Source organism: Phalacrocorax aristotelis, chromosome 21 (assembly GCF_949628215.1).
Source record: "Phalacrocorax aristotelis chromosome 21, bGulAri2.1, whole genome shotgun sequence".
Taxonomy (NCBI): Eukaryota; Metazoa; Chordata; class Aves; order Suliformes; family Phalacrocoracidae; genus Phalacrocorax; species Phalacrocorax aristotelis.
Genome location: NC_134296.1, coordinates 6,098,418 through 6,306,986, shown reverse-complemented (window position 1 = coordinate 6,306,986; position 208,569 = coordinate 6,098,418). Strand labels below are relative to the sequence as shown.

The 208,569-nt window shown below is 52.4% G+C and overlaps 8 protein-coding genes and 3 long non-coding RNA genes across 22 annotated transcripts; 5 read left to right on the top strand and 6 right to left on the bottom strand.

Annotated features, from left to right (window-relative positions):
• Positions 1 to 3,110: 3,110 nt before the first annotated feature.
• On the bottom strand, positions 3,111 to 23,607 carry LOC142067176 (uncharacterized). The gene is made up of 3 exons (XR_012663923.1): positions 23,260 to 23,607; positions 6,161 to 6,376; positions 3,111 to 4,296 (listed from the first exon to the last, which is right to left on the bottom strand). It is a non-coding gene; the product is annotated as an uncharacterized LOC142067176 (long non-coding RNA).
• LOC142067175 (polymeric immunoglobulin receptor-like) lies at positions 17,739 to 32,717 on the top strand. Its single transcript, XM_075115566.1, has 11 exons — positions 17,739 to 18,035; positions 25,508 to 25,603; positions 25,857 to 26,189; positions 26,868 to 27,197; positions 27,790 to 28,113; positions 28,550 to 28,864; positions 29,711 to 29,846; positions 30,378 to 30,496; positions 30,823 to 30,948; positions 31,101 to 31,159; positions 32,108 to 32,717. The coding sequence occupies exons 2-11, from the start codon at positions 25,522 to 25,524 to the stop codon at positions 32,240 to 32,242; spliced, it is 1,959 nt and encodes a 652-aa protein (XP_074971667.1). The 5' UTR covers positions 17,739 to 18,035; positions 25,508 to 25,521; the 3' UTR covers positions 32,243 to 32,717.
• Positions 32,718 to 37,290: 4,573 nt separating this feature from the next.
• LOC142067328 (interleukin-20-like) lies at positions 37,291 to 39,296 on the bottom strand. The gene is made up of 5 exons (XM_075115848.1): positions 39,138 to 39,296; positions 38,960 to 39,025; positions 38,010 to 38,162; positions 37,475 to 37,549; positions 37,291 to 37,368 (listed from the first exon to the last, which is right to left on the bottom strand). The coding sequence occupies exons 1-5, from the start codon at positions 39,294 to 39,296 to the stop codon at positions 37,291 to 37,293; spliced, it is 531 nt and encodes a 176-aa protein (XP_074971949.1).
• A 20,271-nt stretch (positions 39,297 to 59,567) lies between these two features.
• IL10 (interleukin 10) lies at positions 59,568 to 64,644 on the top strand. The gene is made up of 5 exons (XM_075115341.1): positions 59,568 to 59,816; positions 61,268 to 61,330; positions 61,628 to 61,780; positions 62,477 to 62,542; positions 62,845 to 64,644. Exons 1-5 carry the CDS (start codon positions 59,658 to 59,660, stop codon positions 62,935 to 62,937), a joined length of 534 nt encoding a protein of 177 aa, XP_074971442.1. The 5' UTR covers positions 59,568 to 59,657; the 3' UTR covers positions 62,938 to 64,644.
• A 15,096-nt stretch (positions 64,645 to 79,740) lies between these two features.
• Positions 79,741 to 106,405, bottom strand: MAPKAPK2 (MAPK activated protein kinase 2). Its single transcript, XM_075115636.1, has 10 exons — positions 106,035 to 106,405; positions 85,825 to 85,964; positions 84,072 to 84,136; positions 83,234 to 83,313; positions 82,999 to 83,125; positions 82,453 to 82,528; positions 82,148 to 82,272; positions 81,756 to 81,841; positions 81,588 to 81,668; positions 79,741 to 81,324 (listed from the first exon to the last, which is right to left on the bottom strand). The coding sequence occupies exons 1-10, from the start codon at positions 106,284 to 106,286 to the stop codon at positions 81,181 to 81,183; spliced, it is 1,176 nt and encodes a 391-aa protein (XP_074971737.1). The 5' UTR covers positions 106,287 to 106,405; the 3' UTR covers positions 79,741 to 81,180.
• Positions 106,406 to 106,512: 107 nt separating this feature from the next.
• LOC142067205 (uncharacterized) lies at positions 106,513 to 124,747 on the top strand. The gene is made up of 3 exons (XR_012663929.1): positions 106,513 to 108,371; positions 109,563 to 109,662; positions 111,502 to 124,747. It is a non-coding gene; the product is annotated as an uncharacterized LOC142067205 (long non-coding RNA).
• On the bottom strand, positions 120,159 to 131,851 carry DYRK3 (dual specificity tyrosine phosphorylation regulated kinase 3). Of its 2 annotated transcripts, none has more exons than XM_075115633.1 (3): positions 131,607 to 131,851; positions 130,763 to 130,878; positions 120,159 to 126,758 (listed from the first exon to the last, which is right to left on the bottom strand). In XM_075115633.1, exons 1-3 carry the CDS (start codon positions 131,644 to 131,646, stop codon positions 125,187 to 125,189), a joined length of 1,728 nt encoding a protein of 575 aa, XP_074971734.1. In that variant the 5' UTR covers positions 131,647 to 131,851; the 3' UTR covers positions 120,159 to 125,186. The 2 variants fall into 2 exon arrangements, with proteins under 2 accessions (XP_074971734.1, XP_074971735.1); XM_075115634.1 differs by having other exon boundaries at positions 130,763 to 130,874.
• A 151-nt stretch (positions 131,852 to 132,002) lies between these two features.
• Positions 132,003 to 145,218, top strand: EIF2D (eukaryotic translation initiation factor 2D). Of its 4 annotated transcripts, XM_075115630.1 has the most exons (16): positions 132,003 to 132,408; positions 133,950 to 134,140; positions 134,841 to 134,924; positions 137,051 to 137,141; positions 137,782 to 137,889; positions 138,271 to 138,382; positions 138,571 to 138,825; positions 139,037 to 139,154; positions 139,601 to 139,646; positions 140,353 to 140,456; positions 142,289 to 142,447; positions 143,174 to 143,263; positions 143,368 to 143,463; positions 144,407 to 144,527; positions 144,668 to 144,842; positions 144,948 to 145,218. In XM_075115630.1, the coding sequence occupies exons 3-16, from the start codon at positions 134,887 to 134,889 to the stop codon at positions 145,016 to 145,018; spliced, it is 1,584 nt and encodes a 527-aa protein (XP_074971731.1). In that variant the 5' UTR covers positions 132,003 to 132,408; positions 133,950 to 134,140; positions 134,841 to 134,886; the 3' UTR covers positions 145,019 to 145,218. The 4 variants fall into 4 exon arrangements, with proteins under 4 accessions (XP_074971731.1, XP_074971730.1, XP_074971732.1 ...); XM_075115629.1 differs by lacking the exon at positions 138,271 to 138,382 and having other exon boundaries at positions 138,536 to 138,825; XM_075115631.1 differs by lacking the exons at positions 132,003 to 132,408; positions 133,950 to 134,140 and adding an exon at positions 135,198 to 135,344.
• Positions 145,219 to 145,799: 581 nt separating this feature from the next.
• On the bottom strand, positions 145,800 to 181,146 carry RASSF5 (Ras association domain family member 5). 4 transcript variants are annotated; one of them, XM_075115637.1, is made up of 6 exons: positions 180,834 to 181,146; positions 170,227 to 170,345; positions 152,463 to 152,576; positions 150,598 to 150,895; positions 150,095 to 150,210; positions 145,800 to 148,974 (listed from the first exon to the last, which is right to left on the bottom strand). In XM_075115637.1, exons 1-6 carry the CDS (start codon positions 181,144 to 181,146, stop codon positions 148,822 to 148,824), a joined length of 1,113 nt encoding a protein of 370 aa, XP_074971738.1. In that variant the 3' UTR covers positions 145,800 to 148,821. The 4 variants fall into 4 exon arrangements, with proteins under 4 accessions (XP_074971738.1, XP_074971740.1, XP_074971739.1 ...); XM_075115639.1 differs by lacking the exon at positions 180,834 to 181,146 and adding an exon at positions 175,483 to 175,668; XM_075115638.1 differs by lacking the exon at positions 180,834 to 181,146 and adding an exon at positions 174,349 to 174,499.
• Positions 181,147 to 186,360: 5,214 nt separating this feature from the next.
• On the bottom strand, positions 186,361 to 200,252 carry IKBKE (inhibitor of nuclear factor kappa B kinase subunit epsilon). Of its 4 annotated transcripts, none has more exons than XM_075115383.1 (21): positions 199,689 to 200,252; positions 199,450 to 199,550; positions 198,525 to 198,665; positions 198,002 to 198,131; positions 197,342 to 197,523; positions 196,870 to 197,030; positions 196,264 to 196,374; positions 195,767 to 195,946; positions 195,222 to 195,424; positions 194,737 to 194,801; positions 194,566 to 194,657; positions 193,880 to 193,981; positions 192,482 to 192,557; positions 192,270 to 192,382; positions 191,913 to 191,989; positions 191,622 to 191,661; positions 190,669 to 190,770; positions 188,500 to 188,596; positions 187,847 to 187,950; positions 187,500 to 187,571; positions 186,361 to 187,196 (listed from the first exon to the last, which is right to left on the bottom strand). In XM_075115383.1, exons 2-21 carry the CDS (start codon positions 199,534 to 199,536, stop codon positions 187,049 to 187,051), a joined length of 2,283 nt encoding a protein of 760 aa, XP_074971484.1. In that variant the 5' UTR covers positions 199,537 to 199,550; positions 199,689 to 200,252; the 3' UTR covers positions 186,361 to 187,048. The 4 variants fall into 4 exon arrangements, with proteins under 4 accessions (XP_074971484.1, XP_074971488.1, XP_074971485.1 ...); XM_075115387.1 differs by having other exon boundaries at positions 186,361 to 186,738; XM_075115384.1 differs by having other exon boundaries at positions 199,718 to 200,252.
• A 170-nt stretch (positions 200,253 to 200,422) lies between these two features.
• Positions 200,423 to 203,134, top strand: LOC142067098 (uncharacterized). 2 transcript variants are annotated; one of them, XR_012663892.1, is made up of 4 exons: positions 200,423 to 200,513; positions 200,596 to 200,790; positions 202,089 to 202,747; positions 202,844 to 203,134. It is a non-coding gene; the product is annotated as an uncharacterized LOC142067098 (long non-coding RNA). The 2 variants fall into 2 exon arrangements; XR_012663891.1 differs by lacking the exon at positions 202,844 to 203,134 and having other exon boundaries at positions 202,089 to 202,770.
• Positions 203,135 to 208,569: the final 5,435 nt, after the last annotated feature.

Below are 208,569 nucleotides of genomic sequence, written 5' to 3'. Positions count from 1 at the left end.
CTGAAGGCCAGTAAGAGACAGAAAGGGTCACTGTTGTTCCTTGCGTGGGGGTTTGTGCGCATTGATAACATATCTGGCGTGTTCCAAGAACGCAGCCCCAGCTAGAGTTTAATCATTAAGTCCTACGGGCACTGCAGAGCAAGCAGGGGGTTTTATGATTTATTAATAACAAGTCTGACCACAGATAAGCTGTGCTGAGGTGCTGACCGCAACCTCAACAACTGCACATTGGTAAAACACGTGGGCCCGGAGCCCCGGCGCGATGCCCAGTGCTGCATGGTGCCCGCCGCGCTGCTCGCAGGGAAGGCATACACCGGCCAGCACATGCTCGTTATAGGAAGGAAGAGAAATTTCCTTAACAACCATAGCCCAGAAGAACAAACTGTGTAATTTGTCTAGAAGTTAACTCTCCTTTAGCAGTAGAGGAAGGTGCAAGACAGTGGTCCTCCCCCAGGAGCCATCCTTTCCCTGTGCTGCCATCACTGCTTCCCTGCCGGAGCCATCCCGCTCGCTGCTAGCTGCCTACTGCTCCCAGCTGCTTGTCGATGGTGCTGAGAAAATGGCCCTTGTTGCTTCCAGTGCTGCTCCCCCCACTGAATTTATTTGCTTTTTTGTTTAAAAGAGGTAGGTTCCCCAGAAGTCCCTGCTCCAAAACCCGGGGTCAGCCTGGGACAGCCGGGGACCTTGTGCAGAGACCTTGTGCGCTCCCAGCCCGGGTGGGCGAGGAAGCAGTGCGCAGCGGTGCTGCGGGTAAGGCTGCCTGTTACTACCCCTTCAAACCAGCTCTGTCAAAGGCCACCTGCCTCCACCCAAAATATCTTGCCACCTCATTGCTCTTCAGAGCAACCCGGGATGTAGTACCTGGCCCAACTGGCTCCTCTCGGGAGAGCTCGTTTGACAGCAATCCCGCTGTGCCTGTTGCTGCCTTTGATCTCTCCCTGCTGAGGCAGGAGATCCCCTCCTAAAACATGTCACTGCCTGACACAGGTTGCCCGTTTCTCTCAAGTCTTCAGCAGTTCTGCTCCTTTCTGTCTGCACATGGGCTATGGCATCAGCTGGAGGATGTAGCAATCCCAAGCTGCATTCATCGCCTTTCGTAAGGAGCCCAAGGGATGCCAGACTCTGCCTCGGGACCAAAGGAGATCACATGGGTGCATAAAACTTGCTGCCCCCAGGCAATGAACCACCAGGCACCCCTCCGCAGCAAGCTGGCAGCGTGCAACACACCAGCACGAGCGGCACAGTGATGGAGAAGGGGACGGTCAGCCCCAGCAGCAACGTTCCATGAGACCGTACACCTCGTGCCTGTGCTTAACCAGCCAGCAGTGGGATGCTGCTGCTCTGCCTTTAACCCCTCCTGCCCGGCTGGGCTTCCCTGGCATCCTTCCCTCCCTTCCAGATGTGCTCATTATTTTCCCCTTTTCTGCCAGCCGCTGGCTGAGCGACAGCTTGTGCCCCTTCAATAACATGAAGGAAATGCGGAGCCGGGTCCCACCCTGTACCCAGAAAGGTCTAGAACTGGTACCTGAATAAAAAACAACAAAGCACCTCACCAGAAGAGCCATTTTCCAGCTGTGGCCTGGGGACTGCTGGGTGTCCCCCTGCTAACGGATCCCCAAGAAAGCCAGCAGAAGGAGCTCAGCCTGCTACCTGCCCGCTCGGGGCTACAGGGCAGAAGGTCCAGTCTGCTCCAGGGGCAAAACCTGCAGCTCTGAAGGGGAGAACAGCCCCTTTACTCGGCTTTAAAAAGTAGATGTGAACAGCAGAGATCGTGGGTGAAGCTGGGAAACAAACCTGCAGCGCGGAGCGGAGCCGAGGCAGCCTGGACCCACGGAACCTTGGGGATGGGCAGAGGACCCTTGGCTGTTCCCCTCCCCTGGCCACCCCTGCGCAGGACCCTCGCCCTTCCTCTCAGGCCCTCCTCTCCACAGGTCCTTCACGCCGACAGCAGAGCCGTGTCACCACCGTGGGATGCAGCGACACCGACACGGGGTGGCAGTGCACGCCCGGAGCCGCCGCGGCTCCTCGCCCAGGACTTGGGTGCCTTCGCAGCAGGGAGAAACGCTGCAAGGGGTGCTGCTGAGGGGGAATTTCCACCCCGGCAGCCTGTCGATGCAAGGGGGTTTGCTGCTGGCAGCATGCACAGGGCGCTCTCCCTTGGGGGGAACTGACAGCGGGGTCAAACACCCCCCTCACCCGCAAGGTAAATAATAAATAGTGCACAGGGATGGTCCTTCTCATGCCTGCCCGTATCCAGCTCAGACCCGCACCCAGGGCTGAGACAAGGATGGGGACAAGGCACAGTTGCCCACATTCACCCAGCAGAGGGGACGTCACCATTCCCAGTGCTACGGTCATATAAATAGTTTAGGAAAAGAGAAGAGGAAGCAGGATATGTTGTAATTAACCTAATACCACAGTTAAAATTAATTATTAACATTGCTGCGGAGGTAGAGAGGCTTTGCCTTATCAGAAGCAATAAAACAATTATGAGAACAACCTTGGAGCACACAGAACACTTCCCAGGCTCAGGGTGCAAATTTGCCCCCAGACCCTTTGGTGCAGGCAACTAAGGCCCAGTTTAGTTTAGTTTAGACCGTTTTGGTGGGAGACGAGGTGTCCCCAGGGCAGCAGCAGTTCTCCACAGCACTTGGTCCTCTTGTCCTCACCATCCTGCCACACGTGTCAGCTTCAGCCCCTGGCAGCACGTGGGGTCCTGCAGCGTCACCGCGGCTCGGCTGGCCTCGGCTTCACCCTGGTGAGGGCAATGGGGTGACCAGGCTGTCAGAGACCCCTGTCCCCTTGATGAGGTTTGCTGCAGGGCAAGGGGCAAGGACCACCAGCTCAGCTCTGGTCCCCAGCTCACCCTTGTAAACTCCCCCTCTGCCCCACAGAAGTGGCATCAGCTCTGCTTCTCCTTTGGGCCCCTGAATACGGATCTGCGGAGGCATCTCTGAGTGCCAAAGGAAGGGGCTGCCCCCAAGACCTGCAGCTTACCCTTCAGCATCGCCCGGCAGCGTCTCCCCAGAGAGGGGGGCTTCTCAGGGGTTTCACACTGAACATTTCAGCCACATTTGCAACGTGGAGAAAAGACACCGAGCAGCCTTAGGGGTTTCCCACCATCAGTTTTACGTATCACATTTTATTGCTAAGACAAGGGCAATCCTATCGCTTTGCTACTGATGTGGTAGTAATCGTCCTTAGGTTAATTCTGCTGAAGTCTAATCAATAGTTTCTTGCACAGGTTTGGTACAAAACAACAACAATTACTGCAATATAAGTAATCGTATCATGATAAAGAAAGCAAAACTGCTTAACAGAGAATTATCTTCAATCCAGGGAAGTTCCAAAGCACTTCAATGATTGACTTCCACAAAACATAATCTGTCTTCAAAGCATGCCTGCGCGCAAGGAGGGGAAGAGCAGGACCTCTGGACCCCGCCAGCGTGCTGCCGCCTCAGAACAAAGTCGTTCCTATCAAGTCTCCCGGGAGCACTCTGCTCCACAGGCTGCTTCTCACGCGGTCAGTGGTACCCTGCAAAGCCTGGAGACACGCAGAGCGCCGGGGCCAGCCCGGGGTGCTGTCAGAAGAGCCAGAGGTAGATTTTCTTCAATCAATCATTTTGTATTTGAAGGAAAACCAGACCAAAGTCCCTCACAATAACACAACTGTAACTCTGCGTACATAGGTTTGAAATAAGTATCACCGCGTCTACACTTCGCTCGATTATTTGGTTAGTGTAAAAGAGGAATTGTGTGTGTGCATGAGCAAACATCCCCAGATCCTGCGGGACAAGGAGCAGGGTTATCACAGAACAAACTGCACTTGCTCCTGATGAACATGCCTCAGACCTGCACGGGTTGTGGTTTCCCGCGGCAGCGCAGCCCACCAGCTAACAAGTTTTAAGTGTGCAATGGTTAAAATGCAGCAAGATTAAATTTAATCACCACAAGATGACAACTTATTGAGCGAGCTTAAAGATTTTTTCAGGTGAAAACCCTGCACTTTAGTGATAACACCAACCTGATTTCTCAGCTTCCATCCGTTTAGCTGCTTGGCAGCTGGGCTCAGTCGGGCTATGCTGCAATGATCCGATACAGTCATGCTAATGGCAGAACATGATAACTGAAGCCGCCTTCCCGGGAACTGCAGCAGGACTGCGTGCAAGTATTTAACAGTGTGGAGCTGGGCTGGTTTGTGCTCAGGTAACGCCGAAGGCACAGGGACCACCAGTGCCCTGAGTTTCCCCGGGCCAGCTCCCGTCCACTTCCAGACCTCGCAGGGGGACCGTCACACTGGAGGAGAAAATTGCAGTGAGAGCCCCAGGATGGCTCTGTGGGACGAAGCCCTGCGAGCAGGGGCTGGCAGTGCAAGAAAGCAGACAGAAAAACAAGCCAACCCTTAAGCAGGAGCCTAAACATTCGTTTTGCAGAATGGTGAAGGGTTACCAGGGCCTTGCTGGTTAGGAAGGCGATGTCCTTGTGGAAGGGACCCCTCAGCATGCTCTGCAGTGCAAAGCAGGTATTACAGGGAAGAGAGAGACCAGACTAAAACAATGTACTTGCTGGTTACGCAGCACTTGTGCCAGCACGACATTATCGCTTGCTTCGTTCTCGTTGCAGGGGTTGTTTTATAAGAGGTTTTGAAGCAGAAACCATCTTTTTGTTCCATATTCATAAAAAAGTACGTGGTCAAGAGACAGGCATGAGCTAGACAAAGCATTCGGGTTCATTCAAACCACAGAAGTTTGAGGAAACATGCACAAAGTTCTTGCTTTATGTGAAGTTCTACCTGGAAGTGGTTCACAACAAGTAGCATTTTACTACTATTGTTTAGAAACAGACGCTTTGTGTTAAAACTTTGCAAACTGACTGTAGAAGAGGGGAATTCCTCAGAAACTCTTACAATTTCTGCTCCTGGCCTCTTCGCCTTTTTTTTTCCCCCTTTCGTGATGTCACACACAGAATTAGGTGTCTAAAAAAAGGACCATATTTGGGTTCCATACCCACTACGCTGGTGGCATCTCTGCTACTCCTGTAAGTCTTTTGACCACCTCCAATTTGCTCAGCAATGCACATCTGGACTTAAGAAAGGTTTTAGTGTATCCATTTTTAAACTCTGGATGTCAATATATTAAAGATAGAATTAAACTTCAAGAGTCGAGCAAAGACCAGCTGAACTGTGAGCTGCAAAACCCCACTTCATTGGGCTAAATCCAAACTGGAGGCAGAGCAGAAGGAAATTTCCAGCAACAGAAGCATCACAACCTAAGGTAGGTGATCTTCAATTTACCCTTAAAATACTATTTTTTTGGAGCGCAACGTTTTTGCACAACAATTATACGAGCCACTCTGATGTGTTCCACCTACAATATGTAACATCAGAAATTTACAGTCATTTCTATAGCAATAAGGGTATTGCAACTCATTTATGGTGGTTTTTTTTTAAAGCTAGCATGATTTTTTTCTTTTTAAAGCTACAAATTAGGTTGCTGTCTTTTTTTGCAAAGGACACACACAAAAATGATGTGAACAAGGTAAGTTATTATGAAGAAAATTAACTCTATCCCAGCTAAAACCATGCCACAGGCCCATGCAGAGACACTCTGCCCAGTTACGTAGCAGCAGCTAGCTCACTTTGGGTGGTGGCACGATAACGGTTTAATCAGAAAGGCACAGAAAATTGGCCATATCAACATTTTCTCAATGCAAAACTGAAATGAAGACAGGGAAAAGAAAAACCAGCCATAACTGGTTTACTTCTTAGTAAAGCCTGCAGCTCTGGGATTTATAGTTCTAGCTCTTTTCATCTTCTGATTTTTTTTTTAATGCCTGTTTGCTGGTTAAATATCCAAAACACCTCCTCACCTAAAGCTTGAGTTTAAATGAGATTAAAATTTAGCTCTGTCCTGCAGATAGGAAATCAAGGTCACTCTCCTACCTCAGTACTCGCTCTCTATGGGAATTTTCACATAGACCCCCCGAGAGATCATACAAAGCAGATCAATAACCCAATAGCGCTGTGAGAGCAGGCACCTAGTAGGAAAGACCCAGCTGAGAGCGCTTTATTTTATAGCTTCCATCTAACCCATACGTAGTTTGCAGCATAGGTTGGCTACCTGCTCGCAGAGCTTCCTGCACATCAGCCACCATCTCGTACCTGCAAATCCTGCTGTGAACGACCCAGGAGAGGCAGGTTTAGTGCTGCAGGCTGGAGGAGCGTGCCTAGGGCTCAGGTGAAGTTACTCAGGATAACTTGACTCATTTTCCTCCTGGAAAAAGGGAGTTCTCAGCAGCAGCTGGGAAGTCCTTCGTGGTGGCCATGGCAGGCAGAGTTCCCGCTCTCCGAGGCTCTCTGCCAACACGCTGCCTGTTGCTGCGGGGGGGAAAGGGAGGAGTGAATAAGGGGGTTGTGAAGTTGTTGTAAGTGATCTTAAAAGACAGCAGCTGGGTGGTTTTGTGAGCATGACACCCACCTCCTAACGAGGCAAGGAGCTTGTAGGCACTTCACATCTCTTGTTAGCGGACTGATGCTGGGGGGAATTCAGCCTGTTAATGCCAGCCCAGAATACATCTGCTTAGGAAAAAAGCCTCCTCCAGATGCTAACCTGAACATCAGGGTCACATCAGCTGGGCCAGCACATGATGATGTTTTGGCCTCCAGCTGGCAAATGGGCAACCACTTTGTTACTTCCAGCACGCCAGGACTTCTCCCCACGTCCCCAGCCCAAAGATGAGGAAAAGCAGGGGGGCACTGGCTCAGATGTAGCGGTGTACATCAGGAAATGAGCATAGGCCTAAGTTTTTTTCCTGATTTCTGGATGTAGATAAGGACTGTCAGCTCTTCGAGGGCATTCTTGTTAGCTCCTCCTTGCTTCAAGTCCTCCAGACTTGTGGCCATTATGGCACTGAATAAAAATCACCAGTTTTCAAGTCACCAGTCCAGTCTCGGTCCAACTGCTATGAGGAAACTGTTGAAGCCACTGCCCATTGTCAGGCTGCAAGAGCTGGGGTGACTCGAATGCCTTTGCTAAGGATGCAGAAAGCTGTTCCGCGCAGGCAGAGGTGCTCAGCCAGCTGCGCACAGATACATACACATCCCCACAGCAGAGCTGCCTCCACCGCCTCTACACAGGGAGAAGAAATGGAGGGGGACGTGCCCGAAGGGGACGCCGTGGCAGCTGCACCGCCGCAGCGCTTCAGCCCCTGCTGAAAAGGGAAGAGAGCATTTCTGCAGTCCCGTCCACGCTTCCTATCGCGGAGCGGCAGCGAGGGGGAGAGCTGGGCGGGAGCTGAGTTTGCAAGGCAGGAGTTTGCAGCTGGGGGAGACGCACATCGTCCCCAACACAGGGCGCGCAAGGCGTGCAAGGCACCGCAACCGGGCGGTGCGTGGGCTGATCCCACCTCGCGCTCCTCTGCAGCGTGACGGGGTGGAGAGCGGGCAAGCAGCGGGCTCCCGTGGGCTTCCAGCCCAGGATGCTGCTGCCAGCAGTAGCTGGCAGGACTCAGCTTAGCACCATGGCAGGCAGGAATGAGGCTCACTATGGCATTGGGCTTCTCTTGCTTCCTTGTTCATACTTCCCAAAGGCTTTGAAGTGATTCCGATGCACTAAGAAATATGAAATAAACCACGTGATTTGTGCCTACTGAGGTTTTAATTGCAGTGGGGATTAGGCAAATCTCAAACAAATAATTTTAATAGAGATTCTTTAGGATAAAGCACTGCAGTAATCAACAGTCAATTTTTAACTCAAACAAGGAAGTAATTCCTATCTAAAACAAAGACACCCAAACACTCTTTCTGTTCAGATCTGAGAATGTATAACAACAATCTGTACAAAGATAAACTGCAGGGAAGGAGAAAAAAAAGGAAGAAAGATAATTGGGGCGTGGCAGGAGATGTTTAAGGATGTTGGCATTCCGGAGACCTGCAGCATTTCCTATTGGTTTCTGGCGCTAAAAAAAAAAAAAAGAAAACCACCAAAGAAGAAAATAAAAGAAATTACTTGATGGCACAGGTCTGCCTGCAGACGGCTGGCCGCCTGGCGGGGCAGGACCCAGCAAAGCGCCATGTCTCAAGGCCGCTGCCGGCTGCCCGGCGCCGCGTTTGGCAGCCACCGAAGCAATCCTCGATCGCGTCCATGCTCGCACGCACTCGTGCGGGTCACAGCACAGCCCAGCAGACCGCGGCAGCGCCGGCGGGGGCTGCTGCTCGGCAGCTGCGGTGCCGTGGCTCAGCCGCAGCACCGCAATGGGTCCCTCGCCAGCCCGACAGACCCCCCGCTTTCAGCTGCCAGTGCCCTGTCGTCACCAGCAATGCCTCTAGTACCCACACAACAAGAGATTTAATGCAGGAGCGTGAGAGCTGCAGAGCACTATGAGCACTTTTTTTCCCCCTTTTTAAAATTCCCTTATCTTTGGGCCACCAGGGATGCAGGCGCTCTGCTCCAAATGGCCATCAGAGCAATCTGCGTGGTTTACCTTGGCAGATCCCAGCCACAATCTCTCTTTTCTGTTTGATAACACAGACATCAGCAAAATCCTGTATCCAAAGTGAGATTTTTGAAGTTTGCCGAGCGAACGTTTGTGAAGGCTGGACATGGCAGTTCTCTTTCTCTTGGCAGCTTTGCTGCAAGGTGAGTGGCCAAGAAACCAGCTCTCCCGCCACTTACACCGGCGAGAACAGGCAAAGCTGGAAGTGGGGACATCCCTGGCTCACCCCTCACTCGGGCACTAGACACCTCCGCCTCGCAAAAGGGAAAACTGGTCAAACCTCCCTGCCCACCATGCAGAGAGCTGGCAAAGGCACGGCAGGAGCTGGGAAGGAGGATCCCGGCTCGCCGTCGCTCGGCGCTGCAGACAGCCACTTGTGCCTGTGCAATGCCCCTGCAGGGAGAAGAAAGTTGCCAGATCAGGCAGAGTTTGCAAACGCCAAAGGTTATTCTTAGATGTTTGCTGTTAACTGCTGCCCGTGGCATTTAACTCCAGGCAGGACTGTCAGGGCTGATGGGGGTTTAGGGCATCCTGCAAGGGGCATCGAGGGTTCCCCCGTTTGTGCCGTGGCAAAGGGGAGCTGGCTCTGCGCTGTCAGTTCTCCTCAAGCAGATAATGTGGCACTCAAGGAAAGGAACACACCACACGCAAAATAAACACTGAACTTTCCGTGTCAGATGTCCCACTCGTGCCCCTGACTTGAAGGAGCTGTGCCGGGTTTTGCCAGGCCAGGGTCTGGCTGTCTCTAACCAGCTGCTTCTGTCTCTTTCTTTCCCACAAAGAGGCAGTCTCAAGTGCCTTGTTTGGATCCAGGTTTCTGACAGGTGAGGTTGGAGGATCGGTCACCCATCAGTGCTTCTACTCCATCACGCCAGCCAACAAATACGACCGAAAATATTGGTGCAAAATAGCAGGGAACGGAGTTTGCTACACCGTCATTTCTACAACCGGCTACACCTCAAAAAACCACGCAGGGCGAGTGTCCCTCAGGGACATCCCCCAGAACGGCACCTTCATGGTGACGATGAGAGAGCTGAAGAAGAGCGACACGGGCACCTACCGATGTGGCATCGGCACCACCAACAGAGACTTGTATGTCAGCCTCAACCTGATGGTTTTGGCAGGTAGGATGCTGGCAGGGGACGGGGGAGACTCGGCTCTGCCGCAGCCCGGCTCGCAGGGAGCGGTTTGCGGCCAGATGCTGGAGCAACCGCGCACAGCAGGCCCATCAACTTTTTGTACCCTGTGCTATTAACCAGGTATTTACAACAATGGGGTATAAAAGTACCCAGATTTGGCCAAATCAGCTGTTCATAAATGCAAAAGGAAACTCTCTCCTCCCTGGCTGGGGACTGCATGCTGACGGTGCCTGCCGTGCTCTCGCCCTACAGATGCTGGTGCGTTGGGGCGGACTGAGCTCGTCCAGGGGGAGCTCCGCGGCTCTGTCACGGTCCTGTGCCCACCCAGGGACACCCAAGGCAGTGAGAAGAGGTTCTGGTGCAAACTGGGGAGAACCAGCTGCACTCTCATTGCTGACAGCAGCGGCTACGTGGGAAGGAGTTACCAAGGACGAATCTTTATCACCCCCCGGGAGAGCTCTGGAGCTTTCAAAATCTTGATAAATGACTTAAAAAAGGAAGACTCGGGGCTGTACAGGTGCGGGACGGGAAGCCTTAGGGGTCAGGACAGCCCACGGGTGGTGGCTCTGCAGGTGATGGCAGGTAGGATGGGGTCCTGGGGACTGCACGTGCCGCATGGGTTTCTTGCAGCCCTGGATGAGCAGCAGGAAATGCTAACGCAGCCCTCTCCAACCTGCAGCCTCCACCCTTCCCAAGAGACCAAAACTTCTGAGCGGCACAGTCAGAGGCTCGCTGTCCTTGAAGTGCCACTACGATCCCAAAGGCAACTACGAGAAGAAGTATTTGTGCAGGTGGAAGGAAGCTAGCTGCTCACTGCTCGTGGACGCAGATGGGTTTGTGCACGAGTCCTACAAAGGGCGAATACAAATAGGCAGCAGCGACCAGGAAAACGGGACTTTTACGGTGGTGATGAGCCACCTGAGAGAGGAGGACGCAGGATGGTACTGGTGCGGGGCTAAAAACGGGCACACAGAGCACACATCCTCTGTGAAGCTGCACATCCAGCAGGGTAGGTGGTGGGATGGCTTGGAACACAATAAATCCCTTTTCTTTTTTTAAATCACCCTTTCCCCTACCCCTTCACGGGCATGAGAGGAATAGGCTGACCTTTGTACACGTAGATATGCATAACTATAACCACATTATGAGAAACATCAGCTATATGTTTTGCTTTACGGATATTGGCAAGTACCTGAGGTGATGGTAAAGGTTTTCAGAGGCAGGGATGTAAGCTGAGCTTTCAGAGGGAATTTAGCTCGTTTGAATGATATTATTTTTGATGCAAACCCATAGCATATCCTGATCCTAGCAAGAGCAGGGCAGAAGCATGTGCTTTGCTCTGAAGATAAGGGGAAGGTTATCTTGCAGTTTTAGAAACTGCGGCGTGTAAATACGTAGATTAGTATAGCTGCTCAGCTGGCAAAGACACCTGTAGTGGGGTTAAAGTATGAATGTTTGCCAAGTACTAATGGGTTTTCATTAGTACTCCCAAGCTGCTTTCTATAAGACTCAAAGGAAAACAGAAATGCTTGTGTTTGGTCATATCACACTCCATAATTTTTTATGCCGAGATATAAGGGGAAACGTGTAAATCTTTGGTAAATCTGACATGTCTCTGCAAAAAGATGGGTATTCAAGCCTCAAAATAATTTTCTCAGTAGGAACCTATTCTCCACAAGATCCAGAAACATCCACTCTTGTGAAACCCACTTTATCACCCAGTCCAGCCACCTACAGCACGCCCACGCAGAGGAGCATCACGGGCCTGACGTACACGATGGTCACCGCCACCGAGAGCACCAGCACCCTGCTCCCCACTGCCCCCCCCGGCACCTTTGTAACCTCCCTGAGCGAAATCTATCGCGAGAGGTAAGTTACGGCCAAGTTTCTCGTTGGCACCAGGTTGGCAGTTTACGACCTGTCTGCACGGTTTCCCAGGGCCCTGCATAGGTGGTGCATGGGCTGCGAGTTGAAAATGCCAATAGGAGACACTTGTAATTAGAAAAGCAGAAGGCAAGGTTATCTCATGGCCATCTGTGGCACGTATCTTTGAACTTGTCTCTAAATCTTCTGGTGCTGGTCGCTTCTGTAGATCAGATGCCAGAGTCAATAGATGTCCCTCTGTTTTCTTTTGCTCAGTGGAGACAGGACGTTAGGAAATATTAGGCTTGAGCAATAATGCTGGAGAAGAAGTAGCTGCTACATACTTCACTGCACACATTATCCAAGTCCTTATAGGCAGCCAGCAACCAGGGTAGTGTTTGGGTGCTCTGTGTTGCATAAGAAGCTATCTTTGGACAAGGTTAATGAAAAGGCTGTGAGCTAGTTTGGCCAGTAATTATTCCATGGTACACCTCTACAGCGAGCCCTGCGGCTCACCCCAGTGCAAGCGGTTTCCCTGGTGAATTTACCTTCTGTGCTTCCTGTTACGCAGGATGGCTGCGAGCAGCTCTGACACCTTTCACCCCAGCTATGGCCACCATCCAGCAGCGGGTGAAGCGATTTACATAGCCGGTGCAGATGCACCAGATATTGCAGCATCAGCCATAACCAAAGATACACCACAAAGTCCACAAATCCAGTTCAATGCTCTGAGCTGTCCCTCCATGCACCTCAGAGCTCGCATCCGAGCCCCAGCATGAGAAGCACCATCCACTCCATCCCTAGCCTCTCTCAAGCCCTATGTCCCTGCCGTCCAGCCAGAAACAGGAGAGGAGAGCACATTACCGATCGCAAAATAGGCTCTTGTATAAAGGGTCAGAGTTTGCGCCATTCCTGGTAAAGCTCTGTCTGCCTGGGGAGCTCCGATAGCTTTTATCTATCGTTTACAAGGAGATGGCACGTAGACACCCTCCGACAGTGTGAGGGTCTACAGCAACTCACAAAAAAATGTCTGAACCCTGCGCTTGTGAAGTTGTGTGATGAAAATAGCTCGTCTTCCCTTTGGAGGGACTAATTCGGCTGGCAGTGTAAATCCCATGCAGTAGAGCAGGGCAGCTGTAGAAATTACTTCCTCATAAGCCAAACTCCAGACCAAATGATTTAATCTCTACTTGACTATGTTGACTGTTCTCCTTTCATTCAGTCAGAGTTTAACTCCTTTAAACTCCTTAGTGTAAAATCAGCAGCCTACATTAAGGCTTCAGCAACCCCGTAGGTGAATCAAAATCCAATTTAATTCTGATGGTTCATCTTTCCAGCTCCTCACGCCTGCTCCCAGTTGTGTTACCAGTTCTCATTTTACTGATTTTCATCGCTATCACTCTGCTTGCCCTGACCAAAATAAAGCTCCAAAAGGAGATGGGTAAGTTGGCCAGGCAACACCTTTCGGGTTGAGGTTGTTGTTTTGCAATGGCTCTGCTTGTGATTTCCAAGAGCTGGAGATTTCCATCTCTGGAGATGCACATCCATCCTGCAGCCCGCGCAGCCCGAAAGCGCAACTGTACTTGCGAGCAAGCAACGTCCTAGAAAAGTTGAAACAAAAAGCAAATGAAGGAGATGGAAATTCTGGAGTCCTGCCGAACGCGAGGTTGAGTTTTTGTGTCTGGAGGATTCCCGGCTCCGTGAGCGCTCATAAATCCTGAAATACAAAGGGCAGGGACCTGCGCGGCGCAAGCAGCTACGTGCCCGGTGGCTTATCGGGGCCGAATCCGGCCCCGTCGGTGCAAAGCTGACAAAGCCTTGCCCCAAAAATCCTTGTTAATGACTGGTTTTCAAAAATACATGCATATATCTTATTCTGTAACATAAAGCGTCCCTAGAGATAAATTTAGGGACAAAAACCCTCAGCAAGGACAGCGCTGAAGTGGAAATACATTTTTTCACAAGAGCGAAACCGGGAAACAATGGACCCGATCCTCTGTTATGACATCCTTGTATATTTAAATAGGCTTTAGAGGATGCATTTCACATGTATTTTTTGTTTTTAAGGAGAAGAAAGAAGCACCACGGGGAACCTGGAAGAGGTGCCAACTCGGCCTGATCTGAACCCCGTAAAAGAGCAAATGACGGAGGAAACCCTGAGTCCAGAAAAGGTGCACGAACGCAGGAGACTCTGGCAAACATAGGTGAGGGCTCCTGGAACTGGTGCTGCAAGTGCCATCGCTCTTGGTAGAAGAGAATAAAAACAAATTGTAAGCAAAGGGTTTGTGGCTTATCATGCATAAATGCTCCCTCAGGATGGGCACCAGGCTCGCAGCCCAGGAATTACGATCCCACAGTCCAGAATTTATGTTCTGATACCAAACTATTGCCTTCATGCCTTACCACGAGATGTTGAGCCATAGATTTCAAAAGACTTGGATTAAATCTTATATGAGGTTTATAGATTTATCATACTGTTGGTTATAATTTTTGCTTACGCCTAGTAAACACGTTATCGCTCTTCCTGCTTGCTTGTTTCAATAAAGAACGATTGCTTATGACCTCTTGCAATATTACACAGAAGCAATTCTTGTTCACTGTGTTGCAACCATATCATTATTTTTTGTCCTTCTTGTGCAGGACAATCTATGCTATCCTTGGAAGATTCAGGATGACCAACTTATGCGTAAGAGTCTATGTCTTCTGGCAAAATATTAAAAATAGTGCGCCTGTCTTGGAGTATTAGTGCATTAGAGAGAAGCCCTTGCAGAAAACATCTGAGCCAATATTTTAAAGTATATCCAATCCGTGGAAATTCCTATCAGTGAAATGTACTCTTCATTAAAAAAAGGAAAGGCTCAAACTCAGTGGAATAGTGGGGCAAGAAGTTTGGTGATGATATTTCATATTCTCGTTACAATATGCTTAGATCCAAACTCTCCGAGCATATAAGCAGGTGGTAATATTTTAAAGTCAGATAGTTGTGAGGGAAATAAGTGATTGGGACAATTTGCAGCCTCTGGAAAGAGCTGCCACCCGCGTGCACGCTACTGCATGTACGCTTCTATTTCTTTTCCTATTTGAAACATCCACCGTTGGATCAGAAGCAGACAGCAGACCTACAGGCATCACATTTTCAAAGCTACGTAGAGAACATACTGTAGACATATTAAGCAGCCTCCAGAGTGGCTTTAAAGCCAAGGAAATTAAGGTTGAAATCGAGAATATTCTGTGGAGTGACACAACTTGCTAAAACTTCATGAGTTTCCTTGCTGTGTGAGATTTTTACTTAAAACCAAAAAACCTAACAAAACCCCCCAGCTTTATGAAGGGTTCTTGCAGTCCTAAATGTAAAGAATGGAAAGAAAAAAGTAATCCCCCCAAAAAAAACAACCAACCCTTGAAAATAAAGAATGCACATTCTGCAAAAAACTTCCAAACATCAGAATGCAACCAGAAGTTAATAGTGCCTTCTGCTTCTAGATGTCTGCTTTGGGGTAAAGCCCAGGATAACTCTCCTCTCCAGCTGAGCGGGGAGGTTGACTCCAGAAGTCCCCTCCGACCCAGGTTTTTCTAAGCTTTCTGTTCTCGGTCTCGCTGAAATATCAGACCCATTTAAAATATGAAGTTTGGCACAAAAACAGGAACTCCCACGAAACCGCTTATAAGACTATTTCAGAGGCGCAACACCAGATCACAGCTTTATCTTTGGGGTTTTTGGTTTTGTTTTGGGGTTTTGTCTGTTTTACAGCAACCCTATAGGGAAAAAAAATACTTTTCAGGAGGACTGATGAAGACTTGAGGCAAAACCCCCTTCTGTCAAAGCCCCCACGTACACGAGCTCAGAACTTTCCCTACGGAACGACGAGGCAGGGCTATAAACCGCAAAGCGCCGGCACTGCCTGTCTCTTGCTGCCCCGCTCAGAAGCCGAGCGCCCCGCGGCCGGAGCCGCATCGCCGCAGGCTGCCCGGATGCCACTTGCTACGTGGTTTGTAGAGGAGCAAACAAAATAATGCACCTGTAAACGAGCTATTTGTGTGCAGACCTGTCTCTTGCAGGGGCAGAGCACGCCGCGGGGAAGGTAAAGCCAGGGAGGGCGTGCAGGAAGGAAGGACCCTGATGGCTGCAGGTTTGCTGAGTGCTAGGAAAAAAAAAAATGAGGATTTTCTGATTTTTTTCAAAAGATAAGGATATTTTTTTGGTCATTTTGCAACACGTAAAGCATATCTGACTTCAGCCTATCAAAGACACCCAAATTCCCAAGTGTTATTTTTCCTCTACCTCTTCTGCAGAACTAGTCACAGCTTCAAAATCCGATCATTTCAGCCCAAACACAGCCCAGACCCAAAGAGTAGCTTTGGTTTGTATACTCAGATTGCACACCATGCTGCAAACTGTGCTTTGGCCTGGAAAAAAAAAAAAGCAAGCTCGGGGTTGTTTATTTTCTGAAGATGCCAAAGTGCTTTGGAACCTGTGGCTTGGCAGGAGGACGCTTCCTCCTCTGTTAAGGCAAGTAAGTATATTTGCATGAAACAGATCGGCTTTACGAGAAACCTTAAGGGTAAAGACAGTGGCTTGGTTAAAGAAACCATTCATCCGCCCTGGACTAACTTTTCTTCCCTGAGACGCATGAGGAGTTGCGGGTCCCCGTGCCTGGCCCGCAGCCCCGCCGCCTTCCTCCTGCCCACCCTCCGCAAGCCCACGCTCTGTAAAACACATCTCCGTGAACACTGCAGGATTGAGACAAGGCGAGTGGGGAAGCCAACATGTTGGCACCCAAAAAGAAAGGTACCTGTGAGAGCAGGAAATATAGGAATGCAAACACACCTGTGCCTGTTGTGGCCAAGCAAGCAGAACTCGATGTCCGAGAGTAAAAAGTAATGCCAGCAGCGGCCAGAAAAGCAGCACTGGTGGGAAGGACACGGCTCACAAGGGGATGAGCATTTGTTCCCATCGAGGAGAGGTGGTGGCTCTTCTCTCAGATCCCCGCTAGATCACCCTGTGCGAGCACAGCAACAGCCTTCCTCACCTCAAAAGCTCCTTCCTCATCACAAAAGCTGCACATTCATGGAAAGAAATGAGCTTGACAGCCTTAGCTGGAGGAAAGGCACTTCAAGGCTGGCTTTTAGATCTGACAAATTTGTAAAACATACCGACTCCAGGTCAGGACCTCCTGCTCTCAGGCATGGCAGAAATGCCTGGAGCTGCTATCCTGTTTGAGATCATCAGCTTCCACTGAGAGCAGAGGACAAAAGCTTCGTGTGACCCCCTAGTTAGAATAAACTACAGCTTTTTCATTCTTAGTACAAGGTAAAGCAGGTTAAATATTCATCCCACATAATGCAAATACTTCTAAACTTCATTAATTTTACTTTCTCATATGGTTACATTTCTGGCAACCCCACACCTCACAGGAAATTTTAATCCAGGCCCCCAACAAGCCGACAGCAGGAGAGCAAAGAAATGAGGCTGAAGATGGCAGCAAAGCTCCTGTTAATTATTTGTCATTTTAAAGAGCTTATGGTGTTCTTGGTCTGCACAGACAAGGCCAACCCTTGCCCATCCTTGCCCACCCAGACTCCTGCCCTTCAGTGAGGCTGGGGGGAGGCAGAGGGGCTGGAGAGGGCAGGGAAGAGAGACAGACCTGCTCTCCCAGGACAGCCAGCCAGCCAGGGCTGCTTAGGGACACTGGTTTCCAAAAATATGTGCAACAGCTGAAATAAAAGCCCCAACCTGGTTTTGTCCAGCTTTGCCCTACAAAGCTGTTCCACCACTGGTTGGGGGTGTCATAAGATCAGAAGCCAGGTCTGTCCTTGCAGCGAAGGGTTCTCCTGCCTGGGCCGATGGGAAACGTGGTCACGTCTCAAGGGCGATGTTGCAATGCCAACGAAGAGGAGGGGGCTGGCGGGAGCGGGGAGAAGACCCTTGTGTGCGCAGACTCAGACCCCATAAGGCTCCCTGGTGTCTTTGTGCCAGGTGTGGGAACCCATCTTCAGCCAGAGGAATCACAGCTGCCCCAGCTATGTGGGCCCTGACCCAGCAGAGAGCTGTCTCGCAGGTACCCCACTCCCAGCAGAGCATGGGAGCTTCAATGGGCCTGATCCCCAGGCAGCCACCAGGCTCCTTCCTAAAGGAGGCAGAGGTGCCCGGGACCACGTCCGGGAGCCCACCCTTGGGGTGGCTGTTGTGCAACGGCAACGTGTAATCAGGAGGTAAATAACAGCGTGCGCCCTCAGAGTGACAGCAGAGCTGGGACAGGCGCTGGCTTCCCTGCTCTCACGTGGGGTGGTGCTCACCTGCCAGAGTTTTTTGGATGCTATTCCTTTAAGGCACAACAGGTGGAAATGCAGGGCTAGAGGTACAAGGAGTATTTAAAACGGCCTGGCACTGCCAGAGCCCAGTGTCCAGCTGCGGCAGGGAGGCAGGACACTCGCGGGAGGTCCGGGGGGTCGGCCACCGAGACACCAGCAGATCTAGGAGCAGTCGGTCTGAAAGAAAAAGCAAGCGGTACCGAATAGCCTGCAGAAGTAACTAGGAGTGTAAGTAATGCTGCTTTGTTGCCTTTCTGAAATGCAAAAATATTTTGTACTGCCTCTTTGAGATGGGGAAGGAGAAGAATACAAGTCCTGAGACACTTTTAAGGGCTCTTCCTTACACACGTGCGAAGGGAAGCAGCAGTTCTGAAACAGCAACGAATAGGTGTGCAGGGCTTGCTGGTGGGGAGGCTGATTCCTTCTGAAAGAAGGTCAGAAGCATAGGATCAGGCTTATGATATTTTTGTTTTCTTGTCTGCAGTAGATTTTTAATCTTTCCTTTCTGGAAGAAGGGTTAATTATCATTACAATATTTGCATTAAGTTTTAACTCGGAGAATAACAAATATTAACAAATATTACTGTAGTAATCTGAACTCTTGCAAATCAGTCTATGGTCATTACAGTCTTTTGAATCACAATACGGGGATAATCATAGGGATGCAGATTTTGAAATTTAAGAAAGGAATTGTTATGGTTATGTCCTAAATGATCTCTGAAGGGCTATTGAGATTGTACAGTTAAAAGGAAGATAAACAGATACTGAAGCCTAAGTGACTGGGATGTTTCAGCTTTAGGACACCACGTACAAGAGGAAGCTGGCAGGCTCCTTTCACACTTACACCCACAGCAAAGGGGTGCATTTCTGCACAGCTGAATTCCTACTCTGCAAAGGAAACATTCCTATAGCGCTTTTAATATATTTCATCTGAAGTACAAAGAAATACCACCTCCTAATAGCAATTGTGCTGCTGCCAGTGATACGTGCACTGCCGCCATCCATCCGTCCGTCCGTCCATCCATCCATCAGCTGCCAGGGTACAGACCTTGGCAGCCCAGGAAGTGCTTTTGGACTACAGCACGTTCCTACTCCCCGCGATACAAGTAGTATTGAGCTAGAATAATAGTTTAAGTGTTCAAGTCGGTTTCACTTTCTAGCCCAAGACAAAAACCAAAAAGTTAGACACAAATGAACCATGATACACTTATCTGAGAAGGAACGAGTTGGTGTATGGGATACCTAACACCTTAAAGGAACATAAAGCGAGGTCAAAGTTTGGGTATGCTGTCTCTAACAGCTTAAAGGAACATAAAATTAGATAAGCAGCATGATCTCCGCAGGAATTTCAGTCACTGCCATGACAGTTGTCTGGTTATTCTTTTTCATTTGTTTTCCAGGATATTGCTCATGTAGGACAGTGTTTAACTGGCACTTAGAAACATTCTTAGCTGGGAGGGTCACGAGTACTGCAGAAATTCCTAAAACCTGCCATTTTCTTTGTAAACCCTGGTAATCTTCAATACCATCTGCCTAGCTGTTTCTGTTCACTGCATCACAAAATTAGCACCTTCGATTTATCCTTTTCATATTGTAAAGGAGCCATCGGTTTGGAACGTGAAATATTTAGCTTCTGTATGTGTTTAGGTCAACTCGATCTTTTATGTTAAAGTTGATTGCTCATTCATAACTCCATGGAAACCAAGTAGATTGGTGGCTTTCCCCCTCAGCAAATAAAACCCACAGTAAGGCTATCTACGCACTGATCTTGATGGGCACTGTAAAGACACAGATAGCCCCGGTCCTGTGCAGCAAGAAGTATTTTGCCAGGCCCTTCTAGGCACACAAGTCTTCAGCACCTCCATAAATCACGCCTAACACATGCGCCAGGGCTCGTCCTCACATTATAACCCCTGATGCTTCTGCTCAGCGCTGCCTGTGCCTACAAGGGTTTGCATCTTTGCAGGTGCTCATGGCGTTAGCGGGTCCTGCTTTAAAAGGATTTGGTGGCTGGGGGGTAATATGTTATTATTTCTTAAATATTTGAATAACAGTAAGCATTCTATAAAACAGAAGGACTCCTAGGCTGGAATTACAAATGTGGCAACTAACTCTTCATGTTTCATTGATCCCATAACAATGACCAGTGTCAAGGACATGCCAAGAGCAACAGTTAATAGCTAATGGATTGGACTGTGCTGAACCCTGGCAAGCTGCATTAGGAGCGTACAGGTTTCTCTGAGCTCAACCTTGCAGCTGAGTCAGCAGAATTTGGGAACTGAACTCTGGTGTTTCACACCCAGCAAGAAGAGCCACTTGCTTGGGTTTGCATAACTCAGGGGTCAGGTCCTGATCTCTTCCAAATCATTATAAGTCTGAAGATATTCCTCCCGAGGACTGATAGAGCCACAAAAGCACCATAGAATCCCAAAAGAGGTCTTGTAATGCATGCTATTTGGAAGGGCTCGCCTGGTCTGAGAGCACTTTCTGCTGGAAACCTGAAAGCACTATTTCAAAATTTAGGTATAGGGTAGTGTTAGAGAGGAAGATGATGTTTCCAACCCAGGCCAATCCCGCAGTGCTTTCAGTGCTGGGGGATCCAGGGAAGCATCCACACGCAGTAGACTGGGAAACCCAGCCCAGGCAGGTCTCAGAGCACAGCTATGCCAGACCAAGCTCCCACTGCCCTGCAAAAAGGCCATGAACCACTTTCCATGGACAGAGACACTTAAAGACACATCCATATAAGCAAGGGAGGCTGACTGTGGGGTTTGAGGGGGTCTAACTTCCCCAGAGCTTTAAAAACAGCATTAAAATCTTTGCCACTCAGTGGAGGCATAACACAGTGAGGATTAAGAGCACAGCAACGTACCGAATCAACACAGATGATTCTCAGAACAGATTCATTCTCAAGACGATACTGAGACAACAAAAACATTTAGCTGTCCTGAGTTGGAAAGCAAGAAAAAAAAGTCATTATGTTGTAAAGGACCTTGTGATTTCACTTCTGAAGCCGCATTGCGGCACGTCCGTGTCTCGCTCAGCACTAACCAGCAAAGCCCCTTCAGCGCAAGCTCTAACGCACTTAGGCGGTAGGAGGAAACACAACAAAATCCAGTCATGGAAACACATTACAAGATGCAGTGAGGTTTTACCTGTTGTTATGGTAGAGGTACATAGTTGGGTTTTAAGGCCTAAAAACGTCCCAGGTTTCTCATGCACTCACACACCTGCACAGTTGCCCTCGGTGGGGGTTTCAGCAGCCCTTACCAAGCTCATGGTCACGAACACGGCAACTCAAGCCGAGCATGGAGACGGGCAGCTGAATATTAATGCCATTTACCCAGTAACGGCTAAATCTTCTGTCTTAAAGCATATTACAACTAAATATTTTGATTTGTTAGTATTAATCTTGCTAACAGTTAGCCTATCCCGTTCTGTACAATTAAATTCATTGAAATCCCTGTTGCATTATACACACAGACACACCAGCACACTGCAGCCAGAGAGCATGCAGCCACCCCTGCCTGGCAGGGTGCCCCAGACAAGAGAACCCCGTCACCCTGATCTTGGTGTCCAGAGGCCTGGGTTAAGAGTGGAAAGGTCACGCACCAATGCGCAAACTCCCATCTGCTGAGTTCAGCTGTAATACTGGTTTTGTGCGCTAAACCTTCAAAACCTGTTACGTTGGGACAGGGAAGAGAAGGAAGCCGGCAGTTTTGGTGATGCAAAATGAAAGTAAATTCACAAAACCAAGATTTATTAAAAAGGAAAACCAAAGAAAAAGGAGTACAGCTGCAGCCCACAGCTGGTAATAATCCAGAGAGGACCACTGTTGTGAGAGGGAATTAGGGACTTATGCCGGGAGGGGACATGGCCCTTTGGCTGCAAGAGGGACTTTGCAAATGCCAGACATGCATATTCGTGCAGCTGAAAGCTTTCCCCATGGCTGCTTCCCTTCTGGTGTTACGAGGGGAGCGGGGCAGAAGTAGTACAAGCTTTTAATCCCCCCACTGCTCCCGCCACTTGACCTCTCAATGGTTTAAACTAACCACAGAGAGAGCCTGGCAGTCTACAGAGACTGGCCCAGCTGTGCAGGTGAGCTGAAGCCCGAAATGCCGACGGAGGCGGCTGCCCCAGAGCGCTGCCAGCCCGGCACTTCCCACCCACAGCTTCTTTGCCTGCTGCACAGCACCCTCTTGGAGACACTTTCTCAGTGGGAATAATTGGGTTCCCTCCCTGCTGTCCCTCCTGAGCAGTCCATTGCATTGCCTTGCAGACAGCTTCTCACTAGGTTTTTAATGCATTGGTTTTAAGACAGCAGTGTCTTTGCCTGCTTGCACATACGCAGCACAAATCACGCATCCTGATTTCTCTCTGCCCATCAGCCTCCGCGATCCCTCCTGCCCAGCAGCTCTGGTGCAGGCAGGAGCTCCGATGGGCAGCAAAGCGGGCTGCGGGCACCCGTCCGCATCGGCTACCCAGCAGGGTCCTGGAGACCCGTCCTGCTGCGGTGTGCTAGGACCGGGTTTTCCCTGCGGGACAGGTTTCCAGTGTCCATCAGTCCTTGGGGACACCATGGTCTCACGCACCCAGTCCCTCCTGCTCCAAGAGTGGTCAGAAATGCAGCGCAGGCACCCGGACACGCAGGTCAGAGCCTGCGAGAGGAGGAAGCAGGAGCTGTGGACACAAGAGGAGGGGAACCCAACACGGCAACCATGTCCAAGCCAGCCACGTCGCAGGGCTCCCAGGCAAAGCCAGTGGAGGATCGCCAGCTGTCTGTAAAGTCAGTGCAACTGTTCCTGTACGGGGTGGCCAAACCCGGCTTCTGCGGGGAGGTTTTGGGAGCAGCACACAAGCCTCATGCGTCATGCCAGCCACCAGACCCGCACTGGGACTTCGGGAAACCCCTCTGGACCAGTCCTGGCATCACTGTCTAGGGCAGAGTTTTGCACCTTTCTCAGAAGCGGTTGGTGCTGCCAGATACAGATGGCACGTACCCGCAGGGTGTGCGCCTCTATACGAAGCCCAAAATGAAGCCTTGTCTCCACTGCCAGGTTCAGGAAAGATTTCGCCAACACATAACAAAGGAGCACTATTTTCCCCTTTCTCTACTCCTGGAAAGTTAGGCTAGACTGGTGAGAAGCCACAGCTGAGCGGCAGAAGTACAGGCTGGGCACAGGCACTTCACCCTTTCCAGCCCTGGGGCTTCTGCAGGCACCGACCCTGGGCATGCAGCAGGATGAGAGCACTGCAGATCTACCAACATGCTTATCATAAGCTTGGTTCCCAACTGCCCTGGAGATAGCATACCTGGCATTTCCCTCTGGTTTCAAGCCTCTTGGCTCTTCTATAGCCCCCTGCAAACCTTTGCTGTCCCATTCCCTCTCTCTTTTCAACTCCCCCTCCATCTGCAGAAGCGTTAATATAAATCACTCGCACAGCCACTTACTTGCACTCCCTTTCATAAGAGCTCAGCAGCCTTTTCTCTTCCCTGAAGCTCTGAAGTTCAAACCTTATGCTCTGACTAGAGACAGCAAATCCAGCAGGGGATGTTCTTTGAAAGTAGGAACTAGAGCTCTTTTACCAACAGCTTGGTGAAATTCTCCTGCAGCATCTTGAACAGCGCTTGCTTGTTGCAGAGTGACCAGCAAAGCTCATTTGCACCATTTCTCTGGGCTCCGAGAATGACACTTCCTAGCACAACACGGCGCCAGCAGCCGGGAGGGGGTTTCCAGCCGTCCAGCTCAGTGGATTAGCATGGAAATACATCACAGAATTTTACGTAAACAGTGGCTGTGCTTGCTCGGACTTGCTTTACATGGGAGCTTTCTCCATTCATTCAGTGAGTGGGGGAAGGTTTTAACAGCATCTGAGAAAACAGGACTAGAGGCAACTCAGAGCTGCAGAAGTTGCAGGCGACCATCAGCTGGAGGAACTCCTGTTAGCAAGGGGCAAATATCAAGGCCCTTTTTGTGCCATATTGTTTGCTTTCTGCAGAATGTGGTGTTTGTCTTGCTGGCTACTTCTGTGATATGTACGAAAGAGCATTTTTCATGCTCAGTGAGTTAATTATTAGCCATGGACAAATGGCCATTGAGCAATTAGAAATCACAATACAAGGAAGAAGGCACAACAGAACGCCTTTCATCTTAACACGGAAATAAAAACCTTTTTCTTCTACCAGGAATTACCCTTAATAAAATTGTGTCACTTGACACCCTGAAATCAAATTCCTCTGAATGTTTATAAAGGCTTTCCTTGGCACCCATCATCATCTTTAGAACTTCGAGTGCACAGGTCTATCAACAGCCGTGCTCAGGAAACGCACATTCCCACCAGCGCACATCCAGCATCCAACAGCATGCTCAGTTCAGGCCAAAGAAAACAGTTTAGTGAATTAAAAGCCTTGGTCACTTCTGAGCCATCACTCAGTCCAAAGCAAGCGGAAGGTCAGAAATATTAATCCCGAAGACTATGGACACATTTCAAGAGACACACGGTTTGGTCTGACGCTCCCCAACAGCCATAATTTCGATTCCTGGCCAAGGGTGAATTTTGGTGCAGGAGGTTTGTTGGATGTACAGGTGGGACAGCACTTTGTTGGTTTAAGTCTGATTCTTGGAGGGGCACGGGGTAAATTCCTGCATCTCACTAACGTTACCAGCAGCTGAAGGAAAAAAAAAAAAGTAGAGTTGAAAACTTTACCCTTTTTCTTTTTTGTTGTCCTCAAAGAGATTGGGGAAACAAAGAGCAGTAATTAAATACAGGATTCAGATGGGAACTCTGCTTTATGTTAAAGAAGAAATTTGGACATGAGGAAGAAATTTTCACAGTGAGGGTGGTTAGACACTGCCACAGGTTGCCCAGAGAAGCTGTAGATGCCCCACATCAGTGCAAGTGCTCATGGTCAGATTGGACGCGGCTTTGAGCAACACGACTTAGTGAAAGGTGTCCCTGCCATGGCAGGGGGCTGGACTAGAGCATCCTCAAGGGTCCTTTCCAAACCAAACCATCCTGTGATTCTGTGAAAAGAGGTTTTCCTAAGGAGCGCTTTTGGCATTCAGGCTCACAAGTGAACAGCATTGAAAGAAAATGAGCCCAGCTATTAAATTATTAGAAGCAGCATTATCTCCTGGCAAGGGTCAAGCCAGCAGTTGAGCTCTGGGTTGCCACCTGACTCTCTTGCCTGCCAGGGCTCAGTGGCTTTTGGACCATTTTTGGTCTTCAGCCTTGTGATGGGCTGTTCTGATTTACAAGTGTAAAACCAGATACAATTCCTGATTTTGAATCAAGTCTCTTCTGATATGGCCAAAAATTGCTTTTTATGCTGCGCACACTGCCGCCATTGCCTGTGTGTGGGACACTGTCCCTGGGGCACTCTGCTCCGACGGACACATTGCTGGCTTGCAGGCATTGCATTAACCGAGTTTGTCATAAGAACAACTCCTCATTTACAGAACGGAAGATTGGGGTGTTGGGGTGAGACCCACAGGCAGTCACGATGCCGTGCAGCAACACAGGCACGAACAAGGTTATCAGCTCCCTCTTTCTCATTCAAAAGCGATTAAATGCTATTTTTCTCTCTAGTTCAAATAGCCACAACCGTCATATCCTCCAGGCATGAGGATTATTAGATTACTTGATCTGTTAATCATCTTGCAAATGTGATTATTCACCAACCTCTGCGCCTTTTCCAGGGAATGCAAGAAAAATGACTTTACTAGCGCTCATCTTCCTGCTCACCTTCCTCCCAGCTGACTCTGCAAGCAGCAGATACCTTCCCAAGGCAGCAAGTAAGTGTAACCTGTCTGGGGCACAGGTCTTGTGGGTGACCTAAGACTGCAGGCGGCATTACTAAGTGGGGAGGAGGGTTCAGAGAGTGTCACTAGCCCATCAGCGCCCGTCACTGCTACGGGACCTTTCAGACCACACGATGCCACACAGCCCTGGGTCCGAGCTTGTCCCGGTACACCTAACCTGCTCTGTAGTCCCACCAGGTTGTGTAGCACAGTTGACATTTACAGCCAACGTGTTTTCCTCTTGCAGTCTCAAGCCCTGTGTTCGGACCACGGCAGGTATACGGGCTGCTCAACGGGTCAGTTACCGTGAAATGTTTCTACCCTCCCACCCGGGTGAACAGACACGACAGAAAGTATTGGTGCAAGGAATCGGCCACAGCCTGCATGACCATCGTGTCCACCAACGGCTACACTGCTCCAGGCTACCAAGGCAGGGCCTCCATCGTTGACTATCCACAGGCAGAAAACTTCCAGATTAACCTCTCCGAGCTTACAATGGCAGACGCAGGCACCTACCAGTGCGGCGTTGGCATCAACGGCAGAGGGCTCTCCCACAAAGTCAGTCTGGACGTTTCTAAAGGTAATTCCAGTCTTGGGGCTCCTTCAAGTATCGTTTTCTTTTACCTTTTCCACCCTTTTTAGTATGGCTCAACAGATAGTCTGTCGAGTATCTAAGAGCTCAAGATGCTCCATGCTTTCAGGAAACAGCAGTATTCATTTTCCCCATGTGCTCTTACAGAATGAATTTTTTGACCAAAACCATGGCATTAAATCAGATTAAATTAACCTTAAGATCACATACATTGCTTAGAACCTGCTGACCTCTCTCAGCCACTAAAATTTAGGGAGATTCAGTCAGAGGGCAGAGCTGCCAGTCACTTGGTGCACCCTCCAACCCACAGATGAGGCCGTGCGAGCCACGCCTGTGCACAAGCCCGCGAGAACATGGTGTGCAGGACGGCACCGCGCTGCTGGGCAAGGCCCAGGATGCAGAGCACGGTGCAAACTCATGGCAAGAAGGCTCTGGGAGAAGCCCCACCACAGAGCAGGCATTGATACAGCACAGAGACCTCAGTCCCGAAATGTGCGACAGGCACGGGACACAGCTGGGCAGATCATGCTTTATCCAGGAGCGGCACAGGATCATATAATATAACAAAGTAGAGAGAAACCCTATGCTAAAAAAAAAAGCCATCAGAGGTATCAGGGAGTTGCAGTTACCTCCAGATGACATTGACCAGTGTCTCTCTATGCACAGGTCCACACATACCCGAGGGAGCCGAGCTCTTCTACGTGAAATTGCACAGTTCTTTGACCATGACCTGCAGCTTTGGGGAGGATTCTGTGAGCATGAGGAAGTTCTTGTGCAAGCTGGAGAAGAATAGCTGCTATAACATCATCGATAGTTATGGGAATGTTGATGAGGCTTACACAGGGCGAGCTCTGCTGAGTAATGAGGAGGCTCCAGGCTCATTCAGCATCATGATAACGCAGATAGGCTGGGAAGACTCTGGCTTGTACCTATGCGGGGTCGGCGTCTATGGGGAGAAAGGAGAAACGAAGGAACTGGATGTGCATGTCTATGAGGGTAAGCTATTCCCAGTGGGTTTTTTCCCTTCATCTTTGCTTCCCTTCAGAAGCACCACTAGCAGCCTCCCTTGATTTAACAGGAACTTCAGTTTCCCTTTGCAGAGTGCTATCCTGTCCTCTTGCCTAGTGCTTCTTCCTAGTCATTTAATCACCTGTAAGGTACTAAACCATCACTAATAAAGCTTGTATCAAGACTTCCCCAGTGTGGCTAGCCCAAAATTCCAGAAGGCAAATGCTGCCTACTAGTCTGAGACAAGCAAACTCTCTTTTCAAGTCTTAATTCCTTAAATCTCAAAATGGCAGATGTAGAAAGAAGTCCTGTCCTTCCCCTAGCAAAGGGAGCAAAACTTTGACATGTCAGTACACAAAGACAACGACCACCTTGTGAATTTGGGAAAAAGAAAAGCCTGACAGACCCTTTAGGGGGGCAGTGGCAGGACAGACTCCTACTGTCTGTACCCCTGAGCTTTGCCTAGCCTCGCTTTAGCCAGAACAGCTTCGTCTGGTCTGATAATATTTATTCTCCTGGGGGAGTGCCACATGGGCTAGAGTTAGACATGTACCGCTGATCATTTCATTTTTATCTCCAGAGACAAGTGTTCCTCAAGGAAAGCCTGTAATATTTGGAATAAAAGGAAGTTCAGCAACTTTTGAATGCCACTATGAGGGTCTAAAAACGCTGTCAGTGAAGTACTGGTGCAAGTGGAGACAGCAGGGATGTGCTCGGATCATAGACACCTCCGGGTATGTGTCGGAACTTTATGAAGGAAGAGTGGCCATGTACGACAGTCCAGATAACAAGACGATCACCATCATCCTGAACCAGCTGAAGGACAGCGACAAAGGCTATTACTGGTGCATGACAGACGAGGTGAAGGAGCAGCAATCATCAACGGAGCTGAAGATCACAGACGGTACGAACTCCACGTTGGCAGTTCTCTGCCTGCTCAGTAGGTACAAAACAACCCCATAAGCACCCCAAAGGAGCGGATCTGGCGTTTTGGGAAGAGATGAGAGGTCCAACTCTGAATTTTTATCTCATAAGGCAGAACACTGTGCCAATCCCCCTGCACCTCGGTAGCTTTAAAATAGAAACACAAGGTTTCAGTTTTATGGGAAAGTGTTCACAAAAGTTTCTCATGCATTTCTTAAGCCTTATAAAAACCTCCTCAGCTTTCACACAAAGATGCATATACAGCATCCTTAACGTTAATTTAGCAACATAAGGAGCACTTTCCCTCAAAGATAAACCCCTGGTTCACCATCTGTAGCAGCACCGCTCCCTGTTGACTACCAGTCCCACCACCGAAACCACTAACATCAGCCTTGATGTTCTGTTTGTCCTTGAAGGAGAACCTGGACTGAACGGAAAGAAGAACGTGGAGGCGCAAGTGGGTTCACGGGTTGATTTAACTTGCTCTTATTCATGCAAGTACTACTCTTACCAGAAGTACTGGTGCAAGTGGCAGGGCACCAGCTGCACCCCCATGCCTGCTTCCGACCAAAGGCAGCCGGGGCCAGATGTTACCTGCGTCACCGACAACAAGACGGTTATCCTAAGCTTTGACTCGGTGGCAAAGACAGACCAAGGGTGGTACTGGTGTGGAGTGAAGCGCAACGGCATCTTTGGAGAAACCATGGCAGTCTACCTGCAGGTGACCGAAGGTGAGCTCCCAGGCAAAGGCAGGCAGGGGCTTTCCTGCTCCACGGGGCTGTGAATCATGCTGCCTTCTGCTGAGAGAAAAGTCCTCTCCACATCCACTAGGTTGCAGCACCTCAAAACAGAAGTGCTCTCATCCAGGCAGCCTCCCAGACTAGATGCCAAGATCATCTTGATGTTGTGCCACCCATCATAGTTGTTTTCATCCACTCACTGGTTTCTGCTTCCTGGTCATAAAAAACCCACCAGTCTAAAAATCCCTTCCTTCCACACTATTTTTACTTTTTAACCCTGCCCTTACTAATTATTGCTATTACAATTTGTAGCATCACTTAGTTTAAGCCACATCTGACACCCGTCAGGTGAAGGCATGTAGTTCATCTTGCTCCAGGGAGCCTCAGCTTTGGTGCACTATCTTATTTTTCTTGGAAAGGAATATTGTTAGAAGCAGAGCAGAGAAAAAGTATAGCGCTAAATATCCCACATGCAACCATCCTAAGTGGATGACAGTCAAAGTGAAAACAGGGAGAAACAGCCTCATTTTGCTGGCTTTGGCAGGCAAAAAGCTAGAAATAAAGGCAAACCAAATATTCAAAATTTGTTCTGGAGATACTAGAGGCAGAACTTAGAAAGTCAAGACTTCTCAAAAGCATATAGGCAGGGAGAGCCTACTTGAGATATTTGCAAAAAATCAGTTGATATGAGATTATTTCAGATCTCTCAACCCGGTTTTAAAGATTCTTTCAAGTACAGCCAAAACCCACCGCAGCTCCACGTGCACCAAATACACCCAGCAAGTTTGTGCGTCACCGTCTCTGCTGCTCACGCGACTAACTGCCCTTCTTCCCTAGGAAACGCAGTAAGTGGTGCCGACCGCAGCCTAGAACTCTCCAATGTTGATGACCCCAGCCGCGCCGAGCCTGGCTTGAATCCCCAAGAAAGAGCCTACAGCGGTGCTGAGGTGCAAAACTCAGCTGCCTCAGAAAGGTGAGTTCTCTCCAAGCCTCTGCGATTTATTATTTTTGTATCAACCCGTTGCTGGTGCTGTGCTTGCATGCAGCGTGGGTGGTATAGCAACAACACAAAATTCTTGTCCCCAAAGAGCTTAGCTCAAAACATCAAAGGAAAAGAAGCAAAAAAGTTACAGCAAAAGGCAAGATACCTTGAAATTAATCTCTAGCTCAAGAAAATACAGTCCAAGAAGGGAATAATTAGAGATTCCAGGTACAGAAAAGCTAATTGAAAATACTTCTGTCAAGATTAGAGAGCTTTCCTTCGCACGTTTATAACCAAGCTGCTGATGTAGCTGGTCTGGCACAACCTCTGGCCTACCTTTTTATTTGTTCCGCCGCGATGTGCTGGGATCCAGCTCACTAACTGAGCTGCATCATGCTCACCCAGATTTACCATCCCATAAAGATGTCAGACTGCTGGAAATTCACATACTTTACTCAGTCTTGAATAATTAAAGAAAAAAGTCTATTTCACAGTTCAGTGATATCTTTCCCTCCATTCCAGCTCTGATCAAAGCCATGGCCCCAATGCAACCGTTCTAACCCTGAGCCTTCTCGGTGCCGTGCTCCTGATCCTCGTGACAGCTTTTGCCATTTTTAAATACAGGCAGCTGAAGAGATCTGGTGAGTCCCTGCCTTTTCTAGTCTCTCAAGAAACGTCAGCAATATTAAGGTGAAGGCGATGCCTTGTGCACGCTGCCATCTCTGCTGGGCTGAGCTGCTCCCCTGGTACCCCCTCATGCAAAGGGCGAACAAGGGGCCCTGCTTCTCCCACTGACCCCACCACACGGCTCCATCCCCTGCATGCAGGGTGCCCGGGCTGAGACCAAGACCACCCCTGCACAGGCTTTGCATTGCATGGCGTCTCCTAGCACAGAGGCATTTCAGATGCCAGATGCTTGCACCGACCAAGCAAGCATGCAGGGTACTTGTCTCTTCCCTCTTAACAGACCTGGTGTCCGTCGGGAGCTACAGGACAAACATCAGCATGTCAGACTTTGAAAGTGTGAAGGAGTACAGCGCGAGCAATAACGCCTGCGTGAAAGAGAGCCAGGAGACTCAGATAGGAGGGGACGGTAGGTCACTGACTGGTGGCCTTGCTCACCAGCCCCAGCCCCGGGGCAGGGGGTCCCAGGGAGGCCTTTGCAGAAGGACCCTACAAAATCCACAGAAATACCTGCCCACCGACAGCCCCCACACCCTAACGCCTCCCTTTGTCTCCCTGCAGAGTTCATCACCACCGAGGTCACCCCAGAAAGTGCTGCTGAGACAAAGAAGGCAAAAAGGGTAAGAGGAAGCAGAGAGAGCCCACTGACCTGGGAGGCAGCAGCCCAGCCCTCCAGCCTTTTGCCGAAGGAGCTGCCTCCTCCCAGGGGCTCCATTTATACCCAGGTGCTCTCCATCTTACTTGGATCCAGGCACCTGCTGCAGATCAGCCTCTGGGGGGGGTGGGGGGCCTTAACCCTTTTATGGGAGGACCTTAACCCTTTCCTGACCCCACGTTTTAGCAGAGACAATAATACAGTACACCAAGTCAGCCCCAGGTAGTATAAGGAAGGTTGGGTTTGGGTTGTTCCCATAAATATGAAATACTGGGATAAGAAGATGACCAGAGGCCGGAGCACATCCCACATCCCAGCCTTCCCCCAACGCTGTGTTCCCATGCCATTCGGGGCGGGGGGGTGGGGTGTAGACAGCGAAGTCTCTGCCATCACAAGGGCTGTGACTTGTTCTTGTGGCCCTGGCAAGCCCCTGCCTCCCCCTGCCTTCTCCCTGCCTCCCCCCGCCTCCTGTCCCCATGGGTAAGATCATGGCCAAATGGCACCACATAGCAGTAGCCAAAGGTGCCAGATGCAAGCCCTTCATTTTAGAAGTCCCTAGCCAAAGGTGACACGTAGGTGTTGTAAATGCCAGGAGCTAAACCGGAACGATAAAGGAAACTATCAGGAAACCAGTAAAACCCAGCAGCTTTAGGACAGGTGAGCGGGATGCTGACACGCAGGGGCAGGCATGCTGCAGAGTCCCAAACCTGCAAATATTTGGGATCTTCCTGCGGCTGAGCAAAGGCCTGATGCTCTTGCATCGGCACTGGCGTGACCCGCCAGGTCGTCTCGCTCATCCAGTCTGCCCGAGTCATCCCGAGAAGCTCACAGCCCGTGTAGCGCTGCCCCTTCCACTGCCACGTGCTGCTGTCCGTGCCCGGCCACCTAACGGTGTCCTCCTGTCCTTCCCCAGAGCTCCAAGGAGGATGCTGACCTCGCCTACTCCGCCTTCCTCCTCACCTCCAACACCATCACGCAGGGCGGCGCTGGCGGGGACAGCTGTGCCCCCCCTGAACTGGGAGAGCCAGATCTGAAGGCGAGAGACTGAGGAGATGGCAACAACTGGGACTGGCTCTACCTTGAGGATCGGAGCAAGACATCAGCAAGCAGCACTGTTTATTGCTACCACAATTTGCTATTGCTTGACCTTTTTTTTTGCTTAAATTCAGCTTCGAGCAGCGATTTAGGAGGAATTGTGTGATGTCAAACAGGGTGGCTGGGCTGGAGGTGCAGGTCTGAGCGAGCAGGTCAGACTGGAAAACAGCAGGAGCTCGAGTGGCTTAGCCCACTAACGGCCCCAGCCCCACCAGTGCCCTTCCAACACTGGGGGCTCTCAAAGGTCAGAAGGTGCATTTATAAAAAAATCTCATTTTCTTTTAAAGGCAGCTGGAAAACCCTCCAGAACAACTCATGCTTCTGATTCCTCAAAGCTTTCTCATCCAGAGGGCAGTACCTGCAGACCAGACACGGTCTGAAGTGTTTTTACGCACAAGCAATAAAGAATACCACTGGCTTTCAGCAGACCAGGGGGACTCGCAGTCCTTGGGAGGGCACGGGGAGAGCACACCCAAAGAGGTGCAGTAAGGGTGCGTTTGGGGGGGGCTTTCTCCTCCTCTTGCTGCAGCACCGCAGCATCACATCTGGTGCTGCAAACGGCCCAGGACAGTAGAAGAAACCCACAGTTTACAGAGGTAACCAGGAAATGTTTTGAGTAATCCCACGTGCATTCTCATCAACAGCAGGAACTGATCACAGAATGCCACTCGTTAGTATGACAACCTACAGCAGCCTCTATAGCTGATTAGGTAATAAGCACCAGTGTTCACTGGCCCTGTATTTGCATAGTCCAGACCAAAACCCCCAGAGCACCTGAAGCGACAATCTCCTATTTCTGACTCAGAGTCAGAACAACGGAGCCCAATCCACACTCCTCGGCCACCCTGCTGAGGGTGGCCTTGAAAACCCACCCTTTGCTTAATAAACCTGAGCCACACATCACTCACACATTTTTCCCTGGCTGACTTCATGTTTATCCAGGTGGAAACGAGGATGACTGTAATTAAATGTTGTCTCTTGGTCTTACTTTCAAGAGGGAATGACTAAACAGAGGAAAGCAAGTTATTAATGCATGGATTTCCAAACAGCAGCACCGACGCTGCTGTCTGTCAGATAGAATTGGGTACGGAAAGCTGAACACCCTCTGGATAAAGCAATGTAGGAAGCAGCAATGATGAAGAAGTTGTGACAAAACAGAGAAGCAATTTTCCTTGAACACCAGGAAAGGGATGGGCTGGTGCCTGCCTAAGAGAGGGGCTGCAGAAGTGTCTGGCAGGGCCAGAGCTGGTCAGGAGAGATGGGGCAGAAACTGCACAGATAAATTGAAATTCCTGGGCCTGTACTGGTAACGTGCAGCTCTGATACCAAGCCATAAAATATAAAGAATGAGGAGCATCACCCCGGCTACAGCCTGAGCCTATGGTCTTACAGTAACACCACAAGTATATTGTTGTTTTAGTGAGATATTAGCTACACTTTAAAATGAAAACAGTAATGGTAGCTCAGCAAGGTGTCAGGCAACGGTTGTTTGCTTTTGCCTACAGACACAGGGTTTTCATCAAGGATGAAAACCGAATTATTCCTGAATCACGGACCTCCCCGCGCTAAGCGCCGAGACGAGCTTTGCTCGCTGTGAGTAGGAGGGCAGCAGCTCCAGTGGTATTTGCGTTTCCCCTCCCAGCCCTGCACTTGTGTTTTCAGGGCTGCGCTCACATCCACGTTGCAATAGTCATCACCTTGCCGATGAGGTCAAGGCTTGGACCTCAAACGTCAGGTTATAGCTCACATGCCTCATCTCCCGCGCTGCATCCCCTCAGCAGCATGGTGGGAAGGGGCTTGGATATCAGAAAAGGTGAGGAGGGGCCCGGACAGGTCTGCGCCTGCCTGGAGTTGCTGGAATTTAATTAGTTATTCTGGTGCAATAGGAAAGGCGTGCGCTTGGAAAGTGTCCCTGGGGCTGAGCAGTCATAAAGCTGCAGGAGAATGCGAAGGTTTGGAAATTTCTGAGAGGAGAAAACCCCTTTTGCTCTCCCTTCGCAAATCCACTTCCTCTTCAACCTGCCCGCCGGCATCCTCTTCTCAGCTCTGCTCCTCCTGCGCTGCGCTGGGAGCGGTGAGAATGAGCCGAACTCCCAGCAGAGGCGCAGAGGGTGAGAAACATGGGTGGGCTGAGCACCCTGCCAGCCGGCTCTGCCTACACCCCTCAGCCCCGGCAGCTGCCTGCCCGTGGCTCCTGCTCCTTCCCGCCACTGGCACTTCCATCTGGCACCTCATTTCCAAAGGGGCACGTCCCTGCGATGCTGCAGTGCTTTGCAGTGGATGGGAAAGCGTGAATTTAGTTTGGCATGAAAGCAATAAAACATGCGTGGATTGAAGCATGCAACCCCCCCCGCACTGGATACCAAATCATTGAAATCTGATAAATAATAATAATTGTGACAGTGTAAGCAGAGGATGTGGAATAAACCCCACACTTCTCACTCAAGCTGTGATCCAGAGCCCACCACAATCGGTGGAAAGGTCCACAGGGACCTCACCAAGCAGCTCCATCTCCTTCAGCAGCCTGTTTGCCAAACGTGCCGATTCCCTTTGGTCAGTGATGAGCTGGGGTAGCTCGTTGCACCACCGCTTCATTCCTAATGATTTTTTTTTAACAGAGAATCACATCATGTGCAAGACACCTATCATTCTTAAATGATTTCAAGGTTGATTTCAAGGGCGATGGTGTTGAAGATGGTCTTTCGTGAACACTGACAGAGCATGGAGGGATGTGTCCACCCATTCATGCCCTGGCACCAGGATGAATGAAAGTCACAGAGCAAAAAACACACGGGAAAACAAAAGAATCAAAACCCTGAGAGGATTTCCTTTGGCATAAGCAAATATTTGAGGAAGGATAGTGAACAATCAAGATCTTTCCTTTAAAAGTGAATCACCAAATCCCGCTCAGCATGAAGCACATGCATATGCGCTATAGGCAAATGCTGGTGAGCTCACCGAGCCAGGTCAGCAACCGGGCCATTTTGGGAAGGGACGAGGAGCATCCTCCTCCTCTGCAGCTCTTCGTTCTGCTGGCGCCGGATGAAAGGTGCAGCACCCACTGGACTGACGCGCAAGGCTCCGGTGATGCTGATGTGCTACCGGCAGTCTTGACCAGGGTCCTCCTGTGATGGGGATGAAACCAAAGCAGGTTCTCCTTGAGGACATGAAGACTTTATTCCAGAATAATAAAATCACAGAATCACAGAATGGTTGGGGGTTGGAAGGGACCTCTGGTGATCATCTTGTCCAACCGCCCCTGCTTGAGCAGGCACACCCAGAGCAGGGGGCTGTTAAAGAGCAGGGTCCTGTTAAAGAGCCTCTTCCGCAGCTAAAGCCTTCCCTGTGTCACCTCTGCACCATCATTAGAAATTGTCCCAGCTGGGAACAGCCAGCTCCATCCACCCCAGCTGCTGAAGCTTGGCCGTGCCTATAGGCAGGAAAGGGAGAGCTGGAGACTGTTGGACTCTCCCATGGGAGCAGAGGTGCTGAGAAGAGGCTTGTACAAGCCTGAAGGATTCAGACCTAGAAGCAATGACTCGACCCTAAGAGCAATAAAGGCTGCTCAGGGCGTGCAGCACCCTGGTTGTGCTCATGGCACCCCAGCTGGCAGGAGTTTCGGTAACCTTGCTCAGCTTAGCTGATCCCTAGAGCAAAATGCACCACGTCAGAGATCTACGTTCCAGTCTTACTCAAGCCTCATGCCTAATGAATGCAACAGTAAGACTTTATCAGTTGAAATATTAGGGCTAGAGTGTTACCAGGGACACAAACATCCAACTGCTTTCCAAGCAGCTTGTGCCAATAAGCAGCTTTTACCTGGGCCCTGACACCAGGAATATATAACACCTCCTGGCTGCTTGGAGAGATGGTCAGGGTGGTCTTGGTTCATTTACGAGCACATCAGTCCTCTGCCATTGTCAGGTACTGCAGCGATATGTGTATTAACTCCTTGTGGGAAAACAGTGTAAAGGGATGTAGAGCATGCAGAACCAGTGGGTACCAGCAATGTGTGCGCTAAAGAGCCCAAAAGGGGTGAAATCAGACCAGAGCTGTACATTATGCACAATAAAAATGGTCTCGTGGACAAGCTACGGTGACTTCGTATCATTCGGGTCTAAGCTTTGGTCTCTCTGGTATGCCAGGAACAATGCATCACCCCAGGTTGTTAGCATTACCAGGAGTGACAGTATCTGCTATGAAAGGGCACCACGGTGAATTCAGAAAGTTTCCCCAACAAGAAACATATAATTCCAGAGAATTTTGACAGACTCAGCACAGTTTCAAGTGGGGTTTATTTACAGTAATTGCAATAGATTTCCACAAAACTTACTACTGAGTGTCAGTAAATTACACAATACATACAAGAATCTTTTTCTATTCAGCAACCACATATCTTGCATAGAAAGTTTTCTTTTACTGATAAGGCAGAAAATATCATCTTAAAAGGAAACACAGATTTCTGAGGCCTGACATACCTGCGAGGACCTATTCTTGGAAGCATTTCTCACCCCGTGCACCTCATTTTAGCCAGAGCAATCAGCGGCAGCAGTCATATAAGTCTGAGCCCGAATTTATGAGCACTGCTCTGCAGCATCGACTACACCAGAGTAGTTCCAGCAGGCACTCAGCACTCATGAATAAACATTCCCTATACAACAATTTTATAATTTAAGCAATACTTTTATTAAATGCTCACAGCTTATGTCTGCTAGCAAGAGAAACCCTCTTAGATTTTCCCTTGGAGGGCATCCTTTGATCGAAGTCAGCTGAGCAAATGCTATGCTGGTTTGATCAAACTCCGTAATCCCACCTTAATGCAAACTCTGCTGACGCATTCGCTGTGTACCTGGCTAGCAAATCACCCAGTGTCTGGCTGGACACAGCTGCAAACAGTGAGAAACTGCACTGATACAGTACATTATTTGCCCATTCACCGCTGGCGTGTGCGAAGGCTTCGTCAGCCCCGGCTGCCGGCGCGCCGTTGACGCCTTCTGCTCGCTAATGAGATTTCTCCATCCAGTCTAGGAGGATGTCCAGCTCACCCAGGGATTTAATGGCTGCAGATGTGACATTCAGCTGAAATGATACAAAGGAACAAGTTGTAAGGAAAACAGAGAGTTCAACCCAATGTAAAGGTAATATGAACATCTGCGTTAATTACCAGCCTTAGTCATCAACTCACCCCTTCGTAGTTCGCAAGTATTTGCTTAAATTTCTCAGTGGATTCCTGTCCACACGTGCACTTATTTTGCTCATGCTAGAAAAATAAAACAGAATTCGTTAGTTTGAGGGGTTAGTTTTTAAAAATAAGAGATCAGTTTCTAATTATGCTGGAAATTACTTCATAGACTGACTATATAGAGGACTGACTATATAGAGGACCTATAGGCCTCTATAGGCTTTATAGAGGCCTTGTTAAACTCTGGAAAAAGCTGCAGGTCCTTAAATCAGACTTCAGCTGAGGACAGAGTTTACTTTCAAAGCCAGAGGGACAGGATGAATAATCGTTCTGGAGAACTAACGTGGGAGTTGGCTGATGAGTGGCCAATATAAATATTTCTCAGTGGACACACACATTCTTCACATCAAGCTTCTTTGTATTCTTCTTAAAATCATTTTTATAAATAAAGATTTTGTAACTTTATAAAATGCTTAGGTTTATTTATATACCAAATACTAACAGATAAAACTAAACAGTGGCAAAACCCAAGACTTACGCACTGCCCGAGTTTCCTCTTCACACTGAGGAAGGAGTTGGCTATGCTGCTGATTTTTCGGTTGACATACGAGTCCTCGGTCTTGCAGTGTTTGAAGACTTTGTCCACGTAGAAGTCGAAGAGTTGATGGGTGATGCAGCATCTGTCTGAAGACTTAAGGAATACATTTTGGTTTTCGAAGGTCTTGCAAAGTGCTACAAACCTGTAGTCCCAACCTTTCTGCCCCCTTCTAGAATAAACCATCCCTAACACCAAGCGTGGCAGCTAAGCACAGCAGGATTTTTTTGACTCGTATAAAGCTTTTCCAGTGATGCCTAACGTAAATTGATAATATATATAGAAAATTATTTTAGACTGACTTTTGAGGAGATCCATCCTCAGCAAGTCTCACTGAGTCAACAAAATAAATAGCTGATTTTGTAGCTGGGTATTAGAGGCTGAGACCTGAAGCAGTGGCCCACGTCTAGTGCTTTAGAGTGCAAGACAATTGCAAAATACTTATTTGTAATACTTTTCACCTCCCAAGATCACTATCACCCACTATTGGGTTCTTCAGTAGATTTCCACCCAAATCCTGCCTCACGTCAAAGCCTCCACTGACAGAGGTGGGGGAGCCACAGCTGAAGCTCCTGTAACTGGAGCATCGCATACAACAAGAAGAAAAAAAAAAAATCTCTGCCCACCATTTCTGGAAAGACAGTCAGGGTGAAAGCCCGGTGCAGGAACCGGCAGTGGGACACCCACCTCTTTTCACATACGTAATCCGCATCACTTTATCCTCCCTGACCTGCGCTGTCTGCCAGTGTCTGTTTCGCAGGAACTTAGAAGAAGTCATGGTGTTGAATAACTTCCCCAGCCTCCCTGAGCTAGTACACCTCATGACTGGTGTTAGGATGGTAGCTCATCAAAATTGTTCCAAGAAAAACTGGAGACATGGTAAGGACACCTACCTTAACCTTGTGCAGAGAGTGCGGGTAAGACAAGATGCTCAGGGTCTTGATGGGGTCTCTGGCTTGCTGCACGGGAGAAGACAGAGATGGTGACATACGTGCTGGCCCCAGAGGGGCTTCAGGAGCAGCCAGCCTAAAGAGCTTCCCCAGCTCTGCAAGAGCCCGCAGCAATACTTACAATGTTGGCTTTAATTGCAGTGAAACCAGACCTAATCTCAGTCACGCTCATGGAAACCCTGCAGGATCCAAAGTGGAAGATTTTGTTCCCAGCTGTCGGCTTCAAATTCAGCCAGCACGACATGGAGAAGAGGCAGAGGAGCAAGCAGGATCCCTTCATGCTGCTGCAGGATGCAAACACGGCTGGCTGCCTGGGAGACCTGTGCAAGGAAGACAAATATTGCCTCTCTGTCTTTCCTAAATAGCACAATTATAATGCTTATGAAAATATATGTGTTTTGTACAGTACTTGTACCTGTATACATGTATTAAAAAAACCACACTAGTTTCTCTTACCTGTTTCTTCTTTATTCCCCATGTGCAAGAGAAAACAAAGGCAAATATTTAACAGAATATTCCAAAATAAGAAGAAAATTTTAAAAAAAGAAAAATTAAGATTGCATGTAAATAAACAAAGCTCTTCTGAAAAAAAAACAGCAGAAAAATAAATACAGATAAATTAAATTTTTTAAAGTTTACTGACTCAGAAGCAGCAGGAGGTAACTGCGACTGAAAGGAGCAGACCCCAAAGTCTGGTCACAAAAGCAAACACTTTTCCTCAGAAATAGCATACTTCAAGCACAAGTTTTATTAGCCCTGAAAATTAAGGTTGTTAATCAATAATATCCTTTCAGAGACACATTATAGGAATACAAGGAAATACACAGGAGTGAAAGGATAAAATCAGTATCTTACCTTGTTCTTTGATGTGGGTTCACCTGTCTTGCTGGTATCTGACCTGAAGAGCTCCGAAGAACCTGTTTTTATCCAGGTTTCGGGAGGAAATAACTCTTGGGTTAACTTTTGGGATTTTTCCTGCTTTTCCCAGCATGTATTTCCCTTTGTAATTTACTGAATTAATGAGCTAGTGAAAGGGACCAGCTCTCTCACCCACAGGTGTTTCCCTAACCTATGGAGGCGGGAAATCCTGGCATTGCCGTATCATTTTTCTTTCGGGAAGAAGGACGCGACCAAAAGGAGGGACCATCGTGGGGGTTACATCTCCAAAATGCCAAGCTCGGGGGCTCCCCCTGGCATGGAGCCGCACTGCCGAGCCCCTCCTGGAAAGGGGCCATTCCCGGCTCCCGCAGAGGCTCCGGGGCGTGGGAATTCAAGCGGCATCACCCCTCCAGATGCCAGTGGTCCAAACCCCTCAGGGTGGGAGGGTTTCTGGCAGTAGGACATGGCGCGCTAGTAAAAGTAGCGTGACTCAGAAAGTTGGCAAGACCTTTCTCCATCACTGTCCTGGCACACGGGGCCTTCACCCGCCGGCTGCGGGGGACCCCGCTCTCAGCCTTGCTCCTCAAGCCGGCGGCCACTTGTCTCCATCGCCCCTGGTATCTGGAGAACGGAGGTGCCCGGGTACGAGAGGGCTGGGCTTTGGGATGACGCAGCTCCCACCTCAGGGCCAGGAGAAGTCACTAGATTTTCAGGAGCACGGGTGACTTAGGTGATTGTAGCGCACAGTCCAAAGCTGCCACCCTGCAGAAGGACAGAAATTTCACTCAAACCTTTAAAAGTCCACCAGCCCAGTGGCAGCAGGGAAGTTTTACCCGCAAGCAAAGACTTTGACTGCAAAGTCTATAACTGCCCTGCTGCAAGCCTTAGCTGCTGAGAAAAACTGATGCAGCCAAGGTCCTCGAGCAGACCAGGCATGTTCTCATACCGATGTTTCAGATCCAGACTGTCCCCAGGGAACCAGGCTTTCTCAGCTGGGATATGCCATCATGTGAATGTGGCACTACTGGTGCAAAACCCAGGCTGGTTCACCGTGCTTCTGGCTCCGAGGCTAGTTTAGTTAGTTCTGTAACCCCTCTGAAGTTAGCTAAGTTCAGTCTGCAAACAAAAATGAATAGTTAAAAATTACTTCTTGGACTTCCCAGTAGGGAAGGTCAGATGGACTTAGAGGGCATAGAGGTGGCAAAGATGCCCCTCTAACCCCACAGCCAACCTCTGGAGCCTCCACGGTGCTCTGGGTGAGAGCAGTAGCCTGAGCAGGTCCCTGTGGCAGTGCAGGTATATCCTGTGGGCCAGGGCTGTTATATAAAGTTTTGCTGGGTGAGTAATTTATCGATAACCAAGTTCAAGCTTCAGCATATCTCCGTCATTGGGGGAAGACTAGGCAAATAGATTTTATGCCCAGGCTAGTCGTAGTATTGCACACAGTATTGCTTAAACTGCCCCAAACGTGCCTCGGTCGTCCCCGTGCCTTTGCGCTGTAAAGCAGCCAAAAGGCAGGTCCAAATCCACAGCAGGTTTCATTTCCCCTTGCTGAGGTGTTGGAGGGATCCTCAGTAGCCCATGGCTGAGAGTCTCTGCCTTCCTTCCCCAGTTCCTAGCTGCTGCCTCTAAGTGCAGCAAAAGTTTCGCTTGGAGCAGAGGAAGTGGCACCGGCAGCGTTCCCAGGCAGCGCGGTGCACACCCAGCCTCAGTGAGGAAACGAGGGAAGAGGCAATGGGTTCTTACTTAATTATGTAAATTGGAGATGAGAAGAAAAGATTTCTTCTTTTTTTCCTTTTGGTAACTGAACTGACACTCAAGACAGGTCAGCCAAATGCCAGCAGGCAAGAAACTGTCATGGATTAAAAATTGCCAATCAGGCTGTTGGAGGAAAGATGCTGGAGTGATATGGATCAGGAGTGAAATGTCATATTATCGGGATCCAGGGCCTTGCTCCATTACGGACCTCTGCATGGTCCTGGGCGGGCGTCCCTTGGCCTCACCGTCCCATCACCAACCGTTTGCAAGGCAGCAGCAATAGCATGACCCTCACTGCAAGGGCAAGGAGAGGGATAACCACGTCGGGGCGGGAGACTGTCCGGATAGTTAAAAATTAAAAACAATGTGTGCAATGATGGCGATGGATCGCCCTAAGTGCTGGACCTGGGGGAGGTCCAAAATCCTCGTTTCTCAGAGCAGCTGGGATGGCACCAGCAGGGGTCTCGGTGTGCACTGGACCGAGTCCTGGAGGAAGCAAATCGCCCAGGCTTGGCTTTCCGCAGGCAGCCTGCCTAAGGGAGGCTCTCATCTACCTGCCAGCTACAGCAACACGAAAACATCCTCAATGAAAGAGCAAACCATTTGTCATGTGCTCTGGGAAGGAAGAGGAAAAGGAGAAATAGGGATTTCTGAAACGCAGCAGCATGATGATGCAGATGAGCTCAGGTAGTAAAATGGGAACTGACTCCCCCAGGCGCTCTCAGAATAATTAAGCCTTTTGCGTACTGGGGAGCGTGCTGAGAGCGGGAGAGTGGTCCTCTCCCCGGGAGCCCTGCCAGGCAACTCCCAGCTAACGGGAGGGCTCCTCCCTCGGGATTTTATGGTAGGCACGTTGTGACAGGGAACGCTAAGAGAAGTTACAACCCAAATAACAAGCAAAGGCAGCATAGAGGGTTGTTAGCCAGCTGCCATCACGCTAGGGAATTAAAAGGTGAGCCCTGTGTCTCATTAGCTTGTTATTTATGCAAACTCCAACCGCTGGCAGGACCAACACTCGGCCTCACCCTGCCGTGCAGATGGCCACATCCACATCGCATCACTGCTATGGTAATGCAAACATCTCCGTAACAGCAGAAAGCACCAGGCTGCTGCAGACAAACGGCTTGTTGAGACGACTAACGAAGCAGAGAACCCGGGAGCACGGCAGGAGATGAGACACGTACTCACCAACGGCTGGTTATGTCGGGAAACTCAGCAGCAGCTCCCAGCCCGGCTCCAGCGCTGTCACCGGCGAGCCGTGCCCCGTGCACGCCGCTTACCATGGGTTACTGCAGTCCTGCTCAGCATGACCCACTGCGGACCCAACTCCACAGTTATTCACTTCAAGTATCCAAAAGCTTTTGGTTTACCCTAAAAAAATCCCTAAAAAAAAAAATAATCAAACTCTTCAGATCTGCAGGAGCCATGCTGTCAAGGACTGACCGCAGGCACTCGTTAACACTAGGTTTCCAGTAAAGTGTTTCAGAGTCATAAGATACCAGTTTCAATAGTGCATTTCAATGTAGTTTCATGCTCAAAGATCTAATATTTTACAGACCATTTTTGGTTTGCCATTCTTTATCATTACTCATATTTCATAGCAGCTTTAGGTACACCAACATTTCAGATATGAAGCTGATAATGGTTTGTATGCAGATCCCCAGACCTAGATAATGTGAATGATAGAAATGCATCCAGTAATTTTAATAAAAGAAAAAGGGAGACTTAATAACAAAGTCTATCAACAGTATCTGAATTCAGGAATTCTTCCTGACATCCTTCAGGAAAACACCCACAAAAACCAACTCGGCCACCTGGGATAAAAATGCTTGTAGGATTTTACATGTCTCTGACAATAGTGTAGCTCACCAAAAGCCTTGCCAAAAGAGTAAAATTCTGTTTCCACAGGCAGAAGAAAAGGTTTCCACTTGGTTTTCATGCACTAGAGTAATTTCTTAGATACTTGCAGTGGTGTAAATTGTCCAGCAGCCCTATGCCAATTATAGCTGGGCACTATGGGAAGGGTGACTGTAGCAGTGGTGCTATGCCGCAGCTCTGAGTAGTTCTCAGTGCCTTAAAAATCAGAGGTTTCATTGTCAAGCAATCACCTGGCGCTCCAATCAAGGGCCATTGCAAATCTCGTTTGAACAAGTGCTAATCTGGCAGAATCGTCTTGAAACCCAGGGATCCACACCAGCACCCAGATGGGTGTCACCCGCCCCACCGTCACTCTTTCCATTAGCTTCTGCACTGACACGCTTTGCTCTTCGTGATGGAAACATGGTCCATGGCTGCCAGCGCCCTCTCCCAGCCTCTGAAAATCTGGCTGCTTTTCTCTCTCTTAATTAGCACGGTTCATTATCGACAGAAACCAGGGGCCGGTTACCTTGCAGGCTCACCAGCCCTGCCGCTTGCCCAACCCCAGATCTGCAATGCTGCTGACAAGAGTAAAAAAAAATTGTTTTTCTCAGTAAACTCATCAAATTACTCAGAAAAAACTCTGCAATGAGTTATCGGCTGGTAGGTGTGGTACATTGTGTGCCCTCTTCTCGGTCACGTTTCTAACCATAACCACTTGAATAATACTGAAAATCAAACACGGAGTACTGTCTTTCAGGGAGTGACAGGCTAAGCATGGCTCAGCTCACTGAAATGCAACTTTTATTCAGCCCAGCACAGGAGATGTCCAAAGCCAAGGGAGCAGAACTTCAGGCTCTTTTCCAGGATCTCTTCCCGAGCAGCTTACAGTGCACAAGGCTCTCAGCAGCTTTAGGACGGAGCAGCTGAGCAGCTCCTTTCCCAGCTCTGAGGGGCTTCGGGTCTTCAAGAGAGCCTTGGAGAGTGTCCCCAACCTTGAGATGATGCCTGAATCATCATGATTTAAAACATTGCCCAAAATTGTCCCTCTGGGGCTGTTTCTGCCATTTCCCGTTACCTGCCACCCAGCCCACGATGTCCCAGGTGTCACCTCCCTTGGAGCACCACCCCATTGCCTTGGGTGGCTCACCCCATCATTGCTGGCTGTCCTTGGCCAGGTCATGGTCACCGCCTGGCTGTGTAGGGCTGCACGTCACAGAAAATCACACTGCCTCAGCCACCGCCTTCACGGAGCAGATGTGACACTCATCTGCGTGACTCACCAATGGCAGTGCTGCCGCCGAGCCAGGATTTCACCCAAAGAGGGTAAAAAAAAAAAAAAATGCAAAAAATAATGCTTCCCCCCCACCCCCCTAAGATTCACCTTTGTAGAAGGGGAAAAGCGTGGTGGAGGATCTTGTGCACCAACATATCTGTTCTGCAGAAAACCATTAATTTAGTCACCAGAGTGGGGGGTGTTGAAGGTTAGATACTTGCTTCCCCTGTTTTGATAAAACGTGAACTCATATTTTGGTTATCATAAATGGCATCTTCCCCAAAGGGAAATGCATATTTCAGGTCTTTACCGTTTAATAATACAGCTAAAGAGCAGCTCCTGCTAGCTTTTCTTCCACTGGCCATCACTTGGGTTTCAGCAGCCACCTCCCTGCCCAGGGATTCCTCGGCCTGCAAAGCCCGAGTGTGCAAAGCGCGTGTTCAGAAAGTCACGAGTCCAGCCAAAGTGCTGCTGTGCTCAAAATCAGGCGAGTGCACGAGCCGTGGGACCAGCACAAGGGAGTTCAATAAACTCCTGCTAACGTCAGGAGCTGGTTGGAAAAATCGAATTCTTCTTGGGAAATTTTCACCCCCAAACTGCAACAGCTCAGGAGTTATCCAAAAGGTTCAGCAGTCCCCCTGTGTGGTGGGTTGAGCCTGGCTGGGCACCAGGTGCCCACCAAAGCCACTCCATCGCTCCCCCTCCTCAGCTGGACAGGGGAGAGAAAATACAATGAAAAGCTCGTGCGTTGACATAAGGGCAGGGGGGCATCACTCACCAATTACCATCATGGGCAAAACAGGCTCAGCTTGGGGAAATCAGTTTAATTTATTGCCAATCAACTCAGAGCAGGATAATGAGAAATAAAACCAAATCTTAAAAACACCTTCCCCCCACTCCTCCCTTCTTCCTGGGCTTAAATTTATTCCCAATTTCTCTACCTCCTCCCCCAGCAGCGCAGTGGGATGGGGAATTGGGGTTGCAGTCAGTTCATCACATGTTTCTGCCGCTCCTTCCTCCTCACACTCCTCCCCTGCTCCAGCGTGGGGTCCCTCCCATGGGAGACAGTGCTCCACGAGCTCTTCCAACGCGAGTCCTTCCCCCAGGCTGCAGTTCTTCGTGAACTGCTCCAGCGTGGGTCCCTTCCCCGGGGTGCAGCCCTTCAGGGACACACTGCTCCAGTGTGGGTCCCCCACGGGGCCACAGGTCCTGCCAGCAAACCTGCCCCAGCGGGGGATTCCCATGGGGTCACAGCCTCCTTCGGGCTTCCCACCTGCTCCAGCGTGGGGTCCTTCATGGGCTGCAGGTGGGTATCTGCTCCACCATGGACCTCAATGGGCTGCATGGGGACAGCCTGCTTCACCATGGTCTTCACCACGGGCTGCAGGAGAACGTCTGCTCCAGCACCTGCAGCACCTCTCCCTCCTTCTTCACTGACTTTGGTGTCTGCAGGGTTGTTCCTCTCGCATATTTTCACTCCTCTCTCTGGTTGTTTTAATTCCCCCCTTCTTAAATCTATCATCCCAAAGGTGCTACCCCCATTGCTGATGGGCTCAGACTTGGCCAGCGGCGGGTCTGTCTTGGAGCTGCCTGGCTCTGCCTCCATCAGACACAGGGGAAGCTTCTAGCAGCTTCTCACAGAAGCCACCCCTATAGCCCCCCCGCTACCAAAACCTCACCACACAAACCCAGTGCACGCTGCTTGGGTGCATGTCACTCATTTGTGATCATTTCAGCAAGATTTCCCAGTCAGAGAGTGAATTTCGATGGTTTGGTTTTCTCTTTTTTCCCCCACCGTGTTAAGGAAATTTGTTATTTCAGCACCAATAGAGGCTATTTCAGCCACAACTGAGGTATAGTTGCCTGAAAAGCACTGCCCCGCCATTGAAGTTGAACAGAAGCGTCCACGAGAGAACGACGTAAAGCCCAACACCCAAATGCTGAGATTTGCACTGGTCTCCAAACATGCATATATTTCAAAAACTCAGATCTGCCAATGATATGAAACACAGGCTTAATGAATGAGGCTTTTTCAGTTTCCAGGAGGTTTCAGAAGCTTTTTGATGTGGGCATCTGACATATTAGCAATTGGGCTTCTCTAAGAAAATGGCAATACCAATTTATAGAAAAAGAAAGGCACGATTCTGAGCTGCCTGAGAAGCGCTTTTGCTGGCCTGCAAGGGTGCGCGCTGCTGGGACAACCAATATTTCACAGAGAAACGAAACTTTCTTAAAAGGTCTTTCCAAGGGAGAGAGCTGTGATCAGTGAATATGAACAGTGATCTACGCAAATCAAACTTCCACTTTCAAAACCCACAAGAAGCCCCCATGCACATCTTCTCTGCAGAATTTATTTGTTTACTGTGCTTGCTTCTGATTTTAAACTTTTTTCTCCCTTGCAAGATGCACTTCAATCATAATTTGCATTACCAACCATCGTGGTGCTTCCCTTCTTCCTGCAGTCCTGGGGTGGCTCCCGTGGAGACTGGGCTATGCTGTTGACAGAACAAGTTTGTACCTTGGAAGGTAGGCCATTGAGAGAGACAAGAGACAGAGAACCAAAGAGGAGACAAAAATAAAATTAGCCAAAATTGAAGAAAATCACTCATTCCAAGCGAGCCTGGGGAGCCCCAGCTGAGGCCCATGGATGCTCCTATGACTCACAGAACGGTTTGTACAGGCAGTTCCAGGGTGCTGCTCCCCCCCAATGGGCTCTTCTTTGGAAAAGGCTCGTTAACATCTGGAAAACCAAAGCTTCAGTTCTTTACTTTGAAAATTCAAACCAACATTCACAGAAAATAGCATCAGTTATCAGGAGCTGTCTGGAGCACATAGAGCTTTAAAAAGAAGAACCACCACCCAGAACAGAACAATCGCACGTGCAGAGTTATCAGGGCTAATCATCTGCGCTTCCAGGTGCGCAGGAGCAAAGACTCTAAGATACACCAGGTACAGCCAGTGCGGTCCCTGCTAGGCAGAGGGGCTGTTTCTTCCTGAAATACCAAACCACCTCCACTTCAGACAGAGCTTTGAATGGCGTGGCTTTTCAAATAATCATAGTAATGCCCAGGAGAGAAACATCCATCACATACGGTGCTGCTGTCGCTGCCACCGAGACCGATGCCACCAGCAGCACCGACACCGCCGGGGCCGGCACCGGGCTCCAGGCAGCGGCATGGCAGATGCCAGACCATGCTCTGCTGAAATGCTTGTACCCATCAGCCAGCTCTTGTGTCCCTCCCATCCTTAATTTTTGGAAGAACTACAAACTGCTCTGATAGCAAAAAGTCACGCAGGGCATTCTTCTAGAAGACTGAGCTTGGCTGGGATTTGAGCAAGCGATTGAGCCAGCTGTCCCACACAGCGCCCGGGTTTGCCCAGGACGGTGAAATGTGCTGATGGGGCAGGCAATAAATGATGCCTAATAGAGGAGAAACTGAGTGCTTGCTGCTATCTGTTCAATTTTTGAATTATCTGGGGAGCAAATGAATCACTCCAATAGCCAGTCAGAGCTCTCATAGATTTAGCTTTCTGAAACTGAAACTTATGTTTCAGTAAATTAGCTGTGGATTCTGTACATAACCCAGCTCTTCAACACAGGTTTCGGTTTTGGCTGGGTTAATATTGCCTTGAGCACATATTAGCATGGGACTTGAATCAGTCTCAATTTCACAACCTCGAGGGGCCAAAGCTAGTTTCACTGGTGCTGGATGCATACGAAGCCGTGCAGAGGCACCCCAGTGGTGGCCGGGGCGGGAGCTCTGCCTGCTCCAGCCCCAGCTCGAGGGCAGAGAGAGATGGGAGGGTAAGGACAGCAAAAACAGCCCTTGCTGGCAAGTCACAGCCACTTGGCTTCCCTAGTTCCTACCTTATCTGATAATACAGATCCCTGTGGAACTGTGAAAACACAGCCAAATCAGCACCAAATGCCCTGGCAGCAGGGATTAGGACAGGCCCACACTGGGAAGTCTCCTGTGCTACTTTCCCACCTCCTGTTTGTATAAATCATTTAATCCAGGCTGGCAGATATGCATCCCTCCCCACCCTGGAGCTGCACAGCCGTCCTCCCCTCCTCACGCAGAAAGGCAGGCTAACGAACGAACGACGCTACAGCTCAGCTAATGAGGAACAACACAGAGCTCAGGTATGACAAACAGTGCCCAAGCAAATGCCCCAGGGAGGAAAGCCATCAGGGCACCAGGGGAGGCACAAGCTGGCCCCCATGAGCTGTACTTGCAGGGTAAAAGCACGATCTTCCCTGGGCTGATCAGGATGATTTCCCCTTTGAGCTCTGCAGGGTGGATTGAGGAGATGGAAGGGAAGAGCCTCCTGTTTAACTCAAGATGCTCTCCAGAAGGCGCGTGGGCTGAGCCACCACGGCTGCAAACACACCGTGCAACAGGGCCATGCTCGGCACCCCATTCCCATCCCACAACGGGGCTGTGCACAGCACCGCATTCCCCTCCCGCAACGGGGCCACACACAGCACCGCATTCCCCTCCCGCAACAAGACCGTGCACAGCACCGCATTCCCCTCCCGCAACGGGGCCACACACAGCACCGCATTCCCCTCCCGCAAGGAACCGTGCACGGCACCGCATTCCCCTCCCGCAAGGAACCGTGCACAGCACCGCATTCCCCTCCCACAACGGGGCCACGCACAGCACCGCATTCCCATCCCACAACGGGGCTGTGCACAGCACCGCATTCCCCTCCCGCAACAAGACCGTGCACAGCACCGCATTCCCCTCCCGCAACGGGGCCACACACAGCACCGCATTCCCCTCCCGCAACGGGACCGTGCACAGCACCGCATTCCCCTCCCGCAACGGGGCCACACACAGCACCGCATTCCCCTCCCGCAACGGGGCCGTGCACAGCACCACATTCCCCTCCCGCAAGGGGGCCACACACAGCACCACATTCCCCTCCCGCAACGGGGCCGTGCACAGCACCACATTCCCCTCCCGCAACGGGACCGTGCACAGCACCTCATTCCCCTCCCGCAACGGGGCCACACACAGCACCACATTCCCCTCCCGCAACGGGGCCACACACAGCACCGCATTCCCCTCCTGCAACGGGGCCGTGCACAGCACCGCATTCCCCTCCCGCAACGGGGCCGTGCACAGCACCGCATTCCCATCCCACAACGGGGCCGTGCACAGCACCGCATTCCCCTCCCGCAACGGGACCGTGCACAGCACCGCATTCCCCTCCCGCAACGGGGCCGTGCACAGCACCGCATTCCCCTCCCGCAACGGGACCGTGCACAGCACCTCATTCCCCTCCCGCAACGGGGCCACACACAGCACCACATTCCCCTCCCGCAACGGGGCCACACACAGCACCGCATTCCCCTCCCACAACGGGGCCGTGCACAGCACCGCATTCCCCTCCCGCAACGGGGCCACGCACGGCACCGCATTCCCCTCCCGCAACGGGGCCACACACAGCACCACATTCCCCTCCCACAATGGGGCCACACACAGCACCTCATTCCCCTCCCGCAACGGGACCGTGCACAGCACCGCATTCCCCTCCCGCAATGGGGCCACGCACAGTACCGCATTCCCCTCCCGCAAGGGGGCCACACACAGCACCGCATTCCCCTCCCGCAACGGGGCCACACACAGCACCGCATTCCCCTCCCGCAACGGGGCCACACACAGCACCGCATTCCCCTCCCGCAACGGGGCCACACACAGCACCGCATTCCCCTCCCGCAACAGGACCGTGCACAGCACCGCATTCCCCTCCCGCAACGGGGCCACACACGGCACCACGTTACCCTCGGTGGTGGTTTCGGCCCCCGGATGAGCAGGAACCCCCCCGTGCCGGCTGCACCAGGGCCCCGCCAGCCGCTGAGGACACAACCCCCTTTTCAAGGTCCATACTGAGACCTGCACATCCCCAAAGCACCAAAGGGTTTGTCCCACCCGAAGCCAACAGCAGCTTTGCACAGTCCTCGGCGTCAGCAGAGCCACCTCTTCCACTATCCATCACCACCACATTTGCTTCCAGGTATAAATCATTGGAAAACCATGCTACAAGGTTAATTTTCCAGAGGTTTATCCTGTAATCAACCCCTCCATATGGCTCTGCCCCAGCCCGGGCACACACGTCAGCCTTCCCACCGCAGCCCGGGCCAGACCGCGCAGGCAGGCTCAGCCCTCGCCTAACCAAAGCGTGCTCTGATCTCAGTGGAAAACTGAAGACTCAGGTGCTTGCGGCACATCTCGCCACTGCACAAAGTGACCAGCACAACCCCTTTTAACCATAAACATAAATCAGGGGCATTGCACGGGCTGCGGCATGCATTTGACTTTATATTTTCAGCAAACACGCTGCCAGCCTCTCCCAAGGAGCAGGCGATGAACTGGCAATCTCCCCCTTCCCGACAGGCAGGAGACAGGAAGTTCGCTGCAGACCTTTTTTCTTCTTCTTTTTTTCTTCTTTTTTTTTTTTTTTTTAACCACCATTTCCAGTGAGAGGGGTTTTCCACCATTCAGATTCATCTTCCACTTCCTAATTACAGTCCTCAAAACCTACATGAAAAGCAATAACCAAAAAGGGACTTTAGTGCCTGATCCCGCTACTGAAGTAAACCTTCCTTGGACTTCCATGAAAAGCCAAATCCCAGGGAAATTGCCTAAGAAGCACAAGTGAGAGCCGTTCTGAACAGAAGCGGGGCAGACACCGCAGCTCCCGCGGAGGGAAGCAGGTCGTACCCCTGGGAGCAATGCGATTTCAGTAATAGCTTTTCAATTGCTGAACTCTGCTGCTTTCATAACTCAAGTTCACTTTTTCTTTGGGTCTCTGTAATTAAGATACCTCGCAGGAGAAACAGCCAGGTTGCATCACTTGCTCTCTCTGTAAAAAAAAAAAAAAAAACCAACCAAAAAAAACCCAGAGAAAAAAAGAAGGGGGATCTGAATATACAGAAGTAGAAAATTATAAACAAAATATTTAAAACCCTCTGAAACTTCTGAAAAGCAGATCTGGTGGATCATTTTTTTAATCAAAAATCCTCCCCTTACATAGGTGAGGTCAAGCTACGATTATTCTCCCTCCCCCTACCCGTGGCACAGCCAGACCCGCACCCTGTGCTGAGGCTGTTAATTAGAAATTCCTCAACTTAAAAAAACAAATTCAATGAAAAAAAAACACCAAACCAAAAACCAAACCACAAACCTTCTAGCAATTCTAATTTATTACATTTTTCTCTGAAAGGGCAGCAGTGTCAGCAGCAGCCTTCGGGCTGATTATTCTGGGAATCCGTACCTCAAAACTTGTCCCCTTTTGCTCTGGCTTTTCAGGGGGGCCTCTGAAATGAACACAGCCTTGTATGGCCATCACTATTTGTTTTCTGGTTGAGTAATGCACCGGCTCAGAGCCCGAGCTTCAGCCTGTATAGAAAGGCCCGCAGGGGAGTCCCGGGCCACGGCGTTATCACGCTAATTATTTTGGAGCAGAAAGCCATGGCAGGGGCACACGGGAAATCCCCCAGCAGCACCAGGGATGCTGCAGCATCCCTCGCAGCACCAGCGATGACCCGCCGTCACATGCGGCATTGCCGGCGGCAGCACGTGTTTAGCTGCATGTTGGGGGATGGAGAAGAAAACCCCGGATTTCTCAACTTGCAGCGTGAGCTGCTCTGCACCATGCAAAAAAAGCACCCCAAAACTCCACCACGTGAGTGACCCAGCCTGATGTTTGGCTTCAGGCCGAGTGCCTGATGCTGCTGTGGAAAGTGAGTGAAGTTGCCTCCGTAATTCACCCCGACTGTCACGTTACGCTTCCGAGCAGCTGGTATGCATTATCTGATTTCTCAAACCATGATCACTAGCTTCTGTCTTATGACCGTTCATAACTATAAATAGTTTGTATTTGTGTTTTTGGTCAGGGTGTTGATGCTACATCATGACAAAGACAATATCCTCCAGAAGATCCACACACCCCAGTAATACCAAAACTAGAAAAAAGAAATTCATCAAAACAGTACTTGTGAAATTACCTGTTCAAGACAGAAGTTGCTCAAAATTGCCTCTGTAGGATGCTCAAAAAAAAAAAAAAAGTTACTGCAAGAGCTATTTGGGTAACTCAAGGTGGTTGGAGGCAGCCGTAGGTGCAGCAATCACAAAACGATGGAGTTTTCGATTCTTGGAGAAGTAAGGAGGGGTTCAGCAGAACTTGGACTTCCAGAAGGCAGGCTTTGGCCTCTTTAGGAGCCTGGTTGGCAGAGTCCCTTGGGAGGCAGTCCTGAAGGGCAAAGGAGTCCAGGAAGGTTGGACATTCTTCAAGAAGGGAATGTGAAAGGTGCAGGTGCAGGAGCAGGAGCAGGAGCAGGCCGGCCCCATGTGCCATAAGGCGAGCCGTGGGAAAGACGACCAGCCCGGCTGAGCAGAGCGCTTTGGCTGGAACTCAGGAAAAGGAGAATTTATGAGCTTTGGAAGAAGGGGCAGGGAAGTCAGGAGGACATCGAGGATGTTGTGAGGTTCTGCAGGGAGAAAAGCAGAAGGGCCAAAGCCCAGCTAGATCTTAATGTGGCTACTGCCATAAAAGACAATAAAAAATGTTTCTGTAAATACATTAGCAACAACAGGAAGGCTAAGGAGAATCTCCATCCTGTGTTGGATGTGGAAGGAAACATAGTGACAAAGGATGAGGAAAAGAATGAGGTACTTAATGCCTTCTTTGCCTCAGTCTTTAATAGTAAGACCAGTTGTTCTTGGGGTACCCAGCACCCTGAGCTGGAAGATGGATGGGGAGCAGAATGAAGCCCTCATAGTCCAAGGGGAAATGGTTAGTGACCTGCTACACCACTTAGACACACAAATCTCTGGGGCTGGATGGGATCCACACAAGGGTACTGAGGGACCTGGCTCACCAAGCCACTTTCCACCATTTATCAGCAGTCCTGGCTAACTGGGGAGGGCCCAGTAGACTGGAGGTTAGCAAAAGTGATACCCATTTACAAGAAGGACTAGAAGGAGGATCCAGGGAACCACATACCAGTCAGCCTGACCTCGGTGCTGGGGAAGGTTATGGAGCAGATCGTCTGGAGTGCCATCATGTGGCACGTACAGGACAACCAGGGGATCAGGCCCAGTCCTTATGGAAGGCAGGTCCTGCTTGACTAACCTGATCTCCTTCTGTGACAAGGTGACCTGCTTAGTCGATGAGGGAAAGGCTGTGGATGTTGTCTACCTAGACTTTAGTAAAGCCTTTGACACCATTTCCTACAGCATTCTCCTGGAGAAACTGGCTGTTCATGGCTCGGTCGGCTGTACTCTCTCTGGATGAAAAACTGGCTGGATGGCCAGGCCCAAAGAGTGGCAGTGAATGGAGCTAAATCCAGTTGGCACCAGTCACGAGTGGTGTTACCCAGCGCTCGGTGTTGGGGCCAGTTCTGTTTAATATTTTTGTCAACAACCTGGATGAGGGGACTGAGGGCACCCTCAGTCAGTTTGCAGATGACACCAAATTGGGCGGGAGTGTTGATCTGCTCGAGGGCAGGAAGGCTCTGCAGAGGGACCTGGACAGGCTGCATCGATGGGCCGAGGCCAGTTGTGTGAGGTTTAACAAGGCCAAGTGCCGGGTCCTGCCCTTGGGTCACACCAACCCCAGGCAACGCCCCAGGCCTGGGGCAGAGGGCCTGGGAAGTGCCCGGCGGAGAAGGCCCTGGGGGTGCTGGCTGACAGCTGGCTGGGCATGAGCCAGCAGTGCCCAGGTGGCCAAGGAGGCCACCAGCCCCCGGGCTTGTGCCAGCACTGGTGTGGCCAGCAGGAGCCGGGCAGGGATGGGGCCCCTGTGCTCGGCCCTGGGGAGGCCCCACCTCGAATGCTGGGCTCAGGTTTGGGCCCCTCGGGACAAGAAGGGCCTGGAGGGGCTGGAGCGTGTCCAGAGAAGGGCAGCGGGGCTGGGGCAGGGTCTGGAGCACAAGTGTGCTGGGGGGCGGCTGAGGGGGCTGGGGGGGTTTAGCCTGGAGAAGAGGGGGCTGAGGGGAGCCCTTCTAACTCTCTGCAGCTGCCTGAGAGGGGCTGGAGTGAGGGGGGGGCTGGTCTCTGCTCCCAGGTCACCAGTGACAAGACGAGAGGAAACGGCCTCAAGCTGTGTCAGGGGAGGTTTTGGTTGGAGATTAGGAAACCTTTCTTCACTGAAAGGGTTGTCAAGCACTAGAACAGGCTGCACAGGAAAGTGGTTGAGTCACCAACCCTGGAGGTATTTAAAAGACATGTAGACGTGGCGCTTGGGGACGTGGTTTAGTGGTGGACTTGGCAGTGCTGGGTTAATGGTTGGACTTGATGATCTGAAAGGTCTTTTCCAACCTAAACAATTCTATGAATTTAAGATGGACCATATATTTGACCAATTTTTGCATACTTTTACCTTCCTGGCTTACCTGCACACATCACTTGTTCTTCTGAGAAAACCTCACTCATGCTCCCTGCTCGCTCGGAGCACACGCCCCCTGTTCCATGAAAAGCCACTGCCAAGATCTCATTGGTTTCTCTACGGACAGACACAGGACATTGCTGTGAGCATCAGAAAAACCCCACCGACAACTTATTTCAGGAGAAAAGGAGGAGAGGTGAACACTTCCATTTGTAACTGCTGCCCTGCGGGGCGGGAAAGAGCCTCACATGGACGAGGGCAGCATCATTCACCGGGCAGGTGGCCTGACGCTGCATCGATGGGCTCATTACAAGACCCAGCGACAAGAGGGTATTCCAGCAGCACTGACCACCCCCCTGACTCCACACACCTCTCACAGAGTGGCTTAAAATGGCAAAGTACATGCAACCTTGGGAAAAAAGCACAGCTCGCCCTTCTAGGCTGGCAGAGGGCACCCTGAAATCCAGGGCAGGATATTAAATGGGGATGTTATTCCTAATCTATCTGCCTTATAGGTTGCAGCAGACTTCCAAATATTGGGAGTTTTATGGGTGCAATTAAAAAAGTGCAAATATTTCTCAGTTAAGTTAATCACCAAAACACAGAATCTACAGATGGGAGGAAGTCTCCACGACTTGGTGCTTTTAGGTGATGATTCCAGCTTGATTTAGATCAAACGGAAGTTCTGGCCCTCCTAAGAACTTCTTATGTAAGGCTTTCTCTACATCATATTAGAAGTCACATCAGAGGTCACAATAACGTCTTTGATTCATGATTAATAACTTATTTCCAGACGCTTAGATGTTACAGGACAAAACAATGACATTGGTTAAATTTTCAAAGAGTAATTTGGGATTTACCTGTTGAGGTCGATGTGAGTCACATTGCAAATTCCAACAAGGGTACTAGAAAGCAGGTTTCCAGAAGTGAAAAAACTGATGTCATGCCTTGCCAGCAAAAAAAATTCTTAAAAAAAATAAAAGCAGTCCACTTTATGCTTCACCCATCAGGAACTGTTAGTCATCAGCGATGGGGCTGCTGAGAGAGCAAATGCTGTTGCTTCAAAACTGCTCTTCACGCAAGGTGAATAAAAGGCCACCAAGTCTCTGCTTTCCCCAGAGCGTCACTGACAACAGATCTCCTGAATCTGAAGGGATGAGAAACGGGGAATTTTTGAAAAGGAAGGAAAGAAACGCATCATTGTGATAGCCTGGAAATCTAGGGGATCCTCCAAGCTGTAGGTAGAATAGATAGAGCATAAAATACACAACGTTCCTTTGTCCAAAAGCAATGACAGAGACCAAGAAGGCCAAAAAATGTAAAAACTTGCCCACATAAATGCTTGCCAACGTAAGAAAAGCAACACACATAGGCGGCCCCTTTAATAACAAGCGTGAGATGCCACCCTGCTCCAGCGGACAGGACCTCTGCAGACCTCCGAGCCCGAGCCCTGCCTGCGCAGGGTCAGCCAGCGCAGGCTGCCCAGGACCACGTCCAGGAGAAACCTTTCCACATGCCACGTTGTGAAGGAAAAGCAGTTGCCTAAATGCTTCTGTTTTACTGCAGAAACGCAATTCTGCTGTTCTGCTGAGTATTTCTTGTGAACCTGCAGCTCTTAGAAGTTTGTGGGAGGTGGGGTAAAAGTGTATGAATGGCTTTTGAGTAACACACTTTCCTTCCTGAAATGATCTTCTTGGCAACATGAAAGCTGTTTCCTAAAGGTGCAGAAATACACCCACGTCCCCCGGACACTCTTTAGGAAAAGGTGCTTTATTCATTCATGCAACCACTTCGTAATACTGCAGAGTCAATGCATTTCCACAGCAGTTAGCAAGAGTGAGTCAGAACGAAACTGCACCGTCAAGATCTCTGACACGACAAAGGAAATACAGGTAAACACAGCGGAGTATCATCTGTGCGCAGGCCAGAGTTTCCTTTGTGGAATGGACACATCTGGCTTACGCTCGTACGAAAAAAAAAGAAAAAATACAAGCCAGGTTCCAAAACAGGGAGGAGGGAATTGCACAAGACAGAACCGCTCTGGGTGTCAAACTGAAATGACTTCATGGAGACCCACAGATTGCTCAAAATAATAGAAGTTTGGAAACGAGCGCTCAGCTCCTCGGCAGGAAGCCCCTGCTCCTGGCGCCGTGCCGCTGCTGCACCGGCTCCCACCGATGGCGGGCGAGGTTCCCATGTACCCAAATACCTTTTGCTTTGCATCCCACAAAAATACCGGTACCTAAACCTAAAGCTGAGGCTGAGAGCGGCCCCTCCGCTGCAGGAGACCCGGTTTGCAGGGAAGTGCCTGGGACTGCATCCTCCACCGAAGGGAGTGGGTTTAGCTCTGGGCTTTGGTCCAGGGCCAGGCTGCCTGGGGACCCACTCCGGGGCACTGCTTCCTGACACTATCGCACCCGCTGCCCTTACCACGTCAGTTTTGATGCCCTGATGAAAGTTAAGCAGCCATCCAGGTCTTGGCAGTGAAGCTTTATCGACCTGTGGCAGATTTGAGTTAATCCAAAATAAGCAAAAAATCTCCCAGGGTGGGAGCCAAGGGGGAAAGCAGAGGAAGGTGGGACCCTACCTGTGGAAATGGGTTGAGTTTAAAACTACCCAGTTTTGTCTGAGCCATCTGCTACTGGCTCGCTCTTCTCCTTCCTCATAGCTTCTGCTGGCGGTCAAGGGGAGAAGCCGCATGGCTGCGTAGAGCAGGGGAAGAAAAATGGATCACCAAATACACAACATGCACTGTGATTCAGATCAACTAGCGTGCCTGCAGTGATTCACCGGGAGCAGGCTTCCTCATCTCCTCTGGAAGAGGGAACATCAACAACAAAAGGAAAATAAATCAGAACACAAAATCCCACTTTGTCTTCAATTACTAATGTTCCTTTACTCTTACTCATACATACGCACAACAAACATTCCTCTCTCTTGTTCCTTTAAAAAAAAAAAAAAAAACCAACCAAAAAAAAACCCCCAAAACAACAACAAACCAAAACTTAAATATATGGCAACAAACAATATTTTGCATTATCCCAGCACTTTTTTTTTTGCAACAAATTCCTTCACAGGGGTTTGCAAATTCAACTTAAAAGAGGTCGAGTGTGGTGAAGAAAATGAGAATGGAAGTGATTTGTCCAAAGCAATGCGTTGGAGACAGGCTGGGAAGAACACATTGTTTCAAAATAACACGGGAGCGTTCAAAGAAAATCCTCTGCTTTCAGAAAGACCAGATTAATCTCCACTTTCTTTTTCTTGGATAGCAGACTCCCAAATTCGTCAGTGACATCTTTATCACACGGAAGCGGTGGGGTGTGTACAAATATATATGGAAAGAAAGCATGAGAGAGAGGAAAGCGGAAAACAAGAGAGACGTCAGAGGAATTGTCTTCAGCCCTGAAATGGTAATTTTATCAGAGCTGAGACAATAAGTCTCAGTTGACACAGTACACCCAGTTCATAGAGCCAGCACTGGGTTGCTTGGATGGGCTTAGTGTCCATTTCTAGGAAACGAAATAGGATTAAAGAGCCAGAAACAGGAACACTCATGACCTGCTTGTACACCTTACCACCTCACACCAGTGCTAAACTAGCGGCTCCCATGGCACAAGCCCCGCTCCCACCCAGCCGCAGTGGGGAAGCAGCCAGGCAGCCGCGCGCAAGCCCTGAGGGACCCGAGCAGCAATGCATCCCACCCGGGCTGGGCGCCTCCGCCGCATCTCGGCACATCCCAGAGCTAACCCCGGTAGCGTTCAGATGCACCAGCTGAAGTTTGGGAGCACAGCCTCTGAGCTTGCTGAAAATCCACATCAACTTCAGCAGATGTAGGCATTAATTGAAAACAAAAAAAAAAGAAGTAAAAATTAGGATTTAAGACTATTATGTGTATTTGCAGGATAGCATTAGAAAGCCTAAGGAGGTGACAGTGTATATGTGCAGGTTCATTAAAAACAATGCTGCTGAATTATGCATGGTGCTGGTGATCCTAAGCGCAGGTTTGATATGGAGGTTTAAAAATAGAAACACTTTTTTTCCCCTAACAATAGGACGTTCATCTAAAAATAAAAAGCAACTGTGAGAATGCAGAAGTAACCTCACACAGCACCTTTTCTTCTCCACGTTATATCTGAAGCTTTCCTCTTTAGCCACATTTAAATTTACAAGAAGCAAGCAATGAAAAAAAAATGCAGAGTCTAAGCACAAAAGATTTGATGGGGTGTGAGGAGAGGAGGGGGGTCAAGAGAACAGGAAACCCAAGTTGACGGGAAACCCGAGTGACATTTGGTTTTAATGAATGACTTAAAACCCCAATATTGCTCGTCAGGAAATGGGGAGAGGAAATTGAGCGATGTTTTGAGAGTATAAATTAGGGGCTCCATCAAGGTAAAGGCTGCAGATCTGCTTTTTACCCTCCTGTGAAATTCAGCTGACAGCTGGACCGAGAGGCAAGCAGCAAACTTTCACAGCATGCAAACCTGCTCAGCCCTGGTCTTGCTGCTCCTGGCTGCCAGCACCCTGCCTGCCAGGTGCTCGCGCACCGAGCCCAGCTGCCTCCACTTCTCCGAGCTCCTGCCTGCAAAGCTCAAAGAGATGAGGATCAAGTTTGAGGAAATTAAGGAGTATTTTGTAAGTATAACCCTCCTAGTCTCTCCTTCTCGTTTTACTTTTTTTGGTTTTTTTTTTTTGTTGTTGGTTTTTTTTTTTTGCAAAGTTCAGTAATTTGGATGAGGGGGAAGGCAGCTTCCTCCCAGCAGAAATGATTTGGCTGCGTATTATGCTATGGGCTGACAGGGGTGAGCACAAGAAGGTCAGTTTCATTGCTTGCTAAAAGGCAACGTGCAAGGGTTTTTTCTTCCTAGTTTTAGTTACAATGAACTCGAGAGATTTCATAACGCATCTTTGTGAACCTTCCTAGCCAGACTTCCCCCTGAATGTTGCAGACCAAGTTATTCACTGAATTGGTAGGAAGGAAGCAGTCCCTTCTTCAGGGCAATGAAGTCCAGCCTTGCTGAAGTCAACTCTAGATGAAAAGGGAAACCTTTTCCTACAGACTTTTTCTTTGAAAGAACCACAAAAGCCTGAACATGGTATTTTATGACTGGAGAAAATCTACAGTACCTAGCGCTTGCTGCAGTGCCTGCAAAAGGTCACTGCTTCGCATCGCAGTTAACGGGAGCCTCGGGGTTGGTGAGAAAGCAGCACAAGATATACTCAGAGCAGTTGTCATTGCATCAGTACTGCTAGAGATGGTTGGTCACATCTGTGTTACTATCTTAGTTAATGTCAGTGTTTTAGCAATAGAACAAGCTAATTCTCCAGATTAAATCTCAGGCTAAAGTCATGACTTGTATCTATTGTCAAATGAACACAGTCAAGACTCTAAATTTAAAGCTTGCTGTAAATCTCCCAGTTAATGTTGGAAAGGAATATTTTTAACCTCCCAGGAAAGCTTTGGTACCTTGGTGCCATGGGGTGATGCTTTGGCTTGTGCCAGCCCACCCTGCTGCAGTGCTCTGCTCTTCCAGAGCCGATGGTGAAACAGAGGCACCTCAAGAACAAACACCCTTTGCAGACCCCTTTTCCCCTGTTGACTGGAGACTTACAGAGGTAACAAAACCAGGAGAGATTAAACCCTCCCGCCCCGGCGAGCCCGCGGGCAGCCCGGCTGGGGTGGACACCTCGCTCCAGGGCCTGCCGTACCTTTGCCACCCAAGTGAAGAGCAGTGCAGTTTGCATCAGCGCTCTTACATAAACACCCTCCGCAGCTGAAGCGAGCGTGCAGCGCTGGCAGCGGCGGGAGGAGTTTCACATTAACGAAATCGGTGGTACTGAAGTTTGTGATTTCACTATCTCGCTGTCTTGACCTAACGGCAGTTTCACTGCAAGATTACAGACCAAAGAATGGGCGACTCCCGTAACTGGTGTTACGGTACCGTGCACGAGTGTGCCGGGTGCTTTTTGCCTTCGCTTCGGTGGGACCATAATTACAAACAATGAAAACGATCATTCAGTAGGGCAAAGGGAAAGGGAGCGTTGATGCCTGCCTAAGCTCATGTTTCCATTGCATCCTTCTACAGCAATCAAAAGATGATGAACTTAGCGTCCAGCTGCTCAGGCCTGAACTGCTAGATGAATTTAAGGTAAGAATTCTAATTCTTATCTAAGTCCCTTCTCCTTCAGCCAGTGTTTTGTAAGAAAGGCAGCAGATTGTAAATTGGGGTGTTTTCAATGTCAGACAAGGTCAGTTCTCCAGCCAAGCAGTAACACATGTGTCTGCGGCAGGGCTGATGCATGGTACCCCCCCACATTGCAGCAGCAGCAAGCAATGCTAAAATGCTGCGCGTGCCCTGACCACCACTGTGATTTTGGTTTTTAAAAACACCCACACGCGTCGGTGCTTGTGGCCGGCCCCAACGCGGTTACCTCCTATCGCCCAGGGGAGCTTCGGCTGCCAGTCAGTGTCGGAGATGATGCGGTTCTACATGGAGGAGGTCCTGCCCAGCGCCATGAGGACCAGCACGGACCACCAGCAGAGCATGGACGACCTGGGCAACCTGCTGCTGAACCTGAAGGCAACGATGACGCGCTGTGTGAGTGGGGCTCAGCATCACGGGGCGGGAGGGGGATGAAATCAGTGCTCCAGCGAGGCAGGGGCAGTCCCAGACCAGCAGCAGGGAGGGGAGCGGGTGCTGGGTCTCCCCAGAGCAGAAGCGTGGGTGTCGGGATGGTGTGGAGGAGCAGGGTTCTGGGCAGGCAGTACCCATAAGGATGGGGTTTCTCCTAGTCCCTGCTCTCCAGGTTTTCATCCGTTAAATACCGGTGATTCAGAGGCACCACTTATTTTCAGCCAGCCCCGCCCAACATAGTCTGGCTGGAGGCATAAGGGGAGGGAGGGCGGAAGGGCTGTCCCTTACCTGGGTGTTGGAGCAGCACGGCTCCGTGATGATGCCGTGACCCCATCACCTGCCAGCGGCTGAGTCAGATGGGGCGAACCCTGCCCTGGGCAGAGCGTGCCACGGGGCCCCCCTTGTCCAGCCCCGGGGCCGGTGGCAACGGGCACGGCGCTGGGAAAGGGCTCAGGGGCCGTGCTCGGGTCGCGCCGTGCTCGTTTCGCCAGCACACAGTGCAAAGCAGCGGCGGTTGCAGCCCCGGAGAGCCCCATGGCCCCACGTGGGGAAGGGGAAGGTGGAGAGCGGCGGGGCGGCAGTGACGAGGGGAGAGCCGCCGCCGCGCACCCCGGGAAGGAAACCCGTGTGGTTGACGCTGTTGTTCTCATCCCTTCGCAGCACAGATTCTTCACGTGCGAGAAGAAGAGCAAAACCATAAAGCACATTAGGGAGAAGTTTGATGAGGTAAGGTCCCCTCTCGCGTGGCCACGCTGAGGTTGGGAGGAACCCACCGCCCCAGGCGAGGCAGTGGGTTTTAATGCCGGCTTCAACTTAGGACAGAGAACAGAATCCAAGGAAGTCTTTAATTATATACATACCTAAGGCAGAGAAATCCAGCAAGCAATGCTTGGAGGAGCAGCCAGCACGTTCTCCTGAGGGGCTGGGCAGAAAAGCTGGAGATGATGGAGGAAGGAAAATATGTCTAGTGATTGTACATCACATATATAGTCACATTCAGACTTAAACGGAGTGGCTTTCACCTGCAGATGAACGAGAACGGCATCTACAAGGCCATGGGAGAGTTTGACATTTTCATCAACTACATCGAAGAGTACTTGCTGATGAAGAGAAGGAAGTGAAAACGCCCCCGGGTCTGCACCTTTCGCACAAAATCCAGCTATTTTTTCAGAAATCACTTTAGGCTGCAAGAGCACACAAGAGATTAAGTTATCTTAGGGTTCAAGTCAAGAATTACAGTCAGTAACTTCTACTATTATATTTAAAAGTGGGGGTTTTTTAACAACTGAATTTAATATTTATTACTTCTAATACCTCAGTATTTATGTTTACAGTATGCTTTAAAGAAAAGTGTGATGAGCTTGGAAAATACTATTTATTGTTCAATATTCTAGTACTGTCTATGATAGTGCTATTTTATTCACAGCTTCAGAACACCCAAAGCAGCATTTTTCTGGGGAGCAGAGCTTATCCTGATGCAGTTTCACTGAGCATGGTTGCCTGATCAGGAGCAATTCCCGCCCTGAGTTCAGCAAAGCACTCTCCTCCTGTTCCATCCCTCTGTTTATGCAATCAAACTTTTTTCTGCATAACCCTGTACTCCCTCTGATTGTGCACTTGGAATTAGGCACTGAAATATTCAAAATTATTCCATGCCTTGCATTGAGCAAAGCAGCCATAAATGTAACCAAGGGTATTCTTTTCTCCTGTGCTTGGAAAGCAAAGTGGAGGAGGAAGAGGAGGAGGACCTGCACTCCACTGAACAGCACGTGCTCAGGCCACAGCAATAGATCAGTTAACCCCACCTCTAGACTTCAGCCTATATTTTGCTTCAGGTTAAAGAAAAAGTAGTAGCAGGAATTAAATGTTTGGTTCTAATAGAACTTGACTTAAATGTTGTTAACGAGTGACTTTGAGAGCTGCTCGGTCAGCCACTCTGCACTTTTGAAAGTTTATTTAGTATTTTCCAGTCTTTGATTGGGTTTTACTCACTGTTTTGTTGGTTGCTTTTTTTTTTTTTTTTAGAAGTTAATTAACCACCATTTTAAGGTGGGTTGGGTAATTTGCATTCAAATTCATAAAGCTGCACGCAGCACTGACAATATTCGGGTTTGTGTTATTTCTCATCCTGCACACGAGGAGCTGCAGCAGACACGTGCTGCAGGGCGAAGGCTGCAGAGAGCAGCTTCGGGGCCCCCGTGGGCTGCTGCTTTTCAGGCTCCCCTTCCGCGTGCCCCCGTGAGTGCTACAGCCAGAGGAAAGTGTCATAACAAGGAGGCATTTGCTTCTAATATTTAGAAGTACTAGGGCACAGTGTGATGAAACACAGTCAGTTTGTTGTTGGCTTTGTAAGTTACCACCGAAGAGAGGCTGTTTGTACTTGATTTATTGTATTTGTACATTTATGGTGACAGAAGGGCATTCCTGCTGGCAGCCTGCCCGCATGGGAACTGGTTATCCCAGAGCAAGGGTGGCCCCAAAGCAGGAATGTGGGTCGCTCCTTCCACTGAGATCAGTTGGGTGGCATTGGCTCAAGGGCAGCGTGGGAGCCGAACACTGTAAAACACAACTGAAGCTTCTTACCACGGCATGTTAAGCTCCTGCTGAGCTGGCTCTGTACTCATTTTTCCACCAAACGCCTTGGCTTGGATGTTGTAGAGAAGCAAGGACGGCCCCAGAGCCACGGCGAGAGCCAAGAGCTTCAGCAGCTCCGTTCCTGGGGCAGTCACGCTGGTGGGGACACCGTGCCTTGGCCACAGCTTCTGTCACTGTGTGAACTTTTGCATTTTATCTGTATGAAAAGAAATCTTTTTTCTCTCTAATAAAGACCTCCTAATGAATAAAGCCTCTGTTCTGTTCTTGCACGTTGTTAACAGGGCTGTAAATCAGCACCAGCACATAGATGCCGTGCCCAGTGTCACTGTGCTGGGGAAGAGCCCAGCGGGCACGGATCCAGGCGAGGAGGGCCGCTGAGGATGCGCTGCATGCATTAACGGCCAGGGAAGTGCAAAGACCTGAGGTCCTCACATTGACATGCAAATTTCTGACAAATTTTGCCAGAACAAAATACCCGCCAGCGATTTCTTACAGTAGAGAAATGCTGGCCCCAAGGTACTCCGTGGGTCACTCCAGCCTCTTCAGCCTCCAACAGTAAAGTGTTTCAGCCATTGCCCTTTTCGGAGCAGCAATTACAGTTAAATAACCGGTTACGTGCCCGAATGTCGTTGATAATCAGCAGGGCTTTAACATCCCTGCGTCTCCCTTCCCCTGGTTTACAGGAGATAGCGCTTCTGCCTCTTTATCTACTGAGTTGTTTTTAACTTCATATTTGTTCTCAGTCAGGATGAGGCCTTGATCCTAGATCAGATAGTACCTACCAGCTAAAAACGAGGCTAATACAAATTAACAACAGAACTGTTTGCTTTTCCTCAGGCTGGGGATTATGTATCTATGCACATGGATCCATACGCACAGCAGTTGAGTCCCAAACAAAACCGAGCTGGCATTTAAAGCTCTGTTACGAATAAACCCAGAGCTCAACCAGCACAACCATTTCCAAACGCCAGCTCACACCGAGAGCCCAGGCGGCTGCTGGTGGGCACCCACCTGGCCCCATTGCTGTTTCACTTTCCAGCCCCTTTAGCTTTCACTGCTCTTAGCCCTTTACTTGCACGTGCAGCAGAGTCCAGGTGTTTATTGGCAGCTGGGGTTTCTTTCCTCACTGCATTAGAAACAAAATATTTTCAGTTAATGACAATTTCTAAGTCTATTTCTGCCCAGACTTCAGCCTGGTATCGGTCAGTGGAACCGCTGAATTTGCCCACGAGATTATTTGTGTTCTTAGTAAAACCTGCACTTGTGACCATTGCTTGAAGCTTCACCCCGGGCAGATCTGGTCCACGTGTTCTCCTGACCCCTCGGCATGCATTTTCATCCCTTTTACATAACTTTTCTTCCATGGGGAGGTAGGAAACAGCTCTCAGAGCCCATGTCAACAGGTCAAGACAGGAGGCCAAGGGCCCTTGTGAATGAAACTTGTGCCTGAGCTCTGCCCTGCGTGGAGAAAAGGGCAGTGTCAGCTCAGCTGTGGTGAGTTTTTCAGTAAAGCTCACTCACTCTGGTTAAAATAACCACAGGAAGGAAGCAGATGGGATGCCTCTTGCTGTATGGAGAACGAAGGTTTCCAGTTACCTGATGCTACAAGGAGTCGTTTGATTGAGAAGAAAATGGAGGCAGAGCAAGTCAGCAACCTGGACGGGATGGCTGCCTGCTGGCAGGGGCGTCGGTGTGCGAGAGGAGCTGGCAGAGCGGGGAGAGGCAGCTCTGCTCCTCCGAAACTGGGTTGAGAAGGTGGAGGGACTCCGGCAAGGTGTGGCGGGGCTCCCAGCCAGGAGCCAGGGTTCGCTCAAGGGAGAGAGAAACAAGAGCCAGGGGACATTCGATGCTAGATCGCCATGCAAGCCACGTACAAAGAAGTCTGTGCCGTTTGTCACCAAGACACGGGGATGTTTGCGTCATGACGCAGCTCTGGTGGGCAAAAGCACGTAAACACACCTCTGACTAAACATATGTATCATCTCCAAGAAGCTTTAGGAAGGGTGCTCTGGAAATCCCAGCAGAAGCTGCCTGGGCAACCAGAGACAGACTCTACCATGGAGAAATGACATTTCCAGCAGAGAAGCAATCACCATGATTCATTTCTGGCCATGTCCTCAAGCATCCTTTTTCCCGTTGCCAGGCCAGCCCTATCCTGCCAGGATGCACTGCTTAAAGAAAAAAAAGGAAAAAAAAAAAAAAGGTGGGGGAAAAAACCCAACCCAAAGGGCAACCTTCAGAGTTGAGACACCCAAGGCACTGTTACAGGTCACCCGTGTGACTCATGACACCTACCTCAAACCAGAGTCACAGCACCAGCATCACCCAGCTCCCTGCTCGCAGCATCTTGCCAGGCTACACCCTGAGCTGACACCCGCTGCACGTGTTGGGTGTGGGGGGGCAGCTCTGCGGACCCCCTTGGGTCCCAACACCAACTAACATGCCAAAAACATCAGTGTTTGGGGGGAAAAAATAAAAACAACAACAACAAAGTGGTCTTCTGCTAGAGTAGCGTGGTGCCATCGCAGCGTGAGCTCTGCGCACGCCATCAAAGCCGACTGAAGCAGTGGTGGGTGAGATGAGCTGAGGGGAGATCTGGAGCGCTGGGCTAGGGCTCAGCCTCTGCTGAGCTGGACCCCAGCAGGGCCGCGCGAGCGCAGGACGAGACCCCAGGCACAGCATCCCCTCTGCAAGGGACAGTGCTCCCCTACACACCTCTTCCATGTGCAACCTTCTGCTTCTCAGGCAATGCCGCAAGCTGCCGCGGCGGGAGGCTGCGTGCACCGGTGGAGCGCATTATCCCCCATCGCTTAGTGCTGATGCAGTTCTTGCCAATCTCGGTGTCAGTCTGGGTGTTACAGTAACAGCACAAGACTGTCGCATAGATCAGAGGCAGTGGTTTTCTGTTTTTTTTTTATCCCACAGAAGCAAATGGTTTCCTTGTTGGGTATCTTCTTCCTGAGAGCTCAGCTCACTGTCTGATCAGCAGCCCCGGCACCTGGGAGCCTGAGTCACTCGCCCAGCCTCGGCCACTCCTGCCTGCCTAAGCAAGGTTGAGATTCTCACCGGGCCAAACACCACGTCTCAACCGGGCGACGTTAGTGCCGCAAAGGTTTCCGTCTGGTGCGGCTGCATGAGGTTAAGCCACTTCTGGGGTTTAAAAAAAAAACCAATGTTTAATAGTTAAACCCTAGAAGAAAGAATTGGAGATTCTGTCTAAATACAGGGAAGGATTATCAGACCCTCCGTTCCTGAGGGGCAGCTGCTCTGCTCTTGAAAGAGCATCACCATCAGGTCAGAAACAAACCCACTGGGAACGGCGTGGCTGATCCAGCCTGGCATAACACGGCCAACACTAATCCCATTTCTGCCTCCTGCACAGCCCATCAGTCAACACCACTGCACCAAGGACCACCGCCTGATTTTCATTTTCCCCTTCAGAAAGTCCAGTCAGTGCTCACTCAACAGAACCTCCTTCTGCGGTTAAAGCCACACATTCCTGACAGCCCTGTGCAGGGCAGCGAGCCCCGAGTGGGCTCCGTGGCACACGACCAGCAGACGGGAACAACCCACTGCGGCCGGCGAAGTCCAGGCTTGCCTAACCACGCTGCCACGCAGGCAGGGGTTTTCATGGTGAAACCAGCTGAGCCGCAGCAGATGAATCACTGCCAGCCAGTGCCGGAGCAGGCGCGCTGGCCATCGACCCCGCTGCCAGCGGCATGGCGTGTGCGAGGTGCCGCAGTGCAGGCAGTCACTCCTTCCACTTTTATTTTTCCCCCATCAGAGAGAATCCTGGCTCGCAGGAAGATGCAATACCCAGCCAGAGCGTGGGTATTGGCACCCACAAACCCCGCGGATGCCAGGTTTGCACGGGGAAAACTGTTAGTCATTTCACAAGTGCTTTAGTTTAACTGCTGCAACTTATGCACAAGCACATGCGCATGTGGATGAAACTCCTGAGCCCTCCAAAAGTGCCCAAGCATCAGCTGCTCCCCAGCACATAAGCAAGTTTCACTTAAAATAAGGAACTTGCCAAGAACGGCAACACACGAGAGCATTTGCTGCCCGAAGGAGCCGTTTCTTCTGCTTTTTTCTGTTTTCTGTATAGAAACTTTCCTGAAAGCCGTAAGCACCCTGGTGCTGGACAGTATATACTTGCTGTCAAGAAAGTAATTAAACCACTTAGTCGTCTCCCGTTGGCCGACACGGGGAGGGCAGATGAGCTGATCCCAGCTGAACTGGTGGAAGTGTCTCCTGAACGCAGCAAGGCAGGCGCAGATGTCTCCTCTCGCGGGCTGGGCACAAGGAACAAAACCCCGCTGACCTCTTGTAACAGGAAAAAAAAAATCGTGTCTCTTGGCACGAGGAAGACGAGCACCTTCTCCTGGACCCTTCAGCCTCCCAGGGTGCCACGAGGATCAGGGACCCAGCTGTTAGCGATACGAGGAACCTTAAGCACTGAAGGGACAAAATCAAAACAAGTAAACTCTGTTTTAACTATTTTTAAATTGCAAAAGCTTTCAGAACTTTCCTGATTTCGGTTGTGGTTACAGTTAACATTTGTTATTTAATTTTAAGTGGCTGTACCACTCAGCCCCACGCAGCTCATGCCTCTCTGTCCTAGATTTTAGCAGCATGTGACAGAAATTGGGGCTTTTGTGATGAAAGAGGTCAGGTAGAGCAGCGAAAACAGGGCAGCGTGCCCCGGCTGGGTGCACGTGTTACCCGAGGGGAGTGGGGGGAAGCAGGCACAGCCCACGGCTTCGCAGGCTGCCACTTTCTTATCTCAGCTGCGTCTGGGTGGCGAGAGCCTGACTAATACTGGGTACAGGAGGGTGCGGGATTACTAAAGCTGGTACTGTGATGCCACCAGCACCGTGCTCACCACAGGCATGTTTTCGATGCTCGGGGGCCCAGTTTCTGGGAAGGCTTGTCTCCATCTCCCAGGGCTAGTGTCCCGTGGACCTGCCGGGGCATGGCCGGAGGGCAGGACACCAGCCCCGAGCATCCCTTCAAGCCTGGGGATCCTCCACACCCCACGCCTCCCCACAGGGCTCCACTTTTGGTATTTCAGTCAGTGAAACCTAAGCCCAATGCCTAATCATTTGAGCTCTGGCTTTACCCATAAGGTGGAGGAGCAGCAGCTCCGGCTGTCTCGTAGCGAGGGGTGTGCAGGGGCATGCACGTTTCACCCCACAGCGTGGGGTCCAGCACGTGTGGTACAGCGGGGGCTTCCCTGCCCCACTCTCAGCATTACCAGGAGCCTTTTTTGGTCTCAGCGTCGACAGGGGTGGCAAGCAGGGCTCCCACAGGGATTGCACGAGGCTGCTGAGAGGGTGCCCTTGCTTTCAAGGGGCAGCAATAGCTGCTCAGCGAGGGCAGGCAGGTGCTGGCGGCGCTGGTCCCGCCTGCGCCCCTCTCTGGGGACAGACCCCAGGGCACTGTATGCTGCAGGATGGGAACCCTGCAAAGCTACAGGTTTTATAGGGACAGGCCTTGCTTCTGTAGGAAGTCAGACAACTGTTCAACTGGCACTTTGTCCTCTGCACAAACCTAACCATCAGTTTTCTGCAGGCTTTAAAGTTTGAGGGCAGATTATTCAGGAGAAAGGATTTCACCAGCTGCCCCAATATAAACGTTTTTTCTCTCCTCTAACACTGTGCAGCAGAGTTTGCCCGAGCCCTTTTCTGAGCTCTGCAGGTTCCTGCCACAAACTCTTCTACTCTCTAACAGCATGGGAAGATGCAAGGCAATAGAAAAAAGAAGTGTACTTTCACACACACTCCCCCAAAAAAGCCCTTAACAGCAAACAGCATACTGACTGTCAGTAAGGCCCTGCACCCTGCCATTTCCACCCTGCTTCACCATCGCTGCTGTTTACCAGTAAGGGTCCAGCACTCCAGCGCAGAGCTTCAGGAGCCACCCACCTCCAGCACCAAGACAGCGATGGGAAACCAGAGCCGAGCGGCCCCGCAGCTGCACCCCAGGCTCCCCATCGCCGAATTCCCCAGGTTACGCACGCAGCCAGTGGAGAGGGGTGTCCTGGTGGGGCACATTCGCGGTGGGTGGAAGAGATTCAGCCCCGGCACACAGATCTGGAGGAAGCATTGCACCGTTTCTGCAGCTGCCACAGGCACTGTTTAAAGCAGAAAGTGAATGGCAAGCAAAACTGAGAAAAGGGGCTACGGGGTAAGCAAAGCCGACCCATTCCCCCGTTTGCCCCTGCAGCTGGTGAATGGGGGCTGTGTGGGGCTGCGGAGACATTCGGGAATGAACGGGCACCTCAGAAAGGTGCCTGGTGTCAGTGGAGCTCCTGCCCCCCGCGGCGTGCTGGGCTCTGCCGCCAGCCGAGCCCCCAGCGCCCCACTGCCCACCAAGGAGCCGAGCTGAGCACCTTCTGCCTGCGCCTCCTCTGCACACAAGCGGTTTCACAATGACTGAGGACTGGTTACCCTCAGCAATACCACGGCAGGCTGGAGGAGCAGCCACCTAACAGGAACAGCAGCCGCTTGCTTTCCCCTTTGCGCTAAATTGCTTTATCCTGATACGTCCTGAGGCTCTGGGGAGGATTCAGCTCCTCATACTGAAACTCAGCCCCAGAGCGGTTCACAAGATGCCTGCGGAGGGCAAAGGAGCAGACTGACAACGTGATGCCACAGAGGTGCACGAAGGCTGTGACACTTCTGTGTCCTCTCCCAACTGGCAAGCTATTGATTTGTGAAAGAGCATGGTACAGATGCACTGACTCACTCTTGAGGCAATTAAATGATGATGCAGAGGAAGGAAGGGAATTTGTTGAATTGGTTCCCATCCTTGCCGGCTCTTCAGATGCTTAAATCAGAGTGCTTCCCCAGCTCTCTGATGGAGGAGGAGATGGAGATCCCAGCCCACGATGTAGGTAGAAATCCTCCGTTGGACGGGGATGGCAATTCAGTGGTTTAACCCAGCCAGTTCTCATTTTCCACCTCTGCTTCTGTGATCTGTTGCCTTTTGCTTCCTGGCAGGGTCTCTCCACCATTTCATCACACCCTGAAGCAACAAAATATTCTTTACTCCAGACAATGGAGCTGGACTGCGAGGTTCCTTTCCTGGCAGTAATGCCAATTTTTTTTTTTTCCCTGAGCTGAAACTTCATTTCCTGAATCTGTTGCAACGCTGACCCCAGCTGCTGCGACTGGCACATCTTGCACACCCTCTCCCTAACCTGCTCACAACTTCCCACTGCTCGGTCAGCCAGAGTTGCTCTGATTTTCAGAGCAGCAAGGAACAGCTTTGTCCCTCCTGGTTGGAAGAGGTGCTGCAGAAGTCTAGAGCCGGATTCCTGTGGGCCTGTTCTAACCTCGAAGGACAATTTCTGGAGAGGACCTTACTGTTAGTGAGCAACACATTTTGTTCCTGGGCATCTTACTTTAACAGCTAGGTTTAAATTGTCAGTCATTGCCTGTCATCTTACAGCCAGCTCCAGCAAGCCCTCGGCAGAATCCCTCTAACCCCAGGCTCAAACAAGCCTGATGCAAACAGATCCTTTACTAATCTGTCATTTTTTAGCATTAAGCAGTTTAACCGTGCCAGCACGCTTCGTCCCAAGTGCTGCAGCAGGAAATCCTGACAACCCTCTGCTATGCCTGATCCCAGTTCTTAGAAAAATACAACCGTCATCTGATTTTTCACAGGTAGTTGTGCTTTTTTTAGTACAACATCCCATCAGCTGTACCTGGGGTACCACCCGACCTACGACAGAAACGCAGCCTAAGTCAAGGCCTACTTGGCCAACAGAAGATTGCAGTTAGCTCTCATTTAGGTTTAGAGGAGGCTTGCAAGCACTGATAGCTCGCGCATGGAGAAACGTCTCCTCGCAATCGTAATCCTTGTCATTAGAAAACGAAGGGTGCTGGCAAACTAGCAACGATGCACAACGGCTTAGTGCTCCTCTAGTCTCAATTGCACAACGTGCCTTCCTGTCCCACACATCCACAGGGGCCCCGAGGACAGCTTGTCCTTCTGGGGTTGTCCAGGGTTGACCAACACTGTGGGAGTGCAGCAAACTGCCGCCGCAGCCACATCTCGAGGAGGGGGAGATGCAGTGCTCTCAGCTCTCTGGGCCTCGCCTCTGTCCCTGCAAGAGCAGCAGCTACTTCTCGCATCGACAGGCTAGGAAACAGAGATCTTTGTGATTCATCTCTCAGGTAGTAGCAAATACTGATCATCTACCTGGAGCAAAGCCAGACTTTTGATCAAAACCAATCCCCTCGATAGTGAGAAATATTTTTTTTTTTCCTTAGCAGGAAGTTTGCTACTAAAAATAAGAAGGTGGGGTGAGGAAAGAGGGTTTATTTTCCTACTAACTACTAAAAATCTAAAATGTTGCGGTGAATCTTTCACATATTCCTTCAGAGTCAGCAAGTCACACGTACAGTCCCTTGATTTTGTGTGAAGCATTGGGCGGCTACGTCATAGCACGTACGTACATGGATTACGTGGTGGATGAGGATGCTAAAAGGTTACCTTAAATCTAAATTCAAGTGGAGTTCTGCAGCTTCAGCTCCAAAATCAGAAGCAACCATTGGCACAAACCACATCCCTTCAGCGCTTACAGCAGCTCGGGATGCAGTTGGATCCTTGAGGGCTTTCGTTTGCAATTGTGAAAGTACACGCCGAGGGAGGGAGGGCTGTGTTTTGTTCAGGGCACCCAGCCTTGCGGCACAAGGGAAAGGGAGGGCTGCGTGAGCGTCAGCTCCGCTGGGGCTCCCCGGAGGCGAAAGTCAGCCCTCCTGACCGGCTCTGGCTCAGCCTGCTCTGGGTACAAGGCGTGGAGAGGACTGGTTACCCGCAAGGCTCTCCCAAAGAAAGAGCCCAAAGGCTCTCCAAGCCCAGGTCCAAGCCATGGCAGGAGGCTCCCAAGGATGTGTCTAAAACGAAGCCAGCCCAGTGCCAGCAACACAGGAGGGAGGGCAGAGTCAGGGGTTCCACAGCCGCACAGGGCGTAACAAGGAAAGAGGCATCAAGGAGTCCAGTCACAACCCAAATGTGTAAGAGGATGGCGGTCCTGAACACTCCCAGGTGACCTTAAATGAAGTTCAGAAGCAAGTCCTGGGTGGTGGGAAACCTCGGGGAAGAAAGCTGCATGCTGCCTTTGTCATTCTGCTCAGGCCCAGGCATCATTTGTGTCTAGAGCTACAAAATGCAGCCTTTGAAGCCCAGGGATGCCCTTTGCAGTCTCCCTGTGACATTTCTCCAAAGCTGAGGACAAACCCAGGGCGATGGGAGAGCTGTCTTTGGAGGATGACTCTACGAGCAGGCACTGGGGACAGTGTCCAGCTGTGGGTCCTGGTTCTGGGAAGCAGTAAGAGTGATGGCTGAGGAGCCTGCTGCTGCTGAAGGAAGGGACACTGAGGCACGCTTCAGTGGAAGCTCAGTCGGCTGGTCCCTCGTTCTGGGCTGGGGGCAAGCACACCAGGGCAGCCTGGGAACACCAGAGCAGCCTCTGCTTGTCATTGGCACCCAAAAGCACCAGAGTCATCACCAGGCTCCAGATGGTGGGTGTGGGATTTCACTGTCTGCACCACCACTCCTGGTTTCCAGTTAGTCTTGAAGTAATTTCAAAAAGAGTTAGCAAGAGAGACTCTCACATGTGTATCTCATTGCCCTTTATCTTGGTGGCTTATCTTCAGCTTCTAGTTGCAATCAGCCATCTCTACCTTCCTTTAAGGCCAAGCAAAGTTCAGGATGAACCAGGTGACATCGGTACAGGTGTACAGAGACTGCAGTGTTGTTATTTACTGGCTGGAGCTACCGTGGAGGAAATTCAGTTCTTGTCAGCTTCCACCTCTTTCCAAATAACTTGTAGTTTCAGAGCATCTTCACCATGAAAATTGGGGAAAAAAAAAGCCTTATTCGAAGCCCCCGTCTCCCCCTGGCACACAAGCTGCCAGAGCTGCTCAGATTCACAGCAGCCAGTGCCCTGGGCCTCCCACTAGCCACCCCATCACTGCAGCATCCTCCGTCCCCAGGGGGGCTCTCTTGGCTGCAGAGACAAACCGCAGATTCCCCAGGGGAGGAAGCTCTGATGCGACAAAGCCCAGGGGAAGCAGAGCAGCTCACCTGCCCGTGCGGATGCAGCCTCTTTGCCAGCCCAGCAGTGACTGCTGCTCACGGCGCGGGAGCCGCGGAGCCGGGGCTGGCACGGGCGGCACGAGGGCTACAAAACTCCATCTGCTAAACGCGGCAGAGGGAACTGGAAATATCACTGTGAAATGACAAGAGTGGCAGTACGTAACTGGCTCACAAGGTAACACGGGATCCACCCATATCAGAAGGCTCAGGTATATTCTGTGTGAGGACCTAACCCTGCAGCAAAGCGCTGGAGAGCCCAGGATACCTGTATCGTGGGTATAGAGAGCTGTGGGGGGCATGCACACCCGCCGGGTGGGGGTGTTGGGTGCTCATAAACCCAGATCTGCTTCCCTGGGCCCAGCTCTGCCCAGAGCATCCCCGTGCTAGCCCTGCCCCATGTCCCCAGCTTTCCGTACTCCGCTCCCACCGCAGCTGGCAGGGCTCGCCCCGAGTCATGGCCAACCATCACTCACATGTCCCAGATCAGTGCCTTATTCGAAGGGTTTATATCCTGGTTCTCCTTTGAGTGTTTTTTCGCAAGCACGATGCGTAGCATCGGTCTCGTCTCCTCCAAACAAAGCTGGATTCCTTCACGCTGCTTTTTTCATCCTCACCTGACGCCGGTGAGCAAACGGCACCAAGCATTCCCCCAGCTCACAGTTGCCCTCTCCTCTCTCCTTCAGCCTATTTATTTACAGCGCTTTGTGAACAAATCGGTCTAAAAATTTTGCTTTCAAACCTGAAGCAACAAAATATCGCCCTGCATGAGTAAGCCTCTGTTCTCACCCAACGCCCACACTGACCCAGCTATTCCTTTTAGTATCAACAGCTTTACAGAAAACAGACCTCTGTTTTTAATCCACCTAGCCAGACACTGTGAAAGCAGTGACAGAAAGAAAGAGTCTGGCGTGCTGCAGCAAGAGAGATTTCTGCTGGGGAGGGAGGGAGGAGTGGTGGGTGGACGGGGTGACACCATGCCCACCCCTTTCCTCTCCCAAAGCTGGGAGCAGGGATGCGCGGGAGAACCCGGGGAGCTGCGGCAGGGCCACCTCTGGGAGACCTGCTCTGTGCTGCTGCCTTCAATGCCAATGCCAAAATGGAGGGGAGGGGGTAGGGGGGCGCAGCCCTGGGAGCAATCCCCCACCCTGGGTGGGCAACGCAGGCAGCTCGGTGGCCATCAGTGCGTGCTAAGCTCTGCTCTTCCCTCCCAAACAGGCAGAAAACATTGCAAGCCGCAAATCTTCCCACTGGAGTTGAGATTTGTGTCAGTAAGCACCGTGATTTCCAGAACAGGCTCTTGGTAATAAAGGAAACCCAAACCTCAGCCCCCCTACCCCGAGACAACTCGGGGTTTTCATTACTAGGATTACGTTTGTTTATAAAACCTTTTTTTCCAAAACATTGAACCTGTGAAAGCCCATTAGGGCTAACAGCAGCCACAGGCTCAGCCCCTGGAAAAACCTGCCTGTGCTTCACACCTCTCAGTGCTGCGCATATTTGTACACGCCACGTTTCCGCTTCAGTAGAGTGAACAGCATGGTGCAAACGGACATGATTTACTGTTAGGGTTTTAGGTATTAGCTCACTGTTTTGGAACTTGGCAGCTAAAGAAACTACTCCTCCCTGCTTGGCTTCTGCAAGTGGGATTGGAGGAGGTCACCAAAGCTCCTCTTCTCAGCCACCTCCCGCTCCCATGTCACAGCACCTTTGCGGGATTTGACTTCTTTCCTTCCTGCCCAGCCGCACGGCAGCATCCCGCGGCGGCACTTCTCGGAGCAGCCTGTGTACCTGCCAGGAACAGGGCGAGTGCTCCCGAGCCGGCTTGAGTGCCACACGTTCGGTGCCACCACTTACACCCCAGCATTAAAACACCTTCTTAAGCAAAAGGAGCGATGTGCCATCCTGCACCCTCCATCCACGAGGCACAGCCTTGCAGTTAAGGCAAAGATGGGACTCTAGTTTTGGGGTGTTGTGCCAGCCCCACAGACCCCACAGCTCCAGCCTCTCCTGCCTCCATCACACCCACGGCGGCGAGGGGAGATGACACCTCGACAGTTTACAGCCCCCCGCCTGTACCTGCAGCTCAGCATCATTTACGCCTTGAAAAACACGGCGCTCCTTTCCAGCCTGATTTCTTCCCCACCCGTTGGACTGCAGCGGAGCATCTGGAGGCGCTCAGGTCCAGGCCCCAGCGGCTGCAGAAGCGGACAGGGCGCTGCCTAAATGGCACCAGGCTGCTCTGCTAGAAAACCCACCATGGGGCTCGTTGTGCCCTGCCCTGCCCGCAGGCAGGCGGCCATCGTGGTGGTCACAGCGTAAAAATCTCAGGGACAGAGCGCCAGAGGTGATACGGGATGCTGGAGGTGACCGGTCCCACAGGGCTGAGCTGGGGCCACCGGTGCACCCCGTGTCCCACCAATCCCACGGGCAAAGCTACGCTAAAAGCCTGGCTCTTCTAAACCTCTGCACAAGGACAGCACAACATCAGGTTTTGCAAACGGGTTAAAAGCACCACAAAGAGATGCAGCCTGTCAGGCTTTTCTAAGACAACTCAAATGTTTTTTCCTGACAGCTACAACATCAAGCCATTTGCCAGAGACCAGAGTGTAGAAAGTGCTTGTTTAAGCATTTGTAAGTGCAAAGGGGCGGGTTTGTTTCAGGCGGAGGCAGCTCAGCTCGAGACCCTGGCAGCTCCGAGTTCCACTTTCAGCCTCTCAACCTTACACTTGGCGCAAACGCCGCTGCACGGTGGTAGCGTTTTGCTAACTTCTTGAAAAGACAAAACCTTTTCAGTCAGTGCATCTCCAAACCACAACGTGTGCCGACAGTTTTACTGCGCTGCCAGCGCACGGCCGCAGCTGGAAGCTGCCACGTGGGACCTGCAGAGCCGCCGCAGGGAAAGTCTCCCTCCGAGCTGCTGCTGTTGCTGCATGCATCCCTCCTGGCAGCACCCTATGTCGGGCTCAACTAAACCTCATATGCAACAGGAAGGGGAGGGCAGGGGGGAAATAATCGAAAAAACAACCCAGTTTAGCGAGAAACAGCAAGCCCCTGGCAAACCTAGCGTTTCAGGGTCACCAGGAGTTGAGGCACGTGGAGAAACTCAGAGCTCCCAGGGCCAGAAGAAAGGAGCGGAGACATGTACTGCCACAGCTGCTGGAGGAGGCTGAAGCTCCAGGTCCTTCCGGGGGTTGATGCCGTCTCCTCCCCACCACCACCCGCACATCGGTTCCTGTCCCTGTGCCCCCGAATCTGCTCTGCAAAAGCTGGAGGGAAACATTTGAACAGCAGCAGCAAGGGCTCACAAGGCTGGCTTCAGCAGCAGGACACTTAAAGCAAAGGCATGAAGGAAAAATGTAACAGGACCTACAGAAAAGGTCTGTCCATCCAAAGCAGCTACCCTGCACCATGGGCATGGGCTGCGCAGACCCATGGCTCCCCAGGCAGCGCAAGCAAGTCTTACCTGGGCCAAAGCAGGACCCTCCAAGGCTGAGAAACATTCTAAGCAATGGCTTTGATGAGCTGCTCAGGACTGAGGAGATGCTGGGGAAGCCCCTGGGACCAGCCCTGCTCTGCCATTAGTGGCTGGGGTCCCACACGAGCAGCTGGTCGCAGTCCTGGGGTCTGGGGCACCACTCCAAACCCAATGGCATGGGAGTGTGAGCTTTGGGGCAGACTCAGGCTGAATTTCACCCAAATGTAGGTAGAAAATGCCTCAGGGAGCTTCTGCAGGTGGGGAGAGGAAAGCCTATTGCATCCCATCCATCCCATCGGAACCAGCAAGAGGCAGCATTACGTGAGAGCCAGGGATGAAGATGTAGGTTGACCAAAGGAGCCCCCAGTAACCAGAGGGGCATCGGGGCACCCCCTCCAGCTCACCACCCTGGTCCAAAACCTCCACCATCTGCACCACAGCCCGGTCGGAGCTGAGCTGCATTACGTGGTGCACATCCCACCCCACATTTCTACATCCCCAAGAGGCCCAGAGGCACCGGGACCCTTTCCAGCAGGGGAGGAAAGGCCCCCACCCCTCTAAACTCCCCACACCCCCAGCCCCAGCACTTACTGCCTCATCCCAGGATGTACCGGGACAGAACCGCCAGCCGCTTCGCCCCAGGGACCTTGTGTATTTCCAAGGCAGCCGGCTGCCGCAGGCAAAGCAAACACCTGCAGCCCGGCCAGCGGTTGAGGTTTTGGCAGCTCTGGCAGCAGCAGCTCGAGGCTTGTTCGGTCAGCACCGCTGGAAAACGCAGCTCCATCAGTTGGAGCAAAGGAAAAAAAAGCACCCTGGCTCCAAGAGTGGTATAATGAAACAATCAGATAAAGAGCCCTTCGTACCCTGTGCTCGGAGCCTTCCTGCTCTGTGGTTTGGCAAAGCTCATGGGCAGTGGCCCCGTACTCCCACCGGCCCAGTGCTCAGCTCAGGGGCTGCAAACGTGCCCTGGGGGGATGCTTGGGGATCCCCAGCCCAGGGCTCAGAGCTCCGCCCGAGTCCCCCAGGGAAAAGCCCCACATGTGGGAAGCACAAAAGTGATGGTTTGGAGTCAAATGACCTGACGGGAGCCATCCAAGACCCTCTGCAGCCCCTGCTGCTGTACCTGCACCCCCCCGTGGCAGCCCCTTCACTGCTTCTTCACCCCCAGGAGGAAAAGGCGGGTGAGGAAGGCATCTGGGGGATCTCTCCACTTCCTCCTCTCCCACAGGTGCTGCAGCCTGGCATGGGGACGAGCAGCAGCAGCAGCTCCCCGCAGCCATGAACCCCAGCGCAGCACCCGCCGCACGCCCCAGGGCCGCCATGGCGGAGGTGACAGCGGGGAGCGGGCAGGGCTGGTGGCAGCCCCAGTCCCACGCGGGCCCCAGCGCCCGCAGCCCCAGCACCCACAGCCAGGCTGCGATGCCGAATGCGTGGTTCCCCCTGCCGGCACCCGGGCGCAGCACCCACGGCCCCACGGCCCGGGAGGAGGCACACATGCCAGGGAGGAAATCCTATTTGCAGCAGCCAGGACAGACCCAGCCACAAGATCTCAAGTGACTGTCCCCAAGCAAAGGGATTCTGCAAGGACAGAGATGCTGCATCTGCAGAGAACAACCTGGGGGAGCTCAGCCTCTTCGGTGGGGGGAAACAGGGCAATTTTAAGACCTCAGGAGAACGGCTGCCCAGCCTGGAGCACCACGGTGTTTCTTTGCAGCCACGCAAGCAAGGAGGAGAGACTGGGTGACGCATTAAGTGTCTTTAATCCAAAGGACTGAAGAGCAGACCGGGAAGATTAGTATAAGCCAACAGACAGGGGGAAAGATGGGAAAAAAAAAAGAAAAAAAAAAAGAATAAAACCAGTTTTTAAAACAATTAATTCCATACAGTGTCTAAAAGATCACCTAAAAACTAAACATTGCCTTAAAAAAATTTTTTTCCCCATTCGAACACATTTAACACGGTGAAACATTGTGACAAATAATAATAATAATAATAATAATAATTCATGTACTAAACGCTTCGGAGCAGCCATCCTGCTCCCGGGAGCAGAGGATCGCTCCCAGTCCCTGGGGAGCCGGCGACAGGAGCAGCCTCCTGGCAGGACCCACACTGGGGGGGCAGCGGGACCCCCAGCCCCAGCCAGGGAGGGGGCAGTGCTGTCATCCCAGCCCAAGCTACAGCCCCATGGCATCCCCACCCCCTCCCCACATCACCCACTTTTTCCCCGGGGACCCCCAGGACAGCATCTTCCCCGGAGCTGGGGGCTGCGGGAGCGGGCAGAGGCAGCGGGGGAGCATCTTTTCCCCACGTTCCCGCGGGGCGGGGGGATGCGGGGGGCCCTGGCCTCCTGCTCGCACCTCGGCCCCGTCCACCCCCATCCACCCCTGAGGTCAGAACTGGATTCCAGGCACAGGTACAGGCTGCAGCGGCCATGGCAGGGGGAGCCACGCGCAGCTCCGCGCCCACGGACACGACACACACCCCACGCACAGACAGACAGCAACACAGACGGCGCTCACGGGGAGCCCTGCGCGCCGCCGGGTAGAGTCAAGGCTTCCAGGTCAGGGAGGGCTTTGGGGGCGTTTTTGGCTACCGTGCTTTAAAAGCAGCAGTTTTTCAGGCCAGCAAAGCAGCACAGCGTCCGTGGGGACCCCCCACGACAGCCCTGCCACACGCAGTGGGACGGGAGAGAAGGCAGCTCTCCCTCTCCGCCCCCCTGAGCCACTCCCAAGCCCGAAGCCCATCTCTAGCCAGCATCCACGCAGGGAACGCACTGTCTGGTTTTCAGCTCTACAGTAGTTTTTAAAAAATATTTATATGTTATATACCCTAAAAAGGTGACCACAGGAATTTCCATGTTTTGGGAAGGAAGGAAAAGAAAATAATAAAAATAAAAACTGTTTCACAAAATTAAAAAAAAAAAAAAAAATCCAATTTTCGGCAGCGTTCACCTACAGGACAAAACCCCCGGCCGCCGTGTGTGGATCTGACGGGGGAATCTTACCGCCTGCTCCGGAAAGGTCAGAAACACAGGTGAGTAGCTAAAAATAACTAGTCTGGTATAAATGTCTGAATTCCATGCGCTTGATATAACAGTCTGTTTCTTTTTGTCTTTTTTTTTCTTAAAAAATATATATATATAGTTATTGCTTTCTCAAGGGCCGGCGAGCATGGGGCACCCTCAGTGGGGGAGCGCGGCGGGCTCGGTGGGGTTTGCTTTCTTTCGCCTCTTCATCAGCAAAGGGTTTGAGGAATCTTCAATTTTCTTAATCTTGATTTGTTCGTAGTCCACTCGCATGGTGGCCAGCGCACTCGTCATCTCCTCCTGCAGGCAGGCGGCACAGGCAGCACCGTCAGCAAAGCCCTGCGCGGACACAGCCCGCAGCCCCCCGGGGCAGCTGCCCCCCTCCGACCCCTGGTGGGAGCAAATTGCTGCAGGGGCTGAGGATCCCACTGCCAATTTTTCCAGCCCCGAGCTCGCACCGAGCCCGAATTAGCCCAGTTTGCAATGAGAAGGCAGAAGCGGGCAGTCCCCAGATGGCCCCCGGGGCACAGAGCACTTCAGACAGCAATGGAGAGAGGTTTTACCTTCACATCCTCCCACAGATCCTTCTCCTCTTTCAGCACGCGGCTGGTGTGCAGCGGGGTCTGGGGCACCTGCATGGATTGCTGCCGAGAGAGCGTCAGAGCATCAGCTGAGAGTCGCAAGCATCCCATCCTGTCCCCGTCCCGCTGCTGCATCAACCCTGCGCTCACCATGATCCAGGGGTGGTTCATGAACTCCGTTATCGTCATGCGCTGGGTCGGATCCGTCTTCAGCAGGTTGCGGATCAGCTGCTTAACTGGAAGGGTTTGTGCAAGGCTGGGTGTTAGTAGGTCCCAGGGTGGCTCTCCCCGCGCTTCACCCCAAGCCAGCGGCCCCAAAATGCCTGCACATGCCTCCCGTCCCTTCCGTGCCACAGACCTCACCCTGGTCAAACCCTTCAGCAAAACCCTCTTGAGCAAAGAGGTGAAGCTGCTGCACCCCCAAGAGGTGACCCACGATGTGCCCAGGCTTCCCCCCAGCCTTCACAGTGCTGCTGGACACAGGGCTGCCCCCAAAGGGAGACCTCGGCCCAGGGACAAGCCATCACGGGGACCACATTTACCTTCCTCTGACACTTCAGACCATTCAGGGTTGGGAAACTCATACTGGCCCATTCGGATTCGCTTCTTCATGCCGGGCGAGATGGCCAGGCCATGGTTGGAGTAGAAGGGGGGGTACCCGCATAGCCTGCACCAGGAGAGGGAGGAGAGAATCAACACGTCGCCCCAAAATCCTCCCCAGCAGCACCATGGAGCACAGGGCAACGCAACTGGGACAGGTTCAGCCCCGCCAGCCAGCAGAGGAGCTTGAAAGCTGCATCCTCCCCTTCTGACCTCGGCGCGATGGAGAAGGACCCGTCAGACTTACAGAATGTACATGATGACACCGAGGGACCACATGTCACAGGACTTGTCGTACTTCTCCGGGCCCAGCACCTCCGGGGCTGGTAAAGAGAGAGACGAAGTCCTGAGTCAGAGTGGCAGCGCCAGGCTGAGGGATCCGACCATCCCACAGAGCTGCCTGCGGCTCCGTGCGGTCTCGGCAGCGCTGCTCAGAGCCCAGGCTTCGGCACGGCCACGCAGGCAGCAGAGGCAGGAGCGGCGCCGGGTGCTGCCGCCTCGCAGCCCCGGGCACAACACGAGAGGCTGCAGCACGGGTACGCAACGTATGGGCCGCACGCACCGACACCGCGCTCGGAGCGGCCCATCCTGCATGCGCCAGCGAGCAGCAAACACAGCACCCACCTGCACCCAAAGCGGTCCCCGGTCCCAAGCACCCCAGGCAGGAGTCGCCCCCGACACCACGCTGCGACTGAGGCTCCGGGCTGGATGCAGGGGTGATGGGTTGAACATGGCACCGTTCAAACCTCCCCGGCTCTGCAGACCTGCAAGCTCAGACCCTCCAGCCACTTACCCACGTAGTACGGCGTGTAGCACGGAGTGGCCAAGGAATTGTGCGTGGTGGTTTCTTTAGCAAAGCCAAAGTCCGTGAGTTTTAGCACAGCATTGGGCCTTTTGGAGGTGTACAAGAGGTTTTCCGGCTGTGAAAATACAGGGAAGAAGTGGTGAGCAGAAGAGCCGGAGCAGCCTCGGCATTGCCATGGGCCGAGCAGGGCTCGGCGCCACCGGGTGAGCGTGCAGCACGGTACCTTCACGTCCCGGTGTGCGATGTTGATCGAGTGCAGGTACTGGATGGCTTCCCCAATGCTCTTCATTATCTCTGAAGCCTCTGAAGCAGAAAACAACACCATCAGAAGCCTTTATAGGCAAGCCACAATGAGCACTACTCCCTGGGTTACTCTACAGGCCAGGAGCCAAAGAGCATGGCTGAGGCCAAAGAAGTTTCCTCTACTCAAAGTCCCCTTTTCCAAGCTGGAGCACCCCCGCAGGCACCCAGCCCTGGGTCGGGAGCCTGCAGCAAACAGGAGAGAAGCTCCCAGGAGGAGGGATGGGGCAGGCTCCAGCTGCTGATCCCAACACCCAACCACACAAGGCCCAAGGAAGGGCTTGCTCTGGGGTGGGGGAGGCTGACCCAGCCCCTGGCACTGCCAGGGATGCCAAATCTGTAGGGAAAGCAGCTACGAAAGCTGTTCCCTGTGGGATGTGGGGCAAACAGGCTCAGGGTTTGGATTGTATGAACACTTTTCCTGACCATAGGAGCAGAGCGGAAGAGGTTCATGAGATCTATGAGAACCACAGAACCTAGTCTCCATTTTTTGGAGAGGGGTGCGTGCTTCTGAAGGTCACCAAAGCCCCTGCCTGTGCTGGAGTGGGATGGACAAAGTACAGGGGAAGCTGAGAAAACACCCCCAAATCCTGCTCTCAAGTGAGCGTGAAAAGCAGGGCCACTTGCACCCACATTCCTCACGAGCAAAACCCTGCTGGGGATTCAAAAGAGCGATTGAGGGAATGAAACAGACCAGAAACTCCTATAAACAGCAAGAACTGGTCCAAAGATGAAACTCCACATCCCCGCAGGCTCCATACCTCGTTCTGTGAAGGCCTGGTCTCCCCTGTCTTGAATTCGGCTGAAGAGCTCCCCGCCGTCCAAGCTGGAAGAGAAGCAGACGGCGTTAGATGCTGCGCCGCCCATCTCGCACCCCAGCGCCAAGCGGTACCGAAACCTCCGATGCTCAGCCAGGAGCTGCACAAGTTCAGCAAGAAACAAACCCCTTCTTCACCCAGGCCCTTGGGTCGGTGCTTCTGGGCACGGGGTGTTTCAGAGCCTCCTCCTTCCAGAAATGAGCAGGGCAGAGGCTTTGCACCAGCGCTGGGACGCCAGGTGCAAGCGGACGTGGTCTCCCCACCAACCCACAGAAACACATTTACAGTAAAGACAACAAACATGGCTCGAACGTGGCGAGAGCACTCCCGGCATGCCTGGCCTTGTTTAGCTCACAAGCCAACCGCCTTGCTGGCGCACTAACCCCATGCAGAAGTGCTGAGCAAAGATTGTGGCACAGGCAAGGTGTCAGCAACACTGACATGGGCTCACCGATGGGATGGGGGAGGCAGAGGCTGAACCCCACTGCAGCAGAGCAAGCTCTCACGTAGGGCATTGGAGAAGAACCATGGAAGCCTTGGCATGGTTCCCCCCCACAGCCAAAGGCTCCCCAGGTACCCTAAGGAAAACGTTGGCTCCCGGAGAGATCAGGAGTGAGATCAGGGATAATTCTCCATGAGAACAGGGATAACGGTGCTTCCTGTCCCTGCCTTATCTAACTCAAGCAGAAACAGTTTCTGGCTTCCCCAGAGCAGATAGCATCTCCTGCAAGCGCCCTTGACATTCACTGGACATCTGCAATACAGATAGCATGCAGCTGCCAGGGGCAGCCGCTGCACGGAGCGTGCGAGGAGGCACCCCGTGCTCACGTCAAATGCTGCCTTGCGATGGGTGTTACACCAAGAGCATCCCTCGGACAGCGGGGAGCTATCGCAGAGACACGCTGCAGGGAGCCATCATTGCCCCGGGGACTCGCTTCCTACCGTTCAGCTACTGCTTTCTTCCCACACAAGCAGATAGGCCGCACAAACCTTTCCCATCCCTGGCTGCCCTGTGTCCCAGCACGGCTCTCAGAAGCCTCTTCCCGCACCAGAGCCGCTCGTGCAGCTGCCATGCTGCCTGCCCTGGTGCTGCTCGCAGCGCTCCTCGTACCCGCTGCCCCCCCAGGCAACCTACCAGCTTGCCAGAGGAGAGGTTTTGGCAAGGAAGCTGCATCAAATCACAGCTGCGGTTGGGATGTGGTTTCAATACTTTCCCCTTCATTCCTCCTCCTCCCCAGGTTATATCAAACATCTACCCAAATCAGAAGTTGCTCAACTGCTGCTGCAAGAGGTGCAACAGCATTGAAGATGCATCAGCTCGGCTTGGCTGCGTGCTGCCCAGCAGACCCCACCGCAGGCTGCCAGGAACTGACTGAACCGACTACCCCAACTTTCAATGGCCAGAACCACAGGCCTGAGGGCTCCTGAGAGCCGAGCGCGTTTTCAGAATGACTCAGAGCCAGTGAAGCTCCCACCATCCCTTCAACGCCAGCAGTGCAGCACCTATTCCAGGGCTTGCATCCCTACGGCTCTCAGGTTGCTCCTCCCAGCAACAGCACCTCCCTGGGGTCCCCAGCACGCGGGCAGGGGTGCAGGAAGGTGCTCGCCCCCTTTTGGTATCGCCTCACCGTCCCCGCAGGGCTGCGGGTGCCTCCGCAGGGAGAGCCCACCTGCAGCGGCAGCACCAGGGACTCACCACTCCATTACGATGAGCAGACACTTCCTCCCCTGGTAGAGGTTCTCGTAGACGTCCATGATGCGGACGATGTGCGCGCACTGCGATGCCCTCCAGTGCAGCTCCACTTCCCTGCGGGCCTTCGGGCAGTCCTGCAGCATCTGCAAGAGGAGTGAGACCGTGTCAGCCCCGAGCCCCCAGGAGAGCCAGACTGCCAGCACAGCGCCCACCGGGGAAGACAAAGGGGTGAAGGTCGAGCGTGGGTGCTCTCCGCGGGCAGCATCAAGGCAAGCTCTAGCACGCTCTATGCAATGCCTCCATCCCCATCTAGTGGGAAGAGTGTGAAGCCACCCATCCTCATAAGCTTCTTGCCCTCCCTTCCGAGGCTTGTAAAAGCTTATCCCAGCTGTCTGCCACCTCCCTGCCCTCTGAGATGCCTCCCCAGGTGCCCGGCCAGCCTGTGCCACCAACCAACAAGATTTCGTACTACAGTTATGACCAAGCTTCTGCACACTGGTACCTATACCCACTGCACCCTCGGGTGCCACCAAGCACCCTCGCTCTCCCCTTTGCCGCCCACCCATCACGTCCCGTGCATCAGCCGTCTGCTCCATGGGGCTGGCAGGACCCTCCTGCTCTGTGCCCTTATGTACGGGCCAGGCACAAAAGCACCCTCACAGCAGCTTCGGAGGCCACCAGCGCCCAGCCATGCGTGCCTGGGGAGGGGACAAAGCAAACAGCCAGATGTTCCCTAAATAGCAGCTTTTCTCACAAGCGGCAGCAACTCTTTAATGAGGCCCTCACCCTTCCCAGAGACAACTCACAGTTCCCAGGTGCAGGAAGGATTGGCTCGTCTGTCACAGGCTATTAATTACCATGTTTGTCAGGATAAACAACCAGCCTTAATTATTATGCTCCTAAATACAGCGCAAACAACGTCTCTATCTTAAGCACAGCTCATTTTCCTTCCTGACTCTCAGGGCCGGGCTCAGGGAAACACCCCAGAGCAGGTTTGCACCTTGGTGCACCAGCGGGCAAGGGCATGTGGAAACACATCTCCGTCCACCGTGTGCGGCAGCAGAAAACAGCAGGTTCGGTCATTTTACCAAGACAGACACAGAAACATGCTTCTTGCCCCTCTGCCCTCTCCCGGCTGAGCTCCTGGGCTGCTTGGCGAAGGAGAATGGCCAGCCGGCAAGCAGAGGAGCATCAGCCCCTGGGATGCTTCGCTGGCCTGGCAGGACCCGAAACGGTACCCAGTGCATGGCAAGGACCCCTCTGCTGCAGGGGGATTTCACAGGAGCAAGGGTTAATGCTTGGTGCAGCCCCAAAAGACGCACACTACCTGTTTATGAATGAGACGCTCGCTGACGGCGCTCACGTGAGCCCTGGCAGAGTAACGGCAATTTCCATTCCTGCCTGCAACAGCGCTTGCCCTTTGCCACACGGAAAGGGACAGGTGGGAAGTGCCTTTCAGCCACCCACCCGTAACCCCGACACTTGGGTGCTTGGTCACACCTCTCCCAACTCCTCGGCTCTCCTGCTTCCCAAGGCAGAGAAAACCCATGCCGGTGGCCGGGGCACGGGGTGGCTTCTGGCATCAAACCACCTGGAAGCTCAGCGAGGACCGAAGTGGCCAAGCCACGCTTTGCACAACTGTTTGACATCATTTGCACCGACAGCCTCGGGGCAAAAGGAAGACAGGGCAGGAGGTTGGACAGCCCCTCCTTGCCCCTCTATTGCTTAATTACCCTAAAAACCGGATCCTGCTGAAGCCATAAGCAAGCGTAGCGCCAGCCCCCCCAGCAGCCGTGCAGGCAGGGACAGGGCCTGGAGAAAAGCTTGGCTATTTGCAGCTCCGCTCCGAAGAGCCTGGCGCGGGAAGCCAGGAAGCTGAAGAGAAAAAAACAATTTGTAATTACGCGCTGGGAAAATAGAAAAGCAGGAAGCAGACTGTTAACATCATTCTGCACAAGACAAACAGGAGATGTACAGAAATACATATCCCATTTTTAGAGGTCACTCAGAGAGCTTTTAAAGGAACTTAATTGTATTTCTAATGAACTAGGAGGCAGCAGCCGCCATTACCTGTACTAGCACAGCCCTGACGTTTGCTTTTGTACTCGGGCACCTGCAGGCGAGCAAACAGCTGCCCCAGCGCTCTCAAAACACCCTGGCTGAAATGCAGCTGCAGCACCAGCCGGCCTCCCTCCGCTCCCCTGCCGGCCACGGGATGGAGAGGCTGCTCACCCGGCTGGGAGAGGCGGATTAAGCCTCGCTAAGAGAATGATTTGGTCTATTTAGGAAATGTTCCCGGTGGCAGGTGACAGTGGCGTGATGGGGAGCTGAAGGCCAGATGCAATGAGGCTGCGTGGGGAAGGCCATTACCACTGCAAGGGGATGCAGGAGGGGCACGGCGATGCCCAAACCATGGTAGAAGCAACCAGGCCGAGCGTCACCCACGGCTCCCGCATAACCTCCGTCCTGCCCTCGGCACAAAGCACCGGCTCCCTGCGCCCCGTGCAGCTGGGGGCGTGCTGAGCACGGTGCAGGGGTGGGAAAGCACCGTTTGCTCCTGGTCTGGGCAGGGCAAGGGCAGCGCTTCCACCAGTTTCTCCCCTTCAGGCAGCAGCCGACAGCTCCCGCAGCCAACAACTTTCCCTCCCGCTCCCCAGCCACAGTCAGCAGCGAAACCACCGGCGGGTGACGTCCTGGCGTGACAGGCGTCACTCCGGTCACAGGAACTCCACATCGAACGTATTTGGGTGTGTGTGGTAACACTGCCCGGATCCCTAATTTAGCTCTGGTATCCAGGGCAGAAAGATTTATATTTCTTGGCTTGCCACGAGGACGCTGGAATGGGAAAAGCACCTCGTGCTTCCCTCAGGTTCAGCAAGGGTGAGCTGCCCCCATCGCACCCCAGCTGAGGGTACCAGCCTGGGGATGCTGTGCCCTCCCACTGGCTTCAGAGCAGCTTCAGAAGCAGGAGACTTTGCAACCGCCGTAATCCAGAGCACAATCCAGAGTTAACCCTTTGCAGAGGGGAGATGGCAGCAGATGTGCAACCCGCTGGAAACCCCCAACAGCCCACAGCTGCTTTCAGTTCAGCTTTTCCTTCCCTGTGATCTCCTGTTCCCCCTCCAAGGGCAGGCTCCTTGGAGATCAACCTCCCCATTATTTCAGATGGGAAGCGTTGCAATACCTGCTCAGCTCTCACCAGAGCACGAGCCGAGGGCTCCAGCACCGGGGCAGCAGCTGAGCCCAGCAGCCCGGGCTCCGCGGCGGGCAGTAACCGGATCCCCGCGTTACACAAGCGTCCCTGGGACGAGGGGCAAGGGCAGCGCTGCGGAGGGGGCTCAGCCACCGCCTCCGAGCAAAGCCAGGTTTCGCCCAGGAGGAGTCACGTGCGTTTCCCTTTACAGGTGCTTTAGATGTTTGCTTTGCAGCCGGCTCAGGTTCCAAACCTCCTCTTGTCGTCAGAGCACACCTACACATCCGGGTGTCCCTTCAACGCCGTGTGGGACAGGGGACAGCCAGGAGAGCGGTGCCACCCCAGAGCCCCACACCGTCCCATCCCATCTCCACTTCCCACCAGGGCACCTGCCCGCAGGAAAGGAGGGGGAGCTGGGAAAGGGCCACTTCACCCTCATCGCAATTAGGGAGGAAATTCATCTTTCAGCAGCATTTCAGCTCCCCTCACAGCAGCTTGACACCTCCGAGATTTCGGCAGACGGCATCCGCTGCCATTCTGTGCCCTGGCTCAGCCCAGGTCCCCCAGGAGCTGTTTCGTGCTATGAGTGAAATCAGTTACGTGCAAAGCCAAACACACTCATTAGCTTCACTAAACCCCTCAAGCCAAGGTCAGGGGACGGCACAGCCCAGCCCCTGCGTCCCACGTGCTCGGGACCCCCCCCGCAGCAAAGGCTCCTCCCAGGCTCCTGCAGCAGCTCCAGACTTTTTACCACCTTTCAAAGGCAAGCCCTGGAAGCAGCTCCTAAAACCAAAACAGCTCACTGGGGTATCTGCAGGGGGACGGCACCCACCCAGCAAACCCAAAACTGGCCAAGCCGCCTCCGTAGCACAAGAAACGGGGCTGCAAACTGAGCGGGCTCCAGCCAGCCCTGCTGCTCCCCAGTCATCAAAAACGAGCTTCAGCTCACATGAAAGGGCTGGGGGCTCTGTCCTGTTTGCTCGGCAGCACGTCGGGCTGAATTTCCTCCCCATCACCTCTCGCCAAGCGCAGCGAAGGTGGGTGGGCACAGGGAAGGAAGGAAGACGCCAGAGAAAACAAGGGGGCTGGAGCCGCTCACGTTCCCTCGCCCGCGCGTGTCCTCAGGCAGCACTGATTCAGTCTCGCCGCCTCCTCCTGGGATGACGAGCCGTGAATCACAGCAGGTTCACCCAAGAAGCTCCCTACTGCGTTTGGGGAGGAGTGGGACGATGCTGTCCCGCTGTTACTTGCCGTGGGTACCACCGCAGCGAGCCACAGGAACATGCTGCGCTTGCTCTGCTTGGCAAGATGGCCCTGTCTGAGAGCTTGCAAGGGAAAACTCACCTCTCACGGGTGAATTCTATGAGAATTGAGAATTAGGCACATACTGGCACACCAAGCTGTTAATTTTCCAGGGCTGCCTCTCTTTGCTCTGGCTCCACGCTCACCCTGGGCACTCCAGCTGCTCTCGCAGGCAGGGTATTTTTATTTCCGTGTGCATTTTGATCACACCCGATTCACCTCCGCTCCCAGCAGAGCAGCACGCGCTGCATGCCTTGCCTGTGCAGCAACTGCCCCTCCGACGACCTCCGGCAACAGGACCCACGGGAGCATCCCCACGCCGCCCCAGGGAGCTCCCCTCAGGACCTGTCTGCACCACAGGGGTTAAAAACAAACTGTTCTTAAGTTGCAACAAAAATAAACCTACAGTAAAGAAAGGCAGGCTGTCATCCTCCCGAGTTATCAGCAGGGGAGCAGAGCAGAGGACCCCCTGCCTGGGCTGCACACACAGGCTCTGGGTTCCCCTGGCTGGGCGAGCACAGGGCAAGGAGCATTTTTTCCTAATAAAGCAAAAGGGTTTCTCTTCAAAGGATTTGCCTCTTCTAATCTTTCCATGTGAACTGGTTGCCAACTGGCGTCAGCTGCTTAACGCGCTTGTAGAGCTGGTGCTGGATGCTTTGCACATGCGGTTCCCACCTCGCAGCACAGGGAAGGCAAACCCCCATCGCCCCCTGCGGGCACCCGATGAGGCACAGCGCTGGGGTTCCCGGGGGGAGCCGATCATCTCCCATGTCTTCTTTTTCTGCCTTTAATGCCAGCACACTGGGGGACCCCAGAGGTCACCACCCCAAAGCTGCTCCAGCCTCTGCTGGAGGCGGTTCGGAGGGAACAAGCAGCAGAGGAGCACGGAAGGAGCAAAGCTTCCTTCCACTTTTACTGTTTATTAACTACGGAAGAGAAATAAAACCACGAGTCCCAAAGCCCATAAGAGGAATTATGTTCCAAACACAGGGAAGTTCATAGTTCCATCACAATGCAGTAATGACGAAACGTGCGGCTCAGGAAACCTCCCCCACATCATCGTGGCGCTTTATATAAACTTTTGCATTAACCCCATCCCCGCTGCTTACATCCACCATCACCAGCAGCACTCAGAGGCGACAGGACTTTTCTAAACTGGGGATCATTTCTGCTCTGCCCACACACATGGAGCTGCGGTCTGTTCCTGCCTGGAAAGCCTTAAGCCCCAACAGACCAGGCAAAAGCCTCTTCCTCATGTTCATTTTACCCGGGGAAAGCCAGAGAAGAGAAATGACGTGTCCGGAGGAGGAGCCGCGCATGGGTCCCGCAGCATCCTGCCCGCAGCCTGCCCCAGCCTGCCAGGGTGACTATTTAGAAGGGTGGCTGCTGCTCCCTGATGGAGATGGCTTCATCAGAGCCCCACAGTTTGCAAGGCAGGACAGAACCAGCCACCAGCTACCTGCCTTCTGGAGGGATGGTGGCTGGTGCCACCAGCACCCGGGTGGATGCTGAGGCTTCGACCATTCACGCCAGATGCATTAGTGGCTTCATCCCCACCTCCGTGAACAAAAGGTCATCCTCCACATTCACTTGCCTCAGGGAAGACAGAGAGGTTGGAAAAAGCGTCCCAGCGAGAAAGAATTATTCAGATCGCACAGCTACGAACGGGGAAGCAAGCCTGGAGATGCAATTCAGGCCGAGCAAACACAAACTGACACACACGCTCGAGCTGCTCGGCCGCATTCTCCGAGTCTGAATTATCGGAGCGCTTGGAGGAAGACCCGGAGCCATCTCGGCGAGTGCAGGGAAAGCTTTCCCACCGCGCGGCCGAAGACAAGCAATAAGCCAGGCATGAAGAGGCTGCGTGTGCGAGGGGCGAGCTAAAAACCTCTCCAGAAGCAGCCAGCGTGCTCAGAGGCAGATGCCGGAGCGGGTGGCCTCATCCCTGCTCCTGCGGGCGATTTTGCAACGGGGCGGAGGATGGAAACAGGGTGAGGGAAGAGGCGACTATTGCACCGCGCTTTCACAAGGAGACCCGCCGCACCGGGGCCCCACAACGGTTGCACAACCCCCGTGCCCCATGTGCTGCCACCTACCCAGCCCACAGCTCCCACCGGGGTCCGAGCCCACAGGGGGATGCTCAGGGACCCCCACTCACACAGCCCCCTCCTCCCCAGGGCATCTGCTGAGCATTTCCTCCCCCTGCGACAGATGCAGCAGCTATTCAGCCTTTTCAGGCTGCAACAAAAGCCTCTCCAGGCACACAAAGGCAAAGAGCAGAAGAGAGGCTGGGGCTTAAATAAGAGCCACCTGCCAGGGGCCTGTGCCCCCCACCCCGCAATCGAGGTGCTGCCCCCCCAGCCAACCCCGCTCTACAGAGCCCATTTCTCAGCAGCAAAAATATACTTGGGCCATTGATTTCAAGGAGATGAAGCTCTGAAGGGGGTGGCCCCGAAGCAGTGCCCTGGATGCTGAGGGAAGGGCCACCAGGGCGGTGGGGACACCAGGGACGAGGCCGTAGGGAGGGGATGGGCAGGAGGGGGCTGTGAAACTCATGGGAAAAGTCAAAGCAGGTAAATGACAACAAGGTGGCAGCATGAAGCATCCCCACTGACTCACGGCACCAGCAGCAGGCTGGAACTGGTGTTTAACGAAGAGAAATAAATAGTTTCAGCTTCACGTGTCTGAGAAAAAACAAAATTAGGGGCCCATTCAGTCCCAGGTTTTTGTTTTGGGATCATCCTCTTCTCCCTGTACATCACAAGCAGCACTGGGACCTGGTGACTCACCCGATGCTCGTCTCTCCAGGAGGCACCAGGGCTGGCGTTAGAAGCCAAGACCCCAGCCCAGGCATCAGCCATGGTTAACAAGGCCCCCAGGTCGCGCCACGCAGTGGGATGCCCCGGGAGGGCACAGGGAGCAGATCTGGCTCGAGCAATGGAGCCACCACCCTGGCCAGGACCTCCAGGATGTCGGATTCAGGGAGACAAAGGGGTCATGACGGCCAAAATGCCCCAACCCAACCCAGCCCTTCCTATGGGCATCCGAGATTTCACTTCCCACCAGAAGCCACCACAATGCCGGGCTGGGAAGCCTGAGCAGGGAAGGGAGGCAGCCGCTCTGGGGCAGGGGGATGCTCAGGGACCCCTCTCTGCAACCCAAACCACTGCAGCCCCCCACGCCTCCGCCGCATCCCCGGCAGGGACACGCTGCAGCCGCCGCGGGTTTTTATGTGCACAATACAAAGCGAAAGGAAAATAAGAAGCCACAGGAGGGGCGGACATCTTCACATGAGACATGGCCGCAGCCAGCGGATCTGCTCCACGCACAGCCCCTTTACTGCCGCCTCCTTGCAAAGCTTCGGGGCCAGGGTCAGCTCCTCCTTCCAGCCCCTCCCCAAGCCCCATCCCTCGCCAGATCTCCTACCGGAGCTGCCGAGCTCGTGAGCGGAAAAGTGCACATGTGTGCTTTTATGATAGGAAGTGGTTGATATTTGCAGGCATGATTAATATAGAAGTAAACACCAAAGTAAACCATTAACTCAGCGCTGACCTATGTCCTTTGCACTTCCCTCCTGCAGGCACAGCTTTAAAAAAAAGCCCTTATCACCACGCTGGCACCCTCGCTCCCCCGGCACGGCACGGTACCGCCTCCGCCAGCCCCCTGCACGGCAGCTGGGGGCTTTCCCTGGCGTATCAGACAGGCGGACAGACCAACAGACCAGCTCAGCCTCCACCATGCAGCCCACAGACAGCACCAGGTGCTCGAATCATCTTTTTGGGTGCCTTGCTCCATCAGCCCCACAGCAATCCGGGGGACAACCCTGCCTGACCTCGCCATTACCTCCAACCCCAGGGACAGCTCTGGGGGGATTGCCTACACCCACATACCAAAACTGCTCACTTTTAAGCTGGAACTTATTTAGGGGAGAGGCTCGGACCGCCCAGACCCACGTGTGCAAGCAGAGGAGCCACAAAGCCCTGCCAGAAGCCCCAGTAACACCACCGCTTCCCGGCAGCCCGGCCTCACACCCCTGGGCTCATGCTCTGCCCAAAAATGAAGTTTCTTGGGGCTCGGCCCATGGGCAGGACCCACCGTGGGACAGAGAGGTGGCTGCCACCCCCTCCCAGCCCAGTGACCCTGCCTGCTGCCTTTCAACACAGACCTTAGAGCAGTGTAAATAAATGTATACTAAAATATATCTCTTTAAAGAAAAAAGAAAACAAAGCCGCACCAAGGCCAACCGCTCCTGAAGCGCCATTCACCCCCGGCGCTGGAAGCGGTACGGCCTCGGGACACGTTTCTTCCACCAGTGCCAAGCCTGAAGAGGGTTTAATTTATGCGCCCTTGAAGCTCGGTGACAAGAGCACGTTTTGCACCATTCTGTCCTTTCCTTGGCTGTTTGTTTAGCAGAGTTTCACCCTCCTCATGGGGTGTCACCACCAGGGCACAGCGAACACCTTCCCCGAGATGACGCCGGGGTGCACAGCCCAGCTGTGGTGCCCCCCACACCCCAGGTCACCCCGGAGGTGGCGAGTCCCCCGATGCAGGGGCATGACACAGCGGCGGCAGCTCTGCCTTCACCAGGCAATCCCAGCAGGGCTGCAGATAGGAGCATCCCCCCGACAGCCGGGACCCAGAACGTGAAGCCTTGGAGGCTTCCAAGAGGTGCCAGTCGAAGGGGATGTCACTGCTTATGCTCGCAGGGTGAACCTGCACAAGATGTGATGGTTGAAGCGGTTTGGAGGCTGCCAGGGCCTCGGGGCTGGGACCACGGCTCTTCCCTGTACGAGATGAACAGCACCCGTGCTGGGTGGCTACCGCTTTTGTTGACAGCGGGGTTTGTTTTGTGCAGGGGAAGGCCAGGACAGGAGTGACACAGGGATTTCGTAACACGCCTTTGTCTGCACAGGCGCTCGGCGAGGCAGGGGCCCCGCGGCCACCAACCGCCCTCCTCTCTCCACCTCTCGCACAGCGAACAGATACAAAGCCTCCAGCCCCACGAGCTGCGATGCAGTCGGATGCACGAGCCCACCTCCGGGGATGCACAGGGCGGACGGTGCCCCGGTGCGCGCCGGCAGGGAGAGGGGCTGCTGCGGCTGACCCACAGCAAGGCGCCTAAGGAGGAGGGATGCTAATGAAGGAGCAGAGGGAAAGGGGAGGATTGCACCCCGCTGGGTGACTAAGAGCTGTTCAGCGGGTACGCATCACCCACCTCTTTCTCCTCCACCGTCTCCCCCCAGGCAGAGCTGCTCACCGAAAGCCGGGGCTGCTTGTGGCTCTCGCTAACTGCGGCCACCCTGCCCCGGCGAGGCTGTCCCTGCACCCCAGGCTGCTCTCCTCCTCCTCTTCCTCCTCCCACCACACAGCTGCTGCGCATCCCCAGCGCCTAATAGGACCTGCAGAAGAGCTGGTGGGACCATCCATTTGCAATGAACCCACACGGGTTAAGAGCCACGCAACACTCCAGGCTCGAGACCGAACCCTACCTATGGTCATACGCTCCCACTTCACCCACCACAGCAGTTAGTATTTTTGGGGAAATCATGGACCCTTAAGCAATGCAATAATAGGCCAAGAGCCTCCTGCCAAGGGGCCGAGCAGGGCACTCTTCCTCCACCAGCCCCTCTTTCCTCCACACCAGCCATCCTTAAACTCTTTCAGCTGGAGGAAGACACAGTTGCATTTCTATTAAAAAAAAAAAAAAGCCCTTCTTTGCATCCTGCTGGCATCTCATTAAAGCTCTCAGGACACAGTGGCTATTATTAGCTCCCTCCAGGCTTTCGGGAGCCCCGAGAGCCTCCGTGGCACCTGTTGGCAGCAGCCGTGCGGCCACAGAGCCTGGGAGGTTTGGCGAAGCCCAGACCACCAGCATCCCGGCCGGCACCATAACCTCAAAGCACCTCAGCCAACAAGCACCCAAACCTCACCACGAAGCACCTTCTCCCCCTGGACATTACTGAGAAACACCGGTCTCTAGGGGCTGCTCCCATAACAGGATCCTCCCCAACAGAAAACACAGCAAGGGGTCGATAGCAGAGGTTTTATGCTCTTGCAACTTTTCAATATACAGCAAAAACCTACACACACTGGGAAGGACTCACTGATGTTCGCATGGATGCCTGGTACCCCACTGCCAGACAGCGTTTACCAGCAGGCTCCTTGATTTCTTACCAAATACAACAGACAGCAAGCGCTTTGGACACATTTTGCCTGTTAGATTAGAATGGAAAGGGGATAAAAGGATAAAAGCAGGGACATTAAACAAGCTAACAAAAAAAACCCTACTCCTGCAGCTATGGCCGCTCCCCCGGAGGGCCGGGCTGTTCATCCTGGGCATTCCCATACCCAGCCTTTAAAGAGAAACCTCACCCGACGCACAGCCTTACAGACACCAGCTCATCCCAGGGCAGCGTTAACTGGGGCCACCCAGGAGCAGAGGCAGCCCCGGGGCGCAGGGTGGGCAGGGGGATGCTGCTCTCTCCAGGCTGGCTGGCTGGGGGCTCCTGGGTCCTGCTTTGTATGAATTTAAGCTTTTTCAATCCTATTTATTCAGGAAAAGAGCTTAGGGCTGGGGGGATCCAAAAGAGCAGACAGGCCAGCCTTTGTGCGGCTCAGCCGCCCGCCCACCCAAGGGCTCCAGCAGCCCCCACGTTTCCCCGTGCAGCCCCTGCAGCAGACTGGAGCACGCTGGTAAGCGGCCACGCTGGCATTGCCACTGCCCCCATGGCCCCGCTCCCCTCCAACTGCCCCTGCAAAGCCTGGAGCAACGCCTCGAGGCAGCAGAGCCTCCGCTTCCAATGCAAGAGAGAGAAATTAAGTCTTCAACAGCCCGTATGAGCATCACCCCCACTGCATCACCCCCATCTCTCCCTCAATGAAGTTTATGGCTCTTTCCAAGGCTGGTGAGAGGGTTTGGATTCGAGGTGGGTACCAGATCCAGATGTTTGTCACTGGTTAGGAGTTAAGTCACTAAAACCCTCGAGGCACCACCACCACATCCCACCCGAGCTCTCCTTCCAGGGACGTTCACCTGGTTCTTCCAGTGCAGTCTTTGGGGAGAAAGAATCATGAAAGGGATGTTTTGGTAAAAGCCAGCCTATGCTTGGCAGGTCGAGCACCTCTGCCCTTACTGCGGAGCCTGGCAAAACTGAGTTAACTGGCTACACCGAGTGCAGCCAGAAAACTCTCCTTGCTCTTTTCAGCTGGACCCCACAGGTTTAGAGCCCTCCCTGCCCTTCAGTTCCTCAAGGTAAAGCCCAGAAATAGGAATATCAGCCAAAAGCACTGCACGCTGGGGCACACAGAGAAGAACATCCTCTTCCATGAACTCCTCCAGACTGTGGCAGAGGGCACAAGCTGTAGACCTGCTCCAAAGCTCGTGGGGAGCAGCTCTGCTCCCAGTCCTGCCCAGCAGCTGCCCGGGAGGCTCCGGAGCTGCTGTTAGCAGCATGCAAAGACCACATTTTAATGTGTTCATAAACTCCTCAGCATCTTACTCACCCAGGCTTCATCAGCCCAGTATTTGCATCTCTAACACCAGGCACCCAAGGCCGGGCTGGCCGCCTCCTCTAGCAGCGAGGAGCTGGGGAAAAGGAGCACTAGGACAATTCCAAACCCCGCAGGACCTGGAGCACTTCCCTGCCGACTCCCACTACCCACAGAGCATCACCTGTCCTGGCAGGGACCTGCTCTTTATCAGCAGCTCTTCCTCACAAGAAAAGATACTGGGAGATTCTTCCTCAAAGTAGAGTAAGCAGGGTGGGACCTGAGACAGGGAGGGAGATGTCAGCAATCCTGCTCCAACACACCCATGTGGACCCTCACACTGGGAATGGGGTCGGTTCCTTGCAGGGCAAAGCACTGAGGACAAAAGCAAAGGCCCCGGCAAGCCTCTGCGCAGCTCCTGGGACAGCAAGGGGGAAGACGTCCTCTCTGGGAGCCCAGGCAAGCGCACAGCCAAGGGCTGCAACACCCTCAGGCTCCCCAAAACAGCCGTACCCCCGTGCTGGTGCTGCTCTACCCGCGGCACGGGAGGTACCCACCCAAAAACACCGGATTCGCAGCTCTGATGACCTCCAGGAGATAACCCGGGTTTAAACTTCCCAGCAAGCCCGCCCTCCCCAGCACCGCAGCAGAGCCACTTATGCAAGAGCCGCCGGGGTTTTCTTAGCGATCTGCCCCGTGCAATGGGCAGCAAGGTTGCGAAATGGCTGAAGAGGAAGAGAGAGTCACACCAGGCCCAGAGGGGACCGGGCTGGCAGGAGGCGGCTGTTACGGGCAACGATGGCTCCCACAGCCCGGCCGTAACCGAAAGCAGCAGCTTTGGGAGCTGCGGGGCCACGGGAGCCACCGCTCTGTGGGTGACAGGGTGCTGTCACCCGCAGCGGGGCTGCCCTCGAGCGAGCACAGCCCCTGCCTTTTTGCTAAAACAACTGTTCTGAAGCAGTCTTAAACACTGAGCCAGTAGATGCAATAAGGCTGTCATTACTACTGAAAATAAAAACATATCCCTGTTACCAGACCAGCTCCCTGCTTTATTTTTTTTTTAAGTAGGCCGAGGATAACATGCATACTTTCAGGTTTGTTTTGACCTGATTGCATCTGCTCCCCTGCCACCCTGATCCAGTCAAGATGCCCAGGATGCCATCGCCATTTCCGAGCAGCGCCGCTTGGACCCGGCTCCCACCCGCACCTACGGGCGCGAGAAGCGACGAGCTGCGGCTACTGGAATTGCAGGCGGATGGGACACGCTGCCAAATTTCCACAGCAGCCCCAGCTTGTGTTCCAGCCGCATTTCCCTGAAAACACACATTTGGCAGGAGGTCCAAGGAGCCTTTCAAGAGGCTGCCCTAGCTCGGTGCCGCGCACCAGGGCCAGAGGACGCCGGGAGGACAGCAGATGGGGAGAACTGCTCTACCATTTCTGAACACTCAACAGAAGATGCTCCCACCCACATCTGCCCCATAGAAACCCAGGAGGTGCTGCACCCCTTGGGACAGGGACAGCCCAGAGTCCTGACCTGCTGTTACACAGATTTAGCCTGTTCCAGCATGAGGCATACGGCAACAACAACCCTGAGCCCAACTTACCCCCCTCTTCTGGGGCCAGCAGAACTGGAGAGGTTGAATTCAAGCAGAGCACCCAGGGGAGCTGGCTGCAGCCAGGGGCACACAAAGCAAGGCACCAAAGTTAATTATGATGACAAAGGAAATGAGCCCATCCCTCTGCTGACCCCAAATCTACAGCCCAAACCGGGTATGGATATCTAGCAAGAGCAGAGCTGCAAAGTCCTAGCCTGGCTGGACGCCCCAGGAACATTCAGATCTGGGTTTGCATTTTGAACTTTACCTCTGGTTTAGGCTACAGCTCGCTGGACAGCCAGGCACATGGTCACATGCAGCCCTGACGCCAACAGCTTAAATAATCTCATTACATATGACGGCAAACACCATGCCAGCTGCAGACCGCTCGAGCCAACGTGCTCACCTGCCCTCTCTGCTGGGAGAGCGTAATTTGTCCCAGCAAAGCACTGCACCTGTATCCCCCTCCTGACGGCAGGTACCATCCCAACACCCTCCAAATGACAGCGTCTCTGGCAAACCTTGTGTTTCAAGTCCTCTCAGGTCAGGGGGATCTACCAGCACTCGTGGACTCATGGCCATTAGTCCCTTCCTGGGGCCACGAAGGAAACAGCGAGTTAATGCAACAATCAAACCTGCCAGCTGCTATAATCCCCATCTCAAATTGGTAAGATCTTAAAAGGCTGAAATCTTTGAAATGACTCAGCCACAAGGTACAAAGAAACAACAGCTTAAAAGGCTGTTAAAGCTCTCTGCATTCAGACTCGCTCTTGCGTGCCCTGCTCTAACCCCCGCGTGCTGCTCCCCATCCTCCTCCGTAGGAGAACCAGCCGTAGAGATGAGAGCCCTCTCCAAAACGAGCCTCCAGACACCGGTCACGCACACGGTCCTTGTGCCAGCCAGAGCTGTAAGGAGAATATACTTTAGCATCTTACAGCCATGACAGACGAGGGCCATCCACGGAGGGGACGGGACCCACTTTCAGCAGGATGAGGGTCTCAGGGGCTTTTAAAATCCAACACCACAGTCACCACCAGAGATGGCCACGCTGCTCAGCAGCTCTGGACCATGCTAAATGCTGACTGAACATGACCGCCTGGTCTTGAAACAGGTTTCTTGGGGAGCGGTCAGGTAAAGCTGTGTTCCTGTGCCAGCCTCTGCAGCTGGTGGAGGGATCACCCTGGTCCTCACAGATCCACCCCACCCAAAACCAGCCTGCAAGCTCAGCCAGGTCCTGAAGACCCTCTCCCAGTTGCTGCCTCACCTCTGCTGCCCGCACCCCTGCCCACAGAGTGGGAAGGAGCCCAACGGCACGGGGCAGACGTGGGGCTGCGTGGGGGCTTCTGGCAAAAGCGGGGCCCCGAGAGCTGGCCCGCGCCGGGCTGCGGCAGCCACCCTCGCCCGCTGCAGACAGCCCCGGCGCGGCGGAGGGGAGGCAGCGCGTTATTCTTGGAAACCAGGAGGTGAGGTCATGCTGCCTGAATGCTGCAACTTGAGGCCAGACGCACAGGGCCAGTTGTGCTTGGAGAGGAGCCTGACTGCTGCAGCGGGCGGCCGAGCGAGGGCCGTCTGTGGGTCGGGAAGCCGGTTAAGTTGGGAGCTAGCAGGAGGAAAGGGTTTCTTAATGAAGGAGGGCTCTTTCCTCCCAGGCTCTCGGCACAGCGCGCAAACCCCAACAAAGGGATGGGTTTTTAAATAACATTGGCTACTGCCTCTGCTGCAAAGCCCTCGGACCACCCTGGTGTGGGGCACATGAGCCCACCATGAAGGGTCAGGAGATGCCAGATGCCAAACCCAGAGCCACGCTGCTCCTCATGCTGCAGGGACGGTCAAACGGCCGCTTCCGACCCGGATGCTCCTTTAGATGCCTCCCAGGTACCCACACCACCCTGCAGTCTGTCAGGAGTTCATTCCGTCAGACCCCAGAGCACATCCTGGAGGGTGCTGAGAAGAGAGAAGTCACCAATTCACTCTTTCAGGCCTCCTAGGCAGGAGCTTTCTAGGACTTTTCATCACCTGTGCCTACCCATCGTCCAGCAAATGCACTAGGAGACCTGGCTCTTGGGCTTCACAGCTTCAGGTTATTATTGATACACTGCTTTAAATACACGCAGTGCTTTGGAATAGGCAACACGTATCTGAAAGCTCGGCGTCTGCTCTCCACCCGCGGCAGAGCCAGCACCTCCGCAGACAAGCGCTGTCCTATACATCGGGCTTTCCCAACGCGTGCGCTGGCAGATGGCAGAAGCCTTGCTGAAGGCCAGCGGGAGCTCAGCGTGAATGATAAATTAAGCGTTTTACCTTGGCTATTAAATCACACGCACAGGGGCCATATTTCCATCCTGCAGGACGGCTGCCTGCGAAGGATTCAGCCTGGAGCAAACAGCTCAGCTCCTAAGCCCGGTCCCGCTTCTGACAGGCTGCGGGACCTTCGGTAAATCACTGCATCTCAGTTCCCCATCTCTGAAAACGTGAGAAACACCAACCTTCTTTTGCAAGACCTATGACTGATGCCATTAGATTATTATTAAGAGGAAGAACCCTGCCACTTCCTGAGCATGTGCCATAGCAAAAACCAAGCCTCTGCTCCCAGGCCGTTATCGGTCCATCTTGGTCATAGCTTTGACTGCTCAGAACATGTAATGTATTTACAAGAGATTAAGGCAAAACCTAAATTGTTTAAACAAATTCAAACCCCAAGTCAGTAGACTCCTTTGGTCAATGAGATAATAAACCACTGCCTCGGAAAAGTCCCAGTGATGTCACTCTTCTTTCCACAGCTTTTCAACCATGGCTTGCACAGAAGGTCACAGCGAAGACATTTCTGGTTATACAAAATACATGGTAGAGTTTTAAAAAAAAAAATTAATCCCCCCACCGAGAGAGGAGCAGAAGTACAGCAGACACAGGGCGAGTTGTTTCCCAGGAGCGTGAGCCCACAATCTTCATCTACTCCATCATTCAGGGGCTATTTTTCCAGCTGGATTTTCTGGGGAACAAAGCACTTGATCTCAAAGGAAGCTGCAGGAAGCCATGGGAAGCAGGGCACTTTGCTCCTCTAAACACCTCCGTAAAGAACGCTAGCCACGATGGCAGAGAGAGCACGAGGCCACCAGCTACACGAACACGCTCATCCACAGAGCTGCTCAGTTACAGCTACGAGACGCCTGCCCTATTTCCACGACAGGCATCTCACAAGAATAATAAACCACAGAAGTACTGGGCTCCTTCCTCCTTCTCCATCAGGGGAACCATCGCTCACAGATTATCTGATGAGGCTGACAGCGAGACAGTGTGTTTCGCAAACGTGCCCTGAAGCACCAAGGATGCTCCAGAAACAGGGCTACCAGAGAGGAGGCGAGCTTGCAAGGAGCCTCCATGGCCCTGCGAAGCTTTTCCAGCTCACCCAAGCTCACCAATCCAGGCGAGGATTTCCTGCTTTGAAGTCGGGGTTAGGAGTGGGGTTTGTTAATTTGTTTTAAAGGAAACCTGCTCCACGAAGAGCTCCATCAAGCAACACATACAACAGAGAAAAACTTGCCACCCGCTATTACTGGCCCTCACTCTCCCACCTGGCTTACATGTGATTTCCTTGCCGAATTAAGAAAGCCAGCCATCAAGCCAGCATCTTGCCTAAAGATTAGTCTTAAAAGTGGAATTTGTAGTAGGCGAGACAGACCTCGCTCCCAGCCCCACCATCGCAGCCTGCGTCACTAATGCCAACAGCCTGACCACAATGAACAACACCAAGTCAGGTCAGCGGTGACCTACATACAGCAGGGCCTACAGAAATTACAAGCCTAATGTTGCCTAGTAATAAATCACACCAAGGTACAAGGAAGAAAGGGGTAAGAAATCACCTAGGCCTTGCATTTCGGTTCCATTCATCACCTCTCCACAGACTTTATGTTCCCACCCTGCAGTAAATCACCGCGCATCACACAGGGTCAAGCCATGGGTGACTGGGACCGTTGGTGGCCTGCTTCCCCCCGATAATTCAGGGATGCCACATTTTGGGTATTGCTTGATACCAAAAAATAAAATAAAGTTGGGGGTGGGAAACTAGCAAAACAAACAATGAAGATCTATAAGAAAAGTAAAGGAATATCTCCTGTTTTCAACTAGGTACCACACCGCAAATAAAACTACCATCCATCAACTCACGCACATTTAATTTAATGATGCGTCTCTGCCACGGACTATTGCATCGGAAGGAGGGGGAAATTGGCTGTAACGGTGTCTCCAAGCTCACGCACCCCACAGCACTGAAAAGCTCGCTTAAGCAAAGTGACTCCCAGCAAAACCCAAACCGAAATACACCTCTGTTTGGCCAAAAGAGGTTTAAGAATGTAATAGTTGCTCAAGATCCAAGCAGAAGCACAATGTAACCAGAAGAGACCGTTAATATCAGGGGGAGACACAACTGCTTCCCTCCAGTGGGAGACTGCACTATTATAGAAGATTTTGGAACAGTAAATGTAAGGAGCGATGTTCCAAATGGAAAGGTTTGCTGCACAACCAAAGCAGGCAGCACAGAGAGGTTTCAGCTGTGGCTGCTGGCGATGGGCCATCAGGATTCTTTTAAGCATCATCTGAAGCATGACAGCTCGATGCAATCACTTCTGAGGATCCTGCTTTAGGTCATCTTTCTATGCTGATGCAGCCCATGAGTAATTCGGATCCCGGTACCTCTCTGCAGGTCACCGACAGAGATGTTACCCTGGCTGCGTACCGGAGGAGGGGATGAAGTCAAGCTCTCATCGCATCCAGTGCAGTCACCCCCACCGCGTTTGGGCTCGGCAGTTCAGTCCAAATAACCCCAGCCTCCAGCTCACGCTCACCGGGACGATCCGAGTACACGCCGGCTCGTCCAAGAGCCCAAACTGACAGCGTAGCAGTTTTTAAGGGGCTGGAAGGAATCACTTACAGTAGCAGCTGTGCCGCTCTTTGAAAAGCCAGAGACGCGTCCAACCGCTCAGCTAAACTCTTCTCTCCCCAGCAGGGACGTGTGAAGAGGCCGGGGCAGGGGACACAGGGAAGACGACCAACGCTTTTCCAAAGTGGAGATCCAGAGTCAAACATACCTCACCCTCCATGAGGCGCGCAGGCAGACGCTCTGCACCACCCTCCTACGTTACAACGCGAAGTCCTGCGCTCCAAGGGGCTCCTCGATACGGCCAAGGAACCAACACGAGTCGTGGCAGTAAATCCTGACCCCATCTGCTGCACCACGCTCTGGTACGGGCAAACCCCGGGCCCCAACTGTCCTACCCGTGCCGGGGCAGAGAGGAACTGCCGGCCTTCAGTCTCCTCTGCCATCCTTCCCCTTTCAGGGCTGCAAAAGGGAAGTGCTGGAATCTGCACTTTAAATACTTGAGTCAACTGCAGAAGCGAGGAGGAGCCCGCCTGCCAAAACAGAAGAGGATTTCACTAATTTCCAACCAAACGAGATGACAATACGTGTCATCTTGGAGCATGATGTGGTGCTGCTCACGAGAAATGCCTGCGTTTCCAAAGGAAAAGTTACGCTTTTCTTGTTCAGCTGAACCCCCCCTCCTTAACTGCAGGGGCTCAGCACCACCCCTCACCGACCCCATCACCCCTGCGGCGAGACTCGTGCCTCCAAAGCCACTTGTCCATTCATTCATTCCGGTTCGGAATCCCAGATACCAACAGATGGGCAGCTCTAAAAACAAAAAAGGGCGGGGGTTATGGATTCAGGTGGGTTTTTTTCTTCTAGCCTTCACAGTTCTCAGCGTAACGCCGAGGGTTTGAACAGCTCATGTGTGGGCGCAATTTGCATCGATGCTAGAGAACACGGCGCTCCCACCGAGCAAACTGCCTGTACCCGCGTCACCCGGCGCTGCGCTTGGCACGTCGTGAATCCATTCAAACTTCCCAAAGTCCCTCCGGCAGGGAGACACGCTCCCCCCCTTCACTAAGAAAGCTCATTTGAAAACAAGGAGACTGTCACATCGCCTAGCGCGTGCTAAAATACACCTCTGCAGCCACTGTTTACCTACGCGTCTTTCAAAGAGAAGCAACAAGGAATAAACACAACACCACTGAAATATCCCCTGAGTGAAGCGGGGGACAAGAGCCGCTCGGTATCCCGCGCCCTTGTGTACGGCCGGAGCCAGGACAGAGCTGCCACCAAACAGGGACACCCTGCGTTGACGCAACCGAGCGGCTCCGTGCAGGGAACCCCCCGTTTTGAGGCACAAACCCTGCGGCGTGACTCCGGCCAGGCCAAGGGTTCCTCTCCTCTGCGGACCCTCCAGGTGGGCAACCGAGGTGTCATTTTGCTCCGTTTCATATTAGAAAGCTGAAAACCCACGTCTCGGTGCTTTTAGTGGGGGGAAAAAATAAATTAAAGCATGGCGGGCCGGACGGGCAGCGGCCGGCTCCATTGTCCCGGCTGGCCCCGCTCCCGGTCACCACTGTCGCTCCCCGTTTTCCCGTGCCAGACCCCCCCCCACCCGGTCCCCGTCCCGCAGCAGACATCTTCCATCACTGTCAGGCGGCGGCGGCGCTGCCCGCCCCTCCCGCGGCCGCCCGTCCGGTCCCCCCCGAGGGCACCCCCGGTGGGGCGTGGGGGGGGGGGGTCGGGATTGGGGACACCCCCCCCTTCGCACCTTGAGAGCGAACTTCTCCCCGCTCTTCTTACTGAAGATCTCCAAAACTTTCCCGTTGATGCCCAGCCCCAGCACTTGCGTGGTGACCTTGTAGTCGTCCGTGATGGCATTCTTCCGGATCTGCAGGCCGCCCTTCACCGGGAACGGCGGCGGCGGCCCGTGGGGGGGGGCGGCGGGCGGCGGCGGCGGCGGCGGCTGGGGCGGCGGCGGGCTGGGGAAGCCGGCGGGCGGCGGCGGCGCCCCGGAGAGCATGGCGGGCGGCGGGCGGGCCGCGCCGGGCGGGCTGCGGGACGGGCGGGCGGCGGAGCCCCGCCGGAGCGGGACGGGGCGGGGAAACCCGGGGTGGGGGGGTGGGGGGGGGGGGCACGGGGGGGGGGTGAAGCAGCAGCTCCGCCGCCGCCCCCCGCCGGTGCGCCCCGGCCCCGACGAGAGCGATCGCTCCGGTGCTGCGGCTCCTCCTCCCTCCTCCTCCTCCTCCCGGCGCGGCGCGGCCCGGCTCTGATGTCAGCGCCTCGCCGCGGCCGGCCCCGGCCGCCGGGGGAGGGACGGGGCGGGGCGGGCAGCGGGGCCTGCGCCCGCCGGGGCGGGGAGGCGGCCCGGCACGGCCCCGCCGCTTCGCTCCGCCGGGGACCCCCGCCGCAACCCCCCGGCACGGCCCCGCCGCTTCGCTCCGCCGGGGACCCCCGCCGCAACCCCGCCGCTTCACTCCTCCCCAGGCCGACTGGGGGGCTCAGCGCTTCCGAGGGGCTGCAGGACATTGGGGGGGCCCGGTGGGGTGCAGATCTCAGCCACCTGCCACCAAACCGGCTGTTTCCCTACCCTGGTGAGACCCGCGGTGCGGTGTCAACAGGTCGTGGCATTCCCAGTTGTCCGCCCCAGTGACACCCAGTTAACGTGTCTGGCATCTTCTCGGTGGCCCAAAAGCGTCCCTAACCTGACCAAAACAGGCTCTGACGCATCAGCAGCTACTGGCACCCAAGCGCCTTGTTCACCCATTGCTCCATCTCTACCCAATTCCCAGGAAGATGAGATGTAAACACCACCACAGGCACACAGAGCATCAGAAAGGCAGGGGGTGAGAAACCCGTCCAAAAAGAATAACAGCCATCCTGACGGTAACAAATTAACCCCGATTTCTGCATTCAGAATCCAATACAGATACTGACGAGGCAAAGAGAGAAGGGATCTGTGCCAAGGTGCAGCGTACCATGGAGTTCTCTGGCACCCGGCAAAATCCAATGAACGTTTCTTCAGCTGGAGGTCAATGGAGAATCCAGACTTTTCATTTCTGGACATAAAAAGCACAGCCTGCTTGTCACTGATAATCCCTGTTTTCTAAGTAAAGAACACATGTTGGTTGACGTTCATCCCTCGCTCACCCAGCTGTCCCACAAAAAGCAGCGAGCGTGCCCTGCAGAATGGAGATAAAGAAACGCGCCCAAAGCCTTACCAGGAGCCAACAGCAGAGCCTAGAGCAACCTCCCAAGGCCCAGCCACTGCTTTTTGGCAGGCGGGTACGCATCCAGCCACACACACAAGCCCACCCTGCGTGGCAGAGCTGAGGGACTGGTGTGCCACTGGGGCGGCGAGGGGCAAGACACGCTCCCAGGCCCCACAGATCCAGCAGCCGCATCCACGGGGCTGCGATGCAACAGGCAGCCCCAGCCCCAAGCCATGCGCGGGCTCCAGTCTCACCATTAACCATGAACAGCTCTGGAAGCCCCTCTGAAACACCCTGAAGGAGAGTCCTGGTGCACACCGCGGTCAGAAACCACCATCCCCGTTCACCCACACTGGTGTCACAAGGACAGAGCAAGCTGTGGAAGTGGGACTTCCCTCTTCTATTTGCAAGTAAAGGAAAGCAATAGCAAAAGAACACGTCTGCAGCGGTCAGGAGGGGGAACACCAGGCCCACGGTACACGAGACCTGCACCAAGTCCTCAACAAACAGCTGCCTCCAGAAGAAAGCAAATATCCAGAGCCTGAAAGGGGCAGGACAGAGAAGAGCAAGCTGTGAGCTCTGCCGGTCCCTGCACGCAGGCAGAGCCGCTTGCACCGGAGCAGGAGGCACCTGGTCCACGTCTGCCATCCCAGCACCTTCTGTGATCAATAACATCCTCTCGGATTTTTTTAGACAAGCCAATAAAGCCACCCCACGTGTTAAAAAAAAAAAAAAAAAAACCAACAAACCATCTGATGATTTTAAAAGCCGGTTTTTAACCGGTGACTGATCAATAGCTCGGTGAAGCAGCGGATCCAGCTAATCAAAGTACGTCATTAGCAGCAAGAGATGGAGCATCTGTCAGGAGGTGGCAGCGATAGTCACCAGATGGGAGAGTGAGTAAACCTACACCAGGCGCCGGCAGCTTTATAAATAAACCCCTTGTCGAGTTGCCGGTGCCTCTCGCCACAGGCCCCGAGTTTCCCCGCAAAACCCACAGAGCGGCGGGAGGCGTTCCCCTGCTCCCGGCACATTGCGGTGTAAGTGTTCGCAGCAAGAAAATGTCCTGCTGGGAAAGTGGATTAATTCTGGGACTTTGCAGCATCTCCCAGAATCTGATCCTGCGTCATTCACCCCAATTAACGAGGGGCTTGGGGGGGGGGGGGGGGGTGTCAGATCCCCCGTACCCTGTAACAACAGATCACAGCTCTGCTGCCAGCAGCTCGGGGACGGGGTGGGCGGGGGGTGTCTGAGCATTTGCCTTCCCCTATTCGGGCTCGTCTCAGCACGTCTGGGGAAATGAGCCCTTAAGCCCGAGTTTTTCTTTCCGGAGGAATCTGGTTAAAGGAAAACGATTGACCCACTTCACTGCTCCGTTCCCTTTAGTTTCATTCATATTTGCTTTGTAACCCGACCCTTCAGCTATTTCAAAGATAAACACCACTCCAGAGGAGGCACAGTTTGGGAGCCCCACGTCCCAGTTTTCCCATGGAAACCTCCTGGATTACTCATCCGAGGCAGGGGTTCCGCTCTGCCTCCGAACAGCCGCAGGAAGGGCCGACCACCCTGCCCCCGCACCCGGGGCACCCGAGGCACCCCAAAATCCATTTTCCCCTCTTTTTCAACAGGGAGGGGTGACTCCGGGGCCGGGGGTACCCAGCAGGTTACAAAACTCATCCCTCCCCTAACGGCTCCCGGTGCCGCCGCGACCGAACCGCCACGAGGTGGCCCCCGGCCCCCGCACAGCCGCTGCCCGCCCCGCCCCGGGGGGGTCCGGCCGCCGCCACCCCCGCGCCTCCCACCCCGCACCGCCGCACACCGCGGGGTGGGGGGGCGCTTTGCATCGTCCCTGGGTGTTGGGCGGAACCCCGAAGGTCCCCGGGAACCCACCGGCAGCTTTGGGGTCCCCGTCCCTTCCCAGCCCCCCGGTCCAAGGAGGGACCCAGATGTGCCCCTGACCTGTTTGTGTCCCCCCAGAGGGGACCCACCCCGCTGGGGTTCGTGGCTGGTTGCTCTCCCCACATCACAGGGTGGGAGAAGGTCTCGATGTGCTGCAAACCAGCCCTGCTCATCACTTCCCACAGCAGCTCCCTAGGCCTACTAGGAAGGAGGCCAATGCCGTGATTTATTGCAGAGGACCTGCCAAACGCTTTGCAGACCGTCTGGGCTGGACATAGAAGCACCGAGGTGAGCAGCACCCAGCCGCTGGCACACATATTCACAGGAAAACCCTCTCTCCTAATCCCATAGATAGGCTGGAAACAGGCAAGTCCTTAGATTTAGGGACCTATTTCCAGGTTCTCCATTAACTGATTAAAATCCGGCCCAGAAGCACCAAGATACCCATGTCCCCCGCGATCTCTCAGAGGCAGAGGGACACAAGCGTGGAGCACAGCCAGACCCCCTGCCATCCACCCACTCCCCTCCCCACACATCACGCAGCGTTACGCTGCGGGGGGAAGAGCCACCACAGGGAGCCTACCACGGAAGCAGCCCCTTCTGCACAGCCCACCAGCTCTGGCTGCTTCAACCTCTGCTATTAAAACCAAAAACAAACCAACCCAAAACCTGGCTATGAACATCAGGCCCAGCAGCAATGACCTCCACACCTTGGCCATGAGAAAATTCATCTGGATGTGAATGGGAAGCAGATTTTCTCCCCCTACTTCCATGCCCACCTCCATTAGGGAAAAAAGCAACAACCAGCAGCAGGCTCAGCCTTTACATCTACGTGACACAAGCAGCTGATCTGCAAGTAATAAACTAGATTGTTATTCGATTGTAGCAGAGTTACCAGGCAAAATAGTCTGTGAAGATTAGGGTAATGATCATTAAGGCCATATGCATCCTGTTCTTCTCCCCAGGTAGATTTCTACTAGCATGAGGCTGGTGAAAAGCTATCGCACTTAAAAAATGGTAATACCTCTAAATTATCCCACATGCTTTTAGGATAGGGGTAATTGAATTGATGTTAATCCCCATTACAGATATTAATGTCATTCGTAAAGCAATGGGAGGATTGGAATAAGGATGAGACGTCACACTGGAAGTGTGGCTCTGCATGTTTTTTCCATGCAAAGGGAGCCTAGCGTAGCTCTCTGTGTCGGCGAGGGAGATGAGCAGACGCGGTGGGATCTGGGGAGCTGCCGCCCCGCTGCACCCCAGCGGCCAGCCCAGCTCTCTGGGTTGCTTTGCACAGCGCTGCGTTGCTCCAGGGCTCCAGCTCTGCTCTGACCAGCTGCTCCGCTCTCCCAGGAAGCGGCTGCGTCTCAGTGCTTGGAAGCGATCCTTGGGCATGTTTGTGTATCTATTTATAAAGCACTGTGGGATCCTTTAGGATGAAAGGGGCTATTATAACCTGGATTTACTACCCAAAAAGTAACCATGAATTTTCTCCACTTCACCCTTCATTTGCTTGTCTAGAGACAAGTCTGAGCAGTAGCATTTAGATGGAGACCCTCTCTCCTAACCCTGCCAGATCAGGGGATGTTTAGAGCTGGCAATATCAGTCCCTTGCCAGGGATATTCCCCCCCGGCACCACCCTTCTGCGGCAGAAGGAGAAATGCCCCTTGGCACACGGTGGGAAGAGGTGGCAGCTCCAGAGCTGGGCTTCCCCTCGGCAGATTAGCACCCAGCAGGCGCCGGCGTTGCTCGCATACCCGAGTGGGACAGCTCCCCAGACCCGTCCCGCTGGACATACTCTAGCTGACACACAGAGCCCATAATTGCAAGACACGTCAGGAAATATTGGTCGGGATTATCTGTCTGATTGACAGGTATGAGGATTTTCCGCCCCCTTCCCTGGCCAGCGCAGGGGAGGACACACACCCCACGGTCGCTGGACTCAGGGCCAGCGCCCAGCGAGACCCACGGGGGACAGCATCATGCTGTGGGTGTACCTTACATGTGTCCACCTCAGGCAGCGTCCCCACCGCCTCGGGGAGCGTTCGGCCCAAGGAAAGAGCACATTGAAAACACACAAAACCCCCCATCACTGACCAGTTACGCTGCTTTTCTTAACACAGGGTGATTTTTCCACCTGGAAACTGTCCTGATTCATTGCCCACAAGATGATGCCAGATGTACTTCCTGAACTCAGAGTCACAAAAACCGCTAGTCAGAAATACATAAATATATATCTTCTAAAATAATTTGCTTTGAAAGGGATGTAGTCCAACTGACAAGCAAAACCACAGATCGTGCACAAGGGAAAACTGAGCTTGCGAGCAAATATTAGTTCTTGCCTAAGGCACATCTGAGCAGCAGAGCAGCGTCGTGGCCTTGGAGCAAGGAGCAATCAGCTCATGTCCATCTCATGTCCAGCCCTCACATCACTTTTTCTAAGTGCAGGTTTATCTCATTTATTTTCTGAGAAAACCCACAGCAATGCCCTACAGAGAGGGGCTGGGATTTCAGCTCAGCGATCAGACTGAGAGCATCCGATCGTATGACTAAAAGGCGTCCCTCGCACGCCGTGGGTCCCGTCGGAGGGGCACCCAGCTCTCTGCAGCTCCTGGGCCTGTACACAGCCGCCATGACCCTGGGGGTGGTGTGTGTGTGTTTCCAGCCAAACATGTCACCTTTTGTAGCACAGAGCTGCCTGCTTCGCCGCCCGCTGCCCCGATGACAGGCGAGAAGGCAGATCCTGCCTCGTGCCTCCACATCACTTATCGCTATGTGAAATTTAACGGGCAGCTCTGGAGCAGAGATAGGGAGCCCAGAGGCTTCTCTTTGAGTGCGAAATAACTCAGATGAACTTGAACAGACTCAGCTCCTCATCAGCAAGAGGTGGCATTGGAGCAGGTCAGACTTCTAAGGTCAGAAGGGACTGTGCGCTCCCATGCCTGCATGGCACAGAGACCCCTCGCAGGGGCCCAGCTGACAATATTTGTAATCTGAAAAGGTTGCCAGAGGCCCAAAACAAGGAAATAAGATAAACCAGACCCAAAGATGGACCAACAGTCTCCCCAGCCTGAGCCCATCAGCCGAAGAGGATGTGCTGCAGGATCACACAGAGATTTGGAGATCACCTGGGAGGTCCCCACAGGGAAGGTGAAAAACATGGCATAAAGTGGAAAAAGACACAGGGCGGACGCGAGGCCAGAGGAATGGCAGCACACGAGGGTTACAGGCACTGGGCTGTGGCAAAGGGACTTGCTTTGAAACCAAGCATCGTGAGGCGCAGTGCCCCTGGACAGCAGCTCACCCGACGCTGCAGAGGAGCAATGGGGCGAAACCCAGGAGCAGGAGAGGGGTCTTTGCACCAGCCTGGGCTGAACCCAACCTGGCAGGGCCCCCACGAGCCACAGGTGTGCCCCCCTCCCCACGCCACCTCCCAGTGCACTTATATCTGCTGGCATCCACATATAACCCAAATCCCTGCCAGCAGAGAGGAGGCATCTGTGTGACAAGATGACAGAGATTAGCTCCGTTAGCATAAGCAGCTCCTGGGCTGGCCCTAATCCAGAGGGACATATGCAGCCCAGGCGCTGCAGCTCTCCCTCTTCCCTGGGCTGCCCTGAAGGACCTGCGTGAGCTGGAGAAGACAATTTTCACCAGTGTCTCTACATCAGGGTGGGCACCACGTGCCAGCGGGGACCCTGCAAATGGTCCCAGTTCAGCCCAGCCCCTGCTAACAGGGATGGCTCATTCTGCTCCCACGGCTGCCTCTCAGCCCAGGGGTTGCTCTAACAGGAGCACGGTGGCCTCGGGGCAGAGTTTGCCCTCTGTGTTTCTCAACACAGCCTCTCCAGGTGTTTTGTACAGCAAACAAAAGCAGCGCTAGCTAGCTGTAGTTCAAAATGCCCCACATACACGACAGCAACTGCTCTCTGTAGGTTTCCATACAAACCCGGGCAGTTAGGCATCCCAAAAGAAACAGCTTTTTACACCCCACTGCTTGACTTTCACCTGCAGAAAGAGCATTTTTGGGAGCCCAACTTACCTGCAAGCAGAACCCAAAGCAAAGTGCTGAAGAGCTCCCGGGAATCAGCTACAGAGCAAATGGAGGCTCGGTCCTCACCCCTCTGCAGTAGCAGTTACTCCCTGCTAGGAGGGAGGACCAGCACTGCTGGAGGGAAGCTCCTGCCATGGCAATTAACAGCATTAATTGCCAATCACCAGCAGCTGGGCCTCACTGAACCCCAGGCACCCAGGTGTGCGAGCAAGGAGCACCGTCTGCCCTGCCTGCAGGGAGGGGGGAAAGGGGAGCGCGACTCACGAGAAGACAAAAATCGTGTGATCTCCTGAACCCCACAAAAAAGTGGCTGAGAGGGGTTGTGGGCGATGTCTCAGCGTAAGGCACAGGGTGGCCGAAGAGCTGAGGGTGAGGCTGAGGGTCCGCACTGGTGCGAAGAGCGGGAGTTGGGGCGCAGGGAAGCCCGCAGCCCCCGCTCTGGGCACGGCCAGGGTCAGGGCTGGGGGGGCAATACAAGGGACTGGCAGTGGCTCAGCCCTCGCCTCCCCGCGCAGGTGCCCGTGGCAGCGGGGCACTGACGGGGCTTTATCTGCGTTTCTACGCCTGGTGGAAAAACATTTGGGCCACTGAGCGACAGGCTAAAAGTGCCCAGGGTCAGGCAGAGCAGCTGCCGGGGCTGTGCTGGAAGGGCTTTGCTCTGAAACCGCCGTATCCGCCCCGGCGTGCTTAAACCAGTAACACGAGATTACATTGCATCAGGCTGGGACCTGGTATGTGGTGGGAGCCAGAAATAAAACTGTTTGTGTAGCAACTGAAAAAATAGCAACGGGAGCTAGGTGAGGTGTACCTCTCTCCTTTTTTTTTTTTTTAGGCCAGAAATATTAATTTATTTGGGTGGAAGAGATTTGTTTACATTTTAAAGGGGTTTTGCTTGGGATGTGAGCTCCCCAGAACTTCCGCATGCTGCAAGCGGCAGCAGGGGTGTTTCCACGCAGGTCTGTGACTCCCTGGCCCCAGCAACCTCTGCGTTGCCCTTCCATGTACCACAGGCTCTCGGACACTGGTGTACGCTGAGGGACACTGGATGCAGCGCAAAACAGAGCTAGCAGGATGCACATACAGGCTTGAACCAGGCTGTACCCAGATGTTTGGAAGACATCACCTACATTGCTGTGTGCTAGTCCCTTTCCAGCTGTTATCCCCACCTTACGGCCAGGGAAAGGGAGTCAGAGAGGTGATTTGGGCTTATTCGGATAGAATTCAGGTCAGGACCGAGCACTGCGCCAGCGCAACCCCTGCGGTGGCAGGATCCGGGTGGAAGCAGCAAGCTCCACAGCAGGCAGACAGAAAATAAGGCAGATGCTCTGAATAATGAGTGCAAACCAGTTACATAAAAAATAAGAGAATAACTGTCCTGCAAGCATAGGGCCCCTCTGCTCTGCTGCTCAGGGCAGCTCTCCCAGGGCTGCAGCTTCCTGCGTGAACTGCAGACAGGCGAGTGAAGCACAAGGTCACCCCGCAGCTGCAGGCAGAGCAGGAACAACCCTCCCACCTCCCACGCCTGCCACCCCCGCTGCAGGGATGCTTAATCCCTCAGCAGTGCCACGTAGGGAGAACTCTGCAAATAGCGTCAAGGAGGTTAGAGAGAGGGAAAGGAAGGGGGGAGCACGCCTGAAATTAGGTCCACCAAAAGCTGCATTTGTTGTGGCCCTACGGGAAAGTAAAGAGTCTTTCTGTAACGCTGCCAGTTCATAGAAAGGGCCATGGAGTGAGATCAGAACCTGAGAAAGCATTTCATGAAGGCTGTCTAATTCGCCGTATGTAATTAGACCTAACAGCGTGAATGGTGCATGAAGCTCTGGTTTTAGTTTAATAGCAAAAAAAATCATCAGAGAATATTTATAAAAGTCTGTGTCATTCTTGTGCATTTCCATCACATGGGGATGTGTCAAAGGATCATGCGTAGTCCTGCAAGTGCTGAAGAGGGGTCTGGAAATAGTTATGGCAAAGCTTGTGATCCCACCAGACTGGGGAAAAGAAGAAGAAAATCCAGCTTGGAGGTCTTGGCTTTCTTTTACCCTCCTGCCATCTTTCTGCTTCTCCTAAAAGCACCACCAGCATCCCACGCTGTGAGAAATGACGATGAGGGAGGTAAAACGCTGCTGCACGTGTAACTGCAGCCAGAACGTGTAACCAAGCCCTCGGTGGCCCAGTTCCATGCAATTGTCGCTGCAAAAACATCCTGAATCAGCACCAGCTGGCTGGAAAATGAAAGCCGGGCTGTTTGCTCCCCTCTTGCACCTCCCAAAATAACCAGCACCTTCCCTATACTCACCCCTCCAAACACACACACTCCCACCTTTCCCAGCAATTCAGTGACCAGCGGGAGCCGCAGCCGGCACAGCCGGTGTGCCCGGCCAGGTCCTCCCTGTGCCCCTACACCGTGACTGGATTAAAGAAGCATTTTCAAAGATCACCGGGGTGTAAGTATCTGGAAAGCGTTGGAAAAATGCAGTCACCCCCTCCCAGCGCCTGGGGTCCCGTGCGGAGGCTGTGCGGTACTGTGGGGCACCTCCAGCAAAGGGGCAAAACCATCTTAAACCACTCCCATCATTGCCACATTTATCTACATCTAAAGAAGAAATTAAGCACCTAAATCATATCGCATAGAGCAGAAGGTGGGCAGCACGTTTCTTCAGGCACCTCCAGAAGCCCAAGCCTGGAGGCAGCGGCCAAAGAGCTGCATGAGCCCGGGGGGCTGCTTGTCTCCAGCCCCTTTCTATCCCGTGTCAGACCAGAGCTGGCAGCATCGAGATCAAACTCTGCCAAAAGCTTGTTACTCCCTGAGCTCCGCACAGGGCAACAGCAATGAAGGGAATTGTGAAGAGGATATACAGGGGATATACGGCTCATGTCTCAGAGATTCAGCCTCAGACAAATAAAAAAGCCCTCACTGCTTGCTTGCGTGTATCTATTCTGTGCTTACGGCTTTGAGAGCAGAGAACTTCTGGTGTAAATTACTTGCGTGACCTTTCCTGTTTGATGACTTTACAGCTGGCTGCCCACACCTCAAATATAATTTCATTTATGCTATCCGTCATCAACACCTGCTGGCGAGACTGGCAGCTTCTGTCGTTAACGTGATTGGTGCTACTGTCACCCAGCGTTGTGGCAGTGGCTGGGCAGAAGGGGGGCACGCAGATATTGCTGCATTGTACAGCCCTGGGCGGTGCAGGATGGGAATGAGGACTCTGGGCGTTATCGGTCAGACCTGTGATAGTAACGAGTAAAATACTCCTTTTATCTTCTCCTTCTCATCCTGTGGCCACGCCAGAATGAGCAGCACGAGCTGCTGAGGCTCCTGCTGAACGTGGCAGGGTGGAAATCCTATTTTTCCGGTTCTTTTTCCTGCCCTGCAAGACCTTCTTCCATGTGGCCGTCCACTGCACAGCCCTCAAAGGCTCTGCTCTCCCAGCTCCTTCTTGGTTACAACTCCTTGCATTTCCAGGGACGCGCGTCCACAGCAGCCTCCCCGCAGCCAGAAAACTGCCCAGGGCAAGAACTGGCTGCATTGTTTCTTGTCTGGAGACCCCCTTGCTCAACAACACCCTTCTCTAACACAGCGCACCCAGGGTATTCTCACGACGCAATTAAAATTGTGAAGAATTTCAAATTAAATTCAACCTGTTTTAAAAACAATGTCACAACAGCCTCCAACAGTAAATTCTATGGACTAATCAGGCATGTGCTTTATTTCTTTCAATCCCTTTTCAGCTATGCTTAATTACACTTAATCATTATAATCATGGTCTCTGCCTTCCTACCTACAACCCACTTGCCCAGGAAAACAATTCTCTCCAGTACACCTCTCCTCCGCTTGTAAAGCCAATTATTGGAGTTTCTGAGCTAGCGGGAGGAATGCTAATCCTTACATGGCTCCGCTCCTCGCCAAGAGGCTGGGGCTGACTCTGTCATCTTTAGAAAGCGCCTCTCAGCAGTTAAGAACGGGCAGATGTAATTCAGACAACTATTTTATCCCCACAGACAAGCTGAAGCACACTTAAGGGACCGTTCATTAAAACCCCTATCGCAAGAGGCGAGGGAAAAGCTGTGGAGCGCGGGTGGCGACGACCCCTCTCCCTACAGCTCTGCACCGAAGCCGAGAGCCAGATCCCAAACCCTCCTTTGACTCCTAATTTCAGACTTCACAGATGCCTGGGGCACAGATGCCTGCCGCTGCTGGCTGCGACTGCATCAGGTATATCCCTGCGCATTTATTACGCCTGTAGAAACACGGGGGAGAGACAGAGCTTGTACCACGGGAAAACATTTAGTGTACATCACGTGCTGTGTTCAAAGAACATGCATTCACGTGAAGAGAAAAAAAAAAGATCTTCAGAGGAAAAGGCATCTCTGAGCATCTGTGCATGTGGCTGTCCTGAAAGTGTTAGGCTAATTTGACAAGAGGAAAGAAAACAAACCCAACGCTGCCTACCATCCTTTCATCGCCTGAGCAGCAAAGGACTTAGTTTATAAAAAGGAGTAGATGAATCATACGACGACTAGCACCTGCTTGCTGGCTGATGCTTAAAGAAAACCTAATTATGGGCAAAATTCACCTCTTTGGTGCACACATCCTTGAGCCACACGCCGACCCCTCCCATAAGAGCAGCCTGTGTAAGAACTGAAAACAGAGCTGGGAAAGACTCCCCCCACACAGACCGACGTTTCGTTGAGGCCACCCGTTCCAGCAGACAGCTCACTCGAGGGCTCCCGAAAGAGCCGGCCAGGCAGCGCACCGTCGGGGGGCAGGCAGGAGACCCAGCCCCAGCCCCTCGAAAGGCTCCTTGTCGCTTGACACCCAGCAGCCTCGCCTCTTCCAGGGGAAGTTTACAAACATCCTTCCCCTCGTTCCAGCCCAGCGAGCATAAGGACTACTGGCAGACTGAGCTTAACAGCCGCTGAAGTGTTCAGTACCGCCTTGTAACCCTGCGTACGCAGCAGGTTCGAGTGCAGCGCTCCTCTGGAAGGGAGAGCGTGGCAACACCCTGCACGTGGCGAGTCCAGCCATCACTGGTCATTTATACCATCGCTGTTACTGGAAGATATGTCCAAAATGTTCAGGCTGGTAATTTTGAGGCCCTTTGGAATGGCCTTAGGAAGTTCCCAGCTCTTGCTTTCAGAAAAATCAGGTCCCTTCAAAACATATCAAGCAGAAGACCCAAATCTGAAGCTCCAAACCAGCTAGCCACCGTTGAAGAGTCTTAGCTTACAAGTATAAATTAGATAGGCAGCTTAAAAAAAGCACGCAGCCTCGTGCCTTTAAAATGTCAGGTGGCAGAAATTAAAGCGGACAATTTTGTGCTACAGAACAACTCTCTGGCTAGACCGCTGCGGCTGCCGCCTAAAGCCCCGTGCGCCAAATGGACCGGCTACCTGCGCCGGCATCGCCCTCTTATGAGGCAAAGGCTGAAAAGTGAAACCCAGCGAACCGAAAGGAATATTGCTAAATGCAAGTGAACGCCATCATCTTCTTCTGCCTGTCAGAATGAGTCAGGAATCTCCTGATTAATTTTCCCTTCGAGAAACCATGTTAATTAACGAATGGCAATAATTAATAATGGATGGAATATAGCACACGAGCAGCAATGGGCCGGACTCCAGGCTTGCGCCCCGCAGTCCGACTCTTTGTGTGGAGATGCAGGTTTCACATTGACATCCCTCAGCGTAATTTAGGCAGAATTATGTGAATACATCATTAGTACCGGGTTCTCCAGATCCTTAGCTGGCATTAAACAGCGCTCACGTTACCGCACACCGCGCAGCTCCAAACAGCGATGTGATACGATACCCTCCTACGTTACATCAACAAGCGTTAGAGCACGGCAAGATAAGCCTATTATTTTTTTTTTTAAATGAGAAACTGCCACTCGGTCCTACGAAACCCTCGTACAGAGCCCGTCCCGTGAAGATCAGTGACCGCAGCAGACCGAGCAGGCACCGTGCCCGCAGGCTACGGCGCTGCACGTCCGTAAATACACACGCTACGAACAAAGACATTCAACGAACGCTTAAATGCCTGCGTGTGCGCATTCTGTTACCGTTTTAGGGTTGTAAACTTTGTTTTAATCAGACAATTGCCATTCACCCATACGAAAACAAGGAAAACATTCACTCGGTGTTATCTGCAAACTTTCTGTGTGAAACACGCATCATTTAATCACAGAGGTCGTAGCTAGAGACCTTTTTATTGCAGCATGATTTCATCTTCAAACTATTCCAGTATCCACTTGTGTACAGTAGGCTACCCATTTATAGGTTTCTAATAAAAGCAAATCTGCCTTAAGTGGCTATTACTGGATTTCTCCTTTCAGCCTAGGGATAAGCAGGATTCTGGGCTTTAAAAAGATCTCTAGCGGGTCGAATAAGAAAGTGACAACTGAAGAATGCCACGGCAGAACTTCGAGAGGGTCTAATTACAGCGCCGTTAAGGAGAACAACATTTGTCAGATCAGCGCGTTCATCGCGTTTAGCAGAGACACACTGAAATCCCCTCCTCACGCAGAGCCTCAACGTTTTCCCACTGATCTCTAGTTAGATCCCACAGAAGGGGGTGTCTGGCCATAAAGGCGAGTTACAGCACTTGGAGACAGTGAATTCTTTTTTGTTTGGCTGGTTTTGGGCTTTTTTGGGTGGGGTTTTTTGTGTTGTTGTTGTTGGGTTTTTTTAAAATCAATTACTTCTTTTAGGAATTTGCACAGCCTGTTGCTAAAGAAAATTACACATTTATTTTCTTTTAAAAATGAACCGAAATACAACTTTAGGAAATATCTGTTCATTACATTGAGATACATAGTTTGAGACTGACTTATTTCCAAAGTGTTCCTTCACAGAGCGTTATATTCACATGCACCTTATATGTCTTCTACATTCTCCACCACATTACACCTCATCACAACATTTATCATAAAAAGGCTAACCTTTAGACATCGACATTTAGTGTGAACGTCTGCAACGTATAAGAAACCCTGAATAGAAATTTGATTGCACCGAGACAGATGTAGGCTGGTAAAATAATAAGGCACAGTACTATGTATAGGGAACATGGGTTATTTTTTTAGCGACACAGACTTACTGACCTACTTACCCCGTCTGCGAGAACTGTATTTGGATTAAAGTCTCTGCACCCTCAGAGCGCGGGGACAATGTTCACCTATCCAAGACTGCTCTGATGACCCAAGGATTTCACGTGTTATGGTGGGAGTTAAAAAATTGTAAGGTATCAGTGGAGTTTTAGAACATGCAAGGGCTTTTATGGGAAGTATGAAGCGTATACGTTTCCCCAAACCCTCATCAAATTAAACCAAAACCAAAAACCCCCTCCAAAAACCCCGCCATCAAGTGGTATCTGCGATAAACACTAAGTATAAAAACGTGAGGTCCAGCTTTCACAACTGCCAGGTACCCGCAGCTCCGACTGCTCAACACATGCAAAAGCTGCAGGTTTTTTCATCAAGGAAAAGTCCGTCAGCGCAGTTGGTTTTGCATCTCAGCTGGGTACTGCAGGGAAGTGCCGCGGATCTTTCCGTATTATTTTGGCTCTCCACTTCCACACCACTATTAAACTTTGGCAGGCAGGGGATTTGTATCAATCATTTCAGCAGAGATCTCTGCGTGCAGATTCAGCTGTTTGCTTGTATGGCTAGGATTAGCAAGACATTGCCGAGATCAACATGTATATGTTTCACAGCCAAAACAGCTATTAGTATTAAACAAAAAAAACAAACAAACAAAAAAAAAAAAGAGCTGTAGTCTGCAGTGAATATCCCTTTAAAAAGGACCCGAGGTTTATTTCGGAGGTAGTTTTAAAGAGGACAACCATTGCAAAGAACCTCTACTGATAAACTGCTGCTTAAAAAGCTTTCAGCTGCATGAAAGTCCTCACAGGTCACAGCGGTTGTAAACAATTTCAGATTGAGCAACACGCTCACTCTTCCACAAGAGTCACCCGAAAGCTTTCCAGTTAGTCTGCTCTAAATTCTTACGTTACCGGACAACTCCAGTTCCTATTCAAGCTGTATGGGAAGGATCAAAAAAAAACTCTAGCGAAGAGTATCTGTTGTGTGCAGATCTCTATCATCAGGTCACTGTTGCGAAACAAGCTTCCCATTCAGCAGCTGGCGTTAGTAAGATCAAACCTGTAAAGAACTAAACGCAGCCCGGGCAGGCGTCTGCCTGCGGTACCGGGTTCTGCGGGGAAGCAGCGCACCTCACTGTCCCACTGAGTTCAAATAAAAACAAGTCTCCCCCCTGCCGCTTGGACATGCGGAAAATATTTGGACCCCCGTGTAAAAGCAACGTGTATCCGTTGGATGTGATGCTCGTGCCTTGTCATTCATTTATATAAAATATCGCAAAACCCAACAGGTGACAATGCAGACAATAAACCGAGCATGTTATTTACAATACAGAGACTGACAGTGTAGTAAAACAGAGGGAACGTTATAAGGAACATTTTAAAACAAGTTTAAGCGACTTTTATAAATGCAGTGTCTGTTTTGCTGTAAACCCAAGTAATTTGCATTTGTTTTGTGCTAACTTCCTACAAGCACACGACTGAAGTTCCAGTGGAATCTCACTAGTGCCGGCAGATTAACAAACTTGCAAAGCAAAGAGTTACCACACAAAGAAAAGCTGTTCTGTTAATCTATTTAGACAAGTTTAGTTTCAGACAACTTTTAACATTCCAAACAGTACCACAACTAATGAAAATGATGGACTTCTGGCAATTTCAGACCTCGGTAGTCTTTAGCTTTCCAAGGAAGACAGCGTGAATTTGGGATTTGACTGCACCTCAGCAAAGACAGCCCCCGCCCCCACCCTTGATGAGCGACAGCGCCCAGCGCCGCAGCCCAACCCTCCACGCGTGCCCGTGGGCAGCCCCTGCGCTAATTCACAGGGACCTCGGCACGCCACGTGCTCGCAGGGACGATTCCTCAGCTCTCCCCCAGAGAGGAGATTTGTTAGCTCTCTTGGAGGGCTCTCCCAGTTTGGGAATACTGTGTCGCACTATTCACTGAAAGCAAGCATTTTATAAAGAAAATGGGGCTTAGTAGCTGGAAACAAGACAAAAATATTCTCAGCTGCATTCCCTGGTTTATGAAGAAGTAACTTTACTTTTATATAAGTAAAAATCTGCTGAGGCTGCTTCCTTTTCCTTCTCACCTACTATGAGACAACCCAGCAAGACAGTTCACTATGCACTTGATTTTAAAACATGGAAGTCCCAAGTAAGTAAGCTCCACTTTTAAACATGCTCGTCTCATAACAGGAACCTTGTGCAGTCAGGTCATGCTGAACACATTTTCTAGATAAAAAGCAATGTTCTTGCCAGCTAATTACTTTATCTGCAGTTTTACAGAACCAGCCCTTAGTGAGATTACTGTGTGTACACCAGAGGCTTTTAGATTAGAAGTTACCTCATAGTAACCACTTCCCAGAAGCCACAGGAGAATGATTATTCTACGTTTGGCATTTTACAGATGAAAATGGTTTAGAACCAAGACACTCCTCTGTGTTCCTAAGAGAAGACCTGTTTGTACAGCTCCTAGCACCCCAACACCCCACTGCCTTCTGCCAGGCTCCAGACACTACCATCACTTTACAGTCTCTACGTAAGGTGCTTTTCTACACATCTTTCCTAACAAGCTATTGCTCCTGAAAGGTTCTTTTCTCCTCACTTGTAAAAAAATGCATAGAGTAAAGGGCAGAGGAGGAAGAAGAATGTTTCTGGCTCTGAAAACATGCCAATTCTAAAAATCGATGGTATCTTCTCCTGCTTCACCCAAAAATCCACTTCCCTGATGCTCCATTCAAATAAAACTTCACTCAGCCAAGCAAAATAAAAAATACCAGTCATGCATCATTATGAAGTCAACCATGAACATACCATACACGCTGGTATTACTTGTAGCTGCATGGATAAAGGCTAGACTGTTATTTTAATATTATTACTAAGCTTGTTGAATTTACACTTGTGAAATAAAAGAACTCAGAAAAGCCAAGTACACGAGAGCCTTGGTTTAAACAAGAATCCTGGAAAGTTTGGAGCTTTGGCTCTGTCTGTTTGACTTTTTGTACAGGCCTCCGCCCAGTGTTTCACCACTGCTGTAATTAAACAGAGCAGAGGAGAAAATGCAGCCCCATCTTCTCAGAAGGAGGGTCTTGTGTTGAAGATGTGGTCACCTTATCTTAAAAATCACCCTGATAACTCCTTTGTTTGTACACTGGGAGTCTCCTGGTTTTAACACCAAAAGCCTGCTGCAGAGAAACTCATTAAATTTAAAACCTTCTGTTCATAAAAGCTCTAAATTGTATTTAAAATCGTGTTCAGGCACCTGGCAAGAGATCAGATGTTTCTGTAAATGGACTCGAGCCACGTGGCCGCAAGAAGTAACAACCCGAACGAGTTGTGCTGTTGCCATTACAGGTCACACCACCTTTTCATGTTCTTGGAGGATAAAGGAAGAGGAAATACAAGCTCACATATTTCAAGAATGAGAAAAACATAGGCAACTCTCTCCCAAAGACCTGAAGGAATATGATCAGAAATAAAACTATTCTTCCTGTAACGTATTTTGATTTGGCTCCCCCAGTTCACGCACCTTCCCAGTCTTTCCTGGTATTTCACAGATTATGCTTAGATTTCAGGGCACGCTTCCAATTATTAGGTGTGCCCCTCCGCCCCCATTTCCTAGTTACAGTCCTGGGCCTTGCAAACTTCTACTTGGCTGACAGGGGCGGCATGTTTGCTTTTTAATAAAAGAGCTCCATTTAATTAAATGGAATTCACTCTACACAAAAAAAAAAATTAAAATGAGCAGAATCTCAAACATGTATATGAAAGAGCTCTTTACGGTCAACACTTTTGTCTTGGGAACAACACAGGAAAACAAGCAAACACACAAACCCCTGGCAGAACAGATGATTTAAATCTGAGCTCCAAAGAAACATATAATTGATTCATTAGCCCTTAACAAACTGGCCCACACTTGTGATGGAGCAGTCCTGATCTTGAATTCCCCTACCAGGCTCTTAAGGGAAATAGCAAGTGCACAGAAGTTAGTAGTTTTATTTCGATATATCCTGTGTTCCGTGGCATTTCTACGCTCCTTGGCGGGCGGGGAGGGCAGGGATAAAGCAATAAAATCTCAACACCAAATTTTGTCGGTGTCTACATCCCATGGTGTTTTTAAAAATCTCAGCCAGGAAAGTTAAGGGAAAAGCAGTGCAGAGAAAAAAAAATTCTTCAAACATAAGCTAGCAATTTGCAAGTAAGTTCCTAATGCATTACATTAATGCATTTGTGCTTTTGACAATGGGTGTAAAAGCTCTCCCCAGAATAAACAGAGTTCAGTTGGCGATTAACTGAAAATGTCTTTTAAATCAATTTCCCTTGCTGTCTTAAGCAAAAGAATCTGTTAAACTGTCCTGATAAAAAACAGTCTGATTTCTAAAAGAGCATTATTAAATAGCACGTCTGCCAAACTGTCATTTTACTCAACAGCTGAGCTGACCTACCCAGTAATGTAATATGCACCACGTTGTGAGTGAAACAACTGGATAAAAGTTAGCCCTTTAAATGCGTACGTGTTGACTGAACTTTGTATAATTCAAGATGTAGCCTCTAATAAAAAGTAAATCCGTTAAAAACCTCTGCATTTAACTTCCTTACACATTATTAACAAACAATTAAAATACAAGGTATGTATTCTGGAAATACATAATTCCCTATTAGCTGACCAGTTTGGGCAGCACAGTACATAGAGGTATACTGCCATTGGAGTCGGATGTTAAATTAGCCCTCAGCTTGTTCGCTACTCCAACTACAGGAGGCAGCTTGGAACCTATTCCTGTGAAAGAACTTGTGTAGCTAGAAATCCGTTTATTGGAGGTTTTATCAGTGCTGGGCGGTTTGGGCGTTCGTTTACAAATCCAAGGGTGCCTCAAAGCTTGACTCGGAGTCATGCGTGCGGAAGGATCCCAGCTGAGACATTCTTTTAAGAACTCTATAAACAAGGGATCGTCGCAGCCTTTCAATGCCGTCACCCAGTCTTTGTTCCCTGGAGCGCCTCGTATTTTACCCCGGCGCGATCGACTCCCGTTAAGGGTCACTCTTCCGTCTGCATGTGTAGTTACAATGCAGTAGCGAGGATGACCCTTAGAGCTGATGAAGTTCTTGGCTCGCTTGGATTGATCCAAAAGCTTCTGAGGTGGCATTCCAAGAAGTTCCATCATGCAAGCCAACTGGTCTCCCTCATCCTCTCCAGGAAAAAGAGGATATCCAGTCAACAGCTCCACCAGAATGCAGCCAAAACTCCACATGTCTATGGGCATCCCATAGCGACTTCCCAGAATCACCTCTGGTGCCCGATAAAATCGAGACTGAATATATGTGTAGACTCTTTGGTGCTCAAAACAGCTGGACCCAAAATCTATAACCTTGATTCCACTCCTCCCTTGCTGTTTTAGGAGGATATTTTCTGGCTTCAAGTCACAGTGTATGATTTTGTTTCTATAAAGGGCATCCAAACACTGCAATATAGAGTGAGCAAACTTGCGCACCAGTTGGATGCTGAAGCCCTGAAACTTATTTCTTTTAATCAGCTCATAAAGGTTCATACTCAAGAGTTCAAAGGTCATACAGATGTGGTTCCGAAAGGTGAAGCTTTCCAGCATGTGAATAACATTCATACTGCCCGTTTTATCCTGCTTCTTCAGATGCTCCAGAATCCGGATTTCTTCCGCTGCCTGGCGATGGAATCTCTTTTCGTTGCGAACCATCTTTAAGGCTAAGTGTTGGTGGAGTTTGTGATCGTAGACCTTAGCAACTTGTCCAAAACTGCCCTTGCCAATGATTTTGAGTACTTCGTACCGGTAAGCAAGATGGTCGTGGGGCACGTGAATGTAGCTGCCTTGGTCGTCATCATAACCTCCATTGTTGGGACCACCAATAACTCCTTGTCTCTTTTTTGCTGCTGGACCCACAAAGTAAATTTCAGAAAAATTAAATATCTCCTGCTGCTCATAAGCAGATAACTGATGTTTGTACTGTTTGACAGCTTGCTCTGGAGCTTGGGAAATGGCTTTATGTGCTTTTGAGGAACTACCACCACCTTTAGAAGTGCTTACACTCTCTATGCTTTTATCTTTTGTCAGGGAAGGAAGAGGTCTTTCTGAACCAGTAATTCCTGCAGACTGAAGAGTGCTACTCCTTCTGTTGCCAGAGTCCTCAAATAATTGCTCCACTTTGACCTGACTTCCAGCCAGAGGGAGATCCTTCATTGCAAGTTTGTTGCTAGAAACCTACAGATGGATAAACAAAAAAAATAAGCTTTACTGGATCCTGTAAAGCACAGACTAAGAATAAAATCAATACCACATAAACCAAAACCAGTAACAGCAACAGGTTTTGCATTTCTATTGGGAACAAACAGAAAACGGTGGACCTAAACTCACACAAGTGACAAGCACAGTTATGAAAGGGGACACAAAGAGAACACAACTTACTGAAACAAGCACTTGCACAAACGTAGTGTATTTTTAAGTCCATAAAGGGTAAACCCTAAACGGTCAAACACTCAGACACGAACACAATACCTATCTCTGCTAGTATGCACGTAGTCAGCAAACAGCCGGGGGAACAGCTATGTTTAGCTGTAAACGTGGGTGCAGCAAACACAACCAACGACAGATGCAACTTGCACCTGTCTGAAACATGCAACAGAACATGAACGTGCACAGAAGTGTTAGGACTATTGTAAAGACAAGCGTGCCAAAGGAAGACAAAGAAACGACAGCAAGTGGCATAAGGCTGGTGTAACTAAGCTGAACAAGGAGCAAAAGGATGACAGAGCAAGACACGATAAACTATATATTTTTTAAAAAAATTATGTCTTTCCTTTGAAGGGGAAAATACCACCATATCCACAACTCCCTTTGAAATCATGATAGCTGCACAACTATCTTAAGACAGACTTGGAAGTTTTGAATCATCAAGAATATCTCTCACTCCAAGTTTGCCGTCAGTAGTTTGCAACTACTGCCTGTTATTGCCATATGTTAAAGTATTTACATCTGAAATGAGCGCACAGAAGGTGAGAAAAGCACTGTGAATTTTTTCAAGCTTGTCACTTTTACAAATTATTAAATGCTCAACTTCCTGGAGTTCAGTTCCTTACTTGAACAGCAGTTATTCCCCTCTCCTACTCACTGACACTCCATGCTGAGAGACAGCAGAGAGGTGTTGTCTTAGCCTGTGCAAGACTGAAGAAGCCATGACTAGAGTAGCAACATCTGTTTTCCATTTTGTCCTTTAATCTAAAAATAAAGATTTGAGACACATGCCAAACCGAATCCCTGAAAACCAAAATAACTACACGGGAATCAAATGAAAAATATAAATGAGCCTGCAGATCCACAGCAATAAACCCAAATTCCTTTTTAGTTACATACAATCCAGCATCTCAGCGCTGTCAGTAAATAAGGGAAGTGAATGTTCTCGCCAAAAACAACTACACTTTTAAGAGTCTGTTTGTTGGTGCACCATGAAATGTTAGCTCTTGATCACAAGCCCTGAAAAATGGCATTTCCTGCAGAAGTCAGTCCTTATCAATGGTGATTAGGGGCCATCGGATATATCCCACTGAGTTCCACTACTCTGAGTCCTATCAACCCAAAAATACAGTGTACTGTAAGAGACACGCCTTTCCAGAAAGTCTTAAATAAAAAAACAAAGCCCAACCCTGGTAACTTTAAAATAAACGCCTTTTTCTCGGAGTCTGGCTGACCCTCCAAGAAAAGAATTACATTTTTTCAGAACTGGACTATTCAGTCCAGCAGATGCAAACAAGTAAGTTTACGAATAAACAGTGAACATAAGCACAAGGTTCACACTTGTCTGATTTCTGAAGTTTGGGGTTTTTTTTTGGGGGGGAGGGGGGCACAGGAGAGAGGGGGAAAACAAAACCAAAACAAGCCTGTCCTTCTCTTGTAGAAGTCTCATTTTCACCTTTGCAATCAAAACTCGACATTCCTCCTACATGGGTTTCAACTGTACACACAACAGGAGCCGCTATTTATCAGTGCGACTTCAGAACTGACACAACCGCTCCTTTGCGGACGGCCGCCCTGACGCAGAGCGCTGCCGTGGCGGTTTGCATTCGCAGGGCTCTGCGGAGCAGCCTTCTCTAGCTGGATGAACAAATTAAGCACCAAGACTTCAAAATGCGCTACTGTACCGCACCAATTGCTTTCAACTCTCTGATTTCTGACAAGTGGTGTTAACAGCCCGAACGTCATAAATTGTAGCAACGTGACAAAGTGTGAAAGCCTTGCAGTGCTCCATCTAAATATTCCCTATTCAGGAGCAACAGCAACTCCGCTAACGGTCTCTGTGGCAAAAATTCTGTACCTTTGGATTCCTAAATATACAAGGAATTCATGATTCCATTTATCGTGGAACTAGTTCTTAATGAAGAAACTAGAGCTTCAGATCTCAAACCCGACTTAACAGCCACTCAATAGGAAGGACTAAATTTTCATTCCTAGGGGACTACCAAAATCACTCGCCACCTGACAGTCTGACACATAGATCAATCTTCACCTGAACTCAGAGGAGCTGCACTTGAAGTCAGATGACTTCTGGGTAACACCAGCTTGCTTTCAACACCTTTCTTTTACAAATCGCAGGCTGCACAGGTTTTGTTTTATTGATAAAGTGCTATCAGCAGCCAATAAATTACATTGCGACACAAGCAGCACCCGCTTGAAGATTTTCACATACTTAGAAAACTTCATCTTAATTGAGAAGGAAACAGTTAACCCAGTTCCTACACAATTGGTTTTGCAAAAGTGCATCAGTTATTTTCTGAATACTGAATTAAACAACCTGAATTAAACCTCTCAAAGCAGAGATATTTATGCTGTCTTACAGCCGAGATGAAAAGAATGGGCAGCTGCAGACATCAGAAGTTTTCAATTCTCATGTAACATTGCATCGTAACACAAAAATCTTGCAAGAAGGAAACCAAATATCACTGAAGTCCGGCTACTTTCCCATTAAAATTGAACATCATGATTTTCTTCCTTCCACGCTTCATCTCAGCTCCTGCTCCAAGATACCACTAAGGTATTTTTTTGATGTGTCATTATGGCATTTTATAATCCTCAATCTTGTCTTAAGACATTAACAGGCTTGATAGACAAAATACAGATGAAGAATAAGATACATCGGGGGAACAAAGTATTCATGGAGTTATACTAGTATTCAACGGGATAGTTCCATTCTACGGATTTCTGTTCAGTTATGAACAGCTGTAGTTACACTATGACCTAAACATTGCCATTTCAGAGTTCCCACCCCCTGCAAAAAAAACAACCCACTACTGTTCAAACTCTGCTATTCTGCTACATTTCTTCTGCTCTCCCTCAATATTGCCAAAAAGGGAAAACACAGACCCATGCTGCTGCGTTTGCTCGGTGAATGGCACCGACCACATGACTCACTAATATCTGTTACCATGAATTCCCACAAGGTGATGATTTTCAAATGCATCTTACTCAGTGAAGTGTCTATTTTCACATTTTAAAATAAGTGGGGTTTTTAAGCCTGAGCTCCTTCACTTCTGCCAGAATTCAACAAAAGCCAAAGCACATTTAAAAACCATATAAAGGTCAGATCACTGTACGGCTGAACATGACCACTACTGCTCAGTTGAATCAAGTTAAGGAAAGATCCCAGAACTCCACATCTGCTGAGGAAGCACAGCACTTACAAGGCAGCACATTAACACCTGCAGTCTGTAAAAAGCTATTTTGCCAGAAAATGTAGTGGCAGATAATGCCAAAGTTTTCAGAGGAGAAAGACACTTTTGTAAGATCTTTGGCAGCCGCGCAAACCCAAACTGCTCTTTCTGCTGTTCCTAAGTACTTATCTCTTGGAATTTTCATGAGGGAAACCAAAATGGAAACGTGCAAGAGCTAAAGCGAAGCATGTGTGGATTTACATATTTATCAACATACGAGGTGAAACGGCAGAACACTTCAATCATTTGTAAAATAACTTTCTTGATTAAAACATGAGCTGAGGATAGTAAGGATTTCTGAGGCTGCCTAGCAAGTTCTACACTGAACGCAAAACCACATCATTTTTATGCGTAGTAGAAGCAATAACGTTAATAAGCGACTACAAAGCTGCAACATCCCACTTCTTTAATTTATTCTCTATAGCAAGTCATCTAACTCCTTGACAGTTTTCACCGCCACACAACACAACTCCGTGAAGACCCAGACAACTTTAAAATACTCACATTAGATCTTCCAAGGGACGGAAGTCCTGGAGGGCTGTGTTCTTCATTTGTAGGCTCTTGGTACCTGATCTGATCTATCCTCATGTAGGAGTCATATAACCCGTCTCCAAACCTGGCTGGAAATGTCCCACATACAAGCCAGTTAGTCAGAACGATTCACGTTGATACAGAGAGAGACAAATGCTGAAATGTGCCTCACTGAGCACATTTTAGTCCATAAGATCATCAGTTCTTGTTCGTTTATTAAACAATCTTTAGAATTTAACTATATTTTAATAACACAACAGAGTGCAAAGCTCTTGGGAAATCTTAACTTGTGATGCTTTTAATTTAGAGCTTCTCTTTTTTTAATCAACTTCTGCACCACAAATGTATCCTTAAGAAACATTAGCCAGCATGCTCTCCATTTTCCCTTGAGTAGGATAATCCCGAACTAGCCTTGTTGAGAACAACGGGAAACGAGCATACACTTAAACACTTGATAGGACTATCCTTTGGAGTAGGTTATCCTTTAAAAATGATATGTGGGAATTACAGTGAGCAGATTTTCTGCCAGGGCGGGGAGTAAGGTCGCGTCGGTTCGCACCGCAACTCTTGGCAAATACTGTTAAAGAACTTCAAACGGCAGCGCTTAACGCGACTGACTCCGCACCGGGGCCGGGCGGTTCTGCGAGCTGGAGGAACCGCGGGGGGAGCCCGGGGGCTCCAGCCCCGGGGGGCTCCAGCGCCGGCCCTCGGCAGGCCCTCCCCGCGGGACCCCCGCAGCCGCCGCCGGGACGCACCGGGGAGGGCCCGGCGCCCGCCTCAGCCCCTCTCCCGCCTCAGCCCGGCCCCGCCGCCTCACCTGAACCGAGGGGCGCCTCCGGCTTCCTGCCCAGCAGCATGGTGGCGGGGGGGGACGGCCCCCATCCCCCGCCGGGCCCCGCGCCGCCGCCTGCCCGCTCTCCGGGCTCTCCCCGCTCCAGCGCTGCCGCGGCGGGCGGCGAGGCCCCGCTCAGGCTGCGGCCGCCCGCCCGCCCCGGGCCCGGCCGTTGCCAGGGGAACGGCCCCCCGCCGCCGGGCGCCTGCGCACTGCGCCGGGAGGGCCGGCCCGGGGCCGAGGCCGAGGCCCGGGGCCGGGGCCTCGCCGCCCTCGGGGCTCCGCGGGCCGGGGCAGGGCTGGAGGTCCTCCCTCCTCACAAAACATTACTTTTTTTTTTTTTTCTTTAAATCCGTACCCAAAACCTTTGCGTTTCACCGCCCGCTTCTCATCCCTCCCCCACCCCTCAGCCTGCTTCCCGGTGTCCCCCGCCCCTCCCAGAACAAAGCCTTGGGGAAAAGACTCCGTTAAGACCCAGCCCGCGGCTCCCCGGGCGCCCCGCCGGCCTTACGGCAATCGCTTTCCCCGTGTGGAGGGGGCCAAGGCGCAGCGCGGCGGCGACGACCCCCGGCCCTCGGAGGGCGCCGGGCCCAGGGACGGTGGGCGTGGGGTGGGACCGGGCCGCAGCGGGGACGCGGTTTCCACCCGGACGTTTTTGTAGGGCGGGACGGCGCCATGGCGGCTGCCGCGGCCTGAGGGAAGCGCGGCGCCGGCCGGGGCGCGGGCCCGCCATGTTCTGCAGGGCGTTGCGGGTGAGATCCAACACCGCCATCAAGGGGTCCGATCGGTGAGTGCCGGGGCCGGGGACCCCCGCTGCGCCGAGTGGGGAGGCCCGGAGGCCGCGCTCCGCTGAGGGGAGGCGGCTCAGTCCCGACTCCTGCGCTGGGCCTGTCCCGCCGCTGCCCGGCGTCGGCCTCCCCATCCGCGGCGGCTGTGCCCCCGCAGGGATCGGGGCTTGGGGCCGGCGGGAGCGGCAGCTGCTTTCCCCTGGGATTTTTGATAAATATGAACTACCGCTCTGAACGCTGCCCGGCAGAGAGGGACCTAGGGGTGCTGGCTGACAGCCAGCTGAGCATGAGCCAGCAGTGCCCAGGTGGCCAAGGAGGCCACCAGCCCCCGGGCTTGTGTCAGCACTGGTGTGGCCAGCAGGAGCCGGGCAGGGATGGGGCCCCTGTGCTCGGCCCTGGGGAGGCCCCACCTCGAATGCTGGGCTCAGGTTTGGGCCCCTCGGGACAAGAAGGCCCTTGAGGGGCTGGAGCGTGTCCAGAGAAGGGCAGCGGGGCTGGGGCAGGGTCTGGAGCACAAGTGTGCTGGGGGGCGGCTGGGGGAGCTGGTGGGGTTTAGCCTGGAGAAGAGGGGGCTGAGGGGAGCCCTTCTCGCTCTCTGCAGCTGCCTGAGAGGGGCTGGAGTGAGGGGGGGGCTGGTCTCTGCTCCCAAGTCACCAGGGACAGGACGAGAGGGAACGGCCTCAAGCTGTGTTGGGGAGGTTTAGGTTGGATATTAGGAACAATGTCTTCACTGCAAGAGTGGTCAGGCACTGGCACAGGCTGCCCAGAGAGGTGGGGGAGTCACCAACCCTGGGGGTCTTAAAAAAATGTGTAGATGTGGCACTTAAGCACATGGTTTAGGAGGCCTGGGGGTGTTGGGTTGATGGTTGGACTTGATGATCCTAGAGGTCTTTTCCAACCTTAATGATTCTGTGATTCTATGAAGAAGAAAAGCACTTTTTGCCTAAAGGTGCTGCCATAATTAAACTAGACTTAAATAAATTGTTACATCAAGGCCCAGCTCATCTTTCCTTACTTTTATGTTCTTACTCATGCGGTGATGCTGGGCTGAGTTGCCGATCTTTTAGATTCACTCTACATGCCTGTGAATGACAAACCCAGCTTCTGCTGGTCACTGTGTCTTAAATGTCAATTAAAAATGGGGTGAGAGGGAAATCTCGCTGTACCCCTGCTCCTCCGTGCCGGAGCTGCAGGAGTTTGTAGGTGACAGGCTGGGCTGAGCAAGCACTGCTCCCAGTTTTGTGCTCAGGAGCTTGGAGCAGTAATGAAATCCTAGTGCAAAACAGAGGCAAAGACAGCAGCAGGAGCAGATGTTTAAGGAAGAACATGAGCAGGGCAAGCATACTTGGCCTTTCTCCCAGTATTCTTCCAGCATGCAACTATCTCATTTGTAAACCCGGACACAAATGCTTCAAATTATCTTCTGTGAAAAAGTGGGAGTCTCATGAACAGCCGACAAAATAGTAACTACTGATCTAGAAGTTATTTTGAGGGACGGTCTAGACAGCTTTGTAACACATTTATCATTTTATCGTTACAGGAGAAAACTGCGAACTGATGTTGCAGCAGCTTTTCCTAACCTTAGTGCTGAACAATTGACTGAGTTTATTCCAAACAAGGAAGAGCTTAATGTCATCAAAATGCACTCTCACAAAGGGGAGGCCATCACTGTTTACATGAATAACAGGAACCCAATACTGTTTGAAATTGAGAAAGCTCTGTATCCGACAGGTACGGGGAGTGGACTAGAATAATCCTCTCTCTTCACTTACTGGGCACCAGCCTTTCCCCAAAGATCTCCTTGTGTCTGTCTTAAGTACTTATCCAGTCACTATATAGTATTGGTACGCTTCATAATTTCTGATGCCTTTATTCTGCCATCTTCTTTGTGAAATCAGTGGCATTTCTGGATTCTTCCTGCAGAAAAAGGAAACTGAGGTGCTGAGGAGGTTAGAAACCAGGAAACAAGTCTTTAAGTCACAGTTGAGCGTCTTAGCCCCTTTCTCTCTTTTGTCCACTGCAAGGTGTGATTCCAAGAAGCGTGATGTCCACTTCCAGGCAGCCCTGGAATTAGGCAATGAATTGCTTTGATATTCTACGCTTTCATTTTTCCCATACTCAGCAATTCTTCCCTGTTGGAGCAGCGTTTTAGCTCAAAGTGTCCTTGATTTAAAGAAAATAATGCAAACACTTATCTATATCCTTTATAACAATTCACAGGAGCTTGAATTAACTAGCAGTTTATTTTTCTCCATCACATCTACTAATTATTGTAGGACCGTTCTGACTTCAGCTTTCTTGAATACCCGAGTTACAGGAGAGTGCTTAGTTGTGGTTAGTATCGCACTGCTTAGTCTTAAGGATGGGAAGAAGCAATAGCTGGAGAAGTTTTTAATGACGCATCTTTAAATTTGGTTCTGTTTTGGGACAGTGTACACGCTGTGGGTCTACCCAGATCTTCTCCCTGCTTTTTCAACATGGCCCCCTGTGCTACAGAAACTAGCAGGAGGAGCAGGTAAGAGGACTAGAATTTTGTCACATTGCATTGCAGAAGGGAGTTGTCTTCAGAGCTTTTTTGGGGTTATTTTTCCCAGTGGCAAAAATGTACTTGAAACAAAAAATGAAGAAGTATAAAGAATAAGTACTCACAAAGTAATTCATGGTGATGTCCTAAAAAGGAAAATAAATTAGCTGTAAAAAAGTTTTGAGTGAAACGAAGTAGGTTAAGCTGTTTCAATGCAGTAACCTGTTCCATGTGGGGGTCTCAGATTTGGAAGTATCTTTTCAGGGTGACCAGCAACTCTGAACTGGGGCACAGAACTGCCTGTGTCATTGGTCTGTCTTTTTGTAACTTCCCTTGAGCAGCTGAGTTCCTTTGCTGCCACCCTGCTTCCTGTCAATTCAGAGGTGAACTAGCTTACCCTATGGATAAGAAGTGAGTTTATATTGGAACCTATAATTGTAATCACTGTCAAGTAAATTGTGGATTGTGCAGGTGAGGTTGGATTTGAATTCCTGGATTACTGGCTCTGCCACCTAATTATGGATCAAGACTAACAAGAAAGGAGCCTTTTTTTCTGAACCTGCTTTGGATGCAGTTCAGACTCATGAGAATCAGGTCTTTATAAACTTTAAATTGCAGAACTGCTCAACCAGGAAGAGATTAAATTGCAGCCACTGCGGCCTTAGCCTGTAAATGGAAGCGTAGGTGTAGGAAGAGATGTCTTTTCACCATTACACAGCACTTAAAGTAGAACTCAAGTCCCTCTGTTCACTTTGTTCGCTTTTGGGGAAATAAAGTGCTTGAATGTGTAGCTGTGATAGACATCTGAGCAAGCCTTGCTGCTGACTTGTAGTGACCTAGTTTCTGGGGAAAAAAATCGTCTTGCTAATGGGGGAAGGACACTGATGAAAGAAGGCTGCAGGTCATTCATCTCCCATGGCAACCAGGCTACCTCTGGGTACGATCCAAAGATAAGAAGCTGGCCACGAGACAATGGCCAACAAAGGCGGAGGGAGAGGTAGAGCCACATCTCAGGAAGAGGAGGAAAGGTGTGAGACTCTCCAGTGCTGCAGCTGTGGAGGGAGGGAGCAGATTTAGGGAGCATTCAGCTACAAAGAGAAGTACTGTTTGTGATACCTGTTCCTGGAATTGAAGTACCTGCTGTCTGCCCTGGTTATTTACACAATACACACATGCTACTTACCTTGTCACGTTAAGGTCTTTATGTGATTTCTGTCCTCAGAGATGTGGAGCCTTTGTTGCAATTGCAGAGTTCATTCTAGATTTGCTGAAAGTAGTTGTGACAGTGAATGGGAGGAAAAAATATTTGTTGGCTTCTTCAGCATGCACATTAAACCTATGATGCTGAGAAAAGTGTGAGATGCCTTCAAAATCAAACCGTGGAACACAGGTCAGTCCGTGAGACTGCAAGCTCTAGACAATTACAGCTGCTATGAGGGAGAGCAGATGATCTTTACGTAATTTGGTGATGACGTGATGCCGTACGTGCGGCATGGAAAACTGTTCTTTACTCACATGCCAGTCTGTTCACCCCAGGGATGGAAAGCAGAAGGAAGCACACAACAAGGTGTACTGTTTCTGTCCAGATTAGCAACGGTTAAGGCTGCTTCCTCATGCTGAGGAGAGCTCACAGCTGAGCGCAGCTATTGTGTCAGATCAAGAGGGTTGGGTCAGCAGTGGCAGATTTTAGGCAATTCTCTCTTCAGGGAGAGAGCTGCTGGGATAATTTGCCCTTGGGACAGGGAAGAGTAAATGGCTAGTTCCAGACACATCTTGTTCCTTTCTCTTTCCACGGCATCAATGCATAGTGATGCTCTCTAGGCTGGCAGCTCATACCTTTCTGTTAAAAACAGGACTCCCTTCGGGTCTGGCAGGGCAAGGGGCTGAGCATGCTTACCTCTTCAGCAATTTTTGGGGATGTGAGTTGGATCCTTTACTCCACAGGGTAGTAGCAAGAAGTGCTGCCTTTCTAGGAGAAACAGAATCATGTTTTATCTGGCATGTGCTCAGCTATTAACAGGCTCGTGTTTTTGCTGAGTAACAGGAGGGATGGGGGTGGAGAAGGTAGTGGCTGAGTCTTTCATTGAGGAATGGATGCGCTTTATTCTTTTCTTCAGATCTGATGCTGCCAGGAGTTGTAGTGCCATCTTCTGGCTTGCCTCAAGTAGAGCGGGGCACACTCTGTGCTGTCACCCTCTTGGGAAACAGGTACGAAGGACTCTTCTTCATGTCTTTTCTTAGAAACTAAAAATTAAATTAAGCTATTTTTTTACAGGAAGACGCTGGGAGTTTTGAGGAAATAAAAGCAGAATTGTTCTCGTGCCTTTGATGCACTGTGGACCTAAATAATGGAAAATACAGCAGAAAAAAAATCCACTTAAGTTTCTGGGTTAGGATATGTTGAGCTTGGGTGGACAGCTTTACAGATTGGTTCTTTTGGACCTGTGGGGGCACAACTTATAGATTTGTTTTGCAACAGAGTAATTTTTTTTAACAAAATATTGTATTCTACACAGTTGTCTTTTTGTCCATGAGGAAATTCAGAGTGAGGGAGCAGTGCTAAAGCTGTTGGGTTTTTTCCCCTCCACTGCTAGTCTCTTTTGGCAGTGCATATACTTCTTGTCTTCATTAAAGTGAAGAAAGCTGCACATATCCTTGGGATTCTTTGGAAGACTTTACGTACCAGAAGGATAACCAGAAAACACCTAGATGCTTTAAAAAAATCAGGTTGTAAAGAACAAGGACATCATTAAAAAAATTCAGTATATCCCAGTGGCACAGTCTGTCTTTATCCAGGTAGCACAGTGTATTTGTGCTGTCCTGCTGTAACACTCCCTTCTTTTCCCAGAGCTCCGGTAGCAGTTGCGGTTGCCACGATGTCCACTGCGGAGATGCTGGCTGCTGGGATGAAGGGGAAGGGCTTTGCTGTGTTGCACACTTACACGGATCAGCTCTGGTGGGTATATTGCCAGGCTTTTGGTAAAATGTGTAACAAGTCTCATGCGTTTACTGAAATCAAAATTTGTGCCCCGGTAAACTTAATCTATCAGTTCAACATATTGAGTTATTTGGGTACAGTTTAGATACGACCACTATTAAGGTTTCAGCTATTTGTTTTTGATGGCCACACTTTTCTGACAGAACCAGGTGTCTGTCCTGACACCTATCCATTATATACCTGTTGGAAACAGATGGATAAAATTATTCACTTGATTCAGTTCCTTCAACCTGAGCATAATTATTATAGAAATGAAGCTAGAACATCCCTATTACTCTGATTTTAGGAAATCTTCTTGCTCTATGAAAAGTGAACTTTGAATCATTTTTGCTTAAAAAGGGTCAACTGTGCCAGCCTCAACCAAATAAACAAGTTGTTCTGCATTTGGATTCAACTAGTCTGCTCAGTTTTAAATTGAGATTCAGGTGGAGAACAGAGTTTATGGAGGAAGGTGAGTTAAAAATTAATTTTGTAGTTTTTGAGAACGTGGAAAAAGATCTATGCAACTGCCAGTGCCTTTTATCAGGGTGACATTTGTTCATTGTCCTATGAGTTTCAGAGCAGTAAACAGAAAGCTATGTTATGCTTTTTCTTCCTTTTATAGGGAATATGGTGACAAATCTTATCCTCCTACCTTAGCTCCCTCAGTAACAGATTCTGCTGAAAAGGAGAGTGCTGAAGATGAGGAAGAGATGGAGGGGAAGGAGCCCGTCATCGGCTTCTCCACTGACCCATTGCAGCATGTGGACGTTGGTGGTCTGAGCCTGAAGGAGCGAGACAGTTGTGCAGTAGTGATGGGAAAGGAGGAACTCAATGAGAGCAGAGCTGTAGAAACAGCTGAAGGTGCCAACACAGAGGTTCAGCAGGAAGCTGAAGACAGTAGGAGTCCACAAGGTATTTTTGCATACAAATGAAACCAAACTATGCCCCTTCGGTTTGCTGAAGCCCATACCCACGGTCTAGATTACTGTGTGTTCTGGACGGCTCGCTGCGAGAACGGGGTAGAGACAGTTCTGTGTGATGTGAAAGGCAGCCTGAAAGAACTGAGTGCTGTGTTCTGAAAGACAGACTACTCACGGCTCACTTGTCCTTTCTTCCCCTGCAGAGCAAATGGATGCATTATTTAATCAGTGCTTTCTTCATGCCTTAAAATGCAAAGTAAAGAAGTCAGATCTCCCTCTGCTCACCAGCACATTTCTACGCAGCCATATGTTCCCATGCTGGTACGTGGTAAGAAGATGGTCTTTGGATTTGCATGCTGCGTTTTTGGCTTTAAAACTGTGGAGATCCAATGTGATATTTAGGATCGCATTTTTGTCTCAAAAGTAAAATTCAGTCCGTATCTAAGGTTATCTAAGATTATACTCACTTCTTACATCAAACACTTTGATGTAAGAATTGTCTAGAACAGGGTATGTACTTGGTGACTAACTTGAATTGGCTGGCATTTGCTTCAAGGTTGCTTAGTCACTTAAATGGCTGTTTGCCTGCCCACAGGAACATCAGCACTAGTTTCACTCATCATGTTCTATTTGTTATCTTATTTGAGGTAATTCTCTGTGTGATTTATATTTCTGCTGTTAAGAAACTTCTAGCATAAGTAGCAAGATTTGAGAAGAAATGAAGGGTGACCTTTAACTAAAGAACTTTTAAAAAAATCCATTTATAGCCCTGCTGGACAACAACTGGACATAAAGAAATCAAGCTATAAGAAGGTGAGATTTTTCTGTCACTTTTTGGATTAATTTAAATAAGAAATGGAAGGAGAGAAAAAGTTTGAAGTCAAAATTTTTCAAGTGTTGGTAAAACAGACGAACAAAAGCACCTAGAAGCTGTTCTTAAAAGCCACATTTTTTTTTTTCTCAGCTTTCTGCCCCTGTGGGATCCAGGGAGAAACGTAACTGTCCTGAAAGCATGAGCATTGATCTGTTTCGACTGCAGCCAATGCTGTCTGCCTCTGTATACTGCAGTAGCTGTTAAAGGGTTCCAATCTTGTTGGACAGTGCAATTACTTGCAAGAAGAGGCTGTTCCATTTCTAAAGCTGTTACTGAGCAAAAATTAAGAGGAAGGAGACGATATTGTCCATGTTGTGTACATGACAAGCAAAGACAAAGCGCACTGCCAAAGATCTCACAGTAGTCCATGTGAGATGTACTGTGATTTGGCTAAGAAGCTGAGTCACAGAGCAAGCAGCTGGCAGACCTACAAAGGGAACGCTTGCTTGCTTTGTTTTGGAGCCAGTGGTGCTCGCTGCTCCTTAACAATTGCTCTTTTTTTTTAGAGGGGCAAAGGTGTGGGGTGCGTTGGGTTTCTTTAAAAGAAGTTTTTCTGCTGTGTCAAGTAACTTTGGGAAGGTCAGAAACACATGAACAGGAATTTAAAATGCTTGACTCCACATTTCTGATCGTTGCCTCCTTCAGTTCTCTAAATTCCTGCAATGTATGCAGCACCAGAAGATCTTACAAGTGAAGGAGCTGAACAAAGGTGTGGAGAGCATCGTGGAAGTGGACTGGAAACATCCAGAGTATGTAGACTATTGTAGTCCAGCTCTATTACCTATACTCTGTGTGAATTCCTGTTCTGAATAGCAGTAGCAGCCCTCGTTTCCTAATCTTAAAATGCTACGGAGGGGTTTTATACCCTGCTTCTATACAACATTGCTTGTGTTTCCTGTTCTTGTAAAGTTCTTCTAGGTAAACTATACTACTCCTTCTTTACTGAGGGGCGCTGAGCATGCTTAAAGTCTAATGAGAGTGTTGCGACTTCCACCTTTCCTCCTGTTAGTTGTGCGTTCATCCATAGAACTTAAGATCAGAAGGGATTGTTACATGATCTGAAAATTGCATATGGCCCTTTATCCTTGTAGCAGGGGTACAAATCTTCCAGAGAAACAGCTTTGAAAACATTAAGGAGGATTCAAGTCATGGCCATTTGTTGCAGCGTTACAATGACAAATCTCTGGCTTCCAGCTGGGATGCTAATAAAAGAGTTACAGTATCAAGCCCGTTAGCAGTCACTAAAAAGCACATTCCTTTGACAGCGTCTTGATAGTTTGTGTGGGTTTCTTTGTTGTTGTTGGAGGAAGGGGAGCAGGAAGGTTTGAAACCCATCAGGCAGTTTTCCATCTATTTAGCAGTGGTTATAATGGTATGAGTATTTTAAGCCCTGCCAGTTTAGGCAGGTCTCCCCCTCCCCGTTCCATCTGGGGCAGCTTATTGTTCAGCTTTGAAGTGAACTCACCTGTCTAAACAATAACTCCAACAAAAAGATGACACTGCTGCTGAATAAATGCGCATGAAAACTACAGCCTCAGAATGTCCTACAGGAGCAAATCAAGCAGTTTGCAAAATCAGAAGCCAAACATATAATCCTAAAATAATTAAAACCAAATTGCTGTCTTTTCCGTTACACATATTGATTTGCACAGATACTCTTATCCTTTAAGTTACTTATTACTCGATTCCTCTATTAGTGTTTCCATTATCTTCCTAAAGATTATTAGTTACCTCACGTCAAGAACATCCTACTCGTTCCTCCTGCATATCGGCACATTAGCTCTTCCTTGGAATTTCCCAGCGGGCCTGAGGCTTCCTGTTATATAATGTCTCCTTGGCAACCAGAGGAGTGGAGAATATTTCTGTAGATATAAGCATATCTTCTCTTCTGCTTCTGGAAAGAAGCAGAACTACTTTGACTTTTTCCATTAACTTTGCTCTTATTATACTTGGCCTTATCATTAGGAGACAGGCGTACTCAAACTAAACCTTTAAGCATAGAATCTGCAGCTTTGGTCAATGAAATGAGACTCCAGCTCCTGTTCTTACCCCTCTCTTCCAGAACTGTCTTCTATCAGTGACCACTGGAGGATCGTTTCAGCTTTTAAATCTCTGTACATTTGTGAAGAGTGCAGTTGGTTGGGCTTTTTAAAATTTAATTCTAGGGATTGTATGGAATGGGGCTGCATCCTTTGAATTATGGCAGTTGCCTCTAATTACAAGAGTCAAATATGCTTAGAATAGCTGGAGAGATTTACTTTTCCCCCAACATACAGGGCTTTACTCCCTACGTGAAAAAAAGCATTTAATATCACCTGAGTTAAGGTGCTTATTTATGTGTATCTTTGAAATGTGTACAAGGACAAACTTAGTAATTGCAGGTAATGCTCCAAAATACTATTCTTTCTTCATGTCCTTTAATCCACAGACACAGGCCCCCACTGCAATGGAATGCATTTGGAACTGACCTAAAACAGACCAGAAAGCTTTTTGCACGACTCTGCTAGGTTTTAGTTTCTCAGTGCAATGGAAATGATACGTTTCAATCCCTTTCACTCACACCAAATAATTCTCATTTCAGCATTAAAGCATTTACGGTACCTGAAGGATTTTCTTCAGCCTCTGCTGCCCCAGACAGCAAGAGTGAAGACAGAGAACAAGTGTACCATGCTCCTGAAATCATTCCGCTTTATGGGGTCTCAACAAAAATGATCCCACTCTTTCAGGAATCCGGACACAGGTAAGCACTAGAAAAGTACAGCAAAACCACCGTTACCTGAAGAGAGAGAAGAACAAACCTGTGCTGCTGCCATTTTGTTAGCACTCCTGGGGAGGGCCCTGCAATGCTGCCAGGAGAGGTGATGGGAATCTAGAATACATCCATTGCTTCACAAAGGAAAGAAAGATAAGAGGCTGTGACAGCTGCGTTCAGCAAGTACATCGCTTCTCCCACAGCTAAGGAGGTGACAGCTCAAGTGTCAAAACTGATACTTTTTACTTGGATTGTCTTAATTTGCCATTGGATAAGGCATATTCTGCCCACCCACAGTATGGTCTACTGAGAAGAGGATGCCCAGATAATTTAAATAACTGACTTGCCCCTTGTGCCCTAATCTTGTCTGTTTTGATGTAGTTTAGATAGCACACAGCGGCAGCCTTTCATCAACTAAGCGCTTCTGTACACGTTACCCACAGTCCCCTGAAGTTAGGGGTGTCATTGGGGTCATCCTCCCAAACTCGGCTCCCAAAACCAAGGGGTTTAGAGTCCCTGTAATTACTGCTCTGAGGCTTTTATCTGGTGTACAGCAGCTGAAGCAGAACAAGAAATCTCTCCCTAGCAGATGTATTTCAGGATTGAGATGTTGCTACCAAACGTAGTCAGGGTAGTTGCCATCTTCTGCTTAGTGACAGAACCCAGCACCTAACTACTTAAAGTAATACATTAAAAAGTCTTCTTTCTCTTTAGAAAAGGCAGCATCCTCTCAAGCAGCGAGGTGAGAAACATCGTCATTAACTACGTGAAGACTAACGAGTTGGTTGACGAAACAAACAAAAAGTGAGTAGCCATGGAAGTTGTCCTACCCCGCTTCCACGGGAGATGCTGAAGTTAGAGGAACACAGTGAACTTGTTCGCTTCTAACACGTGTTTTTGTTTTGTAGCTTTGTAAAGGTGAATGCCATTCTGTGCGACTGCCTGTTAGATAAATCGGAACAGGATGAAATCACAAACCTTAGATGGGATGATCTCTTGAGCAGGTGACTCTTCTCCCAATATAGTGCTTCAGTACTGCACAGATTTATTGCATGCAACTCGAAGCCACGTGTTATTGGAGCTACCCAAGTTGCAACTTACTACTGGTAACACAAAAAAATGCATCCAGAGACCTTCACTTGAAGAGTCTCTCATTCTGCACCATTTACCAAGCATCTAGCATTAACTGTGGTTGTTGGGGATTGTTGTTTACCTGCTAACCGCTTATCTGGGAAAGCTTCCTGAACACACAGTGCCTGGTTGCCTGTATAATCTGTATGTATATATTTATAAAGCCATCCTTTGCAATAGATAGCTGTTTAGGCCATGGTAGTCACCCTGCTCTTTCTGTGCAGCACAACTTGTGCGTTTATAACCTAAACCCACCTTTTAGATCCAAGACACCCGAGTATCTGACGCAAGACCATAGTTTCCATATACCGAAAAGCTTTGCCAAACGTCCCCATGTCTTACTTGCCTTGAGCTTCTTCTTCACACAGTGCTGGTGAGGCACCTCCAGCAGCTTGCTTTATTTCTGAAGCCAGGTTTTCTCGTGGTTCAGTAACACATGCTGAATTTTACACCGAAGTTGCTTCACCGATCTGTGAAAAATACAACTGAACAGTAGCGTAAAGACAAAATTAAAGGAGGTTTTCTTCTATAAGAACCAATTTATAGAATTTTACCAGTGACAGTCTAAGCCATAATTTTTGTGAGTCAGTGGAATAGCTTTCTTTTTAGTCAGTCCCTTTCTTTAAGTAATAGCTAGGATGCAAATCTTTGCATGAGATCAGCGTGCATTATCTTCTTAAGATACAGATTCTCGCACGTAGAATCTTGGCTTTCACGTAGTCTCAAAAAAAAAAATGTGTGAGAGGCTGCAGTGGAAGAGCAGAGTTAACATCAGCCTTGCTGTAGAGACTAATTGGATATATACGCTTTGTTCAGGTGCCTTGAACGACTGCAGCCCTTACACCAGGTGACATTTTTTGGACAAGAACCTGTTGTGAGGAAAGGAAACATTGAACCCATCGACATAACCATAGCACAGAGGTCCTCAAATAAGAAGGTAAGAACTAAAATTACGGGGTTTGAGCAGAAGCCCGGGTTCTGAGAGCAGCTTTGGCAGCTCATTTTTCTGGGATGAATGGGACGTGACTTGCTAATTCCTACAGCAGTGATGTTTGCAATAATTATTAAAACCCGTAGGTGACAATTATCAAGAACCTTGAGCTCTATGGTCTAGACCCACAGCGTGTGGCCAACATCCTGCAACAAAAAGTACAAGCCAGTGCCACCATCACCCCAGTACCAGGAACAAAAGACAGAGTTCAGGTCCAGATCCAGGGCAACCAAATCCATCATCTGGCCAAGATGCTGCTAGGTAAGTCTGTCCTAGAACTGGGCTGGGACTGGTTACAGCAAGACACAGATTTTAATTCCTGAGCTGCGAATATTTACCTGAAGTGAACCCTTGGTTATGTTGCAGAAGAATACCAGCTACCTCGGAAGTATATTCAAGGCCTCGAGAAGGCTCCAAAGCTTGGCCGGAAGAAGTAAGAGAAAAATCTACTGTAGGAATTACTCTGATCTCGTTATTTATAGAAGTGTTCTGACAAGAAATCAAGGATAATGTACAGGCCCCTGTTCATTCAAAAATTGAGTCCTGGATGTTCACGAGGTCCAGGATTCACCCAAATAATAATATTGCTCCAGCTGTTTGTTTTTCATAAAAATAAAAAGCTGCATAAAACCCCTCGCATTATCCTTTTCCGTATGTTTTTCTAGAAGTTCCTAATGGTATGCTCATTTTACTGGCTGCAGTGGCTTTTGGCTAGTTTAGCATTCTTGCTTTGCATCTTCTAGCAAAGGGATGGTAATAGAACCGCCACCAAAATGTAAGCAAAATACATTCCAACACGTTGTGTTGTGCCACAGATTGGATGTGTCGAAGTAAAACCCGCTGGTTTTAGATTTTATCGTTTTAAACATTTCCAGGTATTAATATCAGACATTTCAGCACTGAGAATGAACACTATTAGCTGGATTTTTATGGTTTATATTATTTTTATACATAAATACATTTTAATGTATGACTAACTGTAATTTAGCACAGGTAGACATGAGAAGCCGTTCTGTCAAAACCAGCTAAAATATTAAGAGAAGATTAATGGCCCGCTTCGATCAGGTTTCACAGGGATGGGTGTTCTGTACCGCTTTAGCTGAAGCTGAAACACTTAACCCTACTGTAAAGAAATTGAAATTCACTTCTAGGAGGGATTCCTCTATTTTCCGTTTAGACTTAAGACATGAAAGTTCCATGGGAGGGCGCCAGAAAAAGAAGTGAAAGAGATTTATTTAATTATTGACAGTTTTATTGTTGTTTTTACATTGTCTGCATATGAACAAGTAGTTTCAGACTGTTCAAAACAAGCTAGACATGAGACATTTTTTAAAAATGCCACAGAATTGCTCTAAAGTAGTAAAAATAAATTACAGCAATGCAAAAATGCATTTCATTTTGCCATAGAAGCTTTACTATTCCATTCTATACACATTGTACATGTTTTACAATGGACATGAAGAAAAAAATTCACTTGAACCAGGCAACACAATATACTAACCAAAGGCACTGCCAACAGTATTTTGCGCTTAAGGAAGGGGCCAGTACTTCTATCCTAGACACAGCTCAACTGACCGTTAAGAATTTGAGTTTCAAGATCTAGCAATTCCTCAAATGCTCCATATCTTGAAAAAAGTAAAAGAAGCAGCCCTCCCCTTTGCAGGGGGTTTTCAGCAGCATTCACAGTAATTGCATAAGAAGCCATGCCTTCTACAAAATGTCAAAGACATGCTGGGTTCCCGGGGGGGAGGGAGGCAGTCACAGAAACTCCAGTAGAAAACGACGACAAAGGAAATCTTTACAACTTCTAGCCAGAAAGAGAAGGGATTTAAAAACAAGTGTCTGGGTCTTACTTCTCGGAACCAATGGCAGTTTTTACAGTGTCCTTTCTCTTGACTGAGCAGAAGTAGTTATACAAAGCTTTCAAGACTGAAAGCGCTAGACAAATGTTATGTAAATTAGTCCACAAGTGCATAATGAAGTTAGTAAGTATTCTTGTAAATAGACAAACAGCCCCAGAGCATGAAAACTGCTGCTCCGTTTGGGCTGCTGCCACGTTGTTAAAGGTCATCTGGGTGTAGAGTACAGTACAGCTGGGAGGCCCTTCCTGCACCGTGTGCCAGGGGCCAGAGCCCTGTTAGCAAACCCTTCTACGCTGCCGACTAAAACATGCGCTAGAACTAGCTTTGCAGAACGTGGCATTTATACAGACCAAGGGGCTTTAAGTGATGCAGTTATTCGCTTCGGTTTAGAAACAAACATACTCAAGTATAAACCTGGAAGGAGGGGGGAAAAAGAAATCATCCCAAGCAATCATCTTCGAGAAACCAACAAAACGCTTCCTGGTCCCTCTACGGACAAAGCAGCCTCACCACAACAGGCTAAATGGGGGCCAGGACTGACAAGGCCTCTTGACAAAAGCCCCATCCACCTTCCTCCTTAGCCCAAATGTAAAAGTTCTCACACTGAAGGGGGGGGGAAGGCACTGAGGTAAATTTTAGCGTCTTCCACATTGTCTCTGTGGGAGCTGTTACCCAATAACCTGTGGCGTCCCTTCCCACGGCGTGCGGGTGGGGTCACAGCAGCGCCAAGGGACGCTTGTTCAGCGAGCCACTGTGAAACCCTTTCCCATGCACCGCCTGAACCCGGCTAGGAGGAACGGTCCGTTTGTCTCTTTCCGCTTTGTTGCGGTGACCTGTGTAAACAGAGGGAAGACGGACCCTGGCTGTGCGGAGCACCGAGAGTAACCGTGGGGACCATCCTCTGGCAGAGCGGCACCCCTGGAGCCTTCCTCGCCCCCAGCGAGCGCTGCGTGGCGCCGGCGAGGTCGAGCTCGCTGGGTAGCGTTATGGCAGTCACTGACACTCCAGCTTGAGGGGTCTGGTTTTTTTGAAGGCTGCACAGTGCATGCAGAGACAGTGGGAGCCCTGAGAGAGCGGGGAGAGAGCCTTACTCTCCTCTCCTAGCGCCGTGTAGAGAGCAAAACCTGGTAACCTTCCTGGACGTGCCGGCAGAGCACCGATCGCGGGGGGGAGGGAGAGAAGGAGAACACGACACGTACGGAGCGGCACAGGGAGGGAGAGGATGGTGTGCTATGGACAGGAGCGGTGGGAGAGCAGTGCAAGGAGGCTCAGCAGGAGGAAGCACGGTATGAGAGAGTGGTGGGAGGAAAGCATTTGAGGTTAACAGGTCCCTTACTCTTCCTGGTGCTAAGGCTTTCCCCCACAGGCAGCCTGTGCTCTTGGGGCCACATCCACGCCCTGGCCCCGGTCGGAGCTCCGCTCCCCCCGTGCCAGACCTGTTGATAGCTCAAAATCGTTTGCTTTGTGAAAGGGGGTTTTGAGCCTTCCTGGGTTAGTCTGTTGGATACGTATTGCTAAACATTCAGTATTGAACCACCGGCCCGTGCCCCAACCATCGTCTTCACACTTTTCAAACAGAATTAGTTAAAACATAGGCCCCAATTCCTACCGAGTAGAAAACTGGTAAAGCACCGGCTAGCTTAGCTAAGCATAAGGAGTATTTGCTTTAATTTCATATCTGTTTTCAAAATTGGAAGTTGAGTGGCATCGAAATGGATCACTTTTCCTGGAATTAACATTACCGAGTTTCAATAATACTTACTAACAGACTGTTGGGGTGTTGCAGCTGCGTTGGTATCATAACTTTACACTTCCCTGGCCATCGGAGCCCTAAACAAGTCCGCCCGGCACCGGTTGCAGCTGCAACACCCACGTGGTTTGGTGCAACCACCTCCTCCGCTTTATCTGCTGCTTCCTGTGCTCTACTTACAAAATGAGAACTCGGCCACGTGGGCACACGCAACAAGCCGCAGCACCTCGAAACCAGAGCAAGCAAGTTGCTGAGAGGAGTGTGAGCAGCAAGCGTTACCCTGCTCAAAACATCAGCCAGTAGATGCTCCTGCTGGGTTTAACGCTGAGCGTTTTCCACGAAGCTTCTCCATCTGATGGTACAGCTGAAAAGCAAACCAGCAGCTGTGTTCGGCGTGGTGACAGCCATAGTTTTAAAACAGGCTTCCCGTTCTCTGACTGGCTCTGGTCCAGGGATAAGAGCTTTCAGAAGAAGGAAATACAATACGTTCATTCTATGGGTGCTGTGAGCCAGTCTATAATGGAGGGATGAAGAGGGAGAGTGACCACTATAAGGTGTCCTGAGAAGTCTCTTTTCTTTTTAAAAATAATATCTAAGCTTAGTCTGATACCCAGTGCCTCCTGAGGAGTTATCCAGGCTTGCCTCTGGCTTCTTTCAAGGTCTGGTGCAGTTTCTGTTTAAACTTCTCATACTTCCTTTGCACTTGCTGGATTTTGTCCTTTTCTTCTTTGTCCAGTATCATCAAGAAGTTCTGTAGCTCTGGGATGGAGAACGCATCCCACTGCAGAAACAGCAGAAACAGAGGGGAAGTAAGCACACACTGTTCACCTTATTGCTTTTGCTTTTTTCCCCCCTAAATCTGTGAAGAGGAACAATAGAAGACATTTAAACATCTCTCAGATCTCCAGGTAGCTTCATCTCACAGCATCATGTTGTGAGAGCGACAGGATAATGGGCTACAGCATCCCAGTCCCAAGCCCCTGAGACAGTAGATTTAATAGAAATTATCTTTACTCAGGTGAACTGAAGCTCCCTCTGCAAGAGAGGACACGGGAACTGCAATGTATATGGAAATAACTGACGTAGGATTCACCCGCATTTCTCATTACGAAGGGGGAGCGAGGTCCCAGCAGGAGCCAGTTCTCTACAGCGAAGCTCCTGGCACGGGGCACCAGCAGAGTGGCTGCTCTGGCTGTCACCGAGGAACAGGCTGGCTGGAGGCTGATGACTGCAGTCACTTAATAAATACTGCTTTCTGTCTGCTCAGCACTGCTGCGGGAAGCCGGCACTCCTGCAGCGTCCTCACCGAGCACAGCCCAACCCCGGCGGCACGGCACATCCCGAACCACCCCGCGGCACGGAGCCGCTCCCGGCACGGGAGGCAGAATCCCGCCGGCTGCCTTTGTCGTGGTGGGGAGCGGGGTTGCAACCAAAAACCGACTGCGAACGCATTACCTGAGCGTCCCTGGCTTCTACTTAAATTAGTGGATTACAATAATGTAATTATTGACGATTAGCTCTGGGATGGCGTTGCTTGGTTCTGTAAACAGATTATGGTTTGGCCATCAAACCTGGCCTCAGCATTTGCACGGCTCAGGTTTAATTTTTTTAAAAATCAACATACTTGAGAAGCAATAAATGATCCTTTTGCCTTTTTTTTCTTCCCTTTCTTTTTGAAAAGTAAGGTACAAGCAGTCCGCTGAGCTGATAATTTAAGTTTGGAGAAAAGCTGGTATCACAGTTCATATGGTAAACCCAGCGAGGAAGCAGCCTTGCTTTTATGGCACCGCTTCAACCCATGCTGCCTCTGCCCTACGCCTCCCAGCTCTGCAACGCCGCCAGGTGCTCCGCAGCGCTGTTAGCTTTCACAAAAAAACCAAGGGAAAGAGTCACCGACATACCTCAACTTCCCCTGTTTCGTTTTCCTTCAGCACAAAACTGAGCACATCTGTGTCGGGGCCCGCCAGCAGCCGGAGGTACAGGGGGTACTCGGTGAGGGGGAGCTTCTGGAAGAGCACTGCAAGGGGACAGCAGACATCCACGGTCAGCCCGCGGCTGCCAGGGCAGAGGAAAGCTCAGGAGGCCAACTGGAGCACGTAAAAGCAGTTCGTGCTGCTCAGGGTCGTACTGGAAGCAGCTGAGCCTCTACCGGAGATCCGTAACAGTGGCTGTTCGGTCTCAGGTGACTTCAGCCCCTTTCTGAAAACTACTAATTCCCTGTTAACTTAAGCAACACCGCCTCTTGTGGAGGTCAGGCCATTTATTCAGCTGAGATTCAGACACCGCCAGCCTGACACACCTCCCACTCCCAGAAGAACACTTTGGGTGTGTTTCTGCAACACAAAATCATAAGCAAAACGGATCAGCCACAAGAAAGCTGGCGGGTCCGAGGGTGCGAACTCACCTTGCCCATCCTTCCGCATCTCCTTGAAAAGTGCAAACTTCTGAGGATTATCCACCACCATGAATTTCTTCAGGAGCCCCTGGATCACCTCGCTCACCGTGGTTGTGCTGCTGATGTGGAGCTGCTTGATGGCATCCAGCGGCAAGTAGAACGAGGTCCTCTTGTCCGTTATATCAGCCAGATTCACCTCCTTGAGGGCGTCGTAGATGGACTGCGGCCGGATCCCTGCCGGTACCGTCACCGGGCGGCACAGTTTCAAATGCACTTTAATGAAACCTGTGTACGTCCCATCGTCGTTCTAAAGCAAAGGAGAGGAGGGTCAGGCTCCAGGGAGCCTTTCCAGTCCCTCACCACACCATGAGGGGCTTTCTAGCCTACAGTGCTGCAGCCGGTGGGGTCACTGCAGGACTTTCCACCCCTCGGTGCTGCTAGGAGTTTGAGGGTTTCTTATTAAGCATGTGAAAAGTAACCAGTCATTTCGGGTTAGTCACTACTGATTTTCTCCTATTCCTTCCACTCGGAAATGACTCATCCCTTCCTCACATCTGTGTGATCTTGTCTTATTTAAAACCAACACTGCTACAAGTCAGTTATGGAACCCATTACACGTAATGTGCAGCTGCATTTAAGTGGGGGTTTGGGAAGGCCTCTACCCCTTGTATTCAGCAGGATATCCTGACCATATCCCTCACGTTTTACTCCCCGCTTATGGGATTCTCACACCGCCAGGTAACAAATTGTCATTCAAGATCAGCCTGTCTCACAGCAGGTCCCTTTCCCTACCCTCAGCTCTGCAAAACTCAAGAGAAAAGCCTGGCTCCATAGACTCCACCCGCAGGTGCCAGGCAGGAACAAGCCGAGGGATGCACCCCGAGGAGCACCGGCCTGCGGTCCCACCGAAGGGCCACCACCAGCGGCTGAGCCCAGGCGAGTCCCAAGGCTGTATCAAGTCTCAAAATTGTGTTTTCATTAAGCTTCAAAAAAAGTAACTCAAGAGTAAACATTTGGGTCCCGACTGACTCCTGTAAGTCAACGGCTGATAAAAATCAATGGGCGAGACATTCCAGCAGAAATGACTGTGCAGCCTGCGTGAGGGAAATTGTAAGATCTACTACTTTAAATAAATCTCAGGTTTATTTTCAGATGTTAGCAAGCACCAGGGAGTTACGTAGCTGCTGTTCTTGGAAGTTCTACAGTTTCAATATTTCACTCTTTAAGAAGCTTTTCCCCCTCTCCGTAAGACCCTGTGAAATTTGTACCTTTGCAGTACTTGGTTTGTAAAAGAAGTGATTTCCTTGTCTTCTCACCACATATCATCAAGGCTTTACTTACCCGTGGTGATAAGCAAGTTTGCAATCAAAGCTTCAGAATATAAGGCATCCACTGCATTTCTTAGACCCCCAGCTTAAACAACCTTGGCAGCGGCAGAGGAGAAAAGCGTCTCTTTCTAGACAGGCTTTGTGTTTCTAAATCCACGCTGCATTTCCAAATCCACTTTGCGACAGCTGCTGAACTGCAGCGGCGCAGCCCGCGTTTTACCGTGCCTCATCCCCGCGAGAACAACCTGGGCCCATCTATTAGCGCAAGTCACTCGCGGCACGGGCTGGCCAGAGATTACCGTGCCAGCGCTCCCAGTTGAGAAGGGATGGAGGCAAGGAAGGGTTATCGCAAGTGTCCGTGACTAACGCTACGGAAACCCAAGCAGGAGAAAAAGCAGATCGAGTGAGGAAGACAAGAACATCTGAACAGCCGCAAGCCCTCTTGCCTTGGAGGTGCCTTCCTACAGCCTGGCTCAGCTCACACACAGCCCAGAGAAACCAGCATGCGTCTGTCTGCAGACTAGCTAAGCGGAGCCCAATACATACCAGCTTCATCAGCAGGCAGTTTGTAACTTTTGCATTGTATTTTTCAATTTTCTGTTTGATCTCCTGGATGGTCAGAGGCTCGGGTTTTTCTTCTTCTACTGTTTGCGTTACATTCTGAAATCAGAAGAGAGAGGCTTTAGCTGTTTTACATATTGGGTAGCACCGCATCTGTTCAGCTCTGCTTTTGCTTGGGAAGTGTGGGAACGAAGAGGCTGCGCAGATCCTGAGCCCACGCTAGCAGGGATGGCACCAGTGGAGATGGTCCCGGTGGCCAAGAGGCTAAATGTGCAGGATGCCGTGTCCCTGCCCCAACCCACCTCTGGATGCCAGAGGCAGTGGAGGGCAGGGCAAAACCCACCGGTTAGCAGGACACCGAGGCACAGAGCAGTAAAGACATCCCTGTACACAGCAGGGTGAAGAAGTCAGCCTCTAAAACCCACCTTCAAAAAAAAAAGCCACCTGCACCTGCTGAGCGTTTCTTTGCTCCTTGCAACGCGGTTAAAAAAAACCCAAAGAACCCTATCCTATTTCCAGTATTCCTGTCTCTGCCTACCCAAGCCAGGCACCCCCCTAAAAACCCAGCTTGCTCTTCAACCAGCTTCCAGCAAGTTTACCCAGGCAGAACCTGAAGTTAAATCTCTGCTGGATTACTCCTCCTTAGCTTCGGAAATCATAGCTCAGAGCAGTTTAAATAAATAAATAGATCACACAAGCAGCAAGCCAGCCGCGTGACTAATAAATCAGTCACTGCGAACCCAGTCAATGCATCCCACCCTGTGTCAGAAACCTTTCAGCGTCTGCCTGCGCGTGGGCTCGCCGGGAGGATGACGGCTGCCTCCGCTCGCCCAGGTTTTGGGGAAATTTCCTCTCAGGAGGCAAAAGGCCAGACTGGGCACGTAGGTGGGCTTTACCTGCAGGGCGCACGTGGAAACGTTGCTAATGAGCAACGGGAAAACACGATCCCATCACGGAGAGGCAGCTCGCGGGAGCTTCCCAAACACAACCCAGGGTTTAGAGCGTTTAAGCAGAAAGGCAATGCATGGGTTTGGACAACGTGCCGGAGCAGAGCCCGGCGCTGCCGGCAGCACGGGCTGAGGGGACTCGGGGTGGGGGACACAGTCCAGGCCAGGAGGATGCTGCCATGGGGTCGGAGTGGCTGCAAGACCCACGCTAGAGGGGAGCAGGACCACAGCGCCCATTATAGGCCCCCTAAAAGGGGAAAAGAAAGGTGCTTTCTGCAGAAGAGGGCCAGAGCATGCATCTCTAGGGTATGACGGAGGAAAACATGCGAACCACCACCGAGCCCTGCCTGCCCCTGCTCCTGCCTGGCCCCAGGAGGAGTCTGGCTACGCAGCCTCCCCGCTCCCCGCCTCGAGGCAGGCAAGCGAGGCTCGCGGGATGCCGGCCAGCTTTCTCCAGGGACACACAGAACAGGGAGAGAGCAGGAACGGTGTTGGGGGGGCTGGGAGGGAGGCTCTGATGAGACACCAGGAACACACAGTTGCAGATGGTTTTTTTTGCAGAGAAGGTTTGCAGCACCCTCGAGCAAGAGCCTGAGCCACGCTCCGACCTCCTTCCATCTGCTCAAGTACCGCAGCACAGGCTGCGAAGGCCCACGGACGCCCCGGAAAGGAAATGTCAGGATGGGATCCTCCACCACTGCGCCCAGCGTGACGGCAGAGCCCAGGCACGCTCTGGCACCGCAGGAACACAAGAACCAGCGAGCTCTTTTCTGAAAACTTACTTGAAAACAGGAAAGGATGTGCCAGCACATATGGGCAGGGATTTTGTGTGTTCCCACCATAAGAGTTCAAGTGCAGCCTCGGCAGCTGCAGAGCCCCTTGAGGCTCCTGGGGCCATCCCCACATGCCGGTGCTTTGCCTGCACTATGCCGGGGGGCTCAGGAAGGGAGGGAAACCCAGAGCACGAAGCTAATGCTACCAAGCCACGGCCAGACAGGCAGCGAGTGCTTCTGGGGACACCCCCCGCAGCCCATCTCCATCCCCTGGGACACCAAGCCCAAAGCAGGTACTCAGGACCAAAGCACCTGCTCACCTTCAGCATCCCTCTGGAGCAGTCTGTTGTAGAGGTAATGGCTCCTGTAACAGTCAGACAGAAGCCAGGACTTACGTGACTCTGAAGTAAACCCAAATTCTCAAGTGGGCTAAGAAAATCTATCAAAAAAAATAAATACAGGGAGCTAAACTAACTGAGGAGTTCCCTGGCTGCACAGTAAAGCCCAGCAGCCACCTTTGGGTCTCCTCGTGGGAAATAACCTTCTGCAAGGACAGGACTGTGCCGACTGCACGGCGGGTCTCTGCAGGCAGCTTGCGAGGACACAGGGCTGAGCAGCATTCCCTGCGAGGTACCGCAGCGGGACTCCTGCCCCGAGCAGGTCTCCAGCCCCCAGGGACACGGATCACGTCAAAGCACGGTGCTGGATGCAAACCAGCAGCAAGAATTACAGCTTGCAGCAATGCACGCTGTTCATTTCTTTGCACAATCGCTGGGGCTCTTCACTGGCTTCTTCAGCCACTCGCCTGGCCGGTAGCAAGGTGTGGGTCCAACAGCAATAGTCAAGAAGCCTCGATGACTTTATTGCCCCAAGACCATTGGAAACACCCTACATGAGGCTCATCTTGTGCTTCAAGGTTTGGGCCTGGGTTACCCAAAGCCCTTCAGCAGAGGGGCTTTCCAGCCAGCCAGGAGAGCAGGTCTCCTCTAAAGCACAGCCTTCGGCATCCCAGAATCTGGACCTGCTGCAAACAAGCCCGTGTGCGTCTTGGGCTATGCTCAGTGGGCCGTATTTCACAGCGCAGCGCTCTGCTGCCTTTCCATAACTCACCACCTTCCCCGGAGACAGGCTGTGAATATTTTGCCAGCAGTGCCTAAAACTGCGAGCAGCGCTCCCATATTTTATGTGGGCTTGCTCGGAAGTTAGCATTAGCAGAAAGCAGAAAGCATGAAGGGGTGTGCTATCAAGGCCAGCACCGAACAAAAATGTAACCTCCAAGAAGGAGCAAAAGGAAAAAAAAAAAATCAACTTCAGGAGCAAAGCCCCCCTCTTCCCAGGCAGCCCCACAGCACATCAGACCAGGATGCACCAAACTGTAAATAAGCCAGTATCAACCCAGGCTACCCATGATATTTCTTTTAGGAGGAGAATCAAGTGCAGGACAAACCGAAATCCTGGTTGCAATCTGGCAAGACGGCTACAGCCCTGGGACTCTGAGAGCTTCAGATTGATTCAAGCGATTCCCACATGAGAGTTCGCAATTTCTGCTTGAGACAGGCAAATAGCACGAGACCTCTCGAAATGCAGATCCGGAGCAGTAACCCAACGGAGGAACTCTGACATTGTATTACAGTCTCCTTGTTCAGTGCCTTCAGAAAATAAAAGCAAAGCTCTCCTGGGGTATTTAAGAATTGTACCTAAACATCCACTTATCATAATAGCAATTTCAGCTCCACAATTTGGCAGTGTCCTTAGGCACATTTCCCTGCAATAGGTCGTACGTGGCTGCACACAGGTGCTGGGCTGGCGTGGGAGCCTTTAAAAATAATGCCAAGGGTAGAAATTTTCAAAAGTAGCACTGGGGAGAAAGAAAAAGAAATTAAAAACAATAAAAAGAAATCCTTCCCTTTAGGTTAGCGAGAAGATGTGCACTCAGAAACCCTCCGCTTCTGCATGTCACCCATTTCACAGCGCTGGAGACAGGCACAGCCGTGCTGCCACCCACCGGGGCCAGCCCCTACCCCAAACACACAGCGAGACCCCCGGGACCGTCCCCTCCCGCACGCACAGAGACTTGTAGCATGGCAGAGCCGCCGCACTAAGGCATGCGGTGCACGTACGCCACACTTCATCCATGGTGCAGCCAGCCTGGTGCAGACCAGCATCCATCCAGACACGCACGGCAAAAGCAAACAGAGCAGCTCAGTCTGTCCCTGTCACTGCAATTTGCTTCTCTCTAGCGGGGGGCAAGGTCCTCCCCTCTTGTGATGTTTCCAGCTGAGGAAAATAGCGCGTGCCAGCAATTAAGAGCTTTCTGAGCAGCTCGCGCGCTGATGCCGCCTGGTTTCCATGGAGGACGCACGGTGCACCCAGGACCGCAGCAGCCTGGAGCGGTGCCGGTCCCCAGGGTTTCACAGCAGGCACATGGCAGACGTTAATTGCTTCATGCTCCAGGGAACCTAAATCACTCGCAGCAGGAGGAGCGGGAAACCTGGCTCAGGAACACGGTGCTGGTGGCACCACGTCACAGGTCTCGCACCATGTCCCCGCACAACTCCGTCAACAAACCCCTGCCCAGCCTCCAGCATCCTGCCTTCCCCCACTTGTGGCTCTGCACAGACCAGCCGTGCCTGCTAGCCCCTCGGCTCGCTCAGGGCCCCGACTCCCCCAGCACACCCTGACCCTCACAAACCACCCGTATTCCTCCGGCCGGGCACTGGGGCAGCTGCAGAGCTCCGCCGAGCTGCCTCCCCAGCGCTCCCACAGCGGCGTGACCCTGCCGAGGCACCCAGAGCTGCCCTGCTGCTGCTGGCGGAATCACAGAAACCTAGGATGGTGGGGGCTGGAAGGGACCCCTGGAGCTCACCCCGTCCCACCCCTGCTGGAGCAGGCACCCCCAGAGCAGGGGCGCGTCCATGCGGGGTGTGAATGTCTCCAGGGAAGGGACCCCACAGCCTCTCTGGGCAGCCTGTGCCCCTGCTCTGGCACCCAAGAGACAGATTTGGAGACCGAATCTGGCTCCCAGCAGCTGGAATCAGACAGTGGCTGGGATACGCTGCTCTGGCAGGAGGGCAGCTCTGCCCCTCTTGCCCGCTGCTCCTGCCCCTGCAGCGCTGGGGAAGGCACGAGGCAGCTCAGCTCCCACCTGCACAAAGGGTTTCCCAAATCACTGCCTTCCTCTGCCCATCCTGCAGCTTTGCAATGCTCAGACTCTGGTCTGGGAAAACATATGAGGAAAGAAATGCTGCTCAAAATTTATTTACCACATCTATTTGTTTTGACTAACCCAAACATAAGCCAAAGCCTCCCTCGGGGTCCTGCTGCGCACAGGAGCACGCCGGCACCTGCACCCACTGCTTAGCCAGCGTGGCCAGACCCCGAGAGCAGCACAGCCCCTCTGCCATGCCAAGCCTTCGTCTGCGGCTGCAAGAGCGAACACCCTGATGTCAGGATTTCCCCCAGGAAACGGGATTCCAACCCTTGGCCATCACAGCTCTGACAATTCACACGATCGTGCGGCCACAGCTACGAGTAACAGGTGGTTCTCTCCCCTTCCACATGCAATTATCATTGGAAAAGAAACCCTGCATTATGACAATTTGACAAATACAGGTTTTAACGGCCATATTATGTTCTCTTAGGGTTATTTTATAAGTCATCTTGCACCCGGTGTGGAATTAATTGCTTTTATTAAGCTCCCAGTGTCAGTGACAGAGGGTTTAACTGTTTCCACTGCAGCATATTTAAGGTGTGCAGAGAGCAACCGACCTGCACTGGAAAACAAATCCAGCGACCTTGCATGGGGCTGCCAGTTCCACCAGCAGCAGCAACCCAGCTGCAGATTTAAAGATGCGTCTCCAAAACAGCCGGTTTTGTGTATGGCATAAAGCAGCATGGGACTCCCGAGCCCCTCGTCCCTTACACGTCAGCTGTGGTACAAAAACCAAACCAGAAGTTACCACTTCCACAGTGCTAACATCTAATCGGGCCTGAAACGTAGCTAGGCCGGTTCTTACAAAGGCTTTGATTTTAAAAGGAAAAGAGTGGCATGTTATAGGAGTAACTGGACCAAAACTGCAACAAAACACTGCCAGCGCTGCAAAAACGCTCTTCACTTCCACCCCAGGGACAGCACAGGAGCAATTCCCCGTACCAGCCTCTGCCAGCTCACCTTCCTCCTACACCCTTGGACTCAAGAGAAAGAAAGTTTTAATAATCTCTTTCTATGCAGCTGATGAGCACAGCACACACGACAGCGCCCGGATAAAGCCCAAGGGACGCGCTCCACCCGTGGCCGAGCAGCGAGGCCACTGGAGCAGAGCTAACGCAGAGCCGAGCCGGCCGCCCTGCGGGACCCAGCGCGGTGCTGTCCCGGCTCCTGCAGCCATTTAGGGCTGGGGCAGCCCTGCGGGACCATGAAGGGCACCGGGGCTCCAAGGGCTTACCTCTTCACGCCGTTCATGGCAGTGGTGCTCAGGCAGAGCTATGCCACAAGCCCCCGGCAGCGGTGACTACACCATCCCCAGCCCCCTGCACGTCCCACGGTCAGAGACTCTGCTTTTCTGTTTTACAGACCAAAACCCGCCTGCGAGCGGGGCCTGAACCAGCCCAGCAGCACCAGCACCACGGCGGGGGCAGCCCTGGGAAGGGCGGCCATGGTCGGGAAAGGGAAGTGCTGCTCCTTCCGTCATGTACGATTAGATCAGCTACTTCTTGCTCTTCATGAATCTACCCAGACCTCTGGTTTTGCAAAGTTTCTGGTGCAGAACATGCAATTCTGGCTGAAGGAAGAAAAACAGAAGCTAGTAACCATAAACCGTTGCCACATTTCCTGTTGTACCAGGGCAGGATGAAAGAAGCTGTTAACAAAACAACAGCTCAGTGACTCTGCCTGTGCCTAAACCCTGGCAGTCACTGCTGGACCCGCGGCTCTCCCAGCTGGAAACTGGGAAAGGGCGACACCAGCCACCCTCGGGGCTGGCCTGGCCACGTGGTAGCACACCACGGTGTCTGCGTGCCGGCCTGCAAACCAGCACGTTCCCGTCGCCTCCGTCCCTCCACCCTCACGTGCAACTGGAAGGAAAGCGATGGCGAGACTGGAGCTGCCAGGGTGCTCCCACTCCCACCCTGTTAAAAACCTAACGCGGAACATTGCATGGCCGCGGATGCCAGAGTTCAACCACCACCGTCAGCTTGCTGGCACCATTTTAATTCAGCCGCCAAGGGGTTTACCATTCCCTACAAAACTGCAGCACCCACGGGCTGCATGGGACCACCCCGGTCACGGTGGCCTGGAGCACCCACAGCAGCACCGAGAGGCGAACCTGCATCCTCCCCCTGCCCATCACAGCCTGCTGCGAACGGGCTCCTCTTCCATAACCCACATTATTTCTCAACTGTAAGAAACATCAATTGTAAGGAAGGACGTGAGCCTCATCTGGCACTTGGGCTAATGCTTGGCAGGACAAAAGCTGCCCAGAAAAAGTGCCCCGGGACGAGGCAGGCGGCCGCGACGCACAATGCCCTTCGCCTGGGGCTGGGACAGCTGCGGTCCCAGCGAGTTAGCCACACCGGCCTCCTCTTTGCAATCTACCACTCATCTAATGAGCCGTGAGCTTGTGACAGGCTATTACAGAGGTAAAAAACCCATGGGCCATCATGATTATGGTGACATACTCTCAAAAGAGCGATTTTAAGCCAAGAAAGGCAACAACAAAGCCTCTGCAACAGATTTTTCTATTTATCTCTTTGCAAGGATGCCGGGAGAGACACACTCCACATCCAGCCGAAGAGCATCCTTCCTACAGCCTCTCACCTTGCAGAGGTCAACCCGCAGCTTAAAAACCTTTTTAAAGCAAGCAAAGGCAGCGGCTCTGCACCACACCGGACCTCTGTGCTGGGAATACCAGCTCTAGGTGGGACCTGGGAGCTTTCTGGCACGGCTGCTGCAGTACAGAGGGGACGGTGCCCTCTCTCCTCAGCTCCCCGTCCCACCACAGCCCCAGTCAGCACCGAGGGGCCAGCGCGTAGTTATGGCTTGGATGCGCAGCTCAGGAGGTGGAAGACCGGCAGCTCACGAGCCGTGGCTTTGCTGGCCATAAAACCAGACATGGAAAGGCACCACACGTAGAAAGGCTGAGCGTGCACTTCCATGGGGCACTCCTTGGAGCAAGGGCTGCCTCCCCGCAGCCACAAACCAGCCTCAGAGACACTATCCCTGCCCCCTCGCTCTCAGCCAATTTTCCTCACCAGCTATTTAGTTAATGAATTTGAAAAGCAGAACGGTGGAGATGGATTTGGCCCAACATCACCACATTCTTGGCAACGACTGTCTTATCTAGAGGCAGGTCCTCCCTGGCGTGCTTGGGCACAGGTCCATTTCCATTTACATCAGCAGTGCTATGACAATTTGCATTCCCAAAAACGCAGCCCAAGCTCTCCCTTCGGCTCCCTGTTCAGATTGCAAGAGTATTTCGAAGACCTCTGCTAAAGGGATTTGAAGCCTCAGGGCATCAATCCTCAATTCTTCTGCTTGTTATGGAAAGATTTGTCTACAACATCAGAAAACAAAGCCTGGAGAAGCGGGTCTGAGCGCTGCTGGCCGGGAGCCATGGTTCAGAGGAGCATCACCAGCTCATGCCCTGCGACCACCATCACACTGCAGCACGGAGGACTGGGAGAGAAATGCGAACGCTTCCAATTTGAGCCAAAAAGATGAGAACTGGCAGCTCAGAACTGTAAATCCAGCTGCAGCAGGGAGCGGTGACGGCTGGGGGGCAGCGGGGCTGGGGCAGCACCGCGCAGGCCCATCACAGTCACCAGAGAGCTGGGACACCTCTGCCCTTGCACAGCTCTCCATCACTGCCCAACACCCAGCGCCGCCTCCTCCTTCACCACATGCTCCCATGGTTCGCAGCACCATGTGGGGAAAGGATTGACTGCTCGAGCCCGGATGGGTGTGGGGAAGAATCATACAAGAGATTTAAAAAAAAAAAATTAAAATACATATTTCACTCCCTTTAAGAGAAGTTCAAATGAGACGCTGCAGCTTACTTTGGGGTTCAGTAGAAAAGGCAAGATAGGAGAGCATCTCTAGAGAAGGGGAGAAGGATCGTTGCTGCATTTCAGAGAGGTTAGAGGCAAGTGAAGATGGGCTCAGTGTTTTGATTGCCATGGAGATTTCACTTAGAAACCGTTTTTCCTGCCACATCCCTGCTCAGCAGCAAGAGCTGAGCAGGTCCCTCCAGGGAGCTCCATCTCACAGGGGGTCTGGGCTGGACGAGACCCCACGGGTGCCTGACCATGGAATGGTCTTTTTGCAGAGACCAGCCTGGTGAGACCCCGGCCCAGATCAGGGAGGCTGGGTGGGTCAGAGGGATCCACTGATCCTCAGGAGCAGATATCTGGGAACTGATCGCAGCCTCGCAGGGCCTAGAGAAGCCTCTTTCCCCCAGGAGAGGGGCCCCAAGGCCACTCCTGCACCCCAGGCATTGCTGGATCCCCTACAGACCCGCCTCCACTCTGGAAATCACTCCATGCTCTGACAATCCTTCGGCAGGCAGAGACAACGGGCCAAGGACAGGACCCTGCGCCGCTCCCTCGGCTCCGGCTCCTCTGCGTTGCGCCGAGCGCGGCGCCAGGCAGGGCGATGCCCCCTTTGCCCACCCAGCACAGGCAACACAAACACCTGCTGGTTACCTGCAACCCACGAACCGGCACAGATGCTGCACCCAATGGCAGCCAACTCTGGCACTGCGGGGTCTCTCCAGGGCTGGACGGGATGCTGGAGATCACCTCATCCAGCCCCAGCTTGGGTTTCGAGCACCGCCCGGGATGCAGCCCCCGTGGCGGGCACCACCTCGCGCTGCCGCCATGGAGGGCTGGAAGAGGCGCAGGAAACAGACACAGGGCCAAAACCACGACTGCCGTGTCCTCTGACTCTTGCTCAAGCTCACGTAACTCCACATCAGCCACCCCCTCCAGAGCACCCCCACTGGTCTCTGCTCTGAGCCCCAGAGCCGCCGGCACATGGTAGCGCAGCAACACCGCCCCTGCACCCCGCCGCAAACACCTCCGCGACGTCGCAGCCTCCCTCCTCTTCAGCAAAGGCTTCTGCCTGCTGGGTTACCCCAGCGCACATTCAGGGACCCCTGCCTGGCCCCATCGCCCCCACCCCTGCATCCCTCCCTGGGTGAAACTGCATTCTGTCCCTCTTGTGTTCCCTACCCTTGGTCAGAAACTTGCCCCTTTCTCCTCAAATCCGGCTCTCCCAGCAGCCACTGACGCAGGACTCGAAGCACAGTTTTGCAGAGTTTTAAGCAATCACACTTCAGGCAGAAGCCACTGAAGCCATTCAGCTGAAGAGTCACGAAAATGCCAAGTAATAGATCTCTGGGGGTGAGGTCACATCTGAGATCTAAAACAGTTCTTTGCTAATGAAGAGCGATTGCACTGATGGTTCTGAAAATAAAATTACAACATTCCTAGAAAGAGGCACTTCAGACTAATACAGTTATTTCAATCAGAAAAATCGTTTCTCTAATCACAGTGATCAAATTCCACTCTTTTGTTTTTTAACGGTGGGAGGCCTGTCTGCCTCCTCCTACCCCACATACAACACATTTTCTCTACAGAGATTGCTTCCCAGGTCTTTCAAGGCATGCCTCCCTAAGTTATCCGTATTTAGCTTATCCCTGCCCAGGACAGGGCATGCCCACGGGCCGGTGGCTGCCGTTGCTGCAGCGCTGACCACGCTGTGCATCAGGTCAGGAATCATTCCTGGGCATCTGACGGACAAATGTTGCTGTTCCCGAACACACCCAGCAGGTTAACTCACTTTTGGGTCTAAGCTGATGTTTTTTGCCCGCTGCTGGGAACAGGGACCGTAGTTGGTGGTGAAAAGCAATGCTGCTGCCACACGCAGCTCCTGCAGTGGTGGAAGTGTTCCGCATTCAATAACATCACTCCAGAGAAGATGCCAAGTGAAAAAAGTGGGGACAGGGAGTGAAGCGAAACCCAAGGGAGATGCCCACCTTGGGGCTGCACCTGTCCCTGTCCCTCTGCTTTGCTGGCTGCTCCCCGGGCACACACTCTCCTTGCCACCCTCCACCCACTGTCCAGGCTGGCCTCACCAGACCACCACCACCTCCTCCTCCTCGCCATGCTCCAGGGACAGCTCCATCCAGAGCTGAGGTCCAGCCTCATGCTCCCGCAGGACCTGCACCACCAACAACCCCCCAGCATGCCATGAACCCCCCCAAAATATTCTTCCACCAAGGCCCGAGGATGGTTTCCAACTCCAGCCGGAGAAATGCAAGGACCCACCTCCACACACAGACCCATTACGCAACATCATTTGCTTGAGCAGCAAATTTTGTGTGTGTGTGTTTTTTTTTCATGCACAGGAACCATTTCCTCCCTGTAACACCAAACCCCCAAAATGCTCCATCTTCTTCAGCAGCAGCGAGGTCTGCCACCCACGCCGGCCGCATCCAGGCGAGGAGCTGGGCGAAAAGGGGCTGCAGCAGCCCCCGACCCCTCTGCGAGGGAGAGCTCCCGAGCATGAACGTGATCAGGCTGATTTCAAAAGGTAGCCGAGGATCTGCAGTGCCCTGGCTCAAAAAGAACAGCGTTAAACCAGCGCAGGGTGCAGCACCTATTGCACTAACACCGTGATCTTTTACATCTCCTACACAAATGAATCATCAAATGACATTTGAAAACCAGCAGTACGTGTCGATTAATCATAGCGGGAGGGAGCTGCTGGCTAGCAGGGAATATCCCACGTTAAACCCAAGGGAGCATTTCTTCAAATAAATCAAAATAAAATTATCATTTGATTTAAACTCTCCCCCAGATCAAGACCCCCCCAAGGAGAACAGCCCAGGTTGCCAGGAGAGGTTGCCAGGTTGCCTCCCAACTCTACGCTGCAGAAAGCTGAAACCCAAAGCACCTGCTGAGGATTGCAGCTCAGCAGCCTCGGGTGTGTGAATATAGCAAAGCCTGGACAGGAGCACGTCAGTGCTGATGGTTTACAGGGGAATTTCTAAGTGAAAAAGCTGCTCCCCAGGCCAGATCTCATCTCTCGGTGCCACAGGGCTCTTGTTCCTGAGCAAAACCCCCACTTCCGCAGCAGCGCCTTCTCCTTTTATGCTCAGTTCTGGTTGGGGCCCCAAAGTTTGATGGGGATGTTCTTTTTTTTTTTTTCAAAATAAACACTTAAAAAACACGAAGCAGCCTTGTCAGTGTTACTGATACAGAAACCTCATCCAGCCAAGCGCTCTCTCCTTCTCCAAGGCAGGTACACATGCACCCAAGAGCCCAGAAAAGGACCAGATTCATCACTGTGTTAATAAGTTCACAGATCAATTTAGTCCTGTAACTTTCCCACCTCACAGGTGCAATTTCCACCAATGGCACATATTTTGCCAGGCCAAACCACAGGTCCCTGGCTGGGAGCCTGACCTGCGGCTGGCAGGGTCACTGCCTGCCCCCCTAAAGCAGTAAAACACACATTTGGAGTCGGCTCCTCCACCATGGGTCCCCCAGGAAGGGGCCAACCCGGCACGCAAAACGTTGAGACATGGCTGAAAAAAAAATCTGCAGCAGTGCAGACCCCCTGCACTGGAGCAGGGAGCCTGCAAGAGGCAGACAGAGCCCTCCTCCCCACCAGCAGCTCTGCCCTGACTCCAGCTGCAAGCTAATTTTGGCAGCACCTGCAGCCAAACGTGCAGGAACACCAACATCTCCCCTCGCCAGCAAACCCACCCCCACTCCCCACCAACACAGCCCTTCTCACTAGTTTTTAAGCTGTTACCTTGGCAGGGACCTTGTTCGGGGTGCTCCGAAAGAAAGAGGTTTTTGCTGTGAAAAAGCAATCCTCGAGGTCTTCATCCAAGCTACAGTACCCGCTGCTCATGCTGCTGCCGATGGTCATCGAAACCCAGCAGAGGCGAGATGCCGAGCGTGCGCGGGGCTCGCCGGGGGGCTCTGGGGGCCGGCGACCATCAGCCGTCCCCACTCCGGCTCCCACGCCAGCAGCGAGCCTGCTCTCACATCCTCAGCTTGCCGGCGCTTATCTGCAACAGCTCCTTCTGCTCATCCTCCAGAGCCAGTGGAGCTATTTCTCTTTAACAGGCAGCCGTGCCGGGTAACCCTTCCCTCTCCTCCTCCACCCGCCTCCCTGCGCAGCAGCGCTGGGGCAGCATGGAAAGGGCAGAGCTGCGAGTTTGCTCCGGCTCTTGGCGCCCGGCTTCGCTCACCACCCGTGGCGTGGTCCCCTGGGCGCCCGCGCAGCATCGCCTCCCCTTCCTGCGCTCCTCTCGCACCGCGCAGCCCTGCCACTTCCTCTTGCAAAATTTCTCACCCCGCTGCACGCCGGGGCCGAGGTGCTGGGCTTGGCCCTGGGCACTGCCCAGACCCTGGGTACCCCCAGCACCTCCTTTGCTGCCCAAAATATATCACCATGGCAGGCTGGCTTCTTGCTCCTTCCCTGTTAGCGCATCCTTGGGAGCTGCGTTGCATCTGCTGTCTTAGGGAAGCAAGCCCGGGCGGGACTGAGCCCGACTGCACTGCCAGAAGGTGATGGGGAAGGGGACAGGCTGGTGAGGATGTGGCCTTGGACCCTCCTCAGGAGCACTGGGACCCCTGGTCATCACCCTCCGGGAGGCAGTGGGTACATCTCTGCTCCTCAGCTAATTTTAGAGTGGTGGGAGCAATTTCAGCAGCGCTGGCTGCCGGCTTAGGCAGCTTCAGCTGCAGCCTAGAAAAACGCCATCGAGCTCCTTGGTCCTGTTTGCAAGAAGCACTCTCTCCAGACCGATTAAAATGCTGTGCTGGCCTTGGAAAGAGCCTCCAAGCAACAGCATCATTGCTCTTCCACTCTCCCCCTGCAGCCCTGCTGAAACCCAGCCCGGCACAGACCCACCACCAGATCTGCCTCCTCTGTCTCCCTCTCCCCTGGCCCCTCCAGAGCCACCAGCATCCCACTGACACCCTGCATTTCACCCAGCAGCTTCTAAAGCAGCTGTGACCTTCCTCCTCGTTGAAGATCACAGGTGTTTCTTGGAAAGCCGGGCGGGGGGAGGGCTCTGCTCCCCACAGGCTATCATCCTGCCCCAGCAGAGGCTCCTGCGAGGGGCTGTGCATCCATGGGGATGCAGCACATCCCGGCACGGGCTCTCTCCACCCACCTGGAAACAGGCATGTATTCAGGAGCAGGTTGACGGGACTAAAAAAAGCCTGACATAGTCTTAAAAAGGACTCTGCTTAGGCAATGCGGTATTAATGTACATAATTTTCCACCATATTTCAGTAAAGAAAGAGGGAACAAGGCCTGAGAGTATCGTGCCACTGAATAAATCCTTTCTATGCCCACACCTAAAATACTTCACACAAGACCCGGCCACGCCATCCAAGAAAGAATATAGAATGGCAAGAGGTACCGCGAAGGGCAGGGCAGGCCAGAGGTACGGGAAGGTTTCCATGCCTGGAGCCAGCCTGGATCTGGAAAGGAAGGACTGGAGAGAATCTAGATGTGACAGAGAGCCACGAAATCGCAGATGTTCACACGAAGAGTGCCGTAAGTTTAACACCATGCTTTTCCAGGCCACGCACGATCAGATTTGCAGAACTCGGCACTAGGTGCTCTGGCGGTGGATGTACAAAGTCAGACTCACCAGAAAGAGCTCACTGATAGTTATTACAAGCGAGGGCTCAGATGCAAGGCCATGGGGCGCCCACGGCGCTGCTCGCAGGGGGGCCACAGCAGCAGCACACCGTCCTCACCCTGATGTTTCTGGTCTCTCCTTCAACACCCACCAGCCGAGCAGAGAGGAGGCACCGCTGTGCCCTGATGGCTGTTCTTAAATTACTTCCTTCTGGTCCTTTTCAAGGCACAACTCTCACCATCGCTAAGTGCTATTTTTACGCCAGGCGGGTGAGCGCGGGGAGCTGGCAATAGCCTTGTCTCTAGTCCCCAGCTTTACCTCCAGGAGGACCATCAGCAAACCCCTCCTGTAAACTGGGGCTATCACTCGCTCCGTCAGGTCTCAGGGCTTCTTCGACTGGTCCAAAAGGGCTCCAAGACCTTTGCACAAGCTACCATCCGTGCCTGAAAACCTCTTCCCCTCTTGACAGGTTGCAGATGGTGTTTCATACCCTTCCATCTGTATCTGTTAGTTGAAGGACTTAAATTGCTACAAGCCTTTGATAGCTCTGTACCCCACAGCCAGCAGCATCCCGTGAATACAAAACGGGATGTCAATGTAAAGATTAGCGGGAAGACATAACATCTGCATCTCAAAGAGGAAGGCAAGAATCCAAATGGCATATTTACAAAGCAACTTGTAACAGCGCAAATAAATACGCTGTCCTCTTAGCAGCGCGCGTACTTCTGCAGCGGCACAAACCTCCTCAGCTTCACAAAGTTATATTTAGAAGGGAAAGAGGCTTAATTGAGCATGTGCATCACGAGCAGAAAGTGAGCATTAGGTCAATGAGTGGCACTGGCATCGAGTCTTCACGGAAGCCTTATTCCTCGGCATTTTGCAGTGGAAACAGGGTGCAGCCAGCTTTGCAGTGGCCCATGTGAAGCTGGATGCGCTCCCACTGCTTTGCTCCATGGGCTTCTCCAAGGAGCCCTCACTTCTCCATTGAGGTCCACCTGCTTGGGAGATCAGCTCCATTAAAAAAAAAAACAACCAAGCAAAAAACCCAAGTAATTTTGACCTACCGGTTCAGCACCAGCTCCAGTTAATAGTTACCTGCACAACAGCCCCCAGAGAACCCACCCACCAGTGACCTGCACCACATCACAGGTGGGAAGTGCACGTCCAGCTCCGCCGAAACCAGGGGCCAAACTCCTGTTGCTGCTGAGACCAGTGGAGGCTTCTGTCAGCTTCAGCGGCGTCTGGATTTCGCCCAGGGAGGCTAATCTGGGACCCAAATGTAATGTACTCTTAAGTACTTTGCTGGATCAAGGCCCAAATTATTAACGCCTGGTATTACATGGTAACAGTACTTAACTATGTGATATTTAAGTAGCTATTTCTCTGGTGCTTTTAGTTTTCTTACAGTTGATAATACTATTTAATGACTTCCAACTATGCCAGCTATTAATTTAAGTATCTTGTGTTTTCAGCATGCAATCCCCTCCGCCCAGTTCATTCAGGCACCCTGTGAGTCCCTTTCCGGAATACTGACACTGTTTTCCCTCCATCCTTCTTTTAAGCAGCAAAACCTACTTGGCCAACAGAAACACACCAGGAGCATGGCTGTGTAGTCAGCTTTACGGGCTCAGATAAACTTGAAGATTATTTCCCCTCCTCGATTATCCATTATCCACAAATGAGAACAGAGCTTTACTGCAGTGATTTACCCTCATTCACCCTCAAACCAGCCCATGCACCTCCCAGCCCCCCGAGCCTTGCAGCCTTTCCCAACAAGACAACTCTAGACAGGGCTTTACTGGGCCGAGGGTTCAGAGGTGTAACCCCCAACCAGGACCTCGAGATCGGTTTATGAATTTCTGTTTGCTGCTGTAATCGGTGAGACTTTTGTTTCCTTGGCACAAAATGCCTCCCCCTCCCTGGGATCACACCAGAGACACGTCAGAGTGATGAATTGCCACGAAGCGCAGGCTCTGTGTTTATTATTAGGACCATCAATAACCCTCGGCTGCTGTTATCGCTCTGAAGAAGAAACAAGCCTTTCTAGTTTTTCTGAAAATCACGCTTTTTCTCATGCTGCTGGGGGAAGCCCAACACCGTCTGAAGGAGAGGTAAACACACACGTATCTGGCTTCACACCCTTATTCAAATACCTCAAGGCTCAGTGGAGAATCCATTCAAAGTCCCTTTGTAACGTGTAACTTAAAAGATAAATCTCGTCTAACTTCAGGTTCCCTCCTGTCCATTTTCTGAGCAGCAACCGCCCAGCCACGTGCTGGTGTGGCCGAGCTCTGCACACCTTGCACAGCAAAGAGCAGACGACAACCAAACCCCACCGCTAACTCCTCGCACGCCCCACAGAAACCCCACATCTTCTTTGAAAAGGCGCACGTTTCCATTTCCAGTTCTGCACGAGCGCATCCAGGTCCTCCACGAAGAGGAATATAAAGGCATGGCTATAATGAAGGAGAGAATACAGTTTTTAAGAAGCATATAGATATTGAAAAGGCTCTGTGCAAGTCAAATCCACTTCAGGCAGGTTCCTAAGCAATGTTTTAAGCTTCCAGCGTAAGCTCTCTCATATCTCAACTTGCGCGGCACCGTCCGGTCTCGCTGCACCCTGTCGCACGCGCCGCAGCCTGTCCCAGCAGACACCCACAGCGGCTCGGAGGCCACCGCCGGCATCACAGACACCACGGGACCCTCGGCGGGATTAAGCACACAGCTAAGCCTTCCAGGGCGGCCCTGGGGCTTACCGCACATCCCTAATACGGATTGAAGAGTCTCGATCCCCTGGGACTATCGAAACTCTTAAATCAAGGCTATTAAGCCGGAGCTTCTTGCAAAATCCATGCTCGCGCTCTGCCACGTTGCAGGAGAAATGCACTTTTGCTGCTCCTTTCCAAGCACTTTGCACCCAGTGCTGGGACACTATTTAATGCCGGTATCGACCCTCCCTCGCAGGCACCTGGACACAGCTGGGCTGCAGCACAGGTGCCGACATCCCCGGAGAGCACCGCTCCTCTCCTGCTCTGCTCCAGGCATCCTGGCCAACAGCAGTGTTTTATGCACCTACGGAGCTCTGCATATGCATTTACGGCAAGGGGATGCCCACGTGCACAACCTCCATCACACCAGATTGCCCCCCCAAAGCGGGGCATATAGGCGAGACGTACACAGTGTATAGGCAACTCATTAGTGGGCACCGGCAGGGTCTGCGGGACCGACGGGCTGCCCTCTCTGACAAGACCTCCCACTTGTAAAAACCTTTGGGAGCAAGAAAACAGGTCTCTGAAGGAGACAAAATCGGTCACCGCAAGGCTGTTGACCCCCCCCCCACGGAGCCCCCTCCCCGGCGTACCTGGCTGCAGGGCGGCAGGAGGGTGCTCTCGGGCGAGAGCTGGCTCTGGCACTGGCCCGGCCGGCGGCAGTCCAGCTGGATGAGGCTGCGGCACTCCTGGTGGCACGTGTATCTGCAGTCTGCACGGGGGAGAAACGAGACAGTGAGGCACCCGAGACCCGCAGCCTCCTGTCAAGGAGCAGCGGGGGAGCCCCGCGAAGGGATCAGACTCCTGCCGGAGGGCAGACCGATGCTCGTGGGCACCGGCACGGCCAGAGCTGCCAGCCAAGCACATGTCCCCATTCGGGCACCCTCCTGCAGGTGGGGAGAGGTACCAGAATATCTCAGCCAGCGCAAAAATTGTTCCCAAGCCCTCTCCCTGGGGAAACCTGTGTTTCTTGCTACGATGCTGCAGCATGGGCAGCGTTCCTGCCTTTGCCCTGATCTGCTGGCACCTTAATATACCCAGTAAGGAACATGCTCAAGTCCCACCAAACCCCATGGTATGCCACTCCCCAGCTTTCCCCTCCATCTCCAAGGAGGAGATGTCGAGATGTCACCTGCAGAGCACCTGCAGCAAAAGCTTGGCCATTTCACGAGTAAAGGATGCTTCATCTGCTGACACCAGGAGGGAAAAAACATCTTTGTATTAGACAAACTATGTAAGATCACTAGATACGAATGCTTCAAGGGCCAGTTACAGTGACTGACGTACGGATCAACCATCAGACTGCCAAAAAGCCACTCCTGGAGAGGGTACGGGCACTCCTGGGCCCCGGGGAAGGCTGTGACCTTCCGTCCCCTGTGCACACCCTGCCCAGGAGCAATGAGGCACCTACGTAGTGTGTTTTCTTTGGATGCGGACCCATCCTGCTGTAAGACATTAACTAGTTCAAGGTAGGAATTGCACAGATGGCTCTGCAGAGCCCAGGTTTAACCTCTTTAGGCACAGGGTCCCGCTCGCCCACGGCTGCCGAGGGGCAGCGTTCAGCACAGCCAGCTCCATCTACCAGACACAGCGGTTATCCCATATTCGCGGTTATCGCTCCCCCAGCCCCTTCCCTCAAAGCCCTGACTTCTCCATACCCTCCTGACTACAGCTAACAACCTCCTTCCGCTTTAACAGCCCTTCTGATCCTTTAAATTTTAACTGTTGTACAAACAGCATTAAATTCACCGTTTTACACTACCTAAAATTCCAGAGTGGTCACTGACCTGGAATAAAAAATCTATTCTAAAACCAAGACAAGAGAACTCACTCAACAGGAGATGGGACTGAGTGCCTGGCCCTGCACCACCCCTGCTACCCCGCTCCAAGCTGGCAAGCTTCTATTTTAAATACTCTTCTTTTTTTTTTCCCTCCTTTTTTCTTTTGCTTTAGCATTTGGGTCATTGGTTTTGACTATCTGGGGCTCGCAGGAAAGCAAAGGAGTATCCCGTGTTTGCTCTGGAAGCGGTGATTTCTGCTCAGCCCTGCTGAATGCTCGCACACGGGAATGCCTGAGAATGAATGAGAGGAGCTGAACCACTGCTGGGAGCTGGTGCCTGAGGGGGGAAACATCAGTCTCAGGGGAAACAGGGAAACCATTTATCATTTAACATTCATCTGGCATGAGCTGTCTGTCATTCTCCTATTCCAAGTCAGTTGTCTCAAGTAAGCCTGGGGGAATGCAGGGAGACTTGCCTTTTCTTTTTTTTAATTAGAGATAAGCTGCACAGTTACATGGTAATTTAATGCATGACCTTTTGAGCAACTGGAACAGCCTTTTAACGGGGGACATTCACCAAGTCTTTGCTGCAGGTGCCAATTTGAGAATGCTCCAGTTGCAGGTTCACCGGAGCATCTGGCGCCAGCGGAGAGTCCCTCCTGTCTATTTGGTCCAGGATTTTCAGATTTGGGCAGCTGCCTCCGGCTCCCCTGGATCGCACCAGCCGGGGCAGGAAGGCTCGAGCACCTCGGGTGAAGGAGGTGCATGGTAAGAGGTCTGAAATACATAATACAGACCGCAGACATTACAGCTCCCAATCACACCCCCGGATCAGGCCCATTATGGCCAGGCATTTCTTTACAGGATTAAAGTATGACACCTCCTTAGTCACCGTCACCTATTAACAGGCCTAATCACTCAGTATCCGGCAGGGAACACTAATTTTAGAAACCCAGCACAGCTTTAGGAAGCAGCCACGTGACTGGTTTGCCAAGAGGAGCAAGATGCCTCCCACTTAGGCTTAGAGATAATTTCCATTCAAGTCAAACAAAGCAACACTTGGAAATGTAGTTTCTTAAAAAAAAAAATATTATCACAATCTTGTGAGAAACTTTGATGGCTGAAAGGAATTTCCCGTTCTCCACAGATAAAGTTTCTTAGGGGGATAAAGTTGGATAGAGCAAACCAGTCCAATACAGATGCCCATCCAGATGCCTAAATATAGGACTGCAGTCATCCTGCCCACCCCCAGGCTCCCACTCCCACCTCCCGAATACCGCAGATGCTGTGGGGAGTCTTTCAATCCCACCTATGTGCAAGTTCCAGATCTGTAGGTTCGGGAGGCAAAAGGAGAAGGCGCAGGTCGGTGGCAGAGTGCCCAGATCCTGGCCCCAGCCATGACAGAGGCGCCAAGAACCTGACCCCAGCCAGGCTCTCACCTAAAGAAAAACATCCTGCCACCCCAAAGCAACACCGCACCGGAGACCGGAGCTGACTGCCCCCAAAATTAGGATGGAAAAGGTCAAAAGTGTCCCAACGCCTCCCCTGTGATGCTCTTAAACTCTTAAACTCTTGATTTCTGGCCAAAGTTTCTGGTTCCTGCAGCGGTTCTGGGTGACTGCTCTGCCCTGGTGAAAACATCCCCCCCCGCTGCCCCCCACCGCAGGGCTGCCAGCCCTGGCACACACGGGACTGCAGACCCCTGCTGTCGAGAGGACACGCTTGAAACAAGCTACAAAGAAACCTTGTGTGGTGTTAAAATGAATCATAAAATTGCAGTAGTTATCTTAAAGCTCCAGTTCCTGGTTTGTTAAGTATCCTGCTATTCATTTAAAAAAAAAAAAAGGAAAGAAAAAGAAAGAAAAAGTTAAAAAAAAGGCAAATCAGAAATGCTCCCAATATCAGCAAAGTGAAGGAGAACCTTTGAAGCGTGACCCAGGTGCCATGGGAAGGCTCAGAGCCACCAAAGAAAGAAAACTAAAACGTCATGAATTTCGGAAGCGGTGCGAGACACCGCAGGTGTTTGAGCGCTGGAAGTGGGCAACGCTGAAGAACGGAGGTTTCTTCCAGCTCTGGAATCCTTCAGCCAGCTCAGGCACACCTTGAAATGTGGGCTACGCACGAGGTTTGATTTTGCAAGCCGTGCTGCTTCTGCCCTCGCTCGGCGGAGACGCCTGACGTCACTCGGGGTGACCTCAGGGACGGCTGCAGGATGTGGCCCTGCGCCCTCACGAGAGCTGGCAGGCGTCTCCTCCTGCCACCAGGCACAGGGCAGGACCCGCGGCATCGCCACCAGCTCCAGCGTTCACAGAGCAAAGGCAGGGAAGGGTCTTAGTCTTCCTGCAAAGCGCTTTCTGACATCCCCACCCCAGCCCCACCTCTGCCTCAAGCCTGCAGCTCTGGAGGTCTCAGCAGTTCTAGGTCTAAATCAGGTGGTTTGGGTTTAGTTTGTCTGCAAACACTGGTGAAACCCAAAGGTGGTTTTCTGTTTGTTTGGAGCAGACAAGACCCCCCTGGCGACAACCCCCCTCAGAGGTCCCTGCGCCACGGCAGGGTCTGGGGCGCAATCCCAGCTGCCAGGGTGACGCTCCTGAGCATCACTTACTAAAAGGCAAATTTTCCTTTTGAGTGGCAAGTGGGGCCGCACCGACACCCCAAGCCGTGCTCTGCTGCGATGCCCTCGCAAGAGCGGGGACGCAGAAGGAGCCGGAGCAGAAGTTGAAGCCGCCCGGTGCCACCGGCACGGCGGCAGGAGAGCGTGCCAGCCCCGTGCCTGCCCCGCTCCCTGCCGGGCAGGGTCCCGTGCAGCCGTGCTCTGCAGCACGGACCGGGCAGCGCTGCAGGAATCCCCTTACTCCTAATTAGCAGCAGAAAGCCTGTGCACAGCAGCAGCCGGCAAATATGCCCAAACGCACCGATTTACACCACCACCTACCTCTAACCAGCAAGACCTCCCTGCTCCGCCTCCTCAGCAGCTGGAGTCCCTCAGACCAAGACTTTGACTTGGGAAAATGCCTGAATATTTTGCGTATTCTCTTTGTTACAAGCCCAAAGCAAGCGGCTGCCCCGGCTTTCCCGTCTGTCATCCTTGCAAGAGGAGATCAATAGCTTCCCGGGCACACGGAGCCAGGCGGGCAGCTCTTCAACACCGAACGCCGCCGACATGCAACGTGCATCGGTGCAAGTTACGTCTGCTTCCACAGGAGACCTTCCCCACCCCCTGCCCCGAGATAAAACAGTGACATTGTCCATTTGCAATCTGCTGCAATTTGACTGATTTCTTTCTTTTTTTTTTTTTTTGAGCAATGAGTCAACACACAGCTCAGAGCTTGTGCATCTCTGGGCTTGTCCTGTTAGCCATGGAAAACTTTCTATTTCTGGGGCTTTTTGCTTGATAAGATAAAACAACCCAACGGAAGAGATTAGGGAGAGAAAGCACAGGACCCAGCCGTACGCTGGGAGGGCTCTTTCCAATACCCTCTCTTCACTTCGCTGCTTTTCCCCTACAGTCATCTAAAGTTTAAGAAAAAAGTCCCTGATGTTTGATTAAACATCAGGGATGTTAATAGAGATTAACTCTATTTAGAGATTAACTCTATTTATAATACCGATTTAACCTCTGCAGGGTTTAAGATCAATACCACAGTCCTTTCACAGCATCCATCAGTTACAGCTATCCCGAGTGTCAAATGATGGGGTGGGACACGAACATCAGCTTAACGGCACGCTTGAAATCTGCCACTTTGTACCCTCTATGTCATGCCTGTCCCCTCTCTGCTCAGGGCTCCTCTCACAAACAGACCGGGCTTCCAGCACCCTGCACAACACATTCTTGCTTTTATACAGGGACTAACAAAGACAAGATTTAACTAGTCCTAAAAATCACACCAAGCAGCATAAGCAATGAGTTAACACAGGGGACTTTCTTATTCACCCCTTGCCGTCCCAACACCTCGACAGCACCTCCTGAGCTACGCGCATCCCTTCTTCCCACACCGAGACCAGCAAACTCAGCTAAACTGGGCCAGGGACAAAGCAGGGGGAGAAAAGAGACAGCCCAAAAACTAACCGGTGAAGTATGAGCTGGAGCCTTGGCTGTTACGTCTCTCCATAAATCCTTCCCAAGGCACCGGACTGGACTGCAGCAAGAAACACGTCCCTGAAGAGCCGAGCTACTCCAGCAGCCTGCCACACGGCTCTGGGCAGGTCACCGTCCCTCCCCACACCTCCATCTCCCGAGCAAACACCCTGCTTCAGGGAGCCTCAGCGGGCGGGATGCACCCCGGCACCCCACCCTGTCCTCACCCGACCTCAGCAGCGCCTGCCCGGCCAGCACCATCCCAACCTGCCCGAGTCACCTGGGAGCAGCAGAAGCCTCAGGAATCCATCTAGACCAGCTAAATAGGACAGAAATGCAATGTGCTGTGGGTCCTATGAACTGTTAGCAATTATTATCTACAGTGGCAAGGCCAGAGACACAACAGAGCGTGGGAGGAGGTCTTGGAAGAACATGAAAAACCACCATGTCCCACAGAGCGCCACTGGTGTGAGCGGAGCCTCAGCCCAGAGAGGCTGGGCGCTGCTTTTTAAGAGCGTCCACACCTGCTAAAGAATTCAGTATCTTAAGCAAATATCTACTTGAGAACCAGTAATATTAGAATTGTAGTTTGCTCTACAAGCTAGAAAGAAGAATGGTGCGTGTTTAATCAACTCCCTCCTTAAAGAAATAGGTCCTGATTCAGCACAGTACTTGAACACAGAATTAACTGTCTGAGAGATAAGGGCAGCTTCAGACCAGAGGCATAAACCCAGACAGATGCTGAAGTGCTGTGCTAAACCAGGTCTATGTCGCAAGATCTACAGATCAAAATCTGACTTCAGGTACAGCTGCATTTGCCACCGAGATCACCAGGTGCTGGATGTTGCTCCGAGGTTCTCCTCGAGGCAGCGCCTCACAGCCAGCCTTCCCGGCAGGGAAGCAGAGTGATTTTCTTACAAAGAAGCACTTCAGCCAACACCATCCTATTTCGGTAACACTGTGGTCATCAGAGCCAAGACCCACCAGGCCGACTGGGAGGGCATCCAATTCCAGCTGCCAGCGGCTCTGCTGGAGAGGCCACAGCTCCCACAGGGAAACAAACAGAAACTGTTCGTGGTCACTGCACGTGCAATAGATGCATCCGGCTTAACCCACCTGGGCCAAAGAAACAACTCCATGGGACTTCATCAACACGACCCAGGAAATACGTGGGCGGTAAATCATGGCCCCAGCTGCCAGGACGAGAGAGGCCACGGCCCGGGGGAGCCCCGCCGGCACAGACACGGCGCTGGTGCACGCCTGGGGTAAGCGCCCCCGCCAAACCAGAGGATGGAGCAAGGTGAAGGAGCGGGCGCGCTGCTGAGCGATTGCTGCGATGGGTCTTACTGCCAGTTTTGCCAACGGCTGCAGCACCAGAAACAGGAGTTTCGTATCGGCACCTGCATCATGAGGGTGAGAAAGTGCTCAAAGAAGAACTGGCCCATCTCAGGGTGCACTGGGATGGAAAGGGAGCAAAGCAGCCGACCCACGCACAGGTCAGGCTCTCACATAATTTTTCTGCCTTAAGCCACAAGATCCCCAGTCGCCAGTGACCAGCCCACTCCACGCAGTGCAGGGAGGCCCTGAGTCACCGGCATGATGCTGCCAGGAAAAAAAAGAAAAAAAAAGGCACTGTAATCCTGAGACTGCACCAAGAGAGGTGCTGAGAGCCAGGAAAGCACTCGAGCCATCGGCCAAAGCCCGACCCATCGCTGCCCTGCCCGCGTGCTGCTCCCACCGGCATCCACCCAAACCCTTCCCACCAGGAAGCTGCCCCAGTGCAGAGCTCACAGCCTGGTTTCTCTGCTGTCCCCACTCCAAAGCGAAATAAAACATGCTGAAGGCTTTGAAGCTGCGTTAGTCACCGCTGCGTTCAGATGACTGCACTCTGCCCCACCAGAACAAACACCACAAAAGCCCACAGCGAAGATGCACCTCTACAACCTGCCCACCCAGCCCCTTCTCCCCAGCTACAGCAGCCTCTTCTCTCAGGAGAAGCTGCCGGCAGCAGGACACATTTACACTCTACAGTGACATTTTTCTTTTAACATTCACTCAGGCTTCGATAGGCACCAGCAGAACAAAGGCACATATGTTAGGAGATATTCAAGACACAGAGTATAATGGCACAACTACTCAAGCCCAATTGCATCCACTTTGAGACTGAAAACAAGTATTTTTAACGAATGCCAGCAGGATGGCCTGGGGTCCACCACCGCCAGGCTCCCACCTCCCCATCCCTTCGCTTTGATGCCAATGGGAACAGCAGTGTTTTATGTCTGCCACGCACAGGACCGACATAGATGCTCCCAATAAAGGCAGTGAAAAGGCTCCCAATGTCTCAGACAATATCTGCATCAGCCCCACATGCAGCACCCATGGGTAGGCCTTGAGCTAAAACCTCAGTAGGAGCCTGTCTGCCACCTCCAGAGCCGGGAGACTGATCCAGGACAGCCTAAACCCACCAGATGCCCAAGGAAAGCTGCCCAAGGGGATCATTTCCCTGATTCCGGGCCTTGCTAAGTCTCTGAGCCCCGGCTGGAAGAGGAACTGCCGAGCACGCATCCCACGTTAGCTTTGGGAAGACAGCTCCACGCTGCTTGAGAAAGGGGAAACGGAGCCGAGGGGATTTCAGTGCGCTGCTGGTTAGCATAAAAACCATGTGGCCAAAACCCCCTCCTCGCTCAGCAGCAGGGCCGCCTCCCCCTGCCCCTTCCCTTTGTCCAGGGCAGACCCAGACCTCTGTAATTCAAGTTCTCAATGCTGCAGACAGCGCTTCCCCCCCTTGCTGGGGCCAGGCACCCTCCCACGCGGGATGCTGTGCCCATGGCACGGGCAGGAAGGGACACAGACTGTTTGGGGAGGGAGGAGGAATAAATACTGCTTTCACATTTTACTAAAGACGACCAAATCTGATGTAAATAAAAATAGGCCAGAACCGTACAAATGAAAACCTGAGTATCCTCAGGCTGTGGGTGAAAAGCAAAGCAGCAGCAACCCTGCATCAAAAGAAAAATAAATATTCACCAAGGGAGGACAGCACACCCCGTCTGCAGCTCTCGGGCATTTTTAAAAGGATGCACTATTGGGATGACAGGGAATGCAGATGATGTTATGAGCATCTCCACTGAGGTTTCCCTCCCCCCCAGCCTGGTTTTTTGGGGAATTTTAGAGGCAGAACTACTCCCAAACCTGAATAATTCTCCTCGGAAATGAAAAGGGAAATAGAGCTACTTAAGATTTGTTTCAATATAACTATGGAAAAAATCCTGCCATAGGAGAAGTCCCTCAAAAGAACTATTTATAGTATTTGCAACACTACAAAATTCTGTGAATTATTACTTCAGATCAGGAATTGAAAACACACAGCGCATTATCTCACCTGAGCCCCACGACAGCTCTGCAGGATGGCTGGTGAGAGACAACTGCCCCAACAATGTTTGTTTTGCTTCAAATAAACCCACGCTGTTTCTTTAAGCACGTTCATTCACACATTTGCCCCAGCGTGCCAGGCACGGCACAGCTGCCAGCCCCAGGGAATATACCGGCCCTCGCCAGGTTTTGAGGGAGTTCATCAGCATCAGCAGCTGAAAGCAAAGGTACACAGAGGCAAAACGTATTTACACCACCCTCTTCCGAACAACGCACCATGCAGCAAGTTCACCAGCCCCGGCGTATTCCTGTGTCACGTTGTGCGGGCCGCGTGGTGACGGCTGGGTTACATTTAATTAACAGCAGTCAGTGCTAAAGCCTTAATGCGATGCAGCAGGGCCATATGGCGCGACTGTCTCTCCCAGTTGCCCTTCATTTCCAAACGGCACCAGGAGGCATGTGGAAGAGCCCTGCTCGCACTGCGCTATGCAAATCACCACTAGAAACATTTAATTGATTCATAATTTAAGGAAAGCCAAGTGTAAGAACCAGAACGGGCTGAGCGAGGGACTAATTGCCCCGGTGAGGCTGGTGTTAGAGCACGTGCCTGGCATAACCCCCCCAAACAAACCAGCAAATGAGCAATGAAGCCTCCTCCGGAGCTGCCAGCTGGGCAGCCAGCCTTAGATGGGATGCAGCTCATCCCTCGCCCCAAATAACCGCCAGCACCAAATACCCGCCCCCCACACCAACGCTGAGGGCTCCCTCACCCCACACGCCCCTGCCTGGGTACAGCAGTCCCACGGGCACAAGCCTGGGGTGAACAGCATTGGCGTTACCAGCTTCTGCCAAAATCAAGCGGCTCAGCTGACCCCGACCGGCAAACGTTCGATTCGCCCAAGGCAGCTCGACAGCTGCATCCCAAAAGACAGGTTTCCAGCCCGCAAAAGGAGACCTGCTGACAGGCCAAGCTGGGAGGGAGCAGTTTCCCTGTCAGCAGCCAGCACAGCACACACTACCGCGTTATCCGCGACACGGGTTCACTCAACCCTCCTCTGCCCCGGCACGCCACAGCCTCCTCGTTTCCCCACTCGCACCACCACGGCTGCAACGACTAACGCAGGTCGTGCCTTTCCGAGGACCACGCAAACACCCCGCGGCACAGGAGCAGCACCCCAGGGACACGGGACTCGGGACATGGAGCTGCCCGGCCCCAGCTGGGTCACCTCCATCACCCCCTCGGGTCCCCTCCCGCATGATGGAAAGATTAATCTCTCCCGCAGAACGCAAGCATGAACAGAGCACGTGTCTGACATGAGGAAGGCGCATCTTGGTGACTCACTGGCATGAGCGCTCTTACCTGGGGAGTTCAGGCAAAGCACGGTGTCTGACAAGCTCACTATTTCTAGAGGGGTTTATACCTCGCTGTAAAGCTTTATGAAGACGAATCCTTCCTGCTCACTGAGCTCTGCCGCCCAGCGCTGATGCCAACCCCTTCGCAACCCTGCCGATTAGCTGATAATCTCTTTCCCAAAAAAAGCTTCATTTTCCAAATCCGCCCGGCAGCACCCCACCGCACCCGTGCCCCACGCCCGTGCCCGGGGACGGCGGCCCCTTCGCGGGGAGACCTCGGCCAGGTCCCCACCTCCCTCCAGCTCCCGGAGCGCAGCACCGCGGGGCGCCGGGGACCACCCCCCTCCCAGGGAAGTTCGGTGCGGGGCCCTCCCCGCAAGCCTTGCGGGTCCCCGCGGCACCTGCAGAGGGGTCTGGGGGCCCGGATCCGGGGCGAAGAGGAGGGAGAGGGTCCGGCGCTGCTGCTGCGGGTGGAAGAGCCCGGGCAGGAGTGCGGGTGCGGGACGGCAGCGGGGGAGCAGGGCTGCAGCGCGAGATGAAGCGCCCGGGCAGAGAGATGCGGGCAGGGCAGGGGTGCGGGAGAGCAGGGGTGCGGGCAGGGCGCGGGCAGCACTCACAGTCGCAGCGCAGGGCGCACTCCCGCACCGCCTCCCCGCAAAGGTCGCACCAGCCCCGGCGCGGGGTGCGGAGGGCGAAGCGGTGCCCGCGGCCGCGCTCCGCCGGTTCCCGCGGGACCGCGAAGATGCTCCGCACGTCGGGGAGCAGCCGCGGGGCTCCGCCGCGCCGCCGCAGCCGCCGCGCCGCCCTGGCCCCGCCGGGGCTCCCCGGGGACCGGCCGCCCATGGGCTCCGGGGGGGCGGCGGGGCCGCCCGGGCACGGTGTGGGGGGCGGCAGCGGGCGGGGGGACCGCCCCACGGGCGGCCGCGCCATGGGCTCGCAGCGCCGGGCGGGCGTGGGGCAGCGCAGGCGCTTTGCACTGGCCCGGGGGGGGGGGGGAGGAGACACGGCGGGGGGGTGGGGGCGGGAGGACCGGGACCGGCCCTACGGGGCACCCTCCCGTGGAACCCCCACCCACCCCCCGGAGGACCGACCCTCGGGTCCCCTCCCCGCGGGACCGATCAGGGTTGGACACCCCGTGCGATCCTTCCTTGTGGAAACTCTTCTCTCCGTGGGATTCCCCTCCCCGCGCCGTGGGATCTCCCCGCAATACCATCCGCCGTGGGAATCCCCCCCCTCCCGCCTCTCCGTGGGACCTCTCCCCACGGGACACTACCCCCCTCCCAGTGGGTCCTGGGCTGCCGGGGGGGGGGGGGAGCGCGTACATCCCCCCCCGCCCCGTCCGGGTCCCGCGGCGTGGGTTTCTCCAGGGGCTTTCTCCAACCCCCGCTGCTTGAGAGCAGCCTCAGCCCACGCCGGGCTCTGCCCCACGGGAGCTGTCAGACCACACGTGGGGCGTTACACTGCAAAAACAGGCCGGTGCAAACCCTCTCCCGGCCCCACGCGTGTGCGTGGAACAGGCTGTAAGGGCAGCTGGGGCAAACTGGCTTTCCCCACTGCAGTGACGGCAGGGCTCCAGAGCGACGCTAAAGGCAGCGAGCCGGAGCAACCATCTCCCCCAGATGAGGCTCTTGTGGTTGTGGGAAAAGCAAAAGGGAAAATACTATGGCCAGATTTTGAACTGGCTCCGGCGCTGCAGCTCCAAGGACACGTGTGCCTCGCTAGCCGGCTTGCGAACGTCTCCCCTGGGTGAAGGAGGGGTGCACAAAGGGGGTGGCTGGACCAGGCGCTGCATGGTCCTCTGCCACTCCGACAGTCTGATCGCTAAGCGACTCCCTCCTCCTTTGAGCACAAGGGCTGGGTACCACACGCGGTGCGAAGGTTCCCCCGTCACCATAACACCTGGCTGGAGGCCAGGGAGCTGCTGCCCTTTTCCCCTGATGCCGGCTGGAGCCCAGCGCACAGAGAGGGTGACACGGTCACCCCGAGTCACGCAAGACATGAGCCACAGGGCAGCTGGCTGGGCTTGTGGTACCCAGGCTGCAGGCTAGCCGTCTAACCCACACCATCCCTTCTCTGCCGCTCTCAGTTGTACCGGTTTGAAATACGTAACTCGGGCAGAATCTCTCCTGAATTTCCTTGGTTTGCGTGAGAGCAGCCGGGTGAACAGGCAGCAGTGCTGGGCTGTGTGAATCCCGGCTTCTGGGCTCACGGGAAGCCAAATTTGATGTCTCTTGTGAATTCCTGAGGACAGGATAAGCCAAGGATATCTAAATCCTTTTCAAGGATTTTAATTTGAAAGATGGATTAGAACACTGTCTCTGAGTTACAAAAAGACTAGTGTCATAAGCAGTCACTGCTAAGAGCTTCAAACCAAAGGAGCAATAATGCAGCTTGAAAAATTCTAGTTTTGTTTCGTGCTAAGTAGTGAGATTAATTTTTGGAAGGTCTTTTTCTTCCCCATTCAGGATCCGAATTCACTTTCATGTGTCCTCTGCTTCTGCCTGAGAACAGCAGCAAATTTAGTCCCGGGTAAATTGTTTCCCAGTCTTGGTATTTTACCCTGTGTTCTTCCCAGACCATTAGCAGTATAAGGAATCACCTGCAAGAAAGCAAATGACCTTTCTGAGGGAAAAGCCCTGCCTGGCACCTGGCTGGGAACCTCTTAAAACCATTGTGGGTGTCTGCAGTTCCAGCACCATCCTGGGGAACGGTTTCAGTCTCAGTTTTGCAGCGTCAGGGTGGAGGGGGCAGGACGGGATCCCCCGCCGCTCGCAGAGGGCTTTGGTTTGACTTGCCCCCGAGGAAATCCCCGGTGCCTGGGAGCCGAGCAGCCGCGGCGGGGGTGCATGCACAGCCTGGGTGCAGCCTGCAGACAACTTCCCCTGGGAGTCGCTCCAGCGGAGGCTGACATCCCCAGGGAAGGTTGTCCCCAACGCCGGAGGACCCTGTGCCCATGGGACACATGCATTGTCCCCTTCTTGCTGGCAGCTGACGTGGCGGTGCCAGGGCTGGCCGGGGCAGCTGCAGACCTCAGCTTCTAGCACAAATAAATGTAGTGTCTTCGGTCAACATAGGAAGCTTTGGCCCATACCTGCACAAGAAATGTGGCAGGGTCATTATCCTTCTCAGCTGTCTCTGCAGGTATTCAGGTCTCACAGCATAGGAAGCTCATCTAGGCCAAGGGTTAGAATATTTGGGGAAAAAAACCCCTAATTAACATTGGCAGGAAAATTCCTCTTTCATTTGGATTCCGGGAGTCCCCTCTGCAGCTGCTGTCTTAATGGCAGTTTAAGCATGACAAGGGCTATTAGCAAAAACTCTTTTTTCTTTTTGCCAAGAAATAAATCCCTTGTTGTTGAAGCCAAACATGTCCCAGGTCAAACGCTCAGCTGGTACGAATCAGCCCAGCTCCACTGAGTCCAAGCAAGTGTGGCAGGAGACCCTGCCTGGGCTCCCTGCCCTGGTCCTACAGGAGATGTCAATGAATTCAAGCTGGATTAAAAATAACATTTGTTATAAGACTAGGGGAGCCCTAGAAAATAATTTGCAGGAGAAAAGCTTCTAAGTGATGGCTTAGTTTCACCTCTTCTACAGTAAGTAGCTGGATTTGACAGTCAGGATGTTGGATTTTACAATTAAAATGAACGGGAACGTTTGGTGCCAAATTCCACTCGGGAACGTTTCCTGGGCAGGGGCAGCTCCCGGGTGCGCTTCGCCTGTTCTTACAAGAAAGCAAAGCCAGGCACAGCCCTGGAGTTCCGGGCTTATTTTGCTCCCTTGCTGAGACTCGGGGCAGCGCTGCAGCAAGACGTTCAGCTCTGGAGAATCATTATTTTGCCTTACGTCCCCCTACATCTCCCAGCAGAGATCAGAAATATTTGCTGCCACAGTCGATCCAAGGAGCATCCATGGCAGGGACCCCCTCGCCCTGTCCTTGCTGCAGCTCTGCCTCTGGGCACTGTCACATAACGTGAGCTGTGGCTCCCGGGGGCTGGGGGTGACCTCTGGGAACCAGAACAGCCACGGCAGGCCCAGGCTTGGCTTTTGGTTTAGCTAATGCGTGTCACCTCCAGAAAAGGGGCTGGAAAGGGAACTGGGGGAAAAGTGAAGGGCAGGGTCGGGTGTTTAGTTTTCTACCAAGAGACAGGTCCAGGCAGGCACTCCAAGCATCGCAACTGCTGTTGAGTCAGACACGTTTGCTTGCCCAGATGACGGCTCAACCTCTCCTTGCAGATGCACAGTCAGTCCCTGGGAGGTGCAGCGAGTCCCTCACCCTTGGACTTTGCTGGTGCTGCTGAAGTCCCAGCTCCCCATTCCCTGCTCCAACCTCCTTTAAGCCCAGCAGCCAGTCACAGTTTGCACACAGGTAGAAACCGGGCAAACACAGAGGGAAGGGTTTTACGCAGGGGACAGGAACGAATCCAAACATTTCTTAAACCTCCCTGCACATGCCTCCCACCAGTGCAGCCTCCTGCCTCGCAGACCACGGGGGCGAAGGGACCTGTGCTTCCCCCTGGCCATTTGCTGCCACCATGAGCCTCGGTAGCACAGTCCCCTTCCCAGGGTGAGGGTCTGGGGGGCAGGGGCTCTCCAGGGAGCCCAGGGCAGTGATTCATGTGTGTTTGCACTCATGTGTGCCAGGGAAGGGTGGGAAGAGCCAAGGCAATTCTGCCCATTGGTCTGGCAGGAGCCTCCCAGGTGTAAATACTCGTGTCTGAGCCCGGCTGGATGGGGGTTATCGTCCTGCCTGGCTTTGGCTGCAGCCCGGGGACGTTGCTCCCCTCTGCTGCACTACGGGATGTGGGTTGTGGGGTCTGGGTGACAACCCATAAATCACCCTGGGGACAGGCAGGAGGAGGAGGACGGAGGGGCGGCATCGCTGACTTTTCCCACAAAGAGCTCCTTGATACCATCTAACGCTTGCGCTCCCGAGACCTCAGGCTTCCCATATCACGGCTCCGCACGCTGCTGCTGGTGAGCAGCTGACTCAGCCGATAACCAGAGGATTATGGCTCCTCATAAAACCCAAGGTCAAAAAAGAGTAGGAGATAATAACTACCCCTAACAAAGGGCTGGGTACAGCCCCGACAGAGCATCGGGGTCCTTCCGCAGCGCTCTCTGTGCTTCCTGGGGGCAATGAGGGGGGGGCAATGTGTTTCCCCCTCCATCCTATTTCTCTGGAGCATAACAGGAGCAAAGTGTGGGGCACATGTTTCCCAGGGCAGCTCCAAATGCTCACAGCCAGCCCCATGGAACACCTGCTCAGGTCCCTCCTGTCCCCGTCCCAGCCTTGCCACCCCAGCTGCTGTCACCTCCACAGATCATAGAATCACACAATCGTTAAGGTTGGAAAAGGCCTCAAGGATCATCAGGTCCAACATCCCCAGGCCTCCTAAACCAGGTCCCCAAGTACCATGTTTACACCTTGTTTGAACCCCCCCACCTCTCTGGGCAGCCTGTGCCAATCCCTGACCCCTCTGTCAGTAAAGACACTTTTCTTAATATCCAACCTAAACCTCCCCTGACGCAGCTTGAGGCCATTTCATCTCGTCTGAGGTGAGACGAATGCATCCTTTCACCATGCACGTTAATGGCAGAGGTGACTGCTTAGGATTTCTTTTAAGCTTTCACCTAAAAGAAAAAGAAATAGCCCTGTTTTCGCTTGCAGAGCTGCATCTGGAGAGGGCTCGCGGGAGCCCTTTCGTCTGAGATTTTGCCTTGACATTTAGTAGCACTCCCAGGTTCAGTGAACGGGGTTGTAGGTTTGGTGCAGGGTTGTGTGGAGAAGGCACACACCCCCACGTGCATCAACACAGAACTCAGCTACAATTATAGAAACGTGCTAAAATAGAGAAGCCTCCCTCAGCTTCCTACTCCCAAACCCCTCAGCAACCCAAACACGGGGCTGGGCTGGAGGCGAAGCCCTGGAGCAGGAGGAGAGGCTGCAGCGCCCGCGGGCAGAGCTCTGTGGCTCCAGCTTTCCCCACGCTCTCGACTCCCGGGCAGAGCACTGGAGCCATCCTGGGCCGGGTCTGGTCTCTCATCCATCAGGTACAGCGTCCCTCCTGCCCTGGGCTCCGGTCCCGCTCCACGGAGCCTCAGGGAGCACAAGTACGTTAGAAGTGGGAGTAATCCCTAAATGAGTAAGGCAACAAAAGATAATTTATGTCTAGCCTCCTCCTCTTCATCATCTGACATGGTGATACAGAGAAGCTAGGAAAACATTAAGTCCTTCAAGCACTTTTTAAAAGGAATAAAAAAAAACCCCACACAATTTTCTGGTCAAACTTTCAAAGGCTCAAGGCTTGCAAGGCTCTCAAAGCTAATGCTGGTGAACTGTGCAAAAGTGCTGGAGCGGAGAGGTAGGACACAGAGGGCTCCTCAGACACGAACGTCGAACGTCTCCGTCGCTCTGGACCCAAAGTGCTAAAAGTGTTCCCTGCTCTGAAAAGCGGTTTGCTTCAGCAGCTGCGAATTCACCACGTCTCTCAAATACCGGGAGCAGGGGCAGCCCCACTTAACCTGCAGGAACAAAACCAAAGGCTTTAGGCTAGAGAGGCGTCACCTGGGCTCCTGCAGTCCCACACTACACTTTGGGCTGGGCACTAATCTTTGGGCTTGTTCCTGTGTCTCTTGGGTTAAGCTCTTCATATCAAAAGCATACCAGACCTTTCCCATCCCCTTATTCACAGTGGACGTGCTGCAACAAAACATTCAGTCCTATAAAAACAGGGCTGGGGTGAATCACTGATTTTTTTCTTTTAAAATCTGATCTGAAACTCTTTGACATTTTTGATACGCTTATTCATATTGTTGATTTGCACCAAGATCCTCAAAAAAAGGTTGCAGAGGAAGAAACCCAAGGGGGTTTGCCAGCAGTAGGATGCTGGGTTTTGCATGGAGTTTCATCCAGAAATGGAAAGCATCTACTTCTCTGCGGCAGCCAGCAGCTGCCAGTGCTGAGCAGCACAGGAAAAAGGCTGGAAAGAGAGTAAATGACGTCACATTTGCAGAAGATCTTGCTTAAACTGCCAAGAAAGATACTCTCTTCTGCTGCCAGGTCGTGATGTACATTCGGTGCCGTTAAAGCCCCGTGTGAACCACCCATGAGTAGCTGCGGCTGTGCTCGGCACCAGGCACGGCTCCCCACGCCAGAGCTCATTCACAGACCCCCAGGGAGCCCACCCAGACCCACCGCCCCTCCCCAGGGCAGCGCAGGCACGTCTGCGTGTCAGCGACAGGGATCACCGCTCGGAGCAGCACCTCTGGGTGCTCTTACTCACCGATTGATGATGCTGTTGTTGAACTGGAGATCACAAGTTACTGACCTCATCTGCTCCAGGAGCTCCTGCATCCTGCCGGGGACACGACCAGCCCCTTACCCCACGCTGCTCAGCCTCCCGCTCCCCGTGGGAGCACCTCCTGCCGAAGGGCTGAGCTGCGGGACGCCCCACGGGTCACCGAGCGGGGATCGCAGCCAGGGGCTTCACGCGGACTGCCCCAGCCCTGCCGATGCAGAGCCCTCGCCCCAGTGCTCGCCCCGCTGCTCGAGCAGAGGGTGAGCAGCGGGAGGTCCCGCTTCCCCCCGGGGAGCCAGGCTGTCTGCAAAAACCTCCTCCAAGAGACTCACCGGAAAGCCATCTCCTGGCATGCCTGGCTCAGATGGACGGGTGAAGGTGTGGGAGGAACCGGGGCCAAACTCCATTTCTCCATCTGCAGAAACCTGTCCAGAGCCTGCAGAGACAGAGAGACTTGCAGCAGGCAGCAGGCTGTGCGTGGTGCTCTGGCATCCCGGGCCCTCTCTCATGCCTACCCCTGGGACAAGAGGGGGACAAAATGCTCGGGGAAATTATGGCTACGTAGTCACACCCAGCACATCCACTTCTTCAGATCAAACACAATAAAATAACCAAAGGACCAGAGCATCTACCAGGTGGCTGCGCTGCGGCTTGTCAGAGAGTCCGTTGTGAAGAGCTGGAGGTGAACCATCCTTTTTTTTACTACTGCAATTCCCATTTATTGGGTATAGATTCCCCCGTGCCAGGCAGTCCTCGGGATCGGGGGTGCCACTGCCAAAGGTCTACCCGTTCCTTGCTCTGCGCAGCGGGGGAGAGCAAGATCTCCAGTGTGGATCACCCACAAAGAACTGCAGCAAGTTTTTTAAAAATACTCCGGTGTTTCCCTAATCATGCACTCGGGCACACGGCAGGGGCTGGGAGAGGGGAGCAGCAGCGGCATCTGGAAGCAGGGAGAGGCTGTGCTGCAGCATCCCCAGGCACCTACGCTCTGCAGGCAGTCCTGGCACTCCATCGCCTCCACGCTGCAGGCGCTGATGCGGTTGCTGAGCTTCTTCAAATGCTTTTTTATCTCACAAACTTTCCTAGAAAGAAAAACGACGACAAAATTCCCAGTCAATGTTCAGCAGCAGTGTGGGTCATTAGAAACTTTAATTTTTATTTTTTTTTTTTACATTTTGTATTGCTTTCTGCAATCCTTGTCTGGATCAAAGTTAAAATCCTGAAGGAAAGCAAATGAGTCACAACAGTGTTGTAATTAACGGCTGCAGCTCTGCTAACAGCCACTGCAGGCCAGGTTATCCAAACACCACTAATAGCAAATTAATTAGGGAAAGCGTTGCTTATATGAGAGGCAGCTCAAGCCCATCACTTCTGCCCAAAGTGCTGCACGGGCCGGTCCTCTGTGCTCCGCGGAGGACCAAGCATCTACTCAAAAAGGCTCCTTGGTTTTTGCGTTTCTTTTTGCATGCTCCCCTTTCACATTTGAAGCCTACAAAGGCCAGAGAAGTTCTCCCTTGAGCACGTCCTTGGGGCCGGTCTCTGCCAGCAGAGCCCAAAACAGGCGGCGTCTCGGTGGGCTCTGCCGCGGGGGCTGAGCTGGGCCAGGACGGTGTGACCGGTGTCCCCTCCGCTCTGCCCCAGCCTCGGGAGTAAATCCTCCCGTGACTTTCTGGGGGACCGGCTGCCCTGCTCCTGCCAGGGCGAGAGGCGCCGGGGCGGAGGTGCCACGCACCCGGCAGACGTGCTGCGAGTTGTATAAAAAAAAGTTTGGTTTGGCTTTAAAAACAAAAAAAGGAAAGAATATTTAAGGTGAACGGTCCACCTCCAGAACCCAGAAAAAAAGCCACCACACCACAAACCCTGGCTGCTAGCAGGAAGAAACTCAAAAAAGGACAATTAAGACTGAAGTAGATAAAGTAAAAATATCCAGTGTGACTCATGATGCCTTCTCCCTAAGGACAGAAAAACACATACAAAAATACCTCAGGAAAACAAAAAGAAGCTTTTTTGTCCTCCCTTGAGCAAAGGTAAAAGCCCCGCTTTAGTGCAGACGGGGCTCCTGCACTGCATGGACTTTGTAGGGCTCTACCCCCAGAGAGGAATCTCATCCTGGGACAAAGTTCCTGCCGAAGCCAAGGGGAGATTTCACTGCCCGCGATGGGACACGGCGGGAGGCAACTGTGGGCGATAGCTTCTGTCTCCGAAGTGAAACCTGCCCATGGGCGAGGGTTTGCAGCGTGGAAACCCCCGGCTGCACGAGCTGAGGCTGGAAGGGAGGAAGGCCGGGCCAGGGCAGACACTGCCCACCGCTCCTGGGGCATTCCTGAGCACCTGAGACAAACTGCTAGCCTAAAAATCTCCCCCCTGGTAAATCCTATGCAGGGCTGCTCCACACCAGAAACAGGGACCGGGTCAAAAGCTAGGTTTAATTCTAAGGCATTATAGAAAAAATATCCTCCTTCTGCCCACACTGGCAGCCCAGGGGAATGGATGCTCCTCAATAAAAGCAACCTTGCCATAAAAAATCCAATTTCTGCAACATCTTCTTCCTCGAACTGCCTCCCCCTCACCCCTGCTCTTCACTGCTGCGATAGGCAGTGGATTGTGCTCAATCACTGCAACGTAATTTGCTCTTTGCATTATTCCCCAAACACCATTTAACAGAAAATCATTCCTAATGAGTAGATCTCTTTGTCTCAATAGCAATTTTGCCCTGATAAAATAACCTCTCCTTGTCAGAGGGCAAGGAAACCAGCTGCTTGAACTCAAGCTGCAAGTTTAGGGGGCTTTTTTTTTTAGGAAACAAAACAAAACAAAACAAAACAAAACAAAACAAGCAAAAGAAAACCACAAAAACCCTTAACCCAAGAGGCCAGCAATACATGGCATGGGATAAGAGCCACCATACCCAGCAGGATGTCTGGCAGTCACACAGAGCTGCTGCTTTAAGGTCTTATTACCCCTTTACGAGCCCCTCAGCAGCAGTTACTAACGGCATCCTCTCCATCCCCATCCCAATACTCGATCAATAGCAGAGAACGTTCAGAAGCCCTGGTCATTCCAGGGTTACTGGAAAGTCCCTTCTCCCATCCCCAGCGGGGTCCGAAATCCAGAGCCCCGAAACCCCGGGAGAAGGCTGGGCAGGGGCTGGTACCTCATCCTGCTGCCGTGGAGGGCCAGGGCCTCCTGGTACCGCTGGACACAGTCGTCCTGGAAAATCAGCAGAACCTTCCTGGCCAGATGCCCTAAATTCACCCTAAAAACCAGGAAAAAAAAAAAAAAGAGAGGACACTGTTATTTCCTTAAATATATAAAAAAAGAACATCACGATTCACATGGCAGGAGTCCTAAAGCTGGCTCCCGAATGGAGAAAGGGAGACTGGATGCTCAGTAATGAATTTTGTGTTGGTGGTATAAAGGAAACAAGACCTAATTATGATGAAGAGGAGAGGGAGGTTTTGGGGGCGAGGGGACCCAGGCTGGGCTGTCATCCCCACCCCCGGGGCACTTCGGAGAAGTCCTTGCCTTGGTGTTAAAGGCAAATGTCCAAGGTTAGACTGAAGATTAATTAAGATAAAGGAGCTGCCTGTTAAATTTCTCCATCCCTGGTATATATTGAAGCGTCCATTTTATTTCTTGCCCGTGTTAAATTCCCCTGGTTTCAGTGGAAACTGAAAGGAGGATTTTTAAAGGTACAAAAGCCATCAGACACTTTACTCTCACTGAAAGTTAAGCAGATACGAAAGCACGGACGCTTCCTAAATCAGCAGCTCAGCGAACAAATGACCACAAACTGGGTAAGTACTGTGTGAGCAGCAGCCCGAAATGTGCTTATCCCCGCAGTCCCATGCAGGGATTTGGCCCAAGAGCAGGTCCCTGTCCCGAGGCCTGCAGAGGTTTTCTCACATCTTCATCTGAAAGAGCTTGAAAACTTTGCTGTGGAAGGTCCTGCATCGATGAACCATCAAAAAAGCCACTTATAGGTGCCCTCTCTCAACGTTAGTGACCCAGGAACATTTCACACCCCCTTAGGATTCAATCAGAAACACCAAACACCTGCCTGGCTCAGCATGGGGCTGGTCTAGGAAGGGGAGAGGAAGGACTTACTTATCCAGCTTGTGTATTTGCTCCTCATTGTAGCCCAGCCCTGGGGAGGAAAGACACCAGTCACCACACGTTTTCCTGTTCATAACCCAATAAATGGGCAATTTCACAACACCCAGAGATCACTCAAGGGGCTTTTCAGGGCTGCAGCCCCTGGGACTACTGTCACGGCACAGAAATAACTGCTGAACCCAGCAAACTGAAATAATTCATTTTTCCACTGGGCCAGCACAGGGACGTTCCCGCTGCAGCCCTGCGCCTCGTGCCCCCGGGGCCGCCATCCCCGTCACTCACGCAGACACGTCCTGGCCTTCTTGAACTGCTTGTAGATCAGCTGCATCTTCTCCAGGCAGCACTCGATCTGCCGGATGCTGAAATCGGGACAGGGGAGGAGGCGTGAGGCCCCGCAAGAGGAACGGTATGAGGTGGGGGTGAAATCAGCACTTTGGGGTGAAATCCAAACACGCTGTAACTCAGGCCGCTGCTGCTACCCACGTCTGTGTAGGGACATCACGCGATATAGGGCTGGTAAAAGCTGTCTGCAATGAGGGGCTGTGGGCGGCTGGTTGGGAGCACGCAGCGATGCCTGCTCAGTCCAGCTGAGAACAGCAAAGCGTTGGCAGGGATTTCAGTAAAGCTGGTGCTACAAACCTTTTGTCTTCATGCACTTGTTGCCTGAGCTTCACCAGTTCGGCCAAAATGCCATCCAGCGCCCCTTGAAAGTCAAAGATGTTGTGGGAGCACTGAGAGAGCTCCTCGGTGACCTGCAGATGGGGAGGAGAGGTTGGGGCCGGCGGCTCCGAACGCTGCCCGTGCCTGAGGATGCTCCTGGGCCCCGCACGGAGCCACCCACGGGCGCTCACCCTCTGCAGCCTTGTCTTCACCATGGCCACATCCTTCAGAGCCGGCACCCCGCCGCCTGCAGGAACAGCCTCGTACCTGAAGAAAGTCCAAAAGTGAATATTCCCTAAGCAGAATATATAAGCCAGCGGCAGCCGTCACCTGGGCGAAGAAAATCCATCCCCTGGTGGAGGCGGCGTCAGAGCCGCTGGGGGAGCCAGGCTGTGGTTTGCTCGGGCAATAACTCTGCGTTCAGGGCAACGGACCTGAGCCACAAGATGCAAAGTGCTGATCGGGTAAAAACTCGCCCTGTTGTGTCCAATTTGTTCCAAAATTGTTAGCTTCACAAGGACGGGCTTTACGCCAGATCAGACGTTGTCTGCCTGCCTGCCTGCAGCTGGCATGAGAGTGTAACGCTGAGCGGTGCACGCTGCCTAAGTCAGCAGAAATATGCCTGATCCGGACCACGTTGGGAGGGCTGGATAAGCCCCCAGCACCCAGCTGCGGCATTAGTGCTCTTGGCACTACAGCCCTCTGCTAATCCGGCTTGAAGTCAATGGGAACCATGTGTCCCTATCTTTTTAGATGAAATGGAAATTAAGAGACGTGCTAAATTGAAAAGAATAAAAGAACAGCAATGCAGCGACAAAGGATTTTCCACTACAAGAACAACAAAACAGAAAAGCAAAGTAACTGTGGGTTACTTCAGCTAAAATGCGTTCAGCTTGCCCTGGGCAGCGCCGGTGGGAATGGGAACACTGGTTATGGCGAGGCAGCCCAGGGTTTCTCTGTAATCCAGCCTCTGGTGGATGCTCCGTTAGTGGAGCCTCTTCAATGGAAATAAAAGACATCTTGTCGGGGCCAGTGTGGCCAGGCGGGACGCCGGCCCCGTGGGAGTGCAGCACGATGGGCTGCCGGCCGCCCTGCCCCGCGCTGCCCGATGCTCCCCGCGCTCGGCTCTGTTTGCAGGGAGCAGGGTTGGCGACGCTGGCCGGTCCCTGGAGGGGACGTGGCTGGTGATGCCATTTATTTTATCTCTGCTGGCAGCAACAGCCTTTTCCCCTTTTCCATGAGCTGGCAGCAGCAGCCCTGCCTCCTCCTCACACTTACTCTGGGCTCCTGGGCTGTAACAGTCTGAAAACCCCGAGCAGGAGCCAGGGAGCGAGGACTAATTCTGGGCTCTTGTGAAACTGGGGACTGATTATTAAAAAGCAAAGAGGTGCCTCATTTCCCACAGCCTCCACATACAGTGAAAAAGCCTCTCACCTTCCAGCTACCAGCTTATTCCTGGAATTTTACTTATTTCTGATTATTCAGGGACCTTTGAGAGTCCCCTGTGTTATCTGCAGCAGCCGCAGGGCACTGCCGGTGCCTGCCGCAGCCCAGCACCTGCATCCCCACGGCTGCAAAGCCACACTTACAGCACGCGGGTCTTCACCTCAGTGAGTTGCAGGCAGGCGAGCACCGAAAGAGCCCCTCTCCTTTGCTCCAAAATCCTCGAGCACTCCGTTTTCAGGTTCCCACTGCCAAGAGAGAAAACAGCCCGTCCAACGCATGCTCCTCAGCAGCCCCACCTCCATCCCAGGGCTGGCCACGTGTGGCGGGGGGTTAGGATGGGGCTGGAGGCTCCTCATGAGAAAATGGGGGGCTGGATGCACGTAAGACTAGGTGCAGCTCCTGGGCAGGGGGGCTTTTGCCCGCTGGGCCCTGTCCTGCCACTGCACAAGAAGCTCCTGCCCCAGGAGAAGTGGGTAGGACACTGAAAATGCACAATAATAATATTAATAATAATAATAGTGATGCTGTTTTCCTCAGCATCCCCTGAACTGAAACAAGTGACTTAAAACCGACAAGTGGGGACAGGAGCATCCTCATGTCACTGCGTGGTATTTTCCTACTCGTCCTCATCTGGGTCCAGCCCCCTCGCAGCCTGGCATGCGTGTTCCCCAGTACCCCTCGTGTCCAGCCCAGTACCCTGCGAGGGCACCCGGTGGTCCTGCGCTGTCTGGAGGGGGCTGGGAAACCCCGAGCACTTTAACCCTTAAACACACAAAGCTCTCGGTGGTGGGAAGGGACGGGTCGCCCCCCTGCCGCCCACGGCACTCACATCACCCAGTGGAGACCTCTCGCCAGCAGCTCCCGGCAGCGCTGCAGGGCCCGGGCGATCCGCAGCGTCTGGTGCGCGGCGCCCACCGCGCTCTGGAAAGCAAAAGGGCACTGCCGGCGGCTGCGGCACCACGGCGGGGCTCCCCCCGGCTGCAAGGGCACCCCCACCTACCTTGGCTGCGCTGCAGTCGGCCACCACGTCCACCCTGGGGACAAACTTTGGAAACTCAAGTGCCGCTGGAAAGACAGACAGCAGTCACGGTGCTTTGGGGAGCCAGAGCGGAGCCCCTGAGCCGCGGCTGCGGACCCCCAGGGATGTCTCCTGCTCGCCGAAGCAAACCCCGCAGCCGCTCAGGATTTCAGGCACAGGAGCAGCTGCAAGGCTGGGGGCTTGGTGCAGCTCTCCAAGATATTTTGGAAACGTGGACAAAGGCACAAAACGCCTGCAAAGCCTGGGGTGGTGGGTGGCTGCAGGGCAACAGCACCTGGCAGGGGAAAACTGACCCTGAAACCTCCTAATCCCGCTCCAGTGTCGTAACCCCTTCACCTCCCACAGTGCGTTGGAGTCTATCGGGATAATAATTTAAGCAAATCTCTCTTGCAGCACCCACCCTGTCCCTGGATGAGGCATGCCATCTCCAAGCCAACGATACTCACGGTCTCTGTATCTTACTCCTATCACGTCTTCTGGTTGCTCAGCAGAGCTCAGCAAGGTCAGAGGGTTGTGCTCTGTGGTTTTGCAAAAATTATGGGCTTGTAGGTTAGGATCCAACTCATACAGATGACCTTCAAAAAAATATTCTTGATGGTGAGGGACTATGTCTGTTTGTTTGAAGACAGCATCTAAAAACTTGGTGGTACTGAAATGAAAAAGAAAGGATGATGAATAAGCAAGGAGGTGAGTGCTCATGTTTCCATCACTTTAACAGCCCACCACCCTATTCTTGTAGCAAAACATCCCAGAGGGTCAGCGGAGCCCCTCAGACAACCTCCCTGGGCTCTCTGTGCCACGCCAGGAGCCAACAGCTCCCGGTTAGTGCACTCCCCAGCAAAGGCTGGTCTGAGCCTGGTTTGTTTTAACCTGGTTTAACTGCAGTGCAAGGGAACAGGGGCTGCCCCTAGGTTCACCTGCCAAAACGAGGGGCTGAGGCTCCTGACCTCAATTCTCAAATTTGCTTTTAACAGAGTCTTGGCATCCTTACGTGTTGTAGGAGTGGATGTAGATGCGATGTGAGGAAGCCTGCTGCAGGGAGAAGACTTCAACCACGATCCTGTGCAAAATGTCGTTGGTTTCTGCAAAAAACTGGTCGAATCCCCAGCATTTCTCTTGATCCACCTCCAGGATATTAGCCAAAATGGGTATCAGCTGGTCCTTCAGCCCCCTGCAGCAGCAGAAGAGACGTTTGCACATACTGACATAACCCTGAGCCACAAATGCGGTGACCCACGGGGCTGGGGAGAGGGGCAGCCCGCCTTCTGCAGCTGAGCTCCTGTTCCAATGGAGCCACTGCCCTCTCTCGCACCCCCTTCTCCCAGCTGTAAAGCAAAGACGTGGTCTGAAAGCTGTGACATCTGCAGAGGAAAAGCTCATCTGCCTCGTTAAAACTTCCCGTGCCGTCTGAGGAGGGATGCCCTCCCCAGCCACGGTGCCAGGACAGGAGACCCGCAGCGGGAGCCGAGCCCAGCAAGGGACACTCACGTGGAGAGCTGGCAGGTGACGGGCAGCTCGTAGCTCCACTCGATGCTCCCGTTCTCCTGCCTCTGGACCCCCGCAATGGCTCCGGGAGGCTTCTCAGTGGTAATTTTATACCTGTTGAAAGGAAATTGCTCACAGTGGAAATGAGCCAAGGGATCTCTGTTCGGGCACTATGTCCCTTGGGGAGAGTAAAGAGGGAAAGGGCAGAGCATGGATGGGCTGGGAAAGAGACGATTCACAGAAAGAAAAAATCCACAGAGGGAAAATACTTCAAGAAACAGTGAAAAGGTTTCAAGCAAACATTAGTCCTGCGTCCTCCTCCAGCTGCTTAGCCACAAAGTCATGAGAATGCGTTTTGAGGGTAAACATGGTTAAATGGGGCACAAATCCTCTACCACACTCACATGCATACTGCCCACAGACCACATTTCAGGGCTTTCTAGGCTGTATGGGATTAAATGAGCAGCGAACTACAGCACACAGTCACACAGTGCTGGCGGCATCCACCAAGCCACAGCCAGGGCATCGTGCAGCCCCCAGGACCACCAGCCACGGTCCCACCTCCCCACGCAGCAGCACCCAGCCCTCCCAGCTGGACGCGGTACCTACATGACCTCCTTGTTCCTGCGAGGTCCCCCAAAGGGGACGAAGGGGAGGCTGCCGGTGGCAGCGTGGTAGAAGGTGACGCCGATGCTCCAGAGGTCGACGGTGACGCCGTACGCCTTCTGCTGCGGCTTGCGCAGGACCGCTCGCTCGTACATGTCCGGGTGCTGCAGGGATGAAGCAGAGAGCGGCACTGCCAACGCGTCCAGCGGGTTTGCAGCGGGCATCAAGTCTTGGGCACTGGGATTGAAAACCGACTGCTTGCTTTGGTCTCTTCTACTGCTGGGTCCTCCAAACAAAAAGTCACCTGTAACTCTGCAACAAAAATGCTGAGTCCCCCCCTTCTTGAAAAATGTGGCCCCGTTGTGATTGGGCTCTCCAAGTCACTGCTGCTCACTGCAAGTTGCCCAGCGGGGACGGGCGCCAGCTTCCCCCAGGACTCCCAGGGGCCACCAACCTGGCGACATTCTGTACTCACAAGATATTCCTCCGTCCCATAGACAGACACAAACTTTTCATCATCATCCAGCTCTCGGGCGGCCCCAAAATCTGTCAGCTTATAGATGCTCTGCCCATCTTCCCCTATCAGCCGCATAATGTTCCCGGGTTTGATGTCTCTGTGGACAACGCTGTTCTCGCGGAGGTGGTTCATCCCTGCCACTGGGCGCAAGAGGGGAAGGCAGCATTTGTGCGCGGGGCTGCAGCAGTTTGCTCCAGCAGGGGTTTTTTTAAACACAGGAACATGAGAAGGGCTGGAGAGGGAACAAGCCCCAAGGCTGGTTGCATTTCATGGGGACCAGTGTGGCTGGGGTAATGGAGAGGACGAGCGAGCACGCGGTAGGGCACTGCCCTGTCCTCCCCATTGTGGGGCACAGCCTGTTCCCACAGCTGCTTCCCAGAATAGGTCTGCAAGGAGAAACCCTCCGGCTTCCCCTGAGCGCTGAGCTCCCAAACCCCCCCATTCAGGGGTGCAGTTTCGTACTGCTCAGCCCAGCCCTCACGTCCGTAGCCCAGGGCTGGTGCCCGCAGGGTCCCACCAGCACCGCAAGGTCCCCAGCCCGCAGCGTCCTTGGCCCCGGGCTGCACTCGTGGAGGCCCGTTCTGGGCTGGGGGGCGCAAGGACCCCCCCCCCACTCACCCACGCACTGCAGCACGATGAGGAACTCGGACTCGGACAAGCCGAAGGCGTTCGCAGGGTCCTCCAGCACGTTCAGCAAGCTGCCGCTCGAGCAGTACTCCATCACCAGCACCTTCTGCTTGCTGCTGCCCTGCGGCGGGGAGCAGCCGTGAGGGTCGGCTGGCCCCGTGTCCCAGCTGGTGGCCTGTCCCCCCCCCACCCCCAGCCAGGATCAGGTCCCCTCCTTTGGTTGGTGGGTCCCTGGGTTTTTCCTGCTTGGACAAACCACCATTGGAGAACGTCCCCGCTGTGCCACGTGCCTGGCCAGGGGACAAGAGCAGGTCACGTCCGTGCTCCAGCCCAGAGGCCAGTGCCACCAGTGCCCCCAGCGCTGAAGGACTGGGTTGAGGCTTGTTGCAGAGCCGGGGGGAGGTGGGAGGACAAGGCAGCCCGGGACCGCCGCTTCCCTCCTGCAGCTCAGACCAGCTCCCCCAGGTCACTGGCCCAGTAGGCACAGCAGGTCTCCGACTGAGGTCCCACTTACCGTCTCCTCCACAGCAAATAATTTGACAATGTTTTTATGGTTCAGCTTCCTCAGCATCTCGAACTCTCTCATTTGGACCTCCTGGGGCCGGAGGTAGCTGGCATTATTAAAGACCTTCACGGCAACCAGCTCCCCTGATTTCTGGGAAGTGAGGAAAAAAAGAAATGGGAGATGACGCCATCCACGTCCTAAGCAGCTCCGTCAGCTCCATTACTGCCCCCTCATCCCGCTCGGGATGCAAAGTATGCTGACAGTGTAACGTGTTTTCTAAACGGGCATCCCACAGCCTTCATTTTCTCCACTGCAAAAGCCAACCGCTGTTATTCACCTCCCGCTGCTTCCTGTCCCTGAAGCCCACATGCTGCACGGTAGGGTGTTTATTCAGCTTCATAAAAAGTTTATAGCTGGAGCTGAGGCTGGCGGCTCCCTGCCTGCTCTCTGTGGGATGGGGTGGTTTTCAAACCATCCTCGAAGCCGTGCAGAGGCAGCTTGCTCAATAAACTTCAAAGGCTGGCGAGGCAGAGAGTGTCTATTCCAACCCTGGCAAGTGTTTGCATGAAATATGCAAATCGCCAAGGACGGGGTTTTCAAAACCTCTGGGCATTCCCCCAAAAACAGACTCTTCCCCCCGCGATGGACAGGAGCGCCGGCAGCCGGCGAGCAGGACCCGGCCGTGAGCACCCCAAAAGCTGCCCTTGACCCGCAGACCTGAGCTGGTTCCCCGGGGGGAAGGAGCCAAATGGAAAACGAAAATAAAACCCAAAGCAGCCCCCGGCGTTACCGGCAGCCTCTACTCTTGAATGGAGCTCCCGGGAGGGCGAGCAGAGGGGAGCATGGGCATCCCCACGCCGTGGGCAGGAGGCCTGGCGGGCCCCGTGGCTTTGGGGTGGCTGCCCCCCCCCCACGCCCCGCCACCCCCGCTCACCTTGTTGCGAGCTTTGTAGACGCAGGCCGTGGCGCCCTGGCCCAGGAGGTCCTCGGTGCTCCAGAGGTAGTTTGGGGTGCTCTGCATCTCCAGCAGCGCTGCTGCGGGGCGAGGGCAAGCACACGGGTCACCTTGGGGTGGGGGGGTCTGCTGGCCTCCGCCAGCCCCGCCGCCAAAGCCCGGCGTTTATCCGTCCTTGCCTGGCAATACACAGGGAAAAAGCTGGCCGCAGGACATACCCCTTGGCAGGCAGCCGCCAGCCTCCTACCTCGCCGGCGCTGAGCGGGCAGCACCGCGCGACAGGCTGCACATGGACGGAGCTGTTAACGCTGCCAAAAACCACCCTGTCGCCGGGACCTGTTGGGGCTGGCAGCGAAACACTGACAGATGCAAAATAAAAAATATATACGAGCAAACAAACGCCGAGCTGCAAGGTGGCGAGAGGCACCTCCCCACGCCGAGAACAGAAACCTATGGGATTGCAAAACCCGCTCTGCAAGCATCAGCTGCGGCTGGAGGAGGAAATGCTTCAGCTTCCTGCTCTGAGAAAAAAATTCCCGGAGTTGCAGCCGTCCCCAGGCGTGCTGGGCTCCGCTGGGCTTCTCTGGGCTCCGCTGGGCTCCGCGGCCAGGGCTGGGATGGACGCTGGTAACAGCAAACGGTGCTCAGCACTGGCCACCCCACAGCCCTGCGTGGGGCAGGGGGATGGGAGGCAAAATCAGATCAGGATCTGCATCCAGGGTCTGGTTCGGCCTTCGTTAGCTGTGCCAGGTGCCCGCCGGGTGCGGGGTCAGCGCTGGGCCCCGGCTGTCCCCCGGACACAGCCTCGCATGTTGGGTGCGTTTGTGATGAGCTGCTGCCGCTGTCCTGCCTCACAGAGCCACCGGCTGCTCGGGTGGGTGCTCACAAGCTGTGCCAGGGCCGGGGTGTTTTAGCTCAAGCCGTCTCCGAGAGCTGCTGTGCTGGAGTTACAGGTCCCAGAGGCTTCCCACATCCAGCTGCAGGGATGGCTCCCGCAGGACTGCAACCCTCACCCCCGGGAGCCGCCCTTGAGCCGGACCCAGGTAAAACTGCTCATAATAAAGTGCAGAAAGGGAGGGAGGAAACAAGTGCAAACAGAGCAAATAGCCCTGATCCTTTCCCCAGCTGCAAACCCTTCCCCCATGCGTGTGAAGCAACGGCTCCAGCCCAGTCTCAGCGCTTGCAAACACTTCCAGAGGGTTTCAGAGATGAGCAAAGGGGAGATTTTGGGGCATTCCCCGGCTCCAGCCACAGCTGCCTCCGAGCCGCACCGCCAGAATCGCTCTCGCCAGGAGTCACGCGGTGATTCAGATCGATCAGGTAGATCTAGGACTTCCCGTCTCAGTGAGAAAAGCGAAGGTGGCTGTGTCGGCGCCGAGCACCGCTGCCCCCCACGTGAACACGGACGCTGCCCATCCCACGCCGTCAGTGGGAACCGTGCGCTACTGCCAAAGCAGTGCCGCCACGGGACATCCCCAGAGGGGGACCAGAGCCAGCCCCAAATCCGCGGCACCCAGCCCTGCCAGGGGAGAGGCAGCTGGGAGAGCAGGCAGGGGTGCACAGCGCGGGCCTGCAGCTGGCGGAGGGGATGCAGGGCAGGGTGCAAGGCGGGATGCGGGGCAGGATGCAGGATGCAGAGGAGGGTACAGGGATGCAGGTGCAGGGTGGGATGCGGGATGCAGAGCAGGGTACAGGCGGGATGCACAATGTGGGATGCAGGGCGGGATGCGGGATGCAGAGGAGGGTACAGGGTGGGATATGGGATGCCGGGTACTCAGGGCACACCCCTGCTGCCTGCACAGGGCACAGTGGGGCTGCTCGTGCTTCCTGCTCGCTTTCTGGCTCAGAGGCGCCCACGTCTCGCCCTGCCCAGCCTCAGCACCAGCAACCAGGGTCTCACTGGCAGGAATTATTTCAAGCTGGCACAGCTGTGTGTCTGAAGGCCCTGTCCTCAAAGCCTGCAAAGGCATGCGAGCACATCAGTGTGTGGTGCACCCAAAAATCAATACAAGGCTTCACCAGCCTGCACACAAAGTCTGCTCCTGACGGGTTTGCTAATTACTGCTGAGCTTCATTCCCCAGCCACACACGAGTGTGCCTGAGAAACCTGCAGGAGAGCTGCTGAGCTGACAAACTGTGGGGCACAGGCTGGCCTTTGCCCTCAGCTTATCGAAGGGGCATCTCAGACCGACGCCGGGGAACAGAGTTCATGAGAGTCTGCAGCTGCGGAAGCAGAGTGATTTAAGTCTAACCAAGCGAAACGTTAAATCACTTTATCAAAGTCATTTTGCTGCAGCTCAGCTAACAGGAAGAGAAAGGGATGGGGGTGACTTCTTGAAGTCATTTCCAGCCTTATTTTCTATGCATGTGGTTACTGTGTCCTTTAGCCTGTGCCTTCCCCCCTCCAAACGGGACCATCAGTCTATCCACACAGCACTGGCCGAGCTCCCACGCTGTGGGCACAGGCTGCAGATGCAGCGTGGGTGGGTGCTGGTCCGGCTGCTGTGCAGCACCCCTCCCTCACCACGCAAAAAGACGGCCGGTTTGAGCTGGAGATGCTCAAGAAGCCTTTCCCCATGCAGGAAAAAAAAAAAATGCAGTTCATTTCTCATCCTCAGGCCACCGCTGAAATTGTAGGTGAGCAGTTAACACAAGGAAGAGGGGCAAGTAAAACCTCCGGAGAGAAATTCCAGCTGAGTTTCTTCTGGAGCTCCCCGAAGGCAAGGAGTGGCGGCGGGTGCAGTGGTGCGTCGTGCGCCACGGGCTCACCCCCTGCACCCGCTGCGGCCCCGCAACCTCAGCTCCTGCGCAGGAGCCCGGCCAGGGGCGGCGGGAGAGGAAAGGGGCCCATCCTGCAGTTCAGCTTTCTGCTGTGAAAAGAAACTGAAACAAAGATTTCTAAAGGCAGGAAACCCAGGCTCAGGCGTTTTCTGAGACTTCTGACCTGTAGACGTTGCTTCAGCTTTCACCCATGGCTGAGCACATTTGGGCTGGTGAGGGGTAAAGACAGACAGGAAGGCAATAATTTACATATTCTGTAACACCCAAAAAAGATTATTTTCAGATTGCGCTGCAAGTCTTTTCACACAGTTTTCTATAGGCGTGCCCAAAAGCGAAACCGAGGCGCTGTGATGCCAGGATGGTGCTGGCCCTTGGAGCAGGAGCTCCAGTTTATCCCAGTTACCCCAGTAGCTCTCCCAGCTGGTTGCACAGTCAGGTCCAGCCTCGGTGGAGATCCCAGTCCAGCCCCAGGAACTCATCCGCTGGATTTTGTCTTGTAATAGGGCCTGGCTCCTTTCAGACCCACTTATCCCTTCTTTTGCTATCCTTTTAAATTTTATAGCTTATTTCCTTTCCTTCGTTGCCCCAACAGCAGATTTTATCCTCCCCTTCTCAAGGCTGACACCCAAATCCCATCTGACCTGCTCAGAGTGCTCACATGCATGATCAGAATCCAGTAAATCACACTTAGCTCCAAACACGCAGCGAGACCCCGGGGCCGTGACGTGCCCATGAGGGACAAACCCTGCGCGCGATGTTAGCGCCCGTCTGGCACAGGCTGGGAGAGCAAAAACACGGCTTTGAAACCAAATTTGTGATAAAAATGATTGTTCCAGCTGGTGGCAGCAAAGCTTAAAGAATAAAGGCTAAGCAGCGTGTTCTGCCTGCAGCAGGCACCTTGTCCTTGGGGGTCCTGGGACAGAAAATGGGGCACAGCCAGGGGCAGGGGAGGCCCACGGCACTGGTATGTCCCCACACTTTCCCGGTGATGAACCTGCTCCTCGGCACACGCTGAGCGTGGGACACGTCCATGGCAGAGGGCGGTGTGTGCTGCTGGGCTCCGAGAGCCGCCCCAGGGACGGCCTTTGCTGGGGCGCCCACTGCACGGGGGGCTGCACACCCGCCGCACACCCAGCCGTGTGCAAGGCTGCACACCCGCCACACAGCCGCCGCACACCCAGCAACGTGCAGGGCCGCACACCTGCACACACCCGCCGCTCACCTGCACACACCCGCCGCACACCCAGCCGTGTGCAAGGCTGCACACCCGCCACACAGCCGCCGCACACCCAGCCGCGTGCAAGGCTGCACACCCGCCACACAGCCGCCGCACACCCAGCAACGTGCAGGGCCGCACACCTGCACACACCCGCCGCACACCTGCGCACACCCGCCACACACCCAGCCGTGTGCAGGGCCGCACACCTGCACACACCCGCCGCTCACCTGCACACACCCGCCGCTCACCTGCACACACCCGCCGCACACCCAGCCGTGTGCGGGGCCGCACACCTGCACACACCCGCCGCACACCCAGCCGTGTGCGGGGCCGCACACCTGCACACACCCGCCGCACACCCAGCCGTGTTCGGGGCCACACACCTGCACACACCCGCCGCACACCTGCACACACCCGCCGCACACCCAGCCGCGTGCAGGGCCGCACACCTGCACACACCCGCCGCACACCCAACCGTGTGCGGGGCCGCACACCTGCACACACCCGCCGCACACCCAGCCGTGTGCGGGGCCGCACACCTGCACACACCCGCCGCTCACCTGCACACACCCGCCGCTCACCTGCACACACCCGCCGCACACCCAGCCGTGTTCGGGGCCACACACCTGCACACACCCGCCGCACACCCAGCCGTGTTCGGGGCCGCACACCTGCACACACCCGCCACACACCCAGCCGTGTGCGGGGCCACACACCTGCACACACCCGCCGCTCACCTGCACACACCCGCCGCACACCCAGCCGTGTGCGGGGCCACACACCTGCACACACCCGCCGCACACCCAGCCGTGTGCGGGGCCGCACACCTGCACACACCCGTCGCACACCCAGCCGTGTTCGGGGCCGCACACCTGCACACACCCGCCGCACACCCAGCCGTGTGCGGGGCCACACACCTGCACACACCCGCCGCACACCCAGCCGTGTGCGGGGCCGCACACCTGCACACACCCGCCGCACACCCAGCCGCGTGCAGGGCCGCACACCTGCACACACCCGCCGCACACCTGCACACACCCGCCGCACACCCAGCCGTGTGCGGGGCCACACACCTGCACACACCCGCCGCACACCTGCACACACCCGCCGCACACCCAGCCGCGTGCAGGGCCGCACACCTGCACACACCCGCCGCACACCCAGCCGCGTGCGGGGCCGCACACCTGCACACACCCGCCGCACACCCAGCCGTGTGCGGGGCCGCACACCTGCACACACCCGCCGCACACCCAGCCGTGTTCGGGGCCGCACACCTGCACACACCCGCCGCACACCCAGCCGTGTGCGGGGCCGCACACCTGCACACACCCGCCGCACACCCAGCCGTGTTCGGGGCCGCACACCTGCACACACCCGCCGCACACCCAGCCGTGTGCGGGGCCACACACCTGCACACACCCGCCGCACACCCAGCCGTGTTCGGGGCCACACACCTGCACACACCCGCCGCACACCTGCACACACCCGCCGCACACCCAACCGTGTGCGGGGCCGCACACCTGCACACACCCGCCGCACACCCAGCCGTGTGCGGGGCCACACACCTGCACACACCCGCCGCACACCCAGCCGTGTGCGGGGCCGCACACCTGCACACACCCGCCGCACACCTGCACACGCCCGCTGCACACCCAGCCGTGTGCGGGGCCGCACACCTGCACACACCCGCCGCACACCTGCACACGCCCGCCGCACACCCAGCCGTGTGCGGGGCCGCACACCTGCACACACCCGCCGCGTGCAAGGCTGCGCCCCCGCCTTCGCCCGCAGCACGCTTCGTCCCAGCAGAGCAGAGCAAAGCGCAGCAGGACCCACGGCCGCGTGTCCCGTCTCTTCACGCCCACAGCCCGCGGTCCTTCCCCTCCCTCACCGCCCCCTTGCAAGTGACCAAATCCTCCCCTCACTTATCGCTGCGTTACTTTATTTGTTAAAAACCAACGTAACAGGAGGTTTGCGAGGGGAGGGTCAGACCTATCTGTAGTTTGGAAGAAACAATGCGATCAAAGGGGTTTAAGGGATTAATTACAGGGTCGTTCTCTGCACTGCTGGGCAGCAGCGACTAACGGAAAATCAAAAATCGTTTGTTTTCTGTGTCACCCCGATAACTTTCTGACTCCTATTTCATGCTTTAAAATGAAAAACCCGACCACCAACATGCCAGAAGCCACCTGCGTCCCCCAGAAATCAATGGAGACTAATTGAAGAGTCACTGAGACAGAAGGAAGCAGGATTCACCCCAGCTGTTGGCTTATTGAGGACGGCTCCCGGCTCACCTGGGCTCTCTGGCCGATCCCCGAGGCGGCAGAGCGGCGGCAGGCAGCGCTCGGGCCGTGCCTGGGCCATCCAACACGGGTGCTTGGTCGCACGAGCCGAGCTCCGGTGTCAGGCTCTGCGCCGCGGCTTCGGTTTAACACAGACGCCGGGCTGGAGCCTCCCACCCTGCGCAGCCAGGGTTTGCTAACCCCCGGCCGGCCGCCCCGCAGCAGGACCGGGCACGGGGTGCCAAAGGCACGGCTGCAAAGGCAGACGGCAAAAGCAGGAGGGTGGCCTCAAACTGCAGCCCCCAGATTAAAAAAAAAAAAAAAAAAAAAAAAAAAAAAGACTTTGTGTACTAGGTCTGGCCCACCTTGCTGCAAAGGAGACCCGCTCTGCAGAAAACTAGGGTTTTTTCAGCAAAACAAGCTTCTGCCGCAGAGATTTGAGACGCACGAGGCAGGTACCACAGAGCAGTTGCTGCCTGGCCCTGGGCCGGTGCCCAGCCCGCTTCAAGGCGTTACCATTTAGGCTGCTGTGATTTGAGCTACTAATGAGTAAAAGCATCCCAGCTTTCCAGCTCTCAAACCCCTACAGCAGCTGATTTTAGAGGAGACGTGGGACATAACCAGCACAGGGGGAGCGGCTGCCTGAGCCCCCTCCTCACCCCGGTCCCCAAGGAGCACAGGGATGCCCCGTCCCCGCCAGGGACACCCCAGGGACAGGGGTTGCCCCCAGCTGACTTTCAGCATAGCACAAAATGGCTCAGTCAAACATCAAACCTCACCGTAAATAATGAATTCCTTGAAACCTAAACAAAGAAAATCCCAAATGACCAAACCCTGACACCGTTTCCCCACCGTGCTCTGGAAAAGGCATATTGAAAAATTGAGATAGGGGAAAGCCAGTCATAAATACTGCTAATGATCCAATCCATAGTCTCAGTCTTAAACCTTTTTTCCCACAGACAGCTGGAGCCCATCCTCTCCAGGAAAATGATGAAGATTAAGCGTTTTAATGTCAGATCACTGCAAGGGAAGTTTACGCCCCCTGAACCCCGCTACTCCTGGCAGGTGTGTGCAAGGCAAGGGCAAGAAACGCCGGGCTCTGCCTGCGGCTGGGGCTGCCCAGAGCACCTCAGTAGAGTCAATTATTCTTCACATCCCCGTCTCGCCGTGCTACGGCCAGCGCTCCTTCCCCGCTGGAATCGAGCATCCCAGCGCCTAGGAACGACATCAGGTATTTCTGCATCCAGCAGGCTCTTCCTCAGCCGCTAACCGGTGCCAGCTGCCACTCAAGGAACACCCCGAAGGGCTCCCCAGCACTCCCGCAGGTGGGGGCGCCCGCGAGGACGGCACCCGCGGGCGATGCCCGTCCTCCCTGCCCCGCAGCGCCGGGCACCCGCGGCCACACGCGCTCTGCACATCACGTACCAGCGTCCGTCGGTCAGTATTTCCACCATACCCAAAACATTTATTTCTCCAAAACTATTGCTAATGACAATGGATACATTTTGTTGCCCCAGAAGGGATTTAACATTTCCAACACACGTACTCCTAATACTGTACAATACTGTACCAGAAGGAAAAAAAGGATGTACCTCCATATTGTACAGTTATATATACAAAGTACAATTTTACACAGTTTAATATATACACCATATATATATTGGTGTAGAAGACATGAAACAATGGAAACCGTTTTAGCAAGAACGTTCCATCCCACCGTTAAACAACCGCTCCTAATAAAACCCCCCAAACCCAACGCACCGTACGAGCCCGAGCCCACCATCGCAGGACGGATGTTTCCGACCGACAGCGAAACCAACGATTTCAAGGTCTTGCGACCGAACTTTCCTACGTTACAGCAGAACCACGACATCACTGCGATCCTTTCAAATGCGGCAGAGATGGGTTTCAATAATTGCCCTGTTTTGGCTACATCGAGCTGGTCTTTCGAAGAACCTGCTGCTCACAAGTATTGCTCCAGCGGTTTGGCACGCTCGCGAGTCCAATCCCGTTGGACTTCGGGTATTCAGATCACAGGACTCTGCCTGGAGAGAAAGGCTGGTAAAGTCCGCTTCGGAAATAAGGTTACTATAGTGCTTTTAAAAGAAAGGGTCCACCTATTATTTCCATTGCAAACTGCTAAATATTTACCCTGTATGAAGCTTGGAATATCAAGTATTAGTACAGTAGGGAGCTGCTCTCCCTCTCCGCCTTCACCTTTTTTTAGCCCATCGTTGAAAAACAACGCCCTCTTGTCTCAAACTGCATTATAGGAAGCACAAAATATAACAGGAAAAAAAAAATTTACATTTTCCAGGCCGTGAATGGCTGTTTTGGCATATCTAGATCCACCAAAATAGACTCCTAGAGCCAAGCCTGGAAAATAATCCACCTGCCTTCTGGTGGGGCGGTCAGCGGAGGCGAGCGATTAACACCGCCCCTGCCGCTCGTGCCGCCGACCACCCGGCCCCGGTGGGGACAAGGCAGGGGGTCAAGTATATTTTCCTTTGTTCAAGTACCAGGTTGTTGCACACACACAGAGACAAGCAGAAAACTGACCCAGAGAAAGGATTCTTTTCGAGTGATCTGTAAGCTCAAACTGCAACGTTTGGTATTAAGATCTCCTCTTCAGTTGCGCAAACGTTGCTGCACAACTGCGTCTGGAAGAGTAACATCCACGTGAGCCCAGAGCACCGGTAAGTGCTGGGGGATTTCCCAGACGCGCAGGCTGGGAGCATCCCGCAGGGAACGATGTTCACCCACGAGAGACCATCGCTCCCTTCGGCAAAGGCCTCTGGTGCTACCAGTCTGCTAGAG

What these genes read in the sequence shown, in the direction of transcription:
- LOC142067175 (XM_075115566.1), top strand. Translation starts at nt 25,522, where the DNA reads ATGACTTTACTAGCGCTCATCTTCCTGCTCACCTTCCTCCCAGCTGAC. An exon ending in ATACCTTCCCAAGGCAGCAA is followed by an intron (nt 25,604 to 25,856) that starts GTAAGTGTAACC and finishes TTCCTCTTGCAG; the next exon opens with TCTCAAGCCCTGTGTTCGGA. An exon ending in GGATGTGCATGTCTATGAGG is followed by an intron (nt 27,198 to 27,789) that starts GTAAGCTATTCC and finishes TTTTATCTCCAG; the next exon opens with AGACAAGTGTTCCTCAAGGA.
- EIF2D (XM_075115629.1), top strand. Translation starts at nt 132,353, where the DNA reads ATGTTCTGCAGGGCGTTGCGGGTGAGATCCAACACCGCCATCAAGGGG. An exon ending in GTCACCCTCTTGGGAAACAG is followed by an intron (nt 137,142 to 137,781) that starts GTACGAAGGACT and finishes TTCTTTTCCCAG; the next exon opens with AGCTCCGGTAGCAGTTGCGG. An exon ending in ACTTACACGGATCAGCTCTG is followed by an intron (nt 137,890 to 138,535) that starts GTGGGTATATTG and finishes TTCCTTTTATAG; the next exon opens with GGAATATGGTGACAAATCTT.
- IL10 (XM_075115341.1), top strand. Translation starts at nt 59,658, where the DNA reads ATGCAAACCTGCTCAGCCCTGGTCTTGCTGCTCCTGGCTGCCAGCACC. An exon ending in AACTGCTAGATGAATTTAAG is followed by an intron (nt 61,331 to 61,627) that starts GTAAGAATTCTA and finishes CCTATCGCCCAG; the next exon opens with GGGAGCTTCGGCTGCCAGTC. An exon ending in AGGCAACGATGACGCGCTGT is followed by an intron (nt 61,781 to 62,476) that starts GTGAGTGGGGCT and finishes ATCCCTTCGCAG; the next exon opens with CACAGATTCTTCACGTGCGA.
- IKBKE (XM_075115383.1), bottom strand. Translation starts at nt 199,536, where the DNA reads ATGCAGAGCACCCCAAACTACCTCTGGAGCACCGAGGACCTCCTGGGC. An exon ending in CCGACTGCAGCGCAGCCAAG is followed by an intron (nt 194,658 to 194,736) that starts GTAGGTGGGGGT and finishes TTTGCTTTCCAG; the next exon opens with AGCGCGGTGGGCGCCGCGCA. An exon ending in GAGGTGAAGACCCGCGTGCT is followed by an intron (nt 192,558 to 193,879) that starts GTAAGTGTGGCT and finishes GACTTTCTTCAG; the next exon opens with GTACGAGGCTGTTCCTGCAG.
- RASSF5 (XM_075115637.1), bottom strand. Translation starts at nt 181,146, where the DNA reads ATGGCGCGGCCGCCCGTGGGGCGGTCCCCCCGCCCGCTGCCGCCCCCC. An exon ending in GTGCGCCCTGCGCTGCGACT is followed by an intron (nt 170,346 to 180,833) that starts GTGAGTGCTGCC and finishes TCCCCCGTGCAG; the next exon opens with ACTGCAGATACACGTGCCAC. An exon ending in TCCTGCCGCCCTGCAGCCAG is followed by an intron (nt 152,577 to 170,226) that starts GTACGCCGGGGA and finishes TTCTGATTTCAG; the next exon opens with AATGTAACGCAAACAGTAGA.
- LOC142067328 (XM_075115848.1), bottom strand. Translation starts at nt 39,296, where the DNA reads ATGAAGGGATCCTGCTTGCTCCTCTGCCTCTTCTCCATGTCGTGCTGG. An exon ending in ACTCTCTGCACAAGGTTAAG is followed by an intron (nt 38,163 to 38,959) that starts GTAGGTGTCCTT and finishes GTATTCCTTAAG; the next exon opens with TCTTCAGACAGATGCTGCAT. An exon ending in AGAGGAAACTCGGGCAGTGC is followed by an intron (nt 37,550 to 38,009) that starts GTAAGTCTTGGG and finishes TTATTTTTCTAG; the next exon opens with CATGAGCAAAATAAGTGCAC.
- MAPKAPK2 (XM_075115636.1), bottom strand. Translation starts at nt 106,286, where the DNA reads ATGCTCTCCGGGGCGCCGCCGCCGCCCGCCGGCTTCCCCAGCCCGCCG. An exon ending in GGGAGAAGTTCGCTCTCAAG is followed by an intron (nt 85,965 to 106,034) that starts GTGCGAAGGGGG and finishes CTCCTCTTGCAG; the next exon opens with ATGCTGCAGGACTGCCCGAA. An exon ending in ATCTGTGGGAGGATGTGAAG is followed by an intron (nt 81,325 to 81,587) that starts GTAAAACCTCTC and finishes GCCTGCCTGCAG; the next exon opens with GAGGAGATGACGAGTGCGCT.
- DYRK3 (XM_075115634.1), bottom strand. Translation starts at nt 131,671, where the DNA reads ATGGGGGCCGTCCCCCCCCGCCACCATGCTGCTGGGCAGGAAGCCGGA. An exon ending in GGAGGCGCCCCTCGGTTCAG is followed by an intron (nt 130,875 to 131,606) that starts GTGAGGCGGCGG and finishes ATTTCCAGCCAG; the next exon opens with GTTTGGAGACGGGTTATATG. An exon ending in CGTCCCTTGGAAGATCTAAT is followed by an intron (nt 126,759 to 130,762) that starts GTGAGTATTTTA and finishes ATCCATCTGTAG; the next exon opens with GTTTCTAGCAACAAACTTGC.